This window comes from Podarcis filfolensis (genome assembly GCF_964270895.1).
Source record: "Podarcis filfolensis genome assembly, chromosome: 7".
Classification (NCBI taxonomy): Eukaryota; Metazoa; Chordata; class Lepidosauria; order Squamata; family Lacertidae; genus Podarcis; species Podarcis filfolensis.
The window spans coordinates 23491474-23714537 of NC_139603.1; the positions used below are offsets into that span (position 1 = coordinate 23491474).

Genomic DNA, 223064 nt, shown 5'->3' on the forward strand with positions numbered 1-223064 from the left:
ATTGACCTAAAGGTAAAGGGACCCCCTGACCATTAGGTTCAGTCACGGACGACTCTGGGGTTGCAGCACTCATCTTGCTTTATTGGCCGAGGGAGCCGGCGTACAGCTTCAGGGTCATGTGGCCAGCATGACTAAGCTTCTTCTGGCGAACCAGAGCAGCGCATGGAAATGCTGTTTACCTTCCCGCCGGAGCAGTACCTATTTATCTACTTGCACTTTGACGTGCTTTCGAAATGCTAGGTTGGCAGGAGCAGGGACCGAGCAACGGGAGCTCACCCCGTCACGGGGATTCAAACCACCGACCTTCTGATCAGCAAGCCCTAGGCTCTGTGGTTTAACTCACAGCGCCACCCGCATCCTAGAGACACACAAATACAAAATACATATAGCCATAGGTATGCACGCATACAATCATCATTTCAAAACACAATGAGCATTTGTTCTGGATTCAAGTTCTCAACAGCAGAGCTAGAAGTTATTCGTGGCACAATACTGAAAACCATGTTCCTGTGTTCAATTACAGTGGTACCTCGGGTTAAGTACTTAATTCGTTCTGGAGCTCCGTACTTAACCTGAAACTGTTCTTAATCTGAAAGACCACTTTAGCTAATGGAGCCTCCTGCTGCCGCCACCGCGCCGCCGGAGCACGATTTCTGTTCTCATCCTGAAGCAAAGTTCTTAACCTGAAACACTATTTCTGGGTTAGTGGAGTCTGTAACCTGAAGCATCTGTAACCTGAAGCGTCTGTAACCTGAAGCGTATGTAACCTGAGGTACCACTGTATGTGAGCTGATGTGTTGCACCCCTGTGTGTCAGGGGCTGCTCACTTGTAGAGACTTCAGACAGCCACACTCAATTACCCAGATGCTACGATGAGCCTGGCCAGACTGGCCTCAGTCACTGCAGCCTCATTCGCATGTTACGCTGAATGCAGCTACAAGCTGCATTTGTGCACGGGCATGTGTTTGTGCACAAGGGCATGCGCTTGCTGACTTGTACACCTCGGCTATTGTGGGAGCGGTCAGCGACGCTGGATCTGAGGCTGCTTGGAGGTTTGTAAAGACAATCCATTACTTTCGCTGAATTTGAAGGAAGATGCTCCAGCACAATCATTCCAACTTCTTTGATAGAGTTGACTGACCCCCCCCCCCAAAAAATTGCCATGATCCGGATCTCTCCCAACTGCCCAATTCTGTGAAAGGTATTTGAGAGGGAATGTGCACATCTATGGCTCCTTTGCACCCTCTTATCCCCACTTCTCCTCTTTTTTAAGTTTTCTCTCCAGTCCTCTCAACATATGTAAATAAGAGTTAAAAACAAGAAAGGACGGGCCCTGGCTATCCTATTCAAAATTTATTGCTCTCCAGTTTCTTTTTCTTTTTGGGGAAAAAAAACCACACTCTTGCTTTTCTCCATCTTCCCCTTCCTTCGCATTTCAGCTGCCTGGAGCGAAGGACTTGATGCTTTAAAAAAAAAAATGTTCAGAAAGCGCTGAGTCGTCATCCCTGGATGTTTGTTGTGTTTCAGTCATGCTACCCCTTTGATCTTCGCTGTGTTGCAGTGCTTCGCTCACTTACATCAATACTGATGGCTGTTGACAGCCAAATTGTTGCTTATGCTCCTATTAATTAAAAATTTATGCTGCTGATAATTTGGTAACCGGGACAATATTGCACATGTTATTAATTACATTTGCCTTCCCGTATTCTGCCCTGTCTGCCAGCATTAATATCTAAAACAGGGCACTGTTTCGTTTTTTTTTTTAAAAAAGCAAACATACCCAAAGACATTGATGGCCCTGATCCCATGCATTGTTAAATGCACTCAATCCCGTGGCGTCCTTCTCTGAAGCGGACATTGCAGGGACATGAGACGCAACCGACTTGATCCTTCGGCAAATGGAGAAGCTCTTACTCGGCACAATGGCCTTGTTACCCATTAACAATTACGCCCTCCAACAATGTCACCACCATGTCACCCATTCAATTCAATCCTTCGTTTTCTGAGAAAATCAAGCATGCTACCCATGTCGCCAGGATCTGCTGGGGCTTCGAAACAGCCTGTCTTACAAAAGGCTTCATTCAACCAAAGTTTAGCTCTTTGTTTAACATGAATCACAATGGCATATGTCAGGGCCCACTGCTGTCCTCCACACTTCCATTAACATTTATGGGAGTTACGCATATTAAGGCACAACAAACCAAAGGGGGTCTGTTCATGTTACAGCAAATTCTTTTCTCCCAGAGATGCTAACAGCTGTAATAAAAGTCCTGGGCAAGTGGTTGGTCTTTCTTTGATTTAAGAGGGGATCTTTTTAAAGCCATGGTTTTTGAGTTTTGTTTCGTGGGACCTTCAAGACCTCACTTGGGGCTTCTCAGTGAGATGTTGAGTAATGGTGGAGTCTGGATCGAGACTTATCTCAGCCCTGCGTGTTTCCTCATGCAGACTGGAACAAGTCATTTCCCCAGCTGAGTCAAAAGATACAATGGTACCTCTTCCCTCCATGGACCTCCATTTCTAAAAGCCGACAAGACTGACAGTTCTGTTGTACTTCAACACTGTAAATAGTGTAGTTACTGAAGGAAGCAAGTTGCCTGCCACACACAGCTCTGTCCCCCAACACCTCGCATAGCTCCCTGCCCCTCAGCACCAACCACCTGAGGCAACTGACTGTGACGTTAACATATGAGAGCGCTGGAGGGGAAATAGTTAAACAGGTTACCCAATCAGAACCCAGGGGGTGGAGTCAGAGGGACTATAAAACCAGCTCTGGGGGGGGGGCAAAGGGGGGAGTTCGTTGGGAGTTGGGTGGTTGGTTGGAGTGGGAGTGAATTGGGATAGAGTCTGTGGATAGATTGAGTTTGTGTAGCGAAATAAGGTGAGTCAGGAACAGTTAGGAACTAGGAAGACAAGTAAATATCTGAGAGGTGGTTTAGTGAGTGAGAGCAGGTAGTGGAAGTTATAGGTCTGGATAGGCACCCCATGATTGTAATGGACCGATACCGTTTATGAAACCACACACTTGTTAAACTGCAATAAATAAACAAAAGTTTATGTTCCAATTTAACCCTGACTGGACTCAGTATTGTACCAGGTAGGGTGGTGGCAGCGAGAAATAAAGTGGTGGCACAGGGATCAATAGACGGTGAAATGTCCAGGAACCCTGTGTGATCACCACACTGACCTCTCTACCTAATGTCAGAGTCAGGCAAGCTCTGGTTGATAGACTTCTCTGAAACACATGGTGCCTACCATGATATTTTCTGCAGCCACAGAGAGAGGGTTTTGTGTCTTGGGGTACACTCTCTGTTCATTTGGAGCAGTGCTGAGGCTCAATTATTTATGCTGAAAGCACCCCCATCCCAAAAGACAATTCTATGGCAAACGGACAGAGCTTCGTTCAGAAGAAAAAGTATGTGAGAAAGTTTCCTTGAGTGCGGAAAGTTTGAAAGCTACTATTTTTGCAAATTATTATTAGTCTGGAGCACGGGAGTGAACGCTAATTCCCCGTGAATATTAAGCTCTGTTTTGAGTTAGCAATTGTAACTGAGCCAAAATCACTTTCGGTGTAAAATCTTCCGTGACTCAATTGATTCCCTTTCCCCCTGCCACTTTAATTATTATTGTTGAATTTGATCCAAATTGCACCAGTTGGGAGTCTGGATCGAGACTTATCTCGGGCCTGCATGTTTTCTCGCGCAGACACGTGCTGTTTGGTGGGCGGTTTTAACTCGCCACACACCTAAATTCCACACGCAGTGACTTTAACCGAAAGTGCTGATAGGGGGTATTCCCAGACGAGGAGAGCAGATATCCATGCGAAAGGGAGAAAGGACTTCTGAGCTTGCCTTTATTCTTCAAAGCCTTTATTAGGCTGACGCACATTGTTTTGATTCATTTTTAAAGATACGCGCCTCTCTAGAGCCTGGAAAGCTGCAAATGCTCCTTGTAGTGGTGTGCTGCTTCTTACCCACACCAAAGCAGAACCATCTGGGCGAGCAAACGCTGAGACAGTTGAACCCTTTGAAAAGGGGACCAACCCATACACTTTTAAGAACTGCATTAACACATAAGAAGAACCCTGCTGGATCAGACCAAAGGACGATCTAATCCTGTTTCCCACAGGATCCAATCAAAGGCCCCCAGGGAAAGATGCAAGCAGGGCATGAAGACACACCAAGCACAAGTCAAAGTGTTGGTGCTGACCTTTAAAGCCATAAATGGCCTCAGCCCAGTATATCTGAAGGAGCATCTCCATCATTCAGCCCAGACACTGAGGTCCAGTTCTGAGGGCCTTCTGGCGGTTCCCTCCCTGCGAGAAGTGAGGTTACAGGGAGCCAGACAGAGGGCCTTCTCAGTAGTGGCACCCACCCTGTGGAATGTCCTCCCATCAGATGTCAAGGAAATAAACAACTACAGTGGTACCTCGGGTTACATACACTTCAGATTACATACGCTTCAGGTTACAGACTCTGCTAACCCACAAATAGTGCTTCAGGTTAAGAACTTTGCTTCAGGATGAGAACAGAAATCATGCTCTGGCAGCGCAGCAGCAGCAGGAGGCCCCATTAGCTAAAGTGGTGCTTCAGGTTAAGAACGGTTTCAGATTAAGAACGGACCTCTGGAACGAATTAAGTACTTAACCCGAGGTACCACTGTACCTAACTTTTAGAAGACATCTGAAGTCAGCCCTGTTTTTAATATTCTGTTGGGAGCCTCCCAGAGTGGCTGGGGAAATCCAGTCAGATGGGTGGGTATAAATAAATTATTATTATTATTATTATTATTATTATTATTATTATTATTATTATTCACTGTTCCACCTTAGCAGCTGGTATCCAGTGGGATCACAGCTCCATACAACCATAATTGCTTCCATGGATTTATCTAATCCTCTTCTAAAGACACCTGAATTCCCATGCATTTAAGGCAGCATTATACCACTTCAATCCAAGGAACTGTTGTGCTGACCTCACAGCACCCTTAACAAGCTACACTTCCCAGGCTTCTCCATGACTTGGTAAAGCTAGTAGTCATCACCGCACCCTGTGGCGATGACCTTGACCATTCATTATCTGCTACGTGGAATAGTTTTCTTTTTGTTCCAAACCTCCTGCCCACCAACTCCATTGGATGCCCTCACGTTTATCAGAACATCATTCTACAACATGAATCATTTCATACATACATTGTTCCGAAAAAGAAACTTATGAAAGCCACTCTGTGCTTCTGGAGATGAGTTAGGCACTTCTCTGATCTTGCTTAACATCTTGAGATTCAAGGCCAGTGTGGTGTAGTGGTTAAGAGCGGTAGTCTCGTAATCTGGTGAACCGGGTTTGATTCCTCGCTCCTCCACATGCAGCTGCTGGGTGACCTTGGGCTAGTCACACTTCTTTGAAGCCTCTCAGCCTCACTCACCTCACAGAGTGTTTGTTGTGGGGGAGGAAGAGAAAGGAGATTGTTAGCTGCTTTGAGACTCCTTCGGGTAATGATAAAGTGGGATATCAAATCCAAACTCTTCTTCTTCTTCTATCCGGCTGTGTAGCACCCAGGTCCATCTGATGTCTCCCCCATGAAGATCACACATCAGACTGAGATGTAACTATAAACAAGGCTTTATTTGGAGGTGCACTTTGGTCTTTCCAATTTCAGTGATGCCCTGTGCAAGGCCAAAATTTGGTGCCCCCACCTCTCACCTTCCTTTCTGCTCAATTCACTATGTCATAGTTGTGACACCCAGTGCTGTAGTCATGTTGCTCTAAATCTGCCTCGGCTTTATTTTCTGTATTTATTCTTTGTATTTGCTCTTGGAAAATCTGAGGTTGTTTTTTGCACCATAGGGGCTAAAATACTCTGCTGTGCCTCACTCAGGACACCTACCTGTCCCATGTGCAAATGATAAACCTTATGCTGAGTGAATGTCACTGCCTTGCATACCTGGGATCCTGATCTCCATAGCTCCTTCCCTATTTGTACTGACTATGGGAGTTCAGAATCTGTTCTTATGATGGGCTGGATCAAAACTCCTTTCTGAAATGCTGAACTGCCCTAAGGGATTTCACTGCCTGAGACAAAGGACAAGATTGTACTCCCTCTCAGTTGTGCGTTCAGAAGCCAGTTGGATTGGCAGCTGAAACTCATTTCAACACTGGCAGCTGAGAGTCCTCCTCCACGGAATCCAAGGGTGGCAGGTTAGCTTTGGTAGTGATGGGTGGTACACAGTGCTCTGTCCTCCAGAACCTGTCCTCCTACATCTCACCACCGCTCCTTGCCCACCTCCCAGAATCTGCTTCTACACTCTACCTAATGATAGAACTGTGGTAAATGCTAAAGCATGGGACGCGCTGTGGTCTAAACCACCGAGCCCTTCGGGCTTCTCGATTGGAAGATCAGTGGTTCAAATCCCCACAATGGGGTGAGCTCCTGTTACTCTGCCCCAGCTTCTGCAAATCTAGCAGTTCGAAAGCATACCAGTGCAAGTAGATAAATAGGTACCAGTGCAGCAGGAAGGTAAACAGCATTTCCATGCACTCTGGTTTCCATCACGGTGTCCCGTTGCACCAGAAGCAGTTTAGTCATGCTGGCCACATGACCCAGAAAGCTGTCTGTGGACAAATGCCAGCTCTCTCGGCCTGAAAAGCAAGATGAGCGCTGCACCCCATCGTCGCCTTTGACTGGACTTAACCACCCGGGGGTCCTTTACCTTCTACACTCTACCTAATGGTAGGGCTGGTCGTGCTTCATCTTTCTTCTCCAATTCCTTTCCTTTTCCATGCAGAGTTATCCAGCAAGGAACAGCTTGTTTTGTTAGCCCACAGGTAGACTAAGCAGAAATGTGTTTGCAAAGAATCTGTGTTCTGGGGTTGAGTGCGGTTGAGAACTTTGATAAATGTTCATTGGCAGAACTTTTATTTGCAAGAGTGGGGTATGGAGGCTCCCCCAAACCTTCAAATGTTTACCCTTTTGTGTGTGCAGGACTCCATGGTGTGACAGTCTTGTAGAATTATAGAGCTGTAGAGGGACCCCCGGGGCCAGATAGTCATGGTGATATAATTCAAGGAGATCTTGTGCTGCAACCCTATGCATGCTTACCTGAGAGGAAGCCCTCTTGAACATTGCGGCACTCAAATTCCAAGCCAATATCTCAGGATTGCGTGATTCAACTCTCAGAGCTTCAGTATAGCTGAGCTCCAGCATGATCGTTCCCACCTGCACTGCTCTCTAATTAGAAGCCAGCTGGAACTCTGGTTTTGTAACGCTGTTTTCATGTCAACACTTTATTGCCCTTCATAACTGTGTTCCCATAAGTGCATTCTGGGAAGTTGCTGAATATTTTCCCTCAGCGGCATCTGCTGCTGCTTGCAAGGAGGACTACGCGTGCTGTCAAGTTCTCAAAAGCTCTCACAAATAGGGAGGGCTGAGGGGCTGCTTTCTACCCAAGGTGGAATCTTCTATTGCAACAGTTTTGTGGAATGTCTTTTCCTGCTACTAAATAGGATGACTCAGGTAGAGGAAGGAGATTGATAGCCAGGTGAGGTAGAAACAGTGGCGGACAAACATTTTGGGGGGCCCTGATGCTTGAACTGCCATGGCAGCCCATTTGCAACCAGCAAGAAGGCCTGGGTAACCACTGCAATCTTCTTCAATGGGGTTGTTTACAACAACCTTTACAGTGGTACCTCAGGTTACATACATTTCAGGTTACAGACGCTTCAGGTTACAGACTCCTCTAACCCAGAAATAGTACCTCGGGTTAAGAACTTTGCTTCAGGATGAGAACAGAAATCACGTGGCAGCAGCAGGAGGCCCCATTAGCTAAAGTGGTACCTCAGGTTAAGAACAGTTTCAGGTTAAGAACGGACCTCCGGAACGAATTAAGTACTTAACCCGCGGTATCACTGTACCATATCTGTGTTATTGACCAAGGGTGCCAACTTGAATAAAATATGGGGGGGGGGGTCCCAGGCAAGCCCTGCATAGCTGATCATATGATGAGACACACATACACCATTTGAATAGCAATGTCCTTCAACTTGGGGGCGACGTGCCCCTCCAATATTGGAGGGGCTAAAGACACCTTTGCCCCAAGGAGTTGGCTAAACAACAAAAAATTAATCAATTTGAGCCGTGCTGATGCTCACCATGAAGCTGTTACATTAAGTGCCACCGTTTTAACATGGGGGGAGGTACTGGTACTGTGTACCTTTGAGTACTCCCAGAAAAAAGCACTGGTTCTAGTAGACCCATTTCTTAAAAAATAGCATTGTGGACTAAAGTTGCTTCTGGGCCCCCTCTGGAATTAGGGGGCCTGAAGCTTAAGCCTCATAGTAGATCTGCCCCTGGTTAGAAATGCCTGTGCAATGGTGAAAGTCCTTTAGACCCACCTGGAATTCTGCCAGGCTCAAATATTCCCACCTGGGATGTGTTTGCACTGGCTGTTTTCCAGTACATACCATTAATTGCCCTGGTTGCCATAATTAGCTTCTGTTGCTCATACAGTAACATGTTGCATGTTGTGTCTTGATTACCTGTTTCCAGTCCCCACCCCCACCCCTGCCCTGTGATCTAAAGGATCTTCACTAGCTCCCAGTATGTTTCCTAGCACAATTCAAAGTGTTGGTGCTGACCTTTAAAACCCTAAATGGCCTCGGCTCATTATATCTGAAGGAGCATCTCTACCCCCATTGTTCAGCCCGGATACTGAGGTCCAGCTCCGAGGGCCTTCTGGCGGTTCCCTCACTGCTAGAAGTGAAGTTACAGGGAAGTAGGCAGAGGGCCTTCTTGGTAGTCGTGCTCTCCCTGTGGAACGCCCTCCCATCAGATGTCAAGAAGAGAAAGTACTACACAACTTTTAAAAGACACCTGAAGTCAGCTCTGTATTGGGAAGTTTTTAACGTTTAATGTTTTATTATGTTTTTTATATATGCTGGAAACCACCTAGAGTGGCTGGGGAAATCCAGCCAGATGGGCAGGGTATTATTATTATTATTATTATTAATATTACTACTACTACTACTACACCCTTTAAATAGATTCTAATATCGGTGCAGTATAATTGGTGAATGCTGAACACCCCTGTGTTCCCCTGCTCTAGAAAGTGTATTCCTATGAAAAACCAAGAAGAGAGATGACCATGCCTGTTGCCATTTTATTCGGATAAAGATCCTTAGGCTTGGGAAATTATTATTATTATTATTATTATTATTATTATTATTATTATTATACCGCCCTATACCCAGAGGTCTATTTTGCCATACAAATCTTCAGGCCCTGTTATAAGATGAGTAAGACACAATATCTTCATAGTTATGAAACACATGCACTCAAGCCTAGCAGCACATACCAGTGTTTATCTATGGAACATACATGCACATGCAAAAGAGTGGTGCATTGTTGTTGTTTTTTTGTTGTTTTTTTTGAGAAATATTTATTAAGATTTTACAAAAACAAATATACAAAAACACATAATAAGAATAAACACACAGAAAAAATAAGAAAAATTAAAAACAATTCTTTTTCATAACTTAAAACTCATTTGCTTGTTTCTTTGACTTCCTCACACCTCCCCTTCTTGTATTCCCATTTAAATAATCAAATCAGCAAATCCTTATCCTCTTTCATTTATCTTATCTCTATAACTTAACATTTTATAACTCAGTATTTTCATCCATTATCAATTCATTTTTGCATATTCTTATTAACTTTGTTGCTAATACCACTTATTTCCAATCCAACATCATTTAATTATGTTTTTACCTATTTATACTCTTTTTCCATATTCTTAAAGCATTACAGCTGGAAACCACTTAATTTCTATCCAACATCATTCTAACATTCATTAATTTTACAGTATTTCTGTAGATAGTCTTTAAATTTCTTCCAATCCTCTTCCACCGACTCTTCTCCCTGGTCTGGTGCATTGTTTGAAAGGATGAATAACTCTGCTTCTTACCTCTTCAAGGCCCTTTTCTTTCCTAGCGAAACTGTGAGCAAGCGTTTTACCATATTGTGATAAAAAATTGATAGGGCAGGTTGACCCCTAATCAGATTGCATTGGGGACTGGATCCAGTCCAACAGCTATCATTTATTTATCTCGTTATTTAATTATTAAGCTTATATCCCACCCATATGATGAAAAATAGGCTCGCGAGGTAGCTTGCAACACAATAAAAAGCCCAGCTACATAATCTACAAAAGCAAAATATAAAATAGGTTATAAATCTATGAAATGGCATCATCATCATCATCCCACCAGGAACAGACATGTGTTAAAAGTACCATGAAATCAGATGGCTTGCAATAGATAAAAAATCTCATTAGTGACTGCCTAAATTCCCTCAAAAATGAAGCTCAAAAGCACTGGAGCCACCACCGAAAAAGCTTGGCTGCTCATAGATGTAAACCTAGTTTTTGGAGGCTATAGAACTCTGAGCAAGGGATGACACAAGTATATGGGAACTGTGGACATTGCTGGAGAAGCAAATTCTCTGCAACCTCACAGAGCCAGTTATCTAGATTTGGAGGAGAAGGGTGTAACAGTTAAACGAGTTTGACACTGGTTTCAAAATGCATTATATTTGCAGTTCTCTCTCTCTCTCTCTCTCTCTCTCTCTCTCTCTCACACACACACACACACACACACACACACCATCCTTTATATCATGCACTCATGATGATTTGTGCTTATGATGGTATCAGGGCAGTTATACACAATTCCATTTCCTACATATAGGCTGCATTCACAAGTCAGTTTATTTCGTTTTCCTGATGTGTAGCACTCATTTCCGTGTTATTTGCTTCCGGAAAAAAATCTGTTTGAGATTAATGTGGAAATGTGCTCTAAAGCACAATATAGCTCTGAGCTATATTGCACTATATTTCTGGAAGTGGCTCTTAACGTTTAAAATACATGTGGGAATTAACAGTTAGGGAAACATCAGGAAAAGGTGACATATGAATGGTCAGCTGAGGCTGGGAACTCTGGATTCCTTGTTCTTGGCATCCATCTGTCCTGGGAAATAATGGAGGGATGCACCTTTAGGGTGAAGAAATTAAAAGGAACATGCATAAAACTACAAACTGGAAAAGAGCCTATGCTGGAAAATCAAGTGTAACCATCTAGTTCATGGGTAGGCAAACTAAGGGCTGGGGGCCGGATCCAGCTCAATCACCTTCTAAATCTGGCCCGCGGTCTGGGAATCAGCATGTTTTTACATGAGTAGAATGTGTCCTTTTATTTAAAATGCATCTTTGGGTTATTTGTGGGGCATAGGAATTCGTTCATATATTTTTTTCAAAATATAGTCTGGCCCACCACAAGGTCTGAGGGACAGTGGACCGGCCCCCTGCTGGAAAAGTTTGCTGACCCCTGTTAGCTTCTCTCTTATTGTTCTTTTGCCATTGTTATGACTTACCTTTTATATTTCTGTTGCAGTGATTTTGATGTCACTGTTATTACATTTTTTTGTACTTTACATGTAAACTCAAAAAAGCAATATAAAGGAAGAGGGAGGGAGGGAAGGAGACTGTTTGCACCTGCAAATTTTGGGAGGTGGGCATACACCTTTTTCTGATTAGTGGATGTCTCCCCCCTTCCTGTTGAAATTTTGTAACTCTTTGTGCCACAGTTGTAGTGGGGGTGTTTGCCTTTTTGTCCCACTTTCGTTGCGCTATAGTGCAAGAATGTCCCTCCAGATGGCCATAATGTGGCAACATTGGGAAGGCATTGCAGAACAACTAATATAGGGAAATGAGGTGTAGACGGACCAGTATAAATTCATCACTAATGCACTATTGTTGCATCAATGGTATGTAGCAGAATAATCCCACACAAATACACTGGTGTGTGGGGGGGGGAGAGATCTTAGCAATCACCTGGAGAGATACAGATGGAAACAAGGAAGAGTTAGGAGTATGAATGCACACACTACTTGTGGCCAAAGCCAATAATTGCTGCTTTCTTTCCAATGAACAGACTTCCTTTGCTTAAGTGGAATTAGAATCACAGCCTTAATTAGACCCAGAACAGAGAGGTAACATCAGAAGTGAATTACCTTCAAATAGATAGATGATCAACAGATAGTCTGCCCCTTTTGTTTTTATCGTTATTGGCAGTGCATTTGAAATTAATCCATCAGTCTGTAAATCCTCTACACTTTCAGAGCCAGGAGCCTGTATCTCTAAAAGGCAAATTTCCCTTTGCTGAATTTCCCTTTTTTTTAAAAAAAAAAAAAGGCAACCACCACAAACAGCCTCAGTATACTCTAAAAGTAACAACCGAGAGAGGCTGTGAAAAATCTAGTTCAGAATAAATTGGCTGTGCTGAAACATTTGTAATTAAGCATGATAACCAATTACAGAAATACCTGGCGAAGCTCAGCGATTCACTTCTCTCACATCAGAGGCTTCCTAATCAATTTGGAATAAACCAGGCGCTGCTCGAGAAAATAAGCAAGATCACAGCGCTTGCTAATGAGTCTCAAAAATGGATTTCACCGCATGAAAATGTTCATTGTCAGGTGAAAGGCAGCATTCCTGAAATCTTCAGGGTCATTTCCATTTGCATGCGACTGGAGCAAAGCGCCCTTTGTTCTTTTTGTTTCTTTTCTTTCTCCCCCACCTTCCCACATCCCCCTGCCACAAGGCTGTTTTTCCTCCAGTGATTTAACATTATGGAATCAATGTGGCCTACTAACTTCTAAAAATATACCCAAATAAGAGTGTTTTGTGCTGAAGCAGCAAGTATCCATTTTCAATTATTACTTAATTTGACTCCGCAGCACCGCGTTCCTCGAATTCAAATGTGCAGATGTATGACATTTGGGAGAATTGTTTGACAGAAGGCGCAGTGGCACAGCTCTGAAGCGCATGCCAGCGGAGTGTATTATGACATGAATGATACCAGTTAATACATTTGTAAAATGTAAAGCTCCTATGCACTGGTTCCCACAGGAACATGAGCTATGAGCAGGCTGTTCCGAGATCACGCCTTTTGAAGGTAGCAAGAAATGTTTACAACCAACAAGGCCTCCAGGGGAGATGGATCACTTGCTTGATTCCTTTTCACCATGAGAAGAGAGACTTCAAATTTAAGCATCCCGCCTTCCCTGTTTTATCCAGGACATGGGCCATGGGGAAATTTGTGCCTGCCTGCACATGTATCTGGTTATGTTTCACTTCAAGCACTAAGTGTGTTGGTCCATTAACACGTTACCATAAGAGATGGGTAAACTGAGCCCATTGTAATAATGAGATCTGATAGCTGATTTACAAGACTAGCAGCAAAAACTTGAACCAAAGCTTTCCTATATCCCAAGCTTTTGAGTCACGGTCGGATTTTAGTGTACACTTGTACCTTGGATCCCGAACACCTTGCGACTCAAAAGTTTTGGCTCCCGAACACCGCAAACCCAGAAGTGAGTGTTCCGGTTTGCGAACGTTCTTTGGAACCCAAATGTCCAACGCAGCTTCCACGGCTTCCGATGGAGTGCAGGAAGCTCCTGCAGCCAATCAGAAGCAGCGTCTTGGTTGTTGAACGTTTTCGGAAGTCGAACGGACTTCCGGAATGGATTCTGTTCAACAACCAAGGTACGTTCATCATCTAAATGCACCTTAGGAACAATGTGTGCTTAGTGGAATGCTCTTTTTCTGCCCCTGCACATCAAGACATTAAGCATCAGGATTAGAGGATTAAAGATGTGAAACTATCATTTTTAAAAATTACTAGTGGAATAACACATAACTGGCTTTTTTTTTTTAAGCGTTTATTCAAAATTACAATACAGCTTTGTCCACTGCCATAAAATCACTGAGTCCAGTCCTCAATCCCACAATTTGCTATTTTGTGCCCTCCTTGAACTGAGTGCACATTGAGTACAATGAGTACAATGCCCTGAACTGTATTGTTGTTGGGAAAAAAATTGAAAATCGTTTTCTAAAGCAACATTCCAGTGAGTCATGTCATGTCCTTGTTACTCTAAATATCCAAAATTTGGTGAATGTTGACATTCACTGGTAAGATTTTAAGATGCTCAGCAGGAAATCTTGTTTTAGGGTGGCTTGTTTTTGACGTTCACACCCATAAATGATTGAGATGAAGTGGATGCTGAAATCAACAGACCAAATTAGTTGCTTTAAATGGTACTTAGTCAAATTTAACTTTGGCTGCATCAAGGCCAATATCTTTTAAACATTCATGGCTTTGCCCTATATACTATCAGGAAATATCTTAGTTTTTAAAAAAGTGAAACAAGTACCCAGAAAATGGAGAGTTCATTATCACCTTCCAGTTAGACTGATGAATCCTGTTATGCAGGCTGCATCACCCATTGCTGATCTAACAATTATTTATCATATTTGTACATTACTCCAACAAGGATCACATGAGTGAATGCTGCCCCATTTTATCCTCAAAATTCTGATGCAGGGCTGCATTGAGATATAGTGATTGGCTGGGACGTGGGTGGCACAGTGGTCTAAACCACTGAACCTCTTGAGCTTGCAGACTGTAAGGTTGGCAGCTCGAATCCGCACAATGGAGTGAGCTCCCATTGCTCCATCCCAGCTCCTGCCAACCTAGCAGTTAGAAAGCATACCAGCGCGAGTAGATAAATAGGTACCGCTGCAGTGGGAAGGTAAATGGCATTTCGGTGCACTCTGGTTTCCGTCCCAGTGTCCTGTTGCACCAGAAGTGGTTTAGTCATGCTGGTCACTTGACCCAGAAAGCTGTCTGTGGACAAACACGGCTCCCTCGGCCCGAAAGCGAGATGAGTGCTTTGACTCCCATCATCCCTGACCACTGGTCTTGTTAGCCAGGGATGATGGGAGTCGTAGTCCCAAAACATCTGGAGGGCTGAGTTTTGCTATGCCAGTGATAAGAGATCAAACTTGCCTAAACAGAGATGCTTTCAGATGTCTTCTAAAAGTCAGATAGTTGTTTATTTCCTTGACATCTGATGGGAGGGTGTTTCACAAGGCAGGCACCACTACCAAGAAGGCCCTCTGCCTGGTTCCCTGTAACCTCACTTCTCACAGTGAGGGAACTGCCAGAAGGCCCTCAGAGCTGGACCTCAGTGTCCAGGCTGAACGATGGGGGTGGAGATGCTCCTTCAGGTATACTGTCAAACAGTTATGCATAAACTTTACTGCAATATCTTCTAGATTCCCTGGTCTGTTGCCAATAATATTTTGTCAGAAAATACAGATTCTCATAAAAAAAAGTTTCCTTCACATAGGTCGCTTATGAATTCATTAAGGGAACATGAGTCACACATAGCAGGTATGAAAGAGGTGCCCAGGGCTTTTCTCAGGCACTAAATATTATCAGGGTGAGCAAAGGCAGAAATGCCTTGAGAAAGGTTAACAGGCATTCTTCAGAAAGCCGAATACAAAAGATTCCCAGCTCACTGCAATCTGCCTTGAGAGTTGCCACAGATTTCTAAAAATATCTAGAATTTGGCAGCGAATTCTGAGATTTGCCCTTGTGGATATGGAGGAGGACTCTTGAGAGGAACTGGATTGGATTCATTTTAGGACTGGAGAAAGACTGGGATGCTCATTTCCCATTCTGGGCTCTCAAAACTTGCACCAAGTTTTGGGGTTGATAACCCTGCAATAATACAACAGCCCTGGGCCTAATATGCCCCAATGTGCCAGACGGTTCAGTCTCTAGCATAACAGTTATCTAATGTACATGAGGAGGGGACCCAGCAAATCAGAGCAATTTCTGCATCAAGTCCATTTTTATGGAGAACTTGATTCTTCAAGAATATTTCCTTCACCTTTCAGTTCTCCTATGAAGGAGACTCTGCAGCTAGGAAGGTTTTGCATGCAGAAGGTCCTTGATACCCCTAGATAGGGCTGAGAATAACTCATCAGAGCCATAGTCAGTGTAATCAGTGCTGAGCTACATGGACCAACTTTCCATCTAGAGCAGCTATCCTAGGTTCTTAAATAAATCCATTTGTGAATGAGAATTAGCACCCATTTCTAAACTGGTTTCACAATATAATAGGGCGAAGACCTACCATCTAATTTATGCAGTGCCATTTTCAATGGTCTTTGTATTTGCAAACTGGGAAACAGTCAAGGAAGGGGAAAACTTTGCAGTTCTTTTTAAAGCAGATTAATCTCAATGAATTATCAAAGCAAATGTGTAGGGTTATTTAGCCCGATCACTAACCCAAAATTTTCCGTCAGGTAGAAAGTGAAGGCGAAACAAAGAATCCTGATGGCAATGAGGCAATGAGACTAATATTTTGAGATGTATAGCAAATTGCAATGATGTTCTCTGCAGATGTTGACATGAGTTTTAATCTGGTTTTAGCTTATCATCCATTCTGAATATTTTAAAAATGTTTTAAATAGCTGTTTCCAAGTGGTTTTACTGATAATCTTTTTGTTTTATTCTTTTGGTTAACTGCTTTGAGGTTTGCATTTTTTACAACCAAGCAGCATATGAAGTTAATGGAAAAAAAGGAAATAAAATGTTTTATTTGTTTCTTTCCCTAAACAAATGGATCCCCCATCTCTGCCCCTGCCAAATGGCATCCAAGGCAATGTGTAAAACAAAGCACACAGGACACAATGCCATCCATATTTTATATTTTGTAAATGTATACAGTGTAAACTTCTTTCTTCTGCCCCAGCTTTTGACTGGTTATAGCCTATGGAGGAAGGAAGAAAGAACATCCCCTTCAAAGGATATCCAACAATGGTGGTGATCAGAGCAAGCAGAGACTGCTGCATTTTTATTTTTATTTTGTTATTACTTGCAGCTAGTGTCTTTCAGCTCTGAGCATCTGATTCGCAGACTGTCTGTCCCTAAGCCAGAGGCATGAGAGAAGGAATCCACAGCAGGGAGTAATGTAATGCCATCTTCACTATTTCTCCTCTAACAAAACACACAGAGAGATTACTTTGATGGTAGGAGATCTGCCTGCAAACCTGCTCAGTTTAAATGGGTAGCCAGTAGGAATTTGCGACAGGCATATATGTATTGCTGGTATGGAATGACTTCAAAGACATCAACACAGCTTTGTGTTGCGCCACCTTTCAGACCGGCACACTTCTTAATACAATAGTACCTTTGAATCAGTTTACAGATGCATTGTTCAGCACCTGGTAAATTCAATGTCAAGCATAGGAGGCAATTCCTAGGGGTCGAGGTCCCTTCAGCCCCTCAACAAAATATTTGAGAGGCCTGCCGCCCCCCCCCCCACAAGTTGTTGGGTATTGCCATTCAAGTGGTGTGCATGTGCCACATTGTGTGATTATGTGGGGCAGGGATTACCTTCCCTCCACCCCCATATTTTATTCATCCCTGACGTCAAGTGATCATCTGCATCTGCAAGTGAAAATTGTTGGGTTTTGTATTTTGGTTAAAGGGGAAATCGATACAGTAAAATAAAAGGAGACTTCCCAGGATGCCTAGGTTAAGCAAATCAGTCTCTTAAGCTTAAGCCAAGAAAAAGTATTCTCTATAAGATTGAATATCAACTTTGTGGTTAGACCACTGAAGAAGACCGGAAAACTATCTTGGGAGTGTGCAACCTACAAGCCCCAGTTAAAGGGCCCCATAGGGGGTGAACAGCAGCCTTTTGATTACTTGGACTGCCAGGGCAAACAGGTGCAAAACGTCGGCACCCTGTCGTCTACAACTTCATTGTCTACAACTTTATTAACATCTATCTACAACTCTACTAGCATCTCTTGGTATTGTGAACATCACCGAACTTACCTTTTGTTGGTATCTTCATGAACTTATCTAAAAGACTGAGCTAAGCATTTGAAAAATCTATTGAAAGCAGACATTATAAGTTCATTTGAGGCTGGGTAGTTCGCAAGTCTTTGTGGCTTTGTTTAATGTTTTGTATTTTTCTCAGAAGGTTAATTAAGTATGTATAATTATTGTTCTGTGTATATTAATCGCCAACGTGTTGGATGAGTCACACTACTTCTATTAGCAACACAGGTTGCATTTTTCTAGCATAGGTACAGATTTTGGGCAAGTATTTTGTGTGTGAGTGTGTGTGTGAGAGAGACTGCCCCAGTAGAGATTTAAAATCACAAAACATGCAGCAAACTAAAGCAGGGAAATATAGGCTGCTAGACCTTTAACATATCCCCGTCTAAGTCACTTCCAAAATTTCCTACTTCCCCTTAGCATAGAAAGAAACCACCCATTTCTTCAGTTAAAAATGGTTTACTTACAAACTCTTCAAAGGTCAAATTCATGTGTTTTTCCATACAGCAGCAAGAAAAGACAGGCAGTGTGGTTTAGTTTCAAAACTGGGAAAATGTTTCTAAATTATTTGTCTAGTAGAAGCACAAAAAACGGCTTGCTAAAGCCATGTGGTCTAAGCTTGAAGTCATTGAAGACCTTTCCCTTTCTCCCCCCCCGCTTTTTTTTTTTTAATCCACAAGATGCAAGAGTGAGGGCAAGAAGCTCTGCCCTGGCTCTGATTTGGCTTCAGATATCACCATGTAGTCAAATCACATTGGCTACATTGCATTGCCATTAAGCCAAACCAGAAGGAAGACAACACCTCGTCCTCAGTCTGGTACCAGCAGGTATAAAAATATGGCACCAAACAGGAGCAGGGAGCAATTGCCAGCGGTGGTGAATGGAGCCAATACCCCTTTAAAAATAAGTCACAAAATGGTGGTCGCTATTCAGAACTTGAAAACAGGATGCCAAAGCAGAGGGGACTATTCCACCTCAACCTTTCTTTTGATATCCATCTCTGGCAATGGATTCACTGCGATTATTAACTGCGGATGCGGCACATGTGTCTGCATGGAAACAGACTGAAAGAGCGCACCAGAAAGATGAAAAAATAATAACTGAAACCTGACCACTAGCAGGAGCTGATTACCATTGGCAATAGATGTGTTTCTCAGATTTCATGCTGTGATTTGGGAAATAAGACCTGGCTGGGATGTCTTTTTGAGGATATCCCTGAGGAATATCCACATCGTTACTATTCCCCTGAAATCAAAGGAGGGGAACATCTTTTAAAAGGTGGGGGGGGGGGAGTGAAGGCACAACTGTCCCAGATTTCTTTTCTTTTTTCCCCAAACTATAGCTGGGAGATCATGAGGTGGGGGAGAGGGGAAATGAAGTTGTGTGTGTGAACTTTTCATCAATTTGGCCTCTGTTTGCCTCCAAGCCCTGTATCTTCCAAGTTTACCCTTGTCAGAAGCTTCAGCCGCTATAGTTTTGCAGCCTTTCAAGAAAGAGATAATTGCTTTCCTTGAGTCACATGCTTAGTTATATGGAACTCCCTCCCCCTTCATTTTTTTACCTTGTTCTCCCTCGCATGTGGCTGAAGAACCACCTCGCTCAAAATAATTTAAGATGCTGCACTAGAGATGCTAATGTGCCTTCGAAAGCTGATCGAATGCAGAAGCTCTGACAAGTTCACATTTTGAAGTCCTCTTTGAACTCTGAATCTCTCTCTCTCTCTCTCTCTCTCTCTCTCTGCATTACAAACAGCGGATGATTATAAAATAGAGCAATAGAGGAGTCTTTTGATACTCTTTCTCAGCAGTAACCATCAGCGCACAACTTGCTAGGGAGTGAATTTCTGGGTTTTGCCAGGTTCCCTATCAGCAGATGTCTGAGTCAAAGCCGGTGAGTGTTTTCTGTGGCATGCAGTTTATCAGAGACTGAGCTACCAGGCAGAGAAACCCAAAAGAGGGAGTGTTTATGATGAAAGCAAAGAAACGCGGCCTCCCAAATATTATTTTGTCAAAGTCAAAACAGTATGTGAAAGCTGATTTTGCTTCAGGGTGCCAAGTGAAATAACATGCAGAGACTTAACAGTGCGGTCCTCGATGTTTCTTCTCAGAAGTAAGCGTCTTTGAGTTCAGCGGGACTAACTTTCAGGGAAGTAAGCAAAGGATTTCAGCAGAAGGCCTCATCCACACTGAAGTGAAATGTAGCTTTGAAGATTCTTAACAGTTGTTCATATGGCACCCTTGTCCCCCATGCTGCTGTCCCAAACTTGAAGCATTCTGTACTCTTCCAGTCCCTGTGAAGGGAGAGGTGTAGGGATTGCACTTTGTGCCTAAGGAAGGGGATTGCTATCAGTAATCCCTGCACCTTGTACTTGAAATAAATTCAGTAAATCCTCTCTTAATCTTGCTTTGCAGTTGCTAGCAAACAGCAGCAAGACCATTTCCTGTGCTTGCCAGCTAAGCAGAAACCGCATCTATTTACCGTATGTGGCCAGACAGGACAAGGGGGCCGCTTCCTGCACACGCTTCCTATTGCAGCTTCCTATTGCAGTATCGCAAGAGAGGAGCACACGAACAAGGGAAGGAGGGGGGCTTAGCTAGTCAGATAGCCATATGCCATATAAGGAAATAAGCTTAACCTTGCCAGCTGATTGGAGGGAATTGGGGAGATGGACATGCTCTCAGGTATAAAAATGCTTGTTTACTTGTATCGTTGTAGCCAGTCTTTGGAGAGGACTCCACTGGCTGCCTCTGCGCAGATCTCAATAAATCTCTTTTCTCTGACCAAGAAGTCTCTGGAATTGTTTTTCCCCTCTGGCCACGGGGTTGGCGGACCGCTGGACCTCCGGGTACTGCTAATCTAAGGCTTCATTTTGGGGGCTCGTGTCCGGGATGGGTCCCCACCCCACGAAAGGTGGACCGAGGGGCCAGACTCGACCGGGTGAGCAACCAGGACCATCGCTCGCAATCTCCAGCGCGCACCCTGCCAGTTCGTAGGGGGAGATCGCCACGCTGTGCCTGAGCCGAGACACCCAGTCGGGAGAGAAAAGAGGACGGCCGAAGGAGGGGTCCGCAGCGGAGCAGGTAAGCCCTAAGGGAAGGGCAAGGGACGAAGCCTAATCAGCTTCACCTGGCTGTGAGCAGTAAAGTGCCGCCAGGAAAGGGTCTGGCTGTGAGCAGTAGAGTGCCGCCAGAAAAGGAACAAAGGAACTGGCCGTGGCAATAAGGTGCCGCCCCGCCAGACAGGGAAAAGGGAAAAGGGGAAACAGAGGTGGCAGTAGAGTGCCGCCAGTAAGGTTGGGGAAAGGGGAAACAGAGGGAAAATTATTTTGGTGTGTTTTGTGTGTTGCATGTTGGAATTATATTGGGGTGTGTTTTGTATGTTGCATGTCAGATACTCCAGTGGTTGAATTGTCAAGTGTGGGCCGGGGCTTAGCGTCCCCTTGGCCGAGCGATTGCAGGGCTGTGCATTTCTTAGCAACGCGAGTTCGCTAAGTCACAGCCTGTAGTGGTTGGTGTGTGAAAGGATCTTAAGCCCGGTTAGGAGCGGAGTATCTGAAAAATGGGGTCTGGGGCAAGCCAACGTAGTCCTCTGAAATGCTTTTTAACCAACTGGAAAGCAGCTACGAAGCATGATGATGGGGTTCAAATTGAGAAGAGAGAGGATGAGGACATTATGTGAGGTTGATTGGCCCACCCAAGGAACTAATTGGCCCTTGGAGGGCAGTTTTAATTTGCAACTAATCAACCCACTATATCAAAATAACTTGAATGTCCACCCAGACCAGATCCCTTATATTTCTACCTGGAAAATCAATGTAGAAAAGAATCCACCGTGGCTGAAAGCCTGCCGAGGCGACGCCCCACAAAATACAATTTGTGCAGTCCGACCGGCAGGGAAGTCAGAAAAGCCCCCGGTGATACCAGAGCCAGAAGGAGAAGAGGGGGAAGTCATTAAACCGCCGCCACCCTATGCTCCACCAACTGCCCCTCTAGCGAATCCCCCAGGCCCAGGGCCCCAGGACCAGGGAGGAGCCGGCCCTCAGCCTGAACCCTCCAAGGTTGATGAATTAGAGAGCGAAGAGGAAGAGGATGATGATGAGTTTATGAAGGGACTAATTGAGTTAGCAAAGAAAGGAAAACCTGCGGAAGAAGTGGATGTTAGTTCCCATTTGTTGGCAGCAGCAGGATGTTCCCAACACAAGGGAAGAAATGGCAGAAGGAATGGATAGAAGCAGCAACCAGGGCGTCCCTCTATAAGTCCCATAAGGCACAGAAAAAGGGTGGGACTGCAATGATGCCTCTACGCAGAGTGTATGACCCACCAGCCCCCCAGGACAGGGTGGGGAAGCACCACCATGCACTTATACAGTCCAACATGTGCCTTTTTCAAGTGCTGATGTGTGCAATTGGAGAAATTAGAACCCTACCTTTGAGGAGAACCCAGATGATATTGCCAACGCCCCATTATAAAGGCTGCCTTTGTAGCTCAGGCAGCGTCCGATATTCGCCAAAAGAAAAAATCCAAAAGCATGAGGGGTGCATCGATCATGGGCTGGAATAGATGTTGGAAATAGCTCAAACCACTTACAATCAGAGAGATGAGGAGGCCCAGAGAAAAAAGGAGAAGTATCAAACAGAGAAGTTGATGGCATTACAGGCTACCACACCCACCCCTCAGGAAAGAGGAAGTGCCCGGGGAGGAGGGCGAAGCCGTCTCGGACGGAATCAGTGCGCCATCTGCCGACAGGAAGGGCACTGGAAGAGAGAATGCCCTATTCTATTATTAGGAAGAGATTTGTTGGTAAAGTTGCAAGCCCAAATTACCTTTAAGCCATCGGGAGAAGCCACATTGTCCACTATGTCACTTGGGGAACTGGTTGTGGAGGCACCCCTGAGGGAGTACTGGCGCCTCATGATGGTAAAAGAAGAGGAGGGACCCATCCCCGCCAGTATTCTGGAACAAGTGAACCCCCCCAGGAATGGCAAAGAATATCCCACCAATAATTGTGAAGCCCAAGCCATTTGCCAATCCTGTTGCAGTAAATAAGTATCCCATCCCACGAAGGGCGACTGAAGGAGTGTGGGTGCATCTAGAGCGACTGCTCCAACATAGGATCTTGAGGCAATGCCAATCACAGTGGAAGACCCCTTTGTTACCAGTGAAGAAAGGAAGCAGGCTATTATCCTGATACCAGAGCCAAAGAACCGTAGAGAACTCCGTGGCTTTCTGGGGTCTGCAGGATTTTGTAGGATATGGATACCTGATTACAGCATCATTGCCAAGCCTCTACATGAGTCAACCAGAGGAACTGAGAGAGACCCCTTTGTTTGGGGCACAGAACAACAGCAAGCCTTCGTGGATTTGAAGAAGACACTACAGCAAGCCCCAGCGCTTGGCATCCCAAGTCCTAAGAAACCCTTTACTCTATTCGTGCATGAGGACCAAGGGACGGCGAAAGGGGTTTTGTGCCAAAATTGGGAAGCTGGCAACAGCCAGTGGCATACCTATCTGAGCGCCTGACGCCTACAGAACAAGGTTTACCGCCGTGCATGAGAGCAGTTGTGGCAGTAGCCACCCTACTGAACAAAGCAGACAAATTTACTTTTGGCCAAGACACTGTTTGTGTGACCCCGCATGCAGTCCCAACTCTGCTTGACATGAAGGGTACCTATTTTCTCTCCCAAGCGAAGATGAGAAAGTGCCAGATGTTACTGCTGCATCCGCGTTTGAAGTTTCAGGTCACCACCGCCCTCAACCCAGCTACCCTGTCCCCGGTAGGAGAAGGTGAGGAGCAGATGCACGAATAATATTTCAGCAGGCCTGTTAGTTCCCATTTGTTGAAGCAAACCCCCACTGGCCTTCGTGGTTTGTGGATGGAAGCAGCTTTGTTAAGGCTGGACAGCGAAAAGCAGGCTATGCAGTGGTAGCCTTGGAAGACCAAGTGATCGAAGTGCAGCCACTCCCGCCTGGAACGTCGGCCCGGCTGGCATAAATAACAGCGTTCACCAGAGCCCTGACCCTAGCAAAGGGACAGAAGATAAACATTTATACTGATTCTAAGTATGCCTTTCTGACTTTACATGCCCATGGAGCCTTATGGAAGGAAAGAGGTTTGCTTACCTCCAGAGGAAACCAGGTGACCCACCCACAAGCCTTACTGAACCTTCTGGATGCTGTATGGGAGCCCGAGGCAGTGGCAGTTATCCATTGTTATGGACACACAAGACTGGACCAGGAGAAGTGGCCAGAGGAAACCGACTAGCAGACAGAGTGGCCAAGGAAGCAGCCCGGGAACCAGCTCCAGCGTCAGTTATTGGAGCACTGGTCCCTGGAAGGATCTTGAACACCGCTGATAAGCCAATATACACCAAAAGGAGAGGGACACTGCAGATGCTCAGGAGCTGACTATGTCCAAAGAAGGATGGTACCTTATTCATGATGACAGAATATGGATCCCAGAGTCCCTTTCTCGGCAGATAACTCAGAGATACCATGAGTCCACCCACATGGGACCAGATGCCACAACGAGACAGTTGAAGCAGTGCTTCTACATAGCCCACCTTTATCAACTGGCAGCCCAGATTTCCAGGAAGTGCCCGCTATGTCAAAAGAATAATCCCAGAACCGGACCCTTGGCTCCCCCGGGGATCCAGCATATTGGAACTGCACCCATGGAAGACCTTGTTGCAGATTTCACTGAATTGCCCCGCTGTGGACTATACCGCTACCTGCTTGTGGTGGTCTGCACGTATACAGGATGGGTTGAAGCCTGGCCTACCAGAACTGAAAAGGCATTTGAAGTAACCAGGTGCCTGCTTAGGGAGATCATTCCCCGCTATGGACTACCTAGGTCAATAGGATCTGACAATGGACCAGCCTTTGTCCACTCAGTTTTGCAATAACCCCCCCATGCTAGTCAAAATGTGCAGTTTAATAATTATGTGCAGTAATTCTCCCGAGATTTTCTCTCTGTCTTAACAGGTGGACCCAGGCCCACTGCTGTTAAAGTTGCTGACCTCACCCCTTGGGTCCACCACACTTAAGTGAAGAAGGCTATTTTAGATTGGACAGTTACACCAAATCCTGATGATCCTCTGAAGCTAACCATCTCCAGAAGAGCGCTAGACGACCGCCCTGCTAGGGTCACTCCGGACGCTGACCCTTCTACGCACGGCTGAAGAAGGTGGATGGGAGGGGCGCCCGCAGGCAGCGCTCCCACCGTAGTTACCCGACAACCAGACAATCCAGGCGCAGCTCCCCCTGGACTGATTTTATTAAGCCCAGACAACTTTACCCCTCTTGACGTGCTGACCCCTTCTGAACGTCCCTTGAACGCTTGGGTTTATTCTTGTGGTTGCCATTATATCTACGATTCTTATAGGCGACCGTGGGGTTACGCAATTTGCGTTCATGACGGTTGGGTAGCAGGAAAGTTGCTTCAAGTAATAGGGGAGGAGGAGATACTTTGGCGACCCACCCCTACGGGTGAGGCGTTTATAGAAGCACAGTTTCAGTTGGCCTTACAGGGTTAAGAGATGGAGTGGTGGGAGGAGCCATGGACAGATTGGGGTTGGTGGGTAGGAATAATCTTACTGCTTTTCTGCTTCTGTATGCCCTGCTTGATGCAATGTATGCAAAATATGATGGGGAAGATGATGTCCCGCAGGATGGGGCCCCGTGTCATGACCCTCATTGCTCTCCTCCAGGGATACTATGAACCCGAGCGACCAGAACGAACCTAAGTATTAGGTTGTTCATAAGAAGAGGAGGGAGTGAAGGGAGAGGTGTAGGGATTGCACTTTGTGCCCAAGGAAGGGGATTGCTATCAGTAATCCCTGCACCTTGTACTTGAAATAAATTCAGTAAATCCTCTCTTAATCTTGCTTTGCAGTTGCTAGCAAACAGCAGCAAGACCATTTCCTGTGCTTGCCAGCTAAGCAGAAACCGCATCTATTTACCGTATGTGGCCAGACAGGACAAGGGGGCCGCTTCCTGCACACGCTTCCTATTGCAGCTTCCTATTGCAGTAACGCAAGAGAGGAGCACACGAACAAGGGAAGGAGGGGGGCTTAGCTAGTCAGATAGCCATATGCCATATAAGGAAATAAGCTTAACCTTGCCAGCTGATTGGAGGGAATTGGGGAGATGGACATGCTCTCAGGTATAAAAATGCTTGTTTACTTGTATCGTTGTAGCCAGTCTTTGGAGAGGACTCCACTGGCTGCCTCTGCGCAGATCTCAATAAATCTCTTTTCTCTGACCAAGAAGTCTCTGGAATTGTTTTTCCCCTCTGGCCACGGGGTTGGCGGACCGCTGGACCTCCGGGTACTGCTAATCTAAGGCTTCACCTGGGTCGTCCCAAAAAATTAATTTCAAACTGCTTTTATGAAGAGGTTGTTGGTTCCGATGCTGCTATTTGGATCACATTGTTTGGTAGGACTGGTTCATCATGGAAGTACCGCATTTTTTGCTCTATGACTCATTTTTTCCCTCCTAAAAAGTAAGGAGAAATGTGTGTGTGTCTTATAGAGTGAATGCAGGCTGCGCAGCTATCCCAGAAGCCAGAACAGCAAGAGGGATTGCTGCTTTCACTGCGCAGCGATCCCTCTTGCTCTTCTGGCTTCTGAGATTCAGAATATTTTTGTTCTTGTTTTCCTCCTCCAAAAACTAGGTGCGTCTTGTGGTCTGGTACGTCTTATAGAGCGAAAAATACGGTACGTGCTAAAAACCACTGTCTATGCCTCCCTGGTCTGTTATCTCCCCCTTTTCATCTTGGGTCAGGGCACGCACCATTCTACTTCCATTTGCTGGCGATTGCTGCTGCATTGTGGCTTAAAATTTTCTAAACCTGCCCTTACCTTGCAGAAACCAGGATTGAGCTCGGTGTTCCCTAGCTGCTGGCACGCCAACTCTAGGGGGCGGAGATGTCATCAGCCCCCTCAATATTCCTTAGCAGGGAACTGAGCCCTCCCCCCATATTGAGGGGGCGGAGGAGGCTGAACTGCTGGGCCGAGCAGGGTGCAGAGTCAAAGGCAGGCTCCTCCTGAACACAAGAGAGGAGGAGCCACAGCCATTGAAGCTGCAAGGTTCCAGGCAAGGCCTCCTCCTGACAACGCATGAACACTGTGCATTGCACGTGTGACGTCACAGGCGTTCAATGCCACCTGCAACACTCATTGCTGGCCCCCCAATCTTTGGTCCAAGGTGGCGCCTCTGCCTAGCTGATGGGCAGAGAGCTCAATGTTGCTTGATTTGAATGTGCCACATTTTCCCCTGAGCTCAGCCCTAATGGGTCTGTATCCACACACACATCCACGTTCACGGGTGGGCAGGACCACCCACCTGTCAATCACTGAACAGAAATGTCCGCCACCCCTGCAGCACATGCTCAGTTTCTGTATTGTTATTCATTGTATATTATTGTTCTGCAGAAGCTGGCAGGGTCTTTGTATGGATATAACAATTACTTACATTCTTTGACATTTTTTGTGTGCACACCTAATACATATATCAAAATGATCAGACAACAGTAAAGGTTGCTAGGTTTATCGAAGGTGCAATGAGATTAAAGGCCACTATCTGAACGATAATCTTGGTCATTTGATTGCCCTTTTTATCCATAGTTGTCTTTTTATTTGTATATATTGCTTGTTTTATGTTGCCATGGCTGTTGGCTAATGCGAATAAAGTTTATCTTATCTATCACCACTGGTGGAGGAACACGGGTGCGGGGGGAGCACCCCGCCCCGGTGGCACGATCCCAGTGGGGTGCCATTGCAGCTCCCCCCCCCCGCTGGGCACCACACACCCCAGGCGGCACACCATGCCCCCGGGACGTGTGCCATACCCCTGTGGGTGGTGCGCCACGCCCCCGGGACACGCACCACATCCCCGGGATGTGTGCCAGCCACGCCACCGTCTGCTTTCCACCCCGCCCCCCCACCAGAGCTCAAAGCTCCACCACTGTATATCACACATTTTATATTTCATTGGTTCAGATTTTCCTCTCTCTCCCTCTTTCTCCCCTGCCACCCCTCTGTGTAAGTTTAGGATTCTCTTCTGCACCATTTTTTTTTTGGGGGGGGGATTTACCAAGTACAAGCTGCTCTTGCATGTCAGCCATCAAATAAATGCTAAATGCCATTGCATAACCGCCACCAAATGCTGCCAAACATATACAGTTGTCAGTGTCATCTGAAATCAAGTATCAGATTGTGATGTTTAATGTAGAAAATTCAGGATGTTCTTGAATTATTCAACGTTTAACATTTGCAGTGGAGAACTGGGCTGAGGAAGGGCTTCCTGATTTTCACAATGAGCAGCTTCGAGTATTTAAACAGCTTTGTATTCATCACCAGGCTGCCCCCTTCTGCTCCCTGAATCATGTTCTGCTTACATGACCTGCAGCTTAAAACTTCGTGTTTCTGTTATTTGTACCAGCTTTCTCTGGAGTCCTAATGAGTGATCTACTGCTGCAATGATGAGTGAGTTAAGGCATGTCTAGAGACTGGTGTTTTTTGTAGTATGTTCCAGGGAACAGTAAGTCCCTTTCCCCGCAGGGTCACTGCCATGCTCATCACAGGAAGCGAGCCGCGAGGGCTCATCCTGCAGGAGTCCATAGCATCCATTCAGATTGGTTGAGCTTCGGTGTGTGTCAAAGCACTTACGCATCTGAATTGCAGAAATCAGAAACACTATACTTCATCCATGAAATTACAGCTCTCTGGACATGGTGTTTTTTTGTTTGTTTGCTTGAAATGAGAAAGAGGGAGACTTTCTGCCAAGGTGACGATGGACAGTGTCGTATGGATGAATTCGTAAGGCCAGACAGGAATAACTTATAAGCAGAGGTCCATCCAGACTTGGTTCCCCAAATGGCAGGCCTGTCATGATGAAAAACCAAAGAGGCAGGCCAACTTGTGCCACTGTCCCATCACTCATTTTCAGGAGTCCAGGTTCTCAGCTTGATAACATAGTAAGCGTAGGTAATTAAAAAGGAGGATTTATTGCAAAAACAAACAGATAGCTCCGGATGGCTCTGACAAAGCCTCCAACATCATTACTCAAGATGACCCTTCTGAAGATTCCTTCCTATGTTGACAGAACTTTTGCCCCTTACGTCTTTTGTTTTGCTTCCTATCTAGAAGCCCTCCCATTCGTTGACTCCTCGGACTGATTCTTGCTCCCTCCTCTTCTTGCTCTGACAAACTGTCTCCTTTCTTGTTCGCACCTGTAGGAAACTCCTGAGAGCTTTAGCTGCGTTCCAGCCCACTCTCAGTCATTCCCTCTGCAACCAGAATTCCAAAGGGTGGGGGAGTTGCATTGTGCACTGACCGCTGTTCAGCCTGTGTCAGATGTAACTCTCTCTCTTCTGCAGCAGGCTGTAAAGTTACACTAGGAGCTGGCTCATTCCTGACACTCATTTTATAACTCTCTCTCTTTTTTTTACTGACATGGGACACACTGTTCAGTCATGCAAACTTACAAAATTATTATTTTGTATGGCTTTATGGTTGTAGGCCTCTGATGGCAAGTGGCTACTCTAGGAGGATGGCATTGGGACGATGCACCCCAGCTGCTTAAATTAAACATGTTTTGCAAGTGGAAGAGAAAAAAAGGAGGTTGGCTGAGCTTTTTGCAGCTGAGTTGCAAAAAGCAGCCTTGGGGGGGATCTGTAAGGTCATGCTGTTGTTCTGCAGGGACTAACGTTGTTTCAAGACTAGCTATGCTGCCTGAAAATTTTACATTTGTAGATCAACATGTATCTTATTTGCAGGCACTTTAAAATGCTAAGCTCTGAAGAAGTAGGGTGGGGGACGTGATACAATAATCAAACATATATACTACACAGTGAAAAGTCAACGGTAGCTGCTATTGGCAGAACTGCATCTTGTACTCAACAGACCTGAGGCCACCAATGAATTAATGAATGAAGTGATGGAGGATGGATTCCAGGAAGAAGTCCCCACCCCACCCCTTCCTGCTCCACTCTCACTCCAGAAGATGAGGAGAGCAAAAGGTCTTGTAGCCTTTGAGCTGGCTACAATTAAGATTGCACAGACAGTGAAATTTCAAATTTTAGAAAAACTCAAATTCAAAATTGGGCCATGGAGGTTTGAGTAAAACAACCACAGTTGTACAAGTGGCACGCCTATATTCAGCACAATCCCTGTTTAACGTGAACGAGGTTTAATCCAGCTTCTTGCAGTTCTTAAAATAGGCAAAGAGAGGAAAGGCAGCGAAATGACGAAAATATGAGTGCTAATTCTCCACGGAGTTAGCCTCACGCAGGTTGCTATTAATTATGAAAATAATTTTAAACGGGCTTCTAATAACCTTTATTGCTGTCCTGTGTGCCCCCCCGAAACACTTCTATTACTCAGATTGTGTGTGTGTGTTTCAGATTTCAAACAGCAAAACAACATTAGCCGCTATCTCTGCTTTTATCTTTAGTGTGAACTGACGGCTGTGGAAAGCTGCCTGCCTCTCCCTTAGGACCGTTCCATGAGTCACATTGTGTCACACCATCTTTTATTTTCTCTAATACAGTAGGAAAGAGAATAATCACCAGTTTAGAGGGAATATAAATCTCGGTTGCTAAATGCAAACTCTTTGAGGAAAAGGTGCTACAGACTATCCTACCAATGGTCCATATAAAGTTGAACACAGCTTATATTACCCCGGGGTATTTTTGTAGGCCACCTGAAATCATTTGGCAAGGAGAGGGTCACAGCAAGCAGTTCGGCATCAGAGATCAGAACTGATGGGAAGTTAGTCTGCTTATTTTAAAAAAATAAATAAATAAATTCATCGACTGATATAATAATAATAAATAAATAATAATAATAACAGTAAACAACAACAACAACAACAACAACAACAACAAAACAACAATAATAATAATAATAATTTATTTATACTCCGCCCATCTGGCTGGGCGGCTTCGAACAAAATATTAAAAATACACTAAAACATCAGTCATTAAAAACTGCCCTAGGCAGGGCTGCTTTCAGATGTCTTCTAAATGTCAGATAGTTGTTGTTCTCTTTGACATCTGGTGGGAGGGTGTTCCACAGGGCGGGTGCCAATACTGAGAAAGCCCTCTGCCTGGTTCCCTGTAACCTCACTTCTCGCAATGACGGAACCGCCAGAAGGCCCTTGGCGTTGGACCTCAGTGTCTGGGTTGAACAATGAGGGTGGAGTTCTAAACTTCAGGTATACTGGGTCTTTGAGGCCGTTTAGGGCTTTCAAGGTCAGCACCAACACTTTGAATTGTGCTCAGAAACATACTGGGAGCCAATGTAGTCTTTCAAGACCGGTGTTATGTGGTCTCAGCGGCTGCTCCCAGCCACGTCTAGCTGCCGCGTTCTGGCTTAGCTGTAGTTTCCAGGTCACCTTCAAAGATAGCCCCATGTAGAGCGTGTTGCAGTAGTCCAAACGGGAGATAACTAGAGCACACACCACTCTGGTAGTGCGCTGGTTGATTGTTTGGATACAAGTCCAATGTCATGCCAAACCAATTCTTCTGTAATCAACAGAGTTATGGCCTCATTTCAATCATCAAAGGTTGCCTCATCTTTTTATTCGCTTCTGCTCCCTACCAGTGGCATGCAGTGATTTGTTGTTGTTGTAGGGGAGCAGTTAGAGCCAGAGGCACCAGCTGTGAGAGCCAGTGTGGTGTAGTGGTTGAGAAGTGGACTCATAATCTGGTGAACCAGGTTCGCATCCCTGCTCCTCCACATGCAGCTGCTGGGTGACCTTGGGCTAGTCACACTTCTTTGAAGTCTCTCAGCCTCACTCACCTCACAGAGTGTTCGTTGTTGGGGAGAAAGGGAAAGGAGAATGTTAGCCGCTTTGAGACTCCTTCGGGTAGTGATAAAGTGGGATATCAAATCCAAACTCTTCTTCTTCTTCTGCTTGTGGAGAGCGACTGGGGGGCTGATATTGTGCATGTGACTTCGTAACATCCCGATGTCACATGTGTGAGCATCATGCGTTCTTCTCTAAGCAGGATAGAAGCTTCCTGGGCTTTGGGATGGAGGCACTAAGCTTCTGACAGGGTGCTGGAGCCATGCTGCCTTCTTCTCAAAGCCCACCCGGCTTTGGGAAGGTGGTGGGAAGGGTCTTGGACCCCAAGAAGACATCACACCTCCCTCCCTAAACTGGGCAGAAGCTTCCCGGGCTTTGGGAAGGAGGCGCCAGGTTTTAATACTATAACACTCTAATTTACCGGGAACATTTAGGGGACTAGCCTAGATCCGTCTACTGACCGCACACCACTGCTCCCTACCCAGTGGGAGCCATAATCAAATTCCACTCCTTGTGTGGAACTAGAGGAGCTGCTTGATCTCCTCCCAGGATGCCACATAGAAGTAACTGCCTTATAAAATATAGGCTTAGTTTTAAAAGGGAGCGAGATCAAACGAGAGGATCAAAATGCCCAGCAAAACTGGGTTAGAGCAGGTGGGCTTGCCATGAAAGTAAGGAAGGTGGAGTAGAATAGATTCACTGTTCAAGGGCAAGACCCCTTTTCCTTAGAACCAAAGGAGATGCAAATGTTAACAGCTTTGTGGGAACAGCTTTGTGGGAATCTGATTAAAGTCATTATAATTTCATTGACCTGTGTTGGCAGTTTAAACAAACACACAAAAAACTCCTATGCTTTTGCACTCCTGGTTTTCTGCGCTCCCGTTTGCATGTGTGAAAGAGGGAAAACTTACCAATGCGCCATGGAAGGCTTTGAAGACGCATCAGTCGGGAAGTCATTACACTGTCGAGGTGGATCTTTACATTGCAATTTTCATATCATATAAAATATCAGAGAGGACTGGGTTCAAGAGGTTCTAATTAAAAGTTTCAGTCCAGGTGGATCAAAGCAGGCGGAAGCTCCCAACTTTATTAAATGCCATAGCTTAGTTGCAGAGAGCATGTTCAGAGTCTGGTTAAAATAAACTCCTGTACAACAGCAAGGTAAAATCTCCGCTGGCAGTCTTGCAGAGCTACTTCCAGTCAGAGCAAGCAGCCGTTGCTTATATGTACAGTGCTACCTCAGGTTACAGATGCTTCAGGTTACATACGCTTCAGGTTACAGACTCTGCTAACCCAGAAATAGTACCTCGGGTTAAGAACTTTGCTTCAGGATGAGAACAGAAATTGCACAGCAGTGGCACAGCGGCAGTGGGAGGCCCCATTAGCTAAAGTGGTGCTTCAGGTTAAGAACAGTTTCAGGTTAAGAACAGACCTTCAGAACGAATTAAGTTCTTAACCCAAGGTACCACTGTATAGCCATTCTTTATTTCTTTAGTCTGGTGTCCTCTTGCTTGCATTTGACACTCTTTTCTATGATATTTTGATGATATATATATATATTTCCAGAACAAAGGATTTTTTATCAGCCTGTGACCTTAACAATTCTCCATTTGTCAACCGTTATTTATTATTAATTAATGTTTGTTTTTTGGTTGGTTTAGGTGTTTTGTTTTGGTTGATGTTTTCTTTTTTCTTTGGTATGTGTTGGCTATCTTTCTTTTTCTCTTTTTGTTGTTGTTTGGTTATAGAAAATGAATAAAAATAAGTTTAAAAAAAACAACAATTCTCCATTTGGCCTGTGCTTGGTAAGGTATTGCTAAAAGCGTCTTGGAAATCCAGAAGGCTGCATTCGGTATGACACACAATACGGCAAATCTCTGCTTTCATTTTTAAAACTTATCCAGGGGCTGCAAAGAAAAGCCAGAAAATGTGGGCAGATACAAGAAAGGATAGTTCCTTACTGGTTAAGGAAGTGGGAAAGCGATCGCAGAAACAAATCTTGTGTTTTGGTGCAGAGCTAAAGCAATGGGTAGGGTTAATTCCAGATGTGTTGATCATGCTGCTAGAAAAAGTATTAAAGAACAAATGGACTTACTTCGAAAATCTACTTTCAGAGTGTTTTTAATGAATTGTACTGGCAGCTGTACTGAGAAAAATATGAGAGCCAACAACAATTAATTTTAGCAGTTTTCATGTATCCAATGAGCCAGGGGCAAGAAAAAAGTAGCCGTCCACATGTGATTGGACTACAAATTCCATCAACTGATTGTTGGCCATGCTGGCTGTGAAATTATGGTAGCTGGAATCCAGCAACATCTAGAGGGCTGGAGGGCACCACATTGGCTAACCTACCTGCAATAGGCAATTTACCACTTAATGTCTTTTGGTCACAGCAGGCTTCCTGTGTGGTCAGGATCTTGCAGAGTTGAATGCTTCTGCAGATGGCTCCTCCCTAGGAGATGGAACCTCACAAAGCAGTTTCCATCAGTCATTGATGATTCCCTGGAATCACACATGCATAAACTCCTGAATGGAGTTTAGGATGGCTAAATGAAGATAGCCTGGCTAAGGTGGGATCTTTCTCTCCCACACTCCTGAAGAACTACAGGCTTCAAAAAATTGGATTTTTGTGCATTTGCATCTGTGTCTCATAAACACTCCAATTTTGCTTTTGCTTTTTTTTTCAATATGCTCCCCAAAAGGGCAAGCTAACTTGCAGACCAAATACTGAAGTAGTCCACTAACGTTACCACTATATGAGTGGAGAAAAATGGTAAGTCTAGCCCAGTGCAGTATTGGGTCTCACTACTTACCACAAAATAAAATACCTCACAGCTGAACCTGTAATTCCTGGAGGGGGGGGGGAAACCAATGCATTTGAGATGAGGTAATATGAAAGTTATAATGCGGTGTTGTTATCATCAAGGTATTAGCACGCATGTGCAAACTCACTTTGTCCAAAAGGAGGAAGGGAAAAATAGAGGACAACAACAGGAATTGTGAATTTTCTGAGTAGGTTTCACATGTAACCCAAACCATGATTATGCAAAGAATTTATTCCACATACAATCCAAAGTGACTTCTCAAGAATACATGGACAAGTGCTGTTAGAATATTAAGCTTTAAAAGACCGTACAGCATTCTTCTGGGAAGAAGAAACCAAGAGAAGTTTTTGACCTGAGAATCTAAGAATATCCATGAAACCTAACAGAGGGAGGCTGGTCCTCCAAGTACTGTGACAGCCTGCCCCACAGAAGAGAAAGACCCTCTGATTGGCCTGACCCCACGAGGCGAGAACAACAAGGCACTCTTTGAATGTACAAGGCAGTACATGTAAAACAAAGCAAAGGGAAATATTTATGCTATGTATAACCCACCTGTGGAACTCATTACTGCAGAAGGTCAAGGAGTCAAACAGTGCATCTGGATTTTCAAAGATCTGGAGAGAGCTGTGGTCATCAATAACATCAGTAGCTATCCAGGCAAAGATAATATTATTCTAGCCTCATAATTCACGGTGTCAGTTGATCGTTCACAGAGGTTGGTCGGGAAACTTTTGCCTCTTCGGTATGGCATTGCACAAGCTGGCCTGATGTTTGCTGCCTCCTTAGAATAATTGGAGAAATTATTACCAGGAATGCAGCTTATTGGATCACCAAAGCTGCACAATCTCATTAAATGTAGTATGCATTAAGATACATTAGTCTGGGCTGTAAACTGTGTTCTTGTCAGAGCATCGAAGCAGTGGCGGACCTTGGCGCCTCAAATTTCAGTGGCGCCCTGTGTGGTGCCAAAATCTGGCTTGGATGTCATAGCTGCGGTGCCCCCCCCCCCCGGTGCCCCAGAAGCTCTGTGTCTGGTGCAACCACACCAGTCACACTCTTATAGATCTGCCTTTGCTTGAAGGTTCAAACCAAGAACCTCACAAGCCCATATGCTGCTGTGGACTGTGTTTGCTCAGAAGTTTGTTGAACCAGGGAGCACCCACACACCTTATAGTAATTGGCAGTCAGCATCAAGTCTTTGGATTGGCCAGATTCAGGAGCTGAGTCTTTTGTTTTACTGCTAGCTGCTGGGAATGTTGTCCTTGTCTGGTCAACGCAATAATACATGCGTGCTTGCGACAACTCCAGCAACAAAGCTCAATTGCCCTACTCTAGACTTGGATTGAGTTTTGCCCATACCCAACTGGCTCTGACAAATGTTTTCAGGTCTCTCAGTCACCATAAAAAAAAGATTATCATTGCAGTTCCAGATTTTTAAAGATGCTCTTTAAATCATACTGCCTGCAAAACTATTTCTCCAGCAACTGGTAACCGAAGATATCATGCACCCCATCATAATTTGTAGAAATTCATAGGTTTTCCTCCATGAACTTGACTAAACCCTGAATCGTCATTGCTAAGTTCTTATCTATTTAATATAAAGCAAGGTTACTCAGTTCGTAGGCGCAGAACACTAGGCTGCTTATGGATAAACAGTATCTGCAATATGAAAGTAACTACAAGAACAAGCTAAAGGGTGGAGAATTAACTCCAACCCATAATAACTAGATACAATATTTATCTCTATAATTCCAAACTACACTTCCGTTGTCTGGGTGCGCTGGTATCTGCACTCCTGTAAGTGTTAATCATGAGTGCTGAATCTGACCCAGTATTTGCTGCTTCCTTTTCCAGTTTATTCTCATTTCTGTTTTCCCCTTTCCGAATCCCAATGAAAATATTCCAAGCACCATCTTAACCCTCCTCCTCCCACCATTCCATTCCAAGCCAAGCACAGCTGGTCATGCAAACCCCACTATGTCCTACAACAAACAGTTTTCATCTTCCCACTCAGGCTCACCACAGACTTTACCAGCTTTTAATTTAATATGTTGATCCGTGGAGGACTGTCAGCCATTGTTAGTTAGGCAAAAGGAAATGTCATCAATTCAACCAAAGCAATGGATTACAGCTTTGATTCTAAGTGGTGCTTAAGTCTTTGTAGTATCTGTGATTCGAGGAACCTCGGAATGATCAATTCCAAGGTTAAGTTGTTCTCTGGATTCTAACAAACCAGCCTCTCCAGCATTCCACATATGAAAATAGGAACATGCCAAGGCTATCCACTTGAAATCTATACGCCTTTGCTTTCCTCTGCCTATTGTACACTGCACTAATTTTCTCTGCATTTCCTGTTTTTTCCGGCTTTTGAGGCAGCTGCATATGCAAACTTGTAGTACAGTGGTACCTTGGGTTAAGAACTTACCGTATTTTTTGCTCTATAAGACTCACTTTTTCCCTCCAAAAAAGTAAGGGGAAATGTGTGTGCATCTTATGGAGCGAATGCAGGCTGCGCAGCTATCCCAGAAGCCAGAACAGCGAGAGGGATTGCTGCTTTCACTGCGCAGCGATCCCTCTTGCTGTTCTGGCTTCTGAGATTCAGAATATTTTTTTTCTTGTTTTCCTCCTCCAAAAACTAGGTGCGTCTTGTGGTCTGGTGCGTCTTATAGAGCGAAAAATACGGTAATTCATTCTGGAGGTCCGTTCTTAACCTGAAACTGTTCTTAACCTGAAGCACCACTTTAGTTAATGGGGCTTCCTGCTGCCGCCGCACCGCCGGAGCACAATTTCTCTTCTCATCCTGAAGCAAAGTTCTTAACCAGAGGTACTATTTCTGGGTTAGCGGAGTCTGTAACCTGAAGCGTCTGTAACCTGAAGCATCTGTAATCTGAGGTAGCACTGTAATTGGGAGTTATAGATCTAAATATTGTCTTCCAACTCACATTGTTTAACAGCTAAGAAAGAAAGTTCTGAACCAAGCTCAAATTGCATCTCTGCCCATCACTCACTAGGTAGCCTTAGGTCACCACAACTCCTGGGCAGGCCCTACCTGCCAACTCTGACTAATTGTGCTAGCCATTACAGATGTGTTTTAAGGATTACTGCAATAATGCACGGAATGCTCTTGGAACACTCCAAAGCTGCAACCCTAAACATAGCTACTGGTTATGACATAGCATGGGGGGGGTATACAGCCAATGGGGTGGTTGCTCCAGACACAAAATTTCAACACCCAATACTGCCTCCATACAGCTGTGCACTTCCGTCACTGGGCTCCATTGAAAATGGCTTCTCCACGCAAACCAGGAGGCAACCTCTCCAGACAATGAAATAACACTTCTTATCTCCGCGGCTGCAATCTCCTGGGAGACACGGACATTGTTAGGCAGTTGAATGTGCATGCATCTGTTTCCCGGGTGCTGGCAACCCACGCTACACCACTTGCCACTGTGGAATAAGCCTCAATGAGGCTTACTTCTGAGTAAAGATATATAAGATTGCACTGTAAGGTACCATATAAACACTATGCATTATGACTAACTGAATTAACAACACATATTAACCTTGTTAGTCAAACTGCAACAGTACTAAAAAGAGTTATTGCTATACTAAAAAGAGCCAGCATGCTTACAGGGATGGGTGTGTTTGGGATGCCGCCAATGCACAAGCAGAGTCAATCTGACACTCCTGTCAATGTGTTTGCACAGCGTTGCCTTCCCCAGCACATATCCCCTCTCCCTCCCGATATGGCAAGCAGTAACACACCTGACAGAAGTTCAGGTGAGCGCCTCCACCCCACTGTGCCACCCACTACAGCTTATAGGAAATATAACAACAGCTGTCGTTGTTGCTGGAAATTACGGGAGCAATGGGTCAAGAATTTGATTCATTCATTTATTCAAAGAAGTTATCATATGCTGCCTTTGAGAATAAACGCTTTCAAGGCTGCTTTCAAGAAAACACAAAAATACAATAGAAAAATACACACCAGCGGGGGGGGGGGCTGGTAGGGCTGCCACTTGTGCCCACATTGCTAGCCAACCTCACTTACCTGTCAGACTTCCAGCCCTGTTCCTTTACACCTCACCCAAATTCCCGTCCCCTCACAGCTCGTCCAATGCCACCCGCTCCCAGATCTTGCCCTCCCAAAAAACCTTACCCCATAGCTTGCCCACCTCCCTGTTACTGCTGCCACTGGTTGGGGGGAAACAGGAGGGAAACGCAGGAGAGAAAGGATGTATTTCTCTTCACACACACACACACACACCCGCTGCCCGCATTTTCAGGCTTCCTGCGGCGGCAGCAGGGTGAGGGAAGATTCCCCTCCATACCCCTCACTCCTGCCAGTAGTGGTGAAAGAGGAAGCACAGCAAGGCCTGCCTGGGCTGCACCAACTGCGCTCTCTGCCAGTCATACCGCCTGCCTGGACCAGAGGCCTGCTTTCGATGGCAGCAGTGAGAATGTGAGAATGCCTGCCTGGGGCTCCTGCTTGCCTGCTCACTTGCTTCACCATGAACGTTCATCAGCATGACAACGGACAAGTGCAAATATAGTATAGAACAAAATAATATACTAGCAGACCAGCAACACAAACACAAACAAACATATGGCAGCCCACCTGAAAGGACTAAAATGCAATATAAAAGCCAGCAAACAAGCAAATAAACAAACAGGAACAAGAAGGCATGAATTCTGTCTTTTTCCTGGCTGTCAAATGCATTCTAGTTTTCACCTTTAAAGTTCAGGACCACAATACCTACTGACCACCTTTCCCTGCCCTGAGATAATTATCTGTGGTCTTCTGTGTGCCATCCACAGGACAGAAGCAAGGGAAGGGGTCTTTTCTGTGGTAGCTCCCCTACCTCCCAACTTATGGAAGGCTCTCTCCAGGGAGGACTACCTGCCTCCAACCTTGTTATCATTTTGGTGCCAGGCAAACGTTCCCGTTTTCCTGGTCATTTGGGAGGCATCCTTTATAGCATTAAATTTCTTTTTGATAATGCTTATGTGGTTTTATTATTGTTTTTTACTTGGTTGTAAATCACTTGGAGAATTATTATTTTTAAAAAAGTGGAAAGTGATGTAAAATTTAATAAACTTTAAACCAAAACCAATAATAATAACCTTTCAAGGAAAAGCCAATAGGAAAAATGGGAGTAGTAAGGTCTTTCCAAAAGGTATACACTGTTGTAGTCTGGCACAGCCCAAAGGGGAATGAAATCGCAAGCCTTGGAGAATGCCCTCTGCCTTGTTCCCAACAGCTGAACGGCTCCTGGCAGGAGGCAAATGAGAAAAGCCTCAGTTGTTGACCTCAGAGGGTGGGCAACCTGGTGAAAGTGATCTGCTCTGTGATCTTTGGATAAAGGGTGGTAGATAAACTTAATGATAAATAAATGTAGCAGGCCTTCAAATAACCTGGATCCAAACTGCTTTGAGGCTTTAAAAGTCATAGCCAACACTTAAAGTTGGGCTCAGAAGTGCTCCAGAAGCAGCTGATACGGGCATCACATGATATGGATAGCTCAGTTGGTTAGAGTGTGGTGCTGATATCTCCAAGGTCGCAGGTTCAATCCCCCTAAGGGACAGCTGCATATTCCTGCATTGCAGCGGGTGGGACTAGATGTTCCTCAGGATCCCTTCCAACTCGACAGTTCTATGATATGACCACCTGGGTCCCAACACTGCATGAGCAACAGTATTCTGAGTCCAAGGCTGGCCCAACACACATTACTTCCTGCAGCAGGGCAGCAAATGGCCCCATGCTCTCAGCCTCAAAGTTAAGTAGGTGCATGATATACAAGGCAAGCCAAGTTCTTTAGGCACCTGAGGCAGAAAATCCGAGGAACAGCTCCCTACCTGACAGCAAAAAAACCCATAAGCACCTGCTGCCCTTTCCTGACACCCAAAATCTCCTGCCTGAAGCAGCGGCATCATGCCACCTAATGGTAGGGCCGGCCTTATCTGGACCAGCAGAACCATTTTGAAGCCGAGCACAGTCGATGAGCAGAACAGCGTGAGCTGCTTTCTACCAGGGGTGCCAACTTGAATAAAATATTTCTTGGGGGGAGGGACAAGTAAGCCTCGCCCCACACAATCGATCACATGACACCATGCACACTCACCATTAGAATGGCAATGCCCATCGACATGGGAGGGGCAGCTCCCTCAAATATTTTATGGGGGCGGTCAAAGCCCCCTCAGCCCCTAGGAGTTGGCTCCTATTATTTATACTGAGCCACACCATTAGTCCATCTCCCATGCTGATGGGCTTCTACAGAGCCACGCCATCGGGCCATCTGATGGGCTTCTACCGAGCCACATCATTGGTCCATCTGATGGGCTTCTACCGAGCCACACCATTGGTCCATCTGATGGGCTTCTATTCAGCCACATCATTGGTCCATCTGATGGGCTTCTACAGAGCCACACCATTCGGTTCATCTGATGGGCTTCTACAGAGCCACACCCTTGGTCCATCTGATGGACTTCTACAGAGCCACACCCTTGGTCCATCTGATGGGCTTCTACCGAGGCATGCCATTGGTCCATCTGATGGGCTTCTACCGAGCCACACCATCGGTCCATCTGATGGGCTTCTACTGAGCCATATCATTGGTCCATCTGATGGGCTTCTAGAGAGCCATGCCCTTGGTCCATCTGATGGGCTTCTACCGAGCTACACCCTTGGTCCATCTGATGGGCTTCTACCGAGCCATGCCATTGGTCCATCTGATGGGCTTCTACCGAGCCACACCATCGGTCCATCTGATGGGCTTCTACTGAGCCACATCATTGGTCCATCTGATGGGCTTCTACAGAGCCATGCCATTGGTCCATCTGATGGGCTTCTACAGAGCCACACCCTTGGTGCATCTGATGGACTTCTACAGAGCCACACCCTTGGTCCATCTGATGGGCTTCTACTGAGCCACGCCATTGGTCCATCTGATGGGCTTCTACCGAGCCACACCCTTGGTCCATCTGATGGGCTTCTACAGAGCCATGCCATTGGTCCATCTGATGGGCTTCTACCAAGCCACACCCTTGGTCCATCTGATGGGCTTCTACCGAGCCACACCCTTGGTCCATCTGATGGGCTTCTACTGAGCCACGCCATTGGTCCATCTGATGGGCTTCTACCGAGCCACACCCTTGGTCCATCTGATGGGCTTCTACAGAGCCATGCCATTGGTCCATCTGATGGGCTTCTACCAAGCCACACCCTTGGTCCATCTGATGGGCTTCTACCGAGCCATGCCATTGGTCCATCTGATGGGCTTCTACCAAGCCACACCACTGGTGCGTCTGCTTCAGGACAGCCAGCACTGACTGGGCAGCATCTGCTATCCACGGTCTCAGGCAGGGCCCTTGTCCACCCCCTCCCTTTCACCTGGAGACCCCATCTTCTGCAAGAGTGGGGTCCCCCATTAGAGATTCACCCCCCTTACAGGTCATGAGACTGCCTCACCCCACCGTCTCACCCCCTCACCGGCTCGTTGCCTTTCATTCCTCAAACTCCTGAGGGCTTGGCCGCAAGACTTCCCAAGAAGAGCGCGCCTTTCTCTGCCACGCGAGGAGGCGGCGGCGGCAAAGGAGGGGAGGCGGGCGTCTTCCAGAAAGGCCTCCTCCTTCTCCTCCTCGCACCTCCCACCCCATTCACTCGCGAATCGCTGGATGCCTGCAAGAGGCGCCTTCGCTGCTCCTCAGCCCTTCACCTCCCCGTCCGCAGAGCTGCGGCTCCGGCTCCCGAGGCGCCGCATTAAGAGCAGGGCGCACCGTTGGCGTGCGCGCGTGTGTGTTCTGCGAGGTTAAAAGAAAGAAAAGCCGGCAGGGCTGTGTGTGTGTTTTTGTGTGTTGTGTGTGTTTCTGTTTCTACATCTTTCCTGGCGAGTTTCCATTGCCTCCAAGGACTCCGGGACGCTGCCTTAGGGACCGAGTCCTCCGAGGGAGAGCTGCCCTCCGGCTGCCTCGCCTTCCTCCACGCCGGAGTTTGGAAGTGATGAGAGGGAGCTTCGGTGCCGCGCAAGTAGCTTCGGCGGCGGAAGGCGGACGGAGAAGCGGCGCCGTGGCCCCCGAAGCCGCCCGCTGCGTCGCTTCCCGACTCGACTCGGCGCCGGCGAGCAACTTGGCGCATCCCTTTCGCCTTCTCTTCTGAGCCGGTAAGGAACCGATGGTTTCTTCTTCATCATCATCTTCTTCTTCTGTCTTTCTCTTCCTCGTCTTCCGTCGCCGGTTCGGGAGAGCTCAGAGCGTGAGACTCTTCAGGGTCGGGGGTTCGAATCCCGCGCGGGGGCCAAAGGGGGAGGGTTGGACTAGATGATCCATCCGACTCTACGTTCTAGGCAAGCAGTGCCAACTTGAATAAAACATCTCGGGGTTGGGGGGGGGGAGGTAAGCCCTTACTGCATAATCGATCACAAGATGGGGCACCCATCTTTTTGTCCGTCAACTTTTGGGGGGGTGGGGGGTCAAATATTTTATTGAAGGGACCTCGGCTCCGAGGAGTTGGCTTCTACGCTTCCCGTGTTTTTCTTGGTTCGGTGGGTCGGTTGGTTTGCCGCTTCTCTCCCCCCCCCCCCAATACCCCACCACCTCTCTTCTTGTTTGGTCTGCTGCAAATGCTAATGAAACCCTGTTATTTGCACACACATACACACGAAAAGTTGGCAGGTCCGTTACTATGGGAGCACCATGCCAGTGTGGCGGCACATGGACGGCGATGCGCTCTTTTAAGCTGGGGATGGGAGTTCTTGTCATTTCTCTTCCTCTTTTTTTGCGCATGGATGGGATGCTAAGTGGATGCGAGCAATTGAAGTGCTTGATAGGAGCAGCATCTTTGCTGCTCGTTTAGGTAAGGTAAAGAGTGGGGCGCCTTCTGTTGATGCCGCTAGGAAGCCCTTTGGACACCCTGAAACACCTCCCCCCCCCCCGACACACACAAAATCACACGCGAAGCAGAGAAATCCTAAGAATAATAATGATAGCCTTCTCTTTGGATTTGATATGGACCTCATAAGGCAGAAGGAAAGCCTCGAGGAGTGGGAGGGGGGTCGGAATACTGATCTAGAGAACGTACACAGTTGAAACGAGGTCTTTCCTTGAGGAAAAGTCGGGAGAGCAGGAAGAGTTGTGGAGATGGCACAGAAACCTGGTAAAGCATGGAATGCTTTGCGCCTGAAGAAGAGGCAGTGTGCAAGGTGAATGAATGTGGGATGCTGAAGTTGAGCAGCTATAGAAAATTCAATCACAGGGTGAAACTATATGTATTGAAACACGTTGCATGCATGCATTGTGCATGTGCGTGTGTGTGTGCATAACCTCACCCCCAAGCATTCCTGCGTGTAGCGTTTTTGATTTAAAGGTTTGCATCTGGGCATAGAGGTCAGCGGTTGTGGAATGAGGTCTTGACAGTGCTGCAATAAAATCCATATTTTATGGAGAGTTAAATGCAGTGCTTTGTAAGTGCAACTGGATGTTCATCTATATGGTCCCCCCTGGTGACATTCAGGGATCAAGAAGTTTAATGGCTTAAATTGCACTCATCCCAGCAGCACATCTGTTACCTTTAACCAGAAAGGGAACAGGAGATGTCTCTTTATGACACCTATGATTTAAAGTTTTCTTATCACAAGATTTTAACAGAGCGCGGGGCGGGCGGGGGGGGGGGGTGCTCTTCAGCCTGATCCAAGAGAGTAAGGGCAATTCATTTGTTTGATGGGGCAAAGTCTTCGTGCAGTTCTTGTGCGAATAGTGCACCCTTAACGGAAACTGCTATGCGTGTGTGCTCCATTCACTGCGTACTCAGACGAAACTGTGCACATGAGTAACTATGCCGTTCATGATTACTGCTTTGGAAGTTGTGTGCAGAGCTGTGTGCTCAGTTTTTATACGGAGATCTTGTGTGCGCACAAGGGAAGCCAGATGTTGATGCAGGACCACATTAGGGATACTCTCATAGTTAAGTATTTATGCGCTGTGTGTGTGTGTGTGTGTGTGTGTGTGTGTACATACGGAGTCTTGGCACTGCTTCTGCTTTCTTTTCTTAGAGGCATATGAGACAATGTGTACCGGGAAAGGATTGGCTGGAATGTACATTTCTGGGTTCACCGGAGACATATATGCATATTCTTCCTCCGGTCATGACAAAGGCTTGATTCGTGGGATAGAATTTCAACAGCGTACATGGTTTCTGCCAGAAAGTGTTTGCATGGAACTTTAAGGGCTCCATACATTCGATTAGCAGCCCCTCCCTAAAAGAGTGATGTTTTACAGATCACACTTTCTCTCCCCCCCCCTTTTCTTAAGGGGGAGGGGGTTGAATGAGTCGATAACGTTCAGTTGGGAAGGAGGGTGGGCTAAGTCCAGATGAGTCTGGTGGGATGAGATCAAACAGATTCCTTCACCCCTGATACAAACATAGATTTCCTTCGGGCTGCCACAGTGAGAGCATCTGATTGAATTGGCTCCTATAAGCAACTCCAGTCCAGTGTCCTAATAAATAACTGCAGGACCAAGTCTCTTTATTCTGATATCATCAGGCAGGCTCTAGCACTTATCTGCTTCTTGGTTTTCAATTGCACTGAGAGTCCTTTGGCCCAAATTTCAAGTGATTTGCGACCCAAAACTAACTGGTTACTCAGAAATAGCAGTCAGAGGCAGTGGGGAAAGAATGTCTTAAAGGCAAGTGGAAATGATTCAGTCTGATGGTGGCTCCCTGCAGTTATCCTGTGCAGCCATTCGAGGCTCTTGAAAGCTGGTGCCCCCTCTAGGGACTTGCTAGGTTTTTCGTTATAGCGGTTTTCACACCAGTTTCCTGTTATCTCGTATCTCAAGGCTAGCCATCAAAGATTATATCTATAGCTTGCCATTAAAAAGGGAGAGCAATGGAGAAGTTTAAACTAGCATCATTCTCTGTTAAAAATCTGCACTGCTCAGCATCCACCTCCTCACTCCTATGTCAGATTCCCAGCGAAAGTCGTCACCAGTGAAAAAGATGTTTAGTATTTCTGCAGGCTTTGACAATAAAGCATAATGCATTTGGTAACTTGCATTGAATAAAATGGATCTCTCTCTCCATCTCCCTCTACTTTTTGAAACTTGCTGGAAGCTTTTCACAGACAAGTTCTGTTAACCAGACTGTATTTCTACTTCTCATAATGTCTCAGTGAGATTAGTGATTCCCCCCAAAGTGTTTCCTTCTTTTGAGACATGTGTTTTGCTTCATCATATTCTCTCTTTATATATATTTTTGAATGGAAACTGTTTTCACTTCCTCGCCACCCGCACTCCAGTTAACTTGTTTGATCTGGGATTTGAAAAGATAATAAAGTCCAGCTCTCTATGTGACATGATAAATGGGCCGCTTTTATGCGTGGAGAACTTGTACAGTTGTTACATTTAACTATTGTGATTCATCCTTTGCTGGAATATTTTACTCTTTTGCTATTTGAATGACTGTCTGACATTGATACGTTGTGCTTTTTTGGGGGGGGGAACCCAACTCCCAAATTAAATATTATTATGAGTACAGCGTTATTTCGGCATTTCGGCTGGAAATGTGTGAAATTAACAAAACTGAACACATTTCCAATGCCTATGGCATCATGTTAACACTGCAAGCCCATTTGTAATACACAAATCTCATGCCATTCATTCCACCTTCCAGTAAGTCTTTAGAGAGGGGGAGTATAAATCAAGTTGGTGCTATATAGAGAAATGGTATCAGGCCCAGCTATGGATCTTCTTCATATTGCGTAAGGATTGCTGTAATTCCTATATTGATCTACTGAAATTATATATAGTACAACCAGAGGGAAGCACTCAATAAGCACAGGTCAAGAAGGAGTACCTCCAGGATGAAAGCATAAATTTATGAATTCATCCAAACTATGGGTTCAGTTGCTTAATTTATGTTTGCGTCAGTAATGCAGTTTACTCCTTGGCCTGCTCTGAAATTGTGCAAGGAAGAAAAATGCTGATTTCCTTTGCATGTTGTCTTATGGTTACTGTTAGTTTACAGAAGTTCTCTCCATGTTTTTAAGCTGATGTGCTTGTCCTGATGTTTCTAAACGATTTTGGTTTCAATAATCATTTGGTCAGAATGCTCCAGAACTGGACATACAGTTTTGGATGGGATTGTAATTCATTTTGCTGTAGCTAACATTCCTATCGCTTATCTGCCACTGTGTATATGTTGAGTGTGCATATCAATTCACCCGACTCATTTCATAAACTATGTCCTAGCAAATCAGTCTTTTCTGCTGAGTGAGTGTGGTAGTTGTCTTTCGCTTTATAAACATTGGTTATTAACTTTGGATGTTATTTTGCGGGGGGGGGGGGGGAGAGAAGGAAAACTGGCATAAGTAATGTTCCTTGCATCATTGGTTTTGGCCTTGGTATCCCAATCTGAATGAAGTCGGGGTATGGTCCCAAAGGACAGAGAAGTGACTCACTCTGAAATGTATGCTTGTTTCAAAAATATAGTTTTTAACTCAGCGGCTGTCTACCTCATTTACCTAACAAATAGGTTTAAGCAGATTACCAGTGCATTTTAGAAACCCCTTCCCCTTTGAATACTGAATAATACACTGGAAAGTATCATAATTGTGATTCAAATAAGCAGACTGGAGGGAAAGAAATGTGCATTGTTATTTGGTAAATTACAGTAATGTTTGGTTTTTAAAAGCTTTTTTATCAAGGCATTCCCTCACTCTCATTGAGAAGTGTATGTGTGTTTGTGTATTTCTGTACCTGTAAAGAAGGGAAGTAAAAGTTGGGCTTTTAATTTGAAACTGGACATCTGGGTGGCAATCATTTGCTTTTGGCGTAGTCTTCCTATATGGCCCTGGCCAAGGGATTTAGCCCCGCTTCCCTAAAAAACATTCGGACCTCCCCCTTCCCCATCACACACACACACACACGGGTATTCTTCAGAGAGAAAATGTTTATCAGGTCAGCTCCTGTAACGTCACATTTGATCGTATAGGACAGCAAGTTTCATAACTCCTAAAAAGGCTGCAATAAAATTGTAAGCATTGGTCATTTTGAATTGTTGTTGATTTAATCAAGCACAGTTCAGCAAACGTTAAGAATATAGTGTTCAATGGAAAGACTGGTGAGACTTAACGGTGGTTTGAATTCTGCTGAATTGTGGCCTTTTTCTAGTCTACATCTTTGTAGTAACCCCCTCCCCCCAATAACACCCCTATCCCCATGAATTTTTGACTGAAATACTACATATTAGCCAATTTGAAATCAATTTTGTTTGCCAGTGTATTTTTTTAAATTGAGACACACAGAGAATGTGGGGGGATATGTTGTGCATTGATAGACAATATTGAATGGTGGGACCATGAGGTCATGCTGGAGGTTGATAAAACTTCGCTTTCAACATAGCCATCCCACCTACTCCTCAGGCACCATGCCTTGCTGTAGACAATGACAGCATTCATAGATTCTTTTATATTTATTCGGTTCCCTAGAATAAGGGAACATTGAATCTATAGCGTCACAACTCCTGGAAAGTAGCAAAAACTATTCCAGCAGTTTCTTAACACTCCATAGATAGTGATACTGTGTTGCTATCGCTCCACCTGGCAAATTGAGGACATCCTGGGTCTTCCTTGCATCAGTAGAGCAAAACGATGAGGACACCAAAAGGACATTTATCATGACTTGTGGCAGCTACATAGTCACATCATCCTAGTTGTTCAATTCAGGTTTGGAAGATTAGTCAGCTCATCGTTTCACCACACAGCAATTTTTAGTCATTCAGAAATTATTATTTTTCCAAGCAGCAATTTCAGTCTTCAGAAGTGCGTATAACATAATGCATTACGTTTCCACAAAACAACTTATCCTTATTAGGATCAAGAGTTGGTTCCCTCTGTCTCTCTTGTTTGGAGTTGACACTTGGTTAAAGAATTCGTAGCTGTCCGATTATATGCATTTTTAGTTGATCAAATTTGCACGAATTTTCTGATGAATAAATCAGTCGTTTTGAAGAAGAGAGTAAGGTGTTTTTTAAAACAAAAACGATGTTTCATGTTGTGCATCAACAACCAGCTTAGAGGAGACACATCCTCCTATGGGTGTTGCCTGCCTTCTGTGATGTTCATAAGTGTTGCTATTAAAAATAATAATTACTATTATTTTATAATGTTGCCGAATTAATCAGGGGCAGCTTGTATGTCAAATAAAAGGTGTTTTTTAAAAATTGATTGATCTAACCAATTAATTGACTAAGTATGGAAATGCAGTTTTAATATAAAGTATACTTGTTTGCAGAGGAAGACTTCCAAAACACAGTAATAAGCCACTGTCAGGGGTTTGTTGGTTTGATTGTTTTTGCAATCAAGTGGTGAAGAAATTTTAATAAAATAAATAAATAAAATAAGTGATTAACTGCTTGTTGATCCCAGAAGTGTTTTTTTCTTCACCGAGCATAATAGGACAAGATTCAGCCAAAATTAAACTGCTTTATTATTTATTTTCAGCAAGCTTACCAGGCTGCATAATTCAGTTATCCAATATTTGTTTTTAAAAGTTTTACTGATTTTTATCTGCATTGATAATTATGCAGGTATACTTTAACAGTTTTGTGGATTTGAGCTGTGTTTTATTGGTGATTTTATTTCATATACGCCTTAGAGAGTCTTGTGATTAAGCACTCCATACATTTGTAAAATACAAATTACAGAGTTTTTCTCTGACCCAGAGGTTTCAATAGGGAAAGTAAGCAAACACATCAGAGTAAAAACACTAGGAGTTAAAAGTAGCTAGATAGTTCACCTAAAAACAAACAAACTGAGTTGATAAAAGTTGGTCTGGACAATTTTATTTTTATAAATATATATGGCCAAACTCAGTTCATAATTCCTCTACATGAAATGTGAATAAAAATTACGAAGAGGTGGCAATCTAAGGTAGTACACGGTATAGCCAGATTGTTCCATGTTTTTGAGCTTCCATATAGCTGCCCTTCCATTGTGAACCTATCAATTCCCACTCCAGAAAACTCTGAGTTCAGGGGACGGAATCTTAATATAGAGTGACATAACACAAAAGAACCCATCCTGCTCACTTGACTACTGGTTGTTAAAGTCACCTTTGTCCAGTAATGCATTGCCTTGACCTTTCTAAGCAGTAGGTATTAAACACACACACACACACACACACACACACACACACACACACACACACCTGCCCAAGTCTAAATCAGACCAGTAGTTTATTTTAGATACCATTTTTGCTTCATGGCAAATAGCTTAATGCAGGTGTTCTATCATATAGCCATACTGGCTGACTGCATCTCAGTGTGCTTTCCTGCAGATTTCTTTTTGTCCCTGAGATCATCCTACACAACTGATTTCCCCCTCCTCCAGAGAGCTTCCCTTGGAAACCATTTTTGCTTCCTGCCTGAAGAAGGAATTGTTTCCTTCTTCTCTTTCGGGAGATCCTCAGGCCCGCAGGAGCAAGAAGGAATTGCCATGAAGTACAATTTGACCAGTACTTCTCTTGTCACAACTTTCCCCAACTTTGGAACATGGCATACTATAGGGATGATCTCTTAAGAATAAAATGAAAGGTATGAGTGTGTGGTGTATCGGGGCCTTCACTGCAAACACTCCGATGTTCCTTCTACGGAATAATTAATTGGATTTTCTGAGAGTTGAAGGTTGATTCGAAAGTGGCATGGTGTACCATAATGGTCCACATGGTGTGCACTCTCATCCCATTATCACCTCTGATTTTTCCCACAGGCTTTGTAGCACACAGTGATTGCAGCAAATATGGAGAGTGATTTGTTCAGGATATGAACTTCCCAATCTGGAACCCCTACCCTCTGAAGCATTAAGCTAAGCATCCATCAAACCTCCTGATCTTGGCCCATAATGGCTCAGTGCACTGTCAGCCCAGCCTGCTTAAAAAGTTCCCTTCTCAAGCCCCCAAACTAGCTGGTAAGACTGGGAACGGGTGGGAGAGAGCAAGCATCAGAGATGACCTCTGAAAGCCCAGGGTTCTTATCTTGCTCAGCCTGTTCAGAACCTGCAATGTCAAAGGGAGCCCCAGAGCTTTATTCCTTCCAATAAATTTTCTCCTCGCGGTCTTGCCAATTACCATATTTAAATCAAAGTCCTTGGGAGGATTCCTCTGAATGATTAAAGCCTCCGTTGCTGATATGGACGGTGGGAATTTAAGATGAGACCTCAGCTCTCATGAGTCTTTTCTGCTGACAATTTCCTCCCTCCATTTTCCCAAATGTACCAAGTTGCAAGGATGTGGAAATACACCCACAGTGTTCCCAGGAGGCCTAGCTGGGTCTTTCTAAGTTTAGGAGAAATCACAAATGTTCTCTAAAAGTTCTTCAAGGAAGCTTGGAAAGGATGAGCCAGTTACGAATCAGGGTGGGGAATTTAACCTGTAACTGGTAGCCTTTTAAACCTCTGTCAAACCTGTTTGACTATGGTGCCCATGGGACAACACACATAGATTTTAAAAGTCCTTGTGGTCGCTTAGAGACTTACACCTGGAGCCTGGAAGGACAAATACTCAGCATCTAGTACACATCTGTTATTACATTTGAGCATGCTTTATAAACACCAAATTAATTTGGATATCTCTTTGGACATTTGGATGGCATATATGAATCTGTTGTATGTGTAAATTAAATGGATGTTTTGGTGTTGATTATATTGTTAACATGAGCTGATAGGTTTCTTGCTTCTTTTTTCTTTTTCTTTTTCCTTTTCTCTAATAAATTTGCAATGGGGGAAAAAATTAAAAAATCAAACAATAAGCACAGAACAAGAGAAATGAGTGTGTACATGATAGGGAATCAGAGCACCTCTTTGAGAACTGTTGTCCGACTCCAGCTGTTCATAAATGAGAATGCTACCCCAAACATCAGTGTGAAAAATGCAACAATACCACACTGACTCCCTCATGCAGACTGCTGTCCGATCCCCAAAAACACTGATAGTATATACATCTTCCATCTGTTCAAGCTCAGAAGTTTGCCAGCCTTGCTATGTTTCAAAACAATCCATTTCATAATGCCTTTGCCTTGGCAATGCGGGGAGGAATTTTGTGGATTAATTAGACTTCATTGCCAGAATGTGTGTGTGCAAGAGAGAGAGAGAGAGATGCAGAAATATTTAATTATAGTCAGAAAGTGGCTATTAGATTTCATTTGCAATATAAAATATGTGCTGTATCTTTTCCAATGTTCCTTTATGCCGTGTAGTGCGCGCACACACACACATATTCAGACTTTCTGAATAAGCCATCACTGCACCTTTTTTTGATACCTTAAATTTCTCTCTGTTAAAACTGACTCCTTGAGTTGGAGGCTGCAAATTAAAACTCTCCACCCACTTTTTTTAATAGGTGCTATAAAATGAGTTGTGTCCAGTGGTAGCTTTTGCCTGGTGGAAAGGACTTGCAGGGGAGATGAACCTCAAAGTTGTTGAGCTTTGGGGGGGGGGAATGAACCTGAAAGTTGTTCAGCTTCCTGGCCCTGATAACAAAACCCCAGACATTTTGCCAATATTGTCATTTGAATCCCGGACATGTCCGGGAAATTCCAGACGTATGCCAACCTTATCCACTTGCTCACCTGTGGCACCTGCAAGTTGTGGAATCTGATCCCCCCCCCATTCCTTTCAAGCTCTCACACCTCTTAAGCTCCTCCCCTTTTTCCTTAAAAGCTGCTTCCAAGAATGAGTGAAAAACACGTTCTTTCCACTAAGCTAAAGCCATCATTGGATACAATCATCCCACCCTTCTCCATCCCACATGTGTGAGAGGCCAAGTGAGGGCTGCTAACTTCCCTTGGCCCTCCAGGTGTTTTTTGGCCTACAACTCCCATGATCCCTAGCTAGCAGGACCAGTGGTCAAGGATGATGGGAATTGTAGTCTCAAAACATCTGGAGGAGGGCTGAGGTTGAGGAAGCCTTGTATAGTGGTTTGGGAAGGGAAACTCCAGGATACAGATTTGCTATTGACAAACGACAACAAAAGCACTGTCTTTCACTTGGCAATTCCAAGCACAGCCCGGAATAAAAATCTGCTCGGTATTAAAGCAAAAAGTTGGTAGTTGGTTATGTTCCGCATGCTGCGCTCTGATCAAGATGATGCCAGCTGGGATTCATAGATGATCGCCCTGCACCGCAGAGCAGCAATACCCAGAGAAGGATATTCTGTTCTTGCTTAGCTCTTCAAAAGAATCAGGGCATCTTTCCATCATGTCTCAATGTCTTCTATGATGGAATGAGGAAGGCAATTTGCAGTTCTAGCCAAAGCAGTGGAAGAAAGTCGTACTGAGCCTGTAATTCGAAGCACCCTCACTGGGAAACAGACACCACTGAACTCAGTGGGACTTATTTTTTGAATAAACATGCGTATGTTTAGGCTTCAAGAAGTTATTTTTTTGCAAACTGCCATCGTACTTGTTACCCCTGATCCAAGCTGAAAATGAAAACAAAACAGCTAGGCTGGATATTTTCATGTTTACATGCAATTAAATCACAACTTTGCATGTTTCCTAAAGGTGAAAATAGTAGTGTTTCTTTAGTAACTTAATTTCCCCCACTTAGGTTTTGTTTTGTTTTTCATTTAAAAACCCTCTATACATTTATATATATTTCAAGAAACCACAGCCCAGAATCATCAAGCATCACAAATTGTAACCTCCAATTGTAAATGTCCAATCTAGAGAAAACTAAAGTACAGCAAAACATATAGCACGTGTTATGCATGCTTACTCAGATGTAAATGCACTGTAATAAGGCCCAGATCCTTGATGAGAGAAGTGGTGGTGGTACAAAGTACACAACAGTGCCCCTGTTTTCATCTGAAACATGCCAACAGCTTTGCTTACTCAGAAATAAATAGCACACAGTTCAATGGGATTCACTCTAAAGCAAGTGCACATGAGCTTGCAGCCTTAGCTACCAGAATTAAAACAGAAATCTCCATCTGGAATAAGAAGGTAAATCACTGCAATCCACTGTTTGATGTTAATTGGTAGATCCCGATCATCTAGCTAGCATCTGTAATGTGCACAAACTCAGAGTGGGAAATTTCTTTTGACACTCAAGGCTTACCTCCCTACTTGAATGCTGAATTGGGTGATGACTTGGGGAAGGCAATTTTTTACCTCACTTATCAATCCTAATCCTGGTTGAGCTCTTGCAAATCTTAGCTGATTACAATTAACTTGCAGGGAGATCGTCTTTGATGGCACAGCTCAGCTCTCTTGCAGAGTTGATCGTGCTCTTGTTTCCGACAGCATTGCAGAAGAAGACCCAGCGAAGAAGAAATAACACTTTATAATGTTTCCAATTAACCAGGTCAGGAACAAACTGCAAGGCTGCAGACAATGGTTAACAAGCTGTGTGGATGTCTTCCTACCAGTACTCTGCTTTTTAAGAGAAGAAACTTCAGTTGTGGCGTGAAAGTCGTATTCAACTGAAGCAGTAACAAAAAGTTTTCAGAAATAAGAGGGAGCCCTTTGCTGAAACCGTTCACTAAAGGCAGAAGGGAATACATCGGAGAGCTCAGCTGGTAGAGCATGAAACGCTTAACCTCAGGGTCATGGGTTTGAGCCCCACATTGGGTGAAACATTCCTGCATTGCAGGGGGTTGGACTAGATGACCCTTGTGGTCCCTTCCAACTGTACAATTCAGCAGGTGTGAATTAGATTTTTGGAGATTTCTAATTCAAAGTATAGATGCATGCAGGGCAGGAGAAACGTCTTTGTGAACTTCTTTCCCATAGAGCCATTCAAAAGGGAAGAGTGAATGGTGTTTTTATGGGTGTTTTGAGGCTACAATCCTGTGCACTTCTCATTTTCTTAGTGACCATGCACAGGATTGAACCATTTAAGTCCCATAGTATAAATAGGGTGAAAGTGCACCAGCTTCAGGCACAACCAGGACGCAAGTGCAAAACGGGCTGCAAACACTATATGTATTTATGATTACAATAATGTTAAATATGTTTGCTTTTTAGTTTGTAATTGTATTAATTAGGCATGCCTTCGAGAGAATTGCAACATAGAAAACCAGGCTTCTGGAAGACGTAACAGGGGCAGGAGTCCAGGCAAGGAGGCATATTTAGCATGTTACATTTTGCGAGGAAACAAAAATTAGAAATGCGGCTGGGATCAGGTACTGCTTTTTGAACATCAGCTGCCAGCTGGTTTTCCATACCTCACCTTTGAGCTGACTTTCTATAAAGCATCAAGCAGCAAGAGTAGTTAACCCTAAACTGTGTGACCTTGGGATTTTAACTGCAGTAGCATTGAAGTTCTGCAACCATCTTTTGAAACTCTGGATTTTACTATTTGCTTCCAAACCCAGCATCCATTTGGCTAAGAACAGGCCTTCAAAACTTGCTGAAAATCTCTCTCTCTCTCTCTCTCTCTCTCTCTCTCTCTCTCTCTCCTTTCCCAGAAATCTCTTCCTCCTTCCCCTTACTGAAATCTGAAATGCAACCCTGCCCCACAAGAGTGGAAGCATTTTTTTTAATGCTGGCCTCATAACGTGAGGTGTGCTGAATAGATAAATGCACTATCGTTTATTAATCTGCTCCAGCGGGGGGAACATTTATTGCAAGTTTCCAAACTTCACGAGGCCTACAGCGCAGGAACAAAATACAATAAGGCTTGCCGCAGATTGTAAGCAACTCTAGCTGATCCCTTGAAAGATATCTTTTTACCCGCTCTTTCGGGGGCCTTTCTCATTTTGCATCGTGACATTCTCTCCTTTCTGCTGCCCAGAGGAATACATTTCCAACCGTGTTGTGCTGTGTTCCCCTGTAATGCTTCTCCTTGCAAGCAACTTGCTTTTCTCTGGTGCTTAATTTGTAAAAAAACCAAAAAACTAGAGAGATGCTGGAGCACAACCTTGCTTGGTAGCCACAGGCTCAGAAGCCCTTGCCTGCTGTATCCCACATCATATTTTCAGAATTCCAGCCCGTTTTCATGTAGAGATAAGCATGTCTCCCCTAAGCCCCATGAAATTGGTAGTGCACTTAATTTTCCACAGGATCTGTTATCTGAGGTTGCACGATATGGTTCCTGTATACGCTTAATTAATGTTTCACAAGCAGAAGCACAATTTTGCAAACGACTCTCACCTCCCATCACTGTGCCGTTCTTTGATCAGAAAGTAAAACACTTGCTTTTGATTCCTGGAAGTGACCTGTATTAAATAAAAGGTCCTATGTGGTGATGAGATTCTCAGCTGCTCCCTGTACATGCCGTAACCACCCATTACCACACACTCACCCAACATTTGGACGACACTGAAAAACCACACCCAAAAAATAAAATAAAAGAGCAACAGTTAATAATAATGCAACCTGAATTTTATCATTTTTTAATTATTATTAAATTTATATTCCTCCTTTTATCCAAAGGGAGGAACACATATTTCTCTCCCCCCCCTCCATTTTATCCTCACAATAACCCTGTGAGGTAGGTTAGGCAGGTCACCCAGTGAGCTTTGTGGTCAGGTGGGAACTAGAACGCCCTATCTCCCAGTTATTAGTCTAGCAGTCTAACCGTTATACTGGCTCTCCAGCAAGAGATACACCTGAGAAAAGGTGAGGTGTGGGTAACAAGGGATGGAATGTGAGCAAATGCAATAGTCTATTGTTTCCGGAGGACCTTCAGGTACTTCCCTCACTGCGAGAAGTGAAGTTACGGGGAACAAGGCCTATGGCCTTCTCGGTAGTGGCACCCTCCCTGTGGAACGCCCTCCCATCAGATGTCAAGGAGAGAAACACAACTTTTCCAAGACATCTGAAGGCAGCCCAGTATTGGGAAGTTTTTATTGTTTGATGTTATACAGTGGTACCTCGGGTTAAGTACTTAATTCGTTCTGGAGGTCCGTTCTTAACCTGAAACTGTTCTTAACCTGAAGCACCACTTTAGCTAATGGGGCCTCCTGCTGCTGCCGTGCCGCCAGAGCACGATTTCTGTTCTCATCCTGAAGCAAAGTTCTTAACCTGAAGCACTATTTCTGGGTTAGCGGAGTCTGTAACCTGAAGCGTATGTAACCTGAGGTACCACTGTATTATGTTTTTGTATGTGTTAGAAGCAATCCAACCAGATGGGTGGGGTATATAAAAAGTTGTTGTTGTTGTTATACAAAAACCTAGTTTGTACATCACAAGGGCATACTATCTGCATGCAATGTAAGCAGTGACAAAAGCAAGGAATAGGAACAGCAGTCTCTGCTCAACTTATCTTCTTGTGGATTGGGCCCAGAGGGAGAGGTTGAGTCAACTGGCAAGCAGTGATAGAGGGGGTCTCACTTTCACCCCTGCCCAAGAGCTCCACAAAAGCTTGAGCTGCCACTGCCAAATTTGTTAGAATGTTTGCCATGTTGCATACACTTTAAGGATATCAAAGATTCTCACACACACCCTGCCTGCCTCCCCCTGGTTGTAATTTCATCAGTCTGGTTGCCACGAGGTCGCTGTTGGTGTGCCAACTGTCACAAGCAAGTAGAGTTAAAGTACAGCCTTCACCCTAATTTCCTGGTGATCTATTACCCTGAACTTTTCACCAAACGCATTTAATACACAACGGGTGTTATTCATAATGACAGCTCATTTATTGTTGACAACTCAGGGAAGCGTGTAGGTTGTAGCGAATTTATATTTAACAGGACTGCTGGGGGAGTATTCAGATTTAGCAAGGCAAACTTGGGCGCGTTTGGTATTTCAATCTACATGTCGTCTTTCCTACCCTCACCTCCAACCCTACCTGCAAAGGCTTTAGGACACCTCCTTTTCAGCCAGAACAGAAATGGTCCACTTAATCTGTGGTGCCACCTAGGGAGCAGAAGCAGCTAACAGGCTGCAGGTTGCATGAAGGGATTTCTGTGCCGCAATATTATTTCAAAACAGCCTCCCCTGAGTTTCAGCTCATAAATGTAGAGCACTTAATGTACATCCCTGTCAGGAGCTGCTGCTTCAGAAAGGGCAGCAGGAAACACGGTGTAGCTGGGAGCCTGGCCATTATGGTTCAACAGACTATTTGGAATTGATGACCTAGTGGGACTTTTACATCTCGGGCGTCTCTGAATGGAGCACAGCATTTCTCCTGAGCTAACGAAGGAGGTATAAAAAGAAACGCAGGCTACTAACTCAGAAAGCAGTGTTTCAGGGACTGGGCTTCTTCCTAGATTTTCAGTGACTGTATTTCTTCATATACTGCCTTGGTAGCTTCACCTTCATGCATATCTTCCTTGTGTAAGTTAGGGGTTCTTTATACTTGCCCCAGAAGGTGCTTCTGTGCCTTTGGGTATTGTCAGGGAACTGCCATCGGAACTAGAGGAGGAGGAGGCGAGGCTCCACAGCGATGCTGGAGAGGGGTCAAGCAGGGAGAGAGGCAGGTCTCCTGTTGGGGAAGAAAATCAGCGCAACACCAGGGATAGAGGGGGGCCAATGGGGGAAGCAGAGAGCAGTCTCCGGGACTCTTCACTGGACACCAGCGGGGAGAGCACAGGTCCTCCGCTACCCACGCCCTCCCTGCGCAGAAGACTTCCGTGCAGGGAGAGTAGGAGGAGACTGGGCATCAAACAACTTTTATGTTGGAAAAGGTTTAAGAAATGCCCACTGACGGATTCTGCCAGCAACTGAACAGCCACGGAGTGGATGGCTGTCCAGCGAGAAATGGTTTAACCAGCCAACCTAGCCCAGAGCGGCGGCAACTTACGCACAAGCAACCCCTAAAGCCATCACAGGTATCTTCAAGTTTGGCACATAGAAAAATGCAGGAAGAGGGTCTGCTCTCCTCACTGTTGCCCTATGACTGAAGGCACCATGCTCAGCAAATTCCTCTCTGCTAGGCACATAGGCCTTGGTACACCTTTTGGCTGTGTTCAGATGTTAGGACTAAGCTATGGTTTAGCCAAATGGACAGGAGCCTAGCCTCCAGAAGGCAGGACTCAAAATCACAAGAATGGAGATTCCAGCTAAACACCAGGAAGAACTTTCTGACGGTAACAGCTGTTTGGCAGCGGAATTGATTACTTTGGAAGATGGTGGACTCTCCTTCATTGGAGGTTTTTAATCAGAGGTCAGGAATTCTTTTGCTGTGATCCCTACATTACAGGTTGTTGGGACTAGATGACCTCTGTGGTGCCTTCCAACTGTAAAATTCTATAATTCTATTATTCATTCTGGGCTCACATATTCCTGTCTCCTCTTCCTTCTTCCCGCATGGTTGTGAGGAGTTAAGAAGCTTTTTGCTTTTATTTGACCACAGCTTTCTGTGTCGTCTGGATCTGTAGTTGACATTTACGATGTCTAGTTTAAGCAAATCAGCTTCAGAAAATACATTTTTGAAGTTTGCTTGCTTCAAACTTACCATGGTTAATATAAACCACAGTTGGTTGGTGCAGATGACATGACAAACCGTGGTTAACCAAATGTCTCCACATTCCTTGTGGCTGTGTGGAGGGAGGAGGGGGAGCATGTGAGCTAAGAAGGCGGCTATGCTCATTCATGTCTCACTAAGTCACAGTATATATATATATATATATATATATATATATATATATATATATATGTGTGTGTGTGTGTGTGTGTGTGTGTAAAGGTAAAGGGGTTGTGGCGCTCATCTTGCTTTATTGGCCAAGGGAGCCGGCGTACAGCTTCCGGGTCATGTGGCCAGCATGACTAAGCCACTTCTGGCAAACCAGAGCAGCGCACGGAAACACCGTTTACCTTCCCGCCGGAGTGGTACCAGGCCAGGACTCTGCTCTAAGGAGTTTATAGAGTGTTTGTAGAGATTTCCATATGATATAGTGAAAGTAGAGCACTAGAGTAGGTCTGGGGAGAGAAGCAATAAGAAGCAGGGAATATGCAAGACATGAGGGAGAAAGAACAGGAAGATAAGGGATGCAACCTCTTTAGCTAAGCAAAAATTCTCCCTTTGATCCTAGCTCCTCACCCTAAAATTTTCCATTTTCCCCTGGAAAACTTGGCTTGGTTCCAAAGGTGTCCTTCAGTGAACAGAAAGGGTCCTCCCATTCATGAAAGGGTGATTTTGATCCAGCAGTCTTTCAATTGAGAAATTTCTCTCAATACCGGCTCCCCACCCCCACCCTGGAGCTTGCCATACCACCTCCCACATTGTTGCAGAAGGACCCCTAACCCTCTGAATCTGTTTGCAACCCACCAGTCTGTTTGCAAAAGCTAAGAGCAAAAGCTTCACCCATAGACTTCTGCAATCCAGCCTATGAGAAGACATTTCAGGTTCAACTTTAAGTCCTAGGAAATGGCTATATAAATTACCCCCCCTTCCTCTCTGCTCCCCACCACAAAAGTGCAATGAGTCAGTTTCTGTCGCCTATTAATATTTAGATCCAGTGCTTACCCGCCCCCTAAAAAAAATGTTTAGGGTTACTCTCATTTTCCGACTCATATTGAAATACTGCCCCTCAGTGAGGCCAAACTTAGATTCACAAAATGTTTACGGGGTATACGTACCTCTGCGCCACTCCAGGAAAAAAAAAAGCACTGGTTAAACCTATTTAGTTGTTTGCTAATCCACGTATCCCTGAGGTTTGTGGCTGTTACCATGGGCTCCTTCTTCCCAACCACTAAAAGAGGGGGAGGGGGAAAGAGAGAAAGAGAAAACCAATGAAACGAGCAGAATATAAAATACTCTTACTGTATCAAAGTGACCTCATGCAAGCTTTCTCGTAATCACTGAATAGCAGGTCAAAGAAGGAAGGCTTCTATCACTGTAGGTCAATTGACTGAAGGCGCTTCTGCTCCCAGACAGCAACACAAATGGAAAGCGTTTCTGACAATGTTAGACTCATGCTAACCCTGATTTGCACACATGGATAGCATACAATCGGGGGGTGGGGTGGAATAGATGCTGATGCTGCCTCTGTCCACGCAAGAGCCCCAAAGCAATGGGGCAGAATATTGCTAGGGAAGCTGTTGGCTTGCTTGCCCTTTGTAGCTAAAGGCGGATTCTCCTCCCCACCACCACAAAAAAAGGGCACACGTTTCTGGGCTGAAGCAAGGTGAAAGAACAGTATCTGTATTATATTTCAAAGGAAAACAACATAAAACTAGGGGCGTTGCGGGTGATGGATATGCAGCTCATCATTAGTAACATTGTAAAGGTAAAGGGACCCCTGACCATTAGGTCCAGTCATGACCGACTCTGGGGTTGCGGCACTCATCTCGCTTTATTGGCCGAGGGAGCCGGCATACAGCTTCCAGGTCATGTGGCCAGCACGACTAAGCCGCTTATGGCGAACCAGAGCAGCGCACGGAAACGCCGTTTACCTTCCCGCCGGAGTGGTACCTATTTATTTACTTGCACTTTGATATGCTTTCGAACTGCTAGGTTGGCAGGAGCAGGGAGCGAGCAATGGGAGCTCACCCCATCGCGGGATTCGAACCGCTGACCTTCTGATCGGCAAGTCCTAGGCTCTGTGGTTTAACCCACAGCGCCACCCGTGTCCCAGTGACATTGTAAGGATCAGCTTAAGAGATGCCCGTGCTCTTTCTGAAGAAGGCAGGATCTGCCCTGCCTGAAACATAAGCACAACTGCAGGGAGAAAGTCGCATTTCCCAAGTGACTAAATACTGCAGCTTTCTGCCTGCAAAAACAATCCCTTTGCAAGAACAGAGGCACTCTTATTTAAACTGTCTGGACTCCTCGTAATAACTTAGCGACAACCGTGCTTGCCAACATATGCTCGTCTGGAAGGTAGCCCGAGTGAATGAATGAATGAGTCATGACTCGACTCCAAAGCCAGGGCTCGATGAGTTATAACAAACAGCAGAGCCCCAGCCCGACATCAGTTTCCGAAGCAAGCTAGATTAACTCGGTGCGGAGCTTGTGGCGAGATATTACAGGAGATAAGCGAGTGATTGAAAACTTTCCCCCCGTTTTCACGGGAAACATGACTGATTAATTAGGCGGAAGCAAAATAGCTTTGCCTCACACTGACTTGCCTTGCAATTTTAACACAAATTGGAGCTCCCATTTGTTATTAAATGTAAATAAAAAACCTTAAAAATGTCCATTCTCTCCCCCCTTTCCCCCTCTTCTTTTTTAAAAAAGCTTATCTGCTTCTGTGCGGCAAAATGATTATCTTGACTGGCCTGAGAAAGCCCCATCACAGCCACTGTAAGAAGAACTGATGGAGGGGTGGGGAAAAAGGAGATTGTTCTGTTTTAGAATTAAGGAAAATATGCTAATACCCATGACATCATGAATAAGTACTTCAAAGCAAATGAGCAGGCTTTGTCTTGCATATTAAACTGCACAATTAACACGCTAACTAGCCGTTCTAGGCAGACAGCGATAAGACATTGTACTTGAGAGAAATTGTATCTCTTCAGTGTTTTTTTTAAAATAAGAATAATAAGAATAATAATAATACAAAGATCACCTGACTGACAAGTATTATTAAGGAATAAAAGAGAAGTGACACCCTACCCCCTTCAATATTCAGAAGAGCTCTCTTCTCCCCACCCCTTCATAAATAATGCACATGATTTTTGTCACATGATGAAACTTCCCTTTTGTCCCCACTGAAATATCTGATAGAACTGAGAGAGTGTGTTTGCATGATAGGGGAGTCACATGCAACAATGGGAGGGTAACCTTGTAGTGGCATTGCTTTTTGAAGTTTCAACGATGACAGGAATGATTCTGTGTAATTTATTGCTGGATAGTTCGACAGTAGCAATTTGTCACACATTGTGATGTAATACAGTGGGTTCATTTCTTAAAATGAATTATGGATTATGGATTACCACTTTTATATCAACAGTGCAGCTGTAGCATTTCATATCAATAATTTCCCTTCCATTCTCCCCCTTATTGTTCCCATCATTTTTCCCCCTCTGTCTAAATACAACTCAATCTCTCTCTCTCTCTCTCTCTCTCTCTCTCTCTCTCTCTCTCTCTCTCTCTCTCTCTCCTCCCCCAAGCTAATCTTTTCCCTAATAAGGTGTTTAATAATTTAAGAATAGCTTCAAAATGAGCACATTTCAAAGGGGTGGATATCAATGGCAACCCAAGAGCCCCCCGGCTATGAAAATGTGAATGGGGCAACCAAACTTTTAAGAGACAGAATCCCAACTGTCTTTTGGCTCTAGGCAACAATTTTTATTAAAGTTGGTATTAAACCACAGCGCATGGGATGTGATTAACAATTTATGCCTGCATAAGAAGGAAGATTAGCAGAAGTCTATCATTTTGATATTCAAATCTTAATTTGCATTTGGGAGGGTGCTCTTAAAAGAAACCCGAGATCTTAATCAAAGATTATCGTTGTTTTATTTTTTTAGGGGAGGGCTTTTAGAAATAGTGATCTGTACAGATATTTCAAGCACAGGTCAAACAAAGGCCATGGCAGCCAAATGAAACCTCCATCCTGTGAAGCACTATATCTCTGCTTACCAGGTGTTGGGGAAAATCAACAGGGGATAGACCTTTCAAGTTCAGAGCAGCATGGCACAACACAAGCAAGAGCAATTAAACATTAATCCCCGTCGAAGATACTTGGATACACAGTAGACTGTAAAATAGGTAGCTGGCTTTTCATTTTTGATATTTTATTATGTTCGTTATTGTTAGTCCTATTGTTTAAATAACATTTTCTTGATATCAGGGTTTGGGATGTAACCCACTGGAGCACTCAAATGCAACATTCCTTATTTCCCTAGAGTAGCCACAGGCAGGGGGACATCCAGTCAGTGTAACTTCCTGTTCCACGGGTCTGGAGCTTCCTGTCCCTGCATGTGACCTGGGAGATGGGCGTGGCTCTGGCTGACTCCATAAAAGAGCCGAGTCTTGCAGCCATTTTCTCAGTCTAGTTTTGTCTTCTTGTTGTCTTGTCTTGTTGTTCTTTTGCTGCCATGCTGCTCTCCTGCAGCCATTTTGTTCTATTAATGTAATTTTGCTGTCTGCTGGCTCTCAGCCAGCAGCACAGGAGTTCAGTCTCCAGATGAGATTAACTCACGCTTTGTTTATGTAACTACCAAGTAAAGCCTGCCTTTCAGGGATCATATCGTGAACTGAAATGTGAGCAAACTTTTTGTTACTTAGACTCTTGTGTCTTTATTCTTTATTTAAGAGGGATTAAAGGGGACACCAGGAAATAATCTTAACTAAGAGATTCAAACTGATCTGCAAACTAGCTTCCAAGGGAATCTGCTTTGCTACATCACTTAGTAGCATGGGTGAAGGAAGGATAATACTTATTCAATATATCCTTTCCTACTATCCTTAACATTCCCACACAGTGGTAGGCAGGGCTATCTTTCTAGGTAGGCAGGGCTATCTTTCTAGGTTGGCAGAAGCTGAGACAGAGCAACGGGAACTCACCCTGTCACGCGGATTCGAACCGCTGACCTTCCGATCAGCAAGCCCAAGAGGTTCAGTGGTGTAGACCATGGCGCCACCTGCTCCTTTTTAGTAGTAGTAGTAGTAGTAGTAGTAGTAGTAGTAGTAGTGATTTATTATTATTTATATGCTGCCCATCTGACTAGGTTGCCCCAGCCACTCTGGGTGGCTTCCAACACATTAAAAGAGGAAGACATCAAGCATTAAAAACTTTCCTATACAGAGCTGTCTTCAGATGTCTTCTAAAAGTCAGATAGTTCTTTATTTCCTTGACAACTGATGGGAGGGCATTCCACAGGGCGGGCGCCACTACCAAGAAGGCCCTCTACCTGGTTCCCTGTAACCTCGCAATGAGGGAACCGCCAGAAGGCCCTCAGAGCTGGATCTCAGTGTCTGGGCTGAATAATGGGGGTGGAGATGCTCTTTCAGGTATGCAGGTCCAAAGCTGTTTAGGGCTTTAAAGGTCAACACCAAAACTTTGAAAAACACTGGGAGTCAGTGTAGATCCTTTAGATGTTATATGGTCCTGGCACTGGCGGAGGAAGGCAGGTTTGGGGGGTGCGGTGTGACCTGGGTGTCAGCCGTGAGGGCGGGTGACATCGCCGTGCCAGCCTCCTGGACGCTGGCTGCACGGGCGGCGGGCCGCTAGGGACGATGCTGCCGCAGTCAGCTAGCTCGTCACGCAGGTGGCTAGCGGCGCCCCTCCTGACGCTCGCTGTGCGGGTGGCAGGCGGCTAGACACGCTCACTGTGTGGGAGGCTAGCCCCACCCCCACTCAGGGTGCCGGGGCAGGTAGCTCTGCCCCTGGGTCCTGGTGGCCACTCCCAGTCAGCATTCTGGCAGCAACCATGAGCAAGCTAGCCCATCAATAAAGATTGATGTCCATCACACCACTGCTGTGAATACCCTGCGCCTCATACTCACCAATGTAACTTTAGATGAAGAAGAAACAGGACTCAGGAAGGTATCTCCATGTATGGGAGAGTGGAGAAGGGCCCATGTGGGAGGAAATGCTCCATAATGCCTCCAGGGCCAAATGCATTTTAGGGCTTTGGTAACAAATCTTTGAATGGTGCATGGAAATGAATTGAGGTCTGCTGTAAGATTTTTTAAATATATGCTATATACAGTGGCGTTGTATGTAGTCCCATCGTCTCAGCCCCCAATAAACAGGCTGTGGCACTTCAGATGAATAGAACTTTCCAAACAATCTTGCAAGGTAGCCCCGGTGCATTGGAATACAGTGGTAACTTGGGTTAAGAACTTAATTTGTTCTGGAGGTCCGTTCTTAACCTGAAACTGTTCTTAATCCTGAGGTACCACTTTAGCTAATGGGGCCTCCCGCTGCTGCCGCACCGCTGGAGCACGATTTTTGTTCTCATCCTGAAGCAAAGTTCTTAACCTGAGGTACTCTTTATGGGTTAGCGGAGTCTGTAACCTGAAGCGTATGTAACCTGAGGTGCCACTGTATTTCTGGGTTAGCAGAGCCTGTAACCTGAAGCGTCTTTAACCCAAGGTACCACTGTAGTCCAGTTTGGAGGCTACCAACCCATGGCGATCAACACGGGAAACTAGTTCAAACTTTCAAAGATATCTCCAGGTTTGCATTCATTGCAAAAGGCAATTCTTTTCCCAGATATGAAATTACTTGTTAAATATCAGCCGATATACGCATCCTGCACTTTTCTCACGTTTTAATATAATATTCAGAGGATCCAGTGTTTATTTTAAGGGTTACAATGGATGGCTATACCCTAAAGTGATAAGGGGACGTGCTTTCTAGCTAGGGTTGGTTTTCAGTTCAAAATATTTCTTTCTTTTCCGTTTTGTCCTCTGGGGTCTCACTATCTTTAGTAAGTAAAACACACACGTCGAAAAAAAAAATATCAAAGGATATGCCGATATTTAAGTGCTGGCATTTCTTTCTGTGGCCCTGCTTGAACTCTTAACTTTTTGATTTCACTCCGTGGCTTCCCTTTTAATCAACAGCTTACCATTGTCATGAGCTTGAGGGCTTTACATTTTAAGCGCTAGATCCATGCCCTGTGAGTGGCTGAGCTGTCTTCAAAGCAGGAAGGAAGAAACACACATCTAGAAGTGTGTGTGTGAGAGAGAGAATCTCATAATTTAAAGTTGGGCATGTTTTAGCTCCTTCTCCTGCTTTGGGGTTAGCCTCTTCCCTCACCTGAAGAGGTTATCAGAATGACCACTGCCCCTTTTTAGTGACCAGTTTTACAGGAGGGCCAATACAGGAATAGATGGAGGACCAAACCATTGTGGTTTTTGAATGGCACTATGCTCGAGTTAGGGACGCAAGCCTAGGGCTTGCTGATCAGAAGGTTGGCGGTTCGAATCCCCGCGACAGGGTGAACTCCAGTTGCTCGGTCCCAGCTCCTGCCAACCTAGCAGTTCAAAAGCACATCAAAGTGCAAGTAGATAAATAGGTAGCGCTCTGGCGGGAAGGTAAACGGCGTTTCCGTGCGCTGCTCTGGTTCGCCATAAGAGGCTTAGTCATGCTGGCCACATGACCTGGAAGCTGTATGCCGGCTCCCTTGGCCAGTAAAGTGAGATGAGCGCTGCAACCTCAGAGTCATCCGTGACTGGACCTAATGGTCAGGGGTCCCTTTACCTTGACCTTTATGCTTGAGTTAAATATTCTCCAGCAAGCATTTCCAGTGTGCGAAAAGGGTGCAGAGAGGAGCGGTGGGGGAAAGTGGGGGGAGTATCCCTAAATAGCTCCCAAAATGTTTACCCTTTTCACCAGTTTAATGCTGAACTTTTATGGAGTTCTGCATGGAAGTTGGGTGGGATTGAATAAGGGAGGGTTGAATTTAGTCGCCCCAAACCGTGCAGTCTTTTGCTGTCTCGGGTACCCACAGCACCCTAGGGCAGGGGTCAGGATCCCAATGCGCTTGCATAGCCTGCCAATGCTGAAGTCTGCCAAAGGCCTCCTGTGTCAGCAGCAGAACCCTGGCATAGCATTCCTGGAGGACTGTGGGAAAATCTAAGGGGAGTTTTCCCAGCTGAAGCCAAGAGGGCCACTGGCATATGGAGGGGGGTGGGTATCAGGCAGGACTTTGCCGAGGACCTGTTCAAACCTAGGATCAACTCTTTACATGTCCTTCTGGGTAAACATATGACTGGTGCTGAGTACCTGACTTGGGTATAGTGATGGTTTGTGTGTGTGTGTTTAATGTTATATCTGAAGGAGCGTCTCCACCCCCATCATTCTGCCCGGACACTGAAGTCCAGCTCTGAGGGTCTTCTGGTGGTTCCCTCACTGCGAGAAGTGAGGTTACAGGGAACCAGGCAGAGGGCCTTTTCGGTAGTGGCACCCGCCCTGTGGAACGCCCTCCCATCAGATGTCAAGGAAATAAACAACTATCTGACTTTTAGAAGACATCTGAAGGCAGCCCTGTTTAGGGAAGTTTTTGATGTTTTATCATGTTTTTAATATTCTGTCGGAAGCCACCCAGAGTGGCTGGGGAAACCCAGACAGATGGGCGGGTAATACAATAATTATTGTTGTTGCTGTTGTTGTTGTTGTTACCCATAGTTGAAAAAAGGAAAGGCATCATCAGAAAAGTGAACAGAAGAGTTGCATATAATATACATATGCTACTATATGTAAATTTAGAAATAATTATTTATTAGTAATTTACATGTATGGATGCAGATTTAGAAACAATAGCAATAATTTAAATAGAAACACTGTACAACCTCACCACACTGGAGGATAAAGCTGTAAGCAGGTTCCTGCTGTAACCTAGATCTCCCCTGCTCTCCCTTCTTAGAGTTACTGTATTTATCTTTAAGCCTAACTTAAACCGGACACCCTTTTCAAAAAGAGGGTTGCTCTAAGGGGACAGTCCACTTTTCTTTTGTGCCCACCCAAGGGCTGTACTGATAGCCCAAGGAAGAAAGACAGCTTCCTGCCATTTCCATCTTACAAAAATGCATCCCAGTTTGGCTCATGGAATGAAAGCCAAAGCCCGAATTTGCAAAGAGAAGCAAACGGAATTAGAGAGAGCAAGAGCAAAGCAGCCACATAAAAAGAGCCTTGGGGGAAAAGTGTGGAGGTCAGGAATTGTGCCTGCAGGTGTCTTTGGGCTAAATTCTGCCATCAGCTGCACATGTACGATCCCATTTTCTTCATAGGATTGCATGGATGGAACAGAGGGCAGAAACTGGGTCGTTGTCTCCAAATCCACAAGGCTCCAGAGCGTTTGGAGCTGCACTGCATTTTTCTCTCACTGCAGCACATTCTGACCTGGACAGTAAGCTGCACAAATTCAGCTCCCTTGGTATTCCACCACTCTCACTGTACAGTCTGCAACAAGGCTAAAGACAATTTGGGGACCATTCCCCCCCCCCCGCCCTGCATTTGACATGCCCCCCCCCCGCCACAGTTGAGTCACATCATCTCCCGTGCAGAATCAAAACCAGCTAGTTTGAGAAATGAAAAGAGTTTTCCTTTTGTCAGACCTTTTGTGCCCTGGGCTTTGAAATATACCATGCAACTGAATCTGTCCAAATTCTCTAGCTATGGTTTTATAAACAAGGTATAAAGGTAAAGGGACCCCTGACCGTTAGGTCCAGTCGTGGCCGACTCTGGGGTTGTGCTCTCATCTCGCTCCATAGGCTGAGGGAGCCAGCATTTGTCCGCAGACAGCTTCTGGGTCATGTGGCTAGCATGACCAAGCCGCTTATGGCAAACCAGAGCAGCGCACGGAAACGCCGTTTACCTTCCCGCCGGAGTGGTACCTATTTATCTACTTGCACTTTGACGTGCTTTCAAACTGCTAGGTTGGCAGGAGCAGGGACCGAGCAACGGGAGCTCACCCCGTCGCGGGGATTCGAACCGCCGACCTTCTGATCAGCAAGCCCTAGGCTCTGTGGTTTAACCCACAGCGCCACCCACATCCCAAACAAGGTATATGCCATTTTAAATCCGGTTTTAAGTGAAATAATGCATTCATGGAATCTTAGAATTCCCCACATGCATTAAAGGTAAAGGACCCCTGACAGTTAAGTCCAGCTGCGAACGGGTTGCAGCGCTCATCTCGCTTTACACGCCAAGGGAGCTGATGTTTGTCCGCAGACAGTTTTTCCGGGTCATGTGGCCAGCATGACTAAGCCACTTCTGTAAACCAGAGCAGCGCACGGAAACACCATTTACCTTCCCGCTGGAGCAGTACCTTTTAATCTACTTGCACTTTGACGTGCTTTCAAACTGCTAGGTTGGCAGGAGCTGGGACCGAGCAACTGGAGCTCACCCCATCGCAGAGATTCGCACCACTGACTTTTTGATTGGCAAGCCCAAGAGGCTCAGTGGTTTAGACCACAGCACCACCTGCGTCCCCTCCAGCATTTCTCAGATGAAAATAGGGATTCCCCATTCCTTTTGGAATTTTTGGTTAGGTTATCTCCTTAACACATCTGTCATTTTTGCCAACTCAAGATATTCAAATAGCTTATCCTGCTATTCCTTTTTTGTTGGTACTATTTCACTTTTCCACTTCTTAGCTATTCATATTCTAGCTGCTGTTGTGGTGTATAAAAATATGTACCTTTTTCTCGTTTGGTATATCTAAGTCTAAGATCCCAACAAGAAAGCTTCTGGGTTTGTTTTGTTTTTTTAATGAAGGTTTGCTTAAACATTTTCTTCAACTCCTCTTATATAATATCCAAAAAATTCTTAATTATTTTGCAACCCCACCACATGTGAAACACTGTCCTTTCTGCCTGTTTACACCTCCGTCAAATGTTAGATCTCAATTTATACATTTTAGATAATTTGCTGGGAGTTATATACCACCTATATAACCCATGCACACATTTAAGTTTGCTTGGCTAGGCTGCAATCCTGCAAATAAGCTTAGTGCTTAGGTTGGCACTTTAAGATAACCTTTCTGTTGTTCAAATAATTTTAATGCTTTTTAATATATATATATATATATATATATATATATATATATATATATATATAAATGTGACTTCAATTTGACCAGTATTTAACCAGTCACCCCCACAGAAAGACAATTTGGTCAGTTGACATGTCAAATCCCCAATCAACCCTACATCATTCTGAGCACTTTGAGGGAAAGGTGGGAGGCAAATCTGTCAAGGTAAAAATGCTATTCTTCTTAACTTTATAGCCTAGGCGGAGGCTAGCTGAGGAGTAAACTGCTCAGCCAAGGAGTAAACTGTTTAAGATGGTTTATGAAGAATGTTATATATCTTTTTTAATAGCCTCTAAAATCTTCTTTTGAAAGGTTTTTAGAAAGCGCCTCCTGCATTCCCCACAGAGCTGTCAGCTGGAAGCTGCCTCTGGGAGAGGGAAAGAAGGACTATTACTTTTTAAAAGTCTCTTTAACAACGCTGTTAAGAATTACAGCAGCGTTTTTTAAAATGCCGTTTAAATAGTGTTTCTTGGGGGGCTTACCCCATACTGTTCTCCTCGCTCACATATGCAACTGTGTCCATCTCCATCGCCCCTCCCCCTCCCCACCTTTTTGTACCCTTCTGCAGCTGAAAACACCTGCTAAGTTGGCTGGCATTTACAACATTAAAAGCGACTGAGGCCACCTTGGCTTGTGTAGCTAAAGGGGCTGGTTGCAGCATACCGAGTTTTATTTATTTATCCCCCACCCACCCTCCACTTTCAAGTGAGTGTTTCCATCCACTGGTGTAGAGCCAGCTTTGCTTTGCCTTGCTTTGTTTCTAAAATGCCACAGTATTTTCATGGAAACACAGACCACTGGGTTCACGCCAAGCTGAAACGGTCTTGGATTTTTACATAGCACCATTTTGTTACTGCTGGGAAATTAAGGCCTGCTAATTATGTGAGTGCTCCAGGCTAGGTGTGAAACCACATTGCATGATTTAATCATATACCTGTATTTTTCGCTCTATAAGACGCACCAGACCATAATACTCACCTAGTTTTTGGAGGAGGAAAACAAGAAAAAAAATATTCTGAATCTCAGAAGCCAGAAGAGCAAGAGGGATCGCTGCGCAGTGAAAGCAGCAATCCCTCTTGCTGTTCTGGCTTCTGGGATAGCTGCGCAGCCTGCATTCGCTCCATAAGACGCACACATATTTCCCCTTACTTTTTAGGAGGGAAAAAGTGAGTCTTATAGAGCAAAAAATACGGTGTATATATGATTCTCCCACAGTTGCAGCAGGAGTGGCAGGCTGTTGCAAGTCCAGTTTCTGCGCACCTGGGTAGCTCGGTTAGAGCATGGTGCTGATAATACCAAGGTTGCAGGTTTGATCCCTGTATGGGACAGCTGCATATCCCTGCATTGCAGGGGGCTGGACTAAGATCGTCCTTCCAACTCTACAGTTCTTTGATTTTGTGACTTGGCTGTGTGGAGCTGTCCCAGAGGATGCTGAACGAGACACCTCTCTGGGATGAAATGCAGAGAATTCTCTCGAGGATAGTTCCAGGGGGGAGAAGGCAGAAAGGTTACATCAACCACCTCTTTGAAATCTTCACTAGGTACACAGAGTCTTCCTCTGGTGTATGATTCATAGCAGGAAGAAAGGAGACTCCGAGGGAATCAAAGCAAAATCTTGATACTAAAACATAGTGCTTGTCCGGAGTTCTGAGAATGTCATCATATCCATTGTCTTACCTCAGTTCTACAAGGTGTACCAAAAATGATGATAATTTTTACCTTGCCACTCTGGGCAGCTTACAGCATATCTAGAAACATAATAAAAACGTCAAGTGTTTTAAAACCTCCCAATACAGGGCTGCCTTCAGATGACTTCTAAACATTATATACCGTATTTTTTGCTCTATAAGACTCACTTTTTCCCTCCTAAAAAGTAAGGGGAAATGTGTTTGCCTCTTATGGAGCGAATGCAGGCTGCACAGCTATCCCAGAAGCCAGAACAGCAAGAGGGATTGCTGCTTTCACTGCGCAGCGATCCCTCTTGCTGTTCTGGCTTCTGAGATTCAGAATATTTTTTTTCTTGTTTTCCTCCTCCAAAAACTAGGTGCGTCTTGTGGTCTGGTGTGTCTTATAGAGCGAAAAATACGGCAATTCTTTATTGCCTTGACATCTGAAGGGAGGGCGTTCCTCAGGGAGGGCGCCACTACTGAGAAGTCCCTCTGCCTGGTTCCGGGAGCATTTCTTTACAGTGGTACCTCGGGTTAAGTACTTAACCCGTTCTGGAGGTCCATTCTTAACCTGAAACTGTTCTTAACCTGAAGCACCACTTTAGCTAATGGGACCTCCTGCTGCTGCCATGCCGCCGGAGCACAATTTCTGTTCTCCTCCTGAAGCAAAGTTCTTAACCTGAGGTACTATTTCTGGGTTAGCAGAATCTGTAACCTGAAGCGTATGTAACCTGAAGTGTGTGTAACCCGAGGTACCACTGTATTACATTTCTGTCCCCTGCGTCTGTGATCTTTTGCTAGCTGCCTGACTCTTCTTTGACACCAGAAGCAGCTCTGGTTGTATCTAAATTCATAAAAGCAATTTAGGCTGTGATCACAATATCCGACTCGATAGCCAAAGAAGAAAAGCGGAGGTGCGACTGATATTGTATCCAGCCAAGTCTCTGATCGCAGGACACAGCCAAAGCAAAACTGGCAGTTCACCCAGTCATTCGGTGAAGTTACTCCCTGCCAACGTCTGGCAATCACAGGTTAGGGACACCTTGATAAACAAGAATGCATTTACAGACCAAGTAACTTAATAGACCTTCATGGGCCAATCCTTCTTTAATCTGTTTTTAACGTTCAGTCTGGTGTGCTGGCAAGAGTCCTCATTCACATATAAACGATGGCATTTTGAGGGTCAGACTGCACTTAATATTGTGCGAAATATATGTAGCTGTAATTCACAGAGCAAAGTGACATAACATTAATTAACATCTTCCAGTTGTGGGTGAATAGTGGGTGAGTATTACAAGCGGGATATTGTTTTTTTGATACTAAAAGCCGGATGACACCCTTCCTTCCTTCCTTCCTTCCTTCTTTGGGATCAGTGTTGAAAGGACCTTCTTCTGAGCTGACTTTTGAAAGTGCTAAAGGTAGCATCCACAAATACTTAAGAGCCTTCCATGTTCGGTTTCCTTTTAAAATTATTTTGTTTTGAAAGTATTAGAATACATAGGATGCCACATGATCCTGGCTGTTAAGAGCAGTAACGAAAGCCCTCTGTTAAAGTGATGGGGTCATTTGGTGAGGGTTAGGAGCAAGATCTTCTGCATTACAGTCCTAGCTTAAAGAATTCTCATTGCCACGAGTGCATTGTCCCAATAGGATTAAAGAAGAAAGACAAGTTCTTTCTGTTTCATGTTTAAACTGGCGATGGACATTTCAAAACAAAGGGTATGATTCTTCCCCTTCCATCCTGCTAGTGGGATTTCCTGTAACTGTGCATTCGAACACCTTCCCTGCCAAGCCACCTAGGTGTTCATGGCTCACTGTACTGCCAGGTGATTTGCCATGTGCCAAGAACTCTTCCAACCTAGTGGGCCACTCTACAGCTAGTGGGCCACTCATTTGTAAGTCGCTGCATGGACTGCTTACAACAGGAAAATGAAGCACTTGTGAGCTGAGGACCTGGAGATGAGCAGTGGATGCAGTGAGCAAGGCGCAGGGGGAACGTCCCTCCTTTGTGAACGGCCTGGGATCACAGTAGCGATGTGTGCAATTGTCATGCATACGATAGGACAATATGAATAGTGAATAATAAAAAATAACAAAGCATCAGTAACATTAATCATAACAATTAATTTGTTAGTACAAAATGCAAAGAGAGGAGCAAGGGTCATCAGCTGATCCTTGTCTTTTTGACCTTGGGAGGTTTGGAGGTTGTATTGTTCTAGCCCTGGAAAGATGTACAATGAAAAGTGTTTGAGCACCTCCTTTCTAGCATGTGTTCTCCTTCTCTCTCTCTCTCTCTCTCTCTCTCTCTCTCTCCCTCTCTCTCCCTCTCTCTCCCTCTCTCCCTCTTCCCCTCCCTCTTCTGCAACGCTAGAAAAATGAGAAGAAGCAGGAGGTGTTTACGTCCACAATGCAGAACTGTGGCAATACACTGAATCCAAAATAGAAAACCCAAAGATAAAGGAAACGGAAGAACAAAATATGCTGTTTGACATGGGAAGGATGAAAAAAAAAAATCTGTGATCAAAAAACCATCTGCATGCTAATATGAACATTTTCAAGTAGAACAAGTGTAAGGGAAGGGAAGGGAAGGAGAGGGTAGAAACCTGCGCTGAAAAGAAAACACAAGCTGAGAACCAAAATAATTACGAGCAGAAAAACACTGACAAGTTAGAAATGAGTAAGGAACAGATTGGACTGACGTGCTTTTCTTCACAACACTGGAAGTATATATTCAGCAGTGTGACTACTATAATTGGGATGTATACCAAATCAAGCCAAATGTTTGAACCTGCCTTTTAACAAGCAGATAAACTGTTAAAAGTTCTGACAATATAATGGGGGTGTAGGGTAGCAGGGAACACATGCGTGGCTTCTTTTCCCAACGTTTTCAACTGTGTTAGACCTTTATTCTTGGATGTCAGTAGACTACTGGCACAAGGGACTCATGAGGAGAGCAGGCTAGCTTCGTGATCTGCCATGCACTGTGTGGGCTTCGGCCTCAGACTCAATTTAAATGGGATTCAGGTGTTCAAGATGCATTTACCGGTACTTGGTGTCTTGCTGAAATTGCATCCTCAAGCACTCTGCGCTCTGCACACTACACTTTTCAGCACGTCAAGAATCATTAGTGTGGACAGACATTGTACTACTGTATTTATTTATTTCATAAAATAAATAAAAACATTTGCTTGATTATAAAAAAAGAAAAGAAAAGAAACAAGCTCAGAGCAGTTTATAAAGATGTTAGCACTAGTGTGCTAACATGGTGCGCATAGTAGCAGATGAGGGTCAAAGTTAAATGAAATACTGGGGCTGGATCTACACTGATCTGGAAAACACTATTTTTTAATTTAAAAATTCTCTCTCTCTCTCTCTATATATATCTAGCTCCCAATGCAATTTCCCATCGTCGCTCTACAGTGCCCTCTGATGTCACATTTTTATAATGCATTTTTAATGTTATAACTCACCGGTGTAGATTAATCCTGGGTGCATGCAGACCTGTGTAGTTAAGTTCTTCTTGCCCATCCAAACCATGCTTTAGCCCTCTTCAGGCATAGAAGGGAAGAGGGACTCAGTAGCTGGCAAGCATCATGACTCCTCTGGATTGGCCAGATCTCATATAAACATTAAGAGACTTGCTGTTTGCTTTTTCCTGGTCAACAGAGTAATGCCTCCAGCTTCCTATGCATTTAATTTTTTTTTTTTATTTCAGCAATTTGTCTACCCCTCAATTACAGTTGCCTCTAAGAAGACCCAATGCTATAAGATGAAACATGAGTTAAAACTATAAACTGAGTTAAGAAGCCCACTGGAGGTATATATATCCAAAGTACCTTTTTTTTCTTTTCTAAATGTGCAAGCACAGCTTATTAGCTCTCATCCATACCACTTGTGCACCCAGGCAGCAATGCTATCATGCACAGCCTCAGTGCTGGATTTATGTATAAGCTAAACAAGCTATAGCTTGGGGCCCCACCCAAAAACATTAAACAAAAAAACACCTGAATGTACATTTCCTTAAATATAAGATAAAAACTAATAAAATAGAACCTACATACAGCAACAGTGTTTTGTGTTGTGTAGGCTCCTATGATGCAAGTAATGGACCCCGCCTGCTAGCCTGCTCCCTAAAATATCACTGGTTTGCTCATTTCTATATATAGGGTGCCTACACTCTGCATGTGCAAATGGCTTCAGATACCTATTAGGTCCATAAATTACTATATGGCATATATGCAACACAAAAAACAGTGACAATTTGTTGCTGACAAAGGACAGCTGGACATATAAAGGGCCCCATTACCATCAGTAGCTTAGGGCCTCATCAAACCTGAATCCAGCCCTGCACAGCCTCTCCTGACTCAGATGTTGTGGACAGAGCTACATGTCATCAGCATCCTTTGCCTCAAACTCCAAAAGACCAAGTCGTTAAACAGCATTGGGGACAAGACTTCAGGCTTTAGCTCAAGCCACTCACATACCTCCCAGGCTTAGAGTTGGATATGGGTGTCCAGGCAACCGATTTCTTTGTACAGTGGTACCTCGGGTTACATACGCTTCAGGTTACAGACTCCGCTAACCCAGAAATAATACCTCGGGTTAAGAACTTTGCTTCAGGATGAGAACAGAAATCGTGCTCTGGCGCTGCGGCAGCAGCGGGAGGCCCCATTAGCTAAAGTGGTGCTTCAGGTTAAGAACAGTTTCAGGTTAAGAACGGACCTCCAGAACGAATTAAGTTCTTAACCCGAGGTACCACTGTATAGCAGTGTAACAAGGGGCAACGTTGGATTTCAGTGACAGATACTGGGTTCTTGTTTTGCAGCCCAGCGAAAAAGGACGTGTTTTTGTTGTTGGCCTTTCATTCTCACCTTGTTAGCTCTCCTTACTTCCTGTGTGTATGTGATATGTAATCTCACAGTTACTTCATGCACTTTATGATGAAGTGAGCTCATCGCACACGCTTGATTTCTAAGGTGTTATAGCAGTCCGTCCTTGTTGCTCCTGCAGCCTTAGGAATGGTACACACATTCCAGCAACCGTGTGAGAACTATTTTTTCCATACATCTTTTTACACAGCACCAGTAATGTGCTGTGAAGAAACCACATCGGTATAACTGATTATTTGGAAGGGTCATGCGTAAAGGAACCATATCATTGAGCCTATCCATTTGTGATCTGTGACATGCATATGGTATTAGAATGTAATTATTATTATTATTATTATTATTATTATTATTATTATTATTATTTATTATTTGTACCCCGCCCATCTGCCTGGGCTTCCCCAGCCACTCTGGGCGGCTTCCAACAAAATATTAAAATATAGTAATGCATTAAACATTAAAAGCTTCCCTAAACAGGGCTGCCTTCTAATAATAATAATTTCTTCTAGACAGCATGCAGTTGTGGGTTAGCTGTAGCTGCTTTTCCAGAATATAGAGTAATTTCATATCTAAATTTCAGGGGTTTTTTAAATTGAATAATGAATAATAATCCACTGATCCTTTTCCAGAGTTTACTTATGCAGCTACATTGATGTCAGAAGTTATGTGGATATGTACGTTAACTACTGAAATGTCCACATTCCTGAGGAATATGTTGACTTTAGAGCTTTCAGAGCTACTGTTGAAAGTCTTATGCAAATGATTTGGATACTGTTAGTCATGAAGTCAATACAGTGGTACCTCGGGTTACAAATACGTCGGGTTACAAACACTTCAGGTTACACACTCTGCTAACCTGGAAGTAGTACCTCGGGTTAAGAACTTTACCTCAGGATGAGAAAAGAAATCGTGCAGCGGCAGCGGGAGGCCCCATTAGCTAAAGTGGTACCTCAGGTTAAGAACAGTTTCAGGTTAAGAATGGACCTCTGAACAAATTAAGTTCATAACCAGAGGTACTACTGTACCAGAAAACACTTTATTTTCTCCAGCTTGACTTGAGAGTTGTTTGATCAGTTGAGACAGGTGATTGCCATTCTGGCAATAATTCTTTTAAGGGGGATTCAGCGAATGCACCATTTTTTACCTCTGAGGAAAGGACCCGTGGTAGCACATTTGCAAAGCTAAGCAGGGTATGTTTTCAAATTGGATGGGGGACCATGTGTTGAGATTCCTACTTTGCAGGAGGGTAGGCTAGGTGACCCCCCAGGATCCCTTCCAACGCTACAATTCTATGAAAGCAAGATTTCGGAAATCCTTTGTGAAACTTTTCTGACTACTGCACCCTGTGGTGGGCCAGTGTGGTGTAGTGGTTAAGAGTGGTAGACTTGTAATCTGGTGAACCAGGTTTGCGTCTCTGCTCTTCCACATGCAGCTGCTGGGTGACCTTGGGCTAGTCACACTTCTCTGAAGTCTCTCAGCCCCACTCACCTCACAGAGTGTTTGTTGTGGGGGAGGAAGGGAAAGGAGAATGTTAGCCACTTTGAGACTCCTTAGGGTAGTGATAAAGTGGAATATCAAATCCAAACTCTTCTTCTCTTCTATGAAACGTGGCTTATTATTCACACCTTGGGAGCTCCCACCCCATAATGAAAAGCCTACAAAACACCTGTTTTCTTGTGAAAAATGTTCAAGGGTGTATTTATCCCACCTTCAGAATGGGCTGGGTACATGTGCCTAGAGATTTAGTCAAACTTGCCCATTGGTCCTTAATGCTGAACACCTGGTGAGAAAACTAAGGCAGGTACAGCTAATACAGCTGTGTTGTGTTTTGCATGACCTTAAGTCTGATCAGGCTGCGATATTGCAGGCTCGTTTGTTAACAGATGTGTTTCCAGAGCGTGAAATAAACATATGCAGCCACTGATCCACCTTGTCCACTACTGTCTCCTCTAACTGATAGCAGCTTTCCAGGGTCTCAAGCAAAGATCTCTTGAAATCTCCTTTAACCGGGGATGTTGAGGAATGAACCTTGAGGTCTTCTGCTCACAAAGCGTATTCTCTAACACTGAGCCTTGGCCGTTCCCTGGGGCTATATCTAAAACAGGAGGGAAATGTGCAGCAGAGACGGCATCTGCTGCACACCGTTTATATAAATGGATTGTGCTCGTAGGATTTCCGGCAAATATAATCAACTCGAGTTAGAGTTTACAGGTCAACATTTCATAACAGAGGAACACAAGAGGACAACCCAATTGAGTTCTGGAGTCAGTAATGATGTTAAACCATATCATTATTATTGACCTGTGTGTCCAATTAAACCCAAAGTTCTTAAACTAAGAGGCATGCGGCCTCTGTAAGTTAAAGAGCAAAGATCAAAACCATTCAAGCCTAAATATAACCAAGGGCTTTTCTGGCTGATTGATTCTTTTTTTTCATGCAATAAATGTGCAGTTGCTGCTTATTTATTCTGGGAGATGCAGCCGTGCCTTTGCATGTTACATAGCGATGGTGAGAGAGGAAATGTGAGAGATTCTCACTTCGCTTTCCACTTCACGAAATGGATGGGTTGTTGAAGTGGGGAATGTGCATTCTCCTGATGCAGAGACAGGACAAGCTTCCCCCTATAAAATAAATTCATATTCCCTCACCAACTCCCCACTTCAGTCAAGTCTCTTAATTCCTCTGTGGGGAAAAGCTCCCCACCCTACTCCACTCCTGGAAGTTGAAGGCTCCTGCGTCAAGGATATCCCTCTGAACAAAGACTATCCTATTCCATTACAAGCGTTGGAACCCATTTTGTTCTTGCCTGTTTGGTATTATTATCTGGAAAAGCCTTGAGGCCAAAAGGAGTTCATAGAATCACAGAACTGTAGAGTTTTATGGGATTATCTACTTCAGCCCCTTGCAATGCCAACCAAAGCATCCATGACAGATGACCATCCAACCTCAGTGCAGCCGGGCCAGAACTGGTGTTGTATTTTGACACCTGTTTTCATTAACAGTCTGGCTGCTGTGCTCTGCGCTAACTGAAGTTTCTGCCTTCAAAGACAGCCCTCGGTGGAAAAAAAAACCATTGCAGCAATCCATCCAAGAGGCCATTTCAACCTATAGACAACTGAATGAAAGCCTATCCCTGTCCAGATAAGGTTGAAGTTGGTGGAAAGTATGGTGTAGTGGTTAAGAGCGGTAGACTCGTAAACTGGTGAACCGGGTTCGCTTCCCCGCTCCTCCACATGCAGCTGCTGGGTCACCTTGGGCTAGTCACACTTCTCTGAAGTCTCTCAGCCCCACTCACATCACAGAGTGTATGTTGTGGGGGAGGAAGGGAAAGGAGAATGTTAGCCGCTTTGAGACTCCTTCAGGTAGTGATAAAGCGGGATATCAAATCCAAACTCCTCTTCTTCTTCTTCTTCTTCTTCTTCTTCTTCTTCTTCTTCTTCTTCTTGTGTGGAGGCCAATTCTGGATCCACACGTCCCACGCCCTGGGTGGGAGCTGATCATGGTGAGGATTTGCCAAACATGCCTTCCTCTTAGCACGTTTCTCCCTTTCGTCCTGAGTTTGAGCGTCTTCAAAGTTCATGACGCCAAAGGAAAGTTTATCACAACACAACAACACAACATAATGCAATATATTTTGTTATATAAATATATACACAGAGACTTTCCTAAAACCTGGAGAAATTTCCATTTTTCAAGGACATTTGAATTAGTCCCCCTTTCTCCTGCGAGAAGTGCAAACTCCAATTTCTCCCTTATCCAACTATCACAACAAGGTGCCAAATTCAAAGCTTTTTATTTAAAAAACCAACACAGAGACAAAACCAAGACTAAGCAAACATGGAACTGTATTAATCCAGTCTTACGACTGCACTGTAAAATCTTATGAACATTGCCAAACTGCAAAACAGACTGCTTTTGATTTCCCTGTTTACCAATTGCGTCTTATAACTGAAACTGACAATTTCAGCACTCTCTGGTTAGCATGTGCCTTTTGAGGGCACGGTAGCATTAGTCGTGTTTTTCTCTTGAAATTACCTGCCTCTTTACGAAAGGCCAACCTTTCTGCATTCAGAAAGCAGACATTATGATTCAACAGCTATTTCTAGATGCGTGAGATTGGTTTTGAGCTTGTTTAATTGGAAATGGTTAATTGGCCTTGGTGTCCTATGGCAGGAAAATGACGCAAACTTAAGCGGAATGAAACTCCATAAATATTTCATTCCATGCTAATTTTCACGCTTCCAGCTGAGTTGTCTGAAGTTTTTTTTAAAAAAAATAAAAAAGCACTTTCGTATGCCATTAAATATCTAATCAGAAGCCACAAAAGTGCTATCCATTTGCATTAGATGTCACAGTTTGTGGGGGCACGTGGGAGGGGGGGTGCTGGCGACAAATAAAAACCAAACAGCAATAATCAAATGGGATTCCTGACTGTTAAGGCTGGCTCTTGTTTCACTTTCACCGTGAAATTATTTGTGAAACCAAAGTGTATCTTTTTAGTCCCTGGATTTTGAAAAGCCAATAGACAGATTGCCGGCGGTTTATCTTAAGTATATAAAACAGCTCGGAAAGTCTGGAGCTCCCTCAAGTGGATACTTTTCCCTGCTAGTGGAAAGTGACATGTATCCCCTTTACTGTAAGTCGAGTCACTTATTTACTCTGCAAGTAAATACACAGTAGAAGACTTGGAGAACTATGGCATATACCTTAAAAACCTGCACTACCACTTTATTTTTAAAAGTATCCTATGATAAGAAAGCACCTTCATTTCCCTCTTCCTCGACATTTGCATGGTTGAATGAAGCAAAACCGGTGCGGAAGTGACTGGGAGAAAACGAGAAGGAAAATAGCAAGTCTGGACTTAAAAAATGCTTTCAGATCATCTCATTTTCAGATGTCCTGCGCCCTCACTCTCACAGTAGCCAAAAAACAACTCATAAGCAAAGAATGATGATGTGGTCGGACCATGTTATTTTGCCCCCACTGATAATTAGGGATACAGATAGGTCTATCCTGCAACAAAATGTCACAGAGTGGAGTGCACAGTCATTCAGCATTCCATGCCCACTGAGCATGCTCAGATACAAACAAGCTTTTTGGCCCTATACATGCAACCTTCATGCATGAGATCCAACCAACTGGGAAACTATAGCAGATTAACAAATTTAGAAGAGCAAGGCAGAATATTAACCCTACTTCGAATGATTATTTAATATCCTGGTTTTTCCTGGTTTGGATGAAGCTATTAGGTGAAAACATTCTTCTCCTTCCAGGCCTTTGGCTAATTAAACCATCTATGGCTTTTTTAAACTAGGGTGAGGGTATTGTTTTGTTTGTTGTTATGTTTTATTCTGTTTTTAATCTCTTGGGAGCTGCCCAGAGCGGCTGGGGAAGCCCAGCTGGATGCACAGGGTATAAATAATAAATTATTATTATAATAAAATTTTGTGTCTTTATATTGTAAACTACCCTGTGAGCCTTGGATGAAGGGCTGTTAAACAAAACAAACAAACAAATGTCAAAAGAATACTTTTCGTTTCAAAATAGGGGAAAAAACCAAGATACAAGTTTCCAATGGCAGTCATTGATAACCACGGAGAGACCTATTTTTAATGAATTTCAATCATTTCCAAAGCCAATTTCAATTGCCACATTCTGCGGCAATGAACTGCATGCCAACTACATGCTGTATTAAGGAAGTATTTTCTGTTGTTGGCTGTAAATCTTCTGGTCTATTTCCCGCGGTGACCTAAAGCTCCTAAAATTTGAAAGAGAACAGAACAAAAACCTAACACAGCCAGAGTCACAGGGCAGCTTCAGAAATGTTTCTGCGCTTCTCAGATATAGGAGATGCCTCTGAACATCCTCCCTTTTGTATGCACAATAACTTTTAATATGAAATAATGGGGATACATTTATCCTATGACTTTGCAGTGTCTATTAAGCATTTAATTAATGCAACTTCTGGGTGTTTTCTCATGTTCCCTGCCTTCTACCAACCTTATCCTCACCCAGGAACTGTTTCCTTTGCCGGTGGAATGCCCTTGAATGTTAAACAGCTGTTTACTGTTGATTTTTACATCTTCCGTGTCTAACGGCTTTTGTATCTAATAAAGTAAAGGTAAAGGTACCCCTGACCATAAGGTCCAATCTCGGACGACTCTGGAGTTGTGAGGCCCATCTCACTCTATAGGCCGAGGGAGCCGGCGTTTGTCCACACACAGCTTCCGGGTCATTTGAACAGCACACCGAAACGCCATTTACCTTCCCGCTGGAGCGGTACCTATTTATCTACTTTCACTTTGACGTGTTTTCGAACTGCTAGGTGGGCAGGAGCTGGGAGCTCACCCTGTCACAGAGATTTGAACCGCCAACCTTCCGATCGGCAAGCCCTAGGCTCTGTGGTTTAGACCACAGCGCCACCCGAGTCCCATGGAGACCAGGAAAGAAAGGGTTAAAGCTCCTCTCCCAGACCTAATGGAAATTTACCCTGCCCAGAAACTGATGAACTATGCTGAGATGGCAAGACTAACAGGGAAAATTCGGAACCAGCAGGACCAGACTTTCCTAAAGGAATGGAAGAAGTTTTTGATATATCTGGAAAGCAATTGTAATCAATTGACATCGCTTGTAGGGTTAAAAGAAGTTTTGTGAGGATTATAATAATAATAATAAAATTTATTTATATCCTGCCCTCCCCAGCCGAAGCTGGGCTCAGGGCGGCTAACAACAATCAAAATCATTTATAAATTATTGTAAAAAGAATTAAGAATAGATGTATTGGAAATTTGAGTTTATAGCAATAATTATAGTAACAAAATGCATAATTAGAAAGACTTTAGAAAACCATCAGTCGAGGTTGAAGGAAGTCCTAGGCTGTGACAGCCAAAAATTTCAAAATGATGTTTAAAAGGATGTTATGCTGAAAAATATGTGTTAAAACTAATTTTTAAAATGTTATTTTTTAAAAAAGGAAATTTACCCTGCCCACCTAGGATTACATTAATAAAAAAAAAAACATGGTGCAAAGGCATATTACTGTGTCATGTATTTAGTTCCTCAGATTTAAGGTACCCAGTATGTTGGTGTTAACTAGGACTGGGGAAACTTGGGTTCATATTCCAACTCAATTTGCCATAAAACTCAGTGAATGGCATTCAGCCAGTCACTAACTCTCAACCTATCTGAACTTACAGCTCACAGAGACTGTAAGCTAATAGGAGTCAGTGACAGTAGCTCTGGATTTAGGGCAGTGTGGGTGGTTCCTCTGCAAAGGGTGCTAAGCCCAAGGAGTGAATCACCATCACCATCACCACCACCATCATCATCCCATATTTGTATGGGTACCTGCTGAGAAGATCCATAAAAAGCAACTGCACCAAAAGGAAATATTGGGGGGCAGGGGGGGAATTTCCCCCACACAGGGTGCCATGTTACCAAAGTCCACCCCTGGTGGTGATGATGATGATGATGGTGATGATAGGGAATAGGGTAGAGCAGGAGATGCTTAATCTCAAGGTCGTGGGTTGGGCTTCCACGTTGGGCTAAATGTTTCCTGCATTGCAAGGGGTTGGACTTTCAGGGGTGCCAACTTGAATAAAATATTTGGGGCGCTTAGGTAAGCCTGCCCTGCATCATCAACCACAAAACGCAATGTGTACACGCCATTTGAATGGCAATGCCCGTCAACTCAATTTTTTTATTGGGCGGACGAAGGGACCTCATCCACTAGGAGCTGGCTCCCCTGCTTCTGGTCCATTCCAACTCTACAGTTCTGTGATTCTGTGAAGGCTAGTGCCACCTACTGAATATGAGAGATGAACAACAGGGGCAAGCCCTCTCTCCCATGGCGAATTAGACAGCACCTTCACTAGGGGAGCACTTTTCTAAATACAGTGGCACTTCAGGTTAAGTACTTAATTCGTTCTGGAGGTCCGTACTTAACCTGAAACTGTTGTTAACCTGAAGCACCACTTTAGCTAATGGGGCCTCCTGCTGCTGCCGCGCCACTGGAGCACGATTTCTGTTCTCAACCTGAAGCAAAGTACTTAACCTGAGGTAATATTTCTGGGTTAGCGGAGTCTGTAACCTGAAGCGTATGTAACCTGAAGCTTATGTAACCTGTGGTACCACTGTAATAGAACTGTGTGGCCAGGGACTGTATTCACCAAAGAATGACTTGCAGCCAAGAAAACTTCTTATGGCTGTATGCAGTGTCGGAGTCCCAGCCTCATGGAACCAAACATGTTTCAATGGGATTGTACTCCCCACTAAAAGGGCAGCACATTCTTTGATTTTAAAAATTAAGTGTCCTTTGAAACATAAGGACCTAAGGATTTCATGTTCCTTAAATCCCAATTTTATTAAGTGCCTAAAGGAAAACTGTTCCTGAAGGTGTTATGAAGATAGTTCAGGTAGTGTAACACATGGAAATATTGTTCACGGTACATTCCTGTACATGCCTACTCAACAATAAGCCCCACTGAGTTCAACAGGATTTACTCCCAGATAAGCAAGTTTAGGATCTTTGTCATCTCAGCAGCGGCAAGGTCTTTCCCAGTCTGTATCTGTATTGGAATTGTTTTAAAAATGTTTGTATTTTTCTATCACATGCTGGTATCCTTTGAGAGGATGGGCGAGATGGAAATTTAATCATTCAATCTCCCTCTTCTCTGGATAATTAACTGATGCAAATATTAAAACTGCAGTATATTTTCCCCTTGCAATTGCTGTGCTGTTCCTTTATTCCAGGAGCTGCATTCTTTTACGGATCTGTATTTGAACCCTAATATAGCTTTATACCTTTTTAATTAAGAACACATTTACTGATTTTTCAGAACCTGCCTGCCAATCTTGCTGACCTTAATGATAGCAAAACTGTGTAGAACCTCTCTGTGTGTAAACTGCAGGGCACGCTCTAAGGTTCCCTCAAATCAGGTTTATTGATTTAAAGCTATAAAACCAACTGGCACCCTGGACAAGTGCGATTCTTCTTGCATTGTAGACATAATTCAGCTGACAATTGCTCCTTACGCTGTGGCTAAGTGGACAGAGATGGTCTTACTGGCTGTAGTCCAGAAAGGAAAGCATTATAAGAGGCACACAGAATCATAGAATCGTGAGCATCTGTAGGAAATTGCATGGAGAATCTTTGTTGGCACCAACCTTGTTGCAGGCAGTCTGGACTCCCTTGCTTAATAACAAAAGCAATTTCTTCTTGGCTGCCCATAGAGTAGGTGTGGTTGATTCCTTGATATCCTGCTGGCACCATTTCAAAGCCATTTTTTCCTGTAGGTTGATACATTACCATGTTTCCTTTATGCTCTTTCTTTTGAAGAATGCAACCACCCCTCTGTAGTTGAGGTTTAGGTATTTTTATTCACTTGGTTCCCATAGTTCTGTGCAGTCTACTATGCATCCATACTCTCCAACATTTCTGCAATGGAAATAAAGGCATCCTAAGGAAAAGTGAACGGGACGCGGGTGGCGCTGTGGGTTAAACCACAGAGCCTAGGACTTGCTGATCAGAAGGTCGGCGGTTCGAATCCCCGCGACGGGGTGAGCTCCCGTTGCTCGGTCCCAGCTCCTGCCAACCTAGCAGTTTGAAAGCACGTCAAAGTGCAAGTAGATAAATAGGTACCGCTCTGGTGGGAAGGTAAACGGCATTTCCATGTGCTGCTCTGGTTTGCCAGAAGCGGCTTAGTCCTGCTGGACACATGACCTGGAAAGCTGTCTGTGGACAAACCCCAACTCCCTCGGCCTGAAAGCGAGATGAGTGCTGCAACCGCATAGTCGCCTTTGACTGGACTTAACTGTCCAGGGGTCCTACCTTTTAATGCTATTGCTCGCTGTGCTAATACTGTATTTTGCCTACTGTAAAAACAGATATTGCGTTCAAATAGTGTAAGCACCACACTTTGTAAGGAAGTGTATCTGAGCTGCTCCTTGGCATGTGAAGTTTCCGTTAGGATTGGTCCGTGTGCTTTTGCTGCCCTGATTAAGTTGTCATCCCCTCTTGTGTCTTATCCTAGGCATAAACTGCGTTAACAAGAGCAGTTGATTAGAGTACTGCTTGCATTGTCTTACTTTCATTTTTAATATAAATCACTTTACTTTCTCCCCTTTAAAACTGGGTCTATGCGCTGCAGAGTTGATGAAGATCCATCTTTATCATATCCGCTGGAAGTGGGAGGTATTAATCCAGTCAATGAGCTGTTAAGCTGTCTCTGTTTACTTCCTCTGCAAAGGGCCAAGCAGTAGTGCTTTCTCCAAGATATTTACATAGCTGAGGCAGGAGCCTTGAGACATTTGACATCCCAGACAGTTGCCTAAAGCTAGGATTGCCATATTTCAAAAAGTAAAATTCCTTACAGTAAAATTCCTGACATCCGCATGTTGAGCTTTTTTGGAGCTGTTTCCGCTGCATCTGGCTTTTCCCTGACGTTTTGCCAATTCAGCAAAATTCTCTCCCCCCACCCGCCCGACGCCATCTTTACATCCGAAAAGCAGGACATGTCAGGACTTTTCCTGACGTATGGCAAGCCTGCCTAAAGCCAATACTGGTTTTAGACTGGGAAGCATAGCATCATCCTTCGGTTTCAGTAGGTCTAGGGCAACTTGGTTCAGAAGTGGAATGTGTTTGGGAGCTTCTTTCACAGATAACTTAAAATGATGTACTTTGTCCTCAACTGAGAATTGCTTCTGTGCTACTTAGATATAGATGGCAGTAATGCTAGCTTAGCCTTTACTCCCTTTTACTTTCCACCCCTTCATGCTAGGGTGTAATTTTGCACATTTGTGAACATTATACAAGTGACATAAAAGTGTGTGTGTTTGTGTGTGAAGCCAAAAGGTTAAACTTCCACAAAACTCATGGTCAGTTTTCTTTTCTACACATCTCCTTGACAGCAGATGTGTAGCTGCCTTTGTGGAACTAAATGTATTGAACGGGATTGTACAGCTCAGTTTGGTCAGACTCATGTTGGTAGCTTCGAGAACACTGTCCAACCATCTCATCCTCTGTTGTCCCCTTCTTGTGCCCTCCATCTTTCCCAACATCAGGTTCTTTTCCAGGGAGTCTTCTCTTCTCATGCGGCAGCCAAAGTATTGGAGCCTCAGCTTCAAGATCTGTCCTTCCAGTGAGCACACAGGGCTGATTTCCTTAAGAATGGATCGGTTTGATCTTCTTGCAGTCCATGGGATTCTCAAGAGTCTCTTCCAGCACTATAATTCAAAGGATCAATTCTTTGGCAATCAGCCTTCTTTATGGTCCAGCTCTCACTTCCATACATCACTACTGGGAGAAACACAGCTTTAACTATGCGGGCCTTTGTCAGCAAGGTGATGTCTCTCCTTTTTAAGATGCTGTCTAGGTTTGTCATTGCTTTTCTCCCAAGAAGCAGGCATCTTTTAATTTCGTGACCTCTGTCACGATCTGCAGTGATCATGGAGCCCAAGAAAGTAAAAGCTCTCACTGCCTCCATTTCTTCCCCTTCTATTTGCCAGGAGGTGATGGGACCAGTGGCCATGATCTTAGTGATTGAAATAGTTGTCTGAGCCCAGAGAACCTGGTTGACAGTCAAAAGGAACTATTACACAGTGGATTCACTACCCACAAGATGTCATGATTGCCACCAGCTTAGGTGGTGTAGAAAGGAAGATTCATGGAGGAAAGGTCTATTAGTTGGTGGTTGGCCACTGTTGGAAATGGAATGGCAGGGAAGATGGACTCTTGGCCTATTCCACAAGGTGTCACCTTAAGCCCTGAACCCATCATGCCATGTCATAAAGCTTAAAAGAGATCATTTGAAGAGGGTGACTTTTGCAAAGCTACAAAGGGCAATTTCAAGTGCCATTCCCTGTTCTCGAACATCCAGTGTTTGCCCTGAGGGTGTTAGTGTAAAGCTCCCATGCACTTGAAGAATGCAATTCCTCCTCATCCAAGAGCATCTCTATCTCTTGAGCTGCATAATTGCACCCTTCCTCACTTCTGGATTAAAAAAAAATAAAAATAGCCTGTTTTTGAGACTTGAACAAATAGGAAAATTAGCAGCAGAACAGGAGCACGCCACACATGCAAACACACACTGCAAAATAGCCTTCCTAAATATTTATGCCCCCTTGGCTCCAATTAACCTAAGTATTCTTTGTAGGCTGCAGCCAGCTGCAATCAGTCATGTTTTCCTCAGTTGGAATAATAATAATAAAAACCCACCGTTATTGCAACTTCACACAGACATATACATTATTCCCCCGCCCCCTTCCTCTTGAAGTATCATAATCCTTCATTTACCAAAGAGGAGTTGTGAAGAGATGCAGCTCAATTTTCCTCCACATCTACTTGATTCTTTGGTATAATCAGCACTGTGTGTGCCAGGCAAGGTCGCGAACTGCAGCAATGTTCATCGCCGCATGCCATCTCCTAGTTCTAGTGCCATTAAGTACTCAGCAACTTCTCTCCTCTCCATCCCACTGTTTTTAATCTGCTGGAGCACTTTAAAAAAAGGGAAGGGAGATCACTGCTTGCGGACATACTTCGGAGATTACTGTCACAGTAGACCATACTTCCTGAGAGGCAGCCGGCCAAAAGCCATCATTCCGTTTGTTTCAGTGGAATAAAGTATTGTTTTTATTTTATTTTATTTTTTCATTGGGGGGGGGGGGGAGAGGAATGCACAGCAGGATTTAATTTCAGGTTTATTGCCCAAACACCTGCATCAAAGAAGAAGCCAGGATGCAATCTAGGAAACAGCATTGCCTTTGGTAAACTTTCTTGTTGTAGCTCTATGGGGTTTCTCATAGCCTGAAGGGTAGTATAAATCAAGCATGAAAAGGGGCTAAAAGAGTGGGTTACACTCTCTTCCCCAAAGAACTGTGAAATGGCTTATTGGTGCAGGTATAGCATATAAATATGCATCCCAGAAGTACCTAGAAGTACACAAGGCCAGTTGCTCTTCCTGAGCCCCCAGCTAGTACCCTCTGAAGGAAGATAGAACTGTATGCGCCATACACAGCCTGCCTTGCTGTGCCCTCTAAGCTAGTTGGCTGCCCTGGTGGGCAGTTGCTATCCTGTTACCAGCCTCAAAGTAAGATTCAGCTTCCAGTTCAGTTGGCTTCTGTATGCGGAATGAGAGGGGAGCCCAATCTTGTCCTACAACTTAAAAATAAAAAAAAAAATCCTGCATGCTGTCTTTTGCCTTTGGTCCGTGCCCCTCAGAACAATTGGTGAGGACAAGCCTAATGTTTAAAGCTGATTCCCCCCTGTCCGTGGCACTCTCAGCAGCTTGCAGCTGAACAGGTGAACTACCTGAATTGAAAGGCTATTGTCTGCAATGTGATGGGAGGTGAAATGTGAGTTCTGAATGCCTCCATCATACCTCTTCTGGTCTGGGAGACATAGGGTGGGGAGGGGAGCTGGTCACAGCAGGAGAGGAAGACCCCCTGGCTTCTTCAGCAGCCTGCTTCATCTCTGCCTCTCGGGGCCCCTCCTCTCCAGTCCCTGCTTCTGCCTCCAATTCTGGACTGCTCTCTGCCACAGACTGTTCCTGCTCACAAAAACCTGTTGCCTCTTCAGCTTCTGCTACCTCCTCCTCTCCTCAGTCTGCTCAATCTTCTCCCTGTGACCACTCATCGTCATCCCACCTCCAAACCCCTGGCTCTGAGCCTTCCTCCCTTGGGAGTTCCCCAGCTGGTGCTTCCCACCACTCCTTTGCATCCAGCCAGTCCATGGCCCCCACCATGGGACCTTAGGGTGAAGGATGGGTGTGGCATTTGCCCTCCTAGGTGTGTGACATCATACTGGGTCATAAGGAAAAGGTTAACTAAGTGTAAAATGACTAACCAATAGGAACCCAAGGGGAGGAGTTAGAGTTAGAGTTGTTAAGAAGTCAGTCTGGAGTTAAAGAAGAGACGGAGAGGATAAATCTGTGGGTTAGGCTAGTCTGATGTGAGAGAGTGAGAGAATCTGTTAAAAGGAGTCAGTCAAACAGCTGAGATAATCAGTCAGAAGGTATTAGGAAGGTATAGGCCGGTAAAGAAACTAAAGTTAAGAAACTGACCAGAATATTATCTGAGAAACCATAAACTTGCTAATACTTATAAAATATACTTGTTTAATTGGTTCAATTTTAACAACTGTCTGGACTCAGTGTGTACCCGAGAGTAACGGGTTGATGGCAGTAGGGAAGCGAGCACAGTGGTGGCACAGGGATCAATAGACCATCAAACGTCCAGGGACCCTGTGTGATCACCACAGTGGGTTATTATTATTACTTAATATTAATATTAGTGACATGCCAAAGAGAAGAGTGGCAAGGGTGCCCTGCTGGTGGTGGCACTGCACTTTATCAGGATGGATACGGACAAAGTCAGAGGAGCTCTGGGCTGGCAGACTTAGCATCCTGCAGGTGGGCACACACCTTTCGGTTGATGCCAATAACAACCTCGAGTTCCCCTGACCTTGCCATTGTCTTACCCTTGTGCCTGTCCTGTCCTCGTGCATCGTTGCTATGGAACAGGATTTTTAAAGCATTTTGGAAACGTTTGTGTTTGTTAATGGTGTGCTATGGTCTTTTTAGTTCGAACTAACAAGACCATAGCACACCATTAACAAACATAAATAAGAGTTTATAAGAGTGAGGAATGACCAAATGATTTTTAAATTGCTTATCTCTTCTTGAAACAAGAGCATGTGCTGTGCAAGCTTTTGAGTTCCTCGGGGATTATTATCTGGCAGAAGGAGAGGGGAAAAACCCAGAGAAATGCAACTAGCAATGCTTTTCGGCTCAGGCACTGGCGAAAACATGGAGGTGCAAAAGGTGCATTGGGAAAGGGAATCACAGCCATGTCTGCAATATCCTGTGTCAGTCAGTATTCTACCACCTGACTATGCCTTTGGTTTTGTGTCAATGCACCAAGCAAGTAGAAGAGTGTCTTTCAGAGCCGTTGACTCCGGTATTGAATGATTTCTCTCCCCGCCTTTGCTGCTATAGAAGTGCCTGAGTGAAACAAGCAGCTTTATTCTAATTGTACGCTGCAGAGAGCCATGGCACACTCAATAGCTCTCAATGTGTAATCTCTAGTCGCAGAGTGCAGAAGCTGTGCTTTGGGCGGCAATAGAAACACACAAAGCAAGCGATTCACCGCCTTGGAAGAAAGGTTATTCAGCACTGCCCGCAGGTTCAGGATTTTTCACCTCCAAGCCTCATCGTTGGCTGGGCTGCTTGGATTTAAAAGAATGGGCACTTCATGGCCAGATCGAGCGCTGCTGCAGCTAAAGGGCAGTTATGGGTACAAATAAATATAGATACCTGCGGGATGCTGGGGTGAGCTAATATATGCACAAGGAGTCAATGTGGTATGGTGTTTAGAACGTCAGACTGGAACCAGGAAGGCTCCCAGCTTGCCATTCAGCCATGAACCTGACTGGGTGACTATATTTATGACTTTACAGAGGACAGTCTACTTTCTGAAGGGCTTACACAGGCTAAATCCAGTCCTGGACAATCACTTAATAAACTTTTTTTTGTCACTGCAAATCAAAGTGCAAACATGACTCATCTTTTAATAACCACAGACTTACCTTACTTCATGCAACGGGTTCACCTGTGAAGGACGCTCTGTGAAGTTCAGAGTCACATTTATCAGCTTTTGACTCTGGTCACATACAGCATTCATCCTGCTTCTGCTTTTAGACTTAAGGGCCCTGGTCAAAATGGCCTTGCTTTCCATCGTCAAGGAGGGAAGAATCAAGTGCAGGACCAAGCACAGATATTCTTGATAGGTTGCATGATATTATGTAGACTACTTCAAAGGAGCATGTTGGCCATCAGAGGTCCATGGAACATAGTTAGACCAGATGTTCTCAAACACCTTTTTTAAAATAACAACAACAACAACAACAGTTTATTTATACCCCACCCATCTGGCTGAGTTTCCCCAGCCACTCTGGGCAGCTCCCAATTGAGTGTTAAAAACAATACAGCATTAAATATTTAAAACTGCCCTAAATAGGGCTGCCTTCAGATGTCTTTTAAAAATAGGATAGCTGCTTATTTCCTTGACATCTGATGGGAGGGTGTTCCACAGGGCGGGTGCCACTACTGAGAAGGCCCTCTGTGTGGTTCCCTGTAACCTCACTTCTCACAGTGAGGGAACCGCCAGAAGGCCCTCAGGGTTGAATCTCAGTGTCCGGGTAGATTGATGGGGATGGAGTGCTTGCATCACTGAAATTTCCCTGTTGCAAAACTGAAAGCCTATCCTAGGCATCCACTTATGAGGGGGGAATCTCTCCACCTTCATGAGACTTAATCCCCAGATTCTGAGCTTTCATTTCATACACACAAATAGGAAGTGTCTTGCACTTATTACTGGTATATAACCTGCACACACAGACACTGAAGATTGCCTGTGAGGTTATGCGGCCCTCACATCGAAAAAGAGTTCCCCATTCCTGCTTCAGAATTACATAGAGAACCCACTATATAAAAGAGCAGGTTAAAAGAAAAGTGAAGTGCCTGAGGAATTTACAGTACGTAAAAGAACGCCTCCATCTTGCATTAACTGTAAACAGATTAAGAATAGGTTGGTCAATTAAGTGACTTTTAAAAATAGATTAATCAAACAGTGAACTGAGAAAAATAAATATTATAGCTTCTTAATGCATGATGCATTATGAGGCTAATGGAGGTAACACTTAGTCTTAATTAATGTATGCAACAAAACATTTGTGCAGGAAACCTTTGTGAAAACATTATCTCGGAGCCTTGTATCTTCGACAAACAATATGAACAGAATGTGCAATGGATGCAGGCCAACTTGTTTGATGTAATGTCTTTGTGTTAGTGGATATTGTTCTGAAGGTGTTTATGGACCTATAGACAGTGTTAGAAACTGAGATACGAAAGCTAGGCACTCAATGCACCTTAAACCTAGGTTATGGATGCAAACAATGGAATGTCTAGGCACACTTTTTTAGAACATGAATACAAAGCTGAAAATGAATGAACTGCAGCTAAAATATTATGTTCATTTTTCACATGGTTTAGTCCTTCCCCTGCCCACCCCCATAATATTCTTAAGAGGGTCTCTTCTCCAGTCTTCAAAAAGTAGCTGGGAGGTGGGGAGGCAGAAAAAAGGACCTCCATTCCTTCCACTCTGCAGTTTTAATCTGAAATCTTGGGTGCAGTCCTGCACCCAGAGCTCAGAAACTGCTCACTCTAATGAAATTCCCTGTTGCAAAATGCACCTAGAACAATGGGCGTTTTGAACACTGCCTATAGGCAATGGAAGTGCTAGAGAGATGGGCCAAGATAGCTGAATCAGATATTATCTGTGCTTTGTTGTGTGCTGTGCTGTGATTTATTTAAGGGTTCAGATCATACTCGCTGTAGGAAAAATGCTTCCTGGTCTCCATGCTTCTTTTTCCCCCGGTAGCTTTTAGAGTTGACCCTCTTGCAGTCAGATCATGATGTACAAGCTTCTGGTACTGAAATAGTTTGTAAATAGTTTGCGTGAGAAAGATATGGAAATTCAGCTTTGGACATTGCAAAGAATGCTTTGATTATACAGTCGTACCTTGGTTGCCAAATGCCTTGGAACTCGTACATTTCGGCTCCTGAATGATCAAACCCCGGAAGTGAGTATTCCAGTTTTTGAACGATTTTCAGAAGCCAAATGTCTGGTGCGGCTTCCAAGGCTTCCAATTGGCTGCAGGACGTTCCTGCAACCAATCGGAAGCCACAGGTTGTTTTTTGAACAGTTCCGGAAATCGAACAGACTCCCAGAACACATTCTGTTCGAGAACCAAGGTACGACTTTATATATTTTTATTTGACTTTCTTCAGTAATACTTTATTCTTGATTGTTAATTTGATGTCTTAATGTGTTGCAAACAGCCTTGGGATATTTTTTTTTCTTAAAAACAGAAAGCAGTACAGAAATGAAACGAAAAGCAATCTGTGTTTAAATTCTCTTTCAGGGTTATCTTGTAGAACTGAGAAGCCCTCTTGCTGCCTGCAATTCTTCTTCCTTTTAACTATTCATTTGGAACGAAATCTCCCTCCCACTGCATTACATAATTGTATCAGATACATAATACAATACATAATACAAATACATTACATAATTGTATCAAATGCTGTCGATAACAATAGTGAATTTGAGGTTAATATCTATTCCGAGCTGAAATGTCAGACTTTTATCTAGTCACGTGAAATACAGTTAATTGAATGAGAATCCATGAGTCACCTTTTCACATTCCTGTAGTCCATAAAGTGGAGCCTAATATCTGGTGCCCTCCAGGTGCTATAGACTACAACTCCCATTAGCTCTAGCCAAAAACACTCATGGGGCTGATGGGAGGTGTAGTCCAAAATGAGTTGTAGTCTGGAGTTATCACTTTTATTTTTGATTTATTTAAACCAAACTTCAACACAAAGGTCTCCAGAATGGTGTACAAAATAATATTCGAATAGTCGATACTCAGCGCAACAAAGCTGCAGCAAATTACAGCAGAACACAATTGCTACAATAGACAGCTGAGCTCTGAGCTCATCTCCTGTGAATGACAGAAGGAGCAGCTATGCCTTCACCTGGTGTCAGAAGGCTGAGGAAGACTGTGCAATAATGTTAAGTTGTATCACACTAGAGTTCTGCTGTGTCTTAGCTTGTTTCATACGTAAACCAGGATAACTCATGTCTTTGCACACAGCTGGGCACATCATAAGCATGTTCTCAAGGCATCATTTCCTCCAGAGCTTGGATTGATTTCTGGGTGTTTTCAAGATTTGTTTCTATGTATTTGCCTTTTTCTTTTTTACAATGATTGCAATGGTGGGAAAAACATCACACCAGACAGCTGCTGCGTATATAATTTTTTCAAAAAATTATTTTGTTACTACATCTGTTGAAACTTCATAGTTTGATTCAATTTGTTATAAATAGCCAGCAAGTTTGATCTGTTATATGATTTGATTGGTTATTAATTTATCCTTGAGTTGTTTTATTTATTTTAATGGCTGTATTTTATTTGATTGTTGTGTTGACGCGCAAACGATGTATTTAACCATATGGTTGATATGCAATGCTTTCATAGGGGAAAGGAATAAATAGAATGTTAACAAAATCCTTTGGATTACTCAGTGCAGGCCTAACTGCTGGCCTTTCCCATTGGCTAAATTGGCATGAGTATGACTCGCAAGAGTGCATCTGTGGTGTCAGACTGCAAGCCACTATGTGATGGTTGGTTTGTAACACTCACCATGCAAAAGTGAGCTTTGGTCTAGTTAATACAGTCTTAAATGGTAAATGACCCCTGACAGTAAGTCCAGTCGCGAACGACTCTGGGGTTGGAGCGCTCATCTCACTTTACTGGCCGAGGGAGCTGACATTTGTCTGCAGACAGTTTTTCCAGGTCATGTGGTCAGCATGACTAAGTCACTTCTGGCGAAACCAGAGCAGTACACGGAAATGCAGTTTACCTTCCCGCTGGAGTGGTACCTATTTATCTACTTGCACTTTGACGTGCTTTCGAACTGCTAGGTTGGCAGGAGCTAGGACCAAGCAACGGGAGCTCACCCCGTCACGGGGATTCGAACCGCCAACCTTCCAATAGGCAAGCCCAAGGCTCAGTGGTTTACACCACAGCGCCAACAGCATCCCTCTTACCTGCTACTAAATTAGGAATTTGCAGGTCAGCGTTTTCCACTCTGGACGGTATGCTGCTGTTTCTGCACCTCTGCAGAATCCACTTCCCAGCATGAACAGCCACAGAGACTCTCTTGATTTCACCCTTATACACCTCAATTTGTCACAACACTTTGTGACCCAAGGCATTCAGGGTAAGAGTGGGATGCAACCAAGTTGTTAGATTTTCAATTTGGATGTAAATACTGGAAAGTCCACACACGTCACAAATAACGTAAAAAGGCAAACAATGTATTTGAAACCTCTAGGAAGGCATGATGTGTCCCCCCAAAATGCAGCCACAAAAATGTTGCTGCTCTTGTTCTAAAACGAACCTGTATGCGGTGCCTAAAGAAAGTTCAGTCTCTTTGCTATCAGCATGGCTAGCTCTGAGGCACTTCACAAAACACATTCTCTTGTCAGCTTCTGAAACAGATTTTAATGTTTATCTTCCACCTAGCAATCTTGCTGCAATGCAATCAGTCTCTCCAGTTGTTATCAAAAACCACAGCATAATATGCATCCAATGCAGGCAGACCTCTTGTCCGGGGCCTCTCACCTGTAGGTCCACGGCATCTTAAATACCACCAGGTGAATCTGCGAAAGAACCTGTTGCAGCATGGCTTCTCAGTGGGCACTTCAAAATCACAAGTTGGGTTGTGTTCTGACCCCAAATGGGTTGGACAATAAACACAACCATATTGTAAAAGAAGATAAAACCCTGAAAAGTGGGTTCCATTTTGTGGGATGGGCATTAGCAATGGGTTATGGGTTTGAAAAGCTTGAAGGAGCTGAGCTCTTAGCATGGCAGGCCCTGCCCTTGTGTAACTCCTTACCTGTGGTGACTCTGAAAGCAGTATTGTTTAGACAGGCCTTCACGATATGAATTTCTCCTTTTTAACCAACCAATAACTGCTGGTGTTTTCAGTTTTATTCAGTGGCGTAGCGTGAGTTTCCAGTGCCCAGGGCTGCGCAGAGGGGTGGGTGGGTGTTGTAGTGAAGCAATGTCCAACCGGTTGACCGCGATCGCCAGGGTTCTCCAGGTTGATCTTGGGAGTTGAAAAAGAGAGTGCCCGGTTGCATCCTGCCCACTGTGCTATGTTCCATCGGCACTGCTTGTATTCCTTTTGTCTGCAGCAGAGTGTGGGAAGGAGGGGTGGTTGTGAACTGTTCGGTGAGAGTGATGTTATGCAACTCTTCCCCAAAAAAGCTCAAAAAAAGCTCAACAACTCTTGTCTCTCCCCCTAGAAAATGCTCAACAACTCATGGGAGTAGTTCGCAGTCTCTATAGAGTTGGATGTGCCTGTTGTAGTGTAAGCCAGTGTTGTTGTGTAAGCCAGAACCTAGACAGAATTAACTTTTTTTTTTACCACTTCCAATGTCTTTATTTTCCATAACCTTGTGAAATTAATTGCACAAAGCTACAAAATTAGCAAATGCTTTGAAATCTGTATACAAAACATAAATTACCTCTACTTTTAAACTCAGTTTTTTTGTGCACCACTTAGAAACTTTTTAAAGTGGCATCCAAAATAGCCATACACCACTCTAAAAAAGGAAACTGTTCCTTTAATATCATACCCTCCCATTTCTCCCAACACTCAGATCTCAATACACAACTAGTCATCATGTTCACGGACATTTCCAAGGTGAGATTTCATGTTCCGTTCCCATAACTTCTGGTTGTCAGAAAACCCATGCTTTCTTTTGTTGAAAGAATTTGGTGCTGCTGAAGTTGGAGTATCCCTTCCAATGTTTTTCATGCACATTTTAGCTTCTGGTGGCATCTCTTCAGGTTCACTATTTTCATCTTCGTTGAAGATTGCTGCTGCAGAAAGCGTTTTTGGAGCTAGGGTTGGAGTAGGCTCTTTAGGTTTATTTGCTTCAAGCTTGATGAATATTGCAGGCGGATTCTTTGCAACCTGTGTACCAATGGCAAACCCAAACTTGGACATTCTGGCAGGAGCAGGCTTTGTGTCAGACTTTAAAAAAAAACATGGGGAAAAGGGTTACCGCCCTAAACTGCAGCCTTGTGTCAAGTTCTCCCTCCCTCCTTATAATAAGCAGCATTGCTGCCACAGCTTGTGGTCCTTATGCTGAGTGTTTCTCCGAACCCAGCAATAGCAGCTGTCAATAATATAGAGTGGAAATGTGGAAGCTCACATCCCAATGACCCAGGACCTTTTGCATACAAAGCATGGGCTCGATAACTACCCCCTGGGTGATAGTTCCTCCCCGAAGGAACAAAGCAAATGGTATTCAAAAAGTCTGGCTTATCCAACCGGCTTGCATTTGGGTAGGGTACAGAATTAAGTTAAGAGTATTTATTTAGATTTATAGCCTACCCTACCCCCGAGGCTCAGAGCAGGTTATTATTACTAGCATCTATCATAGGGAGAGTAAATTTCACAGCTTACAAAGCAGTTACAATTCTCATTTCATCTGCCTCTCCCCTGTCAAAAGATTTTTTACATATTTCATATTGGTGGTGGGAAAGGGGGGTGGAGGACAGATCCCTTCCAGAGGAAAGTTTAAATCACTATAAAGAAATGCTAATTAAAATGTCTAGTTTTTCCCATTGATTCTGTTTCACTACTTGTTTACTGCAGGCAGCTGTAATCATTGGCACCACTACCCTAGCCTAGACTAGACTAGACCAGATTAGACTAGACTAGACTATCTTCTTAGCTCTCTATAAGATGTGGTTCTCTGCCCCTTCTTTCCTACAAGAAGTTTCCTAAACGTACCTTTAAAAGAGAGGGAATAGTGGACACACAAGTACCAATCCAAAATAGCCAGCAGTATATGTTTCTTGGTTGGGAGGTCAGAAAAAGGTTAAATATTAGACCATCCAAAGATAAGCACGAGTATTCTTGCTCTACCGATTTCTGCTGCTGTTTTCTGCATTTTTACCTCAACTTTTTCGTCCATTGGTTCCACAAGACTTCTTACAAGAATAAAAACAAGGATTCTAATAAGTTTCATTTAAAAGAAACACCTCCATAATGCCAAGTATTGAAAAGCATGTTCAGAGAAAAATGTCCCTGTGCAGCTTCTGGAAAGCAAACAAAGTTTTCAGAGCAGGGGAGAGTATTCTGCAATTGCAGGTGCAACGAAGGAAGAAGTGGGTTGCAAAGGCTTGAAGTGAAGACAATGCTATCTTGACAGGAACCTGGGGTGGTGCCCTCTGGGTCAAGGGATGAAGTCCAAAACAGTTCCATTGGTAGAACCAGTGTTGTTGTCTTCATGGGCCTGAAAGCAGGACGTAGCACAGCTTTTTTAAACAAAAAACCAGCTCAGTAAGAAACAGCAACACCCTCTTACGATCTCCAACCCTCGTTTTCTGACAGCAGGCCTGAAAAGAAAAAGAATCAGTTAGCAGTCCTAAGGAGAAAAGACCTGCACTAGGTAGAAACTTAGAAACCTGCTTCATATCAAGTCACATCATCAGTCTTCACTGACCTGCAACGATTCTCCAAGGTTTCAGAGAGGGGGTTCTTTCTCGGACCCACCTGGAGAATCCAAGAATTGGGTGGAATTGCCTATCAGGCCATAACATTCTTCCCTAAGGAGATACCACCTCTCCTCTTCTTCCAGGGCAGGAGAGGTGTGGTAAATTCACCCCCTCCAAAAGTGGGAATGACATTCTCCACTAAAGTAAACCCCCTTTAAGCAAGAAGGCAGAAAACAGGTGTTCATCTCAAGATCTATGCCACAACTACAGAACTATTGGTACCGGAGTGGATGTGCTAGTTTACTGTTGGGTATAACAGCAAAGGCCAGAATTGACATGTGGATTCCACAGGGAGTTCCTACATCAAAAACTGAAAAGCTGGGATTTGGGCTCGGGGAGTTCAGAACAAGCTTGAAATATTTATTCTGGCTCGCCACAGAAGAAGATCACTTAGCTAGTAATGTTTTCTTTTACCAAGGACTCCACTTTGATGTTTCTTTTATTTCTCCTTAACATCTCCCCACCCACCACCCCATTTTGTCCACATTTCGGTTCCTGCATTGAATTTCACGTGCCATTGAGTTTGAAAAATCTGCATATATAGCATGAGTCTAATTACAGGAATACAAAAACCTGAGCAACGTGGATGAAATCAATTCTGTGCCAGAAAGCAACCATCCTCGAGAAGGAGTGAGGGGGGAGGCAGGCAGGCAGACATTGCAATTGCTGAGAGTAATATACAGGCAGATACATATTTGCTCCAACCTTTCTCCTAAAGCTTTTCTCATTACACTTTAATGTGGCTTGGTAGAGGAAACAAAAGATCAATTCTATAAATTAAAGGTTTAAAAGCTAGTTGAGGAAGAAGAAGGAGAAAACCAGATTTATTCCACTGCAATTCATTTATTTATTTTGACGCTCCTTCCATGCCATTGTTGACTTGCCCTTGAAAAGTGAACCGGGGGGGGGGGTTGGTTCCTTTACAGTGATGTAACTTAATGTAAACGATGCACCACTTCTGCAACGGAGGTGACGAAACAGCCTTGGAATCTAAGCCCTTCTTTCAGTACAACTGAAACCGAAGCATTACCTCAAGAATTAAGGTTATTGCCTGTTCTGTGTAACTCCTCTAACAAATCTTCAAATTTTCCCTAAGCAGCATCTCCCTGCCACACTCAGCTGCAGCACATAGGCAATCACATTCATTCTCCTTCAGGCCTAACCCCTTCTCCCATTTTATTTCTTCAACCATTTATATATATTGCCGTTCGGCCCTGTAACATTCAACTGGCCATATAATTAAACCAGGTAGCATTAAAACAAACCGATAAAAGGTGAATCCAAAATCAGATAAGAATTTTAAGGAAGGCAGGACAAGAAGCACTGCCCACTAGAAGAAAAGAAGGAGGGAGTTCTACAATTGGGATGCTGCCGCTGTCTCATATCCCAGCTAACTATTCTCTCTCTTGGTGGATTGCAAAGCAGAGCCTATTGAAGACAAACACTGTTGTTGTTTTATTTCCCACCCTTCACCCAGGAAAGATTGCAACAATTTAAAATACAAGACTGGGGGGGGGGAGGGTTTAAACAACTAAAGTCACAAGTATAGGATGGGTATTACTCTGTCACTCAAAAGTCAGAGGCATCAGTAAGGAGGTGCACCTTCACCTCTTTGAAGGACTAGGTTCATGAAGAAGAAGCTGGCCCTACAAATATCATTGTCCCCTTGTTGCTTAGGGTCTCATAGGTGATCACTTGCAGCCAAGTAGAATTGTCTTCCATAAACACGGTTTTAACAATGAGTCCATAAGTGATTGTGGAGGCCAATTCTGGATCCACACGTCTTTCCACAGTGAGGACATTGGTTACCGGATGGGAGTTGATCACGGTGTGCCTTCCTCTTAGTACATTTCTCCCTTGTGTCCTGGTTTCGAGTGTCTTCAAAGCTCATGACACCTTTGGTAAAGGCTGTTCTCCAATTGGAGCACTCGCAGGCAAGTGTTTATACATCATTTTTTTAAAAAAAAATTGCTTTTAAAGACACTCTTTAAACCTCTTTTGTTGACCACCAGCATTATGCTTTCCATTTTTAAGTTTGGAATAGTGTAGTTGCTTTGGAAGACGATGATCAGGCATCTGCACAACATGACCAGTCCAATGAAGTTGATGTTGAAGAGTAATTGCTTTAACACTGGTGATCTTTGCTTCTTCCAGTACACTGGTATTAGTTCATGTCTTCCCAGGTGATGTATAAAAATTTCCAGAGACACGGTTGACGGAATCTTTTGAGGAGTTGGAGGTGGTGTTTACAGTTTAGTAGGGTATGCATTGGTTGACAAGGTATGCTTGCCTTGGAGAAGACAAGACTTTGATGTGATGTGATAGTCATCTTCAAATACCTAAAGGTATAGAAGATGGAGCAAGCTTGTTTTCTGCTGCTCCAGAGGTAAGGACCCAAACCAACGGCTTCAATTTACAACAAGGGAGATTCCAACTAACCATTAGGAAGAACCTTCTGACAGTAAAAGCTGATCGGTAGTAGAACGGACTATCTTGGAATATGGTGGACTCTCCTTCATTGGGGGTTATTAAATAGAGGTTGGATGGTTTTCTGTCAGGGATCCTTTATCTGTGATTCCTGCATTGCAGAGGTTTGGATTAGATGACATTTCTGGTCCCTTGCAATTCTGCAATTCCATGATTCTGTAACCAGCACCTTGAACAACTAATGTTGTTGCTTTATGCTTCTCTTCCCTCTGGAGGCCATGGTAACCGTATTGGGATTGTGAGGTAAGGTAAAATAGAAGGGGTCTTTGAATGACCCCATCACACAGTGTTCGAAACTCCCATAGTTCTGGGCACCTTTTGCGACAAGAAATTTAATGAGCACGAGCAGTTTCTGAGCTCTGGGCACAGTACTGCACCTTAGATTTCCGATTAAAACTACAAAGTGGGAGGAAAGGAGGACCTTTTTCTGCCTCCCCACTTCCAGCTACTTTTTGAAGACTGCAGTAGAGACCCTCTTAAGAATATTAGGGGAGTGGGCAGTGGAAGGACTAGACTGTGTGAAAAATGAACGTAATAGTTTAGCTGCAGTTCATTCATTTTCAGCTTTGTATTCTTGTTCTAAAAAATTGTGCCTAGACATTCCATTGTTGTGCCTATAACCTTGGTTTCAGGTGCCATTTAGCACCTAGCTTTCATATCTCAGTTTCTAACACTGCCATCACATGATCGCTAGAACGTAACAGCCATTCCATGTTATTAAGGCTATCATACTCTCAACATGGTCTTGGTGTTGTGATCCCCTAATAATATGGAATGGCTGTTGGGTTCTAGTGGTCACTCAAGGGAATCATCCAACCTTTGGTCAATCTTTCACTTTAGCATCTCCATAAACAGAGGCACATTACTTCTCAGCATGAATGTTCTCTTTAACCATTGTGATTTAGAGTAGGGATAGTTCACCTGTGTTCTTCCTGATGTTATTGGACTGCAATTCCCACCACCCCTGACCATTGGTCACACTGTTTGGGAATGATGGGAGCTGAAGTACACATGTCCTGTTTTCGTCCCACAACCATCAGTTCCTAATAACTATGAAATAATAAGTGCACTGTTGCTTTCTTTGGATGCTCTCTTAATTAGTCAGTTTCTTTTGATAAGTTAATTGAATAAGAAAATTGGATGATTTACTGGAGGGAGGAAAGATATGCCTAACGCTTAATACATATGTCTCCTGAATTATGCTTCTGAACTATTCTAATTATTTAGATAACTGATTACCTAGTTTAGAGTGGCCTTCTAATGAGTCCATAATTCTTGGGGGGGGGGGGGTTAGCTCTTTGAAGGTATGGTGAAGCATTATTTAATGTGAAAAAAATATGTACTAATTTTTCAAACTCTTCATGACAAATTTGACTTCAGGGGAAAAAGAGAACATTATCCTACTTTTGTTTTACTAGGGCCTGCGCAGTAACATGCTTACATTATATTTTTTTCTTATCTTTCTAAACTACTGTATGTGTTGTTGGTGTTCTGGAGGGAATTAGAAGGGCACTTTTTATCACCAAGTCATACCTGAAGTGAGATAATGGGCAATTTAAAATCTTTGTTTCTAAGGAAGTTCTCAAGAAGTCACTATAGGAGGAAGAGTGCGAGTTTGCACTATGGATGATAATAGGGGACAAAGCTTAAATTAAGCCAACTAATTTTACATGTTTTCCACTTGAGACAGCTTAGTCCCCTGTATTCAACTTCTACACTATTCTGCATCTTTATATACCGGTAATTGCTTACTTATGGTACCTTAAAGGGGTCTTGCAGTATGACAGCAATTAGTGTTTATTCGGCTCTTTGATAGTATACAAGAAACTTAATTTACTTTCTTTCAGTTATACATCAGTCTCTAGTTCCAAGATAGGGTTTCTTTTGCCTCTATCAAAGTGCATGTGTGTATCACTGAATTCAGGTGGCCCTCCAAACTTGGCTTGAGAATATTCCTTATAGTCTCGAACCCTCTTCTTCCCCTTCCTTCCTCCACTCCCACACATGGCTCAGTCACTTTCTTTCCTATCCGATCAAACCACGGTTTTCCATTTTATCTAAACCAGTAAACTCTAGCTTGAGCAAGCTCTCCATAAAGAGGATAATAAAGCCCAGCTGGATCCTGGTTTAGAATTCTGGTGAGACTTTGCCATCCACTAATGGGTAGATGCAGTCATGACTGACAGCCTGGTTGTCAGTAAAGCATCATCACATGAAAGCAGATGTGTTCCACAGAAAGGTTGTGCAGGCTGTTTGTGGGCCTGATGACTCTCCTGCACCATCAGCTGAGAAGAATTAAGCACCCATTCCAATTGCTTTCCCAAACTGAGAATTCTTCTTCTTTTTGACTCCTATTTTATCCATATATCTCACTTGTCCATTTTTGTTTCTCACGCTTGTTGCTATCTCTGCTCCTCCAAATCCTGCATTGTCACTTAGAAGGGTAACAGTAATTGTGCTGATTGTAGCCGTCATCTCTGTACCTCCACGTTCATCCTTGACTAGGCTGGGCATGTGTCCTGCGTTAACAGATGGCAGACCACTATTTGAAAGGCTGTCAGTCCTCTATCTGAAAGTGTCCTCTGCCTGAAGGACTATTTAATCCAAGTCTGGTTTAAAGATAAAGAACCACAAGAACGAAGGGGCTTTGGAGTTGTCCTTCAACAGTTAGCACCTTGACAGCAGACTAAGGAGGCAAGCACACAGCTCATCTGATCATAGGCTCCCTCGCCCTATGGTGAGGTGAATTGTACTTCTATTTAAATTATGGCAATTAGTTCTAAATTTGTATTTATGCATATGCAAATTGTATGCAGATCTATGCCCTCTTTTTGCCCCTCTTTTTAGTGATGTGTTTCTTTCCTTCCTTCCTTCCTTCCTTCCTTTCTTTCTTTTTGCTGATGTGCACATGACCACCCTGTTTTTGCCTCTTTGCTTCCAGGCCTCTTAAACATGGCTACCTTTTGCCCCTTTCCTTGGTGTGAATTAAGTCTGAGATGAGGACTGCTGGGTCGGTGGGGACTGGAGTATTGACTGCTTGTTATGCAGGCACCAATGTGCACCTGAAACAGTCCAGTAGCACAGTTTTACATGCATAAAATACCACATGCAGTTCTTGGGCATCTTCGATACAAAGGAGCTGGTGACAGGTGATAGGAAAGGCCCAAGACCCTGGAGTGAAGCTGGTAGCCAGAATAGACAATAGTCAGACCCAATGTTCTATTTTGCCATTCTTATGAGGTGAAAGGAATTTAAGATGCGCGGGTGTTTTTCCATGGATGAAAGTCTACAGCTTCTTACTCGAACAGAGATTCTTACTTGCTCTTGCCACCCAGTTTCTACAGGCAACCAGTCCCAGATATGTGAAACAACATTACAGAATATGCATATTGCATCTGTAAATAATATTAGGTCAGGTGTGTGTTCACATTCCTTGCTGTAGTCTTGCAGTAACCATGGAACTGCCAAAGCACGCCCAGGCCAAGTCTCTTCACAGCTACAAATAAGAGAATGTGATCTGAACTTTCATAGTGTTAAAACCTCCTCAAGAATAACACAGCTGGAAAGACATCCAATTTGAACAGGAAGATCAATGGAATATGGCAACATAATATACTGCTGTTTTTATACAGGATAGATGTGATGTTTGCACATATTTCCAAGGAACAGAGATGGGGTTAGTAAAACATAGTAGCTGCAGGATTTGCACAAGTTCCATGAAGGTAGATCATTTCATTTTTTGTCGATCCCAGTCAAATCCAGTACGTTGTTGGGGACTCATAAACGTGCCATTTGAGTGGAGTTTGTTGCAGGAAGCATAACCTCATTCTTCCTGGCTCGTCCAGAAATATACTTTTAAATTGCCCCTTCTGTCCAAACTCACATTCCACAGTTAATGTCCAAGAAATTCTACTTTATAAACCATGGTTCCACCACCTGCTGTGCAGATAATGGGTGTTTTAAACTGTGCTTACTGGCAGTTTTGTGTGTGTGTGTGTGTGTGTGTGTGTGTGTGCACGTGCTTGTGTATAAAAAAAAGAATCAAACAGTGCACTGATAGCTGTAGGAATCAACAAGAGAAAAGAGTGTTGCTGCATGCCACCAAAATCTCCAAGTGGTGCAAGATTCCCAGGGTCCCAAGCACTTAGCCAGGGTTTGTGGTTTCTGTTGGAAATGAGGTGCAGCAGAGACAGTTGTGTCTGTATGATATGAGTTATTTGCACGTACAGTGGTACCTTGAGTTACATATGCTTCAGGTTACAGACTCCGCTAACCCAGAAATAATGCTTCAGGTTAAGAACTTTGCTTCAGGATGAGAACAGAAATCGTGCTCCGGCAGCGCGGCGGCAGCAGGAGGCCCCATTAGCTAAAGTGGTGCTTCAGGTTAAGAACAGTTTCAGGTTAAGAACGGACCTCCAGAACGAATTAAGTACTTAACCTGAGGTACCACTGTATATACAACCTGAGCCTATGATGGAGGGGTTCACAGCATTAACACCTCAAAAGGGTCTCGTTTCTCCCATAGCCTCAGCCTTGAATTCAAACAGACGTCAAACATTGTTCTCTTATTGTCTCTCTCCAGCTTGCTGCTTTGCTTCTAGGTCACGTCACCGCTGACTCTCAACTCTAAATTCAGCTTTCTCCTTCCAACTATCTCTCGCCCATTTTTTGTCTCACACAGAGCCCCCTTTCTCTTAGTAGCCAATTGCACAGTTGATCACCTCATCAGGAAGCGATCTTGGCTTATATTTTTGCACTTGCTAGATGCAAGGGTTGTAAGGGTCTCAACTCCCCTGCCCCCCAAACTCATAATGGTATAGTGAATTTTAAACCTCTCTTTGGCAACTCCAATTCAGCAGTAAAGAGCAGGTTTTTCCCAAGGAAAGCGGTAGGGGGAATGGAAAACCACTCGGACACATGGCTGGAAAACACGGGACAAGCAGAAAACCTCTTAGACCCCTGCTCTCTAGGTACAGGATGAGCTTATGAGATATCTCTCATGGGTCTTCATATCCGTTAGTCTTTAAGGTTCACAGAAGAAAAGTTAAACAGTCCACTGGAAAGCTGTCAGGAATGAGCCAGCTCCAAACGAAGGTTTGCAGCCAATGGCAGTAAGCAGCCAGGAACAGAGAGGCTTTGATGTTAGTCAGACAGGGGAGAGCCCACAGCTGCAGACTTTGGCTCTTCCTGACCTTGACAGAAAGGCTGATAAGGCAGGAGCTGAGAGCAGGCTAGAACACAGCCAAAGCTTGCCGGAAGCACAATCAGGCATGAATAAACTCAGAGACAGCCCCTCAGAGATGAAAGCTGTTGGAGCTGATCCAGTAAGTCCGAGGCATCGGTGAATGGGAGGGTTGTTAGACAGGAAGCAAAACAAGACACGTAAGGGTCGTAAATTCAATATCTGCTGGAGATGCTGGAAGGAGTCTTCAGAAGGGTCATCTTGAGTAATGATGCCAGAGGCTTTGTTAGAGCCATCTGTTTTTGCAATAAATCCTCCTTTTTAATTAGCTATGCTTACTGTGTTATCAAGTTGGGAACCTGGGCTCCTGACAAAAGCATGTCCAAAGGAGTGCTCTCTCTCTTTCTCCCTCTTAATGGATCCTGAGATTGTCCAACTTATAAAGATGTCTGCAAACATGATATAAAGGCTAGCAGCATTAACCCCAGCATGTGGGAATCCCTTGCAGATGACCACAGTGCCTGGAAACAGAGAGTCAGGTCATATATCTACAGCAGTGACCAGAGAAGAAATGACTGCTGGAGCAGTGCAGAGAGAAAAAACGCCAGGGTGCAACTGCAGCAATGAAACCAAATGTCTTCATCTGCCCCTGCTGCAACAAAACATATCTCTCCCTTATTGGTCTCTACAGCCACATCAGGCACTGTAACACTCCAGTGTCTTGACGTTACCCCCAATGGCACATCCTTCCTTTGTCTCTCAAGACAGATGGAGGACAACATATTAAGAAGAACCTATGGGCCAAAGTGCCTCAGTCATCGCATAGCGCCCATTTTTCTTTCAAAATATTGTTGCACTTGGCAGGGAGGTGGAATCCAGATGTTAAATAGGTAAAGGTAAAGGGACCCCTGACCATTAGGTCCAGTCGTGACCTACTCTGGGGTTGCAGCGCTCATCTCGCTTTATTGGCCGAGGGAGCCGGCATACAGCTTCCGGGTCATGTGGCCATGACTAAGCCACTTCTGGTGAACCAGAGCAGCACACAGAAATGCCATTTACCTTCCCGCCGGAGTGGTACCTATATATCTACTTGCACTTTGACGTGCTTTCAAACTGCTAGGTTGGCAGGAGCAGGGACCGAGCAACGGGAGCTCACCCTGTCGTGGGGATTTGAACCGCTGACCTTCTGATCAGCAAGTCCTAGGCTCTGTGGTTTAACCCACAGTGCCACCCGCGTATTTAGATGTTAAATACTTTGTATCTAACTAGCGCTCTTCGTTTTCTCTCTATTTCTCTCTCTCTCTTATAAGGTGGGCCAATTCATGTTAGAGAAACGTTGAAGCTCATTAATGCTGCCTTTTACAATTTCAGGGGCTTCAGGATTTATTGAATGAGCTCATAGTAATGCGAAAAAGGAGCTGCAGCAGAAACTCCCAGGCTAAAGTAAGCTTGAGAGGTTGAGGCTGGCGTCAAGTTTAAGAACAGCAAATCTACTTAAATGTAGCAGTGTTATTATCAAATGTGAAGAGATTTGCAGTCGCTGCCAGTGTATAACTTACAAGGGAAATCTTATTAGTTTTGTTTGGTGAGTGGGATGAAAATGAGACAGATAACTGACGTATGCGTTTCCCCCTCCGTAAGAACGGATTTTATGGGAGGGGGAAGATCTGAAAGACGAGTTGTCAACCTATTTATTGTTCCAGATCTCATCAGGCTTTTTAATCATTCTTTTTTTTTTTCCCTGCTTTGCTATTGCTGGAAATCCTTGTCTAAAAATGGTACCTGGCATTTTAAAAGAATGTGCCTTTTGTTAAACTGAAGAATTCGAAATTAAAGCCTGGAATGCACCACCAGGGTGATCAAGAAGGAGTTGGTGGTCGTACTCTGCACTACGCTCAATCTGTCATTTTTGTGGGTTGTGGGGAGAAAGTCTTAAGTTTGCATACATAGAAGAAGAAGAGGAGGAGGAGGAGTTTGAATTTGATATCCCGCTTTATCAGTACCCTAAGGAGTCTCAATGGGACGCGGGTGGTGCTGTGGGTTGAACCACAGAGCCTAGGACTTGCCAGTCAGAAGGTCTGTGGTTCGAATCCACGCGACGGGGTGAGCTCCCGTTGCTCGGTCCCTGCTCCTGCCAACCTAGCAGTTTGAAAGCACGTCAAAGTGCAAGTAGATAAATAGGTACCGCTCCGGCGGGAAGGTAAACGGCGTTTCCGTGCACTGCTCTGGTTCCCCAGAAGCAGCTTAATCATGCTGGCCACATGACCCGGAAGCTGTACGCCAGCTCCCTCGGCCAATAAAGCGAGATGAGCGCCGCAACCCCAGAGTTGGCCATGACTGGACCTAATGGTCAGGGGTCCCTTTACCTTTACCTTTAAGGAGTCTCAAAGCGGCTAACAATTTCCTTTCCCTTCCTCCCCCACAACAAACACTCTGTGAGGTGAGTGAGGCTGAGAGACTTCAGAGAAGTGTGACTAGCCCAAGATCACCCAGCAGCTGCATGTGGAGGAACGGGGACGCGAACCCAGTTCACCAGATTACAAGTCTACTGCTCTTAACCACTACACTTCAGTGGTGTATGCATCAAGGCCATGCATGCCTTGATGTTAGTACCCATGTGTCCTGTTAGTGGCAGTCCTCTATATGTTGCTGGAAAATAATCTTCTAGTTGAAAGAGCTCTCCATTTGAAGGCAGAAGTCATTCACCTAATATGGCTGAACTGCAATGCTGTTTGCCCAGGGTAGTGAATCTTTTGCCTGGTATAAAATATGCCTGAAGCATCCCTGGCAGAAATATCTTCACCTCTTTCTTATTAACATCCAAGAAAGGTACACCAGTGGTTTTCAAACTGTGGCCTGTGGTCCATGAGGTTAATTCAGGTGGTCCACAGCACACCTGTGGATTTGTGTTCAAGGAAGAGAGCTGAATATTCACATTGAATATTGTTATTCATTTCAATTGAATTTTGTTGCTTCTTTTATTTTATTTTTATCTTATATGTTGTTTTGTTGCGATCTGAATTCTGTGGAATTGCAGTTGGTACAAGAGTCCAAAAACCCATAAGTGGTCCGCCAAGACCATTAGCAATTTTCATGTGGTCCTTTGCAGGGAATGGCATTTGGGAACTGCTGCGCAATATAGCTTCCACAGGCAGCTTCCCGACTTTCTCTTTCTTAAATAAAAAAAAAAAAACCCACAACATTTATTTGCTTGAGATAATTTTTTCCTTTTGTCACTGTTGGTTGACCCTTACTGAGCGAAGAAAGATGTTTGAAAAGAAGAATAAAATGCCTCTTTCTTTTTCTTTTTTTGAAGTAATTGCATTCAATTTAGATAATATACCTGCCTTTTTTCCCCAAACAGGTTAACTTCCCTTGCTAATGTTGAAAATGACTGAACACCAATTCACTGTTTCGCTCCCACCCTTTCCTTTGTATGTGTGGCTATTATTTAGGAAGGGGTGTTCCACAGGAGCGGGGGGGGGGGGACAGTTTAAGATCTAATTCACAGCCCAGAAAATAGAGAAAGGCTTCTATGTATCTGCTTGTGAGAGACATAATTTGAAAAGCCGGCTTGGAGATGCTCGTTTACTATTTTAAACCTAGTTCATTATGGATGGCTCTGCAGTGCTATGTATCACCAGCAAGTGAAAGATAAAAATTACTCAAATTGTCCTCCATAGCGCATATGAAAACAGTATTTGGAAACTCATTTGTACTCATTGGCTATGTAGCTAGTAGCCTTCACCTCGTCTCCATTTTCTCTTTCAGCGATATGGAACGCTTCAAAGAAATTGGGCCCCTCATCTAGAACTCCTATGGGGGTTCATATATTACATTTAGGGACGCGGGTAGCACTGTGGTTTAAACCACAGAGCCTAGGACTTGCCGATCAGAAGGTCAGCGGTTTGAATCCCCGCAACGGGGTGAGCTCCCGTTGCTCAGTCCCTGCTCCTGCCAACGTAGCAGTTCGAAAGCATGTCAAAGTGAAAGTAGATAAATAGGTACCACTCCGGCAGGAAGGTGAACGGCGTTTCCATGCGCTGCTCTGGTTCGCCAGAAGCGGCTTAGTCATGCTGGCCACATGACCCAGAAGCTGTACGCCAGCTCCCTTGGCCTGTAAAGCGAGATGAGCACCGCAACCCCATAGTCGGCCATGACTGGACCTAATGGTCAGGGGTCCCTTTACCTTTACCTTTATGTTACATTTAGGTCGTCCCAAGAGAGGCAGTTCAGTGTCTATGGCTTGAACTAAGACATCCAAATGGGCAATGTGTTGTTGCCAAGGGGTGGCCCATTTATTTATTTATTTATTTATTTAAAGCATTATTATTATACCACCTGATGTTAAAAATCCCAAGGCACTTTACAATGCACCAGTGCCAAGACGACAAAAACAGCCAATTGAAAACCGAACGAATTCAGTAAGTGCCGTTAACAACCGATAGGAACCCAACAGTTCTCAGCAACTTGGGATCCATGACTTTCAGGAGGAAACAAGAACCCTTCAGGGTAGCTCAGTTAGTTTGAGTGTGATTCTGATAAATGCCAACATTCCAGGTTTGATCCCCGTATGGATGGGATGGCTGCATATTCCTGCAGGACTACATGATCGTCGGGGTCCCTTCCAACTTTACAAGGGTATGATTTCTATGACACCTGCCTTGCGTTGGGTGGAAAATTATTCCACCATCTAGGCACCAATTTGGAATCCCACTGTCCAGTTCCCTCCCTAGGGCAACCAGGCACCCAGGAAATCAAGGTGCCAGAGAGCCATGCAGAATAGGGAACTTTGGCAAATGTAGCTTGTCATGCAGTTGAAAAAGTGCCTTCTTTTGAATCACCCAATTCCAAATATATTACATGTCACCCTCCCATAGCTGTCAACTTTCAGATTTGAAAATAAGGGATCAGCAGCCTCGAAAATAATGGATCAGCAGCCTCACCTGTCCTGGGGACAGTCTACGGGATATCTAACAATCCGGGATAGCAGCGGGAAGCAGCGGGAAAAGGCGTTGGAATAAGGGAATTTTCCACAAAAAAAGGGAAGGTTGACAGCTATGCACCCTCCAGTGCTCCATTTTCCTTCTCACCTGAAAAACAAAATGGTCAGGAATTATGACGTTGTTCCATCATATTGTACTTTCCAGAACCAACTACAAAAACCCCCCATTCCATTTGGTGTTGACCTAAGGAGGAATGAAAGTAGAATCAAATGGATGTGCGCTATTCCACACATAAGGCCTCGTTTATATAGATGCTTGGATGTGCAGAGCTCGTGGTGTGCAAACCGCAGAGAGCCGAGTTAGGTAACATCTTTCAGGATTAGGTCCCCCGCTATGGTTATCTGCAGCATATTACAGCTGGGGAGACATTAAAAAGCTGTGTTTAACAGCTGCCATATCATCCTCGCAAGCAATATTTCAACCCGAGCTGCTATAAAAACCTCCCTTGTGACACCAAAGCTGTGAAAAATAGCAAATTTGAAGTGCAGGGGGGGAAAGCCCCTCCTCAACCGCCTGCCGCAGGAGTAATTGTTTCCTGGCAATTGACATTTCAAGAGCTGTTTCTTTAAATGCCCAGCCTCTCCATCTTACTTGGCTTTCCCCCCACCCCAGCATGACTGAAGGAATCTAGAGCAGGGATAATGACTCGCCGCAGGTTTCATCCGAGGGGGTAATGAAAAGAAAAGGAATGATGGAGATAGTCGGGACGGAGCGATTTCCACTATCTGATGCCTCCCCCCTCCCCTCTCCCCGCCACCATGCTCCAGTGATACAACCAGCCTGTACTAACGACAGAATAATAGGTCGGCTCATATGCTCTGCTCCATACCAACAAACCCATCCTCCCCAATAAGAAGGAGCCGGGAGCACGGGAGCGAGAACTGTCCCGTCATCAGTCACTTTACATCTGCACCCCGAGCAAACATAATGGCAGGCACACTGTTCCCTGGCAGCTCGCCAGGGCTGCAAACGATCGTGGCACTAATTAACTCACCTGTGGAATTCACGCTCCGCAACCGGGCTCTTTATGCAGTTCACCAAAGCGTGCTGCCAAAAGAGGAGGTTATATTTTTTTTTAAAGAGAGAAAGGAACCTGCTGGTAAAAGGGGGGAAAAAGTTTTAACATCCTGCGAGGCCAACAGGTCTGTTCCCGTAACAACTGCACCATGCAGGTTTAAGTGGAGCATATCAAAAAACCATCCCACGGGATGGCGACAGGTGCGTGACCCCAGAATGTGTCAGTTGTACATTGCCCACCCCTCCATTCATCCCACCTTGTTCAGCTCCGCCTGCTTAATGGTGTGGTGCTTATTTTCTCAGTTTACGTGCCCAATGACTGGTGTGGGCCAGTTTAGTTCTCAGCACTGGGGAATTGTCGCTGCAGTCCCCATCCATCTAATAAATAGCCACATTGCAGGTAATTTTTGACATTCTGAACATTCACGGGTTTGAGGACATATCTGTACAACTCCCTGATTTGGAAATATACGCCGTCAATTTTTTTATATATATTTGTTTTTCGTTCCTCCGTTTGCTCTGAAAAAAGAATGCAAAAGAGCACCGTACGTGTGACACAGCACCCACATTATATGGTTATAGAGCGTCACGAACCCTTTCGGTCTCTCATTGCCCTCTGGTTTATTCGGGACATATTTCGGGAGAAATGTCTATAGAGTAGATTCTGGCATCTCATAAATGGATGAAAAGTCAGTTTGCTTTCAACTTTGTAATCTGTCAAACTTTTCTTCACTTTCCTTCGAGATATAAAAGGGCATTATTTCTTCAAGTAGCCATAAGCAATACATTTTGGACCAGTTCCCTTCATCAATTGAGCTTAGAAATATCCCTGCTGTCCCCCATAGAGGCAGCAGCAGGACAGGCAAGGTGTAATAGCTGCTAGGAGGGGTGTGGCAGGCAGCCACAAACTGTGTAGCCTCCAAGCCCAATGGGCATGTGTTGGGCGCAAGGGAAAATCACAGTCCCACATGCTTCTTCTTTTAAGTAAGTTATTGAGTAATATTTTGTTGTTGTTGTTTTGGCATCCGTCTGCCTCAAGGGACAATGGGGTGCACCTCCAGGGCTAAAGTCAAACCATGGGAGAATCAAAGAACCTGCAGTGATTCTCCAGAGGTAACTGCTGCCTCCTGTGTTGTTTTTGCTGTGTTAGCAGCACTGAAGTGACCTCCCTGGGGCGCAAGCCTGGGCAGTGCATATGGGGGTCCTGGGCTACCCATATGACAAGACACACACCCTCTCGCCCTCACTGATGTGGTCCAAAGGACAATAGAGCAATACTTTTCGCCCCAGCTGGGCTGCAGGACTTGCCAGAAAGAGGTGTACAAGGCACCATCCAACAGTCTTAGGGACTCCAGATTTGTGTTGGGTTTACTCATTAGCCTTTTGCTCTCCTAAAGCTGGCAAGGTAGCAGGTGTGGGTTTTTCCTCAAGGTTTGCTCCCGAACCCTTTCTCATGGGTGAGCATAGCCGCAAGGCAGCAGAGGTTCAGGATCAGTTTTCCTTCTCCTCGATGGGCTACCTTCTCAGGTTGGCAAGCCCCATCTGCCCCTCACTTCCCTCTACCGCTCGTACCTTCTTCTGTTCTATTACAGTCATACCTTGGAAGTAGAACAGAATCCGTTCCAGAAGTCCGTTCGGCTTCCAAAAGGTTCGGAAACCAAAGTGTGGCTTCCCGATTGGCTGTAGGAAGCTCCTGCAGCCAATCGGAAGCCACAGAAGTCGCGTCGGACGTTCGGGTTCCAAAGAACGTTTGCAAACCAGAAGACTCACTTCCAGGTTTGCAGTGTTCGGGAGCCAAAACTTTTGACTCGCAAGGTGTTCGGGATCCAAGGTGCAACTGTACTTAGCTTAGCTTAGTTTAGCTTAGCGGGCTGGTGTGGAGGACTCCCTGGTCCTGAATGGGGTAACTGTGCCCCTGAAGGACCAGGTGCACAGCCTGGGAGTCATTTTGGACTCACAGCTGTCCATGGAGGCGCAGGTCAATTCTGTATCCAGGGCAGCTGTCTACCAGCTACACTTGGTACGCAGGCTGAGACCCTACCTGCCTCCATACTGTCTCGCCAGAGTGGTGCATGCTCTAGTTATCTCCCGCTTTGACTACTGCAATGTGCTCTATGTGGGACTACCTTTGAAGGTGACCCGGAAACTACAACTAATCCAGAATGCGGCAGCTAGACTGGTGACTGGGGCTGGCCGCCGAGACCACATAACACCGGTCTTGAAAGACCTACATTGGCTCCCAGTATGTTTCCGATCACAATTCAAAGTGTTGGTGCTGACCTTTAAAGCTCTAAACGGCCTTGGCCTAGTATACCTGAAGGAGCATCTCCACCCCCATTGTTCTGCCCAGACGCTGAGGTCCAGTGCCGAGGGCCTTCTGGCGGTTCCCTCATTGCGAGAAGCAAAGCTACAGGGAAGCAGGCAGAGGGCCCACCCTGTGGAACGCCCTCCCATCAGATGTCAAAGAGATAAACAACTACCTGACATTCAGAAGACATCAGGGAAGTTTTTAATGTGTGACATCTTAGTGTATTTTTGGTCTTTGTGGAAGCTGCCCAGAGTGGCTGGGGAAACCCAGGCAGATGGGCAGGGTACAAATAAATTATTATTATTATTATTATTATTATTATTATTATTATTATTATTATCTTTAAATATTAAGAGTATATTTAGTTGAATGCCAAATTAATACTCCTAAACAAGCAATAAAAAAGTTGCCAGTACTTTACTCTATGCATAGTAGCAAATGGAGATCTTCATATCAAAATTTGCAGGAAGAGGAGGGAAACACTTCCTCCTGGATCCACAACTTCCTGCTTTGATAATTTTCTTTAGTAAGGGGATAACAACACTGCCTATCTTCCACAGCTGTTCTAAGTTTGCAGCCTGATAAAAATATATATTAAGCTCTTTGTGCATGCAAGGGTCCTTTGTAAACACTCAATATTATTGGCGATAATTTCTGCTCATTTCCTTATGTTAATGGAATTAGGGGAACTAGAAAGGAGGAAAATGCCAAGTTGGCTTGAGGGTGTTGTTGTCCCATGTCTTTCTCTTGAGCAGCATAATTTGGTAGCAACCATGTTTATGTGCACATATCTGGTCAGTTCCTCTGACGCAGCAGATAATGAGATTTATGGATTCATTATATCCTTACTTGCCAGTCCCCACAGTTATAGCAGCATTGCATTTTTCTTTTCTGTGAAAGTCTCATCCATGTGCTTCAGGATGAGGGATAGTCCGAGCATGTTGGAATCAAAGAGCATCTGTTGCCTTTCTTCAACAAATTTGACATAACAAAAAAATAGGATTTTTCGCTTTTTAAACAACCCGCCCCCCAAACTGTCTGATAGCTAGACCTCAAGTGTGGTTTGTTTTGGTTTTGGAGGAATTTCCTTCTCATAAAACAAAGAAATATAGCTGGTAACTTGTGAAATGTTTTGTTAAGGGTGAAGACAAATGTGATATTAAACAAGGGCTCACAGCAAATTTCTTCTAATGCAGCGTGAGCTCAGCTTCCTCCTGGCTTTATGATTTGAGGCATGAACGTACATGTCAGCACACTGAAATCTCCTTTGGCTATCAGTTTGCCCTCCCTCCTGCCCTGTTCTTCAGGCAGACTGCTTAGCTTTTTGTTGTTTAAAGCACCACATGAATGTTTATTAATTTATCTCTCCATCATCACCTTTATTTTTGCCTCCTCCAAAAAGTTTGAAAAGAAAAGAAAAACCGATACTGTGATGGGCTTAGGTGGTTTTGTCCACAGCTGGTTTCTAACTTGCAGAATTATTTTGTTGTGGGGCCTTTCTTTGGAGCTCAACACTGGAGAGGAACAAGATCATTTGAGCTGAAAGGGAAGGTCATTTCCATACATGCTCATCAGGGTATACATGCTCTGTCTCTCCTCCCCAACCACCAATAGTTCAAACAAGAAGCATTATTGTTATTCCTGCTATCATTGTGATTATCATCAGTACACACTTTTCTCCTATACAGCAGAGGTACTAAACCGAAGGCAAGACTTACTTGGGCTGCCCCTGTGCTTCATGTAGAAGAAGCTGTTCTTCTCCTTCCCAGTGGAGGATTTTGGGATACAGAACATGCAGCAGCTTGACTGTTCACTGGAACAGAAAATTCAACATCATGTTATGCTGCTGCTGAAATAATTGTACTGGGATTCATATGTATGGTCCTGGTTCACACATCTTGATAAGCTGTGGCAAGCAATAAATTTCTCCTCCTTTGCTCTCCGATGCCTGGAGTGGAGAGAAACATACCGTGAGGTTTGGCTTAGCATTACGTGTGAGCCAGCATTTGTTTCTGTCTCCAACAAATGGTGAGTTCTAAGCCAAGAACAAACTTTGGCATATGCACATACTTTCTTTGGAGGAACAAGCCCCGTTCACCCATAATGCTAAGCCAAGACCCATAGTTTGTTTCGCCAGCCAGGATCAACTGAGCAGCATGCACTAGCACACTGATTCTTAAACAGGCATAAACCAAAGCTAACCTTAATGAGCGATATGCCATTTTTGACATTGCACCTATATCCCAAATCCTTAAAAAAACAAAAACAAAACAGTCTGCTCTATCTAGAATGGATTAAAGATGCATAGAAGATGGGCCTTTGCTGACCCAAAATACTTTTGTCACCATCCAAAACCATGATATATGAACATGTAAAATACACTACAATCTCACAGCATATTTGATAAATTCAATGAAATGCACATGGTGATAACCCAAGCCAAATCCCCATGACCTGGAGGTTGCAATGTATCTAGCTTTAAATCTTTGACCCATAGGTTGAGAGCAGGGTTCATATTCTTCTGTCTTCCCCAACTGAGGGGGTGGGATGGGGGGCAGAGTGTTGGCAGATGGGAGGATAGACAGAGTTGGCAAGCAATGTGAGCAGGGTTCATAGCCCTTAGTGTATCCTTTACTACCAGCTGAAAACATCTTTCCTTGCTATTCTACAAATGGAATCACCACAAAGTCAAACGAAGCTGTCCAAACTAGGGTTTATTTTTTTAAGTTAAGTGGAATAAGGAGCAAAATTAAATGTGTTTTATTCCTCCCACTCAACAGAGATATTGCCTTCAGTTTATGTAAAAGGCTACTTGTAACGTTTAAGAACGGAGGAGAGCCTCACAGGATTCTTTTGGTGGCAATTACGTCCTCGTTTTTTGTCGTATTTGCTGTCACATAGAATGCTAAGTAGCCCTGCAAATGCTTGATAAATTGTCATTTCTTTTTCATTTCAGAGCTCCACAGAGACCCAAGCAAAGAGCATTAAGAAGCAAAGGGGGAATGAGACTGTCTTCAGCACAGCAAACTAGTTCGCGTTAAGGTGAAGAGACAAATCACCGCCTCAGTCTTGCTTTGTACTGCCACAATGAGAACTTATCATTGCTTCTGGCTCCTCTTCTGGGTTGGTCATCCCCACCAAAGTTCTTCCACCCCCTTATCCAAAAGGACTAGTGGCTTTCCAGAAAACCCAAAGATTTTGGATCTATCTAGAAACAACAGGAAAGAACTTAATCGCTCCAAAAGAAGCTGGATGTGGAATCAGTTCTTTCTTCTAGAGGAGTATACGGGCTCTGACTATCAATACGTTGGCAAGGTAAGTTGTTTTTCAGCACCTCGTACTCTACAGTTTTGAGAAGTCTCTCTGAATTGACAAGACAAAATGGGATGCCAATTCCATTCCAAAGACTGCTGCTTTATGGTCATGGCAGGAGAATGCCAGAGGGTGTGTAGTTCAGTACCTGAGCTACCAGTACAGGAAATGGAAGGGGAAAGTGGCCTTACTTTTGTAACCAAATATGTTCAGGCTAACATCTGCAGTTAGATTCTTTTGTATGTCTTTAACAAGGGAAACCATTTTGCTGCATAAAGAAAACCAATGGCAATTAAGTACAAAATCAACATTTGTCCCTTAAGTGCAACGGAGATACCATTAAGTTAGGCAATTCTCAGGATCTGGCTTCAAGAAAGCATTTTGATACTGTTCAGAGATTTGGAGATTTAATATTCGGTGTTTCATTTTTCCCTCACTCCAAGGTGCATCAGCAAATGTATTTAAGGTCGCAAATATTAAGAGGCTTGGTTGAAAAGCCAGGAATTGCTGAGGTGTGTGCTTAGTCACAAAATGTCACAGATTACAGGAGGGTTGCATATATACTGACATGGTTTGAGACTTGGTCCTCATGTTCTCCAGCAACCTCATCGTTGAACTGCCTTGGTTTCCTATTAAGAGCTCCTGTATTAGTATTGGGAAATATTTGTGTTCTGTTAAAATGCTGAGTAACACGGTGCTGTGCGTGATTTATTATCCCCTCTTGTCAGACTACGTTGTGTCACATGTTTCAGACTGTTCCTCAGTTTAAAAGTGGTAAGCCCTAGAAGGGAGGGGTCAGCGACAAAGGACTCTGGGAATTGCTCCCTGAGACTGACTGGAAGACTGACCGCAAGGTTTTCTGTTGAAACTCATGTCTCTGTTCAACGCTATGTGTATGTAGCCCACAGCAATCATGATCATGCATTCTTCACATGTAATGATGAACTGGGGACTGTATAAAGATGTGTTGTGCGCTCCTCAGAGTTGCGCAGAATCTTTGGGTGTTAATCAAGCTGTTCCTTCTGCCATGACTGAATAAGCTGTTTGTTCCTTTGGGTGTGATCATTGGCTAAGTTCACCCTAGTTCTATTGGACTCCTGTCCACAACACTAAAGCATTACCTCAAAATACCCATTTTTCCATGAACCTGTATATATATGCTTTTATAATAACGTTATTATTATTATTTAAAAAAATAGAACTGTGCAACTGATATCCCTCTAGTTGCTTGTGCTAAGCTCACCTGAGGCGAGTACAAATTGTCTCCAGGCAACCAGGCATATTATTACAAGGTGGGGAAGTTACTTTTTTTTTTTGTGAGCCACCTCAAACACTTCTGTTCAAAGTTGAGGAAAACATTCAAACTGCTTAAGTTTCTTACGTTGGGTGTGCAGGCTTGTATTATTTCTTAGATATACACCCTGCTCTGCTATATAAAAACTTTTACAAGGAAGGTTTCAAAAAGTGTAATGTGCAAAGTATCACAAAGCACACATTCTTTCTGTTTCTTTCTCTGCTGTTTAAAGATGCCTGGCCACCCTTTACGCTCCTCAGAGTGGCAAGTAAGGTGAACAAAACTCAGATTTTTTGGTAGGTGAATAACTTCGTGTGAACTTAGTCTCAGTTTATCATGGCACACCTGCAGCACTGCAGTAATCCTCAGCTCTTTACATACAGCCATGTCTTTGTTTGTTTGTTTGTTTGTTTGTTTGTTTGTTTTTGTTTGTTTGTTTGTTTGTGTGCCCTAGGTCTTTACTAAGTCTCTTCATTTAATGATTAACTATGGATAAAGGTGGTGGGGGCTCTATTGCAGAAGTAAATCTGCTCTCTCAGTTGGAATGAATGGAGAAGCACATGGAGACAGCAACCCAATGTGCACATTGCAATATACATGTTAGGCCAGAGCTTTCCAAACTGTGTGTCACAACACGTTAGTCAGTGTGTTGACTGCAGTGTGTAGCACGAACGCTGGAAAGGGGTTAGTTTAACCTCTGGTTTGCTAGTAAACCTGAATGACTGTGTCACGAAATGATGCATGTCTAAAAAGTGTGTCACCAACATGAAAAGTTTGGAAAGTTCTGTGTTAGGCTTTTGTCAGGGAACTGCCATCGGAACTAGAGGAGGAGGCGAGGCTCCACAGCGATGCTGGAGAGGGGCCAAGCAGGGAGAGAGGCAGGTCTCCTGTTGGGGAAGAAAATCAGTGCAACACCAGGGATAGAGGGGGGCCAATGGGGGAAGCAGAGAGCAGGCTCCGGGACTCTTCACTGGACACCAGCGGGGAGAGCACAGGTCCTCCGCTACCCATGCCCTCCCTGCGCAGAAGACTTCCGCGCAGGGAGAGTAGGAGGAGACTGGGCGTCAAACAACTTTTATGTTGGAAAAGGTTTAAGAAACGCCCACTGACGGATTCTGCCAGCGACTGAACAGCCACGGAGTGGATGGCAGTCCAGCGAGAAATGGTTTAACCAGCCAACCTAGCCCAGAGCGGCGGCAACTTACGCACAAGCAACCCCTAAAGCCATTACAGCTTTGGACTGGGGTGATCATGCTTAGCTTAAGATATTGCAAAGTCCTTAACAGCAAAAAGAATGCCATGTCACACTGATTCTTAAATCGGGGCTTGTTAGCTTGATATATCACAGCTTTCATCTCAGTTTGGGAGCATCATATAGCAGAATCCAGTTCAGTGCGCAAGTTTGGAACAAATAGATCAGGGGAATGTAATTTGATTCCATGAAATTAGAATTAGAGTTTATATGCTGTCATACTTTATAGTGCAGCCTAGGGGCTTCTTGGCTCCTGGATCCAAAGTGTCCCCCACCCCCATTCAAAAAAAGTACAGTTGTAAGGAACTTTACATACTCTGGCAATGGTAGCAGCTTACCAGCTTGCTGATCTAAGATGTTTCCCCAAATCTAACCAACATTATTTTAGGGAGCTTAACCTAGTTCTGTATCTGTTGCTCCTAATACTGAACAAAAGTGGAGTGCTGGATTGTTGTCTTTCTACTAGTATTTTTAATATATGCATGTTTACAAATGCATTATACAGAATGGAGAAAAGGCCTTAGATATAACAGAGAGGAGAGGGCCTTAGATATAACAGAGAGGAGAGAGGACCCTAGATCTGCCATTTTTTGTTTCATGCCATACCTGTAAAAGATTAAGCAGGATGGAGGCTCACTTTCAGAGAGGACTCCTTACACAGCTCCACTACAGCAATTGTGGATTCTAACAAAAGGCCATTTAGTTCTGGTTCTGTAACTATCGGGGAGGACATCTATAAGCAGAAAGAACACAGTGTCCTTTTTTAGATCAAACACCGCTTGTTTGATCTGAGCAGTTTTTGATTCAACCTGACCTCTTAGACTTTGTAGACGAAACATCTTCAATCTCTGGGGCTGCATCTTGACCTGCGGTGCATAGAGTGTGATCTTTCTCCACTGGGGCTATGACTCTTTCCCTCAGAGTAGATGGCCTCTTCCCATGCTTGCCAATCAGCTGCTTGGCCATGGATGGATTTGACACAGAGATGAGCAGGTTGAGAAAGTAAGAGTCAAGCGCTGGAACTGCTGCCTAACTCCTGCAGTCTGAAACAGTATTCTGGAATTTGCAACCGTATTTCCCAGAATGACCCACAGACTCAGAAATGGAAGCTGGAAGCAGATCTGCTTGGGAGCAGTCACATATATCACCACTAAGCTGAAACATCCACCCTAATGTGGTAGCGCTTTTCACAAACTTTGAAGAGGGACTGTCTTTTTGCCAATTCTTTGGGGTAGCGGTGTGTGTCCAAGGGAAGATAGGCCAGTCTTGCATTGCCTCAGAGCCTAGCTTCTTGCTCGGTGCTGTGAGCTGCTGGGAAGACAGGGGGTGGCTCCCCATCGCTGAGGCCATGCCACACCATCCTAATTTCCCAGTGGTGATGTCGCAGGGCCTGTCAGGTCACCCGCAGGCCAGAGAGAGCAAGAAACATGAAGCTACCAAGCAGTTTTTTGTTGTTGTTTAGTCGCGTCCAACTCTTTGTGAACCCATGGACCAGAGCACGCCAGGCACTCCTGTCTTCCACTGCCTCCCGCAGTTTGGTCAAACTCATGTTAGTAGCTTCGAGAACACTGTCCAACCATCTCGTCCTCTGTCGTCCCCTTCTCCTTATGCCCTCCATCTTTCCCAAAATCAGGGTCTTTTCTAGGGAGTCTTCTCTTCCCATGAGGTGGCCAAAGTACTGGACCCTCAGCTTCAGGATCTGTCCTTCCAGTGAGCACTCAGGGCTGATTTCCTTAAGAATGGATATGTTTGATCTTCTTGCAGTCCATGGGACTCTCAAGAGTCTCCTCCAGCACCATAATTCAAAAGCATCGATTCTTCGGCGATCAGCCTTCTTTATGGTCCAGCTCTCACTTCCATACATCACTAAGCGAGCAGTTAGTTTCTTTATTAAGGAAGGAAGGGAAAACAAAACAAGGAGGCTCGGCAAGGCAAACCCTTCTGAATAGAGAAGTTGCTTGACTGACAAGTGACCCCTCCTTTTTTGCCTTCTCCATGAGAACTCCACCCCTGTTGTTGCTTGCCTGGCGTGTCGTTCGGTAACATGCAGCGGTCTCCGTGATCTGGGAATGAGTGGAGCCTGTGAGCTGTTGGCAGAGAAGCGTTCAGGAAGACAAGGAGAAGCCCTGTCCGGCTCCCCTCTGTCTTCTCTGTTGGAGCCTGCATCTGAATTGGACACCTCATCATCCCTCATGCTCCCGGCTTCCAGTCTTTCCCAGCTTGTACCATCCTCTGAGGTGTGGCTGGAATCCCACCACCACTGTCCTGGGTCCAAGTTTCCTGCTTCTGTGCCATCCCTGGGGGGTTCCTGGGATGGAGACACCCACCCCTACACTTCAGCCAGCAAGTCCCTGATAGTTGAGTGTTCACAGCACAGTGTTGGATGGGGAGCCAGCCCAGTTAACAATCAAGAGGCAACACATTGAAACCTTGCCCAAAATGTACCTCTTGTTTGCTTCTTCCATGTTGGTTTGCTTGTTCCTTCCATGGATGCAAATACCATGGTATAAGCAAACAAGAGGTACATTTTGGGCAGGGTTTCAATGCGTTGCCTCTTGATTGTTAACTGGGCTGGCTCCAGGTTTGAGTAGGCCATCTGCACAATTCCCCCTCCACTCAGTGGACGCCCTGATGCAATTGTCTGGTAGTAGTAAGCAGCTCTGGTGACTGTCTTTGCAGGCATGGTGGGAAATTAAAATTCCCAGCCCTTTCTCTCATCCCAGATAAAGTGACAGAATGATTGTAAGAAATTTAGATGGACGCTCTGAGCCAACCAGCGCCTATTGGAGAACCAGAAAGGAGACTTTTGGGTAGGTATCTGAATGCCTACAGAGCATCAGAGCTGCGGGATATGCTGCAGTGCTTGGGTCCCCTGCAGCTGCCTGAGGATGTCAGGTGCTGACGCCTGCCTTGATTGTTAGTAACAGTGCATCACTAAAATGCAGAATATTGAAATAATGACAGTTCTGTTGCACAGCAGGAATTGTTTGCTTCATGCTCTGATGTTCCTGCAGACATTCAGACTGTGCATCGCACCTGTGCTTCCTCCATCAGCTAATAGGATAGGTCTGTACAGTCCTGTTATCTTACATTTGTACCTTGTCAACTTGGCTTATCTTCCACTTTATCTCAGCCCATGCATATCACCATGTGTGTGATTTATATGGTGTTCCTGTAATATTTGGGTTTGTTTACAAATATACAAGTTGAGCATAGGTGGAGAGGCACACAGTTAACACCCCTCCCAAGCAAATCCTCTGCCTCCTATCAGATCCCCAGAGACACACCAGCACCCAAAAAAGGTAAACGCCGCCGTTCAGCTAGCTGCTTCTCTCTATCTCAATTTTTTTTGAATTTTTTTTCTACCTTGCTATCCCACCTCCTGTTTCTGTTCTTATTTATTTTATTTTATTGCACAAACAGAGAGAATCATTCTTTGTGGGCACAGGGGAAGTATTCTGTCCCCCCACAAACCCTGGCTCCAATGAGATTCACATTTCTGGGAAATTCTGCTCTTTCTTGGTCATTAGTTCCCATTAAGAGCCATTTTCTTGGCCACTTCAGCATTAGCTTTGCAATCTACACAAGCAAAGGTACTGCAGGCCTATTATTCATAACTGTGTGTGTGTGTGTGTGTGTGTGTGTGTGTGTGTGTGTGTGTTAGCAGTGTTCATTCTGCAATGGAGCATACTCACATTTGAATGGAGCATACTCACACCCTAGAGGTCCTGGGCCCTAAGGAAGTTAGATTAGCCTCAACCAGAGCCAGGGCCTTCTCAACACTGGCTCCAGCCTGGTGGAACGCTCTGCCTCATGAGACCAGGGCCCTGCGGGATCTGATCTCTTTCTGCAGGGCCTGTAAGACAGAGTTGTTCCACCTGGCCTTTGGCTCAGAATCAGTTTGACTCCCTCCCCCTTTCTCTTTTTTCTTTCTCCTCCATGATGAGATTGCTCCCTAATTGTTTTAATATTGTATCTTAATCTTTTAAATTGTATTTTAATCAACTTGTTTTTATTATTGGTTGTTAGCCGCCCTGAGCCCGGTCTTGGCTGGGGAGGGTGGGGTATAAATAAAAAATTATTATTATTATTATTATTATTATTATTTTTATTATTATTATTATTAGTATTATTATTATCATGATGGACATGCCAGTGTGATCTTTCCCATTTGTGACTTGGATCTATGGAGGTAGGACCTGCAAAATCAGAAAGCAGTGTTCTAACTGTGTACACAGATCTTCCCAATGCGCCGACGCCTGTCCCTTGGAAGAACTAAAGTGTGTACTTAGGTCTTCATTCCATAAACTGCAGAGAAAGTCTCTTAGCTCAAATATGGATACTAGGATCTGAGTCTGATCAAAGAAATGTGATAGGCCCTGAAGTTATTTTTTTGAAGTTATTTATTTAAGTGTGAATGGCACTCTGTTTGCAAAGTATGGAATGGACACATGGTATATAAATGTCATTGATTCCATGGCCATGAGCACTTCACAACTAGCCTTCTTGGGTGTCAGAGCAACTCACATCCTTGTAATTGAACAATGAGCCATGGGGCATGAAAGACAAGCATACGCGTTATTGGAAGTGGCTGAAGTGTTAGAATAGGGGTGCCGTATGCAAATGTCTCATTGATTATAGCAGAGTCAACACAAATAAGTTTTTAATGCATCACTAAATGGTGGGAGCTATGAGTGACAATGGGTTTGTGTAGATAGATGATGCTGATTTATATAATGTTGGTATGTGATCTTTGTCTAAGAGGCATATTTCATCCAGAGATGAAGCCAGCTTTGTGTGGCAATATGCAATATGCCCTCTGGTGCCACCTTCCAGTTTGTGCCCACCCCCCGCCACGGTGGGATTGCCTGTCAATGGCAGGCAGCTCTGATGAGTATTTCTTCAGGCCTAGTGAAAATTAAAATGTCAGTCCCCACTGGGATGCAGTGACAGGGCAACACCACTGTCAGAGACAAATAGCAAATTTAAATAGTGCCAGAAAGTCACCCAGCTCTCACTGGAGCACAATGCAGCCTGGGTAGCTCAGTTTGGTTCGAGTGTAGTGCTGATGACGCCATGGTTTCGCAGGGGGTTGGACTAGATGATCCTCATTATCCCTTCCGACTCCACAATTCTATGATTCTAAAAGGTAAGTGCAAAGCAGGTATCAGCAATGGCTGCTGCCCAAGTTGATGCTGGTTTTATCCCATAGTGGATTATAAACTGCGGTATCCCCAACCAACCTCACGTACTCTCGAGTTGACAGCTCAGGGTTAGTGAAGAGGATCTAGGTTCTGATGAGCCAAACTGACCAGTGAGAAGCCAAGCAGATACAAACTTATCTCTGAGAGTCCACACTTTCACACCGTCCCAGTAAGCCACAGTTTACTGTGATGTGCAAACTGGGCTAAACGATGAACAATCAGGTATCCCAACGAACCTAGTGAGACATCAGCCAGTGAAATCTTAACTAGTATCTACAAAAGTAAAGGTAAAGGTAAAGGTACCCCTGCCCGTATGGGCCAGTCTTGACAGACTCTAGGGTTGTGCGCTCATCTCACTCTAGAGGCCGGGAGCCAGCGCTGTCCGCAGACACTTCTGGGTCACGTGGCCAGCGTGACAAGCTGCATCTGGTGAGCCAGCGCAGCACACGGAACGCCGTTTACCTTCCCGCTGGTAAGCGGTTCCTATTTATCTACTTGCACCCGGGGGTGCTTTCGAACTGCTAGGTTGGCAGGCGCTGGGACCGAGCGACGGGAGTGCACCCCGCCGCGGTGATTCGAACCGCCGACCTTTCGATTGGCAAGTCCTAGGCGCTGAGGCTTTTACCCACAGCGCCACCCACGTCCCCATCTACAAAACTAGGAGCCCACAATCTTTTATCAGCTAGAAGCTGAGCTGGAATTATTTATAGCAGCTTGTGTGCTGTAGCTGCTCACCAGAGTGATTGATGGGCATGGTAGCATTTTAACCTGAAGGTATCTTTTCTTCTGATTCAAAGAATATGACATTTGGCAGGATCTCAGAACAGAAAATAAAATGTAAATACTTGAATCAGGCTCTCTCTTTTCCCCCCCTTTAAAGGGATAATGTTTTCCAGTATTATTGTACGCCATAAATCTTGAACGAAGATGCACTGAAATGTGAAAAAAGGAGGCAGAAGTTTATATGCTGGCTATAAAATGCTGTCAGATGGAAACAAGAATTAGAAGTCAAGACTCTCCTGTAGTAGGGCCAAGGAAGTTCATGAGCACACACGCAATTAAATGTGCTTTGACTCCTGTTCGATTCTCGCTGTCTGAGAAGCTGAAGTGGCGAAGGAACAATGTGCAAACATCTCTTTAAAATAGTACTACATAGTCCTGTTTCTCAGCTGATTTGTTTGGTGTTAGCAGGATTTTCGAATAGTGCCTTCATAAACCCTGGCAATGATGACTTTTGCCGAGAAATATACCGTATTTTTCACTCCATAAGATGCACTTTTTTCCTCCTAAAAAGTAAGGGGAAATGTATGTGTGTCTTATGGAGTGAATGGGTTGTCCCTGGCAGCGGCGGAGGTGGGGACTTTGGTTCCCGGAGCAGCGGGGGCGTAGCGTCCTAATGGCAGCGCGGGCCGCGTCTGGCCCCCGGGCCTTAGGTTAAAAAACTCAGGTACTAAATGCATGGGGGGGAGAGATCATCAGGTTGTGCTTAGCTGCTTTGAAACTAAGCCTTACAGCAAATTCCTAAAACCTCAAAAACCTAGAGGGGGGCGGCAGGTGGCGACTCTTCTGATTAGCAGATTGAGTAGTCAGTTAGAGAAATGAGGAATGTGGCAGGATCTCTCCCTTGGATTGGGCTGTCCCCACAGCTGTCTTGGGATTATGAAAAGCAAAAGGAAAGGCTGTATCAGGTTGGCATCTGCGCAGGGAAGCCGGGGGTTCAGATGTCAAAGAGAAAAACAACTACCAGACTTTTAGAAGACACCTGAAGGCAGCCCTGTTAATAGATTATTGTATTTTAATATTCTGTTGGAAGCCGACCAGAGTGGCTGGGGAAACCCAGCCGGATGGGTGGGGTATAAGTAACAAATTATTATTATTATTATTATTATTATTATTATTATTATTATTATTATTAGATTTTTATTATTATTATGAACTGCCCTGAGATCAGTGGTGGAGCTTCATGCTCCAGCACCGGAGGGCGGAGAGCAGGCAAGGCAGGGTTGGCGTGCGTCCCGGGGGCGTGGTGCTCAGTGTGGGTGGGGGGGCAGCCGTGATGGCACCCCACCGGGATCGCGCTGCTGGGGGCAGTGTGCCCCCACACACTCCTCTTCCTCCGCCAGTGCCTGAGATCTGCAGATGAAGAGTGATATACGTATAAAATAATGGAATTCTACTTGTTGGAGGAGGACAGGGTGGAGAACCAGGGCGGGGGCAGCATCTGTTTTATTTATTTTTATGGAAAGTGTCTTAAGTATGTGCAAATTGATCGAGACTCTAAAAACCTGTGGTAAAGGGATGAGAATTTGTATTCTGCGTGGGCTTCAATGCATGGATTGTGCTTTGCAGTTGGGATACAGATTATAACAATGTATAGTTGAGTTTTGGAAATCACCTTCAGATGAATGGGAGAGGTTCGAATGATTTCTTCTTCTTCCCTGAGGTAGGTGGCTTGGCTCACGTCGAGAGCCATATGCTTTGTTTCACCGGAGTCTTTCATATATTCAAGTAGGATCCCCTTCCCCTTTGCAGATGCCATTCTGTTTTCTGCCTGGATGGTGGCATCTGTTCGATGTGGAGGAGGAATTTTCGCCTGGATTCACCAACTGTGGAGTACAAGGATACATTTTGTGTATGTGGATTCGCTTCCAGGTCTTGTGTGCTTTTGTCTTTTTACATGGCCTTGGGCATGTAGCTCTCTCACAAAAGATGATCCCCCCCTTTCTTTATTAAAAATGGGCAGCATTCCTCACTTGCTCTAGTCACCTAGAGTTACTCCATGCATTTTATTTTCCGTATTCTGCTTGCGGTACACTTTTAGCCTGGATTGTGTTGGGCCAACCCCATAGCTCCACATTCACAGGAGTGCCCTTATTTTCATCTCTGAAATGCTGAAGGGATTGCAAGTACCCTCCTTTATCAAAGAAACGCTTTGGAAAAGGGCTTCAGGTATATATATATATATATATATATATATATATATATATATATATACTCTGTTGTTTCATTGAAAACAAATTTCCCTGGACAGTAAAATAAAGGCCTACTGCAGTGTAGGAATCACAATAATAAAGACAAGGTGCCAAAATAGACAGGATTTATCTCGTTAATACTGTAGCCCCATTGCCTCGATACTGTTCACTGAACCAATCATTCAGAATGCAGAAGTGTAGAACTGTGTAACTGGGAGGACTAAGGTCATGCACCCAGACTCTTGCACTCAGATGCGATGCTCTCTGTCCAGACTCCCAATAACTGATTGGTTCAGGTCCACCCAGCGCATTGCAAAGTGAAAACATGTCTTTCTCTGGATAAGGAAATGCCACAGGGAGTCTCAGCCCAGTCAAACTCAAATGAAACACGTTTTAAACATGTGCTATGAAATGCGGGTGGTGCTGTGGGTTAAACCACAGAGCCTAGGACTTGCTGATCAGAAGGTTGGCGGTTCAAATCCCCGTGACGGGGTGAGCGCCCATTCCTCGGTCCCTGCTCCTGCCAACCTAGCAGTTCGAAAGCACGTCAAAGTGCAAGTAGATAAATAGGTACTGCTCCGGCGGGAAGGTAAATGGTGTTTCCATGCACTGCTCTGGTTCACCAGAAGCGGCTTAGTCATGCTGGCCACATGACCCAGAAGCTGTCTGTGGACAAAAGCCAGCTCCCTCGGCCAATAAAGCAAGATGAGCGCCGCAACCCCAGAGTCAGTCACGACTGGACCTAATGGTCAGGAATCCCTTTACCTTTACCTTTACCTTTACCTTTACCTTTGTGAAACACATGTTGTCAGCATGCATCTGGGTCGTCTCCTTCCAGTCCTTCCGCTGTGAAGACCATCGGCATCTGCTCCGACGTAAATCAGCGACCTGGGCTTCCAAGCCAGGGCACAGTATCAGCAGAGCAAACTGCGCACACAGAATAGGTGTGAGGCTTGTGGAAGCATACTACAACTACAGATTTATTAATCATAAATCAGGACAAAGAAACATGTCTCTCTCTCTCTTGTCGTCTCAGAGAGAACAGGGAAAAGCAAAAGCTATACACAATGGAAGTTCCCAGCAAGCTGTGCTGGAATGTAAACAGACATGTGACACGTAACAGTTTCACATATCTGCTCCTTAAGGTGGAATAGAAATGTCAACATGTTATTTATTAATGTTTAGTGTGGAGGAAAGAGGTCCATGCTGAAAACATAACACGTAAGTGGCTTTTGGACTGCCAGATTTGCAGGCAGGCACGCGATCAGCATTGGGGTGTATGTGTTGTATACATGAACCCAGGGGCGGAGGAAGGGGGTGCAGTGGGTGCGGGCCGCCCCAGGTGTCACCAGTGAGGGGGGTGACAAAATGATGGGCGGCACTCACCACAGGGCTTGCAGCGCACCCAAACCACGCGTCTATCCTGCCCAAATGGTCCGCCCGCTGCCTCTCCCCCCCCCCAGCTGTAGGGCGGCTGAGTGGGAGGAGGCAGGCAGACTCCGGAGACCCCGCGGTGTGCCACACCCCTGTAGGTAGCTCTCCTCGCCCCGCCTATATGGGCAGCTCACCCCGTCCCTGGGCACAACACTCCAGGAGCCCGAGCAGCTTCCTCCGCCGCTGCATGAACCCCAATATTGTACCTAAGCACACCCTTTCTTTTCTTCTATATGAATGAAAGGCTGTCGTTCACATCTGGGGAGAAAAACCCCAGAGCTACACAAAATGTGTCAGTTGCCCCTGGACACTACTGAGAGGCCACCATGGAAGCGGAGCACAACTGCACGATGGAAATTTTGTTTCAGCAGCGCATTTGTCAGCAAAAGTTAAGAACAGGAGAGCAAGGATTAGCAAGGTTGTTCCTCTCTCCAGGGTCCCTTTCCTCCCTTCCCCTACCCATGAACACACACAACTCCTTTCTGTTTCACAGACTGTATTCCTTTTCGCTTTGGCACACTGAGTCTCTTAGCCTTCTTTCCCGGGTGGCAAGGAGGGAGAAGACATGGCATTCTGTTTCTTTTTATTTCTATCATTAATATTCTACACTCTGTCACTTGCCTTTCCTGACCACCCTTTCTTCCATCCTCGAACGTATGCACTCACTAGACTTCCTGTATCCTTTTCTTCCCTCCTCAGATCACTGACATTGATGGAAGCTCACTGCACTGTCAATCCATCATAACAATGCAGAGGTAACTTTTGAAATGACAGGCGGCTGATGTGTTAGTGGCTATGAAGAGAGGGGAGGGGGCTGGTGGAAGCTGAAAAGGCAACCTGAACTTTTCATGCTCATCCAGTTGTACTGCCGAAATCAAATGTGGAGATGAGGGATATAGAAACGAGAAGTTGTAAGATGCATCAAACTCAACCCTTCAAATTAGTTACATGCCTCCTTATTATTGATCCATTTCTTTGGGTCCCCCAAGGCAACCTAGGAGGGTTCATTAAACCAACTATCATCCAGTTACAAGCATCTTGTTACAACAATCTCTCTCCATCATCTTATCTCGGGACTTCATCTAAAGTCCCTGGCAAGTATAGTCAGGAATGAGAGCATTCCAAGGTAAACATTTATTTATTTTTTGCAAAAGAAAAGAAAAAAGCAGCAGACCCCATTTTTGCAACAAGGCACCTCAAATTCAGCAGATGTAATGAAACGCACCAAATATAATACATAGTTTCTATTAAGCTCCAGACACAGTATGTTAATAACCCACATTTATCAACATCAAATGTATGTTAGATTCTATTCACCCTGAATTATTCACATTTTGAGCATTGTTCTGCCCTTTAAAAGCAGCCAAAGAAAATATATAAGTCATGCAGTATTTATTATCGATCCATATTAAGAAACTTACATAGTAGTGCAGGAACAAACCAAGCAAATATAGAGGAAGTCATCCCCCAAGAACCAGATAAAGAAAATGAAACCCTAGAGAAGTCAGCAATGAGCTCTGATCTGGCTACATGCTTGCAACAGCTACACGAGTTCAAACTTTTCACAGATGAAACTGGTAATACTATTGTGTGATTGTTTTATTCCTGTTGTCTGCCTGAGCCCGGTCCCCCTTCATGCATTGCCGAAGGCACTTCTCTGCTTCCTGTAAACTATATTCATTTCCTCTGCAATTGTCTGCCCTGCTGTACTGGCTTCTGAAGTATGAAGTGTCAGCAAACTGATCACAACGCTTCCCTTTTTTTATTAGAAAAAAGAAAAAGAACATTTAATAGAATGCTTAATCTCATAATGGATCTGGCTGTGTGTATCACAGAACAGCTGGGATTCAAAACACATTCAGCACCAGTTGCTGTCTGAATAAGGGATGGGAGATATTAAATAATTGGGGCATTTTTTTGCTCATGCATGTGCATTTGTGTGCTAGCATAAATCCTCCTCCATCCCCCTCTTCCACCGCTAGCACCACATGCACGGTGAGTTTTAATTTCTAGGGATCTGGGTTAGAGGATAAGAAAGGTAATAAGGGGACACACAAATAGGGGCAGTTATTCGTCAGGGACGAGTATCAGAAAATTTGCAGTGTCCCTGATAAACAGGGAGAAATGGAGGGGAACAGGTAAGAACATTTGCCTGAGGTTGCTTTTTAACTTTCTTCCTTCCAATGTCTCTTCTCTCCTTGTGTTAGATAAGGATAGTGAACTTCTGGTCCTCCAGATGTTTTTGGATTAGAATTTGCATCACCCCTGACTGTGTGCCATGCTGGCTGGAGCTGATGTGTGTTGTCATCCAGCAACATCCCTGTTTTAGTTTGTATGCTTATTTCTGAAGTGTATGGTTGCTTTTGAATTATGGTGCTGGAGGAGACTCTTGAGAGTCCCATGGACTGCAAGAAGACCAAACCTCTCCATTCTTAAGGAAATCAGCCCTGAGTGCTCACTGGAAGGACAGATCCTGAAGCTGAGGTTCCAATACTTTGGCCACCTCATGAGAAGAGAAGACTCCCTACAAAAGACCCTGATGTTGGGAAAAATGGAGGGCACAAGGAGAGGGGGACGACAGAGGATGAGATGGTTTGACAGTGTTCTTGAAGCTACCAGCATGAGTTTGACCAAACTGCAGGAGGCAGTGGAAGACAGGAGTGCCTGGCGTGCTCTGGTCCATGGGGTCACGAAGAGTCGGACACGACTAAACGACTAAACAACAACATGGTTGAAATGCTTTAAATAAAATTAAAGAATGGCCCTATGCATATTCCTATATGACTTAAAAGATACTTCTAGCTAGTTCAATGGAACCTCAATATGTTGCAGATGGGGATGAATGTTGTTTTCGCCATAGACTTCTTACAGAGCTGTTCATACTCTTCTGTGGACCTTCAAAGACATAGAGCAGTTCATGGTTCAACCACTTGCTCTCCTCTGTACAAGGTGGGCTTTTAAAATCCCCCAAAGTTATTCTCTGGGCCCCAGTTTACAGATGTTCAGTGGTCTCTCTGTTACTATAGTCTATGCATGTGTTTCATATGCACCCTTTGATATGGCCAACTATCGCCCAGTCTCAAATCTACCATTCTTGGGCAAGGTGATTGAGCTGGTGGTTGCTGAACAACTCCAAGCACACCCAGAGGATGTGGACCATTTGGATCCCTTCCAATCAGGATTCAGGCCTCACCATGGGACTGAAACTGCCTTGGTCACACTGGTTGATGATCTCCAGCGGTCTAGGGACAAAGATGAGAGCTGTTTCCTAGTTCTGCTGGATCTCTCAACGGTCTTTGACACCATTGATCATAATATAATTCTGGACCGTCTAGAGGGGCTGGGAGCTGGGGGCACTGCTATACAGTGGTTTCGCTCCTTTCTCCTGAGCCATGTCCAGAAAGTGGTGTTGGCAGATGAGTGTTCAGACCCCTGGGCTCTCATTTGTGGGGTGCCTCAGGGTTCTGTCCTCTCCCCCATGCTTTTTAATATCTATATGAAGCTGCTGGGAGAGATCATCAGAGGGTTTGGGCTGGGTGTTCATCAGTATGCGGATGACACCCAGCTCTACCTCTCTTTTAAATCAGAACCAGTAAAGGCGGTGAAAGTCCTGTGTGAGTGCCTGGAGGCAGTTGGAGGATGGATGGTGGTTAACAGATTGAGGTTGAATCCTGACAAAACAGAAGTACTGTTTTTGGAGGACGGGGTGGGCGGGGGTGGGGGACTCTCTGGTCCTGAATGGGGTTGCTGTGCCCCTGAAGGAGCAGGTGCGCAGCCTGGGAGTTATTTTTGACTCACAGCTGTCTATGGAGGTGCAGGTTAATTCTGTGTCCAGGACGGCTGTCTACCAGCTTCATCTGGTATGCAGGCTGAGACCCTACCTGCCCACGGTCTGTCTCGCCAGAGTGGTGTGTGCTCTGGTTATCTCCCACTTGGACTACTGCAATGCGCTCTACGTGTGGCTACCTTTGAAGGTGACCTGGAAACTGCAATTAATCCAGAATGCGGCAGTTAGACTGGTGACTGGGAGTGGCCACCGGGACCACATAACACCAGTCCTAAGAGATCTGCATTGGCTCCCAGTACATTTCCGAGCACAATTCAAAGTGTTGGTGCTGACTTTTAAAGCCCTAAACAGCCTCAGTCCTGTATACCTGAAGGTGCATCTCCACCCCCATTGTTCAGCCCGGACACTGAGATCCAGCGTCAAGGGCCTTCTGGCGGTTCCCTCATTGTGAGAAGTGAGGTTACAGGGAATCAGACAGAGGGCCTTCTCAGTAGTGGCGCCCACCCTGTGGAACACACTCCCATCAGATGTGAAGGAAATAAGCAGCTATCCTATTTTTAAAAGACATCTGAAGGCAGCCCTGTTTAGGGCAGTTTTAAATATTTAATGCTGTATGTTTTTTAACACTCGATTGGGAGCCGCCCAAAGTGGCTGGGAAAACTCAGCCAGATGGGCGGGGTATAAATAATAAATTGTTGTTGTTGTTATTGCTGTTGTTATTTAGAATATAGTGGTAGAATTCCTGATCGTAGCACACCAGAATGCAAGAGGTCCTCTATTTTTCAGTGCTCCCTGCCATGTAAACAGATTTCTGCTTGTAGTAAACCAGCCCAGCAGAAGGAGACGCATCACATAAAACCTTTCTCCCTGAAAGGTTAGTCCAACATTCTTCCATCTCATCTTGCGCAGAGCACATTTCACCTCTTGTCCCTGACACATTTTTGTATGGCAGGCTGGAGCTGCTCATTATGTAAAAACTGCATTCATAAAATGCAGCCCGAGCAACAACAGCAAAAAGTGATGTGTTTGGGCATTTATGGTGGGGTGGGGTGGTGGTGTCAGGCATGAAACCCCCTCGCATCACCATGAGTTTCTGAACACAACGAGCATAACACCAAGAATTCAGATTTGGACTTGAAAAGTACCGTAGTTCTTCTCAGTTGCCTGGGACTTGAGACTACGTCGTCTCCCTCTGTTCTTCTCCACTCACCTCCTCCTCCTTTCTCCTCCATATATGAGAGTAACATATACGTCGACATGATTGCCCACATCAAGCGTTCAGCCTTCCTCTGGGTCACCTTTGTCAATAAGAAAAAGATGAGAGTTTGCTTTCAAGTGCATCCATCAGGGAGCGGTAAGAGTCTGTTACCTGCTGCTGAAAGGACATGATGTTTTATTCAACCACATCCTAGTGAAGACACTTGTGGATTTTAGACCAAAGGTTGCTTTTTATTTATAGTCCTTCCTTAAGAGTGCTCTCCCCGCTCGAGACTTCAAATGCTCACTGGGGTCAATCTGCTGTAGCGTAGAGAACACGAGTAGTCTCTTTTTATGTCTGGATCCACTCTCCATAGATCAGTGCTCCTTCGGCTATCAAGAGAGTGCTGTGCTGTTCTTTTCAGCCATTCCACCTCACCCCCCACTCAGCTATTTGTGGGGAGGGGGTGAAAAAAGAAATCGCCATGAAAACGGGAGAAGGGCTGGGGAAATATCAGTGAAAAATTAAATGAGGGTTTGTGGGGGCTTGTCCAGGTTCCCAAGTTGATAACACAGTAAGCGTAGGACGTAGGTAATTAAAAAGGAGGATTTATTGCAAAAACAAACAGATAGCTCTGGACGGCTCTAACAAAGCCTCCGGTACCATTACTCAATATGACCCTTCTGAAGACTTCTTCCGGCGTTGACAGAAGATATTGAACTTACGACCCTTATGTCTCTTGTTTTGCTTTTCACAACATTTTTTTTTATATGTGTCTAGATTCCACCCAGGTCTGGCTCTATAGCAAACATAGTTCATTCTTCCTCATCTACACATATTTGTATGCACCGCTTATATACTTTGCACACAAATGAGCAGGCTGGTGTGCATGAAGACACCTTAGAGATGTACATTCATGTAATCTGGGATTTTTTAAAATGCCAAAGACCTTCAATCCATATTTAATTCAAATTCCGTCCCTTTGAATTAAAGTTAATCTGAATTAATGAATTCTCGATTGAAAATTCATTCTTGGATTTCTCTTGATGGTTAGGCTTGAACTGAGTGCTTAGCAGTTGAACAAAAGTTCAACGCGTGTGTGGGAGCCACATGGAAGTTTGTCTCAATTGTACCCCCAGCTGCTTAGTGTTCTCTTGAATCACCCCGCCACAAAATGGATTCCCCTTGGCTTGTGCCAAAAACACGTGCTAGTTAAAAAAGGTTTCCAGGCATGTAGTTAAAAGACAGACATTTCAGAAACAAAAGGACATTTTGAGGAAAAAGACAAAGGAGTAAAGGACAGAATTATAGCGTGTGAGTGCACTGCAGTAAGAGTAGCTTGTTGATGTTTTTGAGATATTGCATCTCCCTCCAAAAAAAGTTCACCCCAAACTTCACCCTAAATAGAGGGCCTTCTCCATGCAGAAAAACCTAGTATCTGATTTACCTTTTGTGTTATTGATCTTATCCCTTTATCGAAGAAACTCTCTGAAGTGGGGAGATGGTTGCTCAAACATTTACAGTGGTACCTCAGGTCAAGTACTTAATTCGTTCCGGAGGTCCGTTCTTAACCTGAAACTGTTCTTAACCTGAAGCACCACTTTAGCTAATGGGGACTCCAGCTGCTGCTGCTGCATAATTTATGTTCTCATCCTGAAGCAAAGTTCTTAACCCGAGGTACTATTTCTGGGTTAGCGAAGTCTGTAACCTGAAGCATATGTAACCTGAAGCGTATGTAACCCGAGGTACCACTGTATAAGAAACTGGATCCCAAGTTTTAAAAATATATTCCTGGGATTAATTATATCTCAATAACCTGTTACGTGTAAGAACAAACTGAACTGTAGAGGGACATTGCTGAAATATTACACTTGAACATTCTTATTAATCATAAACTAATATAAACTATGAATCGCAAAACCAGCAGTTTGCAGGTCAGCAAGTAATAGAAAAACAGACCCCATGAATGCAGCTCGTAGACGTTAGCAGTAGCATTATTCAATTACTTTTATTTTATACTCTGTCAAACAGGAAAGCCAAAATATCTTTGAACTCTCTGTGAGTTGGTTGTAAATGGACAAATAATCAGTGATAATTTGAGATGGAGCAGGATATAAGCAAAATAATAATAATAATGTGTGCCCCTCCCCGCCCCTCTAGTCCTTAATCTTGCTTGCACACACTGTAAGATTGTTCTGTTGTGATGCTAATTTTTCAATAATGGGAACATTTTTCTGTTTCCTAGAAGAAAATGACTTTTGTGCTTTTTATGGCTTTTCAAGTCTGCAGAGGTTTGGATTTTTATTCCTGATCACTGAAGTGTATATGCCGGGTAATAAAATAATTTGTAAACTCTCCTCTCCCTCCTCCCCACTTTCTCAGATATATGTAGAATGCAGAACATTCATAATGCCCAGCATTTGAGGGTTATTTTTTGTTGTTATTGCGTTAGCAAATTCAACCAGGGCAGTAAAGTATTGCCTTGGAAATTGGTGTGTGAATTTCAAATGGTAGCGATCCACATTTGTTCTATGGGGAATCCAGCGAGTGGAAGAGAGAACTTGTGGCTATATATTTCTTAGCCCGTTTCTATGCAAGAAGACAACATGGGAGGTGACCGTGTGGAATTTATTTTCGCACAACAGCGTCCATCAGAATCATTTTCGTATTAATCCCAGCTTGCCATCTTTTCTCAGAAATGAGAGTTGCCTAGCTTGCAATTCCAACTTTTCTCACAGCTGCAGCTGGAATGTTCTATAGACTTTTTAGCACGTTTGCGCCTTCCGCACAGGGCAGCATGGGATATTTCATTTCCAACCTTTCCCCCTTACAATGGGCTTACTTTCCAGGGAAATTATGAAGCAAGTGGGGTTCCTTTCGAGGTTTTTGAGGAGCAGATATAAAGGGATGGAGGGCAAGGGAGGTGTATTGCCTTATTGTTGGATATATTCAAGACTGAATTGCAAAAACAAAGCTGTAAAGTGGTACCTCAGTTTTTGAATGTCTCCATTGATGAACGTTTCAGTTTTCGAACGCCGTAGACCCAGAAGTGAATGCTTCCATTTTCAAATGCACTTTGGAAGTTGAATGGCTTCTGCCGAGTATATATTAGGGTGGTTCATAAAAAACTTTTTTAAAAAAATGCCTGCTCTAAAGGTTTTATCTTACTACATTAGGGATCATTTAGCTATATCTGAAATTTCATGTATATCAGTTAATATCTTGACCCTCCTCCACAAAAATAGCTGTTTACTTGGCCATTTTCCTATGACGTGAAGGCTGAAATTTCAGTTCAGTGGAGCAGGGTCAAGATATTAACTGATATGCATGAAATTTCTGATAAAGCTATATAATCCCTAGTGTAGTAAGATAAGACCTTTGGAGCAGGCATTAAAAAAAAAGTTTTCTATGAACCGCCCTAGTGTATAGGTTATTTTTCTCAATTTTCTCTATTAAATTTGAGGCCCTCCCCCCCCCTTTGCGTCTCAGTTTTCGAACATTTCGGAACTCTAACGGTCTTCCAGAATGGATTACGTTCGAAAACCGACGTACCACTGTATTTAAGAACGCTTGCAGTGCTTTTTATTCCACGTAATAACCATGAAGATGTTGTAAGTCCAAGTCAAATGGTTATTCCTTTTCAAAAGGGAAAGGGTTTGTGCCTGTGGCATGCATAGCTAGTGCATTGGCCCATGTCATCTTATGCATGTTTTTTGTGGAAGCAAGTCCATTGAGCTTAGTGGGACTCACTCTCTAATAAGTGTAGATTCTGGTAGGTAGCTGTGTTGGTCTGACACAGTCGAAATATATTTTTAAAAATCCTTCCAGTGGCACCTTAGAGACCAACTAAGTTTGTTCCTTGGTATAAGCTTTTGTGTGCATGCACACTTCTTCAGATACACTGAAACAGAAGTCACCAGACCCTTGTATATAGGTGGGGTGGGGTTTCTCTCAGGAGGGTAGTAGGAGATGGGTGATTGACTCAATGGGTATGGTAAACCTGTTGATGACTGTTAACGACTGAAATTAGTCCTACACGAAAATGCAAGGGATAGTATGCAGATGATTAGCATATGTAATGAGTCAGGAATCCAATATCTCTGTTAAGACCATGTCTCTCCATAGTTTTCAGTTTAGTAATATATTGTAATTCAGCAACTTCTCTTTCAACTCTCCTACTACCCTTCTAAGAAAAACCCCACCCCACCTTTCCACTACATACAAGGGTCTGGTGACTTCTGTTTCAGTGTATCTGAAAAAGTGTGCATGCACACGAAAGCTTATACCAAGAACAAACTTAGTTGGTCTCTAAGGTGCTACTGGACAATTTTTTTTAATTTTTTAAAATATATTTCTTATGAGTGTATTTAGGGTTGCAGCTTGACAGCACAATCCTATTCTCGTTTACTCAGAAAAATGCCCCACTGTGATCAATGCCATAATTATTTATAAGGTTATCTAATCAGTGATTGTGTACATCCAGGAAGCTGGCTGAAATGTAGCCTGACTAGGGGATAATTGTATCAAGAACCCCTGAAAGCAAGCGTTTCACTTTTGTGTCAAGTTCTTTCTCTTGACATCACAGTGACATTCCTTAAAAATAATCTAAATGGGTACACAGGTTTTAAAAATAAGTGAACTACTTACTTTAAAAATAGTTTTAAAATGGTCCTATGATGATGATGATGATGATGATGATGATGTTAGTTGGAAGGTCTTGGTTAAGTCTTAGGCTAGACTAAGTGCTATTCAACTGATTCTGTACTCACAGCCCACATACAAACTAGACTGAAATCTGTACTCTACAGTAGACTTATTTGTGCAATTATATGTGCAATGGGTAGGAGCGAAACCTGTGCCTGGACTGAAAGCCCATACCTTATCCTCTTAATCATTACATCTTGACTATGTAGGCGCCTGGTTTGCTATGCAATATGTCTAGAGATGACTTATTTCCCTCCTCTAGCAGCCTTCCTTTTCCAGCCAGTGAATTAGTAAGGCCTACTTAATAAAGCTTTGCAGATGGTCTGTGGATTGCTTCCCAATCGTTTCATTCTATGTGGGGAAGCACCCTTATAGAGAGAGGTGTTTGGTCTTCCTCCCTTTAACTTGGCTTCATAAATTAGAAGAAGAGCATTGATTTCTGGCTAGGGAGATTAATGGAAGGAAAGCATTGCTGGTATCTACACAGCCCCTTTGAGAAACATTTAAAAATGCTATATTAATTTGTAAGAAAAACTAGATATAGATTGGCAGTGGAATTCTGTCTGTCTGTTTGTTTGTTTTAGTTTGTGAGATTTTCTTATTATTGTTGTGTAGAGCTGAACATGATATACCTGGTTGAATTGCTTCCTAGCTAAGCAATAGGCTGTATGTTGCTCTATAAATCTCTGATTCAAAATGAGCTTATTACTTGGAAAAAGTAACAGTGCAAACGATGCCAGCATCTGCCTTGTGTAAACCAGTATTTTAACCTGACAGCTACTCGCCCACCTTCTATTCCGTATTTCAAGCAGTTTGCCTTATGTTCTGTATCTTGTTAGTGGTGAATCACAAATCTGTTCACCGCAGAAACAAGAAAACAGCTGCACCGAATCTCCTAAGCACAAATAAGTTATGAAACGTAACAGACACTGTATAGGTTCATGACAATTTCAAGATGCTTGCAGACACCTGAGTTAGCGCCTCCCCTTATAATTTTCCAGACTGCAGTCACCCATGGATAGCTGAATGACACTAGATTTTCCTTCTCCAGATTGGACTGTACATAACATATTGCATTCATTTTAAAGCCTTAACAACATCCTGTTTCCCCCTTTGCCTCACGTGCCCAATTTCAACCATAACTCCCGACTTTCTATTGACTGAACTTTGCTAGCATTACCCTTGCTTCCCCTTGCTACCCTGTTACAAAGTTCACACCTAGAAGTTGTCACTATTCAGATTTTCAGGAGAGGTGACTTTGGCCATTCTTGGTCACCATGAACAGAATTTGGTGGTGACCAGCTTGTGGTGGCCCTCATTGACTGCAAGCTCAAATTTCAGGAACATTGGCCATTGCTGGATCCAATATGTTGGACTCGCTCACAAGACCTTTGAGGGCTTGTTTGGACATCTATTTGAGGGCCCAGTTTGATATCTGCCCATGGCGAATGGGTTGTATATAGGTTCTGCAATGACAGAAGAAACCAAAATGTGCTGTCAGTGAGTACATGAAGTAGGCACAACAACCATTTTGAATTTATTTGTTGTAATGCATAGTGTTAGGTAACATTTGTTTGTTCCACTCTTCTGCAAGAAGTTGCATTACAAGAACAAGTTTGCTGCAGCAAATATTACAGGTTTCACCAGGGTCCCATATAACAATTTGGGCACATAGCTGCTGATTTTTTTTGGAAAGTTTCCAATGGTCTGCCCAGTAACTCCTAGATGGGTGCAGAAGCTGATAAAACATGTTTGCCCCCACAATCTGTAAGGTAAAGGTAAAGGGACCCCTGACCATTAGGTCCAGTCGTGGCCGACTCTGGGGTTGCGCACTCATCTCGCTTTATTGGCCGAGGGAGCCAGCATACAGCTTCCGGGTCATGTGGCCAGCATGACTAAGCCACTTCTGGCGAACTAGAGCAGCGCACAGAAATGCTGTTTACCTTCTCACCCGAGTGGTACCTATTTATCTACTTGCACTTTGATGCGCTTTCGAACTGCTAGGTTGGCAGGAGCAGGGACCGAGCAACAGGAGCTTACCCCGTCGTGGGGATTCGAACCGCCAACCTTCTGATCGGCAAGTCCTAGGCTCTGTGGTTTAACCCACAGCGCCACCCACTTCCCTGCCCGCAATCTGTATCATACACCAAAAGAAAGAAAATGCAGCCTCCTGTGCTCTCAGTCAACTAGTGAGGAAATGTCAAAAAAGAACATTCTTAATTCTGGACCAAAGTAAATGAAATCAGAGGTGCAAAATTCCCAGTGATGGGAGGCAGGAGAGGGAAGATGGTGATGCGAAGTGTCAACATCACATTGTGTATTTCTGATAGATGGTAAGAAGAAAAAAGAGGATACAGGCACAGGATAGACAACTCTGTGTCTTTTACATCTTCTAGTATAATCCTGTGACAAAAGTGTTACCATGGCAATAGATGAAAGCTAATTTATAAAATACAATAATAAATCATTCAGTTCATATGATATACTCCCGTGATGCTATTAGACCTAAGTGCTGTCAATGTTAGACCGAAAGTAGAAAAGAGTTGTTTATCAAATCCTATTTTGCTTTAAGGAGGGGAAAATAAAGAAAAATGAAGGGAGAAAGGGAGGAAAGATATATCATCAAATCAAACCTTTATTGTTGCAGTCGGTGGCCAGCATTGTTGGGCATATATAGTAAATAAAATAAAATTAGACTGCAAATTGCCAGTTGCAGTTAAAGGTAATCCTGCACATTGTTAGGCTCCTAAAATCCCATGGAAGCCAACGGGATTTAAACCACCTAACTGTATCCAAGATCACACCTCAGGTCTGAAACTACAGAACTTATAGGGCACAGTAGTGCTCGCTCCATATAGAGAAAAAAGGGTGTGGTGTGGTTCTTTTGGGTGGTAATAAAGCTTCCGGTTGCTGAATGATTTCAAGTGAGCAGAGCAAGAATTTCATGGACATAGCCGGGATGAGCTTATCCATCTTGGGATACTGCTCACGATTTCTTCAGGAGCTGAACGAATAGTGTAGATGTTTCATGGTCACTTGAGCTGCATCGCCAGCATTGTGGTAATGTCCACAGCTTGCAATTGTGTGGGAAACTTTGCTGCTTTAGTGCCCATTGTCTGTGAGTGGTTGTGAGACTACCATAAAAATAAGCTCTCCTTCACTGGAAGTCTTCTGTTGTTGGGTGCTTTCTAGTTCTGTATTTCCTGCATCATGCAGAGAATTGAAATAATGTATAATTACAACGGTTCGTATATAAGAGGGGTTTTTTTTAAATAAAAAAGGAATGAACAAAGTAGGTGCATTTTAAGTACACTAAATTATGTTACTCATTATTTTTTTTCGAAAAACACACAAAATAATTGCTAATATATATTATGGCTCATTGCCAGTACTCTATTAACTTCCTTTAATTACTATTGTGTCTCTGATACGCTGTCAGTTTTAAACCATAAAAATAAACCAGCAAAATGAGATTAGCAATTATCAAACTCACACTAACACAATGTTCAGTTTGCTGGTTTTGTTGTCACTGAACAAAAGGGAAAAGGGACTTTTTGAAGTAAAATGTTTCAGGTATTCTGTACGTGGATTCATTTGTTGCTAACCTCCTAGATTTTCCTGGACCTTTGCGAAACCTCCTTAGAACTCCATTTCCCTCTCCCTTTCAAGAATGTTTTATTGTGTCCTTGTGTGCGTGTACTTGTGTCATTCTTAGCAAGCAAAGCGGGATGCCAAAGATGTGTCTCACCTGGGGATCTTTTTAGACTGGAGAGAGTTTCAAATGTAAGGTTGGCATGGAGGGGGAATGGATTGTTATGGTGGTGTATGGAAGAGTTATTGTTTGAGCTGCATCTTGTCCTGATCACACACAACAATAGGATTGTTCCCTGTGCTGGCTCAAGACGTTTTGCCTGAGCAAGCCCAAATAATTTGTCTGAGATGAAACCCACATATTCCTTCCCTCTCAGAGCCAACACTGAAAAGTATCGTTGCCCCATTCTGACTGCTAAACCTGCCTCCATCTATTCATTTTTTCTTCCTTTCTAAGACCTCAACCCTGTGCATATTGTCTTGTGAGTAATTCCCACTGAATTCAGTGGAACTTACGGTAATTCCAAGTATACCTACATAGCATTATTCTGTTTATTTCACCCAATTTCTCTCTCTCTCTTTCTCTGTTTTTCAGACACATACAAATAAATGTCTTGTTTCCACCTTTCTTAGGAGAATTTCATACCCACTAGGCTGTCTGCTAACTAGGCAGTAGAAAATATCTCACAGAGGAAGGGAACCTGTCTGTCTTTCCCTGTGGCTTCTAACAGGTGTTAACACAGGCCAAAAAAAAAACTTAAGGAAAGCAAACATGAGTAACAGGCTTTGTAAAAACAAGTTTACTTCAAAATATCAACAGTATTTACATAACAGCATTTTGGCAGCATTGAATGCATGCACTTAAAAGTGTGATATTGGTAGCTGTAACAGACAAGATCATAATATTGCCAATCTATTTTTCTCAAACATCCATGACATACACAGAAATTCAAAGACTATTTACAGAAACATTGTAAAATTAAGGAATGTTAGAAGGATGCGGGAATGAAGTTATGTGGTTTTAGCAGTAATGTTTTAAAGGAGTATGTAAAAATGGGTTGTCAACAGGTGAGAATGTAAAGTTACAACATATTAAGATAAATGATTAAGATAAAAACAAAGATGGAAAGGATTTGCTGAATTAACTAATTGAACTAGAATACAAAAAAAGGGAGGTGTGAGGAGGTCAAGGAAACAAGTAAATGAAAGATAAGCTATGGAAAAATTGATTTGTTTTTAATTTTTTAGTTTTTTGTAATTTTTTGTTTTATTACTTTTTTCTTATGTTTGTAATTTTTTGAAATTTTAATAAATATTATTATAAAAAAAAAACATCCATGACATACACAAACAGCTATACCAGCTTTGTGGAGTGGCTTAGAGCTGGGATGGTGAAGAAAAAAATGGAAGGAAGGGAAGGAGAAAAAGAAAGACCAGAAGCAAGAGAAGGGGAAAGGGAGAGAAAATGGAGGTGAAATAACAGGAGGAGGACTATAAAGAGGTAAATAGGTAGAAAGCAAATCAGAGAGAAAGATTTAAGGAAAGTCTGAGCTGAGTAAGTCTCAAACACTGGACAAAAACTTTCCTCTATAACTTGGCCTTTGGCCGGTTAGCATTCTATGGCCTTTTAAATGTGTTTCTGTTTTACTATGCATTTTGTGTTCTCCTTCTGTATTTTTATGTTGTGAAATGCCCCTTGATCTTTGGATGAAGGACGGTATACAGATTTAATAAATAAAATAAAATTGCAGATAAAGCAAAGCATAGGAAGGGAAGGCACAATAAACAAAGGATTTCTACTGCACAGATTTGTGTAGCAGCTGGTATCCCGCTAGCAAAGGGCTGACTCTTCTAGTTCTGCCTTTAATTATGGCCAGTTGAAGATGCTCTATGGGTACACATGCTGCCCTTTCTGAAGGGAGTGGCAGCAGCCAGCTGTCGGCCCACCAATCAAAGGAAAGAGTTTTTCCCATGTGACAAGAAGCACCCCAAAAGAGTGGTCTCCTCATGGAGGAAAGAGCACCCTTGAGGAAACAAGTTCTGTCATTCCTGCCACCTGCTAGACCGTCATTTCACCAAGCGCACAGTGTACCAACAACCTAGATTACAGCTATGAGGAAATGTGGAGGCTGTCAGGAGCTTGTCCTACACTCAGGTAGGACCCTGGCAGAGACACATGCCCAACTGGCATGTTCTCTCCCTCCTGGTCGATCGTTTGGGAGCTTCAAAAGCTTTCTTCAGCCCGAACATCACAGCGACCGATGCCAACAGACATTGGCACACTTAGGGATCCGCAGAGTGTTCGCAGTTTGCTTAACAGACCTCAGCAACGCAGCATTTTGGCTAATCTACTTTATTTACATATAAACACACACGGAGCACTGCAACATGGCTCCCTCTCTCTCTCTAGCATCAGACAGCAAAGAGAATGAACAAAAGACAATAGTCCCACTTCACGGAACACAGTAACACAAACATCCTGTCTCCATCACTTCCCACTCTGTGGAGTCAAAACATACACTGTCATGCGAAAGACAAGAATTCCATGACTGCAATCATGGAGCAGGAATTCTAACAGAGGCATGGGAGTGGAAGTGAAGGTATTCCCATTGCTGCCATAATGCACCATCTGAGCAAACGTTTTTGTAACGATGGAGCTGTCCTTGGTCCCCTCCCAGCTCAGCTACTGTAGCTTTCTGATTTGATTTACAGAGCTGCAGAAATGCAACAAGAACAAAAATCAATTTGTGAAAGGTATAATTCCACTCCTCAATAAAACGTCCAGAGCGGCTTACAAATCGCAGCCTGATATTTTTCCTTCATATAAGTTAGGAGGAAAAGATACAGGGGCTATAGGCTCCGAAATCTCTTTTTTTGTGTGACTCGTGCAACTTTAGCAGTGCTTAAAACTAGATTTACAATTTTGTCATTGAATACTTGCATTTGCAAACAGTTGCCTAGAACACTGAAGGAAAACAAGTAGGGAAAGATAATCTTTATCTAAGCAGAGAATCATTACAAGTGAGTCAGATGATTAAACTTAACAATGGTATTCAAGTGAAATTAGTAAAACTGTGTCTACTGCAACACTTAACCTGCTTTTATTTGTGGTTCATCTTCTGTCTTGCTTTCCCTCTTAAGTGTATTATTTCACAAGGGACTCCTCATTAAACTCAGGGAGTTAAGCAAATTAATTTACTGTAAAGACTACGCCATTTTGTTCTCTCTTTTTTTATTAACAAACATTAGACACAGCACTTTCTGCCTTTCCCCCCTGTCAAGTTGCAATTCACATGATATTCAGATTTGGGAATACAGTAATAATCCATAATCTAAAGATGCTTACTTCACTGAATGAAGGCTTGAAATATTTCCCCTCCCATACATAAGAGAGAATAGTAAAGTGCAGGCTCATAATAAGGAACTGAATCTTAACTTGTTTAAAAATATGTATTATTTGCCACTGCAGTCAGTGGAAGCTTCTCAACACCTCTGCACACTTCAAGAAGGGCCAAGAGGACTCCTTCTTCAGAGCGCCACTGCCACTGTTTGCTATGGCAACTAGAAAGACTGTTTTAACTTACAGTGTTTTAAATATATTTTTTAAAAACTTAGTTTAAAAGGCTTTTCTGGCTGCAGCAGTAAACTGCAGCTGCAATGCAGGCATTTTCTGAGCCAATATGAAAAGAAGGATCTCTATTGGCCTTTTATCAGAGCCCAGTGGAGCAAACAGGCTGGGGAGACTTGTTTAAGTCCCAGTCATTGTCCACACACCTCCAGCCATGTCTGGTGGTAAGGAAGGTTGGACCAGTGAGCAGTGTTAGAAACTGAGATATGAAAGCTAGGAGCTAAATGGCGCCTTAAACCTAGGTTATAGGTGCAACAACGGAATGTCTAGGCACACTTTTTGTAGCAAGAATGTTGCTGTTTAGTCGTTTAGTTGTGTCCGACTCTTCGTGACCCCATGGACCAGAGCACGCCAGGCACTCCTGTCTTCCACTGCCTCCCGCAGTTTGTTCAGACTCATGTTTGTAGCTTCGAAGACACTATCCAGTAGCAAGAATACAAAGTTGAAAATGAATGAACTGCAGCTAAAATGTTATGTTCATTTTTCACATGGTATAGTCCAGGGGTAGGCAACCTAAGGCCCATGGGCCACAAGAGGATCACAGGGGTTGTTTAACCGGCCCACAAGCCACCCCCGAACCAAGCCACCAGCTCAATGAGTCCCTGCGCACTGCGTTAAACTGGCACAGTGTGGTGCAGGGACTTGCTTCCTTGGTGCTGGAAATCACATCTGCTCAGACGCCGGAAATTGCATCTGTGCAGATGCAGATCCCGGAAATTGCAGGCACACACGCTCACACACACACGCTATCTGTGCCACAGAGGGATCTCCCCTGGAGTGAACCGGCCCAGGCGAGGTAAACCTTGCCGACCTCTGGTCTAGTCCTTCCCCTGCCCACCCCCCTGATATTCTTAAGAGGGTCTCTTTTCCAGTCTTCAGAGAGTAGCTGGAAGTGAGGAGGCAGAAAAAGATCCTCCTTTCCATCCACTTTGCAGTTTTAATTGGAAATCTTAGCTGCAGTACTGCATCCAGAGCTCAGAAGCTACTTGCGCTCATGAAATTCCCTGTCACAAAATGTCCCTGGAACAATGGGAGTTTTGAACACTGCCAGTGAGAGGCCCTTTTTAGCCCTGGGGCACTCAGCTAATGCCCAAACTGCTTTACCTCTGGTCTGGCCCTGCATAGGATCCAGATGATGAGCAATATCAACACAGTAGATATTAGGCTGCTGAGTCAACAATAGACTGTGTTGTCCTTTCTGGGAAAACAAGGTAGACCTCCAAATTCTGCAAGTTAGGTATGGCAAGAATAAATGAAGGTGGAGTGTAGCGCTGTTGCTTTGAGTTAGATGTGGATTTATTTCAATTAAATTCTAACCCTGCCTTAAAGGGTTAAAATTGAATATTGTGGCTGTTGAGGTCCTTCCCTGACCCCCACCCCACCCCCACCCCCACTCCATCTCTTGCTGGTTTTAATGGAACAGAACAAACTGCTAAGCTATTTGAAGAAGACCGAGTGAGTGTTCAAATGACGACTGAGCATGTTTTCCTCCTCAATCTTTTCATCTTTTGTTTCAGAAATTCTTTTATGCTATTATGTTAACACGTCAAATAGGTCAAGGTGCATCCTGTACTGGAATGAAAAGGGGGGGTTAAAATAGTCTTTGTTTGAACAACAACAGAAGCAGCAACAACACAGCACAGATTCAAGGACAAATGCAAGCAGAGAAATAAATCCTTTTGGCGACCCCCAGAAGCTAAAGTAGCAAACATCCTTGACAAGAGGCATACATATTGTTTTTGTTTTTAATCCTTCTGGGGGTTTACTCTAAATTATGGACTTGATGTTTAAAATGGAATGTGTTAAGGGGGAAAAGAGATTTATAACAGAAGAACCACCCTTTTGTGTGCAAAGTTGCCGTTCACATAGATACCTGAATCATTTTTAATTACTTCAACTTGAGGGTGAGGAGAAGCTGCGTCCTACCACACGCCTTCTTGACCCTTGACCCTCAATTCAGAGGGAATGGCCAAGTGGATCCAGGGATTAGTTGATGCCTCACTTTAGGAGAAAGTGCTTCAGCTGTCCTTGAAAGAGGAGGTGGTGCGTTCTCTTCTTAAGATGACTTCCCTGGGCCTGGAAGAAACGTCGTTCTTGTCATGGTACGGCCCATGGCAGCCATTATGTGTTGGCACCCACAACACTTTTATCAAGATATAAGTACTGTCGCCTCATGTTTACCCTCCCCCCCTTAAAAAGAAAAAGCACTAGAACTATTGGATACTATTGTCCAATCACTAGTCCAAGGCACTTAAGAAGGTGGTTGTGGGGCCACTTCAAGCATGCTCAGATGAATGTCCATTTAAATCCAGCTTCCGTCCAGTTTTGGGAGCAGAAACAGCATTGGCTGTCCTGACTAATGACCACTCCATTGTCAGGAGAGGGACAGGGAGAATGTTTTAACAGGGAGAGCCAGTGTGGTGTAGTGGTTAAGAGCGGTGGACTCGTAATCTGGGGAACCGGGTTCGCGTCTCCGCTCCTCCACCTGCATCTGCTGGGTGACCTTGGGCCAGTCACACTTCTTGAAGTCTCTCAGCCCCACTCACCTCACAGAGTGTTTGTTGTGGGGGAGGAAGGGAAAGGAGATTGTTAGCCGCTTTGAGACTCCTGAAGGGGAGTGAAAGGCGGGATATCAAATCCAAACTGACCATGGTATTTTCCTGACTGAGTTGGGACTTGGAGGCGTTGATTTGCGGTAGTTCTGCTCCTATCTACAGGGATGGAGCCAGAGAGTTGCATTGGGTGACCTCTGCTTAGCCCTGCGGGAGCTGTCCGGCACAGTCCCACAGGGTTTGATCTGGTAGCCCAAGCTATTGGTCACCTGCACGAAGCCTCTGGTATCAGCCATCAGGGGATTTGGAGAGAAATGTCATTAGTACCCTGATGGAACTGAGCTCTGTTCCTTTGATACCAAGAGGTCCTGGAGATGTCTCTACTGTCTAGAGGTGGTCATTGACTGGATGTAGGGCAATACATTAAAGTTAAATCCAGTCAAAACAGAGGTGTTCTGGGCAGGCCATCCCCATGTCCTGGAATTGGGAGAACATCCAGTTCTTGACAGAGCTCCCAGGAGCAGGTGCCTGGTTTTCGGGTGCTGCTGGAACCATCTTTGTCACTTGAGGTTCAGGTGGCCTCAGTGAGTAGGACCACCTATGCCTGACTTTGTCAGGGATGCCAACTATAGCCATTTCTGGGAAAGGATTAGAATAGCTATGGTTATTCATGCTCCTCCAGTGTGGCCAGTGTGGTGTAGTGGTTAAGAGCTGTAGATTCGTAATCTGGGGAACCGGGTTTGCTTCCCTGCTCCTCCACATGCAGCTGCTGGGTGACCTTGGGCTAGTCACACTTCTCTGAAGTCTCTCAGCCCCACTCACCTCACGGAGTGTTTGTTGTGGGAGAGGAAGGGAAAGGAGAATGTTAGCCGCTTTGAGACTCCTTCGGGTAGTGATAAAGCGGGATATCAAATCCAAACTCCTCCTCTTCTTCTTCTTCTTCTTCTTCTTCTTCTTCTTCTTCTTCTCCTCCTCCTCCTCCTCCTCCTCCTCCTCCTCCTCCAAGTTGGACTAAGGTAATGCCCTCTTTGTGGAGTACTGTAATGCCCTTTTGAAGAGAGACTGTAAATATAAACTAGTGCAAAATGCAGAAGTCAGGGTGCTAGTAGGGTCATCAGGCTGCAAATATATTGCTCCTATTTTTAAAAAAGCTGTGCTAGTTGTTGATTGTTCTCCATGCCTAATTGAAGCTGCTTTCTTTGGTATCTAAAGCCCTTAATGGCCTGGGACTCAAATATCTGCAGTCTTCCATACTGGCCTGCCTGTGTCTTAAGATCAGAGAATGAAAGCCAGCTTGGTGGTCCCTGCATAGGATGAAGTGTGGATGCCTAGAGAAGGACCTTTTCGGTTGTGGCTCTTCATATGTGGAACTGCCTCCCTACTGAGGTACATCTGGCCTCACCTCTGTGTAATTTTAGGTGATTGGTTAAATCAGATCTTTTTTAATCAGGTGTTTCAAGGCTAACCCCAACTGGACACACTGTTTAGTTTGTTGCTGCTGCCACTAGTTTCTGTGTTATATATTTAGAAGTTGTGTTATTTTATGGATTTTATGCTCTGTTTTTCTCTTGTTTGATTTGGCTATAAAGTGCCTGTGGCTTGTGCAAAAAGGCAGCACAGTATATCAATTAATCAATCTTTATTACGGTCAAAGAGCGGACAGCAGTACAGTACATAAATCTAAATAAATAGATAAATACAATACGAAAATCAACTGTGTATAGCCACATGCACACATATTACTGTTAGAATTCCTGCTCCATGATTGCAGTCATGGGATTGTTGTCTATCACATGACTGTATATGTTTTGACTCCACAGAGTGAGAAGTGACGGAGACAGGATGTTTGTGTTACTGTGTTCCGTGAAGTGGGACTATTGTCCTTTGTTCTTTCTCTTTGCTGTCTGATGCTAGAGAGAGAGGGAGCCATGTTGCAGTGCTCCATGTGTGTTTATCTGTAAATAAAGTAGATTAGCCAAAATGCTGAGTTGCTGAGGTCTGTTACACAACTGCGGATCCCTAAGTGTGCCGGTGTCTGTTGGCATCGGTCGCTGTGATGTTCGGGCTGAAGAAAGCTTTTGAAGCTCCCGATGATCGACCAGGAGGGAGAGAACATGCCAGTTGGGCATGTGTCTCTGCCAGGGTCCTACTCAAGTGTAGGACAAGCTCCTGACAATTACTACAATTTCCATATATATATTCATCACTTTAGGATCTTATGTCAGACACACATCCCAGTAAGGACCCTGTTGCTCCCACAGCCTTTGGTGAGGGTGGGGCTTCTCTTGCTCACCAACCATATGAGGGTTTCCAACCTTTCTCCGTATCCTAAGTGAGTTAGGATCACCCTCTCAACTTGCATTAACTCTCTCGGCAGATGGTTGGGGTTGGGAGAGAAGTGTCCTTTCAGATACAGCACACTTCTTGCTTTGCATGATTACAAACAAAACAAAACAAAAAAAACAATACAGTGCATGATCTTTGAGACTCTCACTTTTTATTGAAATTTACTGCATCATATAGCACAGAATGGTGTTATGCAAACACAAGAGAGATGCAAACGTTGTGTTCTGTACAGTGTCCCCCATGAGAAACATATGCATTTGGGGAAAAGACCATTAAACAGAAAAGAAAAGAAAATGATTTTAATAATATAAGTAAGTGCCTTTTTATATTTCAGAAGTGTGGTTTTTGAAAATGCAAACCTGGGGGATCTGATAAATAACTATATTGGTATAGGCATGGAGGAGGAATTTAACCCTTTCTTCCCTAAGAAGGGCCTAAGAAGACTTTTTTTTTTTTAGCTAATGCTTGTATTAGGAGGAAATCTTTCCTCTGGCACTGATTGCAAATATCAGCTTCAGAGGAGGGATTTTTCCTCAGGACAACAGCAAGGGAGGAAAGGGTTACTTCTTCATGCCTTCAGTGATCCTGGTTATCACTCACACACAAAGACACCGACACCCACCCCTCACTGTTATTTGCATTTTTGAAAGCCTGTATGCAAGGATTCAACTACCAGCTTTTGACCTCCCTCCCCTCCCCTTTTGTGCTGTTCTGGGAATTCTCCTGACCATCACTCCTGATTCCATTGTGCAAGTGGAAGTCCTTGCACTGGTCTTCTGCCAGCAGGGCTCATTAAATGAATCCTGCCGTTTATGTCACATCTAGTTTGGCCTTTACTTGGTTCTGTGCACAGGTCACCTAGACAACAAATGAAAAGCTACATTTAAGGTCACATCTGGTTTGGCCCAATGACAGGCTAGGTTTGCTGGCTTCCAGAATGGAGATTTGCCCTTTTTTAAAATGGATGCTAGCAAAAACAAGGTGGCCAGACCTTAGCAAGCAGGGCTAATAATATAGTCAAGGTTCATCACAATGTGCTACGTTCTCTTTTTAAAACAGTATCCTTAAAAAAAAAACTTGCAATTTGGCTAGCTGGAAATAGCTTTTGATGGGACAGGATTGAGAAGAGCAGTGCAGTAAACAAACTCACTGAGATGTTCTAGCCAGCAAAGAGTGGTTAAGCATCATTCACGGTGACAGAAATTCAGCCTCGGAAATGGATTCCCCATTATTTGCCCCTTTGCTTAAAATTTTTATTTCTGTTGCAGCTTCATTCTGACCAGGATAAAGGAGACTCTACACTTAAATACATCCTTTCAGGAGATGGAGCTGGAGACCTCTTCATTATCAATGAGAAGACTGGAGATATACAGGCCACAAGGAGACTGGACAGGGAAGAGAAGCCTGTCTACATTCTCCGTGCTCAAGCTATCAACAAAAATACTGGGAAGCCAGTGGAGCCAGAGTCAGAGTTCATCATTAAGATCCATGACATCAACGACAACGAGCCACTGTTTACAAAGGACACTTACAATGCCAGCGTCCCAGAAATGTCTGATGTAGGTAGGTGTCATATCAGTCTATTATTATAACTATTGCTATTAGTATTAACATTATCATTTGTTCAGCACTTTTATACCAGGAAAGTCTCAGGGCAGCATATAGGAAAAAGGAAAAGAAATTGCACGCAGTTAAAACAATTAAAAAACCAAGAAACAGCAAGCAAGAACGTAATCATATATGCTTCTCGAAACCCCACTACACCCTAATGACATTGGCCTGATCACCGTTACGTTAACCAACAAAAGTACAGTAACCAGAGAGAATTAAGAATCAAATGCCTGAGAGAAGAGGAAAGTTCTCGTCTGGGATTTTTGTTTGTTTCCTTTTGAGCATAAAGGAGGGAGGGAGAACCACTAAAAATATCCTTTCTCTTGTTGAGTGCGCCCCCCCCCCCCGGGACTTCCAGCACCAGAGCACTTGGAGGAGGACCTGCAATGATGACTTCAGGGTCTGTGTAGGCTCACAAGGAGGACATAATTCCATGTGGCACTGGGCTCCTGAGGTGTGTAAGCCTTTACAATGGACCCAAAGATAATGTAACTTTCAGGTTGCAAACCCGGCAAACCTAGAAGTGTATACTTCCGGGTTTCGCCACATGTGCAGAAGTGCTCTGCGCGCCACACACATGCGCAGAAGCACTTTATCGCGCTGTGCATGTGCGCAGAAGCGGCGTCTCATGTTGACCTTTCGGGGTACGTACAGACCCCCAGAATGAATTAAGTTCATATCCGGAAGGTCTACTGTGTATATAAAACCAACACTTTGAATTGTGCCCAACAATGCAGAGATCAGTTTTCACCTACTGCTCAAGGGACAAATCCAGACTTGTGAATTCTGCACTAAAGTATGGTCAGGTATAGTCTATTTCTAGTCCATGCCTGTTAAGCATATGTTCATTCAGAGGTCCATTTCTGCATTAGGCTATGGGTTCTATTTTCAATCCACCAAAGCACTGCATTTCAATATGTATCTTGCTATAATGTTATCTCCATGTACACATTTCTAAGTGTATTTTATCCTAAAATGTGCCTATTAATGTCTTTTGGTATCGGTATTGCAAAACTTGGAGGTGTGTGATATCCAAAGGATGATTATGTTCTAATCAGCACATTTATCTGTGAGGTGTGGATCAACTAATATCACATTCACAGAAATCCAAACCCCAAAGCATCCCTACCTAGGCTCAATCCATATGACTGCTTCCTCCTTTGTCAAAATGGGCACACACCTATTTATTCTATATTCCTGATAGACCATGTGAATTACGCCATCACTGGTATGGAAAGTGTGAGAAAGGAGAGATAACGGGTAAAAACAAGTGATAATTTGCCAAGTGATAACTAGTGCAACCATGTGAGAAACTGGTTGGTTGTTATATCTCCTCTATGTGGTGCAGGGGTGGCCAATCCACAACCCATGGGCAGCCTTGCCAAAGGTTTTTTTGTGCTCCCCAAGACTCCTTCCCAAATTTGCCTTAAAAAAAAAAGCATTTGACTGCTCTTGTTGGAAGTGTGCTGTGATGCATAAGGTTTTTGTGATCCCTCTAAAAAAACCATCCTTTAAAAAATGCTTTAATGAAATTTAATAATGAATGGTAAATGTTGTAGAACAGCTGGAGGACTATTCTTTGGGTAGGCAGCTCTCCTCACACCCACTTTTGTGCTTTGGAGATGTCCACTGTGACAGTGTTAGCCATCCCTCATGTGTAGTGAAAAGGATTGTTCCCTGGATGTGTACGCAATCAAAACAATTGGGGAATGAGAAGTCTATCGCAAATTGCTACCTCCCCTCTTGCATGCATGCCACAGTAAATTGCCAGGTTCAATATCTACCAAGTATTCACCCCATTTACAGATATACACTTCTGGCCTAGGTTGGCAGGAGCAGGGACCGAGCAACGGGAGCTCACTCCGTGGCTGGGATTCGAACCGCCGACCTTCTGATCGGCAAGTCCTAGGCTCTGTGGTTTAACTCACAGCGGCACCCGTGTCCCTAGCCACCCGTGCCAACCTAGCAGTTCGAAAGCACATCAAAATGCAAGTAGATAAATAGGTACCGCTCCGGCGGGAAGGTAAACGGCATTTCTGTGTGCTGCTCTGGTTCACCAGAAGTGGCTTAGTCATGCTTGCCACATGACCCGGAAGCTGTACACCGGCTCCCTTGACCAATAAAGCGAGATGAGCACCGCAACCCCAGAGTCGGTCACGACTGGACCTAATGGTCAGGGATCCCTTTACCCCTTTACCTTTACCTTTACTTCTGGCCTGAAACATGGATGTGAGAACCATCCCTCCCTTCCCTAGCTGGCGCCCCGGGGTCAAATTGAATTAGCTGTTTGCCCCATATTGTCCTTGCGTAATTGGACATTCCTTTAGAAATAGACGGTGTCAACACTCATTGCCAAACCAGGACAGTGATGTGGGAGGAAATGATGCAAGTATTTGCCCCCACCATGATCCCTAGCAGAACCTCTCACCACATCAGACACACTCACCTGCTATTTGCAACGGGAGGACATTTTGATCAGGACCATGCTGGAGGCAGTAGCAGCCACAACTACAGTGAGCTCCTAGCTGTGTTGCCTCTTCCCATCTCCTTCTTGGCAACCAGCAGTGACACGCAGCATTGGGAAGCCAGCTGGGCAATGCCACCCAACAGCACATCTCTCAAGAGCACCTGTATCTCTGATTACTGTACAAGGTATGCAAAAAAGGTAGCTGCAACAAATGATATTGCATTCAAGAGCAGCCCTTCAAAACTCACTGTGAATCTCAAACACCCACCATCATGAATCCCATTTCCACCTCTGGAGCAAACTCCTGAAATGGCACCTCTGTTGGAATCTGCAGGTACTAAGTTTATGCGGCTGGCTAGAAGCAAGAGTGACAGTTTAAAGTGATGTCCTTTGGCAGAACAGCAAATATTTTTCTATTTTTTTGTCATCGCAGGTACATTTGTCGTGCAAGTCACAGCAACTGATGCCGACGACCCTACGTATGGGAACAGCGCTCGAGTTGTCTACAGCATTCTCCAGGGGCAGCCATATTTTTCCGTCGAGTCTGAGTCAGGTCAGGAGACCTTAATCTGTCATTCTCTGACAACCTCCATAATTTAAAACGATGTGTTAAGTCAAGCTAGGACCTATTTGGTAAATTCTTCAAGGAAATTCTATTTGACTCAGTGCAGACTTTGAGAGGCCCGGTAGAGTGATAGATCTGTAAATATGACACATTATTTTAATATCTTAACCTAACAAAAACAGAACGGAGCCTGGATGGAAAGTCCTCCCCCCCCCCAGTCCATTTAAAACAAACAAATACTAGGAATGTTTAGGATGTCTGCATCAAAAGCAGTGCTCAGCTCAGTCGTTTGGCTTTCATGAATAAAAATGGAGAGGGGACAATCTTTTTGTCTCTCAAGGGCAACCATCCATCAGGGGTAATGTGCTAGGGGCTGCAGGAAAGCAATTGGCAGAGCCATAGATGAAAGTGTTCTGGATTAACTAATCCAGAATAAAGATCACCCTTCTTCAATTTTCATCATGTATACTACCATGGCGGGGGGAGGGGGAGAGAGATTAAGGCAGCTTCAGGAAGCACAGCAAGATACATACAATGAGCTCAGTGGCCAGAGGTTGTCCATCTGTCAGCAGAAAGGAAAATAAGACTATGAAGGAGATGAATACTGCTTAATCACAGGTCCTTCAAAAAAAGATTGGAGGTATCGTTTTTATAACTCTGTGGCTCATACAGGAAACTGACATGAAAGCCAGCTCAGCTTTGAAGTGGAAGGAGAAAGTGTGGTAGAGAGATGCTGCTGACTTGTGAATAATAATAATAATAATAATAATAATAATAATAATAATAATATCTGAAATCTGGACAGGGAATTTTCTCTCTCTTATTTTATGCAAGCTTTCATTTTTGTAAATTTTACAACTACAAAGTTAGCAGTAAACTTACTTGTCTGCAATTTGGGGGGACAGTTCAGTTTCAGTTTGACAGAGTGAGGGTTACACCTTTGTCAAAGCCCACCTGAGCAGCTTCCAAAGCACCCAACAACCAGCTGTTTTGGGGGATATTTTAAAGTGCTACTCAAAGTCAATTTGCCCTGGCTGATGTGAAGGCACATCAATCCTGCTTGGTCCAGGTGTTTTGTTTCAACATCTGAAAGGAAGTGGAGGGGGAGCTTGCTTCTATCGGCACCTTGCCCCTGATAAATGCTTTGAAACCTCAATGTTGGGACTTCAAAGCACCCATCTGTTCATGCACATATTTTAATGTATGGTTCTATCTGCATAGCCCCATTGTTCCTTGGCCACACTAGAGTGTAACATATTTTTTAAGGAGCCCAATTTTTATAAACAGATGGGCAGTTTGCAAAGGCACCCTACATTTTAAAAAGCCAAATAGAATGACACTGATATTTTACCCCTCTGTTCAACTTCTTTTTTTCCCCTCCTCCCAATAGTGTTTCTACCTCTAAATATATAGAAAGAATGCTTGGGGACTTGCTATTTTCCCCATGGATTTCCTTTCAATTTAATGTTGTAGTACTATGTCTTTAATGAAGGCTTGCTTTCACCCCGATTGTCAAAATAAAAATTTCAAATAAGAAATGGGTGGAAGAAAACACACGCACATAAAGATGCAGGACAAAAAGCAATGGAGGAAAAAAAGTTATGCTCCCTTTTAGCTTCATGAAATGCTTTAGCATGGGGTTAATAGGTTGATGAAAGAACTGCATCAAACAGCAGTATATGCAAATAGCTTGAAGCTCTTTTCCATATTGTGCAAGTCACACAAGCAACAGAACCAGATACAATTTGACAAGGCTATAATTGAGTGCAGCAACTTGACAACACTTAAATATTTACATCGGGGTAAGTGCAACCGTTACTAGCGACTGTTGCCAAGAGGACAGAGTGGAGGTTTAGATTTATTACTTTTTTTTTTTTTTTTGCAATTGTTCTAGGCAGCTTTTCTGTTCAATGCACACATAGACACAAAACTACAAATAAAACATAACTCGCCTTTAAAATGTGGTGCACTACCCAAACGATTTAAAATAACACTACGGATCATTTGCCATTCTTGACAGCAGCGGCAGTTGCGACCTGGTCCAGCCGTGGGCAAGCTGGGGAGCGCGGGGTGGGGGTGGACACAAAAACCTCCCACTCAGTTGGCCAGTATCATAAGCTCCAGCCAGCAGCAGGGAGTGACAGGACTCCCCTACCTCTTTTGAACTTACATTGGCCAATCAGAGACCAGACTGCAAGTAGGAATTTGGAGACGGACCTGGCTAAGCCTGTTTCCACTCGGGTCCCTCCCCAAATCATCAAAGCTGGTTGCACCATCTTCCAGCAGCGCAGTCAGCATCGGACATGCGTGCGGCACTCTGGCACTCTAACTTAAGCTTTTACAGGAAAAGTCAGTGACCTTCAATGGTGTCCTTAATTTTCTCATTCCCAGGCATCATCAAAACAGCTTTGCTGAACATGGATCGAGAAAACCGAGAGCAGTACCAAGTGGTCATCCAGGCAAAAGACATGGGAGGCCAGATGGGCGGATTGTCAGGAACCACCACGGTGAACATCACATTGACGGATGTCAATGACAACCCACCTCGTTTCCCCCAGAGTATGGAAGATTTAATCATTCTGCTTTATCTAGCTCAGTTCTGCAGTCCAGTGATGGGGATGCAAAGATACACAGCAAGCCTGGAATCTTTAAAATTAAAAGAGATGGGTGTTATTGAGGGGAGGGGGTTATACCTTTTGGTCGCAAATCTGTGAAAGCTTTTGGAAAGCACCCAGCCTCACTACTGTTGACTATTGACAATTATTTCTCGGATTCATCTTCAGCTCTGTCTATGGTATTGTAATGTCCTATTTCAAAGAGTCAAAAGAAAGTACAGTGGTACCTTGGTTCTCGAACTTAATCCATTCCAGGAATCCATTCGACTCCTGAAACAGTTCGAAAACCAACGTGCAGCTTCCAATTGGCTGCAGGAGCTTCCTGCACTCAAGCGGAAGCCGCTTTGGACCTTTGGCTTCTGAAAAATGTTAGCAAACCGGAGCACTTGCTTCTGGGTTTGCGGTGTTCGGGAGCCGATTTGTTTGGGAGCCAAGCCGTTCGAGTACCAAGGTACCACTGTACACTGAAATCAATTTAATTAGGGGAATTTAGCCCAGTTCTTACATTGAGTACATTATAGTACATAGCTACTGGTTGTTTTTGGCTACATTCTTTCATTGGTTAAGCAGCCTTTGTGATATTTAGTATGATTCAGTGCTTGTCAGTTTGTCTAATCCTGGGCTCAAAGGCTACTGTTTTGCCAAGTACCATGGAAACCACCAATCATTTCAGAAAACTTCCCTGCCTGGGCAAACCCTGCACATTAGAAATAAGGCTAGGCTACTGACATATGGGATGTGGGTGGCGCTGTGGGTTAAACCACTATGCCGTTTGGCTTGCCGATTGAAAGTTCACGGTTCGAATCCCCGCAACGGGGTGAGCTCCCATTGTTCGGTCCCAGCTCCTTCCAACCTAGCAGTTCGAAAGCACTCAGTGCAAGAAGATAAATAGGTACCGCTCCAAAGGTAAACAGTGTTTCCGTGTGCTGCTCTGGTTTGCCAGAAGTGGCTTAGTCATGCTGGCCACATGACCCAGAAGCTGTCTGCGGATAAACGCCGGCTCCCTCGGCCAGTAAAGCGAGATGAGTGCCGCACCCCCAGAGTCATTTGCGACTGGACTTAATTGTCAGTGCTCCCTTTACCTTTACTGACATACTAGCTTTCAACTAGCCACAAGATTTTGATGCATTCTGAAACGACATTAGCAAAGAGAACTTTTCTCTCCAAGGAAAATAATTCTAGATAAAAAAGTATGCCAGGTTTATATATTTGAAGATGTTGAGGGAGGCATTCCCCCAACTGAAGAATAACTCATAATATAGGGCAAACGTCAGCCTGCAGGTATGGACAGTAGGAAACTTTTGTTGACACGAGTAGGCCATAATTTGAGACTCAGCTCCATGGCCCAAAGAGAATTACACATCTCTGGCCAAGGGCATCTCACATGCTCTGAGACAATGATGCAGAAGCACAATGACCAAAAGGTCCCCGAGACAATATATTTGGGTCATTTGCAGTGCAGCAAGTTAACATGAAGGGCTTTGGCTGTGCATCGTCTTGTGTCACTATGTCACATTGCACAATGGTGGTTTGCTGTTTCCTTATTCACTGTATTTGACATATGGATGCTTTTGGTTTGCCATAATCCATCTGGTGAAAACAGCCCTGCGTGCAGTTCAAGGGGCAGGGAAAGAGAAAAATGCCTTGTAGGGGTTGGCAGTAGAATAAAGCAGACCTGATTTAAACAAGATACTGGGCTTCTTTAAAGCACTTATCCCTGCTAGGTTCCACACAGTTCTCAGCCTGTCAGGCAAGTGAATGGTTTGGCAGGTAGGCCCGCAGGGTTCAATATTCCACAGATAGAGCAACCTGTTGTTACTGTGAGCTATCTGAGGAGCCAAGGTCAGAGTCAGTCACTTCATGGGGCTAGATAAGATACTATTGGCTCCCTGCATCACCTTCTCTGTGCTGAGTTGATAGCTGCAGTTGTTGTTTGACATCCATCTGTCTCGAGAGACAATGGAGTGCATCTCCAGGGGTCAAGTCAAACTGCTGCATTAGCAGCACCAAAGTAACCTACCTGGGATGCAAACCAGGGCAGTGTGTATGGAGGTCCCAGACAGCAAGACCCCCTCTCAGTCTTATGGATATGATTGCAGTTCTGTACTCTAATCATGTGTGGGACTGTCATGCAAGCTAGCCATTCCCTTCACCTGCAGGCTGCCGTACAGGTGCAGGGAAATGGATTCCTCTGCCCTACCATCATTTCCCCCCGTTTGACAAAGCACCACGACACCAGCGCCTTTAAATCAGCACAAGGAAAGAGTAACCTTGAGCCATAAGGTGTTTACATGGCAAAAGCCAGAGGGAAACTGTTCCGGTGTGCACACTTTGCAGCTGAAGGGTGCATAGGTTAAGTCTGATGCCAGAACAAATAGAACAGTTAAGCACTTGCCTTTTGTATCACTTAGTATCTTCTTTGAATCAGGAATACAACAGGATGGCTCTATGAGAAAGTAGAAAGTCCTGCAAGCAACTTGGAGGGGTAACAACCTAGGAGTCAATTTACTGGTGTGGATGCTGGTAGAGAATAGATGTAGGAAGAAAGCCTCCATGTGACTGGATATTCTTGGGAAAATGTCCCAATAGTTGTGATTGTCTGGCTAAAGTTTCCCTGTGTTTATCTCTAGGTGCCTACCAGTTCAAAATCCATGAGTCTGCACCTCTTGATTCGCCGGTTGGCAGGATAAAGGCTACTGACGCTGATGTGGGTCAAAATGCAGAGATGGAATACAGCATCATCGAAGGGGACGGCTTAGAAATGTTTGGCGTCGTCACAGACAAGGCGACGCAGGAAGGCATTGTGACAGTGAAAAAGGTGCATGTTCTCAGATGTTTCCTTCTGGCTTTCAGCATGCTTTTGTCACATGCATTTTGTCTCCCACACATAGTTGTTCACACCCTTGTCAGTGCTCTGCAAAGGGTGGGGAAATAGCTTCAGAGGAAATATCTCACACTTTCGCATGACTGTCCAGATGGCCCTGGGCAGCCCAGGCACACAGGCTGCCCTCCCCACCTCGACACCTCCCTTCTCAACTCTGACTCATCACAAGCTATAGATCCTGCAGACTTCTTTCAGCCTGTGTCTAGAAGCTTCTTCTTCATGGCTGCAGCCCAGTGGTTATCACCACTATGAGATAATGCAAAATATAACTCTATTTAGATGCTAAACATGGTTGGGTGGGCTAGCAAAATGCCGTTCAATTGTATGAGAAGAAATAAAGGGGTGCGTTGTTTGAGTGTGTGCTTCTTGCCCTGTATAGCACCAGCTAATAAGGACCACGTTTGCTCCTGTCGGAGTCAACCCATCCTATGTCTTGTTTCTTGGTCACACTAGAGCATGAGGGATATTGTGACTGGGCATTTGATTAATTATGTGTTGGTTGCGGGCTTAAAAAAAAATGGTGCCAATCGTGTTCACTAGATTGATGCTAGTTGTATTTGCAGGGTTGATTTCTGTTCTGGACCTGGGATAAAAATGTGAACAGTTACCGACAGAATTCTCTGACATCCCTAGGTGCAGCAGATCTGTTCTGTTAAATGGCAATCTGGCCTCTTTTATACACCAGATTTTTCTACATGTTACAGGGAGGGGATACATTTTAGAGACGCTGGCTAGGAATCTGCTCTGCTAGCCCCCACAAATTCTCAAAAACTGTGCCGTGTTGCATATGAAACATTTTGAAATTAAGCACTCTGAAAAGCTGGATAAAGTTAATATCACATCTAATGCAAAAGCATATTAGAGCTCTGTGTTCCTATGTATTTCCCCTCTACAATGCAATTAATAATTCTATTCGGGTACATTCTGACTTTCTCTTTTGTTGTCTCTCTGTTTTTTTAAAGAGCAGAGCCTTATAAGATCTTGAGTGGGAACTACTAATATGACACCTTCGTTGTCAGAAAGCATTTCACTAATCTCATTTACGAGCAACTTATCTGGCAAGCTTGATAAGGTTACAGATATCAGCCCGCATCAATTCAGACTTAGCCAACACGAAAAAGACATTGTGTAGAGTCTCAAACACGGACTTTTGCCTGTAGATCTCTGCACAACACCCGTCATTACTTGTTCATACAGAAATGCCTCATAGGACTTGATCCTGATATCACTCAATTTTCTGTTTGTGTCTGGTTCTGAAAAATAATGCTTTGGCCAGGTTTCATACAGTACAGGGGATAAAAAAATGAAGAGGCATGGTTTGTCTCCTTTCCACCTAAATTGCTTGTGATGTTTCTTCTGTACCCTCAGGATTTCACGATGTAGTCAAATCTAATTGCAACTACATCACGCACAATTCCCCCCACTTCCTCGAGCAATAGGAAATTCTAGGGGCAGCCTCTGTGGGGGCTGATTACATGTGAGGAGAGAGCACTGGAAGCTTGTGGCATTTTTGCAATATCTGTTTATGCATTGAACATAGTGGGGGGAAGAAAAGCCCCATAGTCAGAAAGAGCCTGCCTATAAAGCAACATCAGTTCCCCCAAAAGCAAACAGCTTCTATTTGAAACTAGGGGTGAGAGAGAAATTCAACTCAGTTTGCATTTAAAGGCGAACTTACCAAATTTGCAGCTCCCAAAACAATATGGAAACCAAAACACAGCCATCCATCAAAAGTTGTGCTTTGCTGTGTGTTTTTGCAATGCCAAAGAGAGTGTACAGATATACAGTGGTACCTCAGGTTAAGAACTTAATTTGTTCTGGAGGTCCATTCTTAACCTGAAACTGTTCTTAACCTGAAGCACCACTTGAGCTAATGGGGCCTCCTGCTACTGCCACACCGCCGGCGCGCGATTTCTGTTCTCATCCTGAAGCAAAGTTCTTAACCCGAGGTACTATTTCTGGGTTAGCGGAGTCTGTAACCTGAAGCGTATGTAACCTGAAGCGTATGTAACTCGAGATACCACTGTACATATATAAAAGTGTGCATAAAAATGCACACATTTGTGAAACTAACATACAAAAATATAGCCATTAGGGAAATTTGCTTTGAAAAACGGTGCCTCTTAAGCAAACACGCATACTGTGAGAAACTCGCACGAAAGTGCTGATGAATTTTCATGACAACTTTTTTTTTTAGAAATCCCAAAGTGATGTTGAAATGTGGGGAATGGAAATTAAGATTGGAAAAATGAGAAACGGGGATATTTGGAAATTGAAGGATACAGCCACTCCTACCTGGAGTGTTTCCTTCTTTTCCCCAAGACTCCTTCATCCTCTCAGCTACAAAACTCATATTATTTCCTCTTTAACTGGCTGCACTGCAACCAATAGCCACTTCTCCAGCTCTCAACAGAGCATCAGGACTGTCTGTGCTGTTAGGCAGAGTGAGGAAGCCATCTAAAAAACCCCAACAACCCTGAATTGGGGGTGTAATGAAAGGGCAACGAATTGTCAGTTGTTTCATTTATTACTATTGTATTTTTTACTGCCAGGACGTGAGAGAAGTACCTGAGGGGTTGTTGCCTCAGGTGCCAAAATAACTTAGCCAGGTTTTGCACACTATATACATTGAATGGTGAGGTATAGGTAGGGAAGCAGGGACACCAATTGCTGTTCTTCCTGAGGCAGCAAAATATCTTGGGGTAGCCCTGCCAACCACATGGGCTGTGTCTGAGTTCGGTAGACACCGTCAAAGCTCACGAAGAAAAGCCTGGCAGACGTCAAGCGCTATTGAGCAAGCATCTACCGCTAGTTCCAGAAACATCGACTGACCCGTCAGCGCTCATTAACAAGCAATGAAGTAAAACAAATGGTGGTTTTCTCTTCCCTTGACACAACACAACAGCATCCTCGCTACGCTCTTTTACCGAAGGCCACGCTACATTGGTTTTGACTTCACATAACATAGTTGCATTTCCAGTGAGGAACGGCTTTCAAAACACAACTTCCCCCCAAATTGTGTCCCTTTTTCAGGTAGGGGCTTTGAGGGAAATGAACATCAGTTCAGAGTGGGTGATTTATTTTCTCATTTGCAAGGAAGTGTGGGAAGGCAACGTCGTTGGGCAAACACATTTGGGAAGTGTCAGAGTAGGAAAGGCAGGAATGTTCCAACAGAAATGAGGTCATTAATGACTTCTAAAAAGTGCAGGATCGGAGGACAAACCTCTTGTCTCACAGCAGCACATTATCTCTGGACATTAGAAAGATTTCCGAAGTTGCCATTGTATATTTTCTTCTTCCCAAGGCATAAATGGGGCAATTGTTTGAAGTGGGAGTGCTTGAATACGGAAACACCTCTACCCAACTTTGAGCAGTCTCAATTCAAGCAAACACACCTTCCTTCTGGAGCAGGCCCTTCTTCAAGCTGGGGCTCAAATGTACACCCTGCATTCCTTGGTCTTCTCCAAGAAGCAACAAGAAGTGTTGTCCTTTGAAGAGAGAAAGAAGGTAGTAGATATAGGAGGACTCTCTGCTAAAGGTTGATGAGCAACTTCATTGCCCCTTCTGCTCTCCCGCCTTGTGGTTCTTTATATTTACACCAGACACCCTCTCTCCTCTTTAAAATAGGGCACATAACCACCCTACCTCTGAGGCCGAAATCCTGGATACACTTACTCAGGCGTATGTACCGTTGAAAACAGTAGGGCTCCCTTCTGAGCAAACATGCATTGAATTGCAGTGCAAATGTTTGTTTTGAAGTGCATAACGCGCTCATTCCACGCATTTCAGTCTGCCTCTTTGAATGTCAGGTCTCCCAGGAAAGCTGTTATCAGCTTTCTATTTAACATGTGCATTTTCTGCTCCTAGGCTTTGGATTTTGAAAAGAAGAGACAGTTCACTGTGAAAGTGGAGGCAAGCAATCCTCACGTGGACCCCAGATTCCTCTATCTGGGACCCTTCAAAGATGTTACGACTGTCAGAATTGTGGTGGAGGATGTAGACGAACCTCCAGTGTTCAGCAGGCCAGCCTACGTATTTGAAGTGAAGGAAGATGTCCAGATAAACACTGTCATAGGAACCGTGACTGCCCGAGACCCTGACGTTGCAAAGAATCCTATCAAGTAAGCATAGACTTATTTAGGTTTTTGTTTTATCTCTGAACTTAGCATGTTTGGGGGTTTTTTAAATGCCAATATCTTACTACTGTTGATAATTACATAGCTGGTATAGCTAGGTGTTATTTCTGCTGTTGTTATTTTTTAAAAGTAACTTTTATTTGGTTTTACAAAATCAATCACACAATTAACATTCTTGAAAACATTAAAAATAAAACAAGATTCTTTTGAATCTTAGGATTTCCCTCCTCCCCTCCGTAGATTCTTTAAATACCTTTGTCAACTGCATATAATAGTTCATCCAAATTACAGTCCTCCATTGTTTCCCAAGTCTTTGTAACATTGCAAGAGTTATTTAGAGCCTGCCAAAGAGTTCAAGTGTTTACAGTGTTCTTATAAATGCAATCTGTATTCATCCCGATCTCTATTGATGTTCTGATCTTCCTGATTTTCCCTGTCAATCTCACCATCTCTGCGTAATCTAGCAGTTTCATCTGCCAGTCCGCCTTCGTGGGCATCTTGTCATCTTTCCATTTCTGGGCAAGCAGCACCCTTGCAGCCGTAGTAGCATATATGAACAGTCTTTTCAATTCCTTCGGTGTATCTGTGCCTACAATTCCTAAGAGAAAGGCTTCTGGTCTAGCTAGGTGTTATTTCTGGGTCTGCCCTGTGAGACTTCTTCCGATTCTTTCATCACAGAATACATAAGAAGAGCTTGTCTTAGCTCCAGGGAAGTGCTGTTTGCAGCTTAGCTCGGCCACAGCAGGCAGAGCTGGCTTCTGCGATGTAGGCAGGCAAGGGGATGTTCCTCCCACCTTTGCCAACCACACCTGCTTCAGGAGACTCTTTTGCAGGTGGCACAGCCAATTGCGGAAGAGTCTGTGGGCATGGCTCAGGGAGCAGACCAGAGGGGATTGCTTTGCCTCAGAGTCATCCCTCTGATCTGCTCCATGGAAATATAAGCGTGCCACTCCCATGCCTTGGCCACAGTTCCCTTCTGGATTTCAGAAGAGAAGGGCACCAGGCGCAGTAGAGGAGGAGGAGAATTTATTTTTTACATGGACAGTGGTGGTGGCTTGCTGGACCTCTGAAGCAGCTGAAGAAAGTGGGAGAAAGATGAAAGAGAGAGACAGAGAGCTTCACTAAGTAGGGAGCAGCTGGGGCATGGCTAGATGTGTGGCTTGCTATGAAGTGCTTTGGTCGCCATTGGAGGGGCAGGGAGGAATGTTCCCTTCAGGACAACTGGCCGATCTGGAGATACTGCCTGCCTCAAAGCAACTGTCACAACTTGATGGTGGACAAGGTGTTGAGAATGGATCCTTAGACTAAGCGAGCACCACAAAAGCAGGGCAATCCCATTAAAGGGAGCATGGGGGAAGAGCTTCTTTTCCAGACACCCAGCTCAGGGGTTGATGGGCCATAGAACCCCCAAAATGGTGGTCACGGGCATTGATGCACATCAAAGGGCAACCTGTAACCTTGGCCAAACGTGCCAATCGACAAACAGCAGGCGGACAGTTTGCTTTCAGGATATAAATATCATGGCAACCATTAAGGAGATGTTTCCATTATTTTTGTTAGAACGTAAATACAGAAGCAGCTTTTTGGAGTGTTCACCGGCAACTATTAGCGAGATGTTATTTGTTTAAAAATCAAATGAAGGAAGGCAAGAAGCGAGTGAGGAGTGGCAGCCCAGGGAGAGCTTGGCAATGCTTATGTTCTGTTGAAGTAAATGGAGTTGATGCAGAAGGTTAAGTGTTGAACAAAATACTGTTGAACACAATGGCACACTTCCAGAGGTACAATTTCCTGTACTCTCAGTCTGGTGCAGAAAGACAGGAAGCCATCAAAGCAGGTACAATACAGGGAGCCAACAAAGTAGATACCTTCGGAATATATATCATTATCATTATTATCATTCTATCTATTACCAACCTTTTACTGGAAGGTCTCAGGGGCCCCCTATCTGCTTTGGGGAAAAACACTTGAGGGTATATCCTGCCAGATGTGTTGAGCCACTGAGAAGGGAGTGTGTGGTGCTGTGGTCTAAACCACTGAGCCTCTTGGACTTGCCGATCAGAAGGTTGGCAGTTCGAATCTGCACGACAGGGCGAGCTCCCATTGCTCTATCCCAGCTTCTGCCAACCAAGCATTTCAAAAGCACATCAGTACAAGTAGATAAATAGGTACCACTGCAGCAGGAAGGTAAACAGCATGTCTGTGTGCTCTGGCTTCCATCACGGTGTCCCATTGCACCAGAAGCAGTTTAGTCATGCTGGCCACATGACCCGGAAAGCTGTCTGTGGACAAATGCCAGCTCCCTCAGCCTGAAAAGTGAGGTGAGCTCCACACTCCATGGTATCCTTTCATTGGACTTAACAGTCCAGGGGTCCTTAACTTTTTTTACACTGAGATGGTCCAACGATTGTCCTGGAGGGCATGAACTCCCAAGCCAGCCCATTTGAGGCAGCCTCAGCATATTGGAAGTTCCCCAGCACCACCATGAAAGGGTTCTCTAAAACCACATCCTATATTACCTTCGCCAGCACACTTAGGGATGGTTTGCACCATCCTACAAACACACACACACAAACAAACAAAAACCCATTCTCTCTCTCTGGCCCAACACCACCAATAATCCCTCTAGTGCAGACACAGGATGGATTGTCCCCCTCAAGACAATCTCAACTCCCCTCCCCACCCTGAACTTCAAAGTTGCTACGCCAAGTACCAGGCCCCAGATCATCTGCTCAGGTCCCAGTTATGCACACAGGTACTATTTTTTTGGTGTGTGGGGGGCGGGGGGAGGTCCCATCACACAGTGAACCAAACTACAGTGGTACCTCCTGTAGAGGTCCATTCTTAACCTGAAACTGTTCTTAACCTGAGACACCACTTTAGCTAATGGGGCCTCCCGCTGCCGCCGCGCCGCCAGAGCACGATTTCTGTTCTCATCCTGAAGCAAAGTTCTTAACCCGAGGTACTATTTCTGGGTTAGCAGAGTCCTGAAGGGTCTGTGACCTGAAGCATCTGTACCCTGAGGTACCACTGTATACAGATCTCACAGCCTACATCAGCAGTGTTGACAGGTGAGAGCAGACTGGAAGGCCAGATCAGGCTGATGGCTTTGGCAAACACAAATGTGTGCCTGGCTTACGTCTGCTTTCCCCACTCAACCATTCACTTAGGCATGCCCTACACCAGGGCTCCTCACCCTGTTGCCCTGCAGATGTTTGGGGCTAGAACTCCCACAAGCACCATGTTTCCTGAGGCTGATGGGAACTGTAGTCCAAGACATCTTCAGGGCACCAAGCCCTGTTCTGTCTTGGTGTGGCTAGAAACCTCACTCCCTTTTTGTTGTGTCCATACTCCTTTGTTCCTTTGTTGCCTCTGAGCTGTTCTTCCTGCATCTGTGGTATGTACACTCAGGTTGCTTTCTCACCTTGCAAAGGTGCTCACCAACACCTCTCCCTCCATCTTTCTACTCAGTCGTGGGTGGGAGCTGATAGAAGAAAGATACAGGAGAAGAGAGGCAAAATGAGGCCGAGGAGTGTGTGTTTGGATGGAGATGTGCAGCAACAGAAAGCATCAAAGGTAGCCTCTCTGGACATGCCTCTGGAACCTAAATGTTGTGCAGGAGTAGAGACAAAGTGAGCAGGACTGTGCTACCACCCAAACTGCTTGCCTCTGTTAGCCTGAAGGGCTTTTCTGGTGCCTCCTCTCCTAGCATCTTCCAAGATCCGCAAGCCTAGATTAGGACTGCCTTGTCTTGACAGTGATTTCCCACACACACACCATCATGAGCGTAAATGCTAACTCTAACTTTCCCTCGCAGCTTGGGGGAGGATGCAATTAGACCGTTATATGTTCTACTTGTCACTTACTTGTCAGGTTCCCCTGACAGTTAGAAATAAAACCTTCAGACACTTGATGTTACATTGAAAACCCTCAATTTTTTCCACTTGACTGTAGCTTTAAAAAGAAAAACCTTAGCACAGAGCACTGTCAGCTTGAAAGCCCTTTGATCTCCCATTAAAGAATGCTTCATAATGTCATTATGAAGATGCTTAGCATGTGTGTGAGAGGGAAATTCACACATGCATTCCTCAGTGGCCCACAAATTTTCTTGGCTTGCAGTTGCATTAAATACAGGGACGCTGCATTGAAGAAAGCAATTAGGGGAAGATCTCCGAGGAGCAGATTTTGTAAAAAGTCTGCCTTTGGCACTAGCAGATTGAGTGACACTTACATTTGTCAATAGAGTAACATTTTAGTCACTGATTCCCCTCGCCTGCCTGGATGCTGAGTGACATTCCAGATGAATAAATGCATTCAGATGTACAACTATCACAATATTAGAGCTGACAGTTTTCAGTCTTGACTCCAACGAGGCTCTAGTCCCATTAAGACCTCATGGAGACTGTGGCCCAAGAGGCGCTGGCACATACCAGCAACCGCAGTCTCCACACCATCCTCCTTCCCTCCAATGTTTGCCATACAGAAAACCTGCCGTCTCCCATGTCAACCAGGCATTGCAAAGGAGCTGAGATTAGTCGCAATCATCCCTGCCTACGCCTGAATAAACTTGGATATGCCAACACTTCAACCAAATGCTGCAGCTGTTTCATTTAACAACCACTTGATGTGCATACAGTAGCAGGGGGTTGTGTTTACCTGCGGAAAACTTTGCTTGTTGATCTCTGCACGTCAATAAAGCATCAGAACAGACCATACCATTTTCGTCCGGTTGGTTTGCAACCATCCTTATCTGTCAGGCTACACAGAAAGGGACCGTCGCCTTGTCTGCCGCTGTGAGGAATTGAAAAGGGATTTGGCAAAGAGAGTGGATGGGCAGTTCTCCGCTGAGTGGGGCTCTGAGAGAATTCCAGGACAACAAGGACCCCTGTCCGGCAAATTCAAAATACTGCAGCATATATAACAAAACAGTTGATCCAGCTCGGGTAGCCTGTTAACACGTCATCTAATCTAAGGTAGCACTTTTGTCCTTGAGAGCAGTTCAGCCCATGAACTCTGCACATTTAAAGGATGCTACGTTGTCATTCAATCAGTATCACAAGGGGTACCTGCAAGAAAATATTGCAGTGTGGGGTATTTCTGCTCAGTATGCCAATCAGCTATGCCTTCTTTCAGGATATGATATTCCGTTTCCCCGCCTCTCCACCTCATGTTTTCCTTATCCAATATGCTGCATTCTGTGCCCAGTCATTGGACCATTCGTGGTGGGGTGGGGTGGGAGGTCCACATACAACTCCTGGCCTAATGGTTTGTTCTGCTTCTGCAAACCTCAGGTTCTCTGGGTATGCAGATATCTCCCTCTTGATACCAGGAGCCATGTTCTTGCTACATAGCTGTCATAATTCAGCACTTGAGTTTGCTGTTGCTGTATACAAGCAGGACCCAACCTCAACATTTTGCAGTGCATACTGTGCACAAAACAGCATGTGTATGTACCTCGGGACTGGAAAGTAGCTGATGTAACAAAAAAAATTAAATGGCGATCCTGGAAATTGCAGGCTGGTTAGCACCATAATCTCTAAGCAATTTTCCTGGAACATAACTGATGTGAACATTGCACAACCTTGCCTTATGACACCCCTGCATTTCCTTATGTATAAGTATTAAGGACTTAATGACAGCATCTTCATATATTTGTTAACATTCTAGCTTATCAATTTCCCCAAGTTTGAAGGGAATAAAGCCCGAAATCTGACATACACGCACCAGTAATTTCATTAAAGAAATGTAAAAAATGAGTTTGATGTTGTCGACTTAATTTTTAATAGGCTATGATCCGCAAGTCAAAGTCACCACCAATTCAACATAATTAGCAGCCCTTGATCAAAAGAGACCTGGGATTATTTAAATGGAATGAAAGCAATGAGAAGGGTAGCCTATTAAAAGCATTCTTCTAGGTCAGGGTTAACAATGTAATTAGGATATACTTTTAACTACTACAACCTTGTCTTGTATTCTTTCTGAATGAGAAAAATAATTTAGAACTAGCGTTTTGCCAAACCTTGGTGTTACCTACTAGTACTGTCGCATTAGTGTTCTGCTTGGAGATGATCCTGTGTGCAGAGCCGGCCCACCCATGAGACAGTGTGAAGCATCCACTTCAGGTGGCAGAAGCACAAGAGGCGGCACCCTGCCTGCCCCACCGCTTCTGCCACTGCCAGAATGCCCCCTCTCGACAGCAAAATGGAGGTGGTGGTGTTGCTGCTCATTTTCCCTGCCCTTGGAGTGGAGAAGACAAGTGGCAATGCTCTGAGGAGTATGCTGGCTTAGCTCCCTCCTGTCTGACTTGAGAGTACATGCACCGCTTCCCACCCATTGGGTGTAAACTGCCCAAAGAACCTCTTTTCTCCTGGGCATCACTTTCCCCTTGCTAGGGCTTTGCTAGGGCATTCTCTTCACTCCACTTACAGCCTAACATGATCAATTGCATAGCCGTGCTTCCTAAGGGCGGCTGCAGCTAAAACAAATGGTTAGCATCAGGCTGCAAATTAAGAATCGAACATAAACAGGTTTTCTCCATTGCTTCCGATAACTGTGTCACATACACTGTGCTAAATCTGTGATGTTCGGATTTCTGGATATTAGGCTTCCGTTTGAAAAACTTACACCGCTAATCCCCAGTTCGCTGAATATGTGAAAGATGCTTGCTTAAAGCTTGTTAAATAACTTGGCAAATCCAAACTGTGGCACTACTGCCAACTTTCAGTATATGTCTGAGATATTAATTGTTGCCCCAGCTTGAGGTCCTGGTTTCTGCAACTCATATAATTCCAGGAGAATTTCTGCTGGCATGCAGCCTTTGAAGTCGACAGACACACAAACTCTTCCAGCCCCAGACTTTTAAAAGGTATCAGGGAGATGTTCTTTCCTTTCACTTGAAAAGAAGCAGCAGCAGCAGAAAGTCTCATGATCTTTAATTCACTTTAATCCGTTCATCAGGAAGGCTTGACTGCTGACCTTTCAACAGATGGAATTAGAAACGGTAACCTAACGCCATAGCCCTGTAAGTTTGTTACGTTGAGAGCGGATGCTAAATTGACAGTGACTACATACAACACCACTTAAAAACCCTTGCTTTGAAGGAGCTCCACCATGTAGCCAACTTCAGGTCGCATCTTATTCCCCATCCAACCCTCTCTCTCTCTGTGATGACCTGGGATTCGGACTCGGATGCTGAACCTGAGGGATCCCAGCATGCGCAGGATTCCCCACCTCCAGAACCAGCTGAGCCGGGGCTGGGGCATGAGCCTGAAGGGTCCTCGCCTGTGCTGGATCCTCAGGTGCAGGCACCAGCTGAGTCTGCTCTGGCTCCTGAGGTGATGGAGGACCCATTGCCTGCAGGTGCTCCACTCTCAGCCCCGTCAGAGGAAGCTGAGGTTGCCTCTGGGTCCAGTATCCCTCCAGTCTCTCCTGAGCTACAGAGGCTCAGGGCAGTTCCCGCAGGAGGAGTGCTTGCCTCCAGGCCAGGAGAGGTGAGTCACCTGAGGATCGGGGCCGCCCTATGCCTCAGGGCAGATAAAAGCCGGCCAGACCCAGTCCCAAGTTTCGGGAGCAACATTGTTGGTTGCTAGTTCCTGCCTGAGCTCCTGACCTGCCCTGGCTCCCTGCTTGCTTGCCTGTTCCTGACTTCACCTGACACCCTGCCCTGCACCCAGCTTCAGCTACTACAGACTGCCTCCACGTTGCATCTTTGACTTGCACCGGACTTGGACCTCGCCTCTGGGGTAACCCATGGGACCAGCACACTCTCCCTCTCTCCCGCACCAATCCTTGGGAGCAGGGAAACAGTTGGCTGGATTCCAACTCTTCCACTTGGCAACCTCAGCCAATCTCCCCTGCTGCTTTCCTGGGCATTACAGCAACCCTAGTGTGGTTGAAACAGGTAAAGTGATATGGGAGGGTAACTTGCAATCTCTTGCCTAAGTAGACACTGTCAGGAGCTTGTCCTACACTTGAGTAGGACCGACTGGCATGTTCCCTCCCTCCTGGTCGATCGTTTGGGAGCTTCAAAAGCTTTCTTCAGTCCAAACATCACAGCGATCGATGCCAACAGACATCAGCACACTTAGGGCTCCGCAGAATCTTCGCAGCTTGCGTGACAGACCTCAGCAACTCAGCATTTTGGCTAATCTACTTTATTTACATATAAACACACATGGAGCACTGCAACATGGCTCCCCCTCTCTCTCTCTAGCATCAGACAGCAAAGAGAATGAACAAAGGACAATAGTCCCACTTCACGGAACACAGTAACACAAACATCCTGTCTCCGTCACTTCCCACTCCGTCACTTTGACTCTGTGGAGTCAAAACATACACCGTCATGTGAAAGACAACAATCCCATGACTGCAATCACGAAGCAGGAATTCTAACAGACACCACAGTGAACACTTATCGGAGAGCATTTGGGGGAAGAACCACTTCAACCGGGCACAGGTTGTGTGACACTCCTGCAAAGAAAAAGAGCTGTCCAGTTGGTCCCAGATGGATTAGAGTGTGCATGCCCCCACTACTGCCATGGAAAGACAAGCCATCTCCTTGCACTCAGGTGTCTAGTATTAGTATTCCTCCCCTTTTGCCTGTGCAGTACCCAGGCGCAGACCCTCCTCCCTGAGAGCCAGGCCCCAGATAGTTAAGACACAAGGCAGCATAGGTATAGGATTAAAACAGGCCACAACTTTATTAATTTCTGATGTAGGAATGCCTTGGCTTAGGCATTGGGTGTGTATCCCTCACAGTCCCCCAGTTGGGGTCTGCGGCTAAGCAGGGTCAGACAGGAATCTGGGGGACACTGCAAAACGTGTGTTTACACAGCTGCCCCCCCTTTTCCTGTTGTGGAGGGGAGTTTTACCGTCCACCGAGTGCTCATGGTCAGTGGCTCCCCTCACAAACCCCTCTAACGGGGCCCTGATAACACCGCCGCATGAGGGATGCATTACCACACTACGGGACAAGAAGATAAGCCCAGGAGCTGCTTGGTAAAACAGAAGGCTTCCCCATACCACTTCCCAGCTCCCTAGCTCCCAGTTGGTTACCCCCTGAACCATCCAACAATGAGCCTCTCTCCATGACACTTCGAGTTGACTGAATGGCCAGCGTCGGCAGAAGCCTCCTTACCTGGCCCTTGCTCCACCTGCCCCCGCCAATTTGCTAATTTGAGCTGGGGCCAGGCGGGACCCCTGCAACCTCGCTGGCCAGCCCAGGGGACAGAGCAATGACCAACAGCTATGGCTCGGCTCCCGAGGCCAGGGAGCCTGCGCCAGGTCACAAAAGCCGCCCACCGACAATACTGGTGAGCGGTCATCCTATAGCCCTTGCCGACTGATCCAATTTATCTGTTGCCCTCCTATATCCTGCAGTTTATTGCCAGCCTAGCCAAAATATTATAAATCCTGCCAAAAAAAAAACTTTTTAAAAATTGCATTGCTGACATTTCCATTTTAGGTGGGTCAGTGATTTTCAGCAAGTTCTGCTCTTGGGTACATTTGGTATTGAATTATTAAGAAGCAGTGATTGGTCATCCTGTTCAATTGGGAAGTGCAGGAAAACAGCAGCCTGTTCCTTCCCTTGCATGAGTAAATCTGTGCCCTACAGTTATTTTATTATTATTTTGTTTATTGAATTTATATACCGCCCTATACCTGGAGGTTTCAGGGCGGTTTATGGTTTATAGAGAAGGCTACAGAGGTCACTAAATTTTCACTAATGCATGCAACCATTCTTGAGGCAGAAAAGTGCAATGAAACACATTTGGTTCTGTTTTCTTGTGATAGGCAGTGCAATCGTAGACATGACTACTCAGGAGTAAGGCCTTGTGATGCCTTGGGTGAAGTTACTTAGGTTGCAAATAATGTTACGCTTACCTGGAAATAAATGTGCAAGACAGTTGCAGGCTGAATAAGCCAGAGCATCGCTATGTTCATGCCACATTAGCTTTCAACATGATCATTAGCAGGAAATTTTCACAAAATTATATTATACTACAGAAACATTGAGCTGGGAGGAAATGATCTTGTGGTAGGTTTTCTACCATATCACGCTTTGAAAATTTTATTTTCTGCACAAGAAGCTTCACAGGTTGCATTTGTATTTTGAAGAATGCAAGTTGTTCACCTGTTGAATCTTGAGGTCTGTACCAAGGAGACAAAGGGGGAGATAGCCAAATATTTTTTTTAAAATCCATGCTCAAGTAAAGAACTCCAGAATGCCAATTGTAGCACTTAACATGGAAATTATGAATTGGCCTAATGTGTTTGGGATGTGTCTCAATGGGTGGTGTTGTGAATAAAATAGGATTTTGGCAAATATATGGTGAGGAATTACAAATGTTCCATCTGCTGAAGCAGGGTTTCTACCAACCAGGATCCTTAGATAAATCCTGCTCAAATCACAGAAGGTATCAAGATGTTGCAGTTCACAATATCAGTACAACAAAATTGGTTTGGTAGAAGCAGGGTTTCCACCGAACGGGATCCTTAGATAAATCCTGCCCAAATCGCAGAAGGTATCAAGATGTTGCAGTTCACAATATCAGTACAACAAAATTGGTTTGGTGGGGTTTGTTGTTGTTGTTTGCAATATAGCTGTAGAGTGCACCAAAAAAATACCGTATTTTTTGCTCCATAAGGTGCACCGAACCATAAGGCGCACCTAGTTTTTAGAGGGGGAAATCAAGGGGGAAAATATTATTCCCCCCCCAGCCCCAAAAAGCAAAGAACCCAAGACAGCGAGCGGGATCCATCCCGCTGGCTGTCTGGGCTTCTGCCATAGTCAGAAGGCTTCTGCCGTGTCAGTCCCTTCTCCCTCCTGGGGAAAAGCTCGCAAGAGCTGCGCAGAGCTTGTGTGCAGCTCTTGGGGGCTTTTCCTGCCTGCCTCCCCCCTGCATTCACTCCATAAGACGCACACACATTTCCCCTTACTTTTTAGGAAGGAAAAAGTGTGTCTTATGGAGCGAAAAATACGGTATTTAAAGGCATTTTTGGAGCGATCTCTAAATGACTTTGTTTCTATTTTCAGGTATTCTGTAGATCGGCATACTGACATGGACAGAATATTCAACATTGATTCTGGAAACGGTTCAATATTTACTTCCAAACTTCTTGACCGGGAAACATTATTGTGGCATAACATTACAGTAGTAGCTTCCGAGATCAGTAAGTTCTGCATAAACACCATTGCCGTAACGAATGCAGCCTTCCAGCGGAGAATGGCTGAAAGGAAGTCAATCTCCATGCTTTGGTTGTTTTGCTGTTATTCATGGAAGTAAACTTTAAAAAAGCTTCTGTATTTTTCCCTCTTTCTTTCCCAAGGCTACAGCTTATGAAGAGGCAACTTTGTGCCTGAATGGAAAGGAAATTAGTATGCCCCTCATTTCAGATCAAATAGACTAAAGAAATCCTCCTGGCCATTGGTTAATTAGGATGGCAATTGCTGCTTGTGAACAGCTGCATAGATTGTACCCCCTCCCCACAAAAAGGGGTACATAATATTGAGGAAGGGGAGGGAAATATGCTGTTCTTTATGTCCCAACCAAATTCAGCCCTGTAGCATTGACCAAGATACTTAAAAGGCCATCATTTCAAGTCACTTACTCCTTTCTGCGTTCCCCTATTAATTTCATTAGGGCCAGATTTAATTAGAAGCCCGGAGCCCAGTACATCACTCCTAAATCCACTTACATGAAAGCTATTGTAGATGGGACTTGCTTCCAAGTAGGCAAGCTTAGAGGACTAGCTGAAGGCATTTAGATTGCATTCAAACCAAAGGCCAATTTGTCAACTTCAGAAACATCAACCGCATTTGCAACCCTTCTCCTTTTCTTGTTTGGTCTGAACAGGGACTCTGGGTTGGGAGGAAGGGGAACACTTCACAATTAGGTGAGTCTAGATAATCAAGTAACTGTAGGTTGCACACAACTAATTAATGAATCATCTCTATTAATGCCAATGGGTCTATTCTAAGTAGAGCTAGCACAGAAGATCACTCCGTTGAGCTCAATATTCAGGCAGGGAGCCTGTGCAAATTAGGCAGGCTTGTTTAAGCACCTGTTTTCTATGTAAACCTGCCACCAAACACTTTTTTAATCATCTCCAATATTTTAGGTCACATCTAGGTAACTAGATGTCGCGTTAATGGGAGACATCAAAACTTCTTCCAGGAAACCATGGTAACTGCAGTTCTGAGAGGAAGGGGGGAAATGGCGGACAGCTAACTTGGGTGGCCAGATTAAAAAAAGAGGACAGGCTCCTACACCTTTAATGGTGAGCAGAAGATAAATAATCTCTCAAAATTGCCTCTTCTGCACAACAGTTGGAAGGTTCAGGAGCTCTGTGTTCTTCTGCATTTGGCTACCCTATCGCTTACTAATGATTCTCACTGGACTACAATGACCAGAATTCTTTAACCATCACATTTAAAGGGATATAGAAGTGATTGCTATCTAGCAAAGAGAGAGCCTAGGAGCACCTACATGTGCAAATGTAATTCAGTCAACACTGAGAAGAATCTTGTTTTATTGCATTTGACTGTGAAGCACAGCAGAATAACAATTATTTAATGCCTTCCATGGCTTTAGATAGCTAGATTCTACAGGAAATCTCAAGGCTCTTCTTTGCAGCTCAGCAGGAGGAACAGAGCTATGTATATCCCATATTTGAGGAAGGGGGGAATAAAAAAAATAAAAATTTGCTCCCAGGCCCTCTCAATTATGTGCCAAGAGAAATGCTGAATTCTGCACTTGGAATAAATTATTCAAATTTCTCTAGTTTTTGACATTTAAGCGGGTGTTGCTAATTTAAGGTAGGCTTGAAAGTCTATTCTGAAAACTTGCTCTTTTTTAAAAAGAAAGGAAGAAAGCAAACTGAGATTCTTAGGAAGCCAATTTGTGCATCCAATACCACATTCTGCGATTGTTATTATTATTTCTCGGCTCTTGTAAAATTGCTGCATACACATGGATCTGCTTGATCCTTCCTTTTTCTCATGCATTATGTGTAGCAATAAAATGGGTCACTGAACTCTCTCTGAAAACACCGCTCAAGTAGTTTAGAGAGCAGTAGGGCAAGGCCTGAGCTAGCGCGCCTCAGGTGAATGATCTTTGGTTAGCCTCTCAGAAGGGAAGGGAAGGGAGGATGCTTTGTTCCACTCCCCACAATCTCTACTCAAAAACATTTTACGGAATCTTAAATAACATGTCAACAAGCAAGTAGCATTTTCTTATTTTATAGCCATCTCTTAAGACCACCATGTTGACTGCGCAGAAAACAGGGGTGGAGAACCTTTGTCACGCTGAAGGCCACATTTCCTTCTGGGCAATGTTTTGAGGGCCACCTGCTAGCAGTGAGCAGGCCCAGAGTAACAATGGGGAGAACAAGGAATGTAAATTTCTCATTGTGTAGTAGGCTTGTTTCCACACACAAACACACACATAAGCAAGAGGTATTATCTGAGGTCTAGGGCACATTCCAACCAGAGGAAAAACTCCCCAGGCATAAAGCAGGCCCAGTGAGGGGTGTGGTTTAGAGAAAGTTCAGAGGGCCAAACAGGGAGATATGGAGGGCCACATTCATCCTTCAGGCCTGAAGTTCCCAACCCCTGACCAAGAACAATTGCTAAGTTTGGGGCATTTTATTGCTTTCTGTCCAGTTGTGCATATGCTTGCCCTGCACTGAGTGCAACTTTCACCCAACAGAGCGTTCTCTGTTTCTGAAGCCACAAGTGCACACCGTTGTCATGCGCTTCCATGCGATGAGAAGAAAATTGCCCCACGTCTCAGCGTGATCATCATTTATCATTGATAAAGGCACCAGCAGGCACTAATGCAAACAGTAAAACTAGCAGGTCCTTGCCTTCCAACTCACAATTTTGTTTGACATTTTTTAGATGCTAAAGAATGTGAAACAAAGGGAAGGAGGACTTAAGGGGAGGAAAAAAACTGTGCACTAGCTAAGTGAAACAAACAATGAGTAAAACACAGACTATAATTAGCCGACGAGTAAGAAAGGGAAGAGAGAGAGCAAATGGGTTTTTAGTAGTTTCTTAAAATGGCAAAGAGGAGATCAGTCAGACATCTCTTTTTTTATTTTTATCAATGCTTCCTCCAGGATAGTAAATTCCTAGTCTTCAGCTATGTACTGCTAATTTGTAAGATGGTCCAAAAGATGTTAATGATGTTGTTGTTCTCTGAAATTGTCATACCATGGTGCTTCCTATACATCGGAGCTACTTTTCTCCACATGGACCCAAAATATGGCATGGATCTTTCTCATGGTGCTGGGGTGAGATATAAAGAGCACCTATGTTTATGACCGATTACACAGCCAGCCAGTGTGGTATAATAGCTAAGAACAAGTATGCTGAGGACTACATCCTTGGGAGACAGCTGGAGTTTTTGCAGATGTTGGACACCCCTTGTCCAAACAAGACATCTGTGGATGTTACAGGTGCCACAGGAATATGATCATAACCTGCGCGGCCAATAAAATATAGAATGTGCAGCTCCACCATTCGATGATGAGGCCCCATACTTCCTCTAGTGATTTGAAATATGAAGGTTAAGTGAGTCATGCGCAATTTGCAACTGCCAGGAACGATGTCTCAATGCCTTCCATCAGGAAGATTTTGGGCACCACATGGCAGGACAGAGTTCTGAACAAAGATGTCCTCTCCTAAGCTCACATTCCCAGATGTCCTGTCTCAGCGACGTCTACACTGGCTTGTTCATGTCCACAGAACGGAAGATGGCAGGATACCTAAGGACGTGCTCTACCGGTAGCTGGCTTCAGGCACCAGGCCCATTGGCAGACCAACTCTGTGCTACAAAGATGTCTGCAAATGTGACAACGTGTGGCAATCCCTTGCAGATGACTGCAGTGCCTGGAGACTGTTATGTACTGAAGTTCTCACCCTGGGCCAGCAGGGGCATACTGTAGATAGTTATGCAAATAAGGGATCAAAAGTGGCGTTCAGTGATTGGATAGTTTTAGAAAGTTGTTGCAGTAACGTTGTACTGGAGCTCTATATAAGCAGGCTGACTGAACCCTTCAGTTCAGTTCTGTCCTGGCCTGTGAATAAACAAGAGCTGTTTGAAGAATTGCTGTGTCGTCTGATATGTTCACCCACAACTTAACACTGGCGACGAGGATGGGATGGATGGACAACAGAGCACAGCCATATGCAGCCACCCTCTGAGCAGAGCTGAATCACTGAGCTGAAACACCGAGCGAAATCACTGAACGTCACTTTCGATCCCTTATTTGCATAACTATCTACAGTATCCCCCTGCTGGTCCAGGGTGAGAACTTCAGTACATAATAGAGACAGGTTGTGCTTCCATAACAGTGGCCAAAGGAGGAATGATCGCTGGGAGGAGCACAGAGAGGAGAAACGTCATGGTGCATCTGCAGCAGCACAACCGGACACCTTCATCTGCCCCAGCTGCAACAAAACATGTCTCTCCGATATCAGTCTCTACAGGCACAGCAGCCGCTGTAACCTTCCAACGGTTTGACTTCACTCCCAAAGGCACACTCCTCCTGACAGATTGATGCCAGTCAAAAGCTCCATACCTGCTAAATATCTCTGTATTTTAGGAGTTACGGAGGGACCCTCAGCAAAGGAGGAATATTTTCATGGTTATTGCAATGCATACTCCCGACAAACATATGCCTCTCTGTTGGGCCACCTTGACTTACTCACGAGCCCAAGGAAATCAGCGACGGACGCAGAAGTGGGATTCAAGTTGTTCAGTATGCAGCTGCCTTGCAGATGAGAGTTCTGAAGTTGTTTTGAATGATGAATTTTCCACACCTGAAAGCTATGAAAGGTGAAACAGCAAGTGCACCACAGAAAGCACTTCAAAGCCGAGATCAAGAGAAATTTAGGATTTCAGTCTTTGGTTTGATAGATGCTACATGAATAACTAAGGAATGTGTGTGTTTGCATAATGCAGCGAGAGGAAGGGAGCTGCCTACTCCACATAGTAACACTCCCCACTCCTTCTACAAGAAAAAGAAAGAACCAGGTGACAATTAGGTTAGACTGAAGAGAACAAAGTTAAGCAATTTATTCATTGAAGAAAAAGAACTCGGGAGGGATGAGGAAGAGATAAAGAGCAGCGGAGCTTAAAGTTTGCGTAAGCATATTGGAAAGTGGTGTTCCTGATAGTTATCGCCCGAGAACAGATTGCTTGCTTGTGGGAGAGAATATTGATTTTGCATTTCTAAGCAAGTTTCTCCTATTGACTTCAACTCTATGTTTTAAAATGTTGCAGCTTTCAGATTCGCAGCCGTTAAAGCTATACAAAGAAAAACCTTCACTTGACATGTTTATCCTGCAATTCCGTCGTCCCTGGGAAGCCATTTCGGCCGGGGGGAGGCCTTAGGAAGCATCAGATTACCCTCTCCCAGGGGAGAGAGAAAGAACTCTGAGGTTCAAAGAGGGAATTCAATGCTGAATTCCCTGTCCCTTCTGTAATGGAAGGGGGAAGCTAGAAGAGCCTGCTTATGAGAGCCGGTGTGGTGTAGTGGTTAAGAGTGGTAGTCTCGTACTCTGGGGAACCGGGTTCGCGTCTCCGCTCCTCCACATGCAGCTGCTGGGTGACCTTGGGCCAGTCACACTTCTTTGAAGTCTCTCAGCCCCACTCACCTCACAGAGTGTTTGTTGTGGGGGAGGAAGGGAAAGGAGAATGTTAGCCACTTTGAGACTCCTTCGGGTAGTGATAAAGTGGGATATCAAATCCAAACTCTTCTCTTCTTCTTCTTATGCCCTTCCTGCACAACCATCTTGTAAGGCTGTGGCCCAAACGATTCAATAATGCTGTCACCAATACTTGCTTAGTTATTTTACGTATTTCTCGTATGGCTGTTGTCCAGGATAGTTGGGTTTTAGACATCACCCCAGAATTGGCCCTACTAAACATCTTCCAAGACAACAATGCCCATTTACACCGCAAAGCACTCATAATCCGCCTACTTTCAGCAGCCAGAAACACCATAACCAGACACTGGAGAGACCTGTCAGGAGTAAGCATGGACCAGTGGTACCAAATCGTATGGGAAACAGCCCTACTAGAAAAATTAACCAATAAACTGAAACTGACACAGGGACAAACAGAAGAAGACGCCTTTACCCCGGTATGGCTCCCCTTTATCACGTACACAGCCCAACAAGACAATGACAATAATCCACCAACAGCATATAAATCAATATGGCTAACCTGATCCAAAACACCCACCCACCCCACTCACACACAAAAACAAAGATCACCACAGCCAATCACAAACAAACAACCACACCCTAGGCCAACCCCAACCTCTCTCAGCACCAAAGGAACACAAGTGAACAGCAGAGAACCGGCACGAGTAACGCTGACACCAAACTCTACATACATTAAGCAAAATAGAAACATCACCACCCGACCCCACCCATCTTCCCCCCCTTCCCCCCTTTTCTTCCTAATGTCTCAACAAATGAAACTGATTTGTAAAAATGTTACATGGAAAAAATACGAGAGACATTACACATACTTCTGTAAAACAAGAAAATCTTTAATAAAAGATTTACCCTATTAACCCTTTCCTCTTCCACCCAGGGAGGGTGAACTATAGGAGGCCAAAACAACTGTGTCTAAAGAGACAATATGTCTTAAAAGAGTTTTGATTTCAAGGGGTCTGAACTGGCAGTGACTGACCAGCAATGAGACCTTGGGGTCATAGTAGATTGCTCAAATAAGACGTCGACCCAGTGTGCAGCAGCTGTGGAAAGGCAAATTCAGTGCTCGGGAGAGTTAGAAAAGGAATTGGAAATAAAACTGCCAATATCGTAATGCTGTTATACAAAACTGCAGCAGGACCACGTTTGGAAAATAGTGTACCGTTCTGGTCTACTCACCTCAAAAAGGATATTGTAGAGTTGGAAAAAGTTTGGGAAAAGGTTCCAAAAAACTATTTAAGGGTGTGTAGACCAACTCCTAGGAAGAGGGGGTGTAGCATAATGCTAGAACCTGTGGACATCCAATCAAGTTGTTGGAAGATTCAGGATGGATAAAAGAAAGGGCTTCCTCCATAGTTATACTTTGGAACTTGCTCCCATGGGAGGAAATGACGACCACCAACTTGGATTGCTTTGAAAGAGGATTAGACAAATTTGTGGAGGATAAGGCTATCAAGAAAGCATACCCTGCGCTTCCTAACCAAATCTCTCTCAATTATGGCCTTTCTCACTATGGAGCTCAGCACAGCCTGCCCTTTTCCCTGTGAATCATCAAGCCTGAGGAATACTACAGATGAAAAAATACAGTGGCATCACTGACATAGGGTGACCCTGTGACTGGTGGGAGGGAGTGTGGATTTCATTGGGCTCAATGCTTTTGGAAAGACCAGAGGCATGTCAGAGGCAGGGGAGGAATTTGGGAGTGGAGGTGCCCTAAGCTAGATAGGCAACTGGCCTCCCAGGAGCTCAATGGCTCCTAGTTTCACAGATGTTCACAAGATGCACCTCAGTCCTTTAAGAAGAGTCCTCTGCTTGCCTCTTAGGCCAGGTCCAAACAGCATGAAGGTGCAGAGCTCTACATGGGCTGCACCATTTCAGACTACAGATGGGGATGCCAGTGTTGAATGCTCCCCTTCATTTTAAAACAACCACCACCTGTAAAAAAAAACCTAGGTTGGACTGGAACGTCTCTCTGGCATGGTACCCAATGCTTCTTCTTCTTAATATGCACAAATCCGCTTTTTGTAATATAGGTGGGAACAGTCAAAAATGGCATGTACATAATCCACATCTTGAAGTGATGTAGTCCACTCTATCTTCTATTTTACGCTGCATGTATAGGAATTGTGGGGCTAAACTAGACGACAAGGGGAAAGTTCTGCTAATGGCTCTTCTGCTCTTCATACAGGGGAAAGGAAGTCTGTAGATGCAGTATTCCTTTCAAAGACACTTGAAGCACATTCTGTCCTTCAAAGAACTATGGGCATTGTAGTTTGTCAAGGGTTGCTGGGAATTTTATCTCTGTGAGGGGTAAACTACAGAACCCAGAATTCTTTGAGGGAAAGAAAGTACCTAGAGTGTACTTTCCAAGTATAGTCTATAGTGCATAAAAAGGCAAAGATAAAGGGACCCCTGACCATTAGGTCCAGTCGTAACCGACTCTGGGGTTGCGGCGCTCATCTCGCTTTATTGGCCGAGGGAGCCAGCGTACAGCTTCCGGGTCATGTGGCCAGCATGACTAAGCCACTTCTGGTGAACCAGAGCAGCGCACGGAAACGCCGTGCTGGGAGTGGTACCTATTTATCTACTTGCACTTTGACGTGTTTCAAACTGCTAGGTTGGCAGGAGCAGGGACCGAGCAATGGGAGCTCACCCTGTTGCAGGGATTCAAACCACCGACTTTCTGATCGGCAAGTCCTATGCTCTGTGGTTTAGACCACAGCGCCACCCGTGTCCCTCTATGGTGCATACACAGCCTTAAAAAGAGCCCTTTGCCTATATTTCAGCTTAAATATATTTCAATTCAAAAAGGACCTCTAATTAAAAGAGAGAAAGAGGCTCTGACAATAACTCATCTCTCTCACTGCTACCTCTTCTGTGCCTTTCCAGAAGCTTATTGTGGATAACTTGGGACTTGAAATCAACAAAAGTTTTCCTTCCTTCCTTCCTTCCTTCCTTCCTTTCCTTATCTGCTTGTACAGATCTTATATTAGTCAGCCACACATATTTAACAGTTGAATCATAAGATTCACAGCTGAAGAGCTTTTTCCATGCAGTAATATTTGATGGTCGGCTGTGCAAGAGTGACAGATCAAATTTCAAATGTAAAGACTCCGTGGGGGTTTCTGGTGTGGTCTGCTTGGCGGAATTTTATAAAGTCGGATGGATATGAAAGCGGGAGAGGAACGAAGGAGATAAAAATGAGCATAGAATTCCTACCTTTGGTTTAGGAGGCAGTTAGAGATGTATTCTGATTGTACCCGCAAATACCCTTAACTTGCACACAAAAATGTCACTCATTGCTTGCATTAGCCTTGTGAATGTATTGCTCCAAACAAGGCAGTGGGTAGGTGGGGGGCGGGAGTCAAACTCATTACTAAAATGTTTTCACCGGCTTTCTCTTTGTATCACTACAGACAACCCAAAGGAAAGCAGCCGCATCCCAGTGTTTATTAAAGTCCTGGACGTGAATGACAACGCCCCAGAGTTTGCCATGTTTTACGAAACCTTCGTTTGCGAAAACGCAAAGGCCGAGCAGGTGTGCGGTTTGCGCTTCGTAACGAATAAATATGAGATTTATAAATGTGGTCTGTGTTATGGTGGCAACAGCATTGCGCCTGTGAGCTGGCACTATGCATTGCTAAGGAACTGACAGTGATGCTAAGTGAAATGAGACCATGACTATCTTGCATCGGCTTGCGACTGGCATTCCCTTAGGAGCTGATGTGATGCGGCATTGCATATCACAGAGTTCAGCGTGGCTCCTTCTTGAACTTCAGTTTGCTGGCCCCATATTTTTCCTTAATTTGCTCTGTTTAATGCTTCTCTTGATGAATCCCTTGCAGGTTTGATACGAAAGGCACATATTTGAAATTAGTTCTGTTACCATCTAGGTATTTGCAAGATCTGGGTGGGGAATGAGACAAAAGATTGGGGTCTTCTTCTTTTTTAATGGACTGAAAAGAACTACTCAACATACTCTGATGTTTGGGGGTGCAAAGCCCTTTGTAGTTACCCCAGTTCACCATGCCCTACAGCCCGGGAGAGAATTCACCAGTTGGGTGTATGGCAGATTGCCTGGGCATTCTGTGCCCCAGAAGAAAGGCAGTCTGTATATTCATAAATATGATTATTAAAAGGCAGGCAGGGTGGGGTAAAGATATGGGATGGATTTTTTCCCTAAAGTATCACCATCTCCACCCCAAAGATCCCTATCTCTGTTCACTCCAGTCCCCAGCCTTATCAAGTTGAATAGCTAAAACAGAATAAAACTTCAAACATCAAAACCTTTCCTAAACGGGGCTGCCTTCAGGTGTCTTCTAAAAATCAGATTGTTGTTTATTTCCTTGACATCTGATGGGAGGGCATTTCACAGGGTGGCCGCCACTACCAAGAAGCTCTCCCTGCTTCCTTGTAACCTCAGTTCTCACAGTGAGGGAACCACCAGAAGGCCATCGGAACTGGACCTCACTGTCTGGGCTGAACGATAGAGGTGGAGACACTCCTTCAGGCATACTGGGCCTTTGAGGCCATTTAGGGCTTTAAAGGTCAGCACCAACACTTTGAATTGTGTTTTGAAACATACTGGGAGCCAATGTAGGTCTTTCAGGACTGGTGTTATGTGGTCTCAGCAGCCACTCCCAGTCAGCAGTCTGGCTGCCACATTCTGGATTAGTTGTAGTTTCCCGGTCACCTTCAAAGGTAGCCCCACATAGAGCGCATTGCAGTAGTCCAAGCGGGAGATAACTAGAGCATGCACCATTCTGGCGAGACAGTCCATGGGCAGGTAGGGTCTCAGCCTGCATAGCAGATGGAGCTGGTAGAAAATCCCTGTATGAGACACGTATTCCAAAGCAACTCTTAGAGAATAGAATTTCTTTGCTGGAAATCTCAACCACTGCTATCCGCTTGGCGCACTGCTTCGAACTCATTGCTCTAAGGTTATTTGTGGAATAATACAGTGTGAACAAGGTCTTGGTCTCAAAGAGCCTGGCTGTCACAGCAATGGTAATACAATAATGCCATTGTCCATTTTTTAGCTCATACAGACCTTAAGTGCCGTTGACAAAGACGACTCTTTCGGCGGACACAAATTTTCCTTCTCGCTGGCTCCCGAAGTAGCCAGCAGCTCCAATTTCACCCTTCAGGACAACAGAGGTAATTCTTGTCTATCTGCTTCATTCTCTTTGGGGTTGGGGAACTTTCAGAATGAACATGCTGCTTACATTGCTCATGGTTCTCTCCAGATAACACAGCCGCGATCTACACAAGGAGAACCCGGTATAACAGACACGAGATGAATATCTACCTCCTGCCCGTGGTAATATCGGACAACGACTACCCGATTCAGAGCAGCACGGAAACCGTGACCATCCGAGTGTGCGCCTGCGACCAGAGAGGGAAAATGCTCTCCTGTAATGCTGAAGCGCTGATCCATCCAACCGGCCTCAGCACAGGCGCTCTGATCGCAATTCTACTCTGCATCATTATACTGCTAGGTAAAGGAGTCGCTTGAATTGCAGGAGGTGGGGAGAAAAGCTCCACATGGATGGAGCACACATGTGTGCTATACGCTGACAAAGCCATGGCGATTTAAGACTGTAGTCATGGGCAGCAGCCAGGATTTAGGTTAGGAGGGCAGGACAAGCCACCTGTCATCATCCTCTGCCTGGGTCTGTCTAGCAGATTCGGAAGGAGATGCCTCAGAATTGCTTTCTTTTCAGCCCAAGTCCTCAGTCTAAATCTTCAGTCATTTGAAAACTAGGAAGTTAAATAACAAAATCAGAGACCGCCTTTTGTGTGGTTAACGAGTCTCTTTTGCGAAACTACAAAGAACACGCCTTTTTCATCTTTTTTTAAAAAAAATCAAAACTAAAACAAGTTTCCTCAGATTTGCTGATAACCTTTTCAGCACTTCCTTCTCAAATTCCTCCTATTTTCCGATGAAGTTTTTTTCCCCCTGTGAACGTTCAGTAAGCATTGCCCATTTCTACTTTTAGTTAATTATTTTTATTTATTTACTTGATGGAGGGAGCAGCCTCCCCCTTCTCCTGGCTACACCCATGACCGTAGTTATCCAGTGTCATTGGAGAAGTGATCTCATTTGAATTACACAGGGTTTTTGTACTTCCTTCCAGGATCCTCCCTGGATGCCTATCAGAATTTAATCTGTGATGACCCCAAATATAAAGATAACACAACCACCTCCTCTGTACACTTCTGCCTCAGTCATACATAGGCCAACCACAATCAGAAACCACTGCAAGCATCTTAGCCGTCATGCCACGGTCTAAGCCACCATACACACATGTCCACTAAACTTTAACTTTTACATGAGTGCCGTCACCCGCTAATCATAACCACAAAGTGCAGCAGGTACACACTGACCCAAACGAACACAGTCCCAAAGTTCACCAGTGAAGGAAGTTGTGATCGTATCAACACCTTGACTCCAGTAAATCAATATCTCAGTTTACCCAAGTTACCCTACCAACTCTTGGCGCCTACCATAAACATCCTATTTTGTGCTTTAGTTGGGTTTTTTTACTGATTTTCCAATATTGTTCCAATAACAGCCACATTATAACCATGCCAATTTCATCCAGTTAATACAATTATCAAAACCAATTATTTATATACCAAATTATACAATTTAGTTAAAGTGGCCTCCTTACCTGCTAGATTTGATGGCTTCCTCTTTGCTTTTGCTTTTCCAAAATCTTAATAATTTCAATTACATTCCCTTCAAGATAACGATCCCTTATACGGATTGCAATCTTACGGTTTCAATTCGTGTTAATATATTAAGTGATTTATAAAGTTTCAAGCGAGGTACTCGGTCTGTAATCATTGTTCTTTCCTGTGTGTGGTAATCCCCCCCCCAATGATGTTGTCCCAATCATATATAGTGTCGTGTCCTTTGTTCTTCCAACTGTTGATATTTCCCATCATGACTCGGGGGAAGCAGTTGTCTCACAGTTTTCCAACAGCCTCTGCGTCACTTTGCCCTGTGTTTTGGGAGTTTGTTGGAGACCCCTCCGTTCCAACAAATAAACTGTCCTCGCCATATTTTTTTTCCAACCTAGGAAGAGCGGTCAGATTCCAAACTGCCAGGGATTAATAGGAAAACCTATTGCAGCTGGCAGATTCTTCCCCGCTTTCCGCTGAAAATTTATAATCGGTTACCTTTCCTGTTTGATTACAGTGGTACCTCGGGTTAAGTATTTAATTCGTTCCAGAGGTCCATTCTTAACCTGAAACTGTTCTTAACCTGAAGCACCACTTTAGCTAATGGGGCCTCCCACTGCCGCCATGCTGCCGGAGCACGATTTCTGTTCTCATCCTGAAGCAAAGTTCTTAACCTGAGGTAATATTTCTGGGTTAGCAGTCTGTAACCTGAAGCATATATAACCTGAAGCGTTAGTAACCCGAGGTACCGCTGTATGTTCCAAATTGTCTCAGTCTCCTTCACATTCCTTTGAAAATAATGGAGAGCGGGGGTGGTTTTGTTCTATATTCTACAGTAGTCCTTTCAAAGGGTGAAACTTCCACCACCACCCATTTATCAGCATCCTATTTCTAATCCATGGGTAGGCAAACTAAGGCCTGGGGGCCGGATCTGGCCCAATCGCCTTCTAAATCCTGCCCACAGACAGTCCAGGAATCAGCGTGTTTTTACATGAGTAGAATGTGTCCTTTTATTTCAAATGCATCTCTGGGTTATTTGTGGGGCATAGGAATCCGTTCATTTTTTTCTTCAGAATATAGTCCGGCCCCCCCACAAGGTCTGAGGGACAGTGGACCGGCCCCCTGCTGAAAAAGTTTGCTGACCCCTGTACAGCAGACTCATCATTGTCCAGGGAAATGAGACTCCACAGTTCTTCCAAAGACTTTGCTGGGCGCGGTGGGAGCTTCTTATTCCATGCACAAGCCCATCCCGCAAAGAGCACCTCTTTGGGCTCCATCAGAGGGCATTAGGGAAGACAGGTCAGGTTTGGGGAATCACCTTGTTGAGCTGTGCAGGAAGTACCGTATTTTTCACCCTATAGGACGCACTGGCCCATAGGACGCACCTCCTTTTTTGGGGGGGGGAATGAATAAAAAAAATTATTTCTCCCCCCCCCCCCAGCCACAGGGCTGGGGCGGGGGAAGCCCAAGCTTCCCCCGACCCCAGCCCCCAGAACAGGCTGCTATCCGCAAGCCTTGCAAGCGCAGCGGCAACTCCCGCCGGGCTTGCAAGGCTTGCGGACACCTGCGCAAAGCACGGGGCGCCCTCCAGAGGGCGCCCCATGCTCCAGGCAGCAGGCTGCTATCCGCAGCCTAGGGAGCTCTGCGGGAACTCCCGCGGGCTCCCCAGGCTTGCTGATAGCTTCCTGAAGCCTGGAGAGGGAGAGGGGTCGGTGCACACCGACCCCTCTTGCTCTCCACGCTTCAGCGAAAGCCTGCATTCGCCCCATAGGACGCACACAGATTTCCCCTTCATTTTTGGAGGTGGAAAAGTGTGTCCTATGGGGCGAAAAATACGGTAACTTAACAGTAGTGTTTGGATTTGAAACAACAATTGTTTGGGTCCCAGGCCTAGCATTCAATTAAACAGCTGCTTTAGCATTGTATCTTTCTCAATCCGCTTTCATGCTTTGTTTAGGCAATCTCAACACTATGTGAAACAAAGGCATGGAAAGAATGGAACTACAGTTTCCATTTTTAGCAGCGACAAAAGGCAGATTTATTTTTATTTTTTATTTTTGCTGTTCAGCCCACCCCCCACCCCCTCGGCTGCATGGCGGATTTCACTTTCAGCCCGAGAAAGCCTAGCCTATTTATTGCAAAATCCCAGATAATGCTAAGAACTGCTGAGGGTAGTGGGGAGAAAAAAACAGCTCAGCTTTACATTTATTTTAACGTTTTGTTGAGCATTAGGAGGGCTTATTTTGCAAGCTCACTTCAGACGAGAAACTGAGCATCAAGAACAGGGTTATATTTGGAGCTGAGTCAGTGGTTTGCACAAATCCAATTTGAATATTCATTTCTTTTTAGTGAAATCTCATTCATAATGACATTAGCGAGGCAGAATAAAAAAACAAAAACAATTCAGCTCTGGGATTTTGAGCTGTTGTGTACTGGATAACACAGAGCACAATGTTTAGCAAAGGCATTTTGGGGGATGGTTTAGAATTTATAGTTGATCAGTGATAGCAGCTGCGGTCTCAGGGCACCTCTGCCCTCTGTCCCCATCTTATGCAGCCCTCAACACATCTGGAAGCTGCTTCCTTCACTTCCTTTTTGTTTGTTTCCTCATTATTTTTCCTGGCTCTTAAAAAAACGTTTCCCTTTCTTTCTGTGTGATTTTGGAACATTTAGAAAGGGCAGTACGGTGGTACCTTGGTTTAAGAACAGCTCTGTTTACGAACAATTCGGTTTACAAACTCCGCAAAACCGGAAGTAGTGTCCCGGTTTGAGAACTTTACCTCGGTCTAAGAACGGAATCTGAACGGTGGAAGGGCACCGGCGGCGGGAGGCCTCATTATGGAAAGCGCGCCTCGGTTTAAGAATGGTTTCAGTTTTAGAATGGACTTCCGGAATGGATTAAGTTTGTAAACCGAGGTACCACTGTATTTTTATTTAATAAAAATAACTTGATGCCCTTTTTAAATAACTTTATTTACTGGTCATATTTATTTATTTATTTATCTATATCCTTGTACACTGTATAAAGAGGTGAATTAAAATTAGGAACTGCAACACATGTTCCTTATTGTTTTCTCAAGGAAAGGGGGGGGGAATCCAATTTTTACTTTTTTCACCTATAATACGGCTAATGTGGCATTTCACCTGGAAAGGTGCACTCTCTTGCTCTCTGTGTGTGAATAATAATAATAATATACCACCATATACCCAGAGGTCTCAGGGCGTTCCCTTAAATAAATTCCAAAGCATTTCTGACATTCGGCATTAGTCATTTTAAGAGACAACTTTTTTCTTTCCTTTCCTTTCCATGTGCCTTGAAATTGCACTTGTGATTTCATAAGGATCATTTCCACGCTGCGCAAAGTAAAACAAAAACCAAAACCCCAAAGCAACATCTACCGCTGACAAAAAATAACTGCTCTTCATCTTCCTTCAAGCTTGAAATCTGGTTTCCTCCTAATGTTTACCCTCCCAGCAACCCCCAGTGCTCACAGTAGGATTGGCTGCAGTGTGAGAGACTGTAGATTTGGAGTGGGCAGTTTAACAGAGTGTCTTATAAAAGACAACGTTCGAGCAACACATATATTGCCCATTCTATTTTTGTTCTTAATTGGGCGGCAAATGAACTCCTCCTCCTCCTCAGCATTCACCGACACTGCTTCTTGTTTTTCTTTCCAGTTACAGTGGTGCTGTTTGCAGCCTTGAGACGACAACGGAAGAAAGAGCCTTTGATCATTTCCAAAGAGGACATCCGAGACAACATTGTCAGCTACAATGACGAAGGTGGCGGAGAGGAAGACACCCAAGCGTTTGATATTGGCACGCTGCGGAACCCTGAAGCCATAGAAGACAATAAACTGCGACGAGACATTGTGCCAGAAGCGCTTTTCGTGCCGCGCCGGACTCCAGTGGCGCGGGATAACACCGACGTCAGAGATTTCATTAGCCAAAGGTTAAAGGAGAATGATTCGGATCCAACAGCGCCCCCTTATGACTCATTAGCAACCTACGCATATGAAGGCAATGGATCTGTGGCAGAGTCCCTCAGCTCCTTGGAGTCGGTGACCACGGATGGAGACCAGGACTACGATTACCTCAGTGACTGGGGTCCGCGGTTTAAAAAGTTGGCCGACATGTACGGTGGAGCGGACAGCGACAAAGACTCTTAATATGTTGCCTTTTTTCCCATTTTCAAGAAACAGCATTGAAATGTGTGGCATTGCTACGTCTTTCTATTTATCCACAGTTATTTGAAAGGGTCCTCTACCAATTCGAATAGTTTCCGTGACTGCAGTCTTTGTGGATCCAATGTCATCCCCTCTGACCCCCGCAAATATAATTTGAGCATCCAAGAGGCAAATAATGTGGTGGATGGAGGGGGGTGGGGAAGAAAACTCCCTTATTTTCTGTGCACCCTGTATACCAAAACAGTCAAAGAGGCACAATGGCAGGGAGATGGAGGGACAATGGAAACGGAATAATGGTTTTAACTTGTTCTACTTTATCTTCTAAATTGGATTATCTTACTGTTATATTTCACCAAATAATCTCACTGTATTTTAATTACGCAGCTCAGACATGTTTTCCACAGATTATGTCTTGAAACACCCCATTGTAAGGAAGCATTGTGGCTTAGCTTAAACATTATAGCAAAAGGAAGGGGGGTGTAGCTCTTTTAAAAGCCACAATCTGCTGGCAAGAAATATTTAAAAGGATCTAGTGGCCATTCAAGCACCAGTGTCAGTTTTGAACTGGTCACTTGGTTCAAAGTGGTGGTGGACAATCAAGAGATGGGGAAGAAGGGGGGGCTGGGACTTACTAGGTTCGTTGTGTGTGACCATAACAGTGCACCAGAAGTGACACAATATTTGAAATATTGTGTTCCTGGAAACCGACCAACCAAATAGTGTGTGTTCAGTAATACATATCAGGGATAGCCAAAAGTGGTGGCTTCTAGATTTTAGACTCCAACTCACATCAACTCCAGACAACATAACCAAGGATAATGAGAGTTGTAGTCCATCAAAATCTGGAGGACACCACATTGATTACTTCTGACATGTATCAAGGAAGAGGCATAAGGTTGAAAATACACATGGATTCAGACGTGTTAATCTGCATCCAACCCATAACACATAAAGAGAGCTCCCTGTGTACATTCGGTGAGTTCCATTTTATATTGTTCCATTCCTAAGCAAACCAGCAGATTGAAAGCTGTCTTACCCCTCTCCTTGCGTGCCTGACCACTGCTGTTCCCTCCTCCTATTGAAGCAAAGGATTCCTCTCCTGAGTGCCTGGGAAGGATGTGGCAGCCAGGGATGTTGTATTACATCCAGCTAAGTCATACTCAAGAGTAGACCCATGGAAATCAACAGGCTTAAGTTAGAACTTAAGGTAATGGGGTTATACCCTGTGCTAGCCTTACTCAGAGTTAAGCCCGTTGAAGCTAACCTTAGGTTCATTGATTCCAATGGATCTACTCCATTGCATACAACCCACAGATTTCAGTGGACCTACTCTGAGTATGACTTAGTAGAATACAATCCTTTGTTTCCCAACAAGAGGTGGTGGTGGAGGAGAAATAGGTAGCAGCAATGATGACAGGGGCAAGCCAGCGAGCAGAAAGGTCACTTCTGGTACAATCTCCACCTTGCCAAAATCAGCGAGAGCCTGGTCATTCATTTCAGCATGGACCAGTGTTGGCGCATGGAAGGGGAGGACAATGCATGACTCAGCTACCGCTGTTAAGCCAGACAGCAGCCTTGGTGGGCATGCACATTGATTGTGAGGAGCATCAAAGGTGGGTTTTCATGGAGGTGGTGTCCAGAACAGTGCCAAACATTTTGAAGGATGGAGATCTCTCTGTTTACTTTTGTCAGCTGAGGTGGGACCCAAGATAACCATGTCAGCTTTAAAAGCCAATCAGAAAAGCAAGAGAGAGCAAGGATCCGGAGCTGACACTATAGTTGGTTGAAGCTCATTAAGCAGAAAGATATTTCTGAGATAAATAGGAGAGCTTCGGCCGACGTCAGATACTCGAACATCCTTTGTAGAACTCTGGAAGAATGGCTTGGTCATTCACTTGGTGTGGACGACATGACCAACAAAGCTAACAGCACTCGAGCTGACCTCAAGAGCTCTTTGCTAATGACAGCATTTTAAAAATAATTTTAATAATTTGTCTTCTTTTTGCATTATAGTAGACGCGCTCTTAATTAATTAACGACAATAATTACGTAGTTTCACATGATTTTATGACTTGCGCTTTTTGTTTAGATAGTTAACGTTAGAGTGCTTAGAGTACAGCCGATGTATATAGGCAGGAGGAGATTCTAAATTCTTTGGGTAAAGGGTGCCACTAATTTTTCATCTGTGTAGAACCTGGCTAAAGTATCTGTCGTAGCCACAGTAGTACCTGCCAGACTGGGAGGCAGGTAGAGTGTGGAAAGAGAGAGATGGGGAATAGCACAGCTCTCACTCGTATGTGGTTCGTAAAAGGCATCCAGAAAAGGCCTTATCTGTCAGTAGAACTGCCGCCGGGAACTTTGCAAGGGACCTCAGACAGATGTAAGAACAGGTCCTTCTTGTTATGCTGCACCGAAGGTATTAAACCATTATCACAGAAAGTCAGCTTAACAGTATAGTCCTCTGCATGTCTACTCAGAAGTAACTGAGTTCAAGTCAGTCTTACCCCAGTCCCGGATAAGTGTGTATAGGATTGCACTCTACATGTACCTAAGAATTTAAGCCATGGACCCAGAATAGGTATGGTTAGATTTCTCCAATTACAGCTACATCTGGAGGATGGTAATCCTAAAATATTGTGCTTACAATGCTACCAATCCCCCGCAACCCGATATTTATTTGCCAAAAGACAGAGGTACGGTTCTGAGGTTACATTTGTGTACAGTGGTACCTCAGTTTAAGAACAGCCCTGTTTATGAACTATTCGGTTTACGAACTCCGCAAAACTGGAAGTAGTGTCCCGGTTTGTGAACTTTACCGCAGTCTAAGAACGGAATCCGAATGGTGGAAGGGCACCAGTAGCGGGAGGCCTCATTAGAGAAAGCGCACCTCGGTTTAAGAACGGTTTTGGTTTAAGAACAGACTTCCAGAACGGATTAAGTTCGTAAACTGAGGTACCACTGTACTAGCATCTTAAAAGAATATGGTGCAAGAACTGCCATAGATGCAAATCTTTACTGTACTAGCATCTTAAAAGAATATGGTGCAAGAACTGCCATAGATGCAAATCTTTACTGTGACAAAGATCCCAGATGGAAAGTGTATGAAACATTTTCTCTTGGTTACCAAACAGCTTTGCTGGACTTATGTTGTCACACTCATAGCTAACCATTTGAATTTGTTTTAGACTTGTTTCTTTTTATTTCCCACCAATGCACCTAATTTTCTGTTTGTGTCTTTGGCTGGAGATGGACAATAGTGTGTTTCTCCTACGGGGATTTGAGAGTGTTTAGAAAGAGGGTTCATGTGCATTTCACATTCATGCCACTTGGCAATTTTTATTGGGGGTGGGGGAGAGAATTGTTTCAAAAAACCCACTAAGCCAGTTTCAGCAAAGACAACAATACGACAAAAGAAATGCTTATACACTAGAAGTGAAACCTCTCTTAAACCACATGCAGGACTCTTGAAAGCTGTTGTCAATCTTCTGACTTTAAGATGCAAGTACAAGAATCATAGATTAGCAGGTTCAGTCCACAATCAGGCCTGAAGCTGCCTCCTTACATTGTACAGCATACAAGATGCAGAAGGAATCCGCTAGATGCCATTTCAGATTTATTTTACTTTGTAATATCTTAAAAGTTTGTATGCCAGTCTTGACAGACTCTAGGGTTGTGCGCTCATCTCACTCTAGAGGCCAGGAGCCAGCGCTGTCCGCAGACACTTCCGGGTCACGTGGCCAGCGTGATGAAGCTGCTCTGGTGAGCCAGCACCAGCACAGCACACGGAAAAGCCGTTTACCTTCCCACTATAAAGCGGTACCTATTTATCTACTTGCACTTAGGAGTGCTTTTGAACTGCTAGGTGGGCAGGAGCTGGGACCGAAAGACGGGAGCTCACCCCACCACGGGGATTCGAACCACCGACCATGCGATCGGCAAGTCCTAGGCGCTGAGGTTTTACCCACAGCGCCACCCGCGTCCCATGCATAAAATACACAGCTGCAAATATGTTGGCCAAATGAGACATTTCGCGATGCTTTGTGAAAGCTCTCAATGCAGTAGTTTTAAAATGCAAAGTGCTCTGTTATAGAATAAAATGAAACAGCAAATATTAGGAGTAAAATTAAGCGAGGTTGCTTTGAAGACCAGTCCAAAGGTTTGGCCTATTCTATGCAGAAAAGCAGATCAGTGCTGAAAACGATAGAAGGGCTTTGCATTTTGCAATTCAGAAAGCCCATCCAAATTCCCAATGCCTTCTCAAATAAAAGCTCCATTTATCTCAACTTGGGAGAATTCAGCAATTAATATTCTCTCCTTCACTGGAGGTTTTTACGCAGAGGTTGGGTGGCCATCTGTCATGGATGCTTTGGTTGAGATTCTCGCCTTGTAGGAGGCTGGATTAGATGACTCTCAAGATGTAAAATCTGGACATCAGGACTAGCGGTACAATGAGAAACTAGCAAGCAGAGGTCAGGGTCAGGCAAAACTCAAGGCTTGTGAAAGGAGCTGACAGAAATTATAAACAATTAAATGGGTGAAATAGAAGCCACAAACCAAGTGTTTTCTGGGAGACTGAACTCCAACCACTATCTGCTAACCATCTTGCTGGGACCTCTTCCTGCTTCCTTTTACAGGAAATGATGAAAGGCCAATGGCGCCAGACCTGGCAAACATTACCCTATGTCAGGAAGTGCGAAACCTGCAACTCTCTAGATGACATGGGACTCCCAGTGATCAGCCCTGATGGGAGTTGTAGTTCAGCTAAATTTCCCACCGCTGCCATATGTGATGTTCCCCAAAAGCAAGCAGGACAGGAGACAGGAATGATTGCTGACAGTTTCTGGAGTGGAAACACCAACGGGAACATTTGAAAGCTCTTTTGGAATTGAGAGCGGCTGGATGTGGTGGTTGGCCACAGCACCATCTTGAGTATTGAACAGGCCATAGAAACTGGTTTTGCCTTAAAAACAGCACCGTGACAAATGCGCCACCGAAGCTTAAGAGGTTGAGTGGATTGTGTGAACAAGTGTTGATTGTACTTTTCTCCTGATGTAGCAAATTCTCTTTGATGGCTTAAGTTGATTTAGCCAGGATTAGCAACACTAATGCTGTGGCACTTTGATGGCTTAAGTAGCGTGCGACCCTCATCCCGGGAATCAGTGACACTAAGTAGCAGGCGATTCGCGCCAGAACTTTGCATTTTATTGACAAAGTGTTTCGCCTCGTCAATAAAATGACAGTAAGTCACCCGCAGCTTGTGCATAGATATTCTATAAACTATTTAACATACTGGCATCAAAATTAAGATGCCGAACTGAATTTTAAAAATGAATTACGGCGTTCTCTGAAGGCTGACATATTATGCATTAATCACCTAAGGTTTTCTCCTTTCCGTGCAATTTACAAGCATGGATTTTTATTTTTATTTATTTTAATAAATAGCATTAATTTGGCATCGGTTTACACTTCGTTCATATATGACTAAGGCTTTATATTTCCCCCCAAAGTGCAAAGGAAAGCAAAATTCTGTGAGCAAAGATTTCATGACTTGAGTGCCAGGATGGAGTGATAAGAACAGAAATTGCAACAGTATATTCTCACGCTATATTTGATGAAGTAGCTGAAGAAACAGTGATTGGCAGAAACTGGGAGTTGACACCCAAGTAAAAGGGGGTTAGGTTTGCAGACTAAGGAGGCAATTCTATACATGCCTTTGTGGACAGCAAGACTCCATGAACGCAATAGGACTTCTGAGTAGACATTGATAGGGGTTGCATGGTAGCCCATGGAGAGGAAATAAAGAGTGGCTATATAATCAATACCTGCAGCAATTCAGCCTGCTCATCTTAATGTCTTGTCTGGCCAACTCAGAATGAATTGGGTTAATTCACTCTGCTCATGGGATGATATGACCCAGGAGCCATCTCTGGAATGACAGACATTTTAGACTGTGATCTTAAGCATCTTTCCTTGGAGTGAGTGGAGTGGAGCCAGTGTGGTGTAGTGGTTAAGAGCAGTGGACTCATAATCTGGTGAACCAGGTTTGATTCCCCGCTCCTCCACATGCAGCTGCTGGGTGACCTTGGGCTAGTCACACTTCTCTAAAGTCTCTCAGCCTCACTCACCCCACAGAGTGTTTGTTGTGGGGGAGGAAGGGAAAAGGAGAATGTTAGCCGCTTTGAGACTCCTTAGGGTAGTGATAAAGCAGGATATCAAATCCAAACTCCTCTTCTTTACTCCTGCTGAGGTTAGGACTGGGGTGTTTGTGTACTTTTTGAGAAGAGATCAGCTGTCTAGAGCATGGATACATAAATGAGTCATCGTATGCATGCTAAAATGTTTTGCTCTAAAAACTCTACTGCTTATTTTGTGGGGTTGACCCTCATTCTAGATCATAATATTTATTTCCGGGTCATGTCACCACCCGTTAAGAGATAAATAATGGTTCTCCAGAGAGTCCCTTATTTTGAATTTTTTTAAATGTGATTACCCATCACTTGCTCAGCGACTGCCGAGATCTCAAGACGCAGAGGGGAGAAAAACACATATTGATTAAAAAGAGTTGCTAATGATAAGCATTATGGAAATAGCCAAGTAGCTATTATGAGATTTGTGTGTAAATGAATTAAGGGGGAAAGGAGAAAGCAGTGACTGAAATCATACGTGATGCTGTTAGCAGCTTGAAGGCTTTCTAAAGAGGGAAATGCAGTAGCTGGCGTAATTATTAGCAGTGAATGAAGCAAGTTGTTATTTTTATGTCATTGATTTCTTACATTCCCTGCACTGGCAGATTAATTTAGGCACCGCTGAGACAATCTTTGACACGCCAACACTTTGCAAAAGTATGCTGAAGGTCTCATCCAACAACTGTATATCCAAAATTCTCCTTAAAGCAAAAGAGGTCATAATTATCCATTGATGTTTAACACACACACACACACAAACCCTTTTTGTCGGGGAGGTGAAGGCAGAAGTTTGAGGGCATATATGGAAAAGAAAAGAGAAAATAAATTGTAAGAAAAGATCTCATGGAAGGCAGACTGAGCTTTGATGCAGCAGGTCAGGTTGCCAACTTTTTTATTGACTCTTGCTCTTGTTTCTTTAAGACTAGTCTGATTTGCACAGTCATTAGGTGACAATGTTCACCTGTATGCCATGATAATCTTCACCTACCAATTTCTCAAGGTCAAGCTGATGTTTCACAGGTCCAGATCTATTTTCCCCTCTGGCCATTTGGTAATCCTAGCGTTGGCCCGGAAAGTAGAACTACCATGGAATTTCACATGGAATTGGAATTTGGTGAGGTTTTAAATCTTGTCCGCTTCAGAGAGGTTTCAGAAATATGTCTTCTAACTTCCCTGATATATTGGAGGCCAAAAAATGGGGGTGGGGGCAGTGTCATATATAGCAAGAGAACCCTTTCGCCTCCCTGGGCACTTGGTCTTTCCTACAAGGCTGCACTATTTATGTAAATACATCCGGATACACTTTCTATTATAAGCTTTTAGTTTTCTAAAATCTTTTAGTTTAGTGTTTATTAAAAATGTATAGGATTATTAGGCATTCAGGTACAAACAATTACAGGGGGAGGGAAACCACACAGCAAACATGAAGCTATTTTGATTCCAACAAAACTTTGAGAGAGAGAGAGAACTTCTTCAAAATAAACACTGTATATTCTGTGATTTGAATTACGACGGGATTTGCTTTTTTCTGCTTTCATGGCCTTATAATAGCTATAATGTGCATCTCAACCACATTCTGCGGAGGCTACAAGAATTGGGCAAATGCCTATTGTGATCTGCGCATTTAAAACCCTTCAAAATAAATGGCCTTTTCCGTACGGATTTCTTTTAATTGAAACCAATAGGCCCAAGGATAAAATAGGGCAGATGCTGTTCCTTCTATGTGACCATTTTTGTTTGCACTTCTTTCCTTTTTTTTAAGGGGGAGATGGAAGCCAGAATGGGAAACCCGGCTAGTTAGCACAGGGGAACAATTGGTTTTAGCTGTATCCCAGCCAGGGAGACATCCTGCTGCCCTCATGGGGTGGACAAAGGATTATCACTGGGATCTAATAGCCTCAATCTCTGATGGCATGAAATGACAATAGATTGCAGTGCCTCTGAGCATGTGCAGAATGCATTTCCTGCTACCGTTGCTGTGCATCTGCAGAGAAGAGGAAGGGGATGTTTTCTAGACAGATTGGACCCTTGACTCGCACCTCTAGATCTTTCAATTCAATGGAGAATGGGCCGATCAGCTTCATTTCAACCCATATGCTGGTCATCCTCCAGCCATTGAAGCTGTTTTAAGACCCATCCAGCCTCATTGGCTGCAGCACATGGGCACTGCAGCAAAATAAGATAAAAATGGAGGATGCTCGCCTCTCAAAGCAGAATTGTGAACATTTTATCAGTCTAGCCATGACCACCGCTTTGGATCATAAGTCAACACAGGTTCCTTTCCACTGATTAAATCAAGAGGGATCAGACAGCAAGTTGGAATAATGAGCATTGCAATCCTGTGCACACTTATTCCTGAGTAAGCTCCTCTGGAGATGGTGAGAGTTGCTTCCGATGCAGAGAGGATTGTGCCGCAAGATTCCCTTATGCTTCTGGTGTGATTCTCTTTATTTCACCTTTTCCCCATGATGTGGATTTCCCTTTCCCAGACCTACTTGCCTGTTATATTTCTCGTTCAATGTAATGTTTCCCCCGCTTCATTTGTTTGAGCAGTAATTTCTCACACATACACAACAAGAAGTGAATTTACCTTTTTTGAAAATCAATTTTTGTAACAAGTTATTTATATGATACTACTAAATAAACTGGTTTTTTTTCTAACCTGCTTTTTAAAAATAACTTATTTCAACAGAGGGGTTTGGATATAAACAATTAACGTTAACCAAGTATAAAGGACCAAGCGAAACCAATTCAAAAACCCAAATGCAAGAAAAGACAGGCTGATACCTATGCATATTTACTTAAGGTTAAGTCCTAATGAACGCAACTGAATTTACGTCTGAGCAGATAAGTACAGGCTGCACATATTCAGTTCCTTCTGATACTGGACCTTGATACCAGACCTTGTGGCATAGGTCAAGCAATAAACAAGTCCTCTTCTACGTTTCCGAGCACAATTCAAAGTGTTGGTGTTGACCTTTAAAGCCCTAAACAGCCTCGGCTCAGTATACCTAAAGAAACGTCTACACCCCCATCATTCTGCCCGGATGCTGAGGTCCAGCACCAAGGGCCTTCTGGCGGTTCCCTCATTGCGAGAAGCAAAGCTACAGGGAACCAGGCAGAGGGCCTTCTCGGTAGTGGCGCCCGCCCTGTGGAACACCCTCCCATCAGGTGTCAAAGAGATAAACAACTACCTGACATTCAGAAGACATCTTAGAGAGCCAGTGTGGTGTAGTGGTTAAGAGCGGTAGTCTCATAATCTGGGGAACCGGGTTTGCGTCTCCGCTCCTCCACATGCAACTGCTGGGTGACCTTGGGCTAGTCACACTTCTTTGAAGTCTCTCAGCCCCACTCACCTCACAGAGTGTTTGTTGTGGGGGAGGAAGGGAAAGGAGATTGTTAGCCGCTTTGAGACTCCTTAAAGGAAGTGAAAGGCGGGATATCAAATCCAAACTCTTCTTCTTCTTCTTCTTCTTCTTCTTCTTCTTCTTCTTCTTCAGGCAGCCCTGTTCAGGGAAGTTTTTAATGTATGATATATTAGTGTATTTTTGGTCTTTGTGGAAGCCGCCCAGAGTGGCTGGGGAAACCCAGCCAGATGGGCGGGGTACAAATAATAAATGTATTATTATTATTATTATTATTATTATTATTATTATTATTATAACTCACAAACCCTCATAGAATCATAGGGACCACTAAGATCATCTAGTCCAACCCCTGCAATACAGGAAAGTGGGTCTTGAACCCACAACCCTGAGATTAAGAGTCTTAAATGCTCTACCATCTGAGCTCGCCCAGAGCTTAAACTAATGTGACAATAGGCATTTAGTTATTTTTCAGAAGAACCTGAAAGACCTGTTGGGTTAATAGTACGAGAAGCCATACTTGTCAAGTAGAAGGTCCTCTTGAGTCTTTATAAAACTCTGAGATTGAGACAGTTTATTTATTCACTCCATGTACAAGCAATATCTCAAACATAATTTTGCTTGCATCCCAAGCTAAAACCACTTACAGGTCAGGGCTTTGCTGGCTGTTTCCGTATGTATGCTTCCTAATTAACCAATGAATTATTCTTCTTTTCCGATTGCTTTCTTCTTAAGCATCTGTTTTTCCTTAGATCACTCAACAAGATTGCTCTCTCGTACAGGGTCAGCAAGTAGCACAGTTGTGTCTCTCAGGACGCAATTCAAGGTTTTGTTTTGTTCCGAAGGCTTGACTGGCTCCCACTTATTCCTTGTTTTCGCTGCTGGAATCAACATTTGGCTTCCTTTCTGAAGTTATTAGCAGCTACAAATTGCTAGGACCACAGCCCTCCAGATGTTGATAGACTCCTGCTCTAATCGGTCTTCCCCTGACAAGAAGATGCCACAGAGTGAAAAGTGTGCAAGCGGACTATCTGTTGCACAAACGATAGACGGAAGAAGCTGACAGCCCTATTTAGAAACCTTGAACTGCCTCTCCAGGCTTTAATCTCACGTTTTTTAAAATGTCCATCACACATTGCAGTACATAGGCATAATAGCCAAAGTGAAACAGATGTGCAAAACATTTGAACAATATTTAACAACGAACTAAACCTCTGACTGCTGATCTTTACCTAGCCAAAACACCATCCCTATATAAGGTAAAGGTAAAGGGACCACTGACCATTAGGTCCAGACGTGGCTGACTCTGGGGTTGCGGCGCTCATCTCGCTTTATTGGCCGAGGGAGCAGGCGTACAGCTTCTGGGTCATGTGGCCAGCATGACCAAGCCACTTCTGGCGAACCAGAGCAGCACACGGAAACGCCGTTTACCTTCCCGCCGGAGCGGTACCTATTTATCTACTTGCACTTTGACATGCTTTCGAACTACTAGGTTGGCAGGAGCAGGGACTGAGCAACGGGAGCTCACCCCGTCGCAGGGATTCGAACCGCCGACCTTCTGATCGGCAAGTCCTAGGCTCTGTGATTTAACCCACAGCACCACCCGCATCCCTTATCCCTATATAAGAAGGAGGGATTATTAGACTCAGGGAAATTCAATGTTTGCAGAAGTACAAAAACAATTTTGGGGAAACAATTGTGGGTGGGCGGATAGGAGCTGAGCATGCTCAGTGAGCACAGAATGGTGGAGGTCAGAAAGTGTGACGATAGGAAGAGTAACAGAAAGGACTGGCTGGCATTCTTAATGTATGGTTACCAGGGGCATAGTGTGGGTTGTCAGCACCCGGGGCAAGGCAAGTAATTTGTGCCCCCTAACCCATGGATTTGCGCCCCCTAACCCGTGGATTTGCGCCCCCTAGCCCTAACCCCCAGATGTTGCGCCCGGTGCGGCTGGCACCCCCGGCACCCCCCACGCTACGCCACTGATGGTTACCAGATTTTTTTCAATGAATCCGGGAACACTTTTTTTTTTTAAGCCGAGCAGCAACAGGGAGTCAGTAGTAGGGATGGTGAGGCAAAAGACCCTGGGCCCAAACAGACATGCATATTGTATAAAGGTACAAAGCCCTTCTTTTGCACCCAGTGAAACATAAATGCGCAGAGTTTTTAAAAAACTGGGCAACGGCCACCCGCAAGTCCCAAGCCTCCCCCGAACAGTCAAAACAAAGGCAGAAAGGGCAGGAGATGGGAGGGGGCTCAGGAGTCACGGTTGCCCAGTTTTTAAAAAACTCTGTGCATTTATGTTTCACAGGGTGCGAAAGAAGGGCTTTGCATCTTGCCCGGCAGAGAAACCACGCGCCTTGCACCCATAGCTGTCAACTTACAGATTTGAAAATAAGGGACCAGCAGCCTCAAAAATAAGGGATCAGCAGCCAAAATAAGGGATTTTCAGAGCACAGGTATGTTCAGCTTCTGAGCCCCTCCGAGCCAAAGGCAGAAAGCCCAGCTAGCAGCCAAACAAAGCCTCAAGCGGTGGTTCCCACAGCGCAGCAACCCGGCAAAGGGGATGCAGCAAGGAAAACCACCGTCACCTCTCCGCTGGGAAGCGCTGAGCAAAAGTGAGTCCCCAGGCAATGCGGCCGATTTGATCAGCACAAGGCATGCAAGCTCCACCCCCCCAGTCATTCTTAGACTCCTTATTGGGTGAGCAACGCAGCCAAGCAACACAGTTGAAGCCTCCCTCCACCCTGACCGGCAGGGAGGGAGGGAGAGGAGCTGCTTCCTTTGAAACCCGGGAAATTTAAGGGACCTCATCAATAAGGGACAGCAGTGGGACACAGTGCTGGGATAAGGGACTTTCCCGCCGAATAAGGGACGGTTGACAGCTATGCTTGCACCCCTCCGGGGCAATGGCATGCCACCCACCCATGACTCCCAAGCCTTCAGGAGTCGCAAGCAGGCAGCCGTTGCCCAGGAGGTTATGCAATATAATAGTTATGCAAGACCTGAGCTGTAAGATCCCCACAGCACTGTTCTATATCTCTTTAATTTTGTATCAAAATCTATCTCTGCTCATGGCCATCTCTCTTCAAGCCTCACCACCCTCAGTGTTGCGCACAAGACACATCATATGGGGACTTCTGGCGAGGAAAAATGGTGGGTGCCAAGGCAGCAAGCAGCTCCTGAAACCAGCCAGAGCCAACTGCGCTACCAGGCTGGCTCCGGGCTGCTGAGGCTGCCCCTGCCAAGTTTCCCAGGGACAGATTTGTAACTCTGGGGACACTCCGGGGACGGAATTTGTCCGGGGACAGATTTGCAAATCCGGGGACCGTTCCCGGGAACCGGGGACATCTGGTAACCGTATCTTAATGGGAAAACTCCGCTGTGCAATGTTTTGTCGCGGGTCCAGCTTGTCCTTTCTGTTACTCTTCCTATCGTCACACTTATACTTGCTCTCTCAGGCTTGTGGAGATCAGAAAGAGGAGAACAACATATTAATATTCTCTGTGAAACTGTGGAAATATTTCCCTAAATATTCACTTCGTTGAAAAAATAATTTAAAAGGTCTCTAGCTGGAACTCCCAAATGATGAAGAAGGTGTGATAAATGCAGAGGTGTCCACGGAAACATGGTCGCAGGCTATAATAATAGCTGTGAAATGTATTCCATTTCCCATAAGAACTGCTTCAAGTTGGCTAGGCTCCTGGCCTTGAACAACTGCGAGGTGTACAAAATTCAACAGGGGAGCAACTTTCTGGCACTCAGAGGCAGTGACAGAGCAAGCTCCACTAGCCTGCTATGCAGCCATTAAAAGAAACAGGATCTGAGCCAGAAAAATAAGTCCACAACCCTAACCAGGACGGCATACATTTCTTGAGCCATCAATACACTGCTGATCTTCTGGAGAACGCAGCTTCTTCTCGTTCCCTCTTTCCCTAATATCAGTGGATGATGTTCTCCCTGCTACCCAGACACTCAAAGATGGCGACCGCAAATTTCATGTGAGGGAATCAATACCTTTCACCACCCCCACCCCTCTCCCCAGTTATTTCTCCAGCTACTTTGTGAAAGAAAAGCAACTGCGGGGTGAGGGGGCAGGAAGCATTATTTTGAACAGAAAACAACTGGTGACAACGTGCGATACCTCACTCGAATGTGGCTGGTTTGGATGTATTTATTATCTTAAAAGGCAACCAAAGAAAGTGAAGCTTCATCCTAAACTGCATTAATACATTTCTGAAATACAAAACATGCCCTATGCTGAATGTTCAAGACACAATACATGTATTTTTCCCCTTCTCCCGAGTGAAAGGCTGTCAAGAATGCTTCCTATTTGTACCTTTCAAATTTTATCTGTATGAAAGGACAGGAGCTCTTTTGTATCGCAGCATAAATGCATACACACAGCTCTCTACACATAGAAGGTTAATGATAATAAAGCCGGTGGATTTTGTGTGTGTGTGTGTGTGTGTTTTGTCCAGGGTGAGTAAGTGGGTATTTTTTTGGTAGCATTCCAAACATTAAAATGTGCACACATTCAGAGGAAGTGGTTGAGATGCCCATTCTGCCCGAAAACATTGAGAAAAGAATTCTTGTTTCCTTTTCCTCGGAAAGGGAAGAAACAATGGCCTTGCAGAGCCCAATCTTTAAAGATTTCTGATGAGATTTATATGGCAGAAAGAGCTCTCAGAGGCAAATCAATATAACTAAGTACAGTGCTCGGTTACAATCATAGACGCTGATCAAGAAAAGTGGCTGCGTCTTAACGGGCCTGTCATTTTCTTTTATCGTTGCACAGGGTTGCCAGGGCATTGAACGTGACATTGAAAACGATACACACCAAGCAGCAGAAATCGAGAAGGAATGGGCCACTGGCTAGGAAAAGGAGAGTTTTCTAATTGGACTAAGGTCCAGAGATTGGGTAACTCCAGATGAGATGAACGAGGAATCCTCATATGCACCGTGCATTACGGGCAAAACACAAAATCCCCAATCCCAGATTTTTCTCCCAACACAGATGCACATGTTTTGAATTATGCTCCCAAGGGAGAATCTGCCAGTGGAAGAGGGTGCTTAATGTGACCCTCACCCAGCAATTGTTCCTTGCAAATTGCTCTCCCCAGAAAATTGATTGATTGATTGATTGATTGATTGATTGAATTTATATACCGCCCTATACCCAGAGGTCTCAGGGTGGTTCACAGAAAAGATCAACATAAAAACCACAATATATATAATCAGAATAAAAACAACAACCCAATAACACACACCCCCAAAGAGCCACATTTTAGAAGGATATAGGATGTCAATCAGATCAACCAAAGGCCTGGTTAGAAAGGAACGTTTTTGCGTGGCGCCTAAAGGTGTATAATGAAGGTGCCCGGCAAACTTCCCTGGGGAGAGCATTCCACAGACGGGGAGCCACTTCAGAGATGTCCCTGTCTCATGTTGCCACCCTCTTCTGGTCCTCTCAAGGAGGAGGCACACGAAGAAGGGCCTCAGAAGATGATCTCAGGGTCCGGGTTGATTCATATGCAAAGAGGCGGTCCTTGAGGTATTGCGGTCCTGAGCCTTTTAAAGCTTGATAGGTAAAATCAGAACATTGAATTGGGCCCAGAAACTAATGGGTAGCCAGTGCAATTGGACCAAATTTTAATTGCTTTTCCTCCCTTCAGCTGGTCTCTGAACCAAGAAGCAAGCCTGGATGAGAGGGGAGGTGGAACAAAGAAGAAAAGAGCAATGGAGGAACTTAAAAACCCTTTCTGCCAACTCTCCTCCTTTCTTGTCTCTGCATTTGTTTTGCTTTCATCTGCAAACGTGGCCTTAGACTCGTGTTTGCTAAGAAAAACATGTAGTTCTGCCTTAGACTACTGCCCTTTGTGCTTGTTTCTCGTTTCACAGAATGGATCCATATTTAGTAAAAACCAAATTGTAGTACAGGTAGCTCTCCTCTTACACAGGGGTTACCAGTGATGGACCTTCAGGTCTCAAATTTGAGCAGTACCCTCTGCAATGCCAAAATGTAGTGCCCTGACTGCCTCTTGCCTTCCATTCTACATCATACTGGCAGCATCCCGAGGCTCCGCGCCAAAAAACCACCTCAAAAACTCTTGGCAACCTCCTCCACTCTCTTGCCACATTCCACCAACTCTCCAACCACACCCAAACACTCTCCCAATGGCTAATAGGATTGTCAACCTTTTCTCTGCCATCTGCTTCCCCTTACCTCCCACTCTCTCCATTTATTAACTTATTTTTCAACAATCCACATAAATATTCAATCGCATGTGAAGTCCGCATAAGATGAGATCTACCTGTTGTAAGGGACTGGGCAGAGGAGGAATGGTGGAGACCGCCTCCCCATCCTGACCCTTCCAGGGAGGAGGAAGGGGAAGACAGTATAGATTTACAACAGGGGTTTGAGGGAGGTCGCAGCTCAGAGGCACATGAACGGAAAAGTTGGGAAATCATGGATGAGCCAGAACACCACCCGGCTGACACGTTGTCATTAGAAAGCATTCCAGACCCTCCATTTCCCAGAACCTGGTGAGCCTTAAAAGCAGGAGAGCAAAGAACTCAAAGACAGAGGGCATGTAGCAGCACCCGTGGAGGAGATGATGATGATGATGATGACGATGACGACAATGACGAATGAGGAAGTGGGAGAGACGGGGGGTGAAGATTCACTTGGGACAATGCCATTATCCAAGAGGCTGGGTTCTATAGCCTCTGTCTGTAAAGATTGAAACACAAAATGGCGGTAAGAAACTTTCCCTTGTCTTTATAATTTCTTGGGCAACCAGCTGGAGGCGCTGACAGCATCCTAACACCTGTAAATGGAAGCATCCCTTGTAACAATAAGCAGCAGGTCACAAGCCTACTGGCTTCCTGTGTGTTTCCTATGTCAGGCCATTGGTCTAACCAGCTCAGTATTGTCTAGGTTGACTGGCTGGCAATGACTTTCCAGGGTTTCAATTGGGGGACATTCCAAGGCTCACCAGGAGATTTGGAACAATTGATCAGGGATTTGGAACAATTGATCTCTTATCATGCAGAACTATTCCTTGTCCAACAGAGTCTGTTCCTTAACCAATGTTAAGAATGGGTAACATGAAACTACTCTCCAATTCTGACCAGGTATACAAATCCCCTACAATCCACCAGAGGGAGTAGAGAAGGGGGTGGCTGGGAGAAATACAACAACTATCGTGAAATAAGCTAATATGTCAAAGCTGCCATCCGGGTCCTAGGGTACATCTTCATGGGAATATTATGCATGAATAGAAATAATGGATCACAAGAGGGAAAAGTCAGAGAGCTAAAAAGTTTTGTAATATGAAAAAGGAAAGAGTCACGAGGGATATGATCATAGCTCGGAAACATCTTCAAGGTAACATTATAAAGGAAGGAAGGGAAATTATTCAAAATCTCAGAGCAGGAAGCAACAAGGAGCAAAGGCTTTGAAGCAAAGGAAGGAAAGGTTTAGGCTAAACAGAAGCATAAAGCTAAGAATAATTAGAGGACTGGAACAGATTCAGAGGCAGCAGAGGCACAATTAAATCAAATATCAACAAATGCAGGCTCATTAGTTGGATGCTCATGGGAAAGATGGAATGAATAGACCTATAAAATTCAGGTGTTCTGACAGCTCTCCAGTGGCTGACTTATCCATAAGTCGTGTTTCACCTGAGACATTTCAGGGGGAAGGCATCTAGTGTGCTTCCAAGCTAGTAGTGCTAGCATTGGGATAAGCAACTGTGAGCTGAACCCAGCCTTCAGCATTTCCTCACCTTCTGCCAGCATAACCCATGGCCCCCAAAACCTCTCCATCCTTCAGCGATCACCAACCCAGTGCTTACCGGTGTTGTGATACCCATAAAGGACTTCAATGACAGCCCTGAGCAGAATCTGAGCTTTCATTTTCAAAAAAGGTAAGTCTCCAGCCCTCCTAGAAAAGAAGTTATTAAGCAAAATGTGCAGGTATCTTTCAAAGCGATTTATGCAAAATGAACCAGTCTGGATGCTGCTATGGATGTAGCCAATGAGTGAAGTCAGAGCTGTGACTGATGAGTTGTTTGGACACCAGCCAATAGGAATCCCTGGGGTGTTAAAGAGCTACTGTTTTCCCCTCCCTGTTAGTGCATTTTCCCTGCTTCTATCTTATTTTCTAATCCTTAAAGGTAAAGGGTAAAGGGACCCCTGACAGTTAAGTCCAGTCGCGAACGACTCTGGGGTTGCGGCGCTCATCTCGCTTTATTGGCCGAGGGAGCCGGCGTTTGTCCACAGATAGCTTCCAGTTACAATCTCCTTAATTTGCTCTTCCTTTCCTCCTAGCAACCAGCATGCATCTTTCCTGTGGTGGATTCATTTGAGATCAGGTAGTCCCTAGAAGTTGTTTTCATAAATAGTACTACACCCATGTATGAGCCATGGCCTAGACATATGGGATCAAACAATGGAGGTTCTTGAGGAAAGAATTCTGCCTAAGCCCCAGCTGCTGCTCATGCTGAGGAGACAAAGGGTTCAAGAGCATATGGCCTGTTTTTCAACTCATAAGCCTGTTGGCAGAACCAATAAAGCCACTGGCTTTCAAAATATGTCCCCTGCCAACCAGGGTCTTTGCATAAGGCCTCTCTCTCGCCCAGTGGCTTCACCCAGATTTAATAGATGAGATGACCAGTGCCAGTCCAAAACATTTTGCTGCCTGAGGCAGACCATCTGTCTGTCCACCATTCCACATACAGATGGCGACTTGGCTGGCAATTTCAACACTTGTGAGGGGGCAGCAGGGGTGTGGTCACAATCTCCCCCACCCCATTATATCTGGTTATATCATATAAGGGGAGCCACACCCTTCTGGTGTTGCTTTATACCTCCCTGTATACGCAGCTGGCGCTGTGGGTTAAACCACAGAGCCTAGGACTTGCCAATCAGAAGGTTGGTGGTTTGAATCCCCGCAATGGGGTGAGCTCCCGTTGCTTGGTCCCTGCTCCTGCCAACCTAGCAGTTTGAAAGCACATCAAGTGCAAGTAGATAAATAGGTACTGCTCCGGCGGGAAGGTAAACAGCGTTTCTGTGCACTGCTCTGGTTCACCAGAAGCGGCTTGGTCATGCTGGCCACATGACCCGGAAGCTGTATGCCGGCTCCCTCAGCCAATAAAGTGACCTAATGGTCAGGGGTCCCTTTACCTTTTTATACGTTATCAACAAGAACCAGCACTCAGGTTGATAGCACTCAGGTTGATAGTATCTGGTCAAGTAGCAACTAAACTTCAACCTCGGATGCCATTATTTGGGGGCCCAACTTTTCTCCTTTTACTACCATTGGAAAACAAGCTCTTTGTCTTCTGGGCAGGAATCTCTCTTGAGTTTCGTGTGTTTTGTGTGCCAAGTTGAACCCAGTAGCTCCAGAGACTTATACATATATAGGTAAGCTGTTTATAGAGTCTATTTTCAGGTTGCTAATCCTGTCAGAGTTTTACTGACCAGACTAGAATTTGATCCTTCTAGAAAACTGCCAGAGCAGGCGCATGTGAGCCAGAAAAAGATGGTATTCTGTTTTCAATAAGATGCATTAAAAAGGTTGACCCTGTTTAGAGAAGAAATGCTCTGTGCCTTTCACACACTTTCTCCCTCTATAGTTAAGATACTCCCTGTCAGAAGGGAATGACGCTGGATAAACAGAATTAGGTTGCCCTTTGGTGGGGATGGGCCACACTTTAATGTAGAGAGCAGCAGATTCAAAATTCAATCCCCAGCATCTCCAGGTAAGGCCCGCCTGAAACCTTGGAGAGCTTCTTCCAGCCAGTGGGTCTGATTCTGTATAAGACAGCTTCTTATATCATCAAACAACAAAAAAAATCACGTTTAGCTCAGGGGAAAGGCATTTGCACGTTTTCAGAAGCATTCATCCTGGGGCCTTCTTAGTCCGCTTCCTCACAGTTTGTTATCACAAGTGGCATCTTGTTTGAAGCTTTTGGAACAAGAAGGCAGAAACTGAGTCCCACCAGTTATTGTTGGAGTTCAGCTCCGATCAGCTCCAGCCAGGGATGATGGGAGTTCTGGTTCATCGACATCTGGATGAATGCAGGATCCCATCCTGGGTTTACATCCCACAAAGAGAAAACAATCGAAATGCAATTGCAAGTCTGAGAAACTAGACTTTTAAACAAAGTTTATACATTGTTTTCTAACCTACCACTGAATGGCAGGAAGCCTTTGGACTCTCCATAACACACCTTGTCAATCAAGCGATAAAGGGCAGTTGGGTAAATGAGATAAAGGGCAGTTTGGCCATCAAAGGCTTCTCTCTCCAGATCTGAACCCGAGGAAAAAATTCTGCTCAACTTGCTAAGCAGCACATCCCCAAAGACCAAAGATCCTAGCCTTACCACAAGCCAGCATATTTGCTACAAAGGTCAGCATCATTAAATAAAATACACAAAGCAATCACGAAAGACAAGGTTACCCAGGAGGTGAAGAATGCTTGTAAATGCCTGTTTGGACCTTTCTCTGCCCTCCTCCCCTCCACCTTCAGGTATATCTGTGTTTTGTATCAAACAAACAAACACACAAAAACAAATAGGTAGGAATATTACAACCAAGCGATGGATTTTTTTTCTTTAAGGGGTAGCATATACTGATAATATATTCTTCAGTTAATGCATGGAGGAGGCAGATCTTATTACTGCAGTGGTTCATTACCATGAATTTAGATCAGGGTTTCCCAAACTTAGGTCTCCATCTGTTTTGGGACTACAACTCCCATCATCCTTAACGAGCAGGACCAGTGGTCAGAGTCAGTAATAGTATCTGCCTCCTCCATGCATTAAAGTATGGATGACAGATGTGCCCTCTTTATAAAGCATGTCAAACCATAATTGGTCTGAATTTTGTATATGAGGCAAGATGCGTTTGCTTTAAAGGTCAAAAATGATTTTACAATAATTGAATATATTAGCTTTACTCATTGACTCCCAATATAACAAGCTGTTAAGTTTCATCATCTTTTACTAATGACCAGCAAAAAAAAATAAATTGGTTTTATTTAGCTTATCGCTTATTTTTCCCTGTTTTACCTAATATTCAATCCCAGTGTGTTTTACAACAAGCCATAATTATATGGAGCAAATGGGCTATAACGGCATTTACAGCAGACCCAAAAAAAAAGTATTTTCTTTTTTATTACTAATGAGAAACTAGTTTTATATGCCACATCTATCGACAAATGACTCTGAGAGTGGCCTCACTTCGATAGTTCCAGTAACATTGTTGACTTTTCCCTCACCCTGTTTTTCTGGAAACAATGAACTTTCACAAAACCATATTTTAACAACAACAAAAAACACACCAAAAAACCCCAAGCAGGATACTTGGGGCTGATGGGATCTGTAGTGCAATAACAACAACAACAACTTTATTTGTACCCCGCCCATCTGACTGGGTTGCCCCAGCCACTCTGGGCGGCTTCCAACAACACATTTAAAACATAATACAGTGGTACCTCAGGTTAAGTACTTAATTCGTTCTGGAGGTCTGTTCTTAACCTGAAACTGTTATTAACCTGAAGCACCACTTTAGCTAATGGGGCCTCCCGCTGCTGCCGCACCGGCGGAGCATGATTTCTGTTCTCATCCTGAAGCAAAGTTCTTAACCCGAGGTACTATTTCTGGGTTAGTGGAGTCTGTAACCTGAAGCGTATGTAACCTGAAGCGTATGTAACCTGAGGTACCACTGTAAAACATTAAACCTTAAAAAGCTTCCCTTCCCTACAGAGTGCATCCTGTCCGCTATCGCTGCCCAAGGGACACTTCACAAGACCTTTTGACTGGATGACTGTTGGGGTGACGAAGGGAGAAGGTCGACACATCATTATTCTTCCACTCCAACAATGGTAGAGCAAGCACACACACACACACACACACGGCATTCCTTACTCCCAGGTATATACCAGTGGTTTTCAACCAGTGTGCCGTGGTACCCTGGGGTGCCTTGAAGGATGGTCTGGGGTGCCACGGGCAACACTGGCCTGTGTCCTTCTTTCCTTCTCTCCCTCCTCTGATGGCCTCTTGCATCTCTGCCTCCCAAAGGCTTGCACAGCTGTTTATTAAAGCAGCCCTGAGTACAAGCTCCCCAGGCGAATGGTGCCTTTGAGACTGGCCAGGGGGTCCTGGTTGCCAGGAGTTGAGGTGGCCTCAGAGTAAGCAAACAAGCAGGCGAGGGAGCCCAGCCAACCAGTTTGCCAGCCCTTGCTAATGGACCAGCCCCAAGCCCCTGTGGGGCAGTGTGAGGAGGCACCTCTCTTTGGGGCAGGGGGGTGGGCAGCTCAGAGACCAGGGGCAGCAGCAGTGGCTGCCCAGAGAACTCCCAAAGAGAAGAGAGGAGACTGAGGGAACAGTCCACAAGGGAGGGTGTTCAAAAAAGGATAAGGGGCTGCCAGCTCTTCAGGCAAGGGGTAACATAACTGGACTTCTGAGCCCTACAGTGATGCCACAGAAAGAATGTAGTTAGTTAAGGGAGCCGAGGACTCAGAAAGGATGAAAACCTCTAGTATGTAGGATGGTATTAGTTTACATTAATACAGAATTAAAATACCCCCCCCCCCATAATTATGACAAAGCCCAAGGTTCACGATAAAAATTGAAAATCTTTATCAGCCCAAATACAGATGGCTGATAAGGCATTTTTGGCTGACCTGTCCAATGGAGTCACCGAGACTCCTTATCTTCCAGAATTTTAATTGGCTTTTCCAGAAACTCTGTAATTGGATATTGAATAACATTAGCATTTTTAATATCCGTTGACTTCGAAATGGCTTTTTGTGTGCGGTGCGGCTGGCTTATATTCCTATACAAACTTTGTTATGACAAGCCGAGTTATAGTTGTGGCTGATGTAATCAATGGAGCACTGGCGTTGGAGAATTTATTTTCTGTCCCACCTGGAGCCAAGGACTGGCACACATTATTCCCACTACGGAAGCGTAGAGAGATGACATTGCTAATCTTCTAACAACTACACCAAGATGTATTCTCCCTCCTCCTTGCTTCAGAATTTGAAGCTTAACCCTTAAGTGTCTTCCTCCTTGTAAACAGCAATGAATGGCAATTTCAACGAACAAACCAACAATCACAGGGAGACGGCATCTGAAAATATATGAGCTTATTTTAACTCGCATACAGAGAAGCCTTCAGACATCGAAGAGATGGTTTAATGAGCAGTTCGGCTGACGGATAAAGGATACTGGGATGAATCTGTGACAAGAGGAGAGAGATCTCATTCCCCTTGCCATCTACCACATTGTTATGGTAATTTCTCCCTTTTTTAATGGTAACAAAGTCACAGCCTTACCTTGCAGACAGCCACAGTGCAAATCAAAGGGGGAAAGATCCACCTGTGTAGCAGCAGCAACAAAGCGTAAGACATTCAGATTGGTTTGATGCCTTCTCAAAGAGAGAGAAAAGGGATATGGGACTAAATAAGAACGGTAATATCATCCTAGGGTGTGAATAATCAAATTGAAGCCAGCTGATGCCCTGGGAGGGGGTCATGGGTGGCAATGCAGACTGACACAATAGGGTGAATGGAGTTGATGCCATCAGTCTTGGGAGACAATGGAGGAATGAGCCTTTTGGAGGGAGAAGTCAAACCACTGTGTTAGCAGCACTAAAGTGATCTCCCTGGGACACAAGCCTGGGCAGAGTATATGGAGGCCCTGGGCTGCCCAGATGACAAGACCCTTCTCTCAGCCTCGCTGATGTGGTCCAAAGTAAATCAGAGCAGTGTATTTCTTCTTCTTCTTGGTGATCACGTGTAGCCAAGTAAGATTGACTTCCATGAACACGGTCTTAACAGTAAGTCCGTAAGTGACTGTGGAGGCCAATTCTGGATCCACATGTCCTTCCACAGTGGGGACATCAGTTTCCGGACGGGAATTGATCACGGTGAGGGTTTGCCAAACGTGCCTTCCTCTTAGCAGATTTCTCCCTTTCGTCCTGAGTTCAAGCATCTTCAGAGCCCATGACACCTTTGGTAAAGGCTGTTCTCCAATTGGAGCGCTCACAGGCCAGTGTCTCCAAGTTGTCAGTGTTTATACAGTCGTACATTGGATCCCTTGGTACTTGGATGTTTTGGCTCCCGAACGCCGCAAACCTGGAAGTGAGTGTTCCAGTTTGCGAACATTCTTTGGAACCTGAACGTCTGATGAGGCTTCTGCGGCTTCTGATTGGCTGATGGAGCTTCCTGTAGCCAATCAGAAGCCGCGCTTTGGTTTCCGAACGTTTTGGAAGTTGAACGGACTTCTGGAACGGATTCCGTTTGACTTCCAAGGTACGACTGTACTACTTTTTTTTAGATTTGCCTTTAAACCTCTTTTGTTCACCACCAGCATTATGCTTTCCATTTTAAAGTTCAGAATAGAGTAGTTGCTTTGGAAGACAATCATCAGGCATCTGAACAACATGACCACTCCAACAAAGTTAATGTGGAAGAATCAATTCTTCGACACTGGTGATCTTTGCTTCTTCCAGTACACTGGCATTAGTGTCTTCCCAAGTGATACGTAAATTTTTTGGAGATTCTGTTGATGGAATCTTTCAAGGAGTTGGAGATGGTGTTTATAAGTGGATCAGCTTTGCTGCAGGAGTTGCCGGAAGGAGGCATACAAGGTGCCATCCAACCATCTTAAGGACTCCATTCTGGGTTTGTGTAAGGTTTACTCCTTAGCCTTTTCTTCTACTAAAGATGTCCCACAAGGCCCTGGAGGTTTAAGAACAGAGATGTCCTTCTCCTAGGTGGGCTACCTTCCCAGACTGATGAGCCCCATCTGCCTATAGAGTACCACCCCATCAACCTCATTTTCCCCCAGGTAATCTCTACCTGTGTCTTCTTACAACTTCTTCCTCCCCAGCCAGGATTGGACAAAGCTAGAAACAGTTGCCTCTGCCTGTCATGGGCTTCACCTACTGTTGGTCTCTCGGCATTCTGCACTACTAGTCGCAATAGGTACCACCTACCACTGCCTGTCTGACAATAGAGGGACAAAAGATTGGGTGCAGAGGGAAGTAGAAGCTAAAGCAGTGGGGCTTGCCAGATGGCTAGGAGGTGACAACTTGAACCTTCCCTCCCAAAAAAGCTCTTCAGAAACCTGGCAGCTGATCCGGGTTCTACAGGGCAAGTCAGCCCCCCTTTCCACATCAGAACAAACGACAACAGTTCAAGCAAGAATTATTTGCAGCATCTGGAAAACAGTATTTTGACATTTGAATAAAGTGTGCAATTTTAGCTAGTAAGGTGGCAAAAAATGTTCATGGCATTTGTATTAGCCTACGTAAGTTCGGCTTGGCACATCCATTTGCTAAATCTTGCCTTTTCTCTGGATAGATATAGCTTAGCCATGGTGAGCCACGTTCTAGTAACATGGACTACTGTATTTTGTTGGATGTGGGGCTGCCTTGGGAGACTGCCTGGAAATAGTAAAGGTAAAGCTACCCCTGAGCGTTAGGTCCAGTCACGGACGACTCTGGGGTTGCATCGCTCATCTTGCTCTATAGGCCAAGGGAGCCGGCGTACAGCTTCCGGGTCATGTGGCCAGCATGACTAAGCTGCTTCTGGAGAACCAGAGCAGCGCACGGAAACGCCGTTTACCTTCCCACAACAGTGGTACCTATTTATCTACTTGCACTGGCATGCTTTCGAACTGCTAGGCTGGCAGGAGCTGTGACAGAGCAACGGGAGCTCACCCCATGGTGGGGATTCAATTCACCTTCTGATCGGCAAGCCCTAGGCTTTGTGGTTTAGACCACAGCGCCACCCGTGTCCCGCCTGGAAACGGTAGTTAGTATCAAATGTAAACTGCAGAGATACGGAGGCCAGATGCTAGGATCATACTTTGCTGGTCCTTTAAGAGTTGCACCAGCTTCCAATCTGTTTCTGCACCTAGAATCATAGAATTGCATAATCGGAAGGGATCCCGAGGGTCTAGTCCAACCCCCTGTAATGCAGGAATCTCAACATCCAGTCCCCCATCCAATCCGAAACCATACTGGACCCTGCTTAACTTTGCAAATGTGATGGCAGCACTTCAGAGTACAGTAGTCCCTTGGGTTACATACGCTTCAAGTTACATACGCTTCAGGTTACAGACTCCACTAACCCAGAAATATTACCTCGGGTTAAGAACTTTGCTTCAGGATGAGAACAGAAATTGTGCAGGTGGCGCGGCAGCAGCAGGAGGCCCCATTAGCTAAAGTGGTGCTTCAGGTTAAGAACAGTTTCAGGTGAAGAACAGACCTCCGGAACAAATTAGGTGCGTAACCAGAGGTACCACTGTACTGGGGTTTACCATTTGAGACCTACACGGCTTAGGACCTAGGGACCTACAGGAACATTTGCCTTAGCAACAACCAGCCTGTCCATTGAGATAATCATTGGAGGTCTTCATTCAAGCACTGCTTATTATGAAACAGGGAAAATTAAAAGATAAATGTGGACAAATGTCACTTACGATGTAGATTAAATATATACCAACAGTGTCTCTTTCCTTAATAGGATGCTAAAAAGGAATTTTATGACTTTATCAGTGGCGTTTTGTGATAAATATTGAGATATTTCCCCAGTAATAATGGTGTTATTAATGAGATTTATATGGAAGACAGACTTCTTTGATGTAATTATGAAAAGTCATCTTTTGCATTTGAATTATTCATTGAAATCAGATAAGTGGCTTAACTACACATATTATTTCTAATAAATCTTCAGGTTGTGACCAATACTGTGGCACTTTGCTTATGGAAATGTCTTCTTAGGAAACTCACCCAGTGCCTACATCAATGTCTTTTCAGCGCAAGGTAAAGACTTAAAAAAAAAAAAAGACTTTTACCAGCTTAAAGGTTTTATCACCCAATTTTTATCGCTGCTTTTATCCTGCTGTTTTAAATTTAATTTGCTTATGCTTTATTGTATTTTTATTGTTTCCGTTTTTATCAACACCCCATATAATGCGATACTCAAGGGTAGAATAAAAATCTGATAATTTAATAAGCAAAACGCGTATTTGGCCGGTACAACTTGAAACTGCAGGGAAATGCTCCTGAATGAAAACACATTAGACAGCAGAGCTTAGCTGAGTAATTGTTAAGATTAACCAATTTAAAAATGTTCAATGAATGAAAAAAAGGGCCCCTGATTAATCAGGCAGATTATTGTGGGGTGCTTTTTTTTTAATAAAAGAGGGGGAGGGAGACAGGTACTTTAAAGTCATACAATTAAAATTTCTTTAACTGGATTGCAGTACAAATTAAAAACAAAACAAAAACCCTTACCTGTTTTGTTTGTGCTGTTGTTTCTGTGTGCACGCCGAAGAGCAGTCAACCACGTGAGCCGCCACCTAGAATCAGGAGTGATTCTGCCCATTTTCCATCTACCATCTGAGCACCGCATCTGGTTCTCAAGCACCATTTTAAGTTCAGGTAAAAGTTCAGAGTGCGTACTGAACAAGTGGATTTCGCCATACTTGATACAGCAGTAAAGAAGTGAGGCAAAAGACCCTGGGCCTAAGCATATATGCATATTGTATAAAGGTGCAGAGCCCTTCTTTCGCACCCTGTGAAACATAAATGCAGTTTTTAAAAACTGGGCAACGGCGCACTGCCCGCCCGTGACTCCCGAGCCTTCCCCAATCTCCTTCCCCCTTTCCCTTTTGTTTTGACAGATCAGGGGAGGCTCGGGAGTCACGGGCGGGCAGCCGTTGCCCCGGAGGGGCCAGCCTGGTAGTGCAGCTGGCTCTGGCTGGCTTCAGGAGCTGCTCACTGCTTGCTGCCATGGCGCAGGAAAAATGGTGGGCACCATGGCAGCTGCCACGTCTGGCTCTGGGTTGCTGAGGTTGCTGTGGCCACGTTTCCCGGGGACAGATTTGCAAATCTGGGGACATTCCGGGGACGGAATTTGTCCAGGGACAGATTTGCAAATCCGGGGACTGTCCCCGGGAACGGGGGACGTCTGGTAACCCCATGCCAGAGCCCTCACCCCTCCTTCCCAAAACCCAGTGATTACCTGCCTTTGGGAAGGCAGTGTGAGGGCTGGGGGGGGATGTTGCAAAAGGCCACCGTTAAAGGCCTTGAGGGCCACATGCAGCCCTTGGGCTGAGCGTCGGACCACTCTGGTTTGAACTATGGAAAGACGGTATGCAAATAAAATTACATTTGTACCTTGGATCCTGAATGCCTAGGTACTTGGACGTTTTGGCTCCCGAATGCTGCAAACCCGGAACTGAAGTGTTCCGGTTTGCGAACTATTTTTGGAACCTGAACGTCCGATGGGGCTTCCGATTGGCTGAGGAGCCTCCTGCAGCCAATCAGAAGCCGCGCTTTGGTTTCTGAATGTTCTGGAAGTCAAACGGACTTCCGGAACGGAATCCCTTCAACTTTCAAGGTACAACTGTATGTATATATGTACGTACGTATCTACTGATTGTGGAAATACCTCCAAGAAAATACAGGACAGAAGATGCACAATCTGCACACTGTGTACAATATAAACAAATCTTTTTCAGATTTTATGGAACCCAGCGTTTTGGTTCATCTCTTGTTAATGATGCTTAGATTTTCCTCATTTATCCCGCTGTCAGGTGCTGTCAGGGACGTGGGTGGCGCTGTGGGCTAAACCACAGAGCCTAGGACTTGCCGATCAGAAGGTCGGCGGTTCGAATCCCCGCGACGGGGTGAGCTCCCGTTGCTCGGTCCCTGCTCCTGCCAACCTAGCAGTTCGAAAGCACGTCAAAGTGCAAGTAGATAAATAGGTACCACTCCGGCGGGAAGGTAAACGGCGTTTCCGTGCGCTGTTCTGGTTCGCCAGAAGCGGCTTAGTCATGCTG

The 223064-nt window shown here is 44.4% G+C and overlaps 1 protein-coding gene across 1 annotated transcript; it reads left to right on the forward strand.

The window, feature by feature from the left end:
* The first annotated feature begins 42035 nt into the window (after nt 1–42035).
* On the forward strand, nt 42036–197656 carry LOC310767050 (cadherin-6). The gene is made up of 12 exons (XM_083623837.1): nt 42036–42537; nt 118450–118808; nt 154036–154330; nt 157279–157398; nt 159802–159969; nt 162656–162843; nt 166777–167030; nt 178078–178214; nt 187188–187309; nt 188811–188928; nt 189018–189269; nt 194137–197656. The coding sequence occupies exons 2-12, from the start codon at nt 118581–118583 to the stop codon at nt 194625–194627; spliced, it is 2373 nt and encodes a 790-aa protein (XP_083479963.1). The 5' UTR covers nt 42036–42537; nt 118450–118580; the 3' UTR covers nt 194628–197656.
* Nucleotides 197657–223064: the final 25408 nt, after the last annotated feature.

Coding starts and splice junctions, on each gene's coding strand:
- LOC310767050 (XM_083623837.1), top strand. CDS start 118,581: ATGAGAACTTATCATTGCTTCTGGCTCCTCTTCTGGGTTGGTCATCCC. Junction 187,310..188,810: donor AAAACGCAAAGGCCGAGCAG/GTGTGCGGTTTG, acceptor TCCATTTTTTAG/CTCATACAGACCTTAAGTGC. Junction 188,929..189,017: donor CACCCTTCAGGACAACAGAG/GTAATTCTTGTC, acceptor GGTTCTCTCCAG/ATAACACAGCCGCGATCTAC.